Source organism: Vicugna pacos, chromosome 35, assembly GCF_048564905.1.
Source record: "Vicugna pacos chromosome 35, VicPac4, whole genome shotgun sequence".
Taxonomy (NCBI): domain Eukaryota; kingdom Metazoa; phylum Chordata; class Mammalia; order Artiodactyla; family Camelidae; genus Vicugna; species Vicugna pacos.
In genome coordinates, this window is record NC_133021.1 from 17598920 (window position 1) to 17887277 (window position 288358).

At 45.4% G+C, this 288358-nt stretch overlaps 1 protein-coding gene and 1 non-coding gene across 18 annotated transcripts; both read right to left on the reverse strand.

Annotated features, from left to right (window-relative positions):
* Window positions 1–13335: 13335 nt before the first annotated feature.
* On the reverse strand, window positions 13336–227970 carry SVIL (supervillin). 17 transcript variants are annotated; one of them, XM_072955385.1, is made up of 40 exons: window positions 227678–227970; window positions 186939–187034; window positions 166238–166338; window positions 104071–104128; window positions 98641–98729; window positions 92086–92143; window positions 91819–91970; window positions 88786–89461; window positions 76922–77002; window positions 73695–74582; window positions 73167–73337; window positions 72443–72477; window positions 71802–71863; window positions 71361–71500; window positions 67803–68046; window positions 66793–67369; window positions 65760–65982; window positions 57048–57174; window positions 53305–53352; window positions 46773–46920; window positions 42841–42930; window positions 42664–42750; window positions 41029–41206; window positions 38721–38893; window positions 37055–37210; window positions 36013–36149; window positions 35249–35396; window positions 34979–35124; window positions 33297–33472; window positions 30068–30212; window positions 29457–29733; window positions 26809–26960; window positions 24367–24472; window positions 23542–23749; window positions 22076–22209; window positions 19225–19380; window positions 17634–17777; window positions 16277–16401; window positions 14372–14527; window positions 13336–14255 (listed from the first exon to the last, which is right to left on the reverse strand). In XM_072955385.1, exons 6-40 carry the CDS (start codon window positions 92091–92093, stop codon window positions 14169–14171), a joined length of 6561 nt encoding a protein of 2186 aa, XP_072811486.1. In that variant the 5' UTR covers window positions 92094–92143; window positions 98641–98729; window positions 104071–104128; window positions 166238–166338; window positions 186939–187034; window positions 227678–227970; the 3' UTR covers window positions 13336–14168. The 17 variants fall into 17 exon arrangements, with proteins under 17 accessions (XP_072811486.1, XP_072811483.1, XP_072811488.1 ...); XM_072955382.1 differs by having other exon boundaries at window positions 227661–227970; XM_072955387.1 differs by having other exon boundaries at window positions 227657–227970.
* On the reverse strand, window positions 93533–93674 carry LOC116277121 (U4 spliceosomal RNA). Its single transcript, XR_004186595.1, has one exon. It is a non-coding gene; the product is annotated as a U4 spliceosomal RNA (small nuclear RNA).
* Window positions 227971–288358: the final 60388 nt, after the last annotated feature.

Genomic DNA, 288358 nt, shown 5'->3' on the forward strand with positions numbered 1-288358 from the left:
GAATCTGGGCAGCTGAGGGGCAGGGGACAGGGTGTGGGGTGGGGAGGAGGCCTGTCCATGCTGCAGGCTTGTGTCTCTGGGGCGTGACTGTCTCATGCACATGAGACTTCCCATCACAGGCATGTGTCAGCTGCGAGAACTGGGCAATCCTCCACTCACTGAGTTTCTAACCTGAGCAAATCTAACATCATCACTGATCTGCACACACTGCAGGGAGGCAATAACTAGCTCCCATTTTGTAGATGTGTAACCCAAGGACCGTGGATGTTTGAAAACTGGCTCAAGGTCACAGTTAAGTGGTAGAGGCAGGATTCAAACCCACATCTCTCAGATGCTTGTCTGTTCTGATGCCTCCAGCTTCATGTCCCCAGGTTCTGTCCCCTGCCTTAGGGGCCAGAAGGCAGACCCCAGGGCTGATCCCTGGAGGCTGACCAGACCCAGACCACAGGCGGCTGACTCACCTGTCAACTAAACCAGGGAGACGAGAGCCCAGACATGCCTCCGAGACTCCGTCCGTGGTTCACGGCCTCCACTGGTCTCGCAGAATGGAGGTGAACTTCCTCCACGCTTTCCAGGCTGTCCTGGTATCTCTAGGACCCTACTTGGAGGCTCACGTGTGTCTTCATCATGCAAACTTCCTAGCCGAGAGAGAGACCTGGCGTGGCCCCTCTTCTCCCCAAGACAGGCCCCCGTTCCCCCACCGTGTGTAGCCATTTGCGCAGGACTCGGGAGTGGTGAGTCCTCCAGCTGGTGTAGACAAGCCCTAGCGCTCTGCATACAAAGGTCTTTCCCTCAACCCTCCTGCCCCCCAGTGCTCCCCCGTGTATCCTCTCCACCAATGGCCACTCAGCACTTTCTTAGCTAAGGAGACTGGTGGGGGAGGGGAACCCAAGACGTCCCTTCGGGGCGACTCTGCTTCTGCATTCAAACTCACAGATGCTTCGGCGGCTTGCTCAGACGCCTTCTCTCTGCAAAGCCTTCCCAGCCCTCCAGCCCACACCTCACTCCCTCTCTGAAACCCTCTGATTTCAGGAACATGGTAAAGATTGCTCTCCACCCTGGGGAGAAGGGACTCTGAAATCTTGCCTGTAGTTTGAGAAGAACGTTGAGATTCCCCTCCACCCAGAAAAGAGAGGCGCTGAACTCCCTCCCTGCAGGAATACAGACGCTCCCCTGTAGGGGTCGTCTCTCTCTCTCTCTGTCCAGGGCAGAGAGGAATGGCGAGATTAATCTCTGAATTTGTGAGAAGCATCTCTAAACACCTCCCTGTGCAGGACAGGCAGCAGCCTCCTGATTCTCCTACCCAGGGCACAAAGGAGTCTCCGATCTGTCTCTTCTCCGGGTAGAGAAAAATGATCTGTTTTAAACACTGTGGTCTTAAGGAACTTGTTGGCGGGGGACGGGGTGGAATACCCGATGAGCATCACCCTTTAAACTCCCACCCCTACCAACTCCCTTTTTGACTCCCGTGGGTGACTTGACATTTATTTCCCCATCATGGCAAATGGTAGTGTGCACGTGCCGTCCCGCAATTTCCTTCTGGAAATGCTCATTTCGGAGGCACATCCCGCACGGGGACAGCGGTAGCGGGCCAGCCGTTGCCAGCGGCTCTGCAGCGGGCTGTCAACTCCTAACGTGTCAGGGTTTGCTTCGTCACTACAGGATGGCCGGGGATTTGGCTTGCTTCCAGCATCCCTATTATAAATAGCATTGCTGCCTCCCAGTCATTTCTGCATTTAATCACCCACTGCTTAGCTGTTTAACTGTTTCCTGGGGATAGTCTGACCTCGCCAGAGAAGCAGGAATGTGGTTTGACCTTTGGAACCCTCCTCCCTGCCCACAGGGGTGCTGAGCCCAGAGAAGAGCTTCACCACAAAAACAGCTAGTCATTTCTTGAGCTCTTGCCCCAGGCCCAGCACCGGGAAAAGCACTTTCTCTGTGTGATTTCATTTCATCCTCATGGCAACCCTGTGCGGTAGGCGCCCCTGTGATTCTCGTTTTATAAACGGGACAACTGGCACTTAAAGTGATTGGCTGGTTCCCAGGGGGAAGGGGTGGGAGGGATAAATGAAGAGTTTGGGATTAGCAGGTACAAACTTCTATATGTAAAAGAGATAAACAACAAGGTCCTACTGTAGAGCACAGGGAACTATATTCAATACCTTGTAATGGCCTATAATGAAAAGAGGAAAAAGAACACATACGTATATAACTGAATCACTATGCTGTGCATGGGAATTTACACAGCATTGTAAATCAGCTAAATGTCAAATAAAGAAATAAAATGTAACCCCAAAATAAAGTGATTGGGTAATTTTCCCAATCACATAGCCAGTAGGAGGCGGGGCGTGGATCTCACTCAGGCCATGGGACTCCACACGCAGGGAATTTAACTGCTCATGGCAGGTGCACTCCTGTGGCCACCCAGTGTGACTCCTGGCCTGTCCCAGGCTGACCTGCAGCTTGGGAAGAATGTTCCTCAAGGTTAACCCCATACAGGACATCGTGATGGAACGTTAGTCACCATGCTGCTAATTTCAGGTCCCGCCAGGCCCAAAGCGATCTCACTATTTCCACTCCAGCTCCTGAGTCCACAGTCTGAGCTTCCAGCACAGGAGATGTGGTCTCACCTGGTTCCCATGAGGATGGGGGATGCTGCCGGTGGGGCCCTGTGCACCTCGGGTACCCTAGAGGAAGAGCCTGCAGACCTGCCCTGTGTCCCTGTGGTGCAGGGGGGCTGACAGGGCCACGCCCGAGGAAAGGAAGGGGAAGAGCTGCCTTTCTCTTTCTTTCTTTTTTTTAAATGTACATATATTCTTTTTTTTTTGTATGTACATATGTTTTTTTCATTGAAGTGTAGTCAGTTTACAATGTTGTGTCAATTTCTGGTGTACAGCACAATGCTTTAGTCATACATGAACATACATATATTCATTTTCATATTCTTTTTCACCATAAGTTACTACAAGATATTGAATAGAGTTCTCTGTTCTATACAGTATAAACTTATTGTTTGTTTATTTTACATATATTAGTATTTGCAAATCTCAAACTCTCAATTTATCCCTTCCCAGCCCCTTCCCCCCCAGTAATCATGTTTGTCTTCTATGTCTGTGAGTCTGTTTCTGTTTTGTAAATTAGTTTGTCTTTTACTTTAGATTCCACATATACATGATATCATATGGTATTTTTCTTTCTTTTTCTAACTTACTTCCCTTAGAATGACATTATCCAGGTCCATTCATCTTGCTGCAAATGTCATTATTTTATTCTTTTTAATGGCTGAATAGTATTCCATTGTGTAAATATACCACAGCTTCTTCACCCAGTCATCTGTTGATGGACATTTAGGTTGCTTCCATGTCTTGGCTGTTGTAAATATTGCTGCTGTGGACATTGGGGTACATGTAACTTTTTGAATTAAGGTTCACTCTGGATATATGCCCAGGAGTGGGATTGCTGGATAATATGGTAAGTTTATTTTTAGTGTTTTGAGGAATCTCCATACTGTCCTCAACACTGACTGCACCAAACTGCATTCCCTACCAGCAGTGTAGGAGGGTTCCCTTTTCTCCACAGCCTCTCCAGCATTTATTGTTTGTGGATTTTTCAACGATGGCCATTCTGACTGGTAAGAGGTGATACCTCACTGTAGTTTTTGATTTGCATTTCTCTGATAATTATTGATATTGAGCATTTTTTCATGTGCCTATTGGCCATGTGTATGTCTTCATTGGAGAATTGCTTATGTAGGTCTTCTGCCCATTTTTGGATTGGGTTGTTTTCTTTTTCTTATTAAGTTGTATGAGCTGTTTATATATTCTGGAATTTAAGTCCTTGTCAGTCACATCTTTTGCAAAAATTTTCTCCCATTCTGTAGGTTGTCATTTTGTTTCGCTTATGGTTTCCTTTGTTGTGCAAAAGCTTGTAAGTTTAATTAGTTCCCATTTGTTAATTTTTGCTTTTATTTCTATTGCCTGGGTAGACTGCCCTAGGAGAACATTGCTGAGATTTATGTCAGAGTATGTTTGGCACATGTTTTCTTCTAGGAGTTTTATTGTGTCTTGTCTTGTATTTAAGTCTTTATGCCATTTTGAGTTTATTTTTGTGTATGGTGTGAGAGAGTATTCTAACTTCATTGATTTACATGCTGCTGTCCAGTTTTCCCAGTACCAATTTCTGACACCACTGTCTTTTCTCCATTGTATATACTTGCCTCCTTTGTTGAAGATTAATTGACCATAGGTCTGTGGATTTATTTCTGGGCTCTCTCTTGTGTTCCATTGGTCCATATGCCTGTTTTTATGCACTTGCCACACTGTTTTGATTACTGTAGCTCTAAAGTATTGTCTGAAGTCTGGGAGGGTTATTCCTCCAGCTTCATTCTTTTTCAATATTGCTTTGGCAATTCTGGGCCTTTTGTGATTCCATATAAATTTTAGGATTTTTTGTTCTAGTTCTGTGAAAAATGTCCTGGGTAATTTGATCTGGATTGCATTAAATCTGTAGATTGCCTTGGGCAGTATGGCCATTTTAACAATACTGATTCTTCCAACCCAAGAACATGGGATATCTTTCCATTTCTTTAAGTCATCTCTAATTTCCTTCATCAGTGTTTTGTATTCTCCATGTGTAAGTCTTTTACCTCCTTGGTCAGACTTATTGCTGAATATTTTATTGTTTGGATGTGATTTTAAAAGGGATTGTTTCTTTACTTTTTTTCCCCCTGTTAATTCATTGTTAGTATATAGAAATGAGTTGCATTTCTTTATGTTAATGTATCCTATTACCTTGCTGAATTCTTTTATGGCTTTAGTAGTTTTTGTGGGGGCTTTTTAGGGTTTTCAAATATGTCATCTGCCTATGGTGACAATTTTACCTCTTCTCTTCCAGTTTGGATCCCTTTTATTTCTTCTTGCCTGATTGCTGTGGCTAGAACTTCCAGGACTATGTTGAATAGGAGTGGTGATAGTGGGCATCCTTGTCTTGCCCCAGATTTTAAAGGGAAGCTTTTGAGTTTTTCACCATTGAGTACTATGCTGGCTGTAGGTTGGTCATATATAGTTTTTATTATGTTGAGATATGTTCCCTCTATACCCACTTTGGTGAGAGGTTTTATCATAAATTGGTGTTGAATTTTATGAAATGCTTTTTCTGCATCTATCGAGATGATCTTGTGGTTTTTGTCCTTTCTCTTGTTGATGTGATGTATTACATTGATTGATTTGCATATGTTGAACCACCCTTTCCTTCAGTGCTTCTATCACCCCCTTTTTGAAGTCATGATCTGGTAGATTGTCAAGGTCTATCTCATTGTTCTTTCAGAGGGCTTCTCTTATTCTTTTACTTGGGAGCAGTTCCTCTGCTTCCTCATTTTTCTTATATCTCTCTGGCTCTATGGATTATGGAGTATCAGTTATCTACACGGTCTTGAAGGGCTGGGTTTGATTTTTTAAAGAGGGTGTATTCCTGTGTAGACTGTGTACTTCTAGTAATTTTGTCACGAGGTCTGTTCTTAGCATGGATGGTTGCCATGTCTTTCTTCTGTGTGTGTTGGCTGTTGTCCCTTTGATTGGGGGTGTGGCCAGTGTGGTGGTGATCAGAGCCTGCCTTAACAAAGTGGGACCTCCTTTTTGTTCTGTGGTCATCACAGTCCCAACAGGGGCCAGGTGTGTCCCCCTTTTGTTGGAGTGGAGGCTTCCAGAGCTGTTTCCAAGCTGCAGTGCGTGGTAGGTGGGGTTGGAGCACGTCAAGTACTCTTTGTTGAGTCTGCCCTTGTCCCCGCCTTAGCTGTGGGAATGTCAGTGCTCTGCTCTGGTGTCCCATAGGTTCAGTGCCATCAGAGCTACCAGTGCAGATCTGCTGACTTCTGGGTCACACACTTGGATCGTGGCACACTGTCCGGTTGGTGCTGCCCCAGCGCTGCATCTGGGTACGGGTGGCAGGCCCGCTGACGCCTGCCGCACCAGCCCCGGCCCCACTGTGCTGGAACGCCACTCCTTGCCCGTCTGTCTCAAAGGCACAGGTCTGCAAGGGCCCCCACAGAGCAGGCCAGCCCCCTCTGCCTGGGGCTGTAAACAAATCTCAGTCCCGCCTATGAGGTTGCAGAGCCCGTGGGTACGGATTGAGGTTTCAACCTCACCTCCACCTGGAAGCCCGTGCCTGTGCAAATGTGGTGGCTGCCCTATGGCCGGCCCTGCCTCTCTTCTCAGGAGATCATGCCGTGATGGTGCCACGGGTCTTCGGGACAAAGAAGCCCCTGCCCCTAGTGTGCACCAGCAGTGTTGGTTTGTCCTGTTTTTGTTGTTGCGGGGAGACCACGCTATTGGGTTCTGTGCACACTCCCAGCCCCAGCGCACAGCACACTCCAGCGCCCTGAGGCTGCCTATGGAAGGTAGGCCCCAGTCCCCTGCCCACCCCTGCCACTCCCGTCTAGGGCTGGGGTCACAGGGACCCTTGATGCCGGTTTCCTGCAGTTCTGCCGGCCGCGGCTGCTGTGCACAGATCTGAGCCTTGGGAGCTCCCCCCGTCCCCGCTGAGCTCTCTGTTGGAGACGAGGCGTCCCAGAGTCAGAGCTCTATTCTTCCTTTGCCGCTCCCTCCCCTAGGACGGGTCCCACACTTATTTCCTTTTCTTTCTTCTTCTTTTTATTCCCCCCCTACCAGATTTGTGAGGAATTTTGTCTTTTGAAGAAGGTGATGTTCTGTCACATTTTAGCAGGTATTCTGAGTGAGTGGGTCCATGGATGTCTCTCAGTGTATTCATGGGAGGGGGGAGCTACAAGCGTCCTTCTGCTCCACCATCGTGGCCTTCGCCTCTGTTCCCCAGGTTCTGAGTTGCCCCCCAAGGCTGACATACCCCACCTGGAAAGGGAGGATGCGCCTGCATGGCCCTTGAGGACGGCTGGCCCGTTTCCCTCCGCCTTCCACAAGCTGGAGTCATTGGGAAATGACGTTGGAATGGACAGTGATGCAGCTTTAGATTTCTAGGATGCCTGGGGGCCTAGTCTACAAATGAGGGCTGTGTTGGATGTGGGCTCGGGAGCCAGCCCCCCAGCTGAGTTCCTAGGCAGGCAGTGGTCTCCCACCTCCTGCTGGTGAGTGTTGGCCCCCAGCCCGAGCCCCTGGGGAACCGGAATGTCTGAAGCATCAGGGAGTTCCCCATCTCACTCCTCTGGATCACGGTCAAGTGGTCCAGCTGAGCCAGGCCCAGGACTTTCCAGATGGCAGCCTTGTTGCATCACTGAGCCACTGCTGCGGGGCAGCACGGGCTTGGCACACACTCTGTTATTTCATCTCATGCTGGGGAGGAACTGCCAGCATCAGCCCTACCTTGCAGATGTGAGTGAAGCTGAGAACTTGGTGAAGCTCAGGAGGCGGCAGGAGACAGCGGAGGGTCAGGCAGAGTCAGATTCAGCCCCTACCACCTCTGAGCAATGGGAGGACAGGTAAGGGCCTTGACTTCCAAGGGCCGTATCTGTACTTGGGGGTAACAGGCACCCCACAGGGCTGCTTCCCAGGATGGGATGGGATTGCACAGAGAAAGCTCCCAGGTCCCTCCTAATGGAAAAGACGAAAATGGGGCTCACTGGTCTTGATTATTCCATAGTGATCAGGTATGGATGGAGCACAGACAGCAGAATCCGGTTACAGCCATGCACCCCCTCTGCAACGCAGTCTGCCAGGTCCCTGATGCCTCTCGTGACTTGGATTTTTATCTACGATGTGCCCAAGCTATCTCCCAAGGCTATTTGCATTTTGTTAAAGGACCAAAATTTTAAAAGCACTTAACCTTTGAAATTATCAGGGCAAGATTCAGAATGGTTTAATGTCTTCAAAGCAACAGTATCATTTCTTGCCTTCTTGAGTATCTTCTAAGATTAAAGGAATGTTTGGCACTGGAGATCTGCAGAAACAGCAGTGCTGTGTAGAAGACCCCGGATCAGCCTCACCCGTGGACTCTGTGGTCTGCCGGAGATTTCAGAAATAGCTTACAAGACGACTAGACTAAAAGGCATTCAATAGGGTCAACACCTTAAGTCATTTGAATATAAAGTACAAGATAGTGCAAGAGGGTAAGATGAGACTAGGAAGCCCTTGAGACAAGCACCCTGGGCTCCAGTGAGGAGAGGAAGCTGCCTACCCAGCTGAACGCATCCTAGAGACCCGAGGAACCAGCCCCCCATGTGGCTACCAGGTCACCCTCATGCCTGGATGTGCCCTCTGCCCTGCACCCATCAGCCTGCCCGGCTCCAGCCGGCTCTCCCTTTCCGCCACCTCCTGGTTGGTTGCTATTTCCTGACTGCTACTCCCTCACCCGACGTGCGCCAGAGCCGGGAGAATTACACACCCTCCCGCTCCATCTCTTCCTCTCTAAATCCTCCCCTTTGGAGAGGGGCCTGACGTGGGGCTGATGCCCAGTGGTGGTGAGAAATCCCACGTCCTTCCAGGCCGACTCCGATGAGCCTGCCTCCAGGAAGCCGCCCTGATACCCACACTCTCCTCCCTCCAACCGGAAGTCCCGCCTTTGCCCTCTGAGAGCTGCTGTAACAAAGGACCACAGGCTGGGTGACCTTAATGACAGACAGTGATTGTCTCAGTTCTGGAGGCTGGAAGTCCGAGATCAAGGTGTGGGCAGGGTTGGTATCTTCTGAGGCCTCTCTCCTTGGCTTGTAGGTGGCCGTCTTCCCTCTGTCTCTGTGGCCAAATTTCCCCTTCAGATAAGGACACTGGTCATGTTGGATTAGGGCCCCGTCCTCACGATCTCATTACCTGTGGACTTGCTCCAAACAAGGTCACATTCTGAGGAACTTATCTTCATAACTTTCAGCATATCTTTTTTTTTTTTTGAGAGAGGGTCTGTGCACAGTTCAGCCCATAACAGACTCCTACTGTGTTTTGTTAAATTAATTATTTTAAATTGAAGTCCAGTTGCTTTACAATGTTGTGTTAGTTTCTGGGGTACAGCATAGTGATTTATTTATATTTTCTGATGAATTTATCATCTGGGAATGCAAGCTCCTTGTGGGATCAGAGCCTGGATCACAGCTCATATCTGTGTTCTCTGTTGAGCCTGCCACTTTGCACACACTCAGTAAATGAACAAATGAGTCATAAGTCCACATGCTCGTGGACGAACATGGACCAGTGCCAACCCTGGCATGTCTGAGTGGATGCACTGGAGCAGATGACGTGGCCACCCCTGAGGTCAGATTTGACCTGTGGAAAGACTCTACCCAACAAACCAGAAAAAAGTCTTTCCCATCAGGACCTGAGATGCCATCCTTGGCAAATGGTCCAGGGTCTTGGCGATTCCTGGTTTAACAACCATAATGGGTCCTTCAGGAAGCACAGGTGTTTGGAGGGGAAGGAACCCCTGAAGGTGTGGATGGAGGAGGTGAGGGAAGACAGGCAGGGGAGAGGTAGGTGCCTTATTATAATCATTTCCTAGGTTGGCTCCGACACAAACAATGCCTTATGGTTCCTAACTACATTCTTTTGTTGCTGCCTTTGTTCATATGTAGAAACCACTGATCAAAAACTCCCATTTTATTTTTCTTTGCTTGCGTATAAGCTTAAGGCTCCGGGTTTAGCTATTGTTTGAGATTCCTTCACCTTTACCGAGACAACCCATCCTGTTTCAGCCACTTCAGGGAAGATGCTAAAATGGTGTTCCCACGGCAAAGTTGGACCTTATAATTCAGTGAGATTTAGTAACAGGCAATTTATATCACTTTCCAGAGAACATGAGTCAGTTCCAATCTATCCCCGAAGTGACTTCCAGAGGTTCCCCGTGTGCAGTAAGAACATGTCCCGCGACTCTGGCTGGCTGTGGAGGAATGTTAAGGCTGAGGCATTTTGGACACGGCCTCCCATGACTTTCCGTCATTCCGTTCTGCTCCGGCAGCCTCCTTTTCTATCCCAGCCTCGCGGTGTAAAAGCGCAGTGGAGGACCAGTTCGTTATTAGCATTGAGGGCTGCTGGTCTGTTGATCTTTCTTCCCTATTAATCCTCAGGGTGCACCTGTGCATCCAAATGGTGAAACCCGCAGGGCATTTCCACGCAGGCTGGACACCCGCAGCCAGTCCGTGGTACTGATGCGAGGAACCGGAACCCTCCAGTGTTCCCCCCCTTGCAGATCCCTCTCTCTGACCTGGCCCTTGGTGGTACAGCTCCTGTAGGTGGTCTGGGGCAGCCCCGACGTCGTCTCCCTGACCACATGCGGGAGATGCCGGCAGCATTTACTTTTGATCAGTAGAAGAGGAAGTAAAGGAGGAATTTTTTCTTTGGGTCAAAAGCTGTACCAATATACTCAATTTTCCATCATTTGCATTTGAACCATCACCTTCATTTTGACCTGATTTTGTCCCCCGACTCTTACTAGTCCGCACTTCTGATCTGTGCTGCACAGAGGCCTGTTTTGAGGCTTCTGGCCCTGACTCTGGATCTGAGATCGAGAAAAGCCTATGAAAAAAGACCAGTCCCCAAGCCCTCTCTCTGGGCTCCGGCTGGATGCCGCCCGCTGTCTGCAGGGAACTTTGAATGGCAGTGGGGATGGGGGCTGGGCTCCCACAAATGCTGATCTGGGCTTTCACACTGCCCCCCATGTGACCGCAGAACCTCACACAGCCCCAGGCAGACATCCAAGGACCAGTGTCTGAGCCCTGCTAAGAACTGAAATGCTAAGAACCAATGCAATTTTTCCCTTCAAAATCAAAAAACAAAAAACACCCCCAAACCCATGAGCGTGCATCTCTGTGTCAGTAGATGTAAAGTAAAATCTAGAGGACTGGAAGTCAAACCAGTGAAGTACTTGTACGTGAGGACTGGTGACAAAGTCGTTGTCCTGGACCAAACTTGAGTCCAGCTCCTCTGAGCCTGTCCTTGGACACGTCCTCCAAGACAGGCCTGCTGTTAGCAAGAATCTCGTGAAGTAGGTAGGTTTAGCCAGACCCCCACCCTTGATGTCTGATCACCCCCGTTTTGGGATCGGGCCCCTCACTTCCCACCATCCCCTGGTGGGGTGGCGGGGTGCTGGTCACCCTGAGCTGCCCTCCGCAGGACCCCTCCTTCCCCTGCTGTTTCCTCTTAGTCATTCTCCATCCACTGAGCCCACCATGAGCCCTGTGTCTTCGCTATCAGTTCCCACATTTCCTCGTGTGTTTGGAGCCCTATCTCCCTCCCACCTCTACCTGCTGAGATCGTCCTGAACAACGTCCTCCTTACTGTTTCAACAGGTGTCACGAATCATGCCTTTAACAGCAGGAATATCTATGACTTCCTGTTCCTAAATCCTACATCCTCATCACGTTTGCATTTTTCACATAGATGGGTGTTACTATTTTTAAAAAACCGCTTTCTCATAGTGTAATATTTTGTGTCATAAAACACACCTGTGTGAGTGCGCAAGTCCGTAAGTTTTAGTGCTTTTGCAGAGTTGTGCAACCATCACCACAATCCAGCTTTAGAACATCTTTCATCTACTCCCCCCTGCCCCCAAAACTTCCCTCCTGCTCATTACCAGCCAGCCTTCACTCTCAAGTCTGGCTGCCACTGGAAATTGTTTTTCATGGCTTCTGTTGTTTTGGGGGATTTTTTTGTGTGTGCATTTTTAATTGAAGTACAGTTGATTTACAGTGTTGCATTAGTTTCATGGGTACACTGAAGTGATTCAGTTATACGTATTACTATTTCAGATTCCTTTCCATTATAGGTTATCGTAAGCTATTGAACATAGTTCTGCTGTGCTGTGCAGTGGGTCTTTGTTGTTTCTCTATTTTATATACAGTAGTGTGTATCTGTTAATCCCAAACTCCTAATTTATCCCTTACCCCCCTCCCCCCTTTGGTAACCATGGTTTGTTTTCTGTATCTGTGAGTCTATTTCTGGTTTGTAAGTAGGTTCATTTGTATCATTTTTTAGGTTCCACATGTTAGTGAAATTGTATGATATTTGTCTTTCTCTGAGTTACTTCACTTAGTATGATAATCTCCAGGTCCACCCATGTTGCTGCAAATGGCAGTTATTCATTATTTTTTTATAGTAATTCACATTCTTAGGCTGGGTCCTTTCCCAGTGTGCAAAGGTCAAGAGTTGAAGGGGAAAGGATCACAAAAACCACGTAAGGGAGGGTCTAGATCTGCAGGTGGGAGAGGAATTTGGGAAACAAGTCAGGAAAAGAGGCAAAAGGAAAATCTGAAATCCAGATGGGGCGCCCTGTTGACAAAGAAGAGGGGCGGGGCAGCCTGAGAGCACGTGGTTGGGGGCTGGTGTTTAACACAAGTAGGAAGACACGGTTTGAAAGCACCGTGATGGATGTTGCTGGTGACCCCTTTCTTATCTGTCGCACCAGCAGCGGCTTCTCCCCTGGAGGATCTTACTGCAGCCCCAGTCACTTCCTGTGCTTGTCGGGAGCCGGGTGACTTAAACGACTGTCACCGATGTAGGCGGTCCTGCCTCTCTGACACTCCCTGGTCGTAACCACGGGCTCTACGAACACTTCTCTGCTCCTCCTTGCCTGCTGCCTATGGGCCACTCAGTTGGAACCCCTCTCTCTACTTCTCCAACTGCATTTCGTCTTTGGAAGGTTGTCCTCGCTTGGGTTTAACCTGTAATTTCTAGGTGTGTGACTGCGTTCCTAACTCCGGCTCTATAGCTTTCCCATGTCTGCTGTCATGACAGTGACACTGATACCAGCGGGGTCTGACCCTCCTTGCCAAGCTCGGTCCTGTGAGGTGGGCAGTGATAGTACTGACCCTTAAAAAAAAAATGGAGATGCGGGTGGCAAAGTTCAGTGTCACACAGTCATGAAGTGGTGGGAGCGGGAGCAGGTGCAGTCCCCGATCCTGGTGCAGGCCTGAGGGGTGGAGGGCTCACGAGTCAGTGACAGAGTTAAAGGAAAATGTGCTATTATGGGATGTGTGAACTTGGATCAAAAGTGGGGTGCTGGGAACAACTCATAGCAGGTCTGTGGTGTTTGTTCACCCCATGGATTTGGGATTTTAAGAACATAAGAACTTGCGAGGAGTTAAGCTTTCTAAATACATTATATATTCAATATTTTTTAAAAGGCACTGAGATCCTGAATTTGAGATGCAGATAGAGAGTCAAGAGCTTCTGTTGAGTGGTGATTTGCAAAAATATGTCTTCAACATAGTACTTGGAACTCATTTTATGGGTTGAATATCTCTTTAGTCTTATGACCTTGTATAACATTTTGCCCTGAGTTAAGTTAAAAGTTAACAGCAGTTAATATTTCATGGTGAAATATTGGTACTAGGTTAACAGTTACAAAAAAATTTTTTTTTCCAGACAGGAACATGCTGGGAACTCAGTGTGAACCAATCAATTCATTGCCGTATTTATTCTGAAGGTTTTATTTTGGAGTCCTCTATTGCAAAATGACACGTTTAATGTTTACAACAGGTATTAGAAATTGAGTTTTTTTTTTAATCGCCACTATTTTAGAGTAAAACTGTAGATAATGTTCCAAACCATCGTCCAAAAAATGCAGAGCAAACTTTTCTGTATATAAACTGTACATACAACAAGGCACTATACACTGAGGGGGAGATATTAAGGTACAGAGGTGGATTCGCATGGATTCTTCAGAGCCCATGCCAGGAAGTATAAATTCTTTGTTCATTTTAGCACCAGAAGCAGCACTCAGAGCGAGGGAGATGCCCCTGAACATGTGTGAAGGTACGTGGCGCTGGCAGAACTAATTCAACAGAAGCGACTCCATCTACCTTTTAATATTATTTTTGACACCAAAAAAAAGCCTTAAAAGTGAATGAATACATATTGCTTCGTTAAATACATATTTGATTTATATGGTGTTTATATAAATATATATATTTTTTAGAATCCACAAACTATCAAAATAACACTTTATAAAGAGAACAGCTTCAAAAAAAAAATAGGCATATGGATGCTTTGTTACCATTACCTGCCGGATCTCGTGGAAAGAGTGTTTCTAAAGAGTTCTCTGAAACATTTACAAAATACACAGCTCCAAAACGAGCAGGAGAGCCAGTCATGTCAGGTTTTCAAAAACTCAGATGAAAAAATATTTTTAAAGTACCAGCTCCCCCTGCTACCCCCCTAAGACATCCACTTCCCTGCCCAGCGGTAAGGAAAGTGACAAGGGGTCCTCCAGCATCCCGTCACTTAGAACAGACCCTTCGCTTTCTTCAGATTCACTTGCTTCCAGGCGGGCAGTGCGTTGTACTCGTCGCGTGTCATGTCCAGTGCAAACTGGGAGGGAGAAAGGGGTGCTCAGGGGCTGAGCCATGGGACCCTCGCATGCACCCCGAGCCCCACTCGAATGCCGTCCCCCACTCGAATGCCGTCCCCCTCGAGGAGGCGCTTACCTCAAAGTCTTCGTCGGTGAGATAAATCTCAAGCTTTAGAGGATCAACTCCCTCAGGCAGTGGCCTGGCGAGGAGGTCGGCCAGTGGGTAAACGGTTTGACAGAGCTTGGCTAACACGTCCTCCACCAGTGTGATCTGATTCGAAACTTCTGTGTCCTAGAGGGGAGGTGGAGGCAGAGAGGAGAACTCCATGTCCTGCAGCTGCACATGCTTCGTCAGTTGGCACCCCAGCCTGGAGGACCCCTCCTGATGTGCTCCCAACTCTTAAATGTCATCTTTGCCACCACAGCGTTTCAAATAAGTCAGGAAAAAGTTTAGGGACTATCACATGAGGGGATGATGGCAAAAGATGATTAAATCTGAAGCTGAAACACCAGAAGAATCCAAATGATGGAATCTGTTTACAAATGTTTAAAACCAGTTAACCTTAAAAGGAATCACCCTACCCCCTAGACCCCATCTCTTAATCCACCGTAGAAAAAGAAGGTAAGAAAATGTATCTAGAATATGCTGGGGCTGAATTGAGTTTTTGTTTTTTTTTGTTTTTAACCCCTGTGTGTATTTCATCTGAACAGGTCATTCCAGGTAAATCATCTTCCTCTGTTAACTTAGGACCCCTGACGGGCTGCCTCCTTTGGGCTGGGGTCTGTTGGGGGAATGATGTTGTGGAAATTCAGCGACATTCAGACTAGGGGTCACCAGGTGGGATTGGGAGGGGCCAGCACCTGAGACCCAGGGTGAGCGGCTTCGCGGGTCGGCGCCCCGGCTCCTTCACTGGGGAAATGGGCATTATAGTAATAAGGTGCATCATAATGGACTGTCGTGAAAATGAAAGGAGAAGATAAATGTGCAGTGTTGGGAGCAGCGCCTGGCCCTGAGCGGCTCTTAGTGAATGTTTATTATCACAACTTGCTGGCCTGGGAAGCCCGACTGCTCAACTGGCCCCTGGGGATCTGCAGGAAACCTAGGATGTGGTGGTGATGGCTGTCCTTGAACTTGGACTGTGGTAATGGGGTGCTCGTGATCCCTGGAGCTCTGAGGTCTCCCAGGTCACACATTCCTGGTGAACAGAGCCACCTGGCCACGCCTGTCGGCCAGCAGGCTGCCCGAGGCCCCACCCGGTATAGCTCAAGTCCACAGGGCTCCAGAGAAAGGGGTTCGGATCAGCAGCGGAGACTCGACAGGCCCTCCCCGTGGTCGAGCGGCAGCGCAGACCTCCTGTCAAATACCGCCGGGGCCGCCTCCCCAGAGGGGCAGCCCTCCTGCATGGCAAGAAAATCGGAACGGAACAAACCCATTTCCCACCAGACCAAAACACCCTTGGGATTGCTACTGGGGGCATTGCTGAAGACTCATAACTTCAGAAATTCTACATCGCTGTAGTCAGCTTCTTGTTTGCAGTTGGAAAGGATAACATTCTGGCTAAGATTATGTTTTGGTTGATGGCGTTTATGCTAAGTGCCGCCCGAGACACTGGGAGGTCTCATACAAGAAAGACAAATGAGGACTATGCTGTCTTTTCTAGGGAGGGGCTCCCAACATGGTCACTCCCTCAGTTACCTAAGCAGGTCAATTCATCCCTGGCTGATCCTGTGTCGTCTCTGACCCAAGGTTAACATCTGAGACACGGGGCCCTTCTGCGGTGCCTTACATGGACTCAGGGGAAGCAACGGATGGCTAGCTAACAGGATGAAGAGACGGCTGCTTTAATTACATACAGCCTCCACGGGGCTTCAGTGTACCTCTGCCTTCGACGTTTTTCAAAATGACCAGAATATTTCCACTGATTTCTCTCTAGGCTTCTCCTCTCCCTGAGCGAGCGGAGTCCGCGTGGACTTGTTAGTGCGCTGTGAGCGAGGAAACGTGATGGATCTTCCCTGCCCCTGGGGAAGGCTGGGCACTCACCATCTCCGTGATTTCCGCGATGTCTTCTCTGTGCTCCCAGCTGGGGAACATGTTGGTGAAGGTCAGGGGTTCCAGACCCGCATGGATAAGGTAAGACTTGGGCGGCGGCTTCTTGACGCTTTTTCCTGCAGCCACACAGAATGCAAACGTCAGCAGACCCAGCGTTGGGCCCGAGGACCCTGTCTGTCTCCGATTTCCCCTGAAATCTTTTCTTCTTTGTTTGCATCTCTTGACTGCTGGCTTAAAGTGGAACTTAGGAGTACTTCCTACCCCATGGGTGGTGTTTACATAAAAGGTTATTTTTATACACGTGACTGCGTAAAATTCCACGGAATCCCCGATTCTAAACTTTCTGAACCTAAGAAAACACTTCATGGGCCCAGAACGGGCGAAAAGCAAGCCCTTCTCTGTGGCTTCTGGGTGGGATGTTTGCCCACCTGGACTCCCCTGGGCGGTCTTCCTGTGACTTGCTATCCCAGGGCTAAGTTCAGTGAGAATGAAACAGCTCACGACAGCCTTTTAGAAGCTACTGTAGCTTACACATTCGGTGGGAAGTTGAGGAAGTTATTGATTATGAAAGAGCTTGTTGAGAGAGAAAATCAACTGTGCCTTTTCAGTGATACTCATCAATGAAGTCTTAACACCTCTGGTAAGAAACTGATCACTGGCATCTTTATTTTATTTAAAAGACCATCAATTTCAGGTGGATAGAAAAACCATGAATTGACTACGGATCTTTCTTTGTAGATAGAACATGAAAAATAATAATGACAGAATGGCTGTAACTGGCCCTCCAGCCCATCTGCGGGCGCTCACTGCTCTCTGACAGGGTGATACTGTGGACGGTGGGGACTGCGTGTCCCACAGCACTATTCATCCTGAGCGTGGGAGGGTCTTCCCCAGGCCTGGCGTCCCACAGCACAGCTCTGAGCCTCAGAATATGACAGAAAACTGAGATTCACGAGTTTGTACTAGTTTGCTGTGGGGCGGGGGTGGGGGGCAGTATAAGGGTAGGGGGTTGAGAGGTACAAACTATTAGACACAAAATAAACTACCAGGGTGTGCTGTACAACCCGGGGACTATGGCAGCTACTTTATAACAACGACAAATGGAGTAGAACCTTTAAAAATTGTCACTAGATTGTGCACCTGTAATTTAAATATATGCATCTGTATATAATACACTATACTTCAATTAGGCAAAGAAAAGTGAAATGTCATTCATGCTGTCAGCTGAGACTATACTAATCTCGACATTAATAAGCCTCAAAACGCCAAAGCCGGCAGCCGGAGGCTGACGTGGCCCCTCACCCCGGCCGGGCGGGGGCTGTGGCCTGGGCCCCGGGGGCGCCCTCACCTCGGCAGTAGCGCAGCACCGTCCCCATGGCGCTCTTCCGGTCCGCGGCCCAGCGGATGCGCGCCGAGCCGGTGATCTTGTTCTCCGTGGGCCACCAGCCTTGCCAGAGGTACACCTCGTGGTGATTGTCAACCAGGAAGAGCGCTGGGAGGGAGACCAGACCGTCAGAAGCTCTTCCCCAAACCTAATCCATGCTTCCCTCCCTCGGTAGGGCCGGGGGAGAACCCCCTTGGCAGTTCAACTCAGGGCCACAGGGAGGGTCTCCATGAGGTCTGGCCCTTTGAATGTGAAATCAGGAAAAGCCTCTAGGCAGACAGGGGGCGCTGGTGATGCGGGCTCTTTCCTCCCCGAGTCACCCCTCCTGCAGCCACCCGTCCCATCCAGGCAGAGGACAGAAGACACACATGCCTCCCAGGGGTCAGTAGCAACGCTGAGCCCCAAAGAGCAGATTAAAGGCAGGGAGAGCTTCACTCTTCCCCTCCAGCTCAGCAGGTCCAGGCCCGCCTAGAAGGCCGGCAGGCGCTCTACGTCTGTGGCTCATTTGGGGAGAGTTGGGCTTGAAAAACCAAGCGCTGCTCACTTTTTCTCTCCAGCAAACTGTAGGCCCAACTGTGAGAGGCATGGGGGCTCTCACACTCGCGAGCTCAGCTCGCCCGAGGCCTTTCTGGGCTCCCATCTCAGGATTCTGTGGAGGCTGCTAACCAATCCTGAGCCCTGAGATGAAGAGGGCAGGTGGCAGCCCCTTTGCAGTACTTGCTAATGTTCCCCAGTGTGACGCATGCACCAGTCCAGCATTGAAGGCAGTGCTGGGGCTGCCAGTGTCCGTGAGGTTCCTGGCTGCCACTCCAGGTGCTTGCAACGTGAGGGCAGAGATTCTGGGCAGTCGACTTCAGACTCAGCTGTAGCCCAGTCTCTGGCGACTGTCCCAACTCCAACAAGAGCACAGAGGCTCTGTTTTGCGGTGGCGGGCAAGGGAATGGGGTCCGAAGACACAGGCAACAGTCTTGGCCCTGCTGTGCAGCCTCTTTTGGCAGACACTGCTCTCTGGCTCACTCCACAGCTCCTCCCAACCCCCTGCTCCTGGGACTTTTGCTTTCCCAGGCTCCCTTGCAGCCAGGGGTGGCCATGGGATAGAGCGCTGGCCAGGGGGATGTCTGCTGGGGGCTTCTGGGAAAGCTTTTGTTTCATCTGATAAAAGGGAGAGAGACATGGCCATCACGGCCCTTCTTCCTACCCTTCTTTCTGTCCTGAACGGGAACATGATGGCTGGAGCAAGGGCAGCCACCTGAGGGCCATGAAGCAGCAAGACAGAAGGAAGGCTCAGAGAACAGCAGAGACTCAGGCCTGACACAGCTGTGCTCAACCTATGCATTGACGAATTTGGGTGAGTTAAGTAACTGAAGGTCAGTTTTTATACTGTAATTCGTGACTGATGTCAACTTTCCTTTGGGGTAGGTGTGAGGATTAAATGAGATCATGTAATAAAGTATACTTGGCAAGTAAAAACTGCTTACTAGAGGAGAGAGTAAAATATAAAGGTTTTTGGAAGGTGTGTCTTCTGCTCAAAATTACCCCTGCCCGTGGGCCATACCTGGCTGCGGTGCACTGTACAAGTCTTCCTGCAGGAAGGGCATAGAATTGACCACAGAGGGGTCTCGGGCAGGATACATGAACTCCGTGGCTGCGAAATCACCAGAGGAACTGCTGAGGATGAACAGGCGGGGTGTGAAGTTAAAATTTCCAGGATCTTTGAAAGAAAAGAGAACAAAAAGCTAAAGACAAAATATGCATCAAAGTAAATTCCAGGTGGACTGAAGAATTAATGTGAGACATGAAATGATCAAAGAATGAGCGTAAAAAGAGGGTAAGACTTGTGTGAACTTGGAGGTGAGGAAGGTCTATGTATCATGATTGCAAAAGAAGTAATTCAAGGAGAAGAGATTTATACATCAACATAAAAATGAAAAACTATCTTGCGAAAAAATCACCCCCAACCAAACAAAACGAAAGGCAAGTGACAAAATGGGAAACCTGTTAATATCCTTATTAGTATTTAAAGGAATATAATAAAGAAACAATAAATATCTAAAAAAAAGTGCTAAAGGCACAAATACAATATTCACCTAAACAGAAGCACAGATGGCTAAGAAATACATACAGAAAGTGTTGAACAGTTCTCATTTAAAACATTAAGTTCTAACAGTGTTTAGATACCAGTTTCTACCATCAATTTAGGCAGCGAGGAAAAAGTAATAAACCGAATCTGTGACTGTGCCAGGAAATGTACATGCCTGTACACTGCTGGTGAGAATGGAAGTTAGCGCCACTGTTCTGGGACACTTGCTGATACAAAAGTACTGTAAGACTTTTATAACATCAACACAGGAGTCCCATATCTAGGAACTGACCTTACCTAAAAATGAATGCAGATAATTCTTCTGAAAATTATTTATAACCTCATTATTGTTACCAGAAAGAAGAAAATTGAAAACTCAGCTCTACAGCTGTAGGAGGTAGGTTAGGTAGAGAGTGGCACATATTAGAGAATGCTCAGGAAATACCCTGCAGCCAGTAAAAGTCTAAATATTAACATAAGATTTGGGAAATTGTTCATAATTAAGGGCAAAAAGCAGGTTACAAAACAGTGTGTATAACGAATATTACCCAAATTTTACTTTTTAAAAATATATGCATATATGTTGCATAAAGAAATGTTAATTCTGGTTGACATCTTTGAGAGATGTGATTATAAGCACCTTACTTTCTTTAACTTTATACTTTCAAACATGTCCCATGATTGACATGCATTCCAGTGGACCCTTGAACAACACAGGTCCACTTATACGTGGAGATTTTCCAACAAATATATTGAAAACATTTTTTGGAGATTTGTGACAATTTGAAAAAACTCACAAACTGCAAGGACAAGAAATATTGAAGAAATTCAGTATGTCATGAATCCATCAAATATATGTAAATGATATTTAATACAAAATTAATAATGTGTTAGCTTTCTTACTGTTTTGTAACTTTGCTTTCAAAGAAGTGGATTACTGGGAGCCTCTCTCTTGTAACTGGAGACACTACAGTTTCAGCCCATCATCACGAGTAAGTGATTTTTGAAAAAAAAAAAGTAACTTTTTCCAATACTGCATTATGAATAGGTATGCCATAAAAATTTTATAACGATTCATTAGTGTTATCGGCGAGGCTACCGTGGAGCAATTGTATCAATGACATCAGCCAACCAAAAAGCAGTCACACTGCTGCCGCTTTGCTATCCCTGCAAGAATCGTTATGTCTGTAACACGTGCACATTTCTTTTTCCCATTATCTTTTCGTTTTTGAGGTCTAGCATGAGTAACACGTACAGCCTCTGCAGTGTTCTGTAGCACCTAAGGCAACATTCACGTAGGTGCTGACAGACGAGTCCTCTTGTAAACAGATGACAAACTCACAGGATTGATAATTAGTCTTCCCAGTGTATCTCCTCTTCCTTATGATTTTCTTAATAGCACCTCCTTGTTTCTTTAAAGAGTACAGTGCACGAGACGTGCAGTATACACAATGTGTTAACTGACTGTTAAAGGTAAGGCTTCCAGTCATGAGGAGGCTCTCAATAGTGAGGTTTTGGGGGAGTTAAAAGTTATATGTGGATTTTAGACTGTTGGGGATTGGCCCCTGGCCCCCATGTTGTGCAAGGGTCAACTGTAGTTTTAAAACAAAACTATATAAACGTCTGTAGAGATGGAGAGGCAGTAGGAAGGAGTGGTCCTGAGGGAAGTCCCCTGTGTCCAGCCTGGGGCAAGGTGATGGACTTCCCCGAGCCTCGGTTTCCCTATCCCTGAAAAGGGCAGCGTGTTGGACCCTGAGCACTAAGTGGGTTCATGTGCAGCTGGGGCTGAGCCGCTGCCTGGCTCATCCTAAGCTGCTTAATAATTTATTAGCTTTTCTTCTTAATGTAATTCCGTATTCAAGTCGGTCTGTAGTTTGTGTATTTAAAGACAAGACCAATCTACTCTCTGACACTCCACTGTTTCCCTGCACCCTGGAGATGGGCCAAACCAAGAGCACCCTGTTCCAGAGGTTCCCACTGTCTGTCCTCATCTGGTTTCCTGGAATTTTCCTCTCTCCTTCCCTTCTCCTAAGGTTGTACCTCCCTCCAAGGCTCCGTAAATGCTGTGTCTCCTGTGGAGCTGCGTGTGTGATTTTTCTGGCAGAAGCAATCTTTTCTAACTACCCGCCCCTATCCCGTCACCTGCCTGTCTCTGCGGACACACAGTTTCTGTTTGGCGTCCTAAGTCCCTGCACACGTCGCTCAGCCGCTTCCTGGGCTGCAGCCGGGCCCAGGGCCCGCGGTGTGCGGCACGTGGGGGTGACCGCAGCACGTGGGGGTGACGGCGCCCCGGGCCAGCGCATGCGCAGACGCCGCGCGGGCTTACCCTGCAGCATGCAGTCATAGGCTTTCCGGTCTCGCCTCCCCAGAGCGTCCCAGAACCCCAGGGGCTCCGATCCTTCGTCACACTCATGTATCGTCACTTTGCTGCTACTGTGCAGTCCTGCCTCCAGGGGACACCTGCACAGAGAAAATCCAAGAGTTCTTATAAGGCCCTGGCAGCACAGAATTACTCGACGAATTCTGCAGGTCTGTCAGCCACCTCTCTCCTACTTTCCAACAAACAGTTCCACTACGTGGAAGACTGAGTGAAATCGATTTTTTTATACGGAACATATACATTTCCCACGCCTCCTCCCAGGGCTGGGTGTGTTCACCAGCACCGCCCTGGGCCCTAAATCTGTGCTTGGTACCAGGCAGGTGTTCAATACATATTTGCTGAATGTGCAAGGGAATGAGTTATTCATTTTATTTTTCCTCAGTGGCCCAAGGGGAAAAAAACCCTGACGGGTGACAGGTGCCTCTGGATGAACGCTGGCTGTCATCCCTCCCTGCTCCCCGGCCCCCAGGATGCTATGCTGGTCTGCCCACCGCAAGCCTCTCTCCTCTTCTGCTCTCCAAGCACACTAGGATTTAAAGCAGTAGCAGGGAACCAGGCCCATCCTGCCCGGTTCCGGTACCCTGAGGATGGATTTGACCAAACTCCCTGGGAGGCTTTGCCCTTCCACTATGCCGATGTCACCGAGGCCAGGTCTCAGCCCGGGCCTCTCGGGAACGCCTGAGGGGCACTGGGGTTCCTTGCCGCCTAAGATGCCCGTTCTGCTCGGGCTGCAAGGAAGCACAGAGCCACAGGGGCAGCCCACCTGGGCAGGTGTCTGGGTGGCCCAGCTACTCCTTGGCTTTGTCCTCTCTCCCTTCCCCTGGTGGGTCTTCACCTACCGCTGTCACCAGGCACTCTGTCTGTGTAGTGGGCCCCTGTCTGCCCTGGGGAGACAGCACCCAGTGCGCTTGCCCAGAACTGCCCCGGGGACTCCAGTGACTCACCCAGGTGGCAGTCTCGGAGACTAGGAAACACGGTTGTCCTCTAACGAGGGGACACCTGACAGTCCGACACAGTGGTTGGTTTCTAACTCCCTTGGGCTAAGTGCTCTTAAAGCACTCCACTCTGACATAAATACCTAAGTGACACTTGAGACCTGCTCTCTTTAAATAGCAGAGGATGCCACGCTCCTCATTCAAAAGCCCGAAGCACACTTCTGAGGGAGCTGGTGGCGGTCCCCTGCCTTTTCCTCAGGCAGGTAAATCCTCAGAAAGCAGGGGCAGCCCCGGAGGTTTGGGCCAGATGTGTGTCCTGTGCCCTTGGAACATCAGGGCCCCTGACCATGTTTGGACCCCCCCGCCCCCCTGAGTCACTGTGGCCCCACCTGGGCATCCATGGGGACCTTGGGATCCTTCCCGCCTGGTGTGCACCCCTGGGGAGCTGGGAGCGGTCCTCAGACACACAGCACTCACTGTTCCTTGATTTTATTGGCTGCAGTCCTCCCGACCTCCTTCGTGTGGGCCTGGGCTTTGCATCCGTGCCACAGGTAGATGAGGGCTTTGTTTACGTTGAGGACAACCATGGACGTCCTGGACCTCAGGCTGCTGCAGTGACAGGCCACCTCCAGCAAGTTCCCCTCCACCGGCACTTCACCACGAACGCAGTACAGCCTCCACCCACCTGCAGGGGGCGCCGGTGGCACAGAGTAAGCACGCGGCTGCCTGGGAGGGGGCCTAGCAGGCAGCCACCAGCGCCACCTCCTTCCAGTCCCGCTGCTTGAGGGGGTGGGGGCAGGATGGGTGGAGGTCCTACGGTGGCCAGAGAGCAAATCTCTTTGGAGTTAGAAGCAGGGTTGCCAAAAGTACACGATGCAGAAAAACGATTTTTACAAAATTCATAAATGCCTAGTTAAGTCATATTTTAAAGGGCTCTAAAGCTCAGGGTTTTTTTTTTTCCTTTTATGAATGCTGGCCAACAAAAATCTCAAAATTTAGAAGAGAAGCTCACGGATTTCTCCCCCCTCGTCCCCTTGAAAAGAGACAGAGTTGCTAGGAGGATCCAGTTTAAGGTGAAGTCATTTTCCAGCCTCCCACCTGCAAAGCTGGATTCTGAAGTCAGCTCCCCGGAAGGGGGAGGGTGTGAGAGCCCCAGAAAGCTGACTTACAAGGCAAATGTCAGGTTTTCAGTGGTAAAGCCACAGCTATATGAAGAGAGACTTACTTTAAACCCCTAGGTCTATGAAAATACCTTTCATAGGAGGGGAAGAAAATCAAATTCCAGCAGTGAAAGTGACTCACTTTGTGTGTTTTCTTCCTCCTCTTCCCGTCTCCCGGAATGGACCACCATCCCCCCCTGGAAACACTGCAGAAAACAGGGGGGCTCCTTTCCCTGGAGAACCTGGACCTTCGAATTTAAACACATGACAGTAAGTAATATGTAGTGGTTCTGCAGAGTCAAAAACACAATACACGCTTGTTGTCCACCATCTGAAAAATACCCAGATGTGCAAATAAAAGCCAATGATAATACTGTTATTTATAGATAACACTAATAAAATTCTAGTGTATTGCTCTCCTAGAATACAAAGTATTTTTCGGGTATACACTTTTCCCAAGTCGGACTGCTGACTTATGTTGTTTCATACTCTGATTTTCTTCAAGTGATGTTTTTCCGTCATTGCATATTTTAAAACATGAATTTTGATATTTTAATGGTATGAGATGGTATAGAACATGACTGATATAAACACATTTTAACACAGTGCACCTCTCAGCAGGGAGAATGACTAATTATTATGATTATTTTGGGGGGAGTGGTTAGGTTTATTTATTTTGATGGAGGCACTGGGGATTGAACCCAGGACCTCTTGTGTGCTAGGCGAGCACTCTACCACTGAGCTATGCCCTCCCCCGACTAATTATTAACTTAGTAATTCTGGGGAAAAGAACAGTCTGTCTTTGCAGCCTTGGTAATGTGCTACTCAAAGAGCCTCTGTTAACGCGTCTGTTAATCCATCAGGGTGGGCTGCATCTCACCGATAACGCAGGGTTGAGTTAACTTACTCTCATCTGCCAAGACATTTCCTCTTAAATGGGAAACTGTTTACTGAGGCTGGCTGGGGGAGCACTGGAAGGTAGGAAGCATTTCTCACTATGAGCTGATTTCTCAGTCTCAGGGCCCATTTCTCATCATTAAGTGCTACTTTGGGACAGTGTTCTGTATTTCTGCAGTTTTTTTCCCCCCATCCATTGTATGGATAAAAAAATGCTCAAATTAGAGAACTCAAGCCTCAAAACTCTAAGGATAATTTTGAAGGCACGACAAAACATATTCATTCATGGCCTTTACCAAAAAAAGAAAAAAAAAGGCAGTTGAAATGACCCATTATGAGGAATTAATGAACAGGTGTTTGTCACTGAAAAATATTTGTACATTATAGTCCAGGGTACAAAATAAGCACTAAATCCTTTAGGGGAAGAGGGCTGGTTCTCAGGGATCTGGAAGGCTGAGTGAGTGTTGATCAGTTTCTGGAGAAAATTCCTCCAGTCTCTCTCCTCATGCTGTTGTCAGCTGTTCCTCCAGGAGACTAAAAGTGTCTGCACGTGGTGTCATGTTTTCCAAAACTCCCAGAGTCAACTCAATTACTGATAATACAGGATGAGACCTGACACACAGATAATCCAAATGTTAAAAAGAAACGTTTTCAAAAGCTTGGCTTGGAGCAGTAGTACCTGCCAGGCATTACACAGGCCCTGGGGTGGTAAGACAGGGTGGGTTAGACAACTTGTGGGGAAGGCAGAGCATAAGTTTGTCAACAATATGACTGTCATTTTACATAGGGATAAGTGCTATGAAAAAATAAAGCATCACAAAGGGACAGAGAAGGCAGAGGACAGGAGAATGGGGAGGGATTTAGATAAAACATGGTGGCGACATCCAAACAGCACCCCAAACATGTAAGGTTCCAGGCCGGGGAATCAGTGCAAAGGCCCTGGGGTGGGTGGAAAGAGGTGTGCCTGCGAACCACAAGAAGGTGGGAGTGGCCTGACCCAGTGCAAGATGAGGGAGGTTGGAGAGATGTGCAGGGCCGAGCCCTGGGAGGCAGTCAGATTGTGGTCCGGGTGTGACGGAAGCAAAGAAGGGGCACTATCTGACACGTCCCAGAAAAATCAGGCGGCTGTGAGGAACGCAGACAACAGGAGGACCATTTTTACATCAGTCTTTGCTATTTCCTTGGGATAGATCGGCGTACGTGGAATAACCGATCAAAGCCCAGCATTTTAAGGTTCTTGAGCCAAAGCTGCCTTTCAGGACAGCTATTTCGATTTCTACTTCCCGGGGGAAGCAGACACGGGTGCCCCAACCTGCTGAATCCTTGCCGGCCTGGGATTGCTTCTTTTAAAAATCTCTGCCCTTTTAGGAGTGGAAAATCTTTGTTTTATTTACAATTCCTTGGTGATGAGTTCAGTGGAAACTTAAAAAACAAAACAAAACAGTAACTCACTCATGGGCTCTTTGTCCACGTTTCAAGGATTTACCATTTACAGATGTACTTTAAGGTCATATTACAAGAGGTCTGCCTTCCTGGCCAGGAAGGGGAGGCAGAGTTTGAAATCCGGGGAAGCCAGACCAGGACTAAAGGGCTTTGGCTCCTGTTGTCTTTGTTCATTCAGGGACCAGGTCCCACATACCCGAAAGGGACATGTCCTCACTGCCATGCACCTGCCTCCAGGACTTACCTGGGCTCCCCTTTCTTCATCCAGCTCCACCGTCATCAGAGCCGACGTGCCCTTCTCACTGATAGTCGACTGCCGGCCTTGCCAGAAGAAATAGACACACTTCTCTTTGCCAGCCACCCTCGCCGGATGCTCCCCCCGCTGCTGGCTTCCCACTGCAAACACACAGAACAGCAGAGCGTGGGGTGAGCAGCCAGTAAACCAAAAGAAAAGCAAGCACGCGGTCCAGGCCTCCACGCTGGGCCAGGACACACGGGAAAGCAGCAGCTCCGGGCGCGGGCCAGGCAGAAGTCATTCCAGCTGGAGGGACCATGAATCACACCGCTGGAGGAGGGGGAAACCACCTTTCTTCCAGCTACCTGATCCCGAACCTCTGAACGGGAGAAAAAGGATCTGAAGGGCGCCCCTGGTACCCTAAGAAAAACACCCGTCGCCCTAGGGGAATGGGGCGGATCATCTAAGCGGTGATGCCCAGGGCTCCCGGAGACACAAATGCGTTTCCCATATGACGCCATCCTTTGGCAGAAGATGAGCTGGTTAGAGAAAAGATACTGCAAACAACAGCGAGGCCAGCTTTAAGTGCAAAAGGGAAGACTTTAGTCTGCTAAAATGATTCTAATTAAAAAAAAACCAACCAAAAATAAAAAACAAAACACTTTGAAGTCTCCAAGTCTGTCCGAAATGGGAGAGAGAAACTGTTAATATATCACTATCACAAAATTATCTGGAATTTAAATAATGGCTGTAGCCAGGATTAAGCACTGGTTCTCCTCACTGTCTGGGACCTGGAGGCACTGGATCAGCGTTAGCAGCACAGAAGGCTGAGCCCACTGCGGGTGGCAGAAGTTAGCTGGTCAGGTGGTCACTTCAGATGGTATTTCAGACCCCTGCATCGCTACCTATAGGGGCAGATCTTGCTTCAGATTTCCCTCATTTCTTCGTCCAGCAAATGTTTTTTGAGCACCTACTACGTGCCAGGAAGTCTTCAGGATACAGGGCTGTGACCATGTGCAAAGTGGCTTCACTTTTGGGGGTTAACTTTGACCAGTTTCTTGCACTTGCGTTGATTTCAGCCGCGTGTGTCCAGAATGGGCTGTGGGGTTATCTTTTATCTTTAATGTGAAACAGACATTGATCATCCCAACCACTCTGGTCACAAAATTTTCTTACCAATTTTCTTCTTGCATTTCAATAAAAGAGTGAATTTCTGTATACAAAAAAGAAAAACAGACAGACAGACGAGAGAGGGTGAGAGCTCCTGGGAATGCCTGGCCAGGGAGGGCCTTTCTGAGGTGGCGAATGGACAGAGGCCTGAGTGACAGTGACCTGGAAGCAGAGAACCTTCTAGGCTGAGTCGGGTCAGGAGACCCAGTTCTTGATTCAAATTCCCTGGGGGTCCCATGTGGGGTCAGTGATGGGAGGATACAGGTGGATACAACCTCACACACCTTCAGGCTGAGTGCAGGAACTGCTTCTGCTGCTGAGAATGTCAGTGATGATGATTTCCTGCATCTGTGGGAACCTGGGACAGGCCCGCCGCCCTCCTGCCCTGCCCACGAGGGCCTTCCCACCCCCGGCCTGGTCAGTGAGAGGTGGGCACCCCTCCCATACTTGCCCTCCTGTCATTTACACCACATGCAGGGTCTGAGAAAGTGACTTACTCCCTGAAAGCAGTGTCTTATACACACAGCAGGTACTCAGTAAATGCCACCTGTGGATTAATAGACATCTTTTGAATTAAAAAAAAATTTTGGGGGGGGTAATTGATTGACTGATTGATTGTACTAGGGATTGAACCCAGGACCTCACACATGCTAAGCATGTGCTCCACCACTGAGCTCTTTCCCGCCCCTAAAAGACAGCTTTTGAATAAACGGTTCTAAGTCTGCAGGTGTTTGATCGGCAAACAACAGCCACCCGCCCTGTGCCTGCAAGGCAGCCACACCTGGACGGCAAGGGCTCGGCTGGAAAGAGGTGAATAAACCCCCTTGGCAACTGAAGCTCGAAGTCACACAGTTGTGATATAAACTCCTAAATGCATACGGACGAGGGACGTGGGGGCTAACTTGACTCGTGGCTGCTGCTTGGCAAGAAAAAGGGGTCATTTCTCCTAAACTCGCCCCTCTCCGGCCTCACTGCCTCTGGTACCGAGTGCACCATCAAGTGTTTGTCTTTGCTCTGCAGGGCACGGGGTGATGGAAACTGAGTTCTGACGGTGCATTTATTCTCCCAGACCCACACAGCGCCGTGAGAATTCTCAGCCTCAGAGGAAATACTTCTTTCATTTCAAATCAGTCTTTTGTACATGGATTTACTGGGATGTTATGATGCCGTTTGGTTTCAGCTTGAAATCGCCCAGATGTGCGTTGTTAGTGACTCTCACTTCTGCAGCCTCCAGCCACGTGGCAAATATCATTTGGAGGCAAATCATCACTTTCCCAGAAGACCCTTGAGGACAGGGCAGGGGAGGGGTGGGGGCAGCACAGCAGGTTGACTTTCTGGACAGGAAGGTCACGGGTGTCAGCCGCGCTGGGGTGTCAGGAACTCACCCGCCGGGTTTAGTGAGAGGTTCTGGGGTGGGACACGGGGCACACTCTGGTCCGGCCTCTGCGGCCTCGCCCCCCGCCTGCGGGCGGTGGAGACGCTCTCACCTGCGGTGCGCACGGTGAACTTCCACTTGACCACGTAGGCGTCCCCCTCGTGGAACTGGCCGATGCTCTGCTTGGGAAGCCTGCTGTAGTCGAATTCCAGGATGTGCCAGACGTCCACCGAGACGCTGGCGATCTCAAACTGCCTCCTGTCGGCCCCTTCCACCAGGCCGTAGCCCCGGCCGACGTTCACCCCGTCCAGCACGGTGCCGGCCGTCGTCTGGGGCATGGACACCATCCGCGTCACGTCGTAGGGCTTGACCTCCACCCTCGGGTCCTCCTATGAGGGAACGGAAAGACGCTCGCTCAGCTGCCACTGCCGCCTCTTGTCACATGCGACGCTGTCTCCCTGCTAATGGGACAGCGTGAAAGTGCAGCTCTCAGGCTGTTTCAGGCTTTTAACTGCACGAAGGGAAAGGCCGCATTTAGGGGAGAGACAGCCACAGCTGCCAACGGGACGCCTACACGGCTGTTCTCACCTCCTGATGTCAGCAAAGGAAGGGAAACCGGTTTGAGGTTCCACCCGTAAACCCTGGGAAGGCTTTTAGCATCCAGACCACCTCGCAGGGCCCCGAGCCAAGCCCTGGGCTGTGGGGCAGGATCATGTCGAATACCTTCTGCTGGGCAAGTTCACTGGCATTCTTCTCATTGGGTCTCTTCAGTTCCGTCCAGTCGAGAAATTTCTCCTTGAACAAAATCGTCTCATTGTGTTCTGTAAGTCTCCCAAATATTGCCCAGTCAGGCCTCCCCTGTCCTTTCCTGCAGGGTGGGTGGGTGGACAGGAAAAGAACCAAGATTAGCCGTGCTAAGACAAGACGTCCAAAACAAACAGGTGGGGCTACTGAAGAAAACTCAGAATGCGGAAGTGGTCTACAGAAAGAATGGTTCTCACTTATTTTACCCAAGAAGTAACATTTTATTACGTTAGTCCTGGGCCCTGCAAGGTAACGTGTTCTTGGAGTTGATGTGTCTGAGTGTGACGTGAGCCACGTCAGGACTGGACTTTCCTTGCCTTCTAGCAAATTCTTGCATCGGGGTCCCCGGGGGCAGCACGCAAGGCTGGGAGCTCAGCAGAGGCAGGAGCTGCCTGCGTGTCCTCATCCCGCCCACAGTCACCAGCAGGTGCTCCCACGCTCGGTCAAGTCCATGAACAGATGGGAGGAAGGTGAGCTCACCCTGGATTCTCTGTTTTTTTAAGTCATGTGACAACAGAGCTTTCCAGTCTCCAGGAACAGAGGAAATTCTCCTCCGTTCCCCAGATGAACATATTTTCATAGATGGAAAAGTGGATTTGTGCATATTTATCTCTAGGTCACTGGACATGACACCAGGCACGGAGAGCGTCGGGAGGTCCAGTCCTGACTTGGGATCTCAAACTCTGAGACTGAGCTTGGAACCTAACTCAGGTAGAAACAGGGGGAGCCGAGAAAAGCCACACGGAGGAGGGTGAACCCTGGGAATAAGCCACAGGGGTTTCTTATCCTCCAAATCAGCCTTGGCTCGTGGACTGGGGCCAGGAGGCACAGACTGATGGGCGGGGCTTCCTAGGCCCTGCAGTGGCCCCCGCTTCGTCATGTGCTATTTGGTCACAACCACTGTTTCTGACATCATGGCTGAGGCCCACTGAGGAGGCTGCCTGTTTCAAAGGGGCCTGAAAGGATAAAGCCCTGTATGCAAATACCTCCACTGTGTACTCTCGCAGGACGTAAGGAACCAAGTCTCAGCCACTATGGATAATTCAGGACGACCCTGAAGGCTGTGGTCCTTATCAGAAAATAGCTGTGTCTGTCTTTTCACAAATTCCACTCTGCAGACTTGCTAAGATGCCTGGAGAAAGAGCACCTGGCCTCGGCTGAGAAACGCACCGCTGTGCTGTGAAGTCCAGGGAGCACCGAGGGCAGGTCTGCTGCACCAGGGTGCTGGTGCCTCTCCCCTTGGCCCTGACTCACAGCTCCAAGCTGGGATAAGTCACGACACCCCAGTGGTTTCAGCATCTTCGTCTGTTAAGAAGGGCTGGATGCTCTATCTTGGCTGTACCTTAGAATCCCTGGGGAGCTTTTAAGATGTCCTAACCCATAAGCGCCCCACCTACCCAAATTGAAAGCACATCTCCAGGGCTGGACCCCACAAATGATTTTTTTTTTTAAAGGCTCCTCCAGTTAAAGCTTCTGATCTGGGAGGTGTTGAAAACCAGTGGGTTAGGTGCCCACTCACCTACTTTCAGAGCTGGGATGATGTCATGACCAAACAGAAATTGTCCATCACACAGATTTTATGCTTCTATATTTTTTTCTTTTACTATGCCACATAAAAATTCGTTTGAGCTTTAGCTTCAGTCCTTAAAAACTGAAGTTGTTTCAGCATTAATTTTATGTTAAATGTGCACTTGCTTCAAAATGATTTGAAAACCCTTCACCTACACTGACATAAGTTTTAACAATTTCTATGACAATAAGAAAATCAATAAATCACTTTTCAAACAGGAAATGAGGTAGGAAAGTCAAAATCTGTATACTAGTTCAATGGAAAATATTAAAAAGCAGTTTGAATGTGCCACTTGGTGGCACATCAATTTCTAACCTACTATGTGGCACACATAATCAAAGCAGTTCTCTTTTTCTGGTAATAAAGAAAAAAAAACAACAATCCATTGCATGTAAGAAATTTTTTTTCTCATGACCGTGTTTCTGAGAGTTTGTGCATATTCTGCTGATTTACCAAAATTGAAGTGGGAGGAAAGGGGGCAGGGCACAACCACTGAAGGAGTGACACAGCACGTGAGGACAGGACAGACTGGGCAGAACCAAGATGGTAGAAGATTTGACTTCCAGTGACCGTGAGCCTCACGGTGCAGCCCCAGGCACCATGACAGTCCCCGGCTGACCATAAAAGGTCAAAAAGTGGGGAGGGGGTGCATTTCCTGGAAATCCTTGCCCCTTCCCCAAAGTAGTCAGAATAGCCTTCCCACCCATTAGCAGGTGAGATTACCCATAACACCTAACAACCCCGCACCCCGTGGTGGCTCTCGCCCGCTCTGTCGCTCTCGCTCTGCGCGCTCACCTTCTGAGGGGGCCTGCACTCTGTCTGTGGGGTGTGTGTCTACTTTTACTTTAAACCCCCCATACCTCTTGGCTTCACTCCCTCTCACCTTTCTGAGATGGCCCACATCCTGCCTACGGAGTGCGCATCTCCTAAGCCATTTTCCCTTCTGAGAGACAGACCACACTCTGTCTACAGCACACGTGTCTCTCTAAATAAACCTGCCTTCACTGTACCACGCCTTGCTCTTGAATTCTTTCCTCTGCGAGGCAAGAACGTATCCTCCCCTCAACAAAATTACTTGGAAAAGTCCAGAAGACTGTAGGAAGTGTTACAACTACAGTCGTGATTTCAATACCATTTCTTCCCTCCCACCCTCCCCAAAAAGCCATAAGCATCACCAACTGCCAAATGCATGGAAGATCCTAGAACTGAAGGGCTGTGCAGGGAAAGCGTATGTCAAATCAGGAAGAGATGCGTTGCTTCTACGCCTTTAGATCAATGGCTGAATTTCAGGGCTTGGGAAGCTTTTTAGATCAGCCTGTCATTTATTTAAATGATTGCTGTTCATCTGCCACAAGAGCACCCTGGATGGTCCAGGTGGCAACAATCTGCTTATTTCGGGAAATGAAACAGACACGGACATCTTCCCCAGGGCTCCACCCTCCGCATTTCTGTGTGTGTTAGGTAGAAGCTACAGCACTGTTCCTTCGTGAACATTCGCGGTACCGCACTGCAATCATTTATGAAAACAAATGCCTGTGAAGGGTGATGGAGCTGAGGCCGCCGTGAGCCTCGCGGTACCTGGGGATGAGCGGGTTGCACTCTCCGGGATCCAGTGGGTTGATGTCACAGTTCTCGTAGTCAAAGGTTCCGTTCCACAAGTGCTTTGCCAGCTGAAATGCTATCTTCCGTTGTGCGAGTGTGACCTCTTTTCCATGCCAGACGTAAACTTCGCTTCCAAAATCAAACACCAGTACCTGGGAAAACAGCCCCGGAGCATTTGTTAACGTCCAGGACAGGCTCTAGTAGAATCAGCGTCCCTAGGGACAGGGAGTCCAGTGGGTGATGGCGCAAATCCTAAGGGAGCATTTAATACCAACACAGAAAAGTCTGGCCGCCCTGCACTGCCCACCAAGCCAGCCTCTGCCCTGTGGTGTGATTTCTGTCTTGTCCTAAATGGCCAAGTTAATGTCACCCCCTCTGAAAACTCAAGCCACCTCAGACTTCAGACTCGTAAGAGTTATTAAAGCACATCTTCCTCCTTCCCCTCCCTCCCTTCCCTCTTTCCTTCTTTTCTCTCTCCCTCCCTCTCTCCTTTGTCATTCATTCACGTGGCTTATAAGGCCACTTCATACGGCCTCAAGGACCCAGTGACGCCTTCTCTCTCCAATTCCAAGACCCTCACGGGCAGAGACCATGCCATATTTATATTTATAGTAGGGGCCACTGAGTGTTTGTTGAGTGAATACATGAATGCAGTACTGTTTCTTATTCCCATGCCTGTGGCTTGTTCTCTCCTTTCTTCCCACAATAACCTCTTTCTTCATTTCCAGCAATCCAAATTCTACTTAACTGCAAACTAGGCTCAATTTCACCTTCTCTTTAAAATCATTCCTGATTATTTCTTTTTCTGTGACGTCTTCTCCATTTAAATACCCAAGCATATCACACGATCGATCTAGCTTTGGATTACATCCTTTCTAATACTCTTCCACCCAATGAAATTTAAAGTCCTTTTGCATCTTCCATACTTTTTTTTTCCTCAAACTCAGAATGGTACTGGAAATATATATTCATTTACAAACATATATCAATAATAGACAATAAATAATATATATTAAATATATAGCTATTGGTGTGAGAGAAAACTATATAAATATGTCTATTTACACATATATCAGTAATAAGTAATACTTACTAAGTTTATATATTTACTGATGTGAGAGCAGAAACCCAGCACACAGCCTGGCAAACCAATTATATACACACACCCATTCTTCCTGAAGCTGAAGGACTGGAAGAGATTTCATGTCTACACAAGAATCAAGAGTGAGGGCTAAGTCCTATTTACACTGGGCCTAAAACAGAAGCACCCTCAGCGCTCCAGGCCTCCTGGGAGCAACATTCGGAATTCTGTATTAGTACTGACGATGCGGTGATGGTTTGAAATCACAAATCCGTAGCCTTGAAAAAGGTGTCCCTGTCCCACGATGGGCGCTAGCCCTGGGGAGCGTCGGCCGGACCCTCACCGCCTGCTCTTCTGGGCGGCCTGGGGCGAAGTGCTTTCTTGTTGGAGGGCAGACCACTCACTGACCCTCTTTGGCCTTTTGTTAAGATTTACTTTTCTTTTTTTTTGGTCTTTGTTTTGGGGGGAGGTAATTAAGTGTAGTTATTTGCTGGAAGTCCCGGGGAGTAAACCCAGACCTTGTGCGTGCTGGGCACGCGCTCTACCGCTGAGCTGCCCCCCCGACCCACCGCGGTACCTCTCGGGACTGCAGGAGGGAGCACTTGGGAATCTTGCCCCAGTAGTCGTCGTCAGGGACGAGTTTGTCGTCCATCAGACGGTAAGTGCAGTTGGTTTCTATGATGGCCGTCTCGTACTGCTCATCTTCTTTGGGGTCTCCAGCGGCTTTGGGAGAAGAACAGGGAGAGAGTAAGACGCTTTCCACTGGAGACGGGCTGGCTTGGAGGAACGAAGGAGGGGAGGGGAAAGGCAGCTGAGTGTGAGTCTCTGAGATGCAGGAAACTCTTACACTGGTAACTGGTTTGGCCACCCAGAAGCTTCCAGAAGTCTTTGGCCGCATGAGTGTGTGTATTGATTCCTTCTTCGATAGTTTGGATGTAAGTAGCTCTACACCCAAGTTCCCTCTTGGTCTGAATTAAAGTCGCAAGTTCTGAGGCCTGAAAAAAAAAAAAAGAGAGGAACATGGCTCCCTGGGCAGATGGGCCCACAGCCGGGTGGAGGGGCCTTGCTGAAATCGGAGAGGAGAAACTGTGTGTCTGAAAGGGAAACCTTGTGACCACAGAGGCCGGGGCCGCTGGTTGCTGGGGATTGTCTGCAAAGCCAAGTAAATGTAACTAGAGGACCCAGACGTCAACTCTTCACAGCAGCAGTTCTCAGTCCTCAAAGTCAACAGTCCATTCATGATGCTTTTAAAAAACACCCATTCCCTGATCTTTTCTCATTCAAGCCTCATTCAGTAGGTCCGCAGCAGAATCTCATAGGCACCCGGGATAAACTACTCTGAACTGATGTGCCAGCTCCTTATGTCCTTTGGAGAAAAGATGAAGCAGGACTTAGAACCTGAAGGAAGAGGTCACACTCCTTTTAAAGCATCCCATGTAAGCACTTAATTAAAGCGTGTTTCAGAGACATTCATGACGGCCCGTTCCCTCCCGCTTGAATGAAACACTGGGTATTTGAGAAGCTTTCTAGGGAATCTGGCCACTGGCAAGACATTCTGTCTTGTGCAGAGGAGATGCGAAACTAAGCTTCTGTCATTTCTCCGAGACCCACCTTCGCCTTCTCTATGACGTTTGCAAACTCCCCGACCCACAGGAAGCAGTGATGGGGGGAGATCAGGAGGAAGCAGTCCCCGCTGTTGAGGGACGAAGCTCGGGGCTCAACCAGCCTTGTCTGCACGTGTCTTCTTCCTGAACACAAGGCGAAGAGTCAGCGACTTCCCAGGGAAGAGAACCGTCCCGGGGTCACAGGCAGGACCAGGGAGCCCCACCTCCGAAGCAGCCCTGCTCCAGACGCTCTGCGCTCTGAAGGGTCTCGTCCACTCGCATTAGTCCTGGTGGCCCAGAGCGGCACGGAGGGGACTTGGACCGACAGCATCACTGATTACTTTCCCTTGGCCACACGTTCCCAAATGGCACCATGTTTCTTAGGGCCACTATCGGTGTCCTTGTACCGCACGTGTACAGGTTAATTAAGGTCCTCCATCCTCCTCTTGAGGATGAACTGATAGCTGCCTCCCAGTGGCACAGCCCAGTTTCCATCCGCAGAGCCCAGAGCATCTCGGCTTGGGGATCAGGGCTCCTGGCTATCGGTAGAAAGGAGGGGGCTCGGAGGGGAGCTTGGGCCTGCTTCCTGTGCCTCTGCATTCCCCTTGCTTCCTTCTCCGAGATGCCCATCCCTCCCTCGGGATGACCTGACCCTGCTGACCCCAGGAAGGAGGAGGATAGAGCAGGGGGGACACTCTGATGGCTGAGGGGGCGTCTGGTGACTAAAGAGCAGTGTTGCGGCAGGGGTCACGGGACTGGGAACAGCAGCAAAAGCTGAGATTCTGGACTGGGAGGGACCCGGGTTCCAAGCCAGCTCTGCCGCTCCCCGCGCTAGGACCTCGCGTACACTGCCAGCCTCTCTAAAACTCAGGCACGAAGTTTCCCACCTCATGGGATTTCGTGAAGCTTCTGGGAGATAAGGTCGCACATGGGAGGCTCTCAAAAGCGTGCGTTCCCTTCTTTTCTCAGGCAAGGACGGGAAGTCAGGACTCCTGACCGGAGCAGGTGAAACCCGCCATGGGCGTGGAATTCTCTCTGCTCTCATGTACCTTTAACCTGGAGCAGCATCAGCTTCTTGTGGGGCACTGCGCTGTTGTTGGAATTCTGTTCGGTCAGGTTGACACTCCGCAGGTTGACGTTGCTGAAGTTTTCTTTGCTGGCCAAACCCGCCAGAGTGACCTCTGAGAAGCTGGAGTTGGAAGACACTGGGAGGGCCAAAAGGGGAAACACAGCGTGAGCCAGTGAAATGACAGTGTCTGCACTCAGAACTCATTCATCATCGACTCACTACTTTTTTTTCAAGTTAACGTGGAGGGGGAAAACCTACGCCAGTTTAACTGTGCAGTTAAGCCCCGAGTTAGGAATGAAACCCAGGATTGAACGTATCCACGCATGCTAGCAAGTGGTCACACAGAGAGGTTAGAACTGAGTGACAACGTGGAACAGCGACATCAGTATTAACTCAGGAGCTGGACCCACTCACTGCAATTCCTCTGAAAGCTGCTCTAATTCCTAACAATGTTCAGATGTGGAAAATACACTGCTAAGAGAGACTGTTAGATGTCTCCCATCAAAAGTCTTTATATGCAGAAAAGCAGGCACTCTGTAAGGCATAGTTTAGTTCTGATCTTTTCCTAGAGGCAAAGTGAACAACTAAATGACCTCCCAAGATCCTTTGCTCTCAGCCTTAAGACTGTAATAAGATACAGGGTTTTCAGTGTGGACCAAAACACATGTATGTGTCCCAGAAAAGGGGAGGTAGGGTTAAAGCACCTACAATTTGTGCCAATAAACCTGTATTTCTCCAGTTCACTGTTTAAAAAAATGTACATGCTGGAGAGAAATTCAGAAAATTATTTTGCAGGGAGGAGGTTCTCACGCTGAAGAAACGTAAGATGACTTGACAATTCTCATGGCATAGAAACTTCGAAACACATTTATTTAGTAAACCAGTTATAATGAAAAGACTCAACCACTTCATCTAAATACTCTATTTCTTAAGAAAAAGAAACTTTGGAAAGTAGGTTTATGAGTGCTATCAGAAGATAAAAATTATAGCAAGAATATTCAGAAGAGCAAGATTATGCGTGATGTTATCTCCACTGAGAAAACCAGTTTCCGAACCATGGGTCCCACGTGATTGGGCAGATAAAAGCAGGGGGCTCAGCCTGAAGTGGGGCTGAGAGCCTCGAGCCCCATCCCAACTCCCCCCACCCCCCCAGCCCACATCGCAACTCCACGGAGCCTGAGGGGTTCGTCAGCAACCATTTGAAAAGCACTGATTTGTGCATCAATTAATAATATAAAAATCTAGGGTTAGGCAAAGCAGTGATCTGGGACCCTTTCTCCTGAGAGATCCAATGCTTTGCTCTTGAATAAGATGAAATGGAGAATTGTCATATTTAGAAATGAGTGGACTTACAAAACCCAGCAACCGCCCTTTTCCTCCAACCTCTTGAAAGAAAACTCAAACCGGATAATCTGACTTTACCATATGAACAAATGTGCCATGCTATAAGAATTTCTGGGAGAAGCCTTTGAATTCCAGGTAGGTTTTCTGCAGGTCTGCACGCATGTGTGCAAACGGACTCATTTTTATTTAACAAGTGTCCCTGAGCACTGTTACGGGCCTTTGCAAGGCAGAAGGAGAGATGATGGAATACCCGAATCACCAGGCCCCCGGCCCCAAGCGAGGAGGTGGTTCCCAATACTCACTCTTTTCTACTTTCATCCGCTTTGACTCCATGAAGGCCACGTTTAGTCTCTGCTCAGTGTATTCCTGCAAGAGGTCTTCTCTGGCGGCCAGCATCTTCAGGGGGTTTTTGGAAGCCTGAACCCGGCGCTTGGGTCTCACCGCACGCTTGTGCTCGGCCACAGAGGATGTCAACCTGAGATGCAGAGCAGAGCTGTGTGTGGCTTGCAGGTCTCTGACCGGAAGCAACGGGCTCCACGATTTTACTTCCTGGTTTTGTTATAAATCTTACAAATCCTCCTCCACCCACCACTCCAATGACACGGAGTCATGGGATCTTGGAGATGGGAGAGTCTGGTCCACGGAGTGCCAGCCGATCCCAGGAGCCCCCACTCTTGCTGCACCCTGTGGTCTCCCTCTGATGTTCCTGGTGGGGCAGCTCATTCCCCTACGGGACAGAACCCCCTACACCATCCTGGTCACTGGTTCTGCTGCTAGAGTGGAGCACAGTCTACCTCCTCGGGCTCCAGCAAGCCCTCGGAGCACATAGAGCCGGCCCCCGCTTCTCGGTGTAACCCTCCTCCCTCCAGTCTACACTTTCTCTTCATGTAACAGTTCTGCAGGTCCTCCTCAGCTCCCCCATCACTGACCTCCTCTCCTACTGCTCTCCTCCAAAAATAACCTATTTTTGGAAGACTATTTTTAAGGACATATTGAAACAGAAGAGGCCCACAGAACCAACCAGGACCATCACACACTCACACAGCCCTCTGGGGCAGAAGACCAGACACGGGGGAGGTGGGTGGACCCAGCCCCATGATTTCCCAACAGATTTTGGCTGCTGTTCTCAATGTCCACCTGCAGGGGTCTCTGTGCCTAAAGGTCCTCTCAACAGGTGACACTGGTGTGTGTGTGTGCGCGCGCGTGCATGTGTGTGTAAACATACATATCAATGTTTAAGTTATCTGTAACCATTTAGACAAAAATATTTGGGTGAGAAGAAGATTGAGAAATGGTTAAATAACCATGTATGCAAATACCCCAAATATTACTTAACCATGGGGGGGTAATGGCCAACTGTTCATTTTCTTAAGGCAGCAAATTGAAAAAAAAAAGTACTGAACAAATTGAAAATGCAAAACATGTATCAAGAGGGGCTTAAGGAAACATTTATGATGACCTGGGCATCTGCAAGAGATTGGCGCTCTGATAAATTTGGGGGATTGATAAATGTGGTGGGCGGCTGTGGGTTTAGCCCACCCGGCACATTCTCCCTGCTTCTGGTAAGAGCATCTTGACTTTTTTGGGGGGAACCACCTCACTCCATGTCCTGTCCCCTACTCTGGCTGGGGCAGGGGGGTGGGTCTAGAGACCAGCTCTGGCCAATTAGCATCTTCCATCCTCTTGGCCACAATGATGGCTTTAGGGCTGGACGCAGACCCACGAAAGCCAAGCCTGGTTTCAGCCGGGACTGCTGGGCAGGGAGGCTGCCTGCGCTGGGGCGGCCAAGCAGATGTGCTATAAACCTCCAGCGAGGGGCCGCATCTTCTAGCACGGGGAGACAGCCTGACCAAGGGTGCAGCCAGCCCCCCAGAAGTCAGGTGGGAGACAGACCTCATTCTGAGCCCCTAGACCCTGAGTTCACATCTGCGCTTTTCAGTGAGTGAACCTGTAAATCCCTCCACATACACAGTCAGTGTGAAGTCAGTGTGACTAACCTCCCTCACAACCAAAGGGACCCTAATACAACGAACACTTTCCTTAGGTGGCTAGATATGCTTCTGCATGAAGAGAAGCCCTGGGACATCCTTGAGAAAACCCTCAGCCCTATTGATTATATAAATTTTCAACAAGTTAAGTAACATGTTTTTACTGATTTTCTAGTTAGCGCTATTCATTTGAGCACCAGGTGATCTAAATATTTTTCAAAGTTATGAGTAAGACTTCAACATGCCAAATGAAAGACAAGTGTGGAAATCTCTGCTAAACAGGGTTCATCGCAAAGTCTGCAACATGATACTTGAGTCATGTGAAAAATCCAGTCACGTTATTTTTATGGGCCACGCACGCACTGTGGATGCAAGACTTTTTCCTAGAGGGGATGTCTGCTCTGGGCACACAGGCTTCATCTTTGCAAAGCCCCCACCCCCAGGCACCAAGAATCTGGCTCTAGAAAGGAAGAATTAGGCTGTCATGAAGACCTATCGTGGGTGGAGGGGGTGCGCCAGGAGGTAACAGCGAGAGAAGATTCTGGAGAAAGCTCTGTGTGGAAGGAGGCTGGTGAAGGAATCTGTTACCTGTGGGTGAGAGAGGGAAACTGAAATAACTCACTTGGGGGCATAAGGATCAAAAATAACATCGAAGTCCTCGTCGAGTTCCACGGGGCTTCTCGGCACAGTGGAATCCACGCTGCGGTAAAATTTGGCAAAGGTTTCATCATCGTCTGGCTTCATCACCTCTTTAACAGACTTGCCGGTGACGGTGAGGACAGTCTCCTGCATCCCCCCAACTGTCAACAAAGAAACAAGTCAAGGCGGGGAGGGTATAGCTCAGTGGTAGAGCCCGTGCCTGGCATACATGGGGTCCCGAGTTCAATCCCCAGTACCTCCATTAAAGTAAATAAATAGATCTAATTACTTCCCCCTCAAAAAATTAAAAAAAAAAGAAACCAATCAATGACCTGAGATCTGTGTAAAAGTATTACTCTAACTCTGCTCCATGGATTTTCTAGCCTCCAAGGTCCAGGAGTGGACAAACAGGACAGTGATGTCCAGGGTTCTCTGGACGCCTCCAGGGCACCACCTGGGCACCACCTGGCTTCTCATGGAAGAACATCCCATCCGACAAAGCCTATACCATGAAATGCTAGGAGACAGGGAGGCTTAATCCCACCAGAGAGTTTCTGAACTTGCTCTTTTTCTTCCTGGAGGCAGAGTTAGCCTTGGCCTCAGTCTAGATCAGGGGTTGGTGCAAACTTTTTCTTTGCAGAAAAAGACCCGATAGAAAATCTTTTAGGCTTCACGTGGGAGGCCATTTGACGTGTGTTGCCCCTGCAGGACTCTGCTGCTATAGCATAAAAGCAACTGTTAACAATATGCTAACAAATGAACACAACTGTGTTCCAATAAAACTATTTACAAAAAGAGGAGGAGAGCTGGATGAGTGTGCCACACCCCTGGGCTAGGTCACCATTACATACAGGTGCTAAACTCTGAATTGTCTGCATTCTTTGCCTTGCCGGTTTCATTCCATTACACTTTCATATTTTTGATTTAAAGTGGCTGCTTGTATTATTCTCAACCTATTAGAGGTCACTGTCAACAGTAGGGACTCCAGTGCTTAGTGTTTGATAGGTTTCAAGTACTGGACATTTTTATTAGGAGATGAGGCCATGTCTGCATGCTATGATTTTATACACTTCATGGACTTTTGAACTGAAATATTTACTTATTCACTAGGATTTTCTTTGAAAAATCATTTGTGAGTATAAGATACAGTATCAGCTGCTAATCCGACTGGAAATTGACGTGTATAACTGAAAGTTCCTCAGGCCCAAGATCATGTTAATTCTGTACAATAATCTGTTTTCAGGGTTAAAAGCAAAATTACCGAGAAAACACCATCCTGACGGGATGACATCCCAAGGGTTTAGACTCAGGAACAAATGTGTAATTGGGGGCCCCCTAGTGAGGACATTACTAAGTGAATCGGAGCTTGGTGATCCAATCAGTTTTGACCAATAACTTCATTTGCAAAAAGATAACAAAGAAAATGCTTACAGTACGAACTGGTGAAGTCTTACCAGAGACACTTTAGCTGAGGAGGAAATGAAATTGAGTTGGGATTCAGTGATTCTGAGAGCAGGGCTGGAATCTTTTTTAGGCTTCCTTAGCTACCAGTTGAAATACAAATCACAGCGGCTACAAGCACATAACCCAAAGCTTCCCTCTGGCCTCCGGGGTGTACCTTTGTTATTCAGCCTTCTTAGAAAGGTTTCCAGCCTGTCCAACTTGAGGTCTGATTCTAACTGCATGTCTGGTCTGGCTTCGATGTCTAGGCAAGCAGAAAACATCGGTGAGCGAGAAGCATTGCTGGCTCTTCTGATCGCAGACCCCTCGGCACATCTGGCACCCAGTGACTTACCTTCCAGGGGTTTGGACACTGGAGTGGTGCCCCTTGTTTTACTGCCAATGGGGGACGTCACTGGGGTGATGGCAGTGGGTGATGCCAGGCCTGCAGAGCAAACAAAGAGCTACTGAGCATCTCAGGGTCACTTCCAGGAGTCCCCAGGACCCTGAGGGATTGCCATCAGTCCCAGGAGAGATTTCACACTGTACAGAATTTACACTCACACATGTGACACACACATGTGCACTTGGCAGGGACTGAGACCAAGCAGGACAACTGCCAATGGAAACAAGATTTCACTGTTTCTCAGGACTGCAGCAGCCGTCAAGCTGCCGTTCCGCACAGAACAATGAATACCTGTCCATGATGTGTGTAGACGGTGTGAGAGTGTAGAGGGCCATGAGAATGTGCCTGAACAAATGAAATGGTGAGATCTGAGGGCTTCTGGGGCAGTGGGGGTAACTGAAGAGACAGGATACAGTCACCCCTTGGTATCCACAAGGGATTTACTCCCAGGACCCCCCATGGACACCAAAACCTGCAGATGCTCAAGTCCCTCATATAAAATGGCATATTTGCATATAATCTATGCACACCCTTCCATGCACTTTAAATCATCTCTAGATGACTCAGAATACCTAATACAATGTAAACGCTATGTAAATAGTTGGTGTGGCAAATTCACGTTTTGCTTTTTTGGAGTTTTCTGAAATTAAAAAAATATATATTTAACTGTGATTGGTTGAATCCATGGATGTGGAGCCTGAGATACGGAGGACCAATGGCATATGCACCACCTCCCACAGAGGAGGGGAGAACGGGCTGTCCCGCTGGCCAGCAAGCGGCCCCCAGGACGGCAGTCTTCCTCCAGGCTGGGGGAGGTGGGGGCTGTCTGGCCTTCGGGGGGCCTTGCTTAGGGTGTGGTTTTACTGAACAATAACTCAAAGGGTGCTAACCTTTGTAAGAAAGACACAAGAGAAATCATTCCTACTGATCTGTGATTGGTGGGGGGGGTACCTGTCTCAGGTGTGGCTGGGAACCAGTGACAGGCTTTCCCATGCCTTGATGGAGAAGCAGAGTGGGGAACCTTTCAGGGGACAAATGGTAAGAGACACGTGAACGGGAAAGACAGGAATTCCAGCAGGAAGAAGGTCTGATTGGAACAAGACTTTTTAGCAAAGACAGATGAGGCTTTTCCCTCAACCTAAGTAGAAAGGATTCCAAAGGGAAGTAATTGGTGCATTTACAAAGAATGCAATGAGATGGCAATGTTCGTTGTATCCATTTGTGATCGAGGTGACACTCTCAGGTGACACAGCCACTCTATCCCTCAAAGTTCAGCTGGAGCACGTGCAAATCACTGTCTCACAGGGAGAAAAATCACTGAACAAGTGCGTTGGATAGGGATACAATTTTTAAGGAAAAATACTGAGGTGTAGCTTAAAATGTAACTTTTAGGTGATATGCCAGAAGTACTTCTCAATATGTACATATACTTGCTTAATGATGCCAATAACGTTTTTAAAATTTATTTCATCAGCAGACCTGCAGAGGGTTTGTATCAGTGAGAAAGTGAACTGTCTTGAAAGCTACTAAAGATACGTGAAGTTTGGTGTCATAGGCCAGGGCCGTAAATCACTACCTACTAAAGAAAGGATGCGTGAGAGACATGGGAAGAGTTCATTAGCACAAAGGTTACCAACTCAGAAGCTGATAAACGGGCCTGACTCAGTAGTCAACCAGGATCCGGCCCTTTGTACTGCCAGGGCGCCCCCTGCTGTCCATCCAGGCAGCAGCACACATGAGCTCCCCGAGGTGGGACAGCTCTTCCCCTAGACATTTAGATTAGAAAATTAGAAATTTAGGTAGGATTTTTCCTAGTTAAATTTTTCCTTAATGGTGAAGGGCATGGAGATTTAAATTTCACTCTGTTAAAACAAAAACAAAGCATGCCTTATCTTTCCTTTTTTTTTTGAATTTTAAAAAATTGAAGTACAGTCAGTTACAATGTGTCAATTTCTCGTGTAACCCATCCTTCTTCTCAAGGAATTCTACAGGCAACAACCAGTCACCTGCTCCCTTATTCAGAGGTGTACTCTGAGTACTCTCTCTTCAGGAGAACCCTGGAATATCACAGAAATTTCTGGAGTCCTCATTGTTATGCAGAATCTAGGAATATCAAAAAGGGAGACAGTCCAAAATGGAGACAAGGGGAGAACCGCGTTTTCTGGGGTGAGAGAATGAAAATCAGGGCACAGCATGCCCCTTGGCTACTCGCTGACACACAGTAACCGATGAGATGGGAAATCTCAGTGCCTGTAGTGGGGCTATTTTCTTCTGCAGCGAGGGCAGTAAACTGGATGTCCTCTCACGGCAAATCCAGAAGAGCTAATGACTCAGTGACAAATAATTGAAAAAACAGGGTACAAAAAAAAAAAAAACCAAAAAAGAAAAAAAGTACAATTTTTTCGTTAGTTGAAAGTTACAAGAAACTTATTCCCTGAGCAAAATCACATAGCACTTGTTAAATAAAAATTCCGGATTCACTCAGGGACAAAGGAAAGCAAACTCATCCACGAAGGGGTAGGAAATTCTCGGACTCTCCAAACCAGTGTAAGAGCAAAGCTACTTCCTGTGACATCACTGTGGACAAGAGCAGCGGTATCTGCGACTAAGGGCCCACCTTCAAATGAATTACGATTTTTTTAAGATAGAAGAAGAAGAAAGAAACCAAAGTAAAAAGTCATCAGGATAAAAATCCGGGCTAGAAGGTGAAAGACCTGAGCTCTGGTTCGAGCTCTCGCTTGAGTTCTTGTCAGTGAACGTGAGTCTGAAGAATCCGCTTTTGCTGACACCAGGATGGCGCTCACACAAAGCAGTTTAATGTGATTATACCGTCAGTGATTTGGTGAAGACAACACTCAAAGGCAACCTCATTCTGGGAGAGTAAATGATCTTCCGTGGTCCTTTAACAATTCCAAGATTAGTTAAGAATAAACTTGTTAGAAAGGATTCTTTCACCCAGCTTTGGGTTAATCACAGCTCGGGGATTTTCCCTTCCTGCCCCTTTTCCCCTGCAGATACGTATCACGAGCCTACAGTGAACGAGGCACTATTTATGAGTGAGGATCCTGAAAGGTTTGAGAAGAGCAAAACCTAGAAAGCAGATGACAACGTAAGTTAACCTACGTGAATGCAAAACCTTTAACATGAAGTCAGGAAATCTGCTTAAACAATTGCTTAGAAAATGAAAGTATGTGCATGTAGGTGACAAAGGGACCCCAGACTTCAGCCATTTCCTACAGGATGTGGAGCCCCAAAGCTCTCTGGTGTCTTCCCTAACCATGCGATTCATCAATTTCATAAATCTTTGGACCCTGCTCCAAACCAGTTCCAAGAGCTCAGCTGCATCCGACCATCTGCAGAGAAATCTCGCTTCCCTGGAAGTGGATACATCTTTTAGATCTATTAGAACGTCGCTGGAAGTAGGGCTTCATAAGCCAGAGAACTCGGGCTCGATGGAAAGAGACCTGGGAGTTTTCCTTAAAGAGAGAAGACAGAAACACCTTCTGCATTGAGAAAAGGCTTATTTGGGTGAACCAATCACCAGATGGCAAGAAAATGGAAATAACTTAAAATCAACTACAGGGAAGGATCAAGATTTGTTAGCAGATCCACAATTGCTTTGGAAACCAGGGCTCAATTTCCAAATGGCTAACTTTTGAAATGCGACTCATTGAATTACACGTCTGACATTGACAACGACGCTGTCCCAGAAAGAGGTCTGCAGGAGGAAGACCTCACCAACACTGCCCAGAAGATGTCTGCACAACTTCAGGTGCGTAAAACTAAAAAAGACCATGGCTTGATTTTTTAAAAATTGAGCAATCACATGCCACCCTCCCTTCTCTAGGCAATGGAGTATGAACACACACGTGCGCTCTGACCTCGCTTCACCATCCTGCCAGCCACGGTGAACTGCGTGGAGTCGTTGGCTGCTCCTTTGCCCCTCGCCTTCCAGGCATCCTCTCTCACGGTGATGAGGTGCTTCCTCTCTTCAATGGTCATCTGACTCTCTCGACTCTCTGTGACCCGCTGTGTACGGAGCGCCCCGAGGAGAAAACAGGAGAGGGAATGACAGAGATGAACTTTAGCTTGGAGCATCTCAGGAGCTGAACAGCAGGCGGGACGGCTCCTACATTGTCCCCAAATGGCCACAGCTGTTCTCTCCGAAACGTGTTTGGTTTCCTTTCTTTTAGCTCAAAATAGCAATCCCCACCCACAACACTGGAACTTCAGGTGAAAACTTTGCTTTTTTTCCCCCCTTATTTGTTTGGAGCCCTGGAACACCAGAATGATACTTTGTAATGTGAATGAAAAATATCACCTACATATCAGTAAACACAGGATGCTGCAGACACCAACCATCAGCCGCTACCACCGCCCCCGACTGTGAGCAGGAGGGAACCCAGGATGGAGACAAGTAGGCTGCCGGCTGACAGGTCCTCAGCCTCCGCAGCCACCCTCAACAGCGGAGAAAAAGAATCTCTGAACCTGCCAGCACCTTGATCTTGGACTTCCCACCCTCTGGAACTGTGAGAAATAGATTTCTATTGCTTATACGCTACTTAGTCGGTCTGTCTGTCCATCCATCCATCTATCTATCTGGGAGAGAAGGGTAAAGTGGGAAGCTGGCAGTGGGGGTGGCAGGTGAGGGAAAAGGGGGTGGGGGAGGGGTGGGGGGTCTGGTAAAGGGTGTATGGGAGTGTCCTGTTCTGTCTATTATGGCAAGTTTTCTGTAAGTTTTAAATTTTATCAAAATAAAAAATTATCCAGAAAAAAAAGAAAAAAAGAAAAAGCCCTTTTCCTTAACCTTCCCACCCATGACTGGTGAGATGACCCTAATTCCAAGTATAAACCTCATAGTTTGTAACTGTTATAAACTACGAGGTTGACTTGCCAGGAAGACCTCACCAAAAGTCAAAAAAGAGGGTAAGTTTTCTTTTGAAAATGAAGTTTCAGGAGTGAGTTTTAATAAAATCAATATGGTGCTTGGCTCACAGTATTTCAAAACAACATATAAAGTGCCAAGGAAGTTTCCTTTCAGAAAGATCCAAATCTCACCAGTTCTATGGTGAACTCAGCAATGTGGCTCCAAGGTCCTGGGTGTGGTGGGAGGTGGGAGGTTAATGACTCAGAAAAATTGTGTCCCCGAATCAACAGTTCAACCATCCCCAAGGTGCCCCGACTCTCCTGTAGTTCCTGGGAGAATGTGATGGATGTGAGCCACGGGGTGACAGCTGTTCCAGGGCTTAAAGGTTCCGGCAGATTTCCAGATCTAGGTGAAGGAGCACTCTTTCCCCCACCTCTAAATGAGAATATTCAACATACAAGTTTTTGGTACTTCAGCAGTTTCACCTCAACTTTGCTACTTAGTAGGGTTCGTTTAGAGCCCCCCCCCATTCCGCCTGTCTGACTTTAAGTGGCTCTGTAATGCGGTAAGGAACAGTTTACTTGTTCATTTTAGAAGTTAATAAAATGTATTACAAGTTGCTATTCAATTTTCAAAGTCAAACTGTGAAAACAGGGAAGATGGACATCTTTGCCCTGTAGGTTTTTTTTTTCCTAGCTTAAAACACTTCACTATTGTTTTATCTGGCTTCTCCTTTCTAAGTTTTTCTTTCCTCATTAAGAGAGGGACACAATACATAGTAAGCACTGTACCATTTTTCAGGTTTAGCTGATGATATTTGGGGTTAACCAGAACAGTAAGGGAGCTGGGGCAGAATATGGTTGACTAGAAGTCCTACCCCATCAATCCTTTACTATTTCAAAGACAGATACCATGAACGTAATGCAGAGATGGTGGGGGCAGGGGGCAGGACAAGAAAGAGAGACAGAGAGAGAGAGAAAGGCAGTGAACAGCTGGGAAGAAAGATGAGTCTTAGGGATGGGCAAAGACTGGATAGGACCCAGCGAGAAACTGTGCAAACGATTAACCTGCAAGAATGTTTTCCGTCTACCATACTGTTACTGACGGGTTTGTCTCTGTACACCTGAGTGATCACAGTGCGAATCTCACTAAGCATCTGGCACAGGAGGAGAGAGAAGAGAGAGCAGGACTACTAGGGACTCCTGATAGTGCAGACTTCAGGGTAAAATTCTTCTACAACTGGAGAGCTTTATAGGCTTTTACGGCTTTTACATTTTCCCCTTATTCACCCCTAGTTAAACCATATGACAGGAAGAAATCATAATGCTAAGTAACAGAAATAAGGTCCAATGACAAATCAGAACTTTTCAGTTTTCAAAAATGCTGTCATCATTTCGAATTCCGTGCATCGTTAAAAGAAATTTAGCTTTGGCGTCTCCTTAAGTGACTGCAGTCCGTCATCAGCGCCCTTAGCCTCAAGCAGCCTGAACAAAACATGGAAAAAGACCTCAACTAGGCTTAGACCTCAAAATGACCACCATTTACAGAAACTAAGATGAAAGGAAGGGAACGAAGGGAAAGCTGATTCTGAGACAGCCCTGAGGCACGCAAGGAGAAAGAAAATGTGTGTTGAAGCCTGGAAAGAGACAGATCGCCCATTTAGACAGAGCTTGTGTCCTTTAAATGCTCCACTTCCCTCTCTGTGCCCCTCTGCGATATTGTTCAATATCGATACCACGACTGTTGGAGGAAAGGAGTGTCCGGGGACCCGATAAGCTAGTGCCACAGCACTGGTGTATAAACCACTCAACTGGGGAAAGTGTCCACAGGTAAAGATAAAGGATTTTTAGGCCATTTTCATTTTGAAGTGATAAAACATAGATTGCCTCTGGTAAATGTCATTTTCCTTTACATTTAAAAATATATGAAGAGACAGATCATGTTCATGGATTGGAAGACGCAATCTTGTCAAGATGTCAGTTCTTTCCAACTTGATCTACAGATTTGGTGCGATTCTAATCAAAATTCCAGCAAGTTATTTTGTGGATATTGATGAATGGACTCTCAAGTTTATATGGCAGACGAAAACCCAGATTAGTGAGCACAACACTGATGGGGAAGAAAAATATCAGAAGACTGACACTCCTCAACTTTAAGACTTCTTATAAAGCTACTTAAAAAAGTACCACTACCATCATGACAGTGTCGTACTAGTGAGAAAGCAGATCAATAGGACAGAGAGCCCACAAATACCCACACAAATACGCTCAACTGATCTTTGAAAGAAGCAAAGGCAATACAGTGGGGGGGGTGTCTTTTCAACAAATGGTGCTGAAATGACTGGACATCTCCATGCCAAAAAAAAAAAAAATCTGGACAGAGACTTTATACCCTTCACAAAATTAACTCAAAATGGCTCCTAGACCTAAATGTAAAATGCAAGCTGTAAAATTTGCAGATGATCATATGGAAAAAAATCTAGACGACCCTGGGTTCAGTGATGACTTTTTAGATACAACACTAAAGGTATGAGCCATGAAACAAGTAACTGACTTGCTGGAATTCATTGAAATGAACACCTTTTGCTCTGTGAAACACACTGTCAAGAGGATGAGAAGACAAGCCACAGACTGAGAGAAAATAGTTGCAAAAGACATAATCTAGTAAAGAACTGCTATCTAAAATACACAAAGAACTCCTAAAACTCAACAAGAAGAAAACACACAACCAATTAAGGAATGGGCAAAAGATCTGAACAGACACCCCCACCAAAGAAGATATGCAGATAGCAAATGGAAAGATGTTCAACATCATATGTCATCAGGAAAATGCAAATTAAAACAACAACAAGATTCTGTACATACCTATCAGAGGAGCCCAAATCCAAAGCATTGACAACACCAAGTGCTGACGAGGATGTGGAGCAATAGGAACTCTCATTTATCACCAGGAATTATTGTGGGAATGCAAAACGGTCCAGCCACTTTGGAAGACAACTTGTCAGTTTCGTACAAGATTAAACATACTCTTAGCATGTGATCCTGCAGTCATGCCCCTTGACACCCAAATGAGTTGAAAACTGACGTCCATACAAAAACCTGCAATGGATGCTTATAGCAGCTTTATTCATAATTGCCAAAGCTTGGAGGCAACCAAGATGACCTTCAGTAAGCAAACGGATAAATAAACTGGTCCATCCAGACAAGGAATATTATTCAGGAGTAAAAAGAAATGAGCTATCAAGCCATGAAAAGACATGGAGGAACCTTCGGTGCATATTACTAAGTGAAAGAAGCCACTCTGAAAAGTCTATATACTGTATGATTCCAACTACATGACACTCTGGAAAAGACAAAACTATGGAGACAGTAAAAAGACCAGTGGTTGCCAAAGACTGGGAGGGAGGGAGGAATGAACAGGCAGAGCACAGAGGATTTTCAGGACAGGGAGACCACTCTGTATGATACTATGATGATGGACACATGTCAATATACATTTGTCAAAGTCCAGGGAATGCACAACACCAAGCGTGAACCCGAATATGAACTGTGGACATCGAGGGGTAATGACGTGTCAGCTGTAACAAATGTACCTCCTGCTGGGGGAGGCTGGAGGGCAGTGTGTGTGGGAGGTGGAGACAGGAGGGATGTGGGAAATCTCTGCTCTTTCTGCTCAATTTCCCTGTGAACCTAAAACTGCTCAAAAAAATAAAGTCCATACACAAATATATGTACTTTATACGTATATACGTATACATAATATAACTTACATTTAAAGACTTCAATCATATACTTTTTCTTTTAAAGTGTAATATTGGTTTATTTAGAAGCAGCAACTCATTTCCCCCTCCCTTAACAATGGAGCAGCAGGTTTGCTGCAGATTTCAGCCTCTTTTTGGGGGTGAACACCAGCTAGCGATGTGGGGCTGGGCTCACAGACCTGTGTAATGTCAGAGGAAAGGGGCCAAGGAGAGTGAGGGAAAAGGCCACCTTAGAGAGAGGACACGGGCAGTTTCCATTTGTGAAGAAGCAAGATGAAGCCAGGAGGACCCACACCAGACCCCTCCCCCTGGCTGCAGTCTGTGGATTCCACATCTGACACCATGTGCCTCTCACTCAAACACCTGCACTGTTAGCACTAGTCCTAAAGGAATGGTACAGTTGGAGTCATGGTCCCAGAGGTCCTAAGAGGGAAGGGACTGACCAGGTCCCACAGACAGAGGAAGAGGAGAACCTGGGGCTCGTGATAAAGTGAATGCAGCCATGTTTTATAGCTGTTTGGACTCCAGGGACATTCCAAGGGGAACACAAAACGGTCCCTGATATTTTTTAGCTTTAAACAATCATCGTGTATTATTATGCACCAACAGAATTACTCAGCCCAGGCCAGGTCTCTCCTCTCGGGTGGGGTTGCGACGGGGTGCAGCGAGGACAGAGGAGGGTAAGGAGGGCTGAGGTTTCTCGTGTCAACCTTGCCAGTGCCGTCAGCTCACGCCAGAACTGCCTCTTCCTCCTTCCACACCCCCACTTCCACGCCTCCACCACATCCTCCGACTTCATCCAGGTACCCAAGATACTACGGTTACTGAGCTGGTGCAAGGAATACCCCGGGGTTCTTCTTGGGCTCCTGACTCAACTTAGGATGTAAAGCTTGGAGATCAAAGGGGGGAACTTCCGTCTTCAACCATTTTCATGAATATGAGACTAATTAACACCATCGGGTCTACCTAGAGGTCTGAGCCAAGGACGCGATGTGGGTGACTGACCCTAAACATGTGAAGTGATTACCTTCACACACGCGCGCGTGCGCGCGCACACACACAGAAATGCAGCAAAGGAGCTCCTTTCCCCAAACGAAACAAGCTCCTCCTTGCTGCTGGGAAATTGCAATGAGGCTCAATGTGCATAAGCGTTTCCTCACCTGATTAATAGATACAAAAGACAGGTGTTTATGGGCGGCAGGAAGAGCAGGAGAATAAGTAGAAGCATAGACAGGTTCCTACAGAGCAAAGCAAGAGGATTAGAGGTGGAAAGAGGAGATTTATCAGAGTGGGGCGGGGAGGGGGACAGACGAAAACAAGGATTTCTCTAACAGAAAGATAACGAACTCATTGCAATTTCAATTCTCTTTCCAAGAGAGCCCTTCCTATTTGTTTATTTCTTTGGGGATGTGAAACTAAATCCCCACACAAGCACCATAAATAGACCCGAGTCAGTTCTGGGCAGTAATTGAGTTCCTGGTGAGATTACTGCAATTTACAAAAGCTATTCAGTTACAGAGAGGGGGGCCCAGACTTCCATGGACAGTTTTAACTTTGTAACAGAAAACATTTACTTTAAAGCTTTTAAAGTTTTTTTCATTATAGGAGTGAAACCAAGTTTAAGGAAACAGGATAGCTCTCCACTCTGGATAAAGCGGCATCTCGCCTCGGAATAAGAAAACCAGACAGAGAGGAACCCCAAAGGGAACTGTCAAGGAGAGCCACACGGGGCGAGGGATGACTCCGGCGTCATCTGGGGGAGACCTACGTTAAGAGGCAGGCTTACCCAAAGCAGGTTAGAAATGTCATTATCATCTGAAAATCCTCCTTCTTCCTAAGGTTAAAACAAACGGGAGACATTGCAGAGGCTGGAAGAGTAGGGTTGAGTCAGGGCGTCAACACAGTCATGTCAGAGTTTCTGTGCGGGGTCCCAGGAGATGCATGCACATGCCCACACAACCGGCGGCACGACCCCCAGGGAAACTCAAGCCCGTCAGGTCAGCTGGACACTCCTCTTTGATCTGGAGAGTAACCCCCACTTCCCCTGGTTCCTTCCATGCACTTCATTCTCTTGAATTGTGATTTGGAATTTCAACAACGGCAGGCAATCGGGATGTGAGTGCAGCAGTGCACCCCCCTAGGAGTTTCAAGGACTTGTTCTTGGGACATCACAGGTCTTAGCTTGATTCACTGACCGGCTACTGCTACTGAGCCACAGTCGGGTATCAAATCCTAACCTGGGACTCAGACAGAGGCTCGGGGCTGGAACAGCAAACTCTATACTCTATTATTTCCTGGAAAAAGTCTGAAACACTGGATGATTATCTTGATGGAAGGGCATGGGAGTTGCTGTCTCTGCCTTAATATTGAATAAAGTCAAAATGGGTTGGAGGCGGGGTGGGGAGAGCTCAGTGGCAGGGCGTGTGCTTAGCACGCACGAGGTCCTGGGGTGAATCCTCAGGGTCTCAGTTAAAAAAATTTTTTAATAAAAAAAAATAAATAAATAAAATGGGTTAAAAAAGATTTCTAAAAAAACTAGCAATGAAAACATAAAATTATTTTTAAAAATGGGGCTGGAATTTAAAACACTTATTTGGTGAAAATACATATAACTGCAATTTAGTTGGAACAAAGAGTCTCCGGCCAAATCCTTTCCTTCAAATTTTGTTTCGTATCATTTCTCTCATTCTTGGGACGGGATGAGTTCCTCTGAAGGAAACTGTCCACGGACCATGCTTAAGTGCACACATTCCCCGCGGTGAGAGCCAGCCGAATCTACAAACCAACTGGTGGTGCCACCTTTAGAACTAACTACGTACACTACAAAAGCAAGAATGTGTCAGTCAGGTTAGCACTGCCCTAGACTAAGCCAAGAACAGGAGGAAGGGAGGAGGGATGGCCAGGCAGAGAGAAAGAACCCAAACTGCTTGCTGTGGGAAGTGACAGAGCAGGCGAGATAAGTGACCAGCACTCTTACGCTCCAGACCATCGATTCGGACTGTGGGGGGTGACTCTGGAAAGCAAGGCCCTGATGCTAAGACATGATTGACTTTTTTAGCGGGGAATGGAAAACTCACACTTGGTTCCCCAAATCTATTTGTGGGCCAAAAGAATGTCTTCTTACCCTAGTGGACCCCAAATAGGATGCCAGTTAGAGCACCAAAAGTTTGCTTTGTTTGTGGACAACCCTTTGATGAAACAAAAATAGTTTTAGATTTTCAAGACATCCTTTTCATTTTTTAAAAAATGTGGCTACGTGACAGTCTGTAATCACTTACGTGGCTCACATGAAGTTTTTATGGGACAGCACAGACTGTCATGGGGGACGGGATTTCCGTTGTGTCCTGTCCCCATTTCCTGCCTCCTCTGCATCCTCACAGGCTGAAACCATTGGGCCTCCGCTTACCATACACAAAAGCTTGTAAAATGTTGGGTAACTACAAGTATGTGTCTTTGATGAAGTCAGAAATGGGGCAGGAAGTGATGACCTGACTGTAAGTCTGGCTCCCTTCCCTCGGGGGAAAAGACGGAAGGTTCCAGAGCCTGCTCCCCTGGCGTGATCCAGCCCACGATCTGCCTGCACCACGTGTCGCGAATGCCCGTCCTTCTCCAGAGCAGCATTCCGACACCCAGCAAGCCCTGGCCACGTCTCAAGCACCCCTCAGCTGCCTGGGGACTGTCTTAAGGCAGAACAGGTTCAAGGCACCTCACTGACCCCATCTGAGCGCAATGAAGGGGTGACTGAAATACACTGGCCGCCCTTGGGAAGACACAAAGCCAAGGGCTTAGCAGAGGCCACGTGAAAACCACGTGACCTCAACAGAACTTGCGACTTCCCAATTCCTGCTACAAAAGCCGAAATAGATTGGCTTATTTTAACTTCAAAGAGCTTACTGTCTTGGGCCAAAGTGAAGTAGGTCACCAAGTGGGAGCAGGAAGGGTGAGTTCACTGTTGCCACAGAGTCCGCGGCGTCCAGGAGCCCGAGACGTCGCTCAGGCCTGCGCGTCTGCTGATGGAGGTCCCACCCCAGGGGCAACGCAGTCACCTTCTCCCAGCTCGTGCCTCCTAACGCCAGCCTCGTGTTAAGGCAGTTCTGATCTTATCCGCTGCTCAGAGCCCCCCGGTTCTCACAGCCTCAGGTGATCCGTGTCTCCTAAGCGGGGAGTGCGCTGTAAGTCCGTCCCACCACTCCCGAGGATCAGTCTGGCTTTGTGCCTCGCATTTTCACTCTGCCCTGCCCACAGGGGATTGCCAGCTGCTGGGGCAGGTTTCTTTGTATCTTTCAAAATGACCAAGCGGTAAGCGCTAGTTATGTGAACCAATGATGTCAAGACCCTTTTAAATAAAGTTTATGGGAAATGGGGCTAAATTATTCGAGGGACCCAGTTTTCTTTCACTTTAGAATTTCACTCTTGAAATCAAAATTTCACACATACACTCTTTCTAACCAAGTATATTTGAGAACTTTACAAACACCTGAGAATTAAATGTCTTCAGTCCTTATCTCTAACGTCATGTATGTCTCAAAAAAGAAATTCAAACTGCTGTTCCAATGTAACCTATGCCAGCACAGAAGTACCACCCACAAAGTGTCTGCACTCCCTCCTCACAGCCCTACGGGCACATCCCCTTTTCATGTAAGTTTCTCAGTGCATGGAGGTCACACACACCTCTCTCTTCCACAGATGCTTATTGAATTGTTTTAGAACTAGAAGGGGCCCAGGGGATCACCTGGTTGGGAGCATTTTTTTTTTTCCTTTTGGTTTGAAGACTTTTGAGCCTAGAAGCAGGCCAGGATGTGTCCTAGCGTCCACTCTACCGCCAGCCAGCAAGTGCATTTGCCGCCACAGGGTCAAGGGGCAGGAAAGTCACCGTAGGCTTTGAGAGTGTGCACTAACCAGTCAAAAGCTGGTCATCATTACATTAGCAATGGCATCCGAAAGGCTTGCCAGAGGTAACAACGTATTACTTAATTTTCTCGAAACCTGTAACATCCTTTACTGCACTTTCTCAAAAAAAGGCATACCTGCTCATGGGGAAACATGCTTTCAATTATTCAATAAGTGCTCGCTGACCACAATGGTGTCCTTGTCTTGTGTCCTCATGTTTTAAATCTCGGCAGAGGACCGTTAAGCCCATATTTTACATGCAACTTACAAACGGGCAGGGGTCAATTGCAGTTTTTCATTAGAAAGGCTGTTATAACATCGTGACAAGGTTATTATGACATTGTAAAGTCAGACTTCATTTAAAAAGTTTTAAGTCAAAGTAAAAGTGCACACTTCCAAAGCGAGGAACGTGCTTGCCCAGGCATTTTGCACGTGGCACTGTTCCCAGTTCTGCGACATCCCAAAGCTCCACCTGGTGATCAGCTGAAGCCGCCGTGGGACAGACTTTAAGTGGGGACCCTAATGTCACGGGAGGGCTGACACTTCACTGGGTCGTTCAGCCATGCATGCTTGCCGAGGTCACACACTCCCAAGCGTGGTGTTGGTTACAGTGCTTTGTCCTAGCGGGGGCAACATTACCTTCCTGAAAGACTGTTCGGTCTCCTGGATGCACAGGCCGCTGGTGACCGACGCCTTCCCATACTCCTGCTTTCTGGTCAGTCTGTTTCTCCAGTCTTCCTCTCCACTCTTCTTCAACAGTGCTAACCTACGGGGAGGGCATGCCGACCAAGATGAGATCAGCCCCAACTCTCGCTTGTAACAGAACCACAATTCAGATAAGTCAGAGCCCTTTGGCTAATAAATGACCCCAGCTGCCTAATTTTAACCTTTCTGAATGTCATTTATTGTGAAGAAAGTATACCTGGAAAAGTAATACAGATCATTATACGACATAGGTTGCATTACATGGATGACTGTATTTTCTCAGGGGGCCCCAAAGATCTTAAAGTTAGTTGAAATGCAAAGCTGAAATCTGACTTGCCAGATGAGAGGCAACATCATTCTACCAAAGGATAACTCTGTTCCTCCCTTGGCTTTGGGCTGAGAGCATGAAAGAGATAAAAGTAAACGTTCCCAGAGAAAAATGTCTTCTAGTGACCCCTTCCGGTCATTTGATGAATTAACATTTACCAAAGCAGGATAGGACTTACTTGCAGAAAACATAGCAGAAATGGGTTTAGAATTTTAAAGCTATAAAACACTGACGGTCTCTGAATAGCATCATTTTAATTACAGGTAAAAGCTGATGTTTAAGATTGTTTCTATTCCTGTATTCTAAGCTCTGTTCTTTTCCTTTGAATGAGCTTGGTCTTTCCAATCTGTCTTCTTAATACAGAAACTTCTCTACAAACCCATTAAAAAAAATTATCACTTCAGCTTTCCCCCAGGGGAAAGCTATATACAAAAAAAAATCTAATTAACTGAAGTTTTTACCTAACCTGTTTTAGTTCAGCTATAGTGTGACTTGATAGAACGCTGCTTGGGTGTTATAATCTGTGAAAGGTTATTCTCGTGGACGTGAGGCTATTTTAGTTAATTACAATGAACGAAGAGGTCCTGGGCATTTAAGTTGGACAAACACAGGGATGATAAAAGGCTCAAAAAGGATGATCATTGAACTCATTGGAGCTGGTGCCCAAACAACGTAAAGATCAGGGCAAAAAAATGCTTAGACCCCTTTCCCCGGCTGCTGATCCTGGTGGGCTGGGTCTTTTAAACATTCATGAAGGCACGTCCATAAGGAGTGTATTTTTCAGCAATGTATCAGCGCTAGTTTGACTGGTTAACTCTCCTCAGGTGACCTGGTCTCCTCTTCTTATTGGTCATGATGGGAACTGAACTAGACGTTCTCCGAGGGCCCTTCTCCCGAGTATCCTGACTCCACCAAACATCTGAATTGGAGATGGGACGAAATACATCATAGTCCCCGATAAAAGTTTAGCTAAGCCAATAAGAAAACAAACTTTGCAGCACTTAAGAATCCATGTACATCTACAAATTCACACATAATCAGAGTGTGCACTTGTCTGTTCATTCACTCAAATAATGGAAAGTCAGGTATGAATAACTCCCCAAGGGGTGACAGTGGCTTCAGACTCTGGACCCATCCCCTTACCCAGTCTCTTTCTTTTCCTTCCCATCTTTTCTGCTCTGTGACAGCACATAAGACCCAAATGTCCATTCTCCAAAACTAGTATTATGCTGCCTCATTTATCTGTGATACTGTGGTTTACAATAAACATATATCTGGTCTTTGTCACCTTTCCTGGCACAGAGCTCCTAAACCTTTTGGAATTTTCTAAATGATGAGAGTGATGAAGGTGTCTTATCTGAACAAGGTGACTTTTGGAAGTACCTAAGGATGGGGGCTGGATGCCAGGGGAATCAACAGGAACTTTCAGTCCCAATCCCTGATCTCCAGGGAGGAGAAGGGAGCTGGAGATTAATCAAATCACTGGGCACTGGTGTTTAAACTCAATCATGCCTGTGTAAAGGAACCTCTTAAAAAAAAACAAAACCCAAAGGACACGGTTCAGGGAGTTCTTGGGCTGGTGAACTCGTGGAGATTTGGGGAGACTGGCGTACCTGGAGAGGGCATGAAACCTTCACAGCCCTTTCTCATACTTCACCCTGTTTATCTCTTCTGTCTGGCTGTTTCTGACTTATATGCTTTTATAGGAAACTTGAGATATTGTAAGTAAAAGCATTTCTCTGAGTTCTGTGAGCCACTCTTGCAAATTAACTGAATCCAAGGAGAAAGTTGTTGGAACCTGCCATCTATAGCCAGTTGGTAGATCAGAGGCACAAGTACAAACCTGGACTTGTAACTGGTATCTGAAGAACTGTGGGACAGTCCTGTAGGATCGAGCCCTTAACCTGTGGGAGCTGACGCTGTCCCCAAGTAAGACAGCGCCGGAATTAGATGGAGCTGTAGGACACCTGGCTGGTGTCTTCAGAGAATTGCTTGATGGTGGGGGAAAAACTCACACTGAAAATCAGAGTCAGAATCTTAGATCTAAGACAGACCCCACTTGGTTTCATTCAGCCCTAAATTCTATAATCTGTGACGCTGACAATACTCTGCATGCTGCCAGGGCTAGTTCATGTACTTGGAAACAAATTCTAAGTTCCTTTAAGTGTTTCCATGTGAATGTCAGATTATATAAGGACCATGATTTATCTTTCCTCCAAGTATTCTGAATGAGTCAGTTTCATTCTAACAGGAAAAAAATAATTGAATACAATCAGAGCCTGAAAAGAAAGAATTAGTATTTGTTTGCTGCAGGAGAGCTTTCGAAGCATCTAGAAAGGAGACTTTCAAAAAGTAAGCGAGCCAGTGCTTGGCCACCCAAAGGAAGAAGTGCTTCCGATCCATCATCCTGTGAACGGAGACTTGTTCATCTCGTTGATATTCTCCTGACAAACCGGTTTCAGAACCAGCTCTGTCTTTTACCTCACCCTTGACCTAGATTGGTAGTTACTCGTTTGGGCTGTCTACCTTTTTAGAATCATATTTGATTCCAAATGATTTGGGAGAAATTTTAATAATCAAACACAGCCTCGTGAGTTGGGTTTATGAAAAAATAATGGGCTACAGTCTTTAAGAATATTCTCAAAAATCAGCTCCCTGAAGTCTAGAGCAGTGACACCTTCATCTAAATAACCACGTGGCTGCCCTGGTGGCTGCTTGGAGGAATGGAAAACTGACCTAGAAAAAGGCAGAGTGTGGATCTGTAATCATCTTACGGTCCACCTTGTACTCTGCTGACCTGCACAGCAACCTCCAAGAAACCGGACAGCATTATTCCCAGAGACAGACAAGGCAGGGTGCACATCCAGGCCAGTGTCATGCACTGCGGTCACGTTGTGTGTCAGTGGGACAGGGAGCTATGAGGCCACCCTGGGCACTTCCTGCCCCCCTCCCAGCGTCCTGGTTTATTTCATTAGTTATCCGTTAGCTGCCCAGGAGCACTTTTGCCCTCATGTTTTAGGAATGGCATCGTATTTTTTTTTTTAAATAACTTCCCCCCACCCTGGGATGGCCTACAAAGAATTCTTCCATTTCAAAAATCTTGCTTCTAGACGTGCTGGCTGGGTCCTCAGCAGGAACTTCCAAAGATAACAGAGTAACCAAAATAGTATGGAAGAAACTATGCTTCATTTGAGCTCAGATGGTATTAAGACCCAGCCCTGGCCTGCAGAGTGTGACGGAAAACTTAAACATAGCACGTGCTGAAATGTACACGTATTATTCCTGCCCCTTTAGATTTCTGACTTGGTGTTCAACCAGCTGAGGAGGCAGGAGATCTTTCCAAATGCCTTCTCTTCTGCAACCTCAGGACCCTCCTGACTCTCTGCAGACCGCCTTGCGCAGCAGAGGGCGGGGGAGCCAACGTCTGGTCCTGCATGTAATATAAATTACTGCCTATGCAATTCAAACGACTGTCAGCGCTTTGAACACCCGCCACGTCCAAGTGCTATTTGCAGGGCTCTGATGTTGAAAGCCTGCCTGGGCATCTGCTTAGTCTGAGGCTGAGAACCAGTGAGGGGTTATTCACCCTCAGGCATTATTCACCCCTAGGCCTGGCCCGAGGCCACCACACTGTGTGCCTGCCAGGCCACTGGGGAAACGGTACCCCTCCAGCCACAGCCCACACTTTTCCAACAGGGCTTGCTGGCCCAAGGCGGGTGGTTTCAGCTGCACTGATCTGGGGGCCCTGCTTGAGGACAGCAAGTTCTGCAGGCTCACGGCAGTCAGGGCTGGGCCAAATACGGGGCAGGCAAACTGCATTCCCCCAAGTTTCAGTACATTTTTTTCTTCCTCCTTTAAAAATGTCCCCTCATTTCAGAGAATCCCAGGCATCACACAGATACAGCTGAACAGCACTTAGGATTATGACTTTGACTGGATCTTGGCCTTGGCTGGTTTGTAGGCTGGAGGAATGCACCAAATGTCTTTTAAATGAGGACAGGTAAAAGAGGCAGCAAAGGAAAAAGACACCTCTGTCCCTAATTCCTCCATTAAGAAAAAGGCCCTCTAGTGGCTGAAGTCTCCCAGCTGCAAGTAAGAGCCTGGAGTCTGGCTGAATGGTTGGTGGGGCTGGCAGAGAACACGGCTGGATCCCACTCTGGCCCTTGAAGAGAGGCTGGCCGAGGCATGGCGGCTTCTTCAAAATTCCTGGGAGTTCAAGCACATCCTTAGGCACTTCTGCCTTTTTCTGTAATCTTCTCCCCCAAAATGAAAGCTCAGATGCTGTTGTTTCAATAACTGTGGAAGTGAGATCTAAAAGCTTAATATACTTCTAGAGGTTTTATCCCTAAGTAACAGAAAAAGTATTTCATTTACCAGGCTTCTCAAAGAAGCTCCCCACAAGAGACAATTTAAACCTAAATCATTTAGGCAGTTAGGAAACAGTGATTTTACCAACCCAGTGGGAAAAGCAGATTGCATCCTAAACTTTGGGCTAGTTATGATTCAAACTTGACATTCCAGATGTCAGAAAAGGGGAAAAAAGAAAAGGATCTTTCAGATGTTTCCCTGAGCGTCAAACATGTTCTCCAAGAGGCATGTATGGAGGATTCCCTATAATTTCTCAGTTGCTACACTTGTTTAAGACTTAGTTTTTATCTATGGAAGGGGGATAATATTGGCTGTCTGCAGCACTGAGTGAGGAAGTACAGGGGAAATGCTGCGGGCAGTAGAGGACCCTCGGGGACCCTCAGCATGGAGGGCTTAACAGACTCAAGTCCAGAGCAGGAGGCAGATGCACGACGTCAAGAAGGCAACATTGCATCCCAGCTGGTGGCTGTTCAGAAGACATGATGAAAGAAACTGACATAAAGTCCCGTCTCTACTTGTTAAGAATCTAAAACACGGAAGTGATATGTGAAGCCAGCCACACCTAGAACATGTGAATTGAGAGCATCAGTATTGGAGGAGAGCGGAATCTGCTTAGCACTGCTGTCCAGCTAGGATTTCTGTCCTCTAACGAGTTTCTCCTGGTGAGAACACACAAGTTAGATGTTAGAACACTTGTCTGAACACAGGATGCGCTGCCACGTGTACCAGGAGGAAGAGCTAAAGCCCCGCCCCTGGGGTGGGTTCTGTTCACGGGAGTCAAACCTCTCCTTTGGTGAAACGAGGCAGTCAGAGGAATCAGAATGAGGTTTTAAAGTTCTATTTTATATATCTCCTCAAAAAACCAAAGCCCAAATAAATAAGCAATGAGCATTCTTATTTGAAATAGTCAAACTTCAGGATTTTATTTTAAAAGAAGGAAGGAATCAGAGCCCGCCCTCCCCCACTTAGGGAAAAGCTATGGATGGATTGTAAAAGTATGTAGCTTTTAGCTTTGTGATTTCAGCAAATACAAACACAAGAACTATTGAGTAAGGGGGAAAAGATCCCTGGCAACAGATTGTGTCTTAGCAGAATTTATTACAAACACAGATGCTAAATAAAATGTCCCTCATCCTTTTTTAAACATATAGTTTAACAGATAAACTGAACAACTGTGGTTCTGGGCAGACTGAGGTCAGGGGTCCCTTGGATCTGTGAGAAACACTGTCTCCCAACAGTCAGAAGACCCGTGTGTAGAGTCGGATTTGAACACCCTTCTGGGATGTTCACAGCAAACTCACACCCATTCTTCACCTCCTCAGACAATCCACGGAGCCCAGGTTAGGAAGTTGTACCTTTATAGCATCTCATGTTTTTAAAAAAAAATTAGAATTTTACAGTGGGATCAAAACTGCTTTCAGAAAGATAGAAACTAAAATTCACTAAAAACAGGCAAGTGAACCAAGAACGACTGCATGGTGGACAGACACAAAACTTATTCATTCTGGCCTGAGAGACAGAATATACCCAAAGATGGGGAATCTCTTTAAAAGCCTTTGAGAAAAAGGGATTAATTAGTATTTTCTGTTGGAATTTTATCCCAGAAATGTTTTCTGATGTATAAAACATCAGAATTTGTGTATAAGTGATATTTATCTTTGATTCCCTTAAATGCTATCTCTTCTTTCTCATCTAATCAGTTGTCAACAGGTGAGTCTCTGGAGGATGTGGAGAAAAGGGAGCCCTCCTACGCTGTAGGTGGGAATGTAAGTTAGTACATCTACTATGGAAAATAGTATGAAGTTTCCTTAAAAAACTAAAAATAGAACTACTCTATGACCCAGCAATCCCACTTCTGGGCATATATCCAGAAAAGATGAAAACTCTAACTCAAAAAGATACATACACCCCAATGTTCACAGCAGCACTATTTACAATAGCCAAGATAACGAAGCAACCTAAATGCCCATCGACAGATGACTGGATAAAGCAGATGCGATGTACATATATGTATGGAATGTATAATGGAATACTACTCAGCCATGAAAAGAATGAAATAATGGCACTTACAGCAACATGGACGGACCTAGAGATTATCATACTAAGTGAAGCAAGTCAGAGAAAGGCAAATATATGTCATCACTTACATGTGGAATCTTAAAAAGTGGCACAAATGAACTTATTTACAAAACAGAAACAGACTCACAGACATAGAAAACAAACTTATGGTTACCAAAGGGGAAAGTGAGGGGAGGGATAAATTAGGAGTTTGGGATTAGTAGATACACACCACTGTATATCAAATAAACAACAAAGATTCACTGTATAGCACAGGGAGCTATATTCATTATCTTATAATAACCTATCATAGAAAAGAATCTGAAAAAAATATGAATCACTCTGCTGTACACCTGAAACTAACACAGTATTATAAACCAACTATATTTCAATTTAAAAAAAGTTGGGTCTCTGGGATCAGCCCTCTTTGAGCTGGGTTTCCGTGGAGGAGGACTTCATGCCAGAATAGGCCAAACAGCTTCCCTGATTCAAGCATCACTTCTACTTAGCCCCTCCCTTCATCTCCAGCACCTGTGCCTCCTCAGTCTGGTACGACTGTGTACTATAAATTTTAAATAAGCAAAAGTGGAAAAAAAAAGCTTTAATAGTCTTCTTGATTTGTTGGTTGAAAAAGTCTCCATCTATTTAATATTTTATGAATATTATTCAAAAGTTTGGCTTGAAAAACCGAATGAAGAGTTTTCATCGCAGTTTGATGCATCATTTTACGTAGCTGGAAATGGACTTAGATGAAAAACGGGAGAGGTCAGTGCCGGGCAGTGCAAGAAAACTCCTGAATGGTGGAGGTAACTCAGGAGGGGTCCAGGTGAGTGAAGCCATGAAGAACAAGCGAGAAGAATTCTGCCAGTCAAACTGGGAAACTGACAAGAACTGTCTTCGCCCAGGCTTCCTGTCACTTACATTTCTGCTAAAGGCTGACAAGGAAAATACAACCCCAGATATTTCACTCTGATTCTTTGTCTCTGTCCCCTTTAAGAACAGCCTCTCAATCCTCCATTATTTTTTGAATGAAAAATGAGGTTACAGTGTTATTTAATACTCAAATGTAGTCCTTCATAGCTATTACCCGATATGAAATTTCTAAATGCAGTGCAGAAAAGTCATCCATTTTACTTTTCATAAAATAAACAAAATTTAGATTTGAATCCCAAGGACTTACATCCTAAATAAGAATTTATCTCCATTCCCTCCACACATATTTCACCTAGGCAGTCGTGTGTGCAGCTGCATTCAATTTCAAGCCAGGTGTATCTGAAAGGGAAAGAACTAAGATCCCTGCTCCCATCACTGGCTGGTCAAAGAATGTAGTATAAAAAAGAATACAGGGGGCTGGTAGCACACATCCTTAGCATACACGGGGTCCTGGGTTCCATCCCCAGTACCTCCATTAAAAAAAATTAACTTAAAATGGATCATAGACTTGAGTGTAAGAGCTAAGCTTATATATAAAACCTGTAAAAGAAAACATAAGAGAAAAGCTAGTGACCTCGGATTTCACAAAAATTTCTTGACCACAGCACAAAAAACAAACTATGTAAGGAAAAACAATCAATTAAAAAAAAAAAGAAAAGAAAACAGAACCACACACAGAAGCAAGCAGAAGTCTGTTTCTGTTTGTTTCTTCATCTGAATTTTGAACTAGTGTCACCAAACTAGACACCGGGTACACGCAGCTCACTTTCCAACAGCCTAGCTTCCCAGCACTCCTCCAGGTGAACAGCACATTGGCTTATGCAGCTGGAGTCATGACTTCATCTCTCTGCCCATTACTCAGCTCTCTCGCTCATTTTTTTTTTCTTTTAAGATATAAGCTCTGCTCCCACCCCTGACCCCCAGTCGAATTCTTGTCAATCACCAGGCTCATTTGTTACCTTTCTTTAATGGACATGGTTTTGCTGGGGGAGTCGAGGATGCCCTCCACTGCTGGTACTTTGATCTCTCCAGCTGCAAACATGGCACACGGACTCCTGTGGTGCTTCTCCAGCTGTTCCGAGGGGTCAGGCTGCTTCCAGGACACGGGGGTTGCAGTTTGAGCAACGGTTTTCCCAGCAGCTGTGCCTGTCTGCTCAGAAGTGGGCTCCCCGAACTCTGCTTCTGGGAAGGAAAGGAGCAGCGTCAGCACTTACTTCTCCAAGCAGACATTCTTCAAGCCATTCACCCCGCCGCCGACAATCCCGCACTTGGAGTTCAATCCGTGGGCACATGGCAGGTTACCCAGCCCACCTGGATTCCTGCAAATCTGGGGCATTGCTACAGTCTCTGGGAAAACCAAACTTCCCAGTGGGTGGCTCCGCCCAGTTTTATGACCGCTGATCTCTTCCTATGGGCAGGACACAGGAAGTCAGCCTGAACTCTACATGACAGAATGTCTCCACTCCTCCAAAACAATACTTTGACATTTCAAACGTGCTGTACTCAAAAGCCACTACTGTAACTTACACGCTATCATTTTATGTAAATGCAGAAAGAGAATGAAAGTTCCCAGCAGTACAACTTGCTCGTCTGCGTAAGAGGGATGTAAAAGAATCTCAACTGCAGACACAGGCTTCAAGTTCTTACTCCCTGTGCTTACCCAGCCCCAGACCTTCGGAGCCATCAGTTTATAAAAGGGGCCAACAGAGCTGGCAGTTCACAGGGTTCTAACGTGAGTTAATATGACCAAAGCCATCAAAAACCCACATCTAGATGTGCAAAAGCACTTCAGGTATTTTGATGGTAGAAACACTGATTAGTCCCTGAATGAGTCAGATTCAAGGGGAAGAGAATGCTGGCGAGAGAAGGATTCGCACTGGACTGTCAATAAAACCTGAATACTTATTATAAACTGCCTTCACAGTTCAGTTAAAGACATCACAAACCCCTGCTGCCCATCAAGCAGAAACCAAAGAAGCAGCGGTAAGTTACCTCTCAGCGAAAACTTCCTCTTCGTGACATCCTCTAAGTCCACCTTCTCTTCAAAGAGCTGCCTGTGCTTGGAGTCTGGGCTCCCTTGCATGGGGCTTCTTGCAGTGGAAAATTCCTCCATTTCATCACCAAGATGGGCAATGGGAGGGTGAGTGAACTCCAGGCTTCCCTTTCTCAGAACAGTGTACATGGCTTCTTTAGGACTGTCCCCTTCCCGGACTCCGCTAAGGGTGGGGCAGGACAGCTCTGCTTCTGCAAAGGACTCGTACTTTGTAACCCCAACGACTCCACCAGTCAAGACACCCTTGCTTTCCATCTCTTCAAATTCTCTCAACAGTCCTTTGCTCCCACCACCGTCTACCGAAGGCTGCCAGGCTTGGGATTTCAAGATGCTTCTCACTGGAGAGTCTGAATTTTCTATCGAAGACGGAAATTTATGCTCAGTGGCACTGGAGCTATCATCCACCGATGGCTTTGTCCGAAGACTCCCTGCGTACATTGGAGTGACAGCAGATGCCATGGTGGACACAGATGTGTTCACAGGGGGTGAGAAGGGAATGAGCTTCCCACTTTGTACCTGGAAGGAACAGTTCAAAAGGAAAAAGTGGATTTAAAAATACTGCCTATGTAAATCTCGGTGTGTAGATTGACATGGATGGAGAGACGGCACTTTGGGCAGTTTTGCTACTTCTCCTGGTGAGAAACAGATCCTAGAAATAGCTGTGTAATGCATCTCATTAAAAAAAAACAGCTGGGTGAAAAGCAGGTCGTGCATCCTATTTTTTGCCCCAAAATGGACTCAAGTCCAGATCATCTCAGCAATGACGAGAGTGAGAAAAGAGAAACATTCTTGGCATGGCAATCCTCCTTAGGAATGACTTATTACCAAATAATCTACAGGCTGCACGGTTTACAGGGAGATCACCTTCACAACATCACTAACCCCAGACGAACACTGTGCTCCCTTAAGCATATCCGTGCCAACTGGAGCCCGATCACAGGGCACCCACCTGTTCCACCTCTCCAAGCGTGACCGGCTGGGTCTGATAGCGAGCGTTCATCCTCCTCTGTCTCACGTCTAATCTGTTCCGCGTAGAGATCGCTTTGGAGACTGGCTGGGACAGTCTGTTAAACAAGGCCAGCTTCTCCGCGAGGCTCAGAGTGGAGGAATCAGGTTCCCCTGGCTCAGCACAGCCTTCGCCCTCGTTTGCCTGGTCTCTGGCTAACGCCTTCTGCTGAGCAGACGCCTGCAACCTGAAAGGGAGGAAAGGTCACCCACGCACAAGGAGGGAGACGCAAGCCCACCGCTCCCTGTGTGTTAACTGTCTGCAAAGTGTCACCTCAATTGCAACGGGGGCTTATATTTTCCTACCCCTATTTAAGACAGGTGTGGGCAGCTGGTTAGCTATTAACAAGATGGAGCAGAGAAGGGGGGGACCCTCGCATTGACCATGTCACAAAGAGCAGATCTTCTGCTCGGAATTATTTTTGAAAATTGAATTTCCTATGTAAGGAATTAAAGTCAGCTTGGATATACCTTATCTTACAGAGAAGTTGTATTGTTAGTATTAACAATAAATAAAGGCTCAAATAGGAGCCCTCGGCTGTTTCTGATGGTGTATTTAGACATCTCAGTGTGTGGTTCAGAAGGTGGTCCTTACGTTTTCTTTTATTTTTATTACCCTTTTTAACTGAAGTAGAGTTAATTTACAATGTTGTGTTAGTTTCAGGTGTACAGCATAGTGATTTGGTCATATATATATATATGCATATGTCTATATTCCTTTTTAAAAACTTCTTTCCCATTATAGTTTATTCCAGTTTAAATAATTAAGAAACAATGCAGTCATTCTATCAACAACTTTATCTCCAACACAAATGCTTTAATTGTAAAAATTCTCTCTCAGGGGTTTCTACCTATTTCCTAAAAGATACTTAAATCTGAAATTCCTGATAACTTGAAAATGTCAGGAAGGAGCCACTGGGCACTGATAAATCCTTCCAACTTCCAGGTAGAGGAGAAGGTTCTAGTTACCCAGTCCCTGCGGAGCTTGGCGGGTCTAAGACACGGTACCTTCTGCTACTAGCAAATCTGAGTCTCCAACCCAGTGAAAAGTATATTCTGCCCTGACTCCAATTAATCAGCACTCCACGGCTTGCCCCAGACAAAGGAGCAGTGCCAGTGTTCTGGGGTGCAGTGAGGATGGCAGTAATGCCAGCCTGAGTCCTGGACCTTTCCTGAGCTAGAACTAGGTGTGGTGGTGACTCGCTTCTCCAAAGACAGCTCGGCTTCTGGGCGATGCCAGCTTTATTTCTGCACTGTCATTTTACTTCTCTTAATCTTATTTTTAGCCTCTGTGCTTTGGCCCATAACAGTAAAATAGAGGGAATATTTACATGCCTTAAGGACATAATTTTTAAACACCACATTAAAGTCTAATAGTAAAACATCCAAATTCAGACATTATAAATTGTTATTGTCCCAATCCCCCTAAATAACAGCATTGTGTCTCGATCCCTTAGAAACAGGTTTGTTTTTAACAAGTATTTACGTTTACAACTGTTAAAAAAAACTGAGTGTTATCAGAATTTCAACATTCAAATTAACACCCTATTTTTTGGTTAATCAAGTGCTAGTATTTAAGATGAAGGATGAAAGTTTTTAGGGATGACAATGATTATGAAAAACAGAAACCGAACCAATGGGTGAGTGTGTTAGTGTGATCCGAGTTCCAAGACACGATGGAAGCAGGTGGGCGGAATGCTGTCGCACGCAGCCCTGCGTGAAGGCCCCTGTGTCTTGCACTGGGACCAGTGCTGCACAGTCCCCGGAGGGACTCACTGCAGACCTGCTTGTCAGACAAGTGACAGGCACTCAGGATCGTGAGACATATCTGCTGCTGTGCACCTGCGCTCAGCGCGGCACGCAGCGACTTCAGTCCAGTACCTGGCGGGCTGCACGGGGCTCTTAGCTACAGTGACACTAGGAAGTCTTGCCTTTACGGGGCGGGTGGCCACAGAGCACGGAGCAGGGAGAGGTTCACTTTAAAAGCAATTGCCAAAGATGGAACATTCATAAGGAGAGAGAAGAAAAGAAGCATTAAGGAAAGCACAGTTTTCAATTCAGACACATGAAATCAAAAAGCATTGTAACAAAATCATTGGCTAATTACTTTGGAAAATTCACAAAAGAACTTGAAAAGCAATTAAAAATGTAGAAAATAAGAGACAGAGGGCACCCAAAGGAAATGGAAAAGGATAGGTTTTTTGAGCTTGGAAAGGATTTAGAATATTTCGAATAAGTGTCTTGGTTAAAACACACACACACACACACCCCTCCAAGCTTAAAAAAAAAAAGGAAATTTTAACCACCAGTAAAGTAGTAGATTACGCCTGTGTTTTAGAAGGTTGTTCTGAGCTATTTTTATAAAGATTCAGGGTCCTCATATACTATATAAGCACGACAAAGCACATTCAGTGAGTCTGACCAGGGGAACACTTTTGCTTATATTTACTGTTTTGCTCCCAGGGGTGGTTGCTTCTTATTTCACAACAGCCACCCAAATATTAAAAAAAAAAACCCAAAAAACAACAAACCTGACTTGCTAAGAGTACCTAATGAAAACAAGATGTACTTATCAACAAATACACAAAGATGTGAGGGAAGGGGAGGCCACTGGCCTAACAGCAGGTTCCCAGGTGTGGGCTGTGACACAAAGTCCTTTTGGGATGTGGATGCCTTGAATGAGATGAACTTCATTTTTTCAGGAAGGGTATGTGTGTGCACGTGTGTGTCCAGGGAGGCACAAATACATTAAAAAAAAACTAATAAAAGTTTTCCTCCAATGGAAGCAGTGATCTCTGAATGAATTGCTTTTGGGAAATTCATTCTGAACACATTGAAACACACTGCTCAAAACCAACTTCCTGGGGTGGGGGAGGGGATAGCTCAGTGGTAGACCATGTGCTTAGCATGCACGAGGTTCTGGGTTCAACACCCAGTACCCCCATTTAAAAAAAAAAGAACTTCCCACAGTTTGGAAAGTTATCAAACTTCCCATTAATTTTTAAAAAATCATGGTGGTTATTTAGAAACAAATCAAGAGAACCCTCTTTGCTTTTTGAGATATGTCCTAAAATATTTATGGATGAAATCATATCTGGGGTTTGCCTGAGAATACCGCAGCAGGAAATGCAAAGTGGAGCAGGGGACAGAAGTTGAGCAAGATGGGTCAAGTTGTTGGCTGCTGAAATGGGGTGGTGACATGCGGGCTCATTATATTCAACTGTCTACTCTTGTTTTAAATTTTCCATTGTCAAGAGAGAAAAAAAAGTGCAGAGGCAAAAAAATTGAACAAAATTCCTCTTCGTGCTTTTCTAGGAGATACAATAGGTCATAATTACAAAGTTCAGAGACACCAAGCAAGGAGAACCCCTAAACACCTGCTACTCTGTGGCTTCTAACCGAACCATCTTCTGATCAATCGCCTCATTTTAATTTAAAAGTCTTTCAGTCTTTAAAAAGAAGACCTTACAGCCAAGGCCCAGAGGCCCCCAGGGGGACTTACGTGGCTGCAATGACCACCTCCTCGGTGGTGACCGGCTGGGTGTGGGATCTGTCCTGCAGACGCCGCAGCCTCTGCTCCACGGCCGCATTCCTGGGGCGTCGCTTCGGAACGTTCTTCTCATCAAATGATTTTTCCATTTCCTAAGATCGGAAATGTTGTGGAATCCTTATGAACTGGAGGAGAGCGAACTGGGGCAGCAGAATGTCACTACCTTGTTACCCGCAGGACCTCTGGGAGGGACACACCTGAGAGGCAGCGCCACCATCAGCAGCGCACACACATGCTGGGTGGCTGGTGGGTGGCCGGTGGGCATGCCGGCCACACAGGAGGAGAGAGCCAGCAAGAGGTGGGCCCAGGGCCCGGTGCGGGAGGCAGGCTGGCCGTGGGGCCTCCCGCAGGAGGGTGACGGCATTTACACTCACACTTAACAGCGCAGCTTACCCTGAAAAGCAGCCTCTTCGCGGCAACGCTCAGCCTGGCTCGCTCATCGACCTTTTCTTCATCTGTAAAAAGACACAAATGAAAACTGAACCTCGTGAGAAAATGGAGGGAATGTCTCTGAAAAGTTTCCCAAGGCTGGCCTGTAAATCCTCTGAATGTAAGAACAGATATACTGAAAACTACATACAACAGGCAATATTCCCCCCTTGGTCGGGGAGCTCACTCCTCTGCTCAGTGACAAGGTCCCCATTTCCACCGCAGTTAACCAAACAGAGCTCTCGTCCAGACAGTCATCTTCTACGGGAGTATCCAACTTAAGAATAGATACGGTGGAAATAAGAATAGATTTTACAGAAGGAATATCTCTTCTTTACTGTTAGTCACAGGAAAGTAACAAGAAAAACCTGCTTCTTTGATTCAAATCAGTTATTTTAATATGGTTCCCCTCATGGCGCTCTCTCTCAAAAACAAGGGAAAGCACGTGTGAAAATCTCAGCAAAGTATTATTTTCACAGGAAGAAAACCTGCAGAAAAGAAAGGGATACATTCCATAATCTCATTCTCTCTGAAAGCAAAAATCTTATTACCTAAATCTAACCTGGGTGAGACAGTCAAGAAGAAAAGGGGGAAGAGCTGCTTACCGTCGGCAGGTGCCATTTCTGGATGCGAAGTAGACCTAGCAAAGATATCAGGAGAGAAATAACAACAATTAGCTGGTGGGAGTGGACAATCCAAGGAAAGCACCCAATTAAAAGTAAAAATAAAAATGCAATTAAACTCGCTGAAAGAGTATCTTCCTGGTAGCAATTCTGTTGTGAACACACGTGGACAGCTATTATCGACACCGTGGGGTACGTGTGCACACAGCCCAGCAAAGTGCTCACCTCGTGGAGACACACCAGGACCGAGGACGACTGATTAAAGACGACCGATAATTTTTGAGACAAACCCTTTCATGTCTGTACACTAGCATATAGTAAGATAAAAACACAACACGCAGGCAGGCATTTATAAAATAAACATAAAACTTCTTAGTTCTTTTCACTGTAAGATCTGGTGGACAGTCAATTTGGAGTCTAGTTTAACAAGGGCATAAAAATTTAAAAACATTCAATGAGCAACATTTCTCACTTCTCATCATCCGAATGCAATTTAAAGCTGTATGCTGCGACTGTCGTCAGGGTCATGATTCTTTAAAAATACATTTATAGAAGCCAAATAAATAGCCCTTATAGCTGAGATGGCAGAATGATGCAGTCATTACTGCATCGCACGAAAACCGCCTCAGGACAACCCCTGCGGTAGGAATGCCGGGGGATTTCTGTTCAGCTCCTAGACTAGCGAGCTTCACATACACATGCCTACCTATCCGATTCCTTTCGTTCTGCTGAGGTTACGGGCTGAGTTCTAAATCTCTCAGAAGTCTTTCTACTTTCACCAGGAGAAAAATAGCGTCTTGGTTTCCGGGCCCCTCTCTCCCGTTCCACACTGGTAGGCAAGCCAGCTCCTTCGCTTGGCCTCTCAACCCGTGAGCGGCTTTTAGAACCACAGGGAGAGGGGAGGACAGAAGGTGGGGGGAGACAGAGAGAGGGGATAAAGCAAAGGTTTATGTATCTCGGGGAGTCAAGGCACAGACACCGCCAAACCCCACCACGTGCCTCGACCATGCATCTCGGGAGGTGGAACATTCCAGAGACCCAGCACTCGACAGCTCCCCATTAGTAGGCGAAAGCAGAATGGTAGTGGTGGTGCCAGATCCTGGCCAGTCTGCCCTGCACACATGTGTGAGCTAAGCCACTAAGACTCAAGGCAGCAGACCACACAGGTTGAGAGGTGAATAACTCTGTCAAGGACGTGCAAGAGCCACATCAGGGATGTGCGAACATCACCTACAGCTCGGGTTTCTCGCTGGCTCGGACTGACTCCAGGAACGCGTTTCGGAGCTGGGCGACAGAGACCTTCGTGTCCAGCAGGCCCATTTCCACCTCAGCCTTGGACCTCTGCGGCTCCGGGTCTCCCCTGGAAGCGGGGTCCCTGCCCTTCAGGGCCTGGAGCTGAGGGGGGCCCGTGTAGTCGGACAGGGAGCGGGTGAGGACCTTGTGCTTCCTGGCAGGTGTGTCCTTTCTGTGACCCGTCACCCTGGCATCTTGGGACACGGCCTCTCTCTGAACATACACCACCATTTCGCTCCTGCCCATCCTCTCGGTGGGCTGGTGCTGAGGTGGAGGCGGGCAGGCCAGGCTTTCTGGCTCCTTCTGCGTTTCCATGGTGATGGTACCAATAACAGGCTTACCAGAGTCCTCGGTTCCAGAGGGTTCTTCCGGGCTTCTCTCGAGCCCGCGATCCTCTGAAGCCAGAAACGTTTTCCTGCTTTGCTCAAGAGCTTCGGAGAAGAGCAGCTCGTCCTCTGCTTTTGTTTCACAAATATGGAGATCAGGGGTGTCCCGTCTCTCACCTTCTAGAACCTTCGCCGTGGGAGGCATTGTGACAGCGTGGCTGGCTGGCTCCGCCCAGCTACACTCAGATATGTCCTCTGGGGTGTCCGAGGTCACCAGAGTGATGGTGTGGATGGGGTCTGCTGGCTGGACATAGCCACGGATGGGCTGTCGGGCAGAGCCGGCCACCCTGCTCGAGACCCTATCAAAGGCGGAGTTTTCTGACTGAAAGGACAGGTAATGGCCTGGGGCGGGCTGATGTCTCCTCTGAGTTAAGGACTCGGAGGCAAGTTCAGGGCTGCTGCGAGCGCTCTCCTCTCTCACCAATTTTTCTCTAACTTTAACTCTTTAAGAAAGAAAAAGGATTTCAGTTGCAAGGTCCAGTAACTGCTTAAGGGGAAGAGAGCATGAGTGTGCAGATCACAGATCACCAGAAGACAGAAAAGCACTTGGGGGTGGTTAAGCTCAGAAACCCACTACTGCTGGTCAAATAGAGGATTCTGAGTTGAGTTTCTAAATGTGCACACGTTTGCCATTTGAGTCGTGCCAAACCCACTCTTCCTTCTGTAAGGCTGAGAGGGATCAGATGCTACCCTGGAAGAATGGATGCCTTTTAACTAAATGAATACCCAGAAGCCACAGAAAAATTCATGAGTATGCGCCACCAGTATGCATGAGGGCACACGGAGGCTAGGCTATGAATCAGTAAGCTTCCCACATGTACAGGCCCAGTATAAAGACTGCAGAGGGAGTTCCCAGGCATATATCTGCCTAGAGACCACATGTAATTTCACTGTCTCCTGGAAATGTCAGAGCATTGGTGATTATTACCATTTTTTATTAAGCTCAACATACAACACACCATCACCTCTTTTCAAGCACTCAACTAATCACAAGCTTTTTCATGCAAAGCAGACTACATTCATTCATTAAAAAAAAAAAAAAAAGCAAAAAACTGTGACCAGTTAAGACATCATTACTTCCAACAGCTCCAGCACTAAGAAGAAGGTTAGAGAAAAGAGATTTATTGAAAGAATTAATGCACTGAGTATCTTCTCCCCTCTGGAACTGCTATTAGGCTCTAGGTTTATAAATAAACAAGATTATACTGTGTAGCACAGGGAAATATACACAAGATCTTGCGGTAGCTCACAGCGAAAAAAATGTGACAATGAATATATGCATGTTCATGTATGACTGAAAAATTGTGCTCTATACTGGAATTTGACACAACACTGTAAAATGACTATAACTCAATAAAAAATGTTAAAAAAAAAGAAAGGGAGGGCTCTGGTTATTTCTAGAGCTCTTCAAATATCTGAGAGCAAAGCTGAAGTCCGTTTTAAAAACTACCGACCTTTTCTTATTACTGCAGAAGCGAAGTAGCCAAGAGCTTTGGCTGTGGGTCCCAGGAGGCCTCTTTTCAAAGACTCAGCCAGTTTGAGCTGTGTGCTCGCAGGTAACCTACCTCCCCAGCTGCTTTACCTTTTAGATGGAAATAATAGTGACAAGATGCAATGTGATATCTGCTAATCACAGGGCTGAGTGCTTAGCACTGAGTAAACATTCAATAGTGCAAACTAGCCTTTGTTTTTACTTTTTAAAAAAAAATATCACGCAGTGAGAAAGGAGAAACCATTCAAGTTGCTTAGGAATGGATTACTAATTGGGGATAATCTTTAAAAAAATAAAGAATGCTTTTGGAGTGGGGAAATTGATTTCTTGGGGAATGTAAAATCATCGTTTACTTAAGATTAGTCAGCGAAAATAATTGCTTCTGATTGTCACTTTTTGGAAGGGAATACTTCCTTAAATGACAATGTACCCTGCTAAATGTGACATAAACGCCTACGTGTTTTTCCACATCAGATGCAGGATATCAATGTATATTTCATTAAAGAAAAATCAAAGAAGAATTCAGGGGGAAAAAAGCATCCTGAGTGGTTATTTTTCCCAGAGACTAGCCAGTGTTGGAGGTCTTCATATTTATAAGCTTTGCTAATCAAAAGGCAACTGAAATGTGGTTCAAGTTCTCCTGTGGAATGTGTCCTTCTAATCAGAGACAATCTGAATGTTGTCCTCCGCCAAGAACAAAGTGACTGTTACAAACTCAATAGATGGGTGCTTTGTCCTGCCAGTGACTTGCTCATTCTTACTCCTCCTGCCTTGCCCTGCCCCCAACCCTAAAAATGAAATGACAGGAGTTTTTGTCTGCGTTTAAAACCACATGCTCTGAATGTAACAGTGGAAAATTAACTACTGGTTGAGAGGCAGGCAACACGGAAAGAAAGAGGCTGGAAGTGCTGGGCGGGGGGCTGCTGACAAGATGGGACACTAGCTGGTTAGCCTGACTCTGGAGCACAGCCAAGAGATGCCGGTTATGCCCTCACTACTGCCCCCTCCTGGCAGAAGGTGAGAGGTGAGAAAGGAGAAGAGCAAGGGGTCTGGTCAAATGATTTTAAAAAAGAGAAGCAAAGGGAGATACTATTAGCAAGGATTAGGGCAATTAAGGAGAAAAGCAAATGCTAGGAAAGTAACTGCCAGCAGCCCCTTTTGAACACATGACTTTGAAGTTACTGCCACTGAAAAGAAGGCAAAGGAGGGTTAGTGTTGGTGACATGCAGGACGGGAGATGCACTCAGTAAACGCAAGCCCAGAGCTGCAGCTCGGGGGGGGGGGGGGTACCTGGAAGGCCAGTTGATAAGTGAAGGTGTGTCCCCTTCGGAATCTTTCTGGAGAAACCACTCATGCTTGGGTTTCCCGGTACTATTGTGTACAAAAAAAACAAAACTTTAGGTGACGTCTGTCACAATGTTAACACAGAATTATTATCATTGAAAACCCTCAAGGCTGAGTTTTGTTGAGTACAGAATAATCCTGGCTTTGGAAAAATGTTGAAATATATTTTGTCATGGGATTGATATTCGTTTCATGGAATTTCCAGGGTGTTTAGTTTGCTACTGAAATCAAGAGGTAGAATAAATATATCTAAAGCCACCAAATAAAGTGTTTTTTGGGTAATCTGAAAGAATCAGGAGCCTGTTATGGTCACACTCAGCCCACAAATACCAGACAATTCTCTTGGAAGAAGTTGGATAAAAAATATAAATTAATGTATCATCTCTAAGTTCTGTTAAGGTACACTGGTAAATAGCCAAATATAAAAATAGTGTCCATTTATCCTTTCCTACCTCCTTTCCCCGTTGGTAACCTTAAGTTTGGTTTCTATGTCTGTGAGTCTGTTTCTGTTTTGTAAATAAATTCATTGTGTCTTTTTTGTTTTAGATAGGGATAAATTGCAAGTTTGAGATTTGCAGATACTAACTACTATATATAAAATAGACAAACAGCAAGTTTCTTCTGTAGAGCACAGGGAGCTATATTCAATATCTTACAGTAATCTAGAATGAAAAAGAATACGAAAACGAATATACGTATGTATATGTATGACTAAAACATTATGCTATACACCAGAAATCGACACAACATTGTAAACTGACTAGACTTCAATAAAAAAAAAAGGACGCAAAAAAAATAGTGTTCATGCAAAACAATACATATCAAATAAAGGTAATAAATAAAAAGAATTTAATAAGATCATCTCTTTAATTGCTATTATACATTTTCCTTCTCTATCACTGAATAATGCAGCCAACATAACAGTTATCAAAGACTAATTCAAGTCCATTCAGTGAATGTTTATTCAGTTCTAACTATGTACAACGCACAAAGCTGAGCTCTGAGAAGGAGCAAAGGTGAATCAGGCATCATGCCGGTCGTTAAAAACCTTACACGATGCTAGGCAAGATAATACGCGATTTACACATTGATTCCTCAATGCGCAAAGGTCGAATGTGACAGAGCAATAACGCCAGGCTGAAGATATTTTAGAAGGAAACCACAGGCAAGGAGAACCTTGCGATTAACTATGTAAAGCAAGGCATGGGCAGAAAGCTCAAACTACCGCCCTCGTACAATGCAGAAAGAAAATGGGGAAATTCTACATGCTACTTAAAATGTTTACCAGCTCAAAACTGCACCAAGCTACCCGTAAGAGTTCCTCACTACCAGGCTGGAAACACATTTCAGATCAAAGTAATCTCCAAAAGAGTAGAATAGTAATTATAGTCAAATTATCTTAATTTTCTGAAGTCATTTTAATTTGAGTTTTGATTCAAGCTAAGAGGCAAGAAGAGCCTGTCGGTCACCACCAGTGTACATCTTTCTGTGACCACCAGAATCTGCTGTAATTAGGCCTGGACTTCTGTTTCTCTAGTCTTCCCACACCCAAACCTCTCTCCAGTGTTACAGCTAGTTGGCCCGTGGTAGATAAAAACTTCGGCTGTCTGGGAAGCCATTTTATTTCCAACTATCAAGGGTTTAATTTTTTGACATTTACTTAAACACAGGAATTGGCACATCCTCTGCATCTAAGAAAGGAAGCAGTCGATGTGGCTCAGGATATAGGGGGAGAAAAGAGAATGGATGCTTGCTTTTGAAAACCATCAGTTAATATAACTCACATGCCTACATCAGAGTTATTTCATGGTTCAGATGCATTTTGTATGACAGACTGCTTTGTGAACTGTGACATACGCTGTACAACTTTCTGAATGTGACCTTCATTGATCAGAATAAACCTTGGTCAGTATCACCGTAAACAATTATTAGGCCAGTTATAAGATAAATAAGGACTGGGATGTCACGTACAACATGGTAAATATAATTAACACTGCTCTGCATTGTATATGAAAGGTGAGAGAGTCAATCCTAAGAGTGCTCATCACGAAGTTAAAATATTTGTCTTCTGTTTCTTTGATTTTGTATCTATGAGATGGTGGATGTTCACGAAACTTATTGTGGTCATTGTTTCACGATGTATGTAAGTCACATCATCATGCTGGCCACCTGAAACTCACGCAGCCTGAATGTCAATTGCATCTCAATAAAAGTGGAAGGAAAAATTAAAAAAGAGGGTTTGTCTTCACTCAATTTAAAGCAGGAGGGATTCAGAACAGTATTTCTCAAAGTAAGATTTTCAAGGCCCTGGAGATTGGCTAAGGCACTTATGGGGTGAAGTTTTCTCCCATCAAATTCAGAAAAAAGTGAGGGAGGGTGGGGAGAGATCTAAACTGAACTGAACATTTACTGCCCACAAGGCTGTCCTGCGCACATCGTCTGCGCTCCATCGTGGACTGTGGTTGGCTCTTGGCCTTTCTCTTTCTCACCCACAGGAGCACTTGACACATGGTCCCTCCCTTCACCTGCCTTCTACTTCACTCCTCACCTGCCTTGTGGATTCCGCCTCACCGCCTGCACCTCTAGGCTCAGGGGGCCTCGCGGCCCCCCACCCCAACAGTCCAGGCCGTGGTGACCGCATCCAGCTTTCACTCCCAGGCTGGCCAGCCTCCAGTGTTCCTCTCCACTCCCATCTCCCCTGTGAATTCAGTCTCTTGGGTTCAGCTGGCTACTCAACAGCCATCTTCAATCTGACGTGTCCAAAACATGAACTCGCGGTTTCCCTCCAAACCCAAATGGTAGTGGAGTCTTCCCTGTTTCAGCAAATGGCAACGCCCTGCTCTGAGCCTCCCTGCCGGAACACTCAGACTCACCTTTGACTCTTCTGTTTCCCTCTTACTTCACATCTAAGTTGTCAGCAAATCCTATTGGTCACCTTCAGAAGATAACCTCTTGTCACTGCCTCTGCAGCCATGAAGCTAGTTCAGGCCACCACCCTCTCTCACCGCGGTGACTGAGAGGACCTCTTAACTACTGTTCTCACACTTGCCCGCCTACAGGCTCAGCTGCCAGAGTAATTACCCTAAAATGGAAGGCAGATTGGGCATTCATTCCTTCGAACCCCTTATAGGGCTCCACACATCACCTAGAGCGAAACCCAAACCCTCCTGGAGGGCTATGGGCCCTCCCTGACCTGCCCACCCCACCCCACCTGTCTCACCATGTCACCCCATCACTCCCCTGCGCCAGGCTCCCACCCCACTGGTGACTGGAGGTCTCCTCAAACACTCCGCACATGGTGTGCACTCAGGCCCTGGCAGGGGCTGCTTCTGCCCGGGCCCACCCACCCAACCCCACAGCGGCCTGGCCTGCAGCCTCTTTACGTAGGTCTCTGCTCAGCTATCATCAGAGAGGCTTTCCTAACCTTAGCTGGACATCAAATAGCAACCCCCCATGTCTTCTTCTGATTAAATGCATGCCTCGGCTCCCCAAAATGGTGAACTGAAGCACAGAATTATGGAACATGGGAGTTCAGGATCAAAAGTTCCACCACGGAGCACAGTCTGCTTATGATACTGCAGGGGGCTCGGGGGATGCCCAGTCTCCAGGGAAAAGATCCATCATTCATGAAAGTACATATTTGATTTCTGGGGCTCAGTGGGATTGTTCTGAAGATGTAATAACAGCAGGTGAATGTTTTAAAATATGAAAAAAAAAGCACATCTGGATGGTGGCCTTGAGTTTCTTCCTCTCTCTCTTTTGTTTTTAAGAGGGTAGGTAATTAGGTTTATTTATTTATTTTTTAATGGAGGCACTGGGGTTCGAACCCGGGACCCTGTGAATGCTAAGTACATGCTCTATGACTGAGCTCTACCCTCCCCCGCTCTCTATTTTTTAAGCCTTGCATAGATCCTGTTATTTTATGCAGTGTCCCTTAATGCTAATGTTATGCCTAACTATCTTTTTAATAATGAAGGCTTGGTTGAAAATGTGAACAGCGGGAGGATCCGTTTCATATGAACATAATGAGTTGAACATATGATAACCAGGCCACGAGAGCTAAGGGAGGCCCTTGCAAACGAAGTTAATTATCAGCGTGGGGGCCGGAGAGCACAGCGGTGATGGAAACCTTTTCTCTCTTGACGGGGTTAACAGTTACACATTTCCCCAAACTCGCCAACTGGCAGCCTTAAAATACTATGTGCATTTGGATGTCAACGATACCTCAATTTAAAAATACATCACTGTTGGATGAGACAGTGAAGCTGTCTTGAGTAATCAAAAGGTAGACGTGGAGTCTCCTCTGAGCAGGAGCAAGATAAACATGAGCTAATCAGTCTCTTCTGGGCTCCCTCAGAGCCAACCTCAGTACCAAAGACCTAAATGCTGCCATCTTGGCTAAAAAAGGGTGAGGGTGGAAGGCGTGTGCAGAAGGACGGGGCTGCTGGAGGGAAGGGCCGGAGTCTTGGGAGGGGCTGCGGTGGCTGGCCTTCCAAAGGGGATGGAGTTTCCTGTTCCCACCTGGATTTGGGTTTCCATGTCTCCTGCTTGGATTCTAACGAAGTAACATAACCAAGTAATGCCTTAGTCGTGACCAAGCCTAGAACCAGGTTTTCAGGGCTGGAGACCGAGCTCACAAGGCCCCAAGGCAGCCAGTGGCTTTATTTTGCTCACTTACCACGATCCCCACTCGTAGCTGAACGGCATTTGTGAGCACACGGACTAAGCCAGCTGCAAGAGTTCCAGCCCCGGACAAAGTGGAAGGAGCCTTGCTGTACAAACAGGTTCTGCTGCGTGGGGTCACTGGTCCCCATTTAGACAAAGGCCGCATAGCAGAAGGAAAATGATCATCCCTGAGCCTGCTGCTTAGTTCAGGGACATTTTCTTCCCAGCGTGACTTTCTTGATGAAAGAAATGACCCCTGACTCCCATTCCTGTACAAGTCCCTTAGAGGTTGGTGGGTGCAGACTGGCTATCGCAGACGGCACTGTTCTAGCTTCTAGAGCTTTACACAGGAAACAACAGAACATTCATTCAGGAACGACCTACTGAGTCCCTCAGGACGTGCTAGGTGCCGGGCAGTGGCAGGGGAGGAGGCAGGGAAATGACCAAGACAAGGTACCGACCCTCCCTGTGAGGCTTCTGCTAAAGTAGTGCTGTCACTGAGATCATCCTTACCAATCTCATGCCTTGGCTTACTACCAAATTCATGGCGCCATGTTTGGGGGGAAGCTGACAAAATTGCTAAAACCCTTTTTAAGGTGTGTCGGCTTTGCTGCAGGTGCTGGGCATTTAAATGTCCTTCCTCCTGAGACATGAGGTGCAGGTGGAGCTGCCTTTGCGTTTCTATTAAGACAGGGAGAGGCGTCCGTGCAAACTTGGAAAGGTCAGCAAAGCAGGGCAGATGGGAAGGTGGGCTCTCTGAACGTGCTCTCCTTGGCCAACAGCCCGATTAGAATGAGCTGCCCAGATATGCTCTGACCACTGGAGAACACAGGTGAACCAGCATTACCTGTGCTATGAACCGTTCACCTTCATTACTGGACTGGCCCTTTTGGCAGTCACATAAAGAGCTTACTGTCAACTAAAGCTCCTAGGTCTGTTTCCCATGAACTGCTGTTTCCCCAACCCTGAACTTGTTACACTGATTTTTTTTCCCCTTCTAAATACAGGGTTTTATTAAATTTCATCTTGTTAGTTTCCAACCATTCTTCCAAGTACACGTGCTCTCTTGTGTCCATGCTCCTGGTCTCTCTTCCTTGCTCTCTCCCCCTCCCTCCCTGCCCTCTCTTGTTCTACCATCAAATTCATTTACAATCCCTCCTCCAGAAATCCCGTCACCTGATCATCGCTGTCTCTCAGATCATCTAAAGAAATGCCAAATAGGATGGAGTGAATGACAAGCCCCAACATGGAACCAGAGGCCTCAGCATCTCACGTCTTCAGCCACATCTTTCATGATCTCCCTGATGGGAGTCAACTCTCCTTCAGAAGAAACCCTCCAGGGTGCTCTTTCTAAAGGACACACCCAATCAGCTATGCTTTGAAATCCTTCAGGCACTTCCCAAATGCCCTGTCGTAGGGGAGCTCCACAGTGGGTCCCCCACCCAGCTCTCTCTCTCCCCATCCCATCCCCTCCTTCTATGTCAACACTGGAAGTCTGTGCCTTTTTGCCTGGAGTAGCCTCCCCTCCATGTCTGGCAAACTCACCACATCCTTAAGGACTTGGTCCAATTATGACCACCTCTTCAAGGCAGGAAGAATTCATACCCCATCTTGGTGTTTCCACAGCACCCAATCTGAGCTTCTGTAACCTTATTTACCCCCACTGTGTTGTTGTCATTTCTCATACTTAAAAAAAAAATGTGCCCACCCTGGAACACAGTGTCTGGCACGATACAGTTTTTTTTTGAATGAAGGTCTAAACTACCTCAGCGCTGAAATGAACCCTAAACGGAGACCTCTGAGGGATGCGTAGGTGGACGGATGCCTACTGAGTCTGAGTCCTCCCGGACGAAAAGTTTTCATTTTGTTTATGATGATGAGGTTTTTAAATATTTTATGTGAATCACAGCAACTGTTTCTATAACACCCCTGATCATCTTTCCTGAAGTTTCTGACCTTCAAAGGGCAAACCCAGCAAACTCTCCTTTCCACTATGATGGAAAATGGAACTGACATGAAGAACAGAAATGGCGTGTCATGGAAAGAACTCTGATGGATTCAGGGACCTTGAGGGACCGACAAGATGGATGATGGATATGGACGCAGCTATATGGTCTTAATCCAGTTACTTAAATTCTTCCATCCTTAGGGCTTTTTTCCCATGTATAAAAGATTTTTAAATTATTCTCCAGGGTTACTTCTGGTTCTAAGACTTTAAAATTCTTTAACATAGAGTATCTATTTTGTGGGGTCCCGTGGTAAGCCAACTCTCCCTAGGGTGGAGGCTACAGAGTTACTGTGGACCTCGAGTGTAACAGAATTTCTTATGATGCGGACCTCGAGTGTAAGAGAACTTTCTTATGACGCAGCGACCGACTGGCAGAGAATTACATCACAGGAAATAAGAACTCCCCCTAAGCTGTCACAGAGGACAGGAGCCGCTCCGGGTTTGTATTCCTCAGTATATAATGACAGGCTTTAACTCCCTATAACCCCTAAGAGTTAACAGACAAAAAAGTCCTTCCCGCCACCAAAGCGAAGTCAAATCCAGCACAGTTTCACCCTGTGGGTGTCCGGCTCAATTATATAACCGCTCCTAATTATAAAACATTATTCAGCTTAAGAAGAACGGCTATTAACTTCAGCAATCTCATTAGAATTAACAGTTGATTTGCTGACTGCTGCTTGTTGGGAGAAACCACTAAGGATTTGCTTTGTACACACGCAGGGTGAATGACTGATTGAGCAAAGGCACACGCACGGGGTAAAAGTTTACACTGAAAAGTTGGCAGACGTTTGACTTTTTAGGACATCCCAGCTAGTGTTTTGGGTGACACAGCCTTATTCCATTCAATGGACAGAACTCGATACTTGCTCGTGAAAACAGAATAAAACGGGGAAAACAAAATGGGACTGAATTAACCATACATTGAAAGCCCAAAGCTGGTCGAGCAGGGCAAGGAGTGACGTCTGGGGCCACAGGGGCTGAAAGGCGAAAGTGATTTGGTGCCAGTGAGAGAAGAGATGGGTGAGAAGCACCCAGCGGTCTCTTTAGAGAGGACATCGTGAGATGTGTTCCCATGAGAGTCTGCCAGACGTGGAGTGTGTGTTGGGAACCTTCCTGCTGTGGGAGAGACAGGAGCTGACACAGGAATGCGGACGGTCAAGAGGCAGTTACCCCCCTCAGCATCTCTCTAATTAAAACATTGAGCTTGAGGCTCTAGAGATGGATTTTAGAAGCAAACTTCTCACTGGGAGATGAGCTAACAATCGGAAATAAAGGATGAGACTGGAGCATAACCCCCCTTCCTTCCTAGTTGGCGGGAGTCTGTGCGTCACGGTGCTGCGGGGATGGTTCGTCCTGGAGGGTGCCCTGGTCTACCTTCCTGAGCCGATGCAGGGCTCTCTGGTGCAGGGGAAGCCCCACCCAAAGCATCACTGACCGATGGCAGCTGCCCCCGCCAAACGTCAGGAACAGATCTGCGTGAATGGAACCAAAACCATCATTTCCTGGCCACAAATGATACAATTTGCTACGTGGGAGGAGGCATGGTGGGGATGGCAGTAGAGAAATAAAAACAAACAGACGAACGAATAAACAAGCAAGCAAATGAAGGTTTTCTAGCAAGGATCACCACTAGGAAATTAGGGGTGACTCTGTTCTTGACAGCCGTGGAGAAAGTTGAAGTGGATGTGGGGCTAGGGGTGGTGAACGCGTCTCTCCACTCACAGAAGTAACCAAGATGGTGCGTTTTTTTGTTTGTTTTTGGTATTAAGGGAGGCACCAAGTAGCACATTCAACAAGAGCCTTGAATTTAGGATTTCTAATAGAGCTCAGACTTTAAAATTTTTGAATAATAATACATGGACCCCCAATCCCTTTGAATTTTATTCTAAAATTTACAGCAGCCGAATTAGCAAAGAATGGTTCATACCAGTAACACCACCTCTTCAGAAAACACAATTTCTGAAATTCCGAATTTACAGGGGATTTGGCAGAATGGGGGAATGGTGGCTGAGAGGTGCTTTAGGCTCTATTTTGTTACTGGGTATATTCTTTCTTTTTTAATTAAAAAATTTTTTTGGGGGGGCGTAATTAGGTTTACTTATTTTTCAGTTGAGGTACTGGGGATGGAACCCAGGACCTCGTGCAGGCTAAGCAGGTGCTCTACCACTGAGCTATCCCCTCCCCTACTAGGTATATTCTTATTTAGCTACAGAGCAATGGGCTCACCTGAATTCTCAAACAACAGGATTTCTGAACTAAAGACCCTGTAACTAACATACATACATACATAACATATACATACATATCTTCTTTATCATATAAACTGATTATTACATAATTCTAAATTAAGTTTATTATCCAGCTAAATATTGCCCTAAGGACTGTTATGGAGCTTATAATGCTTAAAAAGAGCCTGGTACAGTGTTAGAACCCATGACTGTTTAGTGTGCACATATATTTCTGCGTTAGCATATACCAGAACATACAAAAACTATGCACTTGGATATCTGACTCACATCTGAATTTTTAGGACACCACAGGCAGTCTCTTGATGTTCTATTCATGAGAGTGATGCATTCATATTTCATTAATGAAACAAAAACAGCCTCTTTCTAGTGCGCACAAAATGAAATGATGAAATGAGAATGAGTTAATTCAGAGAGGAAGAGCCAAAACCCCCGGCAGCACGAGGGCATGAACACAAAGGGAAACGGTGAGAAAAATATTCCATTTCAGGGACGGAGCAGATGCACAGGTAAAGGTGGTACTAAATCGTTTAGTTATTTGCAGATGCTTTGGGGGGTCCCTCCTTCACCTTCTAAGCTTTCCGGTTACTTATTTCCATACCAGATGACATCTTATTTTCACTAATGGTTCCTGGGTCACTGAGGTTTCTTTAGCTACTGTTTTTGGTTCACAAAGTATTTTCTTATCTTTCTTCTCCCCACATGGAAGTCAGCCAGCCTTCTGACACCTGAATTCCCTGGCTCTAGAGAAAGGAAAACTAGCAGGATGTGAATCCATTTAAGTCTGTCTTTACAAGCTGAACAAATGGAGTTGTTGCAAAATAAGTCCCAACGCTATTTTAATGTCACACCTGTCACACATTATTTTACATCCTTTTTAATGTAAATATATCTCAGGTATTTTCCATCTATATATATATATATATATATATATATATATATATATATATATATATATACAAACACACACACACACACACAATTACTTGTGTTTCTTTGCCTGTAATCATAGAATTGTACACCTTGAGTGGCTTCAAAACATTAAATTATATGCCTCCTTAAGAACTCCTCTATGATTACCGAATTCTTTTAAGTCTTTCTTCCATGAAATGAAGGCACTGTGAGGTTAAGGCTAGGTTTATGAAAACGTCTAAGGTGATATGCCTCTTCAAATAACCTAGAAAGAAATGGGTTCCTAAGCTTACAAGTTATATTTTTGAATATTGAGATTGAAACTCACACAAAGCTCTGAAGTATCCTATCGTTTTACCTGGAATATCTCAAAAAAGTTTCAATTATTATTACAACTGCTTCAAAATCTCATTAAGAATCTATTATCCGTGATCGAGATGATTAGCCGAGACCCCATAAGAACAGTTTTCATGATATGGCAATCAGAAATTGGATTCCTTATTATTTCTCAACCCATGTAACTGTCAGCCTCTAATTTTCTCTGTAAATTGTAATGGTAGGTTTCTTTGTCCTGCTCACATAGCACGTGAAGAGTTTGCTTTGATAGAGAGAAACTAACCCAAGAACACTGTTTTTTACTGTGAAATGCAAATTTCCCAAACAACAGACTTCTGTTTCAAAATATAAGACAACGGGTCCCTACATTTCAAGCAGTTAAGTGCAAAGGCTGAACAAAGACCTTCACAGTACAATCTCAGCACCCATACCGTTTCATTCTCTTAGAAGCTAACATCTCTAAATATTTTAGTGTGGAAGCAAGCGGTGACAGGTTTTCAGGTCAATAAACTCCAATAACTAAAATGAGCTGTTCTAGATGTGTTACTGCCATGTGAAGATGACCGTATCTCCTGCTCTGTCCCCGGGTGGAATAAACAGGAATATTTTTCAACATCTTTCTCTGTCCCGGATAAATTTGCTTGATCTCAGGTTCTCATCCCTCCTCAATCCACCTGCGAAACTAATGCTTGTTTGAACTGAAAAATGCACTTAGGAATCTGCCTAGAGGATTACCCTAAACCATAAAGTAGGCTGTTTCAGTAAATTGCATTTTAAATATGGTTATCATACCTATTAGATTTGAATATCTAAATTTAACTGAAGTTTAAGTTAAATTTAGATATTCAAATCAAATTCAAATCGGTATTTAAATTAGATTTAAATATTTAAATTAGATTTAAATTGAGATGTTTAAACTAAGGAAAAAACACATATTCTCTTCTGGCATCTGACTTTATGGTTTTACCCCTTTTCTGGTTCTCCATAGGTTGATCCTATGACACAGGGATTTCTCCTACTGGCTAGGATTTCCAGCGAGGCACTCTTAAACACAGCAGTTTTCTTAGTGTGTCAATATACATACATAACTATATGCTGCAGTTAAATTCGGCATACACTGCAGTCAGTCTTCACACCCTAAACTGAGACTCACTGGACAGTGTCAGTAATGTCCTGTTTTGTGCTTTTTAAATGACAGCAACAAAAACAACCACCCCAAAGTCCTGGGTATGATCACAGAGAAACAAAGAAAGAAAAAGACGGTTGGTAAAGGCAGCTGAGAACCACAGTCAGAAGAAGGGTCCTGAAGTGAGGCTTCCATGAAGGCGTGTCCCCGTGACACCTGTTCAGTTTATTCGTTAAAAAAAGAACATATCGAAAGAAAGAAGGAAAGAAAGAGAAAGAAAAGAAAGAATGAAAAGAAAGAACGGAAGGACGGACAAATGAACGCGAGGCTCCCTGCTTCCACAGAACCTGTTTTGACAGAATGGAAATTAAGAAATCATGTATCATGTTATTTCTGTGGTGAGCACAGACCTCCAGGGAATGCCAGGGACCCCAGATCACAGACACGGCAGTGTGGCAGAGGCGATGCGGGCATCTGCGGGTCAGCGGGGATCTGTGCAGGAGGAAGGTGGGCTTACCTGGGTCGAGCCTCGGCAGGGAGCGCCAGGTCACCAGTGGAGGGGCTGGGGGAGGCCGGCTGCCCCGGCGATGGGATGGGCACGCTGTGCATTTGCTTTGGGGACCTTGGCACTTCGCTGAGGGCACTGTCTCGCCCAGAGAATGAGAAGGATGAGGAGCTCTCCCCCGGGGGAAGCAGGTCTCGGGCTGGCCCAGCGGCACTGGGCTCCTGACCTCGTCTTTGGTTTTCTACATTGAGCAGCACCTCTGTGTCGGAAACCCCATCACCCCGGTGGAGGGCATAGTCCTTGGACTCGGCTACACTGGTCCTGAGCCCTGGGATCTCAGTCCTGGAGTAGGAAGAGCCCAAATCTTTGCTTGACTCGGCTGATCGGTCACTTTTTCCTCCCCTTTTCTCAATGGCCTCGGGGTCCTTCCTGGCCTTGGTGTACCGGGATGGAGGCTTGGCGTCCACCTCCGGGTCCAGAGTGAGCCCATACTTCTCTGCCAGCTGCCGCCTCCTCTCTGCTTTGTACCTTGCGATTCGTTCGGCTTTGGACTCAAGGCTCTGGGTGTCCATGATCCCTGAACCGCAGGGGGCGTCGCCATGGACGCCCGGGGGGTCCGGGGCGTGTTTGGATCGAGTCTGCTTTTCTAACGAAGAATCAGAAGTTTCTTCCTCTTCATTTGATCGGCCTACAAGGAATCACAGAAGTCACACGTGCAGATTTCAAGCAAAGACACATATGTAGTATATTCTATTCTGCACACCATGGGCGGTGAGTGGCAGAGCTGATTTACCCAGGATGCTGCAGTGAAACACGGGAAGGCAGTGACGCTCACATCAAGTGTGGCCTCACATAAAGCTCAATCCCGACAGCCCTCAGTCTTGCTCAGGACCACTTCCCCTTGTTTATTTACTGTTTTTTTTGCTTTCGCATTTTAATGTTTCACATGTGAGGCCAGAGGATGGGTTCAGAGTCCTCTAAAAGAGATAACAGATATTGGAACTGCTACAATCTGACAAATGATGGATTGCGGTTTCCTGGGATCTGATAGTAACCATAACAATAATGGCTCATGTCAATTTCCACCAGGCAGCAGCTGGGTTTTTTGTTTTTTACCAGAAGTGGCTTTTTCTGATTATACTATGCATGCTTGATGTAGAAAATGTCTACAATGAAAGCAAGGAAGGTTAACCCTCAAATCACCAATAATCACAAATAGATAATAGCCAGTAATAAATAAACTGATAATTTGCTAAACTTTTCTATAGTCCTTCTAGTCTTTTATATAAATGATTTCTTTTTTTCTGTATAAAACAATTCATGTTTGATATAGCATGAATATTCTATAGAAAACATTTTCCTAAATCTGGAAATCTTATTTTGAAGACATCATTGTTTTAAGGCTTCATAATATTCCATCCAGCAGGCATTCTATAATTAAACTCTTATTGTATTTCTGAGCATTTAAGTTGCTTCTGACTTTTAATCAGTCTGATTTGCTACTTACAATAGACAGAAGTGTGAAAGTAGAATTGCTTTATCAATAGATGTATCATTCTAAGACACCAGACTATCAAATTAATTTCTATAAAGTCTGCATCAATTTACACTCGAATCTGCAATGTATGTTCTCTCACAAACACTGAGTATTAATTTTAAAATTTGCCCTTCTTACTAGAAAAAGGGAATGTGCATTTCTCAATTTATTAGCCACTTGTATTATCCTTTCCTTCTCTGGTCAAGCTTACTGTTCTATATTCTACTGATTCATAGTGTCATTTTTATTGGTTTGCCTAAAATTTTACAGGAATATGAGCTCTTTATCTTCTTCATGAATATTTTCAAACTTCCTTAATTTTTCGTGAAGTCTGTGTAAGATTCTCCTTGAAGTACAAATGTTAATTGTCACTGATCTGGCCACTAGCGATTTCGGCAGCTGTTTCTGTGTTTTGAAAGTCCTTGTCCATTCAACTGGAATTAAATATTCACCTCTGTATTCATGCTTGTAATTATTCTCTTAAAATTGATCAGGTGATTAACTGGACTTTATTTTTGTGTTTAAGATGTAGTGAGGAGGGGACACAGCTCCTCCCCCAGCTCTCACAGTTTATGAAGTAATTCTTACTAACATGTGATGCTTAAATTATCACATGATGAACAGATTAACGTTTTACATATACTTGGGTTTACTTCTGGCCATAAATTTTGGTACTCTGTTTATTCTTCATTCTTCATGTATGCAATTAAAAGAAAACCGAGTTCTTTAGTTTTCTGAAGATGAGAAACTCTAGAGATAGGTGACCTTATCACAGCATGCAGTGAGACCAACAGCCCTCTCTGAGGAAGAAACAAGAAAACACTGACTATCGGAAGCAGCAGCAGAGAGCTGCAGGGCCAGGAACAGGGCCGGAGGACCAGCCAGATGTGCCATCCTCTCCAAGGTCACCTTGACTATTGGAGCCCATACCAATGACTGAGCAATCAAGGAAAAGCTGTCACGTGTGACATGCTGTTTAATATGAAACGAATACCCAGTGCATTTAAAATTACATATATTACAATAATTTCAACAGGGTGTCTGCTGCATTCACACGTAGAGTAGGAACCCTCAACATTCAAGGTCCAGCTCTGCTCTTTACACTCCCTGCCGAGCCCTGTGCCGGGCGTCTGGGCTTTCCTTTTAAACCTATTATAAGAGACATATGTCTCAGTCAGCCTTTTACCAAACAAACCTGAGGATGTCTGACAGCTGGGGCCCCAACAGTACCAAGAGAGAAACAGAGTTCCTGCCTTGAAGGGTCCCAGGCTAAGGGGGAGAAAGGACTGATCATCAGGTACCCCAAAGCGGGATCACTCCTCACGCTGTGACACCGGAGGACCACACCCAGGAGCCATGGCGGAGCAGCCCATGGCTGGGAGTGCTGGTTTTTAACAAATATACACATTTAATAAAAATGACACCTACACCATTCACTCTTTGGGGAATATCTCACTTGCCAACAGCGCTAGATCTAAAAGTCTGAGGGGCCAGCAGGCTGTGCTCACCGATGCGCGGGCTGGCCGGGTCCGTGGCACGCGTGTATCTGGGGGTGTCTTCCTCCAGCAGGCGGTGAGTCACTAACCCGGTGCAGCTCTGCAAGAGGATGGGCTGGGTGTCGGTCTCAATTCCTTCTAAGCGCCTGGCGATTCTTTCTTTTCTGTGCGAGACACCGACAAAGGCGGGGTAAGCAAGGGACACGGGTCCTAAAGGAACACCGCACGTGACTTTGCCCAGCCCTCCTGCTTCCGAATCAGGTGCAACAGACATCTTACCTTTTCATTTCTAAAAATTCTTTCCTCTTTGGTTCAAAGATTTTTCTTAATTCTGCAACTGAAATAAAACAAAAGGGAACAAAGTCCAGGGTTGAGTCGTCATGCATTCATTTCAGTCGTCCATGTGATGCACATTTACTGAACTCATATTTCTGTCTGTGGCTCCCGTGCAATAAGTGATGGACAAAGTCGACACCACTCCTGCCTTCCCGGAGACTGTCTTATAACAGGCGAGGCAGACGCCAAGTGAGTGTGTACACACACACACACACACACAAAGGCATCACAGGTTGGTCCAAGAAGTAAGACCATGAGAATAAAGGATGGAGTAACAGGAGGGAGTTTTATCTCATCCGGGTTGTCAGAGGAAGCCTCACTAGTAAAAGCTCTCCAGCAAGCAGTAGCCTCACTATTTTTAATTTTTATTGGATTTCACAAAGTATTTTAAGTTTTCCATTATGCAAAACTTCAGACATTTGCAAAAGTAGAGAGGAAAGTATTATGAACCTCGTATGCCCATCAGCAAACTATCCCAACCAGGACTCACCCCACTCCAACCTCACTGATCCCTGACCCTGCAAATGTCTGTAACTACCTGACCGTGTTTCTAACGGTAGGTAACGTACACACCTTGATCACCTGCGCTTTACAGGAACATAGTTCCTCTGCCTCCCCTTACAGGCTTCCACTGGAAGGAAATGTTAACATCTGTTTCCCGGCTAAAATTTAGGTGGATGATGGATAAGGTTACCATCCCTTACTCTCCTGATGACACTGCAAGACCAGAGAAATGTTTCGCTGACGTTGGGAGGGTCTCACGTGACACTGACTACAAGGATATTACTCAGGTGACAAACAATTGTTTCTTTGGAGTCGTGGCCACAGTTGGTAGAGAGCAAAGGTCGCTCTTCTCGCCTCCTCCTCAATTATGTGAATTCACAAGGGCTCATCTGAGTGGTTCCCACTGAGGACCCGGGAAGAGGGGCGGGCTGTGACAGACCTGGGGCCCACGAAACATTTCAAATGCTGAGTCAAAGAAGAAACTCAAAGGAGAGGGGAGGAATGCATGGAATTTAATTTTCAACTGCTTCAATTTCCATTTTATTTTTTTAAATGGTCATTTTTAGTAATGTCAAAACCACACATGCTTGGGATTGGCAGATACAAACTACTCTGTACAGAATAAACAAGGTCCTCCTGTGCAGCACAGGGAACTCTATGCAATGGCTTGTAGTAACTTGAAATGAAAAAGAATATGTATATATATGTGCACGTATAACTGAATCACTATGCTGTACACCTGCAATTAACACAACATCGTAAATCAACTCTACTTCAATTAAAAAAAGGGAAAAACACTACACACGCGTGTGTGCACACACACACGATTTTATATTGCCCTTTGATGTGTTCAGAGATCCCAAATACGGCTTTTTAAAAAATTCCATCTCTACAGAGACTGTCAAAAATTGCCAATGCCGACTATATTTCAAGTCATCATGGCAGGGGTATTGGGAAAAGTTTTCCAAAATCAATAATCATGCCTTGGAGAAACCTCACTGGTGACAATACTGACACTTTGCAAAGCTCTGGCCATGTTTTTAACTTACTTATTTTAAAATGACAGCCACCTTAATAGTTTAGCTGGATCGACTCCTGTTAAGATAGTGGCCATCAAGTGTCTCTCTCTCAATTGGCCTTCCTGCGACCAGAGTACCTGGTGCAGAGAGATGTGCTTGCTCACACTGACAATCATGTTCCTGTGTCAAAGCCAAGGGTACAATGATAAAGGTGCATCCTGCCTTTATCTGGCTGGAAGTGTGGCTGATAGCAGCTCCCCAGTTAACAAATTAGCCCTAGTGAGATTACGGTGACAAAACTTTAATGGCTGGTAGTACATATTTGGAAAATATTTTCAAGGATGAGTCAATTAATGATTTAATTATTTAAGCTCCAAAGAGGAGAATGGAGCTGTATTAAGTACAAAACTGCCCCAAACCCTCCTACACTATTGGTGGGAATGTAGTTTGGTGCAGCCATTGTGGAAAACAGCAAGGAGATTCTTCAAAAGACTAAAAATAGACTTACCATATGATCCAGCAACCCCACTCCTGGGCATATATCCAGTGTGAACCTTAATCCAAAAAGACACCAGCACCCCAGTATTCATAGCAGCACTATTTACAATAGCCAAGATATGGAAACAACCTAAATGCCCACTGACAGATGACTGGATAAAGAAGATGTGGTATATTTATACAATGGAATACTAATTGATCATAAAAAATAATAAAATAATGCCATTTGCAGCAACATGCATGGCCCTGGATAATGTCATTCTAAGTGAAGTAAGCCAGAAAGAGAAAGAGAAATACCATATGATATCACTCATATGTGGAATCTAAAAATAAGATGAACATATTTATAAAAACAGAAACAGATTCACAGACATAGAAAACAAACTTATGGTTACCAGGGGGAAAGGGTGTAGGGAAGGGATAAATTGGGAGTTCGAGATTTGCAGATACAAGTTTATACTGTACAGCACAGGGAACTATATTTGCTATCTTGTAGCTCACGGTGAAAAAGAATATGAAAACGAATATATGTATGTTCATGTATGACTGTGTATTGTGCTGTACACCAGAAATTGACACAACATTGTAAACTGACTGTACTTCAATTAAAAAAAAGTAAAAAACAAAAACAAAAACCTGCCCCCAAAGCTGTGGAGACCAAATTCCAAGTGCTCTGAAACATTTCTTTTTTAAGGGGGGGTGGGGAGGTAATTTGGTTTATTTATTTATTTACTTGTTTATTTTTAACAGAGATACTGGGGATTGAACCCAGGACCTTGTGCATTCTAACCATGCACTCTACCTCTGAGCAGTACCCTCCCCTTGAAAGATTTTTCTTAAACCCATGTCCCAAACCCATACCTGAGAAATGGAGTCTATGATAGGGTCTTCAGTAGCATAATGACACGTGGCCTTTTAGACCCCTCCCAAATTATTTCCACTAGGTATGTTACGGCCTGAATGTGTATGTCCCCTCCCCCGCTAAATTCATATGTTGAAATCCTAACCCTCTAAGTGATGGTGTTAGGAGGTGGGGCCTTTGGGAGATGATGAGGCCCTCCTGAATGGGACTGGTACCCTTCTATAGAGGCCCACAGAGCCCTGAGCCCCTCCTACCATATAATGATGCCAGGAGAACTTGGCAGTTTGCAACCCTAAGAGGGTCCTCACCAGAACCCGATCATGCTGTGACCCTGACCTTGGGCTTCTGGCCTCCAGAACAGTGAGCAGTACTTTTCTGCTGTTTCTAAGCCACTCAGCGTACAGTGTGTTGTCACAACGGCCTGAATGCACTAAGACAGAGCAAGTATAAAATATATTTATGTAATGTACCCAGTGTGGCATGTTAACGTCCCCTGGGAAAAATTAAGTATGTTTTTTTGTCCTAATTTGAGACTGAACATTTGCATTTCATTACATTTTTAATTTTTAAAATTTTCTATAAAAGTTATGCAACAAAAGACATTTTTAAAAAATCCAACAGTACAGTGAAACAGGGAAGCAACCAGCTCCCTCCTGACATTCTTCATTTCCCAGAATCTGGAAGGAAAAATCAACTCGACGGGAGACTGTGTGAACGTCCCGCCCACAACCAAAGCATCTTTTTCCTGACTGCCCTTACTTTCCTGCTCCAATGTTCTGTAAGGACTAAGACAATATGGGAAGGGGGCAGGCAGAAGGTCAGAATGTAGTTCACAGAACCTGAACCCCAAGAAGTCTGGGGCAGTGAAAGAGAGGGACAGGGCAGGTGTCCCTTTCTGGACAAAACAGGCTGGAAAACCCACCAACAAACACTGTCATCGTCTGCTAGCAACTCACTCCCGGGGATACGGGGTCTTAGAAAGGACAGCATTCAGCAGACAAACAGGTGTGCCCCCCTCAGGGTCACAGACTCAGGGGGCTGGCTCTGGAACAGATCACAGATCACGCCGGGGGTGTTTTTGAGAGGAAATTTCTTGGTTGTGAGCCCTCTACTGTAGGATACTGTCTCCCTGGCTCCCCTCTTAAAAGCCAAATCAGTCCCGGGTCCTCCCGCATGTTTGCAAAGCCCCCCTTAGGGATGGGACTGTCCTGAGTGAAGCCCAGTACAGAGAAGCACGGAGAGAGCGAACAGGCAGGCGGTGCAGCAGATGTCCACCCACACCCTAGGCTCCGGTGACGGTGGACACCACTAGTCCAGCACCGCTGCCTTTTCAATCAAGCCTGCATTCAAACTCAAAACTATTTCAAGGCTTATAACCTTATCGTCCTCTCTGATCATTTACTGAGGAATGAAATGAGAGCACAGATCAAACTCGACTTTAAATGTATCCATGAGCTTGTTAATTCTTTGTGGAAATCTACAGTGAATCTGTCAGGAAGATTAAAAACCCCTCCAGCAGATAAACTTCCTCTTAGTCCACTCTTTGGAACAAATAAAGTCTTTTAATGCCCAGGACCAGTCTCATTCCCATAGACATGAGATAAGAGGGAGAAGAAATGATGTGGAAGGACAGAGAGAAGTCATAGGCATCGTGAGTTTGGTTTCCCTTCCCCAAGTCCACAGTTCAAAAGTAAAATCAGTAAAACAAACAAATAACAGAATTACTCTAGTATATCTATTCTGTGGGAAAACACTTTGGTTGCAGAAAAGAGAATGTATTACTTGGACCACTGATGTGTGTGTGTGTACTTTTTTTATTCCTTTCAAGAAAAAAAAAAACAAACCTTTGTATGGGCACTTGTCCTTATTGGTACCCACCACTGAATTTTGGCCAGGTTTATTGTAAAGCACTGGAAAAAAAAAAAAAAAGCTAGTACTAAGAAATCCTGGAAGCTGTTCCTACTGTGGAAACACATTGTCACTCCACGCCTCACTTATAGAGACCACCTACTGTTCTCTCACCGTTATCTTCTGACTGACAGCATTGAATATAGTTTATCAGTGTTTATGACCTACCGAAAGGATTCCTCCTTTAAAATTTTCATATAATTTCAGACTCAGAGAAAAATTAAGACATCTGTCATATGTTAACGCTAGTTACTACACTTGATTTATTTTTACCCCCTTCTTCTCTCTCCCTACGTGTATTTTGTGTACAAGCACATGCATACAAGTGCACATATTTACATATTCATTTTTCTGAACCATTTAAGAGAAAGTGGCAGCCTGATGCCCCTTGGATCTCTAAATTCTTCAGTGTCTGCTTCCTGAAAGCAAGGAATAAGAATTTTTAAAAATAAGATTCAAGAGCCGTAATTCAATTGATTGCATGTTGCATCGTACGTAGACAACTGATCCACGGTTCAGAACATAGTGATGCTAGCCATCATAAATCCAGATAGAAACAAGCGCAGTTGATCTAACTTCCACTGAAATAAATTTTCTTCTTTGCTGTCATGGACATGAGGCTTTTACGGATACTAAATTCCCCCTGTTACACCTGCGATTTTAGGCTGCTGCCCTGGTCTGAGCAATATGGATTCTGTAAGTCTGTTCCTTCAGTTATTTCTGATGGGAATTGCTTGCTCATTTTCCAAGTAAGACAATTTAAGGGGATTTGACATCAGGCCTATAATACTTTATAAAATTATTTAACGGCCTCATATGCTTTGTAATAATACATAATCCCAATCCTCGGGATGATTTGCTCTGCTAGTGCTTTCCTGGGAAACGTGGTTTCTTCAATTAGTTCCGAGAACAGGCCTTCTGGTAAAGCTATTGTTGAGCTCAGTCCCCTAAACCTGAGTACAGTAGAATCTTCCAAAGAAATAAAAGTGCCCTGGGGACTGCGAAGAACGGCTTTCTCCCCACCTGCATTTGAGAGCTCAGATCCAGAATATTCTGAATTCTGAGCTTCCTTCCCATAGGAGTAATGCAATTTCACTTTTACTCTTGGATGGCAGCCACTAATATAAAGACCAGAGCTTATAGAATAAGTCATTACAAACCTAGAGGAATAAAGAAGAGAGGTGGTGGCTAAGAAGTGTGGGGTTTCTTTTGGAATAAAGAAAAGGCTCTAAAATTAACTGGTGGTGGGTGCACAACTCTGTGAATCCACTGAAAGCCAGTGGACTGTAGACTTTAAATGGATGAACTGTATGGTACAGGAGTTAGATCTCAATGAAGCTGTTTTTAAAAAAAGTAGAATAATAGATTTGGTCCACTTCATAATTCCCAAATGAAAACTTCTATTTTAATATGATCATCTTTACATAGGTAAAGAAAGGTTTTTTCATCTCTTGATTACTTTGATTAGAAACATAAATCCAGTGAATACATAAAGCAAATCATCTTTGATTAGTGAAAATTATGATTTTTATGACCAATTATGAGAAAATTTTTAATGAAATTGATGAACAAGGTTATACGTTTTAAAAGTTGTTATATGCGGAGTTAAATGGTGTTGAACCTTAAGGAATCTAGTATCTTATATTGTCCTTAATTTTTCTGATCTCAATATTGGCTACATTATTGTTCATCTAGAAGAAGTCTCACCTTTAGGAAGTGCAGTGAAAAGCTGAGCATCAATTCTTCTGTGGTTGGCAAGCTGCTCTTTGTCTTCAAGCAAGAACTCTTTCTGAAAGCTAAAAGTTACTCCATTAATAAAATGTTTAAATAGAAAACAAACTTCTGGTTATCAGTGGGGAAAGGGAGTGGGGAAGGATAAGTTGGGAGTTCGGGATCTGTACATATGAAGTACTATGTATAAAATAGATAAACAACGAGGTCCTATTGTAGAGCACAGGGAACTATACTCAATACCTTGGAATTGCCTATAATAAAGAATAGGAAAAGTAATCAGTGAAACCCTATGCTGTATCCCAGAAATTAACACATTATAAATTGCCTACAATTAAACATTGTATAAAAATAAAAAAAAATTTAACGTCAGTTTAAATCCAGGTATACAATATGAAGAGAAATGATGCAGAACATAAAAATCATGCTCCTCTCACACATAGTTAAATATGTGTGGACAGATTACAAATAAAACATTTTATTTGGGGGAGTTCTCTTGGTAGCGTCTTTCCATTTATTTAAGATTAGGTTAATACGATTTTTTGTGCGGCGTCGGCAAGTGGTGGAGGCAGGGCAGTAAAAACATCGCTACACTGGGAGCCGGATGCCTCGGTTCAGACCGCAACCTCTTCTAGAGCCACCAAGAGCTGTGCAAGCGTGGAGCGATCACTCAACCTTTCTGTGCTACAGGGTCTTCCTCAGAAAATCAGCCACTTGTCTAGAGAATCTACCTGCTTTCCTCCAGTGTTGAAATTAAAGTTACAAATGCCTTCAAATAAACAAGAAATCAAAGTCTGGTGAATAGGTCTGAAAGGTTCATGAAGCCTTGTCTGGGGGGAGAAAAAAAGAAATGAAAGGGGAGAAGAATAAAGGAACTGAGCACCTGCTTTGTACGTTTCTTCTACACGAAGCACATCCCAGGCGTGTGTGAACGTCACCAGACCCTCTGAGGCATGAACTACTTATGGCTGTGCTGGTGCAAGATTAACAATCGGCTCCTTCATCTTGCCAGGCCCCCCAACCCCCCGAAAGTGCCTGTCCTGCAGGATTTGTGGGTGATGTAAACACTCCCAGCATTGCCAATTTTCAAGCTCCACCAGGACTCAAGGACCCTGAGCTGGGAGAAAGGCACACAGACGCGCTCATCAGGGGGTGCGAGCCGCCCCGACACACCACTGGAGCTATGGTCATCTTCGCCCCAAGATGTGGTCCCCTCAAGTCCAGGCTCCCCTCAAGTCCAAGGTCCCCACGGGAACGTGCCTGGAGTTGGGCAAGACAGACAGAGCTGCTGCCTCGCAGGGGACAAACACACCTGGGAAAACAGGAAACTAACCTTGCCCAGTGATACGATCACCTCCAGCGCAAAGCTGAGTGTCCCCGTAGGACAGTCCTCTGTGCCTCGGTCCTGCAGGGGTGCATGTCCACAGGGCCCCGACAGGAGACTGAGGGAGGGGCTGTGTGCGCTATGTAAGGGGGCATGTCAATCATCTACATCCTACATAAAATTAAGTTAAACTTCAAGGAACGTATAGATGCTCCAAAATATGGTATACCATCCCGTTTTCCTAGAACCAAACTCATCCGACATCATGGTTCTTGCTGATTCATGTGGAATGGCTTGTATTCACAAATATAAGTGCCATATATTCCCACTATTTAGTAAAAAGTCGAGAATAAGTAGTCTTTACAAAGCACACTCCAGATGGCTTGAAGATCCTAAGACAATTGCTTAGGTCAAAAACTTAGAATGAGCCCTGACTTCTCAACCGTGACTCATAACACAGTGACAGTCATGCCCGGCCTTTTATTCAGAGGTGTAATTTAGCATAAACCTAAAAAATTAAATGACTGCAGAAGGGGACCCTAATTGAGGGATGGCATGCTCTTTCAGTTGATTATTTAACTGCTGGAAATAACCTGGTAAGTTCTGTTCTTTCTTTGGGACACTGAAATCTCAGTAATTCAAGATTTTTTGAATTCTCAAAAATTCGATATTAAACCAAAATGATGCAACCCCTGAAATATTCAGCTCCCAAGATCATTGATCTGGGCTACAAGTATTTTTCTCCTATTTTCAAAAAGAAACATCTGTGTGTCTATGTTCCCCCTTTTATCTGCTCATCAGAAAGCTCCACGGAACCAAAAATGTAGACTAAGAAACTACGCTCTAGTTAAACATTCTGCTGAACTTTGACAGAGTGAGGTTTACAAGTCATCACCCAACACCCTTGGCTACATAAGCACTTACTTTCTTGAAACCAGCTGCAAGGGGTGTAGCGTCAGCACCGGTGGAAAGAGCAGCCTCTCACAGTTGCTCAGAAACCGATGGGAAAACCAAAGCACGGGAGGAACACCTCTCACGCCCCTTAGCACGGTTTACTGAAAACGCTGCCTCCTCTCCAGCCTCCTTCTGTCCGGGCTGACACCCCCCTGGTCTGGGCCTCAGTTTAAGATCATTTCCTCGGGGAAAAGCCTTCTGCCCCAGTGCCTGTCTCACTGGCCCCAAATCTTTATTTATGGGCCCTTATTGTTCTCTCTCACGTTAGCCTGCTTTCCTATCTGTAGAACATACAAGTGTCTGAGTTCAAATGATTGATTTTTTTAAATGTTCTCCATATTGATAGTGCTGTTTGCTCCATCACATCATCAGCATGAAATACTTCAGAGTGAGTCATAATCTACCCTTCAGGTATTTTATTGTAGTCATTCATTCATTCATTCATTTACTCAATACACATCTATACGTGTATATATCAGTGGCTCTGACTCAAAACTGTTACAAAAGCTGTGACTGATGCAAAACCTCCCCAGTCCAGTCAATAGGAAACCAGGTTTTGAAAAAAAGCCACATCTCTTCCCTGGCCCACCCACTCCCGAGGGCGCTAGCCAGCAGTGAAAATGCGGGCAAGACACGCTATTAAACAGATCTGGACTGTTCGTGAATGAGGAACTCCGTCTGATAAGCTAATGGCTGGTCAAACACTGACAAACAGCCACCAAAACCCTAGCATCGCCCCTCTCGCTGCTCCGAGTCAGAGGCACCAGAGCGGTGTCGCCAGCGGGGCCGTCCCCAGCTCGCACAACCGGCAGCTCCAAAGTCTAAGCTCTGCTGCTGGGTTGTACTTTTTCTCATGGTCACCCGCTCCAGGACAAGAGGTCTCTGCTTAAGCCGAAAGTATGACCCTCTTTCAGTAAGAAATGGCCTCTCCATATATAACTAAAATATATGCCACAGTCTTAATTTTTTTGAATTATAATTTTAAAAGTTTCTAATGTTAAGAAATACCTTTAATATGTTCTGTCTATCTTCGCCTCCTCAATTTTTTTTTTCATACTTCCACCCCTTTCCCTCTGCTTCAACAATCTAAGAAGAGCCTGCCCTTTGCTTCCATAATAATTTTTTTCTTTTAATGTGTTCCATTAACCTACTTAAATGCCCAGCAAGAGCAATCAGGGGAAATTTTCTTAAAGTGAGAGCACGATATTCTGCTGTTGTCTCCATCTATCTTTTACCAAATGTGGGCAATGTGATTACGACGACTGTTCAGTGTCCACACAGTGAAAGGCCCCTCTATGATTTGCTCCCTCTTCTACTGAAGTTCAAGTTATAAGATACGGAGAACGAAGTCCATGGCCTCAGAATTGCACCTCTGGTGTCCAGGTGACTGGACTCCTCTAAAGGAGGCAGGTTCTTGGATTTCCAGCCCATTTTACACTTAGTACCATGGCCAGGAGGCCAACGTTCTAATAAGTACACGTGAAATAACTCCATGTTTTAGAACAGTTGTGTCCCTCTGAGCCGCTCTCCCCTGAAGCAACCGACCTTCATTCATATTTCGTACTTTTCCTTGGGAAAGCCATGCCTTCCGATCTCCACTTCCTTTTCTTCTGTTCTGTTAGTCGCTCGTTAGCTCTCCTCTGGCTAAGCCAACCTGCTAGGGACATCCTGGGATTGAAGCTCCTGTGGTCTGAATGTTTGTGTTCCCCCAAATTCGTATGTTGAAATCCTAACCCCCAAACGTGATATTAGAAGGTGGAGCCTTTGGAAGGTGATTATGCCATGAGGGTGGAGCCCTCCTGAGTGGGATTAATGCCCTTATAAAAAGGAGCTCAGAGGGCTCTCCCCAGCCCATTCCGCCAAGTGAGGACACATGAGGTCAGCAGTCTGCAACCTGGAAGAGGGTGCTCACTCCATCACAGTGGGACCCTGACCTCAGGCTTCCAGCCTCCAGAACCATGAGAAGAAGTAAGTGTCTATTGCTCAGAAGCCACTCGGTCTATGGTATTTTGTTATGGAAGCCTGAACAGACTGAGACAGAAGCCTTAGCATCTATTAAAAAATACAGCAAAGATGAGAAATATGGGAGACTGGCAAGCACTAGAAAAGGGACATTGCAGGAGTCAAATAAGACAACCTTACTCATAACCCTGCCTCATTATGGCTCTGACACTAAGATGTGGATGAAGGGATACACCACCTTCAACAAGGTGAATTCTGCCCTTTTCAAAAGCAGAGCCCAGCTTAGCCTGCCAAGGGCAGTGGTTACACAACTGCGTACTCCAATGCTCTTGAAATGCAAACTTTTAAAGCAAAGAAACAATGTCTTACATAATAGATTAAGACCAAGAGCATCTGAGTGGCACGAAAGGTGGACCTGGCTTGGGTCCTTCTAGCATACTGAAGTGTATGTTGAAATCCACACCTGTGTGCGTAAGAGAGAATCATTTTGTGCCTCTACCTGAAACTCTCAAAATCTGCTAGGAACAGCGATCAGCTAGGAGGCACCCGAGATACAGCTATGTTGTTTGGCACAAACTTTGATTTTTATGTTATCTCCTATCAGTGATGATGTACCAGGGAGTTTCAGAACATCACGTAAATCAAATTAGTACCCATAATATCCTACAGCCAATGGGAACTGAAGTGCAGAAAGGTTAAGAGACCAGGCACCAAGAACTCACATGGACAGATGGTGAGGCGGGTGGGTGGGTGGGTGGGTGGAGGCAGGGGAGGAAGGGAAGAAGGGAGAGATGGAGGAGGAACAAGGCTCATTTCTTTCTTAAAAACTCAAAATCTCCCTTGATAGATAAATTGCAAAAAAGACATCTCATACTTGGAGGCAGATACGAGAAAGAAAAAATAGGCCTTTATAAGTCTGCAATTACAGAGTAAGCAATATCCCATTCTGCAAATAGTTTCCATAAACGCATTAAATAAAAAAAGAATCTTTGCTGGCTGAATGTACTGCTGAGTCAGCTCGCTTCAAAAGTTTTAATAAATCAAACTCTGGGAAGAAAACATTTTTTTCAAACATTTAAACTCACAAATTTGGACTTTAGGAGAATAATTTCACAAGCTACTACAAATCTTCTAAATGTAAGATGCCTGAGCAAAGACTACTTTACCTGGGAACTCTTCTTTGATGTGGGAATCCAGTGAAGCTTACGTTTTTCTTGTTCAAATCTGAGGGGAAAGAAATAATGTAACATTGAAATAGCTACATGATAAGTTAAAACCAAACCAAAACAAAACAAAAACAAAAACAAAAAACTAAATGAAGTCCAGTGGGGAAAAATGTTTCAAACTCCCTTTGAGAACATGTAATTTAAGAAAAATGAAAACATTAACCAGAAATAGGAATATAAAAAGGACAGCTTTAAGAATCAAATTCCACAGCATACATCCTACACAGGCAAGTTTGTTTTTGTTTTTGGTTAACTCCATGGGTAATTAAAAAAAATTCTGATTTAGTTCAATGCTATCACTTAAATTCATTATAGCTACAAGAATTCAAAGCAATTAAATACTGACTGTTACACTAAGGAAAAAAAAAGGAGAAAAATATTAAACAATTTCTGTCAAGGGAACAAGACACGTGAAAGTCATCACTGCCTGATACATTTGAGATGCTTTTCAAGATGGCACGGCAGGGTTTTCAAGATGGCACAGAGAGGTTGCTGGACAGAGGTGGGACACTCCAGCTGTGTTTTCACTGCTTTCGTTAAAAGCCAAGTAGCAACAACACATCAAACTAGCCACTTATTTATTTATTTCTGAAGACAAGATACAGATTATATAGAGACAGCTGGTAACAAACCCACAGAGCAAAAACACACATCCGAGTGAACTGGCTAATCAAAACCAGGCGCAGACAAATTTATCACCGGCCTTGGGTAAGTAATCTGTTTTACTGCTCTTGGCATAGCAACCATTCGTCCACCAAGAAAACCACAACGAGACCACTTACAGTGATTTCTTCCCCCATGCAAGTGCCTTTTCCTGTTTAGTATTTGGGGGCAGAAGCTTGAGTTCAAGAAGGCACAAAATATACCAGATGCCGACGTGTCATGACCCACCAAAACACATCCTGAATCCTACAATCTGGAAATTCTGACCAACCAGAGAAATAAAACAAAACAGAAGGTATAGTGCCATCAGATCATCTAGGCTTTTCTCCTAATTACCCAAATAACTTCGTCACGGATTCAGAAAATGAGAAGTCGGTTCAGAAAACCATTCAAATATTATAGAAAATTCCTGAGTCTGAGGCCTGGATGGTTCAGATCACTTCCTAATAGTGCATCTGTGCTAGAAAACACTTTCACGTACAACGGCTGAATTTCCAATGTGACATTCAAAATAACCTGAGCGTTTCATTCTTGTTCCACCAGTGAACTGAATCAGTGATGCCACTTCAGTTCTTAAACTGAAAGCAACTATTTCCCTCCGTGCTTGAAAGGAAGCCACGAAAAAGACGTTTTCATTCGAAACAGTCTCACGTGAAAATTTCATAAAGACACACTCACCACTGTCCATTGGAGATAATGCAGTAGATAAAGCATTTGGTTTAGAAAAATATTTTAGCTAAAGTGCAGCACATCCTGAAGTTTGGGCATTCCAATTTCATTTACAGTGTTTCCTACCTAAAGGCTTTGGTGATTTGGCAATATCTCTAACTTACAACAGAAACCAAAAAATCACGTTTTTCAGCAATCACAAGATAAGCTAATTTATACAGTCAATTAGCTATTTAACGTATCCTTTGAAAAAAAAACATCTAAGTAGCTGGACACAGGAGCCTGCAAGGTGAAAGACACAAGGCATTCATTATGTTATGAAATAAACACTTAAGTGCATTTTCTATTTCTCTTGCTGCCTTACCTTTGTTTTCAGAGAACTGGAAAGCTCCCCAATAGCTAGAAATCCCTGGGCTTCTGAACATGGTTGCCTACAGAAAGTTCAGGGATGGAGCCTGCTCTTCAGCTAATTCTCAGCCAGCCCCGGCCCTCGGCCCGTCTGAGCAAAACTGGGTTGAGAGTCTCGCAGCGCAGGGCTGGAGAGGCAGGCAGCGCTGTCCTTGAGGGTATAGTGAATGCAAAGCAAGACACCGCAGCCTGGAACAGCTCAAACCCCGTAATCAGATTACAAACAGAAATTAGGGCTGTGGATGCTGAAATAGACTGGATTCCAGGGAAGGGACATTTCTGATGTGACCACTTCAAAGCGATGGCCGAGTCACAGCTCCCGCTAAGGAGACAATGCTGTAAGCTAACCATCACCAGAAGGGTCCGAACAACTCCTCCCTGCCCTAAAAATAAACAAACAAACGAAAAGAAAGCCGTCCAGAGACTCTGGATGTACCAAGAAGTAGGGAAGCTGCCTAACTCTTCCCAGGCCCCTCTGAGTCTGGCTTTGGCGAAGTTAAATGAAATATTTGATCTAACATGCAGCCAGAACCCCATGGTTCAGAGTTAAGATTATGAGCAACATATGAGTGAAACTGTGGGAAAAGAAAAGGCAGATATTACTAGAGGTTCAAAAATTTTAATTTGAGACAGGAGCTCTTAACTATTCCTTATTCGACTGACCCTGTTTATTTTATTTTTTTAGAACAAGGTTAGGTTTACTACAAAAATCAAGAGGAAGGTACAAGGATTCCTCATATACTTCCTGCCCCCACACATGCACAGTCTCCCTCGTTCTCAACGTCTCCCACCAGATGGTCCATTTGTGACCAAAGATGATTTGACACTGACACGTCATAATCATCATGGTTGACCTCAGGGTTCACTCTTGGTATCCATTCCAAGGGTTTGGACAAGTATATAATGACATGTATCCATCATTCTGGTATCACACAGGGAGTATTTTCACTGCCCTAAAAATCCTCTGTGCTCTGATCTTTTCACGTCTCCATGGTTTTGCCTTTTCCAGAATGTCATAGAGTTGGAATCATACGCTGTTGCATTATTTCCTATAATCGTTCAGCAAAAGTTCTGGCTGGAGAAGTAACTTGCTCTGGGTGGACACCTGGTTAGTGATGGAGCCGTAGGATCTCAGGGAGGTGGAATCAAGGTCATGATTTGTCTCCACCCACTCCACCAGGAGGCAGAGACCCTGCATCTGTCCATGTGTATGTTTAGTGCTGAACACTGGACCTGGTGCTCAGCAGGCCGGCAGTGAAGGTTTGCTGAACAACCAGAGGAAGTAATGCAGTCCTCTTTTCTAAAGGCTGGAGATTGCATTCTAAAATGATCTGCATTGATTTTATATCCTGCTTTCCAACCAGACTGATTTACACTGATTCCTACAGTATAAATGAACTTAACTTGGAAAGGAAGACTTACGGGCCAAATTAACTCCAGCCCAGCAGCACGGTGTATCAGCAATGGCTGCCGCCTGGGTCGGCCGTGACCGTGGGCATTTTCTCTGTACTGTGATGACTTCGATTCTTATAAAGTTGGGGTGAAAGATGGCAAATAGGGCAGCTTGAAAAAAACCCAGCAAGGGACCACAGAAGCGCTGTGGATAACTGGAGTGGAAACTTTATTGTCAGTTCATGGCTAATGAGGAACAAGAAGGCAAAAGGAGCTGTTGGAAGAAGAGGAAGAGGAGGAAACTTTGGAAGCAACCAATTCTGAAAATGGATAATTAGATGGGATGGAATAAGGTTGATGTTTATAAAGAATCCTTTGTAAAGAATTTAGTTTATAAGACATAGTATTGACATTCTGAAAAACTACTCTTCTTCTAGAATTCTCAATTCAAACTATCCTAAGTGAATCTAAAGGTTTCTTTTGAATTATAATTATGGAATAACTTTAGTTTAAATTTTTCAAATGAGATTCCAGCACAAAATAAAAAGAACTCGGAAATTCTCTTTAAGTTGGTACTGGGATTTTCCTAGAATTACTTCCCTCACCTAATTGAATCAGCTAGGATCCAAAGCAAACAGATTTACATATGGCTTAACTGTTGAAAAGAAAAAGCACAAAATTCTTTATTAAACTATGGGTATGCAATTTCATCTCCTATTTAAGTATCCCATCCACATGAAACCAAAAAAAGACTATGAAGAAATCTTTATTCTACATCAGTAAAAAGGAAACATGAAAAATTTTCATTTCCTCTCCAAAAATTAAAAAAAATCATAATAATAAGATAATTAGTATGTTATAACATAATTTATAATAATTATTATATAACTTATTATAATTTGATAATTATATTATTTTAGGCTGGCTCATTCACACAGGGAGCTACAAAAGAGGCAAACATTTCCTCACATCATTCTGTAGGTTAACATTTTTTTTTTATCTGCAGAGACAACTGTACGTTGTAATTTCCTTAAATTTCTGGAGACGGTATTTAATTTAAAACCATGATGGTACTGTATCCCTTTCCAAAACATCCCTTAACCACCAGCTCAGCACTGGTCGTGCACACTTTGTCTACTTTGAAACATTCTAAATGTTTTCCCATTAAAAATATATATATATACATTTTCCATTTGCAAAGCACTATAATATTCAATACTCAGAAGCAATGTTTATGGAAGTCAAATATTTTCTTGGCTGTTTCTGAAGTTTTAATCTTGAAATGAGAAAGAAAGAAAGCCAATGCTGAAGTGTCCAGTAGACGGGCATGGGAAAAGGCTTCAGCACAAGGGGTGTGAATGTGTGAATGGGAGGGAGGGGGGAGGTCACTGTCACAGGTGTGCATGCGTCATGTCACGATGAGTGGGTGGTGGCTGGAGGGGCGCCGATGATCAAGAAGGGTCTATGAATGGGCCACTGAGATGCCGACACCCCCAAGTCGAATCATGAAGACAACTGAGTCAGGCCTTGATTGATCCCCAGATCTGGGACTCGGGGGAAACTGGAGCCACAGGGGTCTTTCTAATCACGTGGACACAAAAGGGCCAGGGCCACGGCTGTAAACTCATCCTAGATGGAGGTCACAGGGTCTCCCAGCCCAATAGCCCATATTTGCTTAACTGAAAAAAGACCAGTCTGACCCCAGGAGGAGGGGACAAGCCAGCTGCTGGTTGCTTTTGACAAACCTCTTATGAATTCTTGGTCTGATTTTGGTGCCAGTGATGTTCTTCAAGACCAAGGCTGACCCCAGACATGAGTAACTAGGGCAGATCTGAGACCTTGGACAGAGACAGAATTCAGTGGGCCTGGTCGGGGGGTGGGTGCCAGAAGGAAGTAAGCCACTGAGTACTGCGAGTGCTCCCTTCCAGGGCCCCCACCTCACTGCACAAGGACAAGGGGAGGGTGTTAACCAGTGACGCTGATGAGTGTATGACTTGGTAATCAATTGCTGGAAACGTATGCAGAGAAATTATTATGAATGAGAACAAGAATGTTTACCAAAGTGGTGTTTATAAATGTATAGAACTGGAACTGGTCCACATGGGGTACGGGCAGAAGGATGGGCACACGACACAAGGAAACCAGCTTTGAAACTCAGCTGGCGACTTGGAAACCTTCTCACGACCTGTTGTGTTAGAGACACACACACCTCTTATCCAAAGACAACAAACAGACCAAAACATTAATCTCACAACTCAGAGAACTCTGTTCACGCTCCCCTTCTACTTCCAGTGTTTCCACACTGGGCGTGAATTACTCCGATGATTATCAAAACAATTAAGTACAAATAAAGATGAAGGTAACAAGTCCTTCTCAAATCTAAAGACTTAGGTTTGGCCTAAAACAACCAGGAGAAAACCATGACTGAAGGTGTGCCCGTGGGCCTACGGTTCAAGGCCAACCTGCCCATTTCTTCTGAGCAGACGGGATGCACCTGTTGTCTAGAAGCAGAGCAGTTGGCCCAGAGAATTGCCAAAATCCTTAATAACAAACACAGCCCTTCTCAAGCTCCACCCCAGGTGGGCCCTGAGCATGAGGAAGTGTCTGGATCAGCTCCCCCAGCCGCCAGCCCTCCATCCACCTGTGAAAGCCCCTTTATAGAGCCATTTTTCCTGCAGGACTTTTCTTTTGCCCACTGAACTTTTCCTGATCGAAAACCTTCACTGTCTCCTGGCTAAAGGATCTTATGAAAACTTGAGGGGCAACACCTGAACACTTCTGGACGCACCCCTGGCATGTGTCTGGTTCAAGACAAGGACCTGTAAATAGCGGATGAAAGAACAAATGAGCGAATGAAAGGATGAATGAAGCAAGTAAGCAGGCAGGCAGTGGAATCACTTCTGTTCTTCCTCATTCTTAGATTCGGTCCCATTCCTGGCCAACTCTATTTCTTAAGTAGGTGCATAAAGGAAAAGTGGGACCCCTCCTTCCCTGAGGCTCCCACTAAAGGCGTCTTGTCTTTCCTAAAATGGGAGGCAGTGACGGGGAGCTTTCCTATTTGCATGTGGGGAGAAACGGGAAGGAAAAGTCAAAGACTCGCCAGGGACGCCGTGTCATGGGGAAAACCAGGGAGGTGACTCCTGCTGTCCAGCTGTGGGCAATGTAGCCACGGGTCCGGGTAAGAAGCGTCACCTCCTACACTGCAATGGTCAAAAAATAAGGCGTCGGGTGACAAAGGAGCAAGTGTCAAACCCTCAGGGAACGTGCGGCAGGAGCACAGCTGGGACTCCAGGTCGCATGTGGGTTAGATGGAGGAGCCGCCACCCTGTTGGAGGTCTTGGCTGATAACATTCCTGCATCCCCGCAAGGCGAGGGGCAGTGGTCCTCTGGGGGTCGTCACTATGGCGGAGCAAATGGAAACAAAGCCAACAAAGAGGGAAAGAACCAAAGACCCCAACTGGCGACTAGCCTTTTTCTCCCATACCCGGCATGATGTGGAGACAGACACAGGATGGGGGGGGGTGTGGGACACAGCCCCAGGGCGGGCACAGCGCTCAGTGCTCTGGGCATTAGACTCACTCTGTCCTCTCCAGGAGACCCTCCTGTATCCCCACCTGCAGAGGAGAAAACTGAGATACAGTGTGATCTGGGATAAATACTCAGGACTAGACTGACCACTTACAGTGCATCTCTAAAGCAAACCAGCCATTCCCCGGGGCAGCCAAAATAAAATCAAACAGGGAACTAGGAAAGGAGGGTGGTGACTCAGAGAGAGAACGAGGGGGAAGGACTCTGAAGACCACAGCGCGTTGTTGAATCCACACGCGCATTTACGTACTGGAAAGAGACGCAGGTGCAAGACACTCACCTGCCCCGTCGCCTGCCCTCACCCTGCCCTTCTCACTGGGCTCCCTAAACAGCACCAGGAGCCGCCCAGCCAGCGGGACAGGGGGCCGACATGTAAGGCCACACGGAGAAGTGGTGAGCGCCATTATCTGAACACACACCGTCGTGAGCTCCTGGTGCATTTCTAAAGTGAAGAAGGGCCACAGGATGACTTCCACAAAATCTCCTCCAGGCTGCTGGAGTCGAGGGCTGGGCTGACATTCCAAAGTGAAGGATATATTTTTACAGCCTCGTGAAGGAGTATTGTGTATGCTAGCAGCAGCTGTAAATGCAATTCCCATATTTTTTTTTTTTGGTGGATTTTATTTATGTGTGTAGACTCTTAATCTGGGCAGAACTGCCTGACATGAGGTAATCCCATCAGTGGGAAGGCCATTTCGTCCCCCGATTTCCCTTTTATCACATTCTGGTTAGTCATCTATTCCACATTCCGCGTTGGAGTGTCACTCTCCTCCCGTGTGTATTGTGAAATACTCTGCAGCGTTTGGTTAGTGGTAATATTTAGGGCAAGTCTGCAAATAAAATTTGGTGTTATATGATTATGTAAGGTAATTTAAAACAGGCCACAGATGCAGAGAGGAAAGGCGAAGTACTTTCAACAATAAGAAATATTACTGCTCACAGATACTTCTTTATCAGATGTGTTGAAAGAACCATGCCAATCTCACGATCTTCAAGAATTTTTTTTTTTAGAAGAAAAGGCATATTGCAATCCCCTAAAAGACTTCTTCATGCTTTTTTAGATTAAATGTTCAAACAAGGAATGTTAACATTTCTTGTGAAAATTTAATCATTTTAACTTCTGGCAGATTTTGAATCTATAGCTAATAATTTTGGGGGAAAACAATCCAAGGGGCTTAGAGGAAGAGAGAGGATGGCCAACTGTTTCTCAGAGCAAGAAACAAAAAGACAAAGGTCAGTTTTGCATTTAAAAGAGGCACTGAAATATACATACAATGGAATATTACTCAGTCTTAAAAAATGAAATTCCGAATCATGCCATGAATATGTCACAGATAAACCTTGAAGTTATGATGTTCAGTGAAATCAGACACAAAAGGACAAACACTCCATGATCCCACACATAAGAGGCAAGGAGAACTGTCACATTCATAGAGACAGGAAGGAGAGTGGTGGCTACCAGGGACCAGAGAGAAGGGACAATGGGGTTTCCAGCTGAACAGGTCAGAGTTTCAGCTCGGGAAGATCAAAAGTTCTGGACATGATGGTAGTGACGGCTGCACAACACTGGGAACGTACTTAATGCCACTGAGCTGTGCACTTAAAATGGTTACAGTGGGAAAAGGAAACAGTCCCCCAAATCTAGGAAGCGCAGAGAGTCCCACACAGGATTAACCCAAAGAGGGGCATGCTGAGGCACGCGGTAATCAAACTGACAAAAATTGAAGGAGAAAATATTAAAAGCAACAAAAGAAAAGCAACAAATAACACAGAAGGGAGCTCCCATAAGCTGATTTTTCAGTGGAAACTCTGCCAGACAGAAGGGAGCGGCATGATATATTTAAAATGAGGAAAGGGAAAAACTTACAACCAAGAATACTCTGCCCAGCCAGGCTGTCGTTCAGACTTGATGGAGAAATCAAAAGCTTCACAGACTAACAAAAGCTAAAGGAATTCAGCACCACCAAACCAGCTTTACAACAAATGCTAAAGAAACTTCACTAGGTAGAAAAGAAAAGGCCACAGCTAGAAACAAGAAAATCACGAAACGGGAAAGCTCACAGTAAAGGCACACACACAGTAAAGGCAGGAAGCCATCCACACGCAAACTAACAGGGAAGTAAGTTAACAGCAAAAAGCAGTAAAAGTTATCTGTCTCCAAATAAGCAGTTAAAAGATACACAAAACAATGAGATGGAAAATATGGTAAAATGGTCAGTGGTCACATTTATGTTATGTATATTTTACTGCAATTAAAAAAAATGGACACCGTAGGTAAAGCACAGACAGACACAAAATGCAGGCAGACGCTGGGCTTCCGGAGCACACGTCTCCTGAGGGACAGGGGACCAGAGACGGATGCTGACTGCACGCGGCCCCGCACTCCTTCTGGGTCTAGGAGATGCCAAGAGTGGTTGTGACTCATCCAGAGAACCAGGACAAGCAATGATTTGATGAATAAATATATACTCATGTGTTTACCGAGTAAAATCTGAAGCTGCATCCTACTGCATCCTAAGATGCAGAGAGCCCCTTCTTCAGAGCTGCAGGGGCCCAAGCCCCTTCAATGGGGGGAACCCGCTCACCCGGGAAGGGGGCTGACACTGTTACAGCCACCCAGGGGGGTCGGAGCGCTCTGGTCACTGAATCCCCACTAGCTGATGGTTTCCACATGACCAGACAGCTAAGAAATACTGACTTATCAGCGATGAGAACTTTTTATGAGTCTAAACATCCAGGTGGCAGACAAGGACACATGTAAAGTCACCACTGATAGCCGACTCATGATTGCTCTGGAGTTACACCGGCGTGACTCGAAGGAAAGAGCCCCGAGTCAAATAATTTCGGAGCCTCCTCGTCCTCAGGAGGGTATCTTTTTTCATTTGTTTGTTTTCTTTTTTGGGGGGGGGTAATTAAGTTTATTTAGTTATTTTAACGGAGGTACCGGGGACTGAACCCAGGACCTTGTGCACGCTAAGCACGTGCTCTGCCACTGAGCTCTAGCCTGCTCCCCACCCCCAGGAGGGCATCTTAATACAAACACCAACAGTGGCCGCTAAACAATAATCAGTGTGAAAACCCAAGAAAAGTTCAGCGACCTGCCATTCTCAGTGTCTCTCAACGTTTCCCAAAGGTGATGGTGCCTGGTACCCACGAGACCTTGCAGGGTCCCGATGCACCTGCTGGTAGACTGGAGGGAGAGGGGCTGTCAGTGAGACTCGACTGTTCACGGTGGTTTTTCCCAGGGGCAAGAATCACCAGGGAAACAGGCCCCGAGCTCACACACAGAGTGGCAACGGAAGGTTATGGCTACGAAGTCAAAGGCGAAGAAACCTACTCTCCTCACAGAAATGACGAAAGACGTGTTTACATGCAGGAGTCAGTTGAAGATCGTATAAAAGGCAAGTGGTATCAAACGCTGGTGCCCCCGAGTCACGTGGGGATGCTTGTTAGAAATGGAAGTCGCCCCCACCCCAGGGGAGCACGATGTGCTCCCAGGGCCGAAGACCACTAGGACAAGCCACTCAAGCTATTACGACCGGGAAGAAGCAGGGAGACAGAGTCAGATGGATGAGGCTGAGGTGGGGAGGCTTCTAGAAGGTGGCTGAGAGTCTCACTGTGACGGGCGGGGAGTGGGCTGGACATGCCAGGAGGAAGAGGGGACGTGGGCAGGAGGGATGGGATGAGAATCGTGCTTAAAGGAGCTTCAGTGGGGTCCCCGCTCAGAAGGAAGGCATAGGGGCCCAACCAGGCCATCAGAGGCGGGGAGGGGGTGATGGAGGGCCTCCCAGACGAGGAGAGTCACCTGCTGTGAAGAAACACTGGAGCCGGTCCTGACACCCAAGTAGAAATACAGAACGTCAGGTCCTCGTCGCACCCAGACACCAGGCTGCATGCTCTTCAGCTGGTGAGAGGATAAATGCTCTTAGGGACAGAGAGGTCCCGGCTGCCAGCTCCTAACACGTGGCCCGCATACCTCCTAGCATTTCAACCTCTGAACTGGGACTGCAGACAGGCAGATGAAAAAGCTTCTGAAAGCCACCTTTATTTGGATAAAGACACTCGTGACAATGATCCCTCCACAAGCTGGCTGGTGGCTGCTCATGGCGCTGCTGGGGCTTGGTCTCCGTTAGACGTGACCAGCCAGCCTTCACGTCACCGGTACTTGAAGCCAGCGAGACAGAGGTACGTCACAGGGGGATCCAGGGTCGAGAGCAATATGTAAAGTGGACGTTGATCTTTTTTTTTCATTATCTGCATCACCTTTCCAGTTAGAGGCTCAGCCGGCTACCTGAACCCAACACGCAAAACACAGACGTCAAAGATTTATCCCCACCCAGTGCTGGCTCAAATCTCTCCTGCCTCCCGCAGAGCATTCACTCCATCTCCAGAACCTGTCACTTCTTTTTGCACAGGATTCACTAGAGGTCAGGGCATCAGCAGGCTGAGTCAGTTCCTGCCCTCAGTGCATTTGCCATCTGGAAGGAAAATCGTCTAGTAAGTCGAGGGCGGATTTTTGTACACAGTGCCAAGGTCCTTCTCCATCCGTTATCTCTGACTCTTTGGGTTTCCCTGCTTCTTCCATTATCCCTATCAACTTCATGGATTTGTCTTCCCACGTGACACATTCTTCCTGGGTCTAATGAGAGGAAGTTCCCAGGTTGGAGCTTTAGACCGACCAAGAGCACAAGAGAGTTGAAGCAGACGTTGCAGGGTTACTACCGGGACTCACTTCCTAGAAAGAGACCTGACAGGACCTCCTTCCTCCTCTTGTCTTCAAATCACCTGATGATACGAGCGTCTTACCTGGAACAGCCCGTGCAGAAATGCGTGAAAACTGCAGGGCCCCAGATGAACGGAAATGGCCATGATTTTTACATTCACGCCGATTTGGAGTGAAATATTCATTGTTGCTCCACTGTAGCTAATCACTTATTGAAGTCATTAAGGAATAATCAAACACAGTCGATTAAAGCAGTATAAAGCATTTGAGTACATGATTAAGTAGTTTTCCTCACCTTTAAAAAAGGCAAAACTTTGACTTTCCAAGAACAGTGACTATTCCTTAAAATCAAATAATCATTAATCATTAAAGCTATAGACATATATTTTGGGGGGAGAGTGTAGCTCAGTGGTCGAGTGCATGCCTAGCATGCACAAGGTCCTGAGTTCAACCCCCAGTACCTCCATTAAATAAATCAATCTAATCACCTCCCTCCCCCTCCAAATAAATAAACAAAATTAATAAAGCCATAGACACATATTTTAAAATCAAATTGGAAAACTCAACTTGCCCACCTGTTAGAATTCTAACGTCCTTATTCAAGAAAACTAGGATGCAAAAGATCCAAACAAATAGCCTTGGAATGTACAATGTGCTAGGCTTTTGCAGCTCCTAATTGAGAGCCTCCAAGTTCATCTTTTTCTCTTTAAAACTGGAAGAGTAATCATTTTTCCCTTGGCCGACAAGCTTTGCACTAAGTCTCAGAGTCTTATAACGTCCCACTGAAGCTTGGCACCAAGCTAACAGGTCCCTTTTTGTGGACATCAGATGTTCATACATTAAGAGCAAGTATCTCAAAGCCACAGCCCATGACTTGGGGGTCAATCAGCTAAGCAGTCCACAGAGATGGAAAGAGATGCTTCAAACAGGAAAAGAAAAAGAAAAAGAAAAAGAAAAAAAAAAAAAAGGATTGCTTTAACCAGAGGGGAAAAGTGAATTTTCCCTTCCCTAGAATGACAAGAAGCAGATGTAAGTCAATTAAGGAAGACAACAGGGTGGAAACAGAGCCTGGCCAGCAGCACCTCGGTGCCCTCCCCCCCGGTGGTGAGAGTTCACATACAGGTGTCTAATCCAGCCTCAGGAGCAGGAGCCGTCCCTGTTCAGAGGCAGCCAGTGAGCTTTGCTACACAGGATTTCTGGAGGGCATCACCTAGGCATGCAGTAGGCTGTCCAGTGCCCGCAGCAGGTGCAGCACGAGAAGGAAGCCACTCAGACGAGAGACGTGAACTTGAACCCTCATCTGGTGGCTGTCACATCATCAATCCCAGGCCCTCTCCTCTGCTCTGTGTCTGCAGTGTGCCTCTGCTCACTGTCTCAAATGCGGCTCTGGTTCAGAGCTATGACGGCTTAAATTCAAGAACGTGAGATGTCTGAACACAAATTTCAGGATAGAAAAGTGCCATCTCTCCTAGTTTCTAGCTACTGCAAGGTTTGGGAAAAAATGCAAAAGGAGAAGTTGGATTCAGCCTAAAATGTTGAATCAAGTTGATATTTCCCTTGGATGCTAAGCTGTGACTACTATCCACCCACACTCACTAGACATTATTGTTGAAGGGAGCAGAGGGAATGTAACGAATGTGATTTGAGGAGAGAAATTCACAAGGAGAGGTCATTTCAGCCCAACATTGCATTTTATAGGGAACAATGGAAGTGAATTGTCCAAGGTCACATGCCCACTTGTGACAGCCTAGAACCCGGGTCTCCTGGCTCCTAGGATACTGCTCTCTGTACTGTACCACCTTCCTGCCCAGTGACAGTGTTCCTCACACAGGACCTCCCCCTAGAAAGACTTTACTATAACACGGTAAAAATTCTAAGAGTCTCAGATAAAGAAGTTGCAGTATACACACAATGGAATACTACTCAGCCATAAAAAGAATAAAATAATGCCATTTGCAGCAACATGGATGGACCTGGAGATCGTCATTCTCACTGAAGTAAGCCAGAAAGAGAAAGAAAAATACCATAGGATATCATTTATATTTGGCACTAGGGGAAAAAAAGACACAAATGAATTTATTTAAAAAACAGAAATAGACTCACAGACATAGAAACAAACTTATGGTTACTGGGGGCACAGGGGGTGATGGAAGGATAAGCTGGGAGTTCAAGATTTGTAGACATTGACTACTATATATAAAATAAACAAGTTTCTACCCCATAGCCCAGAGAACTATATTCAATATCTCGTAGTAACCTATAATAAAAAAGGATATGAAAAAATATATGTATGTACATGTATGACTGAAACATTATGCTGTCCACTGGAAACTGATACAACATTGTAAACTGACTATACTTCAATTAAAAAAAACAGTTTAAAAAAAAGATTCTGTCTCTAAAACATCCTGGGCTAAAAGGAAACCGTTAAACATCTACTGATTAAGTCCGAGATTTGGAGGGTAAGTCCCGCTACAGGACTTAACAGTACAAACAAAACAGTACGTAGAAAATGCGCGGTGCCCCTCTGTCCTTTGGAAAGTCACCTCCTGTTTTCCATCCAGACAATCAAGTGTGTCTGCTAAGAAGTGCCCGTATTCGATCATCTCCGCGCACCGGGACTGACTGAGCGGTACTAGGCCAAGTCCCCAGGGTGGCTCCAGGCTCCTCGCAGGATGCAAGCCCACTGCCGCCGGCTCTGCCAGCCTGTCCCCAGGCGCCAGCCCTCGGCCGGCTGGCCTGCCTAATAAGGCAATGTGCGAGCTGGCTGGCTGGCTGGCTTACAGGTCACCTACTGTTCACCACCACGCAAACCCTGGGCTCGAAGCACAGCCAGAGCCTACCTTTTGGCAGACAAAGAGCTACCCTTTGCCAAAGCTCTTAAAAGGCTGCACAGTTGGTCCATTTACATAACAAGGGAGACGGGCTGCAGAGCCAGCCCAGACCAGCAATCTGGGCGAAAGGCATTTAACTTCAGCTGTGGCCTGGAGCAAGGGAGACCTTACAAGTGCAACTTCTTCGCTTCTGCCTCTGGCGCCCCCTTCCAGGCTCCATCTGAGACTGCACACCATAGGTCTTACTCCTGACTCCCCCAGGTGCCCCGACTTCAAAAATACCAACTGATGGCCTCCAAAGAGACTGCACATCCTGGGTGCTTAAAGAGGGGTCCCCGCGTCAGGTGCAGGAGCAACCCTTAGCATTCCGGAAAATAAACTTCTGTATTTTCAAATAAGGCAGCTGAGCTGTTGGCCAAACCGCACCTGAATACAAACACCCTCAATTTCTAATTCTTTTAAGGTCTGGGCTCCTTGGACTCCTAAGCGTCCAAGGAGGAGACTCCGTCTGTGGAGATTAATCGCCACACAGTCATCAGGCCACCAACTTCCTTTTGCTTTTAGCTGTCAGTCCCTGCCATTCAGAAGGCATTCCAGCCACCAGTTCACCCAAACTGGATGTGTGCCGATGGTGTTTTGAACCTACCAGAATTTTGAGTTTCACCAGTGGACCAGCAATGCTGAACAAGAGCAAGATGAGGAAGAGCCCGGAGCAGGAAGGAGCAAACCTGGAGGACAGGGCTCCCCAGACCACTGGTCCACAAGTGACGGCAGACAGACAGCCGAGACAGGGACTGACCACGGCAAACGCAACTCATCCGACTGCTTCATCTTCCCCCCACCGCTGTCCGCTTGTGCCAGTGTCCAATGTTAACTTTCTCCATATAAACATATGGTTCCTTTAGAATGTCTCAGACTGGATAGCTGCATGTCAATGAAGCCATGAAGTCAGAACACTCCCTCACACCGTACACAGAAAGAAACTCAACACGGCTTAAAGACTTAAACATAAGACATGACACCATAAATCTCCTAGAAGACACAGACAAAACAGTCTGACATAAACCACAGCAATGTTCTCCTAGGGCGGTCTCCCAAGGCAATAGCGATAAAAGCAAAAATAAACAAGTGGGACCTAATTAAACTTACAAGCTTTTGCACAGAGAAGAAAACCATAAACAAAACGAAAAAAACCTACGGAACGGTAGGAGGTCTTTGCAAACAATGTGGCTGACAAGGGCTTAACGTCCAGAATATACAAACAGTTCATACAACAAAACCCAAACAACTCAGTCAAAAAATGGGCAGAAGACCTAAATAGACATTTCTCCAGTGAGGACATCCAGATGGCCAACAGGCACATGAAAAGATGCTCAGTATCGCTAATTATCAGAGAAATGCAAATCAAAACAACCTTGAGGTGTCACTTTATATGGGTCAGAATGGCCAACATTCAAAAGTCCATGAATGATAAATGCTGGAGAGGGTGCCAAGAAAAGGGAGCCCTCTACGCTGTTGGTGGGAATGTACTTTGGTGCAGTTGTTATGGAAAGCAGTGAGGAGATCCTGCAAAAAGCTTAAAATTGACTTACTATAGAATGACTTAGAGCCCCAGTGAGCACAGGACAGCCATCCTTTGCTTCTTAGAGAAAAGGAGAGTCATGAAACGAAAGGCATGAAAAATGGAGGCCAAGTCAACGCTGCCATATTGGGGGAGGTAAATGTCACACCAAATTTTACTTTTTACAAATCCAGCATTGACCTATTCAGTCCCTTCGGGATTCTCTAACAGAAATATTCAGGGATTCCTGTCTAGCTATTCATGGCAAGAAGCAAGAGGGAGAGAAATAGGACACTTAAAGCCGAAAGCTTGTCCTTCAGCTCGTTTGAGAAGGCTGCAAAGCAGAGTTTAGAAAAGGACCATCTTGGTGATTAACAGACACACATTGCTGTGTATAAACTAGATAAACAACAGTGACCTACTTCACAGCACAGGGAGGTGTATTCAGTTTCTTATAATAACCTATAAAGGAAAAGAATTTGAAAAGAAAATACATATGTATGTATATGAATAACTGAATCACTTTGCTGTGCACCTGAAACTGACATTGTAAATCAACTACACTTCAATTAAACTTTTTTTAAAAAAAGAAAAGGCCGCCAAATCCACATGGCCCTCACCGGCCCCTGCACCCCTCACCAACGCAACTGTGAAGGGATGGGCTTGCTCTCTGTTTCATGCCCTCGAAATTAGGCAAAGCAGGCGAGGAACCGGGTGTGGCCAGAATCTGCAGGGGTGGAGAGCTGCTCTCGGGTCCCCCTCAGTTACCCCTCAGCGAGAAGAGGCAGCCCAAGATTCCAAATTGGCCCTCCCGGCAGGGGCCAGACCAAGAAAAGAGGAGGTGAGAGGCCGCAGCGCCTGGCCACAAGCTCTGTGCACCAAGACTCCTCAAGGGATGGAGGCTGCCGCAAAAGGCCAGCGTGGCCTGGATCTACTTTGCAATTCCTAGGAGGCCACACCTCAGGATGTTCGGAATGACAAACTGAAGATAGGAAAAGAAAAAAAAAAAAAACCAACAAAGAATAAATGAATTTCTCAAGTAATTGGCAGTGACTACTGAGCCAATCCGAAGTTTATCCTAATCAAACGCAGGGTCAGGGTCGGAATAAAAGAATTCCTCTCTTCCACTCTATGTGACCCTCTCCTTAACAACAGAGCTATTACGGGACTCACCCTCCCTCTGGGCATTTCTATCTTAAGCTGGGTTGTCCAACAGGATTCCACACAAGAGATCTATTCATAGGCCCGATTATATTAGACGAGAAACTGACACTCAGCTTTGCAGGTACGCAGTCCACAGCCATTTAGCTGAACTAGAACCACTGAATCCCACGCCCACCCCACCCCCAGAAATTAAAACTGCGCCAGTCACATGAGCAGGTGATGAACTTTTTATCAGATCTTTTTCTGTTCAGCAGAGGAAAGAGTGTTCTCTTTAATATGTACATTGTATCTTTTTCACTATTATACCATATATACTATTTGGGGGGATAGAAATCGATTTTAAAATGATTAAGCACTAAATCATCACTTGCAACCTCTTTGTAGAATGCTTTATTTTTAAGCACATTATCAGGCTATTTTTATGGATATATTTTTAACCTGGACACATGCTTACCTGGTGCTTGGCTTAAAATATGGTGATATATCTTTAAACTTCCTCCCGCAGTACAGATTTAACTTAGTCACAGTTATCCACATCCACAAGGATCAGCTCAAGTACTAACCTTCCTGGGTGGAGCAGATACAAACTATTGTGTATAAAACAGATAAACAACAAGGTCCTGCTGTACAGCACAGAGAACTACATTCAATAGTTTATAATAACCTATAATGAAAAAGAATATGAAAAAGAATATATACATATATATACACACGTATAACTGAATCACTATGTTGTTCACCAGAGACTAACACAACATTGTCAATCAACTATACTTCCGTTTTTGAAAAAGTCATTAAAACTTGATTTCTTAACTGCACTACGTCGCCCCCTAGTGGCAGAAAGGAACTGATGCACTTTCCCGGGTCAATGTTACAAACACCACTTGATGGGAAGCCTGAAGTCAGAGCAATTTCACTTCTAGCAGCTATGTCTCTGAGATGTGTGAGAGCGTAAAGGTTAGCAAGTTACTTCATTCACTAACTCAGCAAATCTGCTCTAAGTGCCCTATAGACCAAGCCCTTTTCTGGGGCTGGGGGGACAGGATCGGCGAGGACATATAATCAGTGAAGGTAACAGGAAAGTTCCGTTTTGGCAATAAACAACTAAAATGAAGGTCTGATGTGACGGCCCCCACGCTCAGTGGCCTCTTACGTTCATGTACCTGAAATGCATCTTATGTGACCTAAATACCAAATACTCTGGGAAAACTAGTGGTTTTGTATTCCTGAGGGAACTCCTGGTCCATCAGCCTCCCCTGCCTCTGCCTCCCTTTCCCCAGGCAGGCCCAGGGCCTTCCACCTGTGCCCACGGTAAGTACGTGCTGAATAAGATGCCCATAGGCCGTCAGCACCCACTCAATGCAAGCTAACGAGGCCTCAGTATCAGCTCAATCAAAGGGTTTTTGCTACTTTCAGTTGTCCATATTGTAAACTAAAATCCTGACAATTATAAAACAGAGGCAGGCTCATAAAAAAGCAACAGGTCTATATATATGTGTGCCTGTATATATATAAACTGATGCAATAATGCACTACAATAATATATTCTTTTGTATGTAAGTATTACAACGCTGGGAACATCTTATTCAGAATCTCACATCGGATGAAGTAAGAACTATCAAAGCCACAGACACTATTGTTTCATTCCTGCCATTTCCCATCTTTTTTTTTTTTTTTTCAAATTGGCAGCGTCAGAACTCATGGTCCTGCTGGCTGAGAACCCTGGCGCTGGCTGCGTGAAGCCCCAGGCCGAGCAGGGTTCCTGCCCAGCCACATGCGGAGAAGCCAAGTGCTCTCTGGGTGGCTGCTGGTGTCCACCCCGGGCTCAGAGGGAGGAAGGGCAGAGTGGCTGCCCCATCCCCCACTTCTGCTCCTTTATACCAGCCCTGGGTCCTGCTCTAACGCTCAGGCATGCTAAGAGCCTTCTTGGAAACAATGCTAATGTTTTTAAGTGCCTAAGTGTCACAGCCACATGTTCCATTTTTCAACCTATGACATATCTTTAAATAAGAAAATAAAACCACTTGAAATTTTCACAAGGAGCAAAAGAGCCTCATAGGAGCATAAACTCTCACAACAGCTGAACACATGGAGGTGCTCATTTCTATTTAAAATTCTCCCTGAACTGCTCTGCTTGGTTCTGCCAGTGAAGGATGAGATCTCCGTGCTAGAGATTTAAGGGTCGAGGGGTCCAGTTACAGGGCCTCTGGTTGCTATGTAGGAAAGGGAAGGGGGCATTTGGCAAGACCTAACATGTGACCCCAACTAATTGTACACAAAGACAAACACTGTTAGAATATGCAAAGTGGGCTCTGTTAGGTAGGATGTTGCCTTAGAAACAAATAGCGGAGTTGATTTTCAAGCAAAACCTGTGTGACCATTTCACTGGAAGTCTGAACAAAATTCGGATGATTTATCTAAAGTTATTTTTCCACAGCCTAGATTAAACTTCATTCTACTCAATTTATATTCTACCTCCTTTTGTAGGGCTACAGAAGGGGTGGTGGCAATATGTTTAATTCCAACTCAGAAGAAGAAAAAAACATTTCAACTCTCTGTCCACCTGGAAAGAAAAAACAATTCTCCAAAGTTCTGAATTACTGACTCATTAAACTGAAATTTTAAATAAAAGCAGGAGTAACCTATAATGAAAAAAGAACCTGAAAATGAGTATATATGTATGTATGACTGAAACATGAAGCTGTCCGCCAGAAACTGACACAACATTGTAAACTGATTGTACTTCAGTAAATAAAAAAAAAAGTAAGTAAGTAAGTAAATAAATAAACAAACAAATGCAAGACTTTGGATATTCAAGGTCACACTGAAAGTTATCAAATATGGTGATCCAGGCTTAAACATACCAGGCAGGCTGTGGCCCTAATCTCTGCATTATGCTTAAAGTTTTTGATAGCAGCCCTGCTAATATTTGTGGTTAGAGGGAACTTGTGAACAAGGAGGACGCCTCTACTTTTATACTAAAACTGTCTTATGATGCAATGTCTTATAAAAATTTCATGGCATTTTAAAAGTACAGGCTAGGCACAAATTGTCCCCTGGTCCTCTGCAGGCTCTCCTAAGAGCTGGTGACAGTTAGAGGTCAGCTGCTAAGTGCCCTAAGCTCGTCCTGAAACTTTCACATGAAGAACATAGGCTGCTGTCTCTGAAATTCCCAAAATATTTCACTTGGGAACCTGGGGGCTTTATCTCACACTCTGCCTGCCCTCCAGGAAGATTCCAGGCCAAAGGAACCCGTGCATGGGGTCCGGGTGACCTGTCCATCAGGATCAGGTCCTCAGAAACCTGGCTGTCTTCACTAACCTCTAACCAAGTTGGTTATCAAAACCCAAATATGTCAAAGGCCTCCCAGTCCCAACCCCCTTCCTATCACCTTTATCACACCCAGGAATTCACAGTGCTTTTCACCTGCAGCCTCAACCCTCTAAGGAAAAGAATGATACATGATGGAACTTCCCAAATTAGCAATAATATTTTAAATAGTGTGTCAAACTTTATTAAGAATATTTAATACTAGACACATATTAAGCTACAGTGAATATATAAATCCGATAGTTTATTTTTTTTAAGGTAATATGTTGTTAAGTGCACTGACTCTAAGTCCTATCCTTGGAGAATCAAGAAGCCCTTGGCTGAACGCAGTTTGGTGCAGCCACTGTAGAAAACAGTATGGAGATTCCTCAAAAGACTAGGAATAGACTTATTGTATGACCAAGGAATCCTGCTCCTGGGCATATATCCAAAAAGAACCCTACTTCAGGATGACACCTGCACCCCAATGTTCATAGCAGCACTACTTACAATAGCCAAGACATGGAAACAGCCTAAATGTCCATCAACAGATGACTGGATAAAGAAGATGTGGTATATTTATACAATGGAATACTACTCAGCCATAAAAAACATAACGCCATTTGCAGCAACATGGATGCTCCTGGAGAATGTCATTCTAAGTGAAGTAAGCCAGAAAGAGAAAGAAAAATACCATATGAGATCACTCATATGTGGGATCTAAAACAAACAAACAAAATAATCATACAAAGCATAAATACAGAACAGAAATAGACACATAGACATAGAATACAAACTTGTGGTTGCCAAGGGGGCGGAGGGTGGGAAGGGATAGACGGGATTTCAAAATTGTAGAATAGATAAACAAGATTATACTGTATAGCACGGGGAAATATACACAAGATCTTATGGTAGCTCACAGAGAAAAAAATGTGATAATGAATATATATATGTTCATGTATAACTGAAAAATTGTGCTCTACACTGGAATTTGACACAACATTGTAAAATAATTATAAATCAATAAAATATGTTTGAAAAAAAAAAAAGCCCTTGGTTGTCTGATTCCCCAGCTTCTGCTGGGAAGATGCTGAGAAGCTTCTGGAAGGTTATAACCACACTGGGGGTAGGGAGGACCTGATCCGGTGAAGAAGGACCCCTTCAAATCTCCTAAGGTTTGTCTCCCCTCCCCGGTATCTGTTAAAGCAGAATGTGAAAGTCAGAGCTAGATTGGCCTCCTTCTGGGGTATTCTTGCAGATGGGACCCTAAGAAGCAGCTCCTTCCACGCTTCCAGGGCTGAAGACTGAGGCCCGCCCGGCAGCCCTGCAGCGAGGGTCGCTTGCAGAGCACTGACAAAGGGTGTAATTTGCAAAGGGTGTAATTTACAAAGGATGGTGAAGTAGGAACATGTGGGCAAGAGCCTCCCAGCTGAGTGGCAGAGCAAGCGAACCCCGTTGGTCCTATTAACCAGTTTCTTGATGGGGCAAAAACAACAGCTAAGAATGTAAAAACAGAACAAAATACATTTTGGTGTGGGCAAACCTTTTAACTCATTTTTCAAGACAAAAGGACATGTGGCACAGGGGAGAAGCCTGTACCTGGTCCCTGTCCTTGGTTTTGGTGCTTCTCTGTTCCCACCCAGGTAGGCTGGTTCCACGCCCTACTGTCAGACATGCATTGTATGTGATTGCACTCCCTCCTCCACGGCCCTCATATGCTGATGAGGGACCCAGGTCACGGAGCTGCCCTCCCCCCGCATCCCACGTGCCTGCCTGGGATCCCTTCACCCCAGGCTGGAGTTAGAGGCCACTCGGGCAGTGGCTCCTGCCTTGTGGCCCCGTGGCCTGTGGACTCATCCCTGGGCACGCCAAGCTCAGGAAAGGGTCCAGAACTTCCTCTTCTGCAGGGACAACCATGGTATAGTCACAGGTCAGGCAGTGGGTCTCACATCTGAGAGCACAGGTGGTGTAGCATGCCCCTCCTTCATGGGGGAACCCCTCCTTCAGTGAGAGCTTGGCTGTGCTGGGTGGCCCTCTCTGTAATCTGTCCTTTTGTTTTAACCATTTTTGGGGGGAGGGGTATTTATTTGTTTTAACAGAGGTGCTGAGGATTGAACCCAGGACCTTGTGCATGCTAAGCACATGCTCTTCCACTGAGCTGTACCCTCCATGTAATCTGTCCTTTGAAAATCCCTGTCCCTCCAGATGCAGAGCTCACAGGGGAAGCATTTCAGCAAGACATCAGCCATAAAGAGGTGCAGGGTCTGCAAAGTGATGCCACAGCTAAAGAGTATCAGGGTCCAGCCCACTGGGTGTCCTGCCAGAAGGGGGTCACCCCATCCCTCCTGCATGCTCCCCTCGCCTCTCACATATGGAAACCATACATTACTAATGCCATCGCATACAGTCTTTAACTACAAAGTACTTTCAACAGCGTTTTCTAATTCACAAAGTGCTGTAGTCAACCTCCCTTCACGTGGTCCTGCTGCCACGATGGTGCGTATCCCTGTCCCCATGTCACAGATGACAAAACTGACCTCCAGAGGGGTTAAAACACAGAGTTACAGAAGAGGCAAACAAACGGTTAACCAGTGGGTTCTGGACATAGGGGGTGTGGTCCCAGGACTCCTGCTAGAGCTTTGAAAGCCAGCGATGACCACCCTGCACTGCAAATTCAAGTTCACAGTCCTGGCCACCCCCACCCCCCACCCCGACACACAGCCCGTCCAGCCTCAGTGCACACTTGTAGGTGCTACCGAATGAATTATACCGTATGTTCCAGATCTCAGCAGCATCTCCTTTTTGAGTGAGTGGAGAACAGGACCTGCAAATGTGTGTCTGGGGTGAGTGGGAGAAGCACCTCCATTTCTTCTTCTGAACCATGTGAAAAGCCTGTTAGGTTTTGTTCAAAACTGGCTGTTTTCAAGCCTTGGCAATCACGGCTGTGTTGATGCCGGACTTCGGCTCAGGAAAGGGTAAAGGGAAAGACCGAAGATTGAAACAAGAGCCTCACCACATTCTTCTGGTGACAGTTTTGGAACACAAGCTGAGAACGCACACACCAGCCCAGCCAAAGCTGAACAGAAACAACACTAACTGCACAGCTGCCTTGCGGCATCTTTCTGAGCACAAAGCAGCCTCTCCCTACCCTACTCCTTCACAGCTTTCCTTTTCAAATTGATGTCAGGGTGTGGGTAATCCTGCAAGCCAATATGTCATTTTGTTTAGCTTTAGAAATATTTGATCGTGCTGATTTGGCAGAGGGGAAAAAAAGTGTTCTATAGCAGGAATATTTCATCTCTGCAACAACTAGTTTGAGCAAGCCTGGGATGGGTCTCAGGCTGACAGTGAGCGTCTGATGCCCGACACTGAGGACCATGCGCAACTCCTAAACCTGACTAAGACCCTCAGGTAAGCTCACAGGATAGCACCGCTTTTTTTTTTTTTTCCTCTTGCCTGGAAAATTAAGAACAAGTTCTGATTCCCAAGAAGCTTTTCCTCTTTTATTTTTTCTCCTCCTTTATTTTTGCTCAGTGTTTCTTCTTTTCTTTTTCTTCTCTTTTCTTTCTTTCTTTCTTTTTTTTTTTTGTAGTCCTCCGGTGGAAGCACAAATAACAATTCCCAGCAGATCACATGGACAAGAACTGGGTTTCTCATGAGAGGCAAAAACTGTAGCCATGGGGTGAATAAAGTTTACAGGAAACATGAAAGCTTTTCAGCAAGCAGATACGAAGGACAGTACTGTTCACAAGAGCCCTGTTCTGCATGGTTTGCTATCAGGATATCATTTACCTGGAGCCCATGAACAAACTGACACAAGGACACTACAAGTGGCAGAAAAGATGCTCTACCACGTAGTACTTTGGGCTGGATGAGGTTTTTATGAGGATCACTGAGACATTTAACTGAACTCTGGTCCTTAGTTACATACGACACAGACCAGGAGTCAGAAAGTGGCAATCACATTCATTACAGACCACGGGGGAGGGTTCCCTGGAGGGTTAGACTGGGCTTTGTAAATTCACAGGTTTCCTTTCTCCACTGGAGCTGACTGTCAGATCCCCGTGCCCCCAGCACACCCAGACTGACGGCACCAGCGTCTCCAGGCAGGACCCAGACCTAGGGATCAGATCAAGCTCTCCAGGTGAATCAGGGTGCAGCCCGGGGTGAGAACTGCGGCTACCTGAACCAGTTCATTTGATGGAGGGATGCGCAGGTTGGCTAAACCAGTGGCAGCAGCAAAATTGAGACTGTAAGGACTCAGTTTCAGGGAGAGGGTGTAGCTCAGTGGTAGAGAGCATGCCTAGCATGCACAAGGTCCTCGGTTCAATCCCCAGGGCCTCCATGAAAAAATAAATATACCTAATTACCTCCCCCCAAAAACAGATTTTTCAAAAAGAACTGTTTCATGATTTCATCACCAGCATCATTTCCATCATTTCCATAGTTAAGTTTGTTGCATAGTGGTGCATTTAAATAAATATTAGTAGAGAACACATGATTTGAATTTTACCAGTCCCAGAACTTAGGGAGCCAAGGACCCCATTTAAACATTACAGAATGGAATGATGATAAAAACATAACCAAATGAGTTCCCAGCGAACCAGGGAAAGGCAGGCATGAGACAATTCAAGGTCATCCTAACTAAAATCCTCTTGCTGTATCTGCATCGCCCCTCCCAGGGCTCCGTGCTGGGGACCCCTTCTGTAGATTATAGCTAGGACTAGCTGACCCAAATGACAGCAGTGCCTGTTATGATTAAGTTCTAGTTTATTTCTCACACTCAGACGGTAAGCAACTCACTTCTAGAAATCTCATACGCTATACCCACAGGACACAGGCACTCCCCTGATGTCTGCAGTGTTTCTTTAAAATCCCTTTTCCTGGCTCCGTTTCTCTCTGCCATTAATATACATTATGCATGTGCTAACTTGAAAGGTTTCTATTTTGTTGTGGTTTTCATCCTCTGTATCTCAGAAACATGTTACTACAATTATACAAGTCTGTCCTTCAAGGAAAATCGCTGACAATACCTGCATAAGTTCCCCAAGCAAAGGCATAAAAAAAAAAATCCCCCCAAGAGCTGTATTTGTTTGCTTTGTTTTCCAAAATGCCACATCATGTTTTAAACTAAAACTAATGCACACATCAGATTTACCAAAGCCCAGAGCTGGAGCTACAAGTGATTATAAAGATCAAGGTGCGCTCTTCTTCATCTGTGGAAAGGATGCTTCTAAGCCTTCATTAGGGGGACCTGCAATCTGATGTATCTCTGTAAGAAGCGATGAGTTTAGACCTCTGGAGCTATCCCCTTTCACCCCAGCACCTGGCCACCCCGGGCCCCAATTCTGAGAGGAGGCTAAGCTTGAGGTAGGACCTGTAACTAAATAATGAAGGTCTTGCCCTCGGTCCATTTCAGGATTGAACCCTCAGCTTCCAGGTCTGGAGCGGGGATAGGTGACTAACACTGCATCGCAGGTACCACATAATGCAAAGAGCTGCCTGGAGGCTGAGGACCTGGGCTTTCCAGATGGACGGGAGTTCAAACCCCAGCTCTGCTGTTCTTTAGGTGTGTGACTCTTAGGCCAATTACCACCACTAACAATGAAGGTTTTAAGGATGGAGGACATTCAAGTCTGTAGCAGAGAACTTGGCTCAGAGCAGGCTTCTGAGACACCCCTACCTGGTGGCATCACCTACTGCCCCCAGTACGCTTCCCCCTTTCTTCCCCTTGCCACCCGCTTCTTGTCTTCCCCAACTCTTCCCTGGCGCCCATGCACACACGCACCTTTCTACTCTAGCACCTGCACTCCTAACGCTCACTGCGATCATTATCCTCCAGTTTGCTTTCCTCTTCTGATGATTTCTCTTTTTCCCAGGTCCCTTCCTGTTGGGATTACTGTGAACTCCAGCTAGCCCAAATCAGTGACAGGATCGAGGGTCTATGTGACAGATTTGCTTGTGTCCTTTCAAAACACGGGGCCCCGGATGACTAAAGTCTATTTCCATTTTTTGCCTTTAACAATTTATGGAGACACTAGCAATCCTAAATGCCTACGAAAGAAATGCTTCCCACGCTAACACAGTTTCAATTATTTTGCAATAACCCATAAACAGGGAGAATATTTTGGGATGCTTCATGAAGCGCCCCAGACAGGATACGGCTTCCAGCATCACTGTTTGCCTGCCTTGTGTTCCCTCCCTAAGGGGCAGGTGGGCTCCTGGATCTACAAGCCCAGAGAGGCTGCCCTCATCCATCAAAGGGCTGGGGCAGGTGGAGCGTTCTCCACCAGAATGATTTTTGGAAGGAAAAAAAAAAACAAATAAATATTTCCATTCATGAATATAACATAAATGCTGGTGGGGTCATGCCTTCTAAGTAAAAAATCTATAAATCATGTGAATTTGCAGTGTTCATGGCTTTGCAATTATAATGTTTAAAGATGCAAACTGTGGGGTCTAAAAGATGTCTAAATCTAATTTTAAAGAGAAAGAGGGGAGAGATACCAAAAAAAGTTACTGAAAATCTTTTCATTCCCCATTAGGATGACAAGGAAGGCTGTCTTAAGGGCTGGACTACTGGACTCTGCTCAGAGCCCCTCCTGCCCCTCCTTGGATGTACCTGTCTTTGGGCTCCAATAAAAGCAAATTCTAGCCAAGAAAGAGTTGCTGATATGAACGGCATTTAGACCTAGGTAGAGGAGTAACTCTGTGAAGGAACCCCACACAGCCTGCCATTCCCTATCAAATTCTCACCCAATACACAAGATGAAAATGTGAATAATATTTCTAACCCTTTCTTCCTTATAAAGAAGAAGGTACATGACGAGGAGGAAAGAAGTCAGTCGCTGTGTTTCCTGAAAGACTAAAAACAGCAGTCTTGGCCTTTCAAAGAAGTTCTGTTGGGCCCAGTGTGAAGCTGATAAAACAGGTGCTAATTTGCAGCCTTTAAAACAAAAATGAAAACACAGTCAGCAAGCAAGTGCTTGAAGTCTCAACCACAGTTTTAAAAAAAAAAGCTCTAACTCCAGGCGAAAAAAAATTCCCAAGAGTCATGACATAATTTATGGTCAGAGTTCATGGAATTTCTTCACCTGTAGTTTTGAAACATACGGGGTGTTCATAGTTAACAGAGCAGCTGGCTGGACCAGCAGGAGAGGTGATGAAATGACAGAGCAAAGGGCGGAGGGACACTTCTACCCCCTCAAAACGGTCACAATGTCTTACTTAATCAAAGTACCCATCCCGGGCCGGTCAGACCAAGTTCCGAACAAAACCTGTATTGAGAAGCACATTTAATGGGCACCTGAGGCGTTATGTTTTCAGATGATCTAAGTGTTATTTTTGGATTTGTACTCTATTCATATAAAAATTACATATGACATCTGTTACAGTACAAAGCCAGAGCTTGGTCTGCAAAGGTGACTTGGTACCGAGCCCACAGTCCAGTCTTTTGAAACCCAGTTTGTGTTTCTAATTTCTGGATTCATGTGATTTGAATAAAGCCAAAAATTGGGAGAAGGGTCACAGTGAAATACAGTTGCTTATTCACTTTTTATTTGTCCTCACAGACTTTCTGTATGCAAGCAAGCATGAATAAATGCTTATTTTCCCTTTTATACCCAGATGTAAAGTACCCTTAGCGATGCCCTCAGGAGACCCTTCCGTAAAGGCACACAGTCAGCATCCTTATTTGCTACATGGTTACGTACGTAACGAGCCCCCGATGGATGAGCACCGTAGTTACCAGTCTTTTGCTATTTCCCACCAAGCTACAGTGGATAACCTGGAATGCAAGTGTATCTGGAGGAATTCTGCTGGAAACTGCTAACCTGCCCCTCACTGACATTGTATCATTTTGCTTTCCCATCAGCCATGGTTCCTGTCCCAAGAATCTCACCGGTCAGAGTGTGTGATCAGCTTCCAGAGCTTTGCTGAGCCCCCAAAGCACTGCTTGCTCGGAAAAATTTCCAAGTTGCATTTATGCACCAAGTGACCCTCTACTTCACATCCGCCCCACGTGTCAGATCTCTATTTTGTTCTGTTCTTTCTATGTGTAATACTTTGTGCTGGGCTTTTGGGGATGATAATAAGTAACACTCGTGTAGTGCCCCCTAAGTGTGGGAGGGGAACATTGCCTCCCCCTCCTCAGTCGAGGGTTTGCACTGCTGCCAATCCCCCATCCCCGTCCAGCAGTCCCCTCCCGCCTCCGCTGCATCCCTCTTACCAGAATGCTTAGTTTGCTTTTGTTTGGTGAGAAGGAAGCTTGTCTACTATCTTCCGTACACTGCTCCTTGATATTTCTTCAATGTCTAAAAGCACTCAGAAGCCTCTCTTCTTCAAAGCTTTTACCTGTTTGAAATGTAAGGGCTGGACACCAGGGTGGGCACGGCTCCAGCTCAGCTCTGCTGGGGACCGCAGTGGGGAGGAACTGCCAGTGAGTGTCAAGTGCTCACCCAGCCCCCACTGCTCCCACGCCAGGCAGGATGTGATAAGAGTCCCTTTTTAGCTCTGGCAGGAGTGTCCCAATGACATCTGATGGCTCAAATGCCACCCCTCGTTTAAGATAAAACAAAATTACTCAACATTTTTATGACATCCTGGGGTATTCTGGAGAGGAGTGGGAAGCCAGCCAATGTCAGAGGCAGAGAAGTCCTGGAATCCAGGGCTTTCCAGAAGGTGGGGTTGCCTGCTGTCGGCTGGGGCTACAAGGCGGCAGGTCCCAGCTCTGTAGCGTCCTGCAGTGGGGACAGGAAGAGCTCAGAAAGCAACATCTTGGGAAAGTGCTGGTCATGACCAGTCAGAACTCAGAGTAAGTCTTTCAAGGTGGCTGGAGACGGCTGGCTCCCGGACCCCACACGTGGGGCAGCCTAGAGGTTCAAGGTTACATATGGATCTTATAAGCCAGAGGGGCCACGCCAACAACAGGCAGTGTCTGTCACTCCACGGACATTGAGTTCCAGGAGTAGTTGATGGGGGAGGTGCTGTGGAAGGGCGTGAAATCTGTCTGCAAAATGTTGGATCACTTTTCTCTGGAAATATTCTTCCTGCCCTAGGGGACCGCTCAGATGTTGGCAGGACACACCTCCCCTGCTATCTCAGAAAATATCAATTCTCAGCCCTTCTTCCCATCACCAGGAAGAAGAGGATCCGCTCGGACCTTGGGCAGCACATGCCCGCAGGGGTGGGGGGACGGCCACTGGAGCAGAGGGCCCAGGGGATCTGGAGATTTAGGGACGGTATAGCTCCAGCTACAGGTTCAGCTACAGTGGCCGATGGTAAACCTTGTTCCAGGTACTCGCACGGAAACTTTCTAGAGCATTCTGCCCTCCTTTTACTGCTTTTCTAGCTTCTCACATGCTGGCAATGACATCAGGGAACACAATGACTGCACGTTCTTTACATCATACGTGAAAGCAGGGATGGAGGTGGAAGGGCTAGCCTTGTGCACTGGATTATGGCTGAATCACTTGCAAACTGATGTGTGATTCCCTGCGTGAGAACTCAGGGTCTGGGAGCAGTGGCATCCCCCTCCACCACGTGTTCTGCCCAAGTACGCGGCAGTTCAACAAATATGTTGTATTTCAACGAAACTGCTCTGGAACTTCGGATCTGGTGAAAAGAAGAGGATATCATGTGTTTGCTCAGATTTCTAATACGATTTTCCTAGGAGCTGCTACATGGGTTTTAAAAAAAGCCACCAAAACTCAGCAAAGGAAAATTCCACTTTCAAAGCAGTCTTCGATCCTTTAGTAAGTGTGCTTTTCCTGACTGTACGGCTGATGAGAAAAACGTTCACAAGGCCCCACTGCAGGTGTGTCCATTCACAGGCGGATGGCCGGGAGGCCGGTGCTGGACCATGATGCTGCAGAGGGAGGGAGGGATGGGAGGCCACGGGCAGGGCCACCCACTGAGCTGAGCACCAGCACCACCGGTGGTGGGGGGAGGAGTGCAGCCCCGCCCTCAACTGTGAGTCAACAGTCTGGCGTGGGGCCCAGCAAACTATTTTTCAAGAGATTTATCAAATGATGCTAATGACCATTCAGTTTTAGAAAACAATCACCTTGATAAATTAACTACGACCTATTCCCTCCCCTGGCCCCCAGGATCGGCGTCCTGGGTCTGTCTCCAACAAAGGCTGGTGACGACACCACCAAGGCAGCTGAAGGGTCTGAGGATGACAGTGACATTGACCACGCAGGTGGCACCTTCTGCCCCTGCCCTGATCATCAAAGCCCTCAAGGAACCACCAAGAGACAGAAAGAAGCAGAAAAAACATTAAGCACAGAGGACACATCACTTTTGGTGAGACCGTCAACACTGCCTGACCGACGCGGCACCCAACTTCAGCCAGAGAATTCTCTGGAACCACTAAAGAGACCCTGGGGACGGCCCGGTCTGTGGACAGCAACGTTGGTGGCAGCCGACCTCACAGCATCATAGATGACAGAAAGAGTGGTGCAGGGGGCTGCCCGGCTAGTTAACTACAAAGGTTCTTTGACAACCCACCCTCCAAAAAAAACCTGATGATGAACTGATACTAGTTGAAATATTTTATTTCAATTAATCCCAAATTTCCTCTGATGAATAAATATACAGGTATCCACCTACAATTTCACACTTGAACCAAACAAATATTCTCTTCTTTTCTGCATTTTTCTTTAAGCGAACCCACTAAGGGTAATGAAATCCAGATAATCACCTTACACGTAAGTGCCAAAAACCCGCCCAACTCCACATCAGCAGGAAAGTTTCTTTCCCCCTGTTTGATGTAGAAGAGCTGTGACCAAGGCTTTCTGGGTGTGAACCAACTACAGAACACTGGTTACCTCCAACACACAGCTCCACCTCCTCAGGACACTGGCTTTGGAACGACCACTTGGGCACCAGGAGTACTCATTTTCAAGAGTGTGTTGGCTAGCAGATTCTCCCCCGCAACCCAGAAAGCGAATTCAACACATCACTGGATTAAATGACAGATTTGATTTCAATATTATTGGCAGCACCTTCTGGGCTTATAAATCACTTCGTTGGAAAGCTAATGCTGATTGTTTCTCACTTGTCACCTGCCATAGAAAAATGGAACTGCTTAGAACAAAATCATGCAATTACCTTCCTTCTGGAGAAGGCTTGAAGGAATCAGAAGTGTTCCAAAGCAAACTTTCCCTCGGGAGCTCGAAACATGAGAAGATCAAATGTTTCCAGCCCATTCCTGCGTGTGTGTGTGTTTCACTCATCAATTTCATCACTGCACAGCTATTTACTGAACACTCGCTATGTACCCATCACTGGAGCAGTAATGGTTAGAAGTCTTCAATATCAGACACGTCAAAAATCAAATACAAGAACAAAAACATTTTCTAAACCTGCTTAGATATGCTTAGAAAACCTGCCACTTGGAAGTATCTGATTTTCAGGATAATTAAGAGTTCACTGTACTTCAAACAAACTTCCACCCTGATTCCCTCGCGCTCCCTTTGTCAAGTTTAAATTGACCTGGATGTCTTCCTACACAGTCTGCAACAACCCCCCATAATACCCCATCTAAACAACACGCTTCTAGAGAAGGCCAAATTTAGTCTCTGTTTAAAACTTTATCAACTCAAGATTCTTTCAACATAGAGGTCGGTGTCTTATTAGACCTTTGCTGTTTGAGGAAACTGTGTTTCTAGCTTTCAGACAAAAGCACGTAAACCTGTTCTGTACCTTGGAGTTCAGGTAATGACATATGTGTGCATGTTGTTTCAAAGTCAAAGAAAGTCCACCATAAATTGGTCTACAGACAGATCTCAGATAAATAAAACCTCACATCGAAAACCTGTGAATCCAACATTCGGGTTTACTGTACTGCATTAGTACTTCTCATGTAAAGTGCAGGCCAAGTCGTGTAATTCTCTTAAGAGCAACCAGTTTTATTTTAAATTTCAAGTAATATATTAGTAAAATCCTAAAGTGACAGTAGAGGGTGCAGCCCACAGTGCACCTAAGCAATGCTATGCTGGGTGGTCCACACAGAGGCCAGGGTGCTGGATGGTTCTAGAATATTCTCTCGTGTGCCAAGGTCCTCCATATGTGTGTGTGTGTGTGTGAGTGTGTGTACAGTGTACGTGTGCTGTGATCCACGCTGCAATCTATTTAAACCTAAGTCAACTAGAGAGTTAGCGAATACACATTAAGAAATTCTGTCTCATTAACTAAAAGATCTCCATAAAGTATGTGAAAGTAAACCCTGTTTGGAGATTTCTTGGCGGGACCCCTCCTAGGGGACCATGCGATGGGGCTTCTGAGGGCCCGCCAAGGTGCACAGTCTATTTGTTGTTGGTGGGCTCCAGACTCCAAAAAGGATTTAGACTTTTCTCAGATCAGTTTTTGTACAGAGGGGGGAAAATGGCCTTACACAGGCTACGCTTGATAGCAGATGGAAAGATCTGATTTAGAAGACTGATGACTGCTTGAAGATTGCAGAATCTGGCCAAGATTTGAAGAGGTTTTCAAGCCCTAAAACATAGTCCATATCATGGGCCACAGATGGTGGTCCCGGGAACCTCCAGTCACGTGACGACATGCCCACGGACGCGCCGCTGGGGGCGGTGGACTTGGACATGTCCAAGTCAAATTTGGCTTGATGTCCGCAAAGGCATGGAAAGAAAAACATGGACTTTTTTTGACAACCACGGGCTGTTCACAGCTCCTTGACAAAACCAGGCCTGGCCGCGGAGGGGAGGCCCAGCCCCTGGGGCCTGGCACAGAATTTTTCTGGCTGAGTGGCTGCAGGAAACAGATGTCATGGCTTGGTCAAACCCCAGCCTTCTGCAGCCCTGCTTCAACACAGACCCCTGACGCCGGGTGCAGCCTGGACCCTGTACGCACCCACAAAGCCCAGCACCTTCATTCCTCAGGTGTGACCACCCAGGTGCCACACCACAGTCCAGGCGGATCGGAACCCTCTGCCGCCCCTTCCCATCCAGGTTACAGATGTGGCTCCCACATGCTTGAAGCATCTGTTGGGGGAGGGTTGTGGCTAAAAGTGGCAACTCAAGGTCCAAGTCTAAGGAGGCCAGAGTGACAACCCCCCAGTGGCAAGATAATCAAACAGCTTCTAGAAGCTAAATACAAACTCTGAAATTAATGAGCCTTTGAATTCCTTCCTCAGAGGGCTGACCAAAAGCACTGCACACAAAAATATCTATTTTTTTCCAGTTACCCATGTTTAAGTTCCTTAACATATGTCACTGGCTTCAGAATATACACTTAAGGGGCTTTTTCAATAGCAGAGAAGAAAGGTCTTCGCATGGATTTGTGGGTCACAGCCACTGCCTGTCTGAGGAGAACAGAAGGTCTGGGGTAATTTGTTGGACTGTCAAACTTTAATGGCTCTCCTGCCAAAATGATTTTGGTCAGTGAAAGTTAAACCCCTCCAGACTCAGGACAAATGTTTATGATTGGGGTCAAGAGTGTTTACTCTTTAGCAGTTAGCTTCGCAAACAAAAGAGCTTTGACTTAAGATGAACTGAATGCAGCCCATGCCGGAATTTAACCCTTCTTGGAAGAGTCACAAAATCACAGCCATCGCTTCCAAAGCCCACCAACCCACCGGGGCTGATTAGCCGGCGGTATAGACGGTCAGGTTCACCTCTTCATGGCAACGCCTATTTTTAAAGGCCAGCACACACACATACACACAACCCCCCCTACAATATGATATGGTTTCCCTTAGAAAGTCAGAAGGGCCAAATAATTACCACACTTCTAATTTTAAATTTGAGTTAACAAACACCAATGCAGGAGCTGAGGTTCGATTTTAATTTTCGCTCTACTAAAATTAAATAGAATGTCATGTCCTCGCCATCTCCTGATCACCAGTGGCAAACTACATTCTAAAACATGTTAGTGGACATCATCTGGTTGTTATGTGTACATATTCACACAGACATGTGCAACACACCTATGAACACAGATGACAGTAAAGATCACCTTTTCACTACATAACAAGAATCGAGAATCTGTCTACAAAATATAACGAAAATCAGATTCCACATTTCCGAATATAATAATTTTTAAAAGACCATTTATAGCATTAAAAGCATTACCAAAGCTATCAGAGCTGTGAAAGGGGAGAGTTTCTCTATATAAAAAGATGCCACATAAATGCTTCAGAAACCTTCATTGCCCGCATTAAAATCAGCAAAACTTACAGACGTCCATGGCTGTGTTGCTGTCTTGACTGTTTAGCTGAAGATGAAGAAAAAGAGGCAGCAAGAGAAAAGGAAATATGAGAAAGTCCAAGTAAAATAAGAAGGAAGAAGATGAGAAAAGGAAAGAAAGGAAAGGAAAGGAAAGGAAAAGAGAAGAGAAGAGAAGAGAGGAGAGGAGAGAAAAGAAAAGAAAGAAAAGAAAAGTAGGGAAGAGAAGAGGAGAGGAGAGGAGAGGAGAGGAGAGGAGAGAAGAGAAGAGAAGAGAAGAGAAGAGAAGCGAAACGAAGCAGGGAAGAGCAGGAAAGGGGAGAAGACTGACTCCTCACATCGTCCCTAAATACTCACCCGTCCCTCTGACAAACCAAAGAAGGTTGGGTGGTGTCTCAGGGAGTCAACTGTGTTGGTTATTTTAAAAGCATCCATTCAGTACAGAGGCGAGGCTGAACTGTTTCTGCCTTATAGTCACCAGATCCAATTAAACACATGGATTCATCCACACTGGATGCAAGGGTTAAACAGGGGAGGTGAGGAACCCGCCTGGCCTCTCCAGTCCAGGCATTTAATATCCGATGACCACATCCTTTTACGGAACAGGCCAGCCTCACTGCACTTGTTGGGTGAAAATTCACTCTGTTCTGTCTTGATTCTCCATGAAAAGAGCCGCAGTGGAGAGTAAGCAGACTCCCCTGTGTGATGTTACACCTGCGGCCCCCGGCGCTGTCTCTGAGCTGCTCAGCTGGGCTGATGCTGTGGGAGTGAAAGACAGACGACTTCATCCCGAAGGGAGTTTCCCAATGGAGGCAGCAAGTTCCCAGAGGCTGGAAAGCTCAGTGGGTTGGAACTCCAGACTGAGAACAGGATGCAAAGGCAGAGCTGGGAAGGCCTGTGGTGCCAGGAATCAGGGTCTACCACTGTGGCGGAGCCCGGGGAGCAGAGGGAAGGGCTATTGTCTCCAGAGCGATTCACTCCAAAGGCCATCACACCAATCACCTGGGCTGTGGGCTCCAGGCAGGGGTGAGGACCACAACACTGAATGCCAGCTAGCCCTTCTCAACCCTAAAGCATCCTCCAGCCCTCAGTTTCCTTCCTCCGCTGCAAAGCTCAACACACACACACACACACACACACACACACACACACACGCCTGAGAGCAGAAAGAACCTTAGGACGGTGTAGGTCAACACCTGAGTTTGAGGTGGGAGGTTAGGTGAGGTGCAGGTTCCCAGGGCAGCCTCTGTTCCTCCCATCACACTGCCTGACTCCACGTTCCAAACTGTCAGAGGTTCACAAGACATAGGCATTTGGCGGAAAACACACAGCATCCTTAGTAGCTCAGTTGGCACTCAAGAAACTAGAATAAATGACAAGTAGTTTGCACAGTCCACCAATAAGTACAAGATCTCACACGAGCCATCATCACAGAAGAGCATCCTCATCCCACACAGCAGCCCAGCCCTGGCTCCCGGAAGATGTCTTTGATTTGTATCCATAAGTGTCAAAAAGTTAACAGCAAAAACAAGCACCCCCAAACATGTAAAACTAATTTCTCACAAAACTCCACGACCTCAAGCCAAAACACAGACTTAAGGAAGGACAATAAAGCTGCCAAAGGACACACTGGTGACACATCTGATTACAGCCCCGTCTCCCAAACCACTTTGGCTCTGGGTTAGCTGCACTTCCGTCCACGTTGAGCGTTAAGTGGAGCTCAGGGTATTAGCTTGAAGGATTCAGTTCTAACGGTGTTAGTGACCATGAGACAGCAAACACGTCTCTTTGGATACATAATTCAAAATGTGCAAATGAACACTTGATGTGTTCAAGGCCACCAAGAATCTATGACACCACACCCCGTGTGTGTGCGCACACACCCAGGAGGGGGTGTGTATTTGTGGATTGGTGGGAGGGGTGGGGAAGCCACAGAAAAGTTTCCTCTGATTTAATAAGCCTCTGTTTCTTTGGAAAAGCACAGTGTCTTAAATGTTTCCTCTGTGATCCCAGCATCGCAAATAGACGAAATGTGTCAACAGGCAGAGATGCCCTGAGGTTCTCTGACCTGCATCAGCAGATGCGCAAAGTGCGCATCCACGTCCCTGGACCCACGCTGTCCCACCACAAGGCTGCTGCAGGCTGACCCTGATGACAATCATTCAAGCTACAAGTTCAGTTCCTCAGCTGCACTAGCCCCATTTTTCAAGTGCTCAACTGTCATCTGCGATTAGTGGTGACCCTTCAGAATAGCACCAACCAGAGAACATTTCCATCAACACAGAAAGTTCTACTGGTCAGTGATGCCCAGACCCATGGGCTGCACTGACCTTGTTTCCGGGGCCGGGTGGGTGACTACAGAGGGCTGGCTGGGGTCATGTGGCACTTCTAAGAGCCCGACTTTTATGCAAGTCATCAGAATGAGATTTTAGTCTTTCCAGAGGTGGATTTTGTTCTTAACTTTTGAGGAATCACAGTCCCTTTAAGAAAAATGCTGAAAGCAATGAACCTTCTCTATCAAATGAGCTTTCAAAAAAGAAAAGGAATATTTTCCATATAGTTTTCGGGAGACGCTCTAACCTTCTAAAGTCTTTGATGTACCTGTTTCAAAACATTTGCTCACCAAAATCATCTCTTACAGCAGTCATCTGAAACACAACTTTCCCGCAATAACAATTTTGGCTTCACTCTCTCCTAAGTTATCTACCTATCAGTCTTTTTTTTTAATTTGAGCTCATTAATTATAGAAACCATCACCAACTCTCGTATTAGCCAGAGAGATGCTCTGCATACAACTGAGCTCAGAAAACCCTCCATTAAAACACCAAGGTAACTTGCTGTCCTCAAACCTTAGAGCATCCTTTACCACCTGATAATAATTTTTATCTCGTGCTGCTGAATAAATTCTAATTTCCTCTTAATGAAATAATTATCTTGTGAAGGACAAATGTTGAAATGCTTAGAACCCCATGAACCAAGAATGCTCTTTCCAACTTGTGCAAAATTAAATGTAAAAATCATTCTAACATACAATGTGGACCAGAAGGCAGCTAAGGTACAAGTTTGTGCAAAATCAGCTTCACCTGGTGGTAGCAGTGACAGATGAGTGATCTTCAAAAGGAAAATGCACAGATTCCAGAGTTTCTGTGGTGAGATGGCTTCTCTCTCAGTACAATTCTTATACTTCATCTGATACCTAAGCTCTTTCTAAACTCACTTCAAAGTCTTCAAGTAAAAGGACCTTTATTTTTTAAATTTTTGCTGAATTTAATAAAAAGTTTTCAGAGACACAAAGTCTGAAAGTAAGAAAGCAAGTTGATGTATTTCTGGAACATTCTGGTTGAATGATAGCAATGCCCACCTTCGCCTCAGCAATGAATCAACATTTTATACATAGCACTTTATGACAGTGGCGAGAACATAGGTTAAAAAAAGTAAGGAGAAGGGGGGAGGGTATAGCTCCATGGTAGGGCACAGTGCTCAGCATGCACGAGGTCCTGGGTTCAATCCCCAGCACCTCCACTAAAAATAAATAAATAAACCTAATTACCTCCCCACCACCAAAAAACCCCACAAAAATAACAATAATAAACACAAAATGATGTTTTTACAAAATTAGGGAGAGAGAGAGAGAGGCAGCTGAACTGTATTTTCCAAAACTGAATCTTTTTTAAAAAGCTTATGAACTTTATCAGCATAAATTACAGGGGAAGAGATAATTTCAGAAGATAGGAAATGCAAACAGCTGGCAGATCAGAAACAAGCACCCCCTCTGGGTTAGAGACCAGGTATTTTACATTCCGTCATATACATACTTGAAGAAGACAGTAAGTTTGATGGCGAAGAGACTCTGGGTACTTGAGTCCGAGTCCATCAGAACTTAAGTTCCAGGGTTTCGTTTTTTCACTGTTCTTTCCCCCACGCTGATACCAGACCCTGGCACACAGTAAGTGCTCAGAAAATCACTGTGGACAGAGAAAAAGCACAGCCTACTCCTGTCATGAACAGGAAAACTGGGTCTTGGGCAACCCTCCTGGACTTGGCTGTGACCACCCTGGGGTTTCACAACAGGAGAAAAAAAAGCAAAAAGCCCTAAAGAAGATAAGAGTAAGTCAAGTTTGAGAAAAGACGATTTATGTACTGAAATGAACACAAGAGAAACTACCAGAGCTTAATCTGCAAAGATGATAAGATGTTCCGGAAACAAGGGACTGAAGACAAAGAACGGTGGTCAGGCCAACCGAGGAGGAAGCAACAGGCTGCATATCTCAGGAGAAGCAAGCACAGTGAGAAGACACTTTACATCTCTATGAATCCTCACTCCAGATATTTCCAGCTGGTTCCTGCTCTCCCATCTTGAACCACTGCCTTCCAGATGCAGGGTCTCCTTTCCAGGGAAGCCCAGAATATGTTCAAGCTCTGAAATCTTTGGAATATAGAATCCAAATAAGTAGAAGGGGCCTTAGAAATCCTCCAGTCCAGCGCTCATTTTATTGCATGAGGCTTAGCAAGGTTAAGAACTTACCCAAGGTCACACAGATGGTTATTAACGAAGACCAAGGCTGCCCCCACTCCCTCCGCCATTGCCCCAAACACTCCTCCAGGTCACACAACTTCAAGGTCCAAATGAGATTTTTAATTCCTCCATTCAGAGCAGGGAAAAACCATCCCCCGGGGCTCTGGGAGGTGGGTGGAGGGTGGGGAGAGTGCCAGGCATGTTTGCTGTCATTGCTGTCATGAGCTTTCCTCCCATTTGGTCCGCACTCCACTTTCTTCCTGCAGCTCACTTCTGAAATATTTAAGAACGGTTAGCTGCCCCACAAGCTCTCTGAAGCCTCTGGAGAGGAGAACTGATACAAATCCAAATAAATCAATTCTACCTCAATGGGCGGATCCTGGGCTGGAAAACGTCACCACAATAGCTATCTAGTCACAGAATTTTAAAATATTCAACACTTTCCATAAAAAATGTATGGAATAATAAAGCCAAAGGATTATGGGTGTGTGGCTTAAACGAACATCTGGTGGAAATTAAGTCTACAGGCATGGTCTGGAGAACCAGCTACTTTTTAAACGACTTGTACCCTCTTTTTTTCTTCTAATCTGGCTCAACGCCATGGGGTCATGAGCTGTGTTGGGTATCCGTAGCAGGACTTGCAAAGGAGTAACAGACATTCGCAAGTCATTTGTCTTTGGGTTGCATAATGGCAACACTTAAAGGAATGAAGGAACCGGCAGAATAAACAAATGTAGCTGAATTTGTGAGCATACTAGCAGGTGGCAAACTGAAACACCGGCTTAAATTCAAAATGTCCTTTTCTAAGACAATCGGTACACAAAGGCAGGGCTAAAACATTCAAAGGTTATTTTACCCTTCATAACCGATTTCTTAATTCAATATAGTTTAATCTACTGAAAAACCAACTGCTTTCCTATTTGGGTTTTGGCTGGGGTGGCTTGTTTGTTCTTGTTGAGTGTGTAACATATGGGCAAGCAGAACATGTGTATATTCAAAATTAGGGGTTAAACGGAGCAAAATTAGAATCCGTATTTTCAGAATATATAAAAAGACCTGGGCTTAAAATATTTAAAGTATTCTAAATCTTAAAAATCTAAAAATACCAATATGATTTTTCTGTTCAAAGACCATATCTGTCTGAGCTGAATATATCTGCCAACTTTCCATACTCAGAACATAATTGAAAATTCAGAAAGAAACAAGAAGGTTCTGATTAACCAAAACACAGTTCAGCCCTCCTACACTGTTGGTGGGAATATAAACTGGTGCAGCCATGATGGAAAACAGCATGGAGATTCTGCCAAAGAAAAATTGAGAATAGACATACCATCTGATCCAGCCATCCCATTTCCAAGTACTCACTCAAAGAATATAAAAACACTAATTATAATATATGCACCCCACTGTTCACTGCAGACTTATTTACAATAGCCAAGGAAATCACCTAAGTGCCCATCAATGAATGGATGGAGAAAGAAAATATGGTACATATACACCATGCGGTAGTACTCAGCCACAAACAAGAATAAAATCTTGCCACACGTGACGACACAGATGGACGTTGAGGGTATTATACTTCGTGAAATAAGTCAGATGGAGAAAGACAAATACTGTATGATTTCACTCAGATATGGAAGATAAAGAACAAAGGAATGAATATGTCACGTCAAACAAACAAAAACCAACACAAAGATCAGCGTAGTGGTTACCAGAGGGGATGGGCTGGGGAGGAGGAAGAAGTGGGCAAAGGGGATGGAAACTAAATTTTTGGTGGTGAGCACGCTGTAGGGGACACAGAAGTAGAAATGGTTGTGCACGTGAAGCTTACAAAATGTTATAAACCAATGTTACCTCAATAAAAAAATAAATTAAAAAAACAGTTCATAAATCATAGGTGCATTGTTTATAAAAAGCCCTCTGGGTCTTACTCAGAAACCAGTGGTTCTGTTTTACGCATAATTCCATCAACACTGGTTATAAAGGATGCAGACCTTAACACAGCTAATTAGCAGTTAACAGCTTCTCATTAAGAAGAGAAAATAAGCTATAAAGCCCAAATGCATATCTTTCACCTGCAATGGGCAGGTCATGTAATTCACCACATGAAGAGCAGCTCAGGAACGTTCATCCCAATGTGGACCCTGAGACGGTGGGCTGTGTCAATGAAGGGACTGAATAGGACTTGGGAAGTAAAGGCAGCAAGACCCCGAGGACACAGCCGTCTGGACGTCGGTGCAGAGGCTGGAGCCTGGCAAGTCGACTACACCTGAGAGGGGACCCTGATAAAGAGGTGCTCAGAGGTAAAACTCAGCAAGGTCATAGCACCCAGGAGGTTGGGGGTCAGGAAGGTCTCAGAGGGAGAAGGAGCTCCCGGGGAGCTGAGGGTGTGCCGGGCTGAGTGGGCGGTGAAAGACACAAGGGACAGCCTGAGGTCAAGGACAGCTTTATTTAGGATGCGGGAACCTGGAGTGTGTTTTCCATATGAGGAGGAGGGGACAGGAGAGACGCAGAAATTGGAAATAAGAGAAGTAGGGGCAACCATGTAGGCAAAGCTTTGGGGAGGGGGAGATGGCATGAAAACCAGAGCGGAAAGGAGCCATTTCTTTCCTGGGAAACCTTCAAATCCCGACCCAACCTGCTGCTTCCACTGAGGCGGGAAGCCCCATAAAAAGACCGGCAGGACCCCTAGGCAGGGCCGCTGCTCTCCTCTTAGCACCGTCTTGGTCTCTCGCCCGGATCCAGGTTGCTGTCACAACTGAGCTGTAACACATTTTTCCACAACACCATCTTGGTGGTTCCACCATGGAGCAGTTTAAAGCAGTGCTACTCAAAGTCGGTCCGTGGACCAAGAGGCATCAGGGTCACCTGGGGTCTTGTTTGCTGATTCGCTAGCCCTCCCCTAGGCCTCCTGAGTTAACAAGATTGCAGATGATGCCCTATTAAAGTTTGAGACGTGCTGGTTTAAAGTGGGGGTTATGAACGTACGCATTTAAGTCAGGTATCTCTGGGCTCAAATCCAGCTCAACCCAGACCCCACGGTGTGTGCCCTTGGGCCAGCCTCCCTAAGCCTCAGGGGTTTTCCTCTGTAGGGTGAAGATAAAGACAGATAGATTTCTCTAGGGCCACTGTAAAAATTCAATGAGGTGATGTCGGGGCAGAGGGTAGCTGTGAGCCTGGCACACACTAATGATGGACGGCATGCTGTTTTGGTTCATCCCTCTCACCCTACTTGGATAACAGTTTTGTTACGTCCATCTGACCCCCTGTGAGGAATGAGATCACCAAAGACAGGGAACACGTTTCCATTCATTCCCCGGCATCCAACCCCGAGATTTGCACGCAGGTGTCCGATCTTGAGGGGAAACACAATACACATGGGATGAAATGAACCCAGCGCTGTGACAGGGGTAAGTCAACTATCCCACAGCAAACAGTAAAGCTCTTTCTTTGACTCTGTTTACACTAAGCGCTGATTAGAAACAGCTTATGAACTCGCTTGGGATTAAAGGATCAACTTTCAGAAGAGAATGAGCAAGTTCCAAGATGAAATACAGTCCACTTTCAAAACCTTCTGCATCAGGGCGTGTCCGTAAAAACGGGCGACAGAGATCTCTCTGAAGCCACACCCAGGTACTGCGCCCCATTCCGAGGTCAGCAGTGCAGACCACCCCAAGACGTTTCACCTGAAGGATGAAACTTACTGCTTCTGCTCGGGAAAAGCACATAAGTCAGATCACACCACCAGCTGAGTCTCTTTATTGTCGGCCAGGCTCCAATAATGAAGTGACTTGACTGCATCACATGCACCTTAATTTCCTGTGCTGGCAAAGGCGCACAGACGGAAACCCCAGCAGGCATGGGACAGAAAGACACGTCTTTCTGCTTGCGTTACTAGATACAGAAGAACAGCCCCAGAACTTACAGCACAGAACACCCACTTCTGTCGCAAACAAGGTAACAAAGGCAAATATATTTTGTGGAGCACTGTTAATTTTTGATCCAGAGAATCCATAGGTCATTTCAATGGATTTGACTATCGACTCACATCTAGAGAACACCCACTGGGCGGTCGGCACTGGGCTAGATCCTGGGATGGCAAAGGGGCTGGGACCCAGGTGCCTTGCTGGGCACCCCCTACAGAGGAAGGGAGTACCTTTTGGGCAAAAGGACCAATTAAGGGCAATGCAGTCATCCAGATAAGGGGCAGGAAGGCTCAGGATGAGGCCAGAGGCAAAAGCATCACTTCAGAGACCGATTTAGCATCTCTGGGGACCTACGAGGAGAGGAGTCAAGGGTGGCAATGCAGCTTCTGGTTTAGAGTTAAAATACAATGAAGCCTGGAATTGCAGGGAAGTTCCAGCTGGGGGAATTCTCCTGGTTACAGGGAGGCCCCCTGAGAACAGTGTGTTAATACAAAATTGCAACAAGTGTCCTAAAAGCCCAGGCAGCCCTAGAATGAGAAGCTGACTTCCTTTGTATCCCAGCAACGAAGAGGGTCACTCCCCACAGTGACCTTGAAGCTGCAGCTCTCCCAACATCCTTGCAAAAGCCAACGGCCCTTTTCTTTGGATACAGTTTCTGAATTGCAAATTTTTAAATGCCCCCAGGTGTTGCCAAAGAGGCTCATTCTGCATTGAAATTTAAAATCTTGCAGGGGTGTGGTTACCAAGAAACAGTGGGTCCCAAAAGATTATGTGTGTGTGTTGGGCAGGAAGTAACAGAAGCACATGCTTTGATGAAATCTGAGGTTTGAGTCTCTTGGCACCAGAGGCTGCTGAGGGGTAATCAGCCCGCTCCTGAGGAGGACACACGAGGGGCAACCCACCTCTGCCGTCAGTGCCACCTTCTCGCCTCTCAGAGGAGAGACAAGGATGATCACCCCCGGCAGGATACCCACTGCTTGGCTTTCCTACCAGCTCTCCGGGGTTGGTGAGAAGAGGCAGCTCAAATATACGTGTACATACAATCTGCTCCTTGCTGCCTCTCCCTACGATGAAGGAATCGCTCCCACACCCGGCAGCTTTTCTCAGCAGAGGACACCACCAGCACTTGGGCTCTACCACCTGGGACTGCCCCGCATTTCAGGGCATTTAAAATTTCAGCCACATCGCCCCAAACACCAGCAGTAGTTACTGCGAAAACCAGAAGCACCCCAAGCATTTCCAAACGGCCCTCGGGTTGTGGCACTACGTCTGGTTGAGAACCACGGCGGTGTTCCCCGATGAAGTCCATCTCTATAAATACTCTGTTTTCTCCCTGATAAAAATAATTACTGCCCCTACTGGTCCATCTGTTATGGCTTTCTTTTCTCTCTTTTTTTTTTTTAGCACAAGGAAATCACCAAGCTAAGTGACAGAGACCACACTCTTGGGCTTTACAAGATGAATCCAGCATTATTTTCTTAGAGAATTAAAAAAATGGAAATACAGCCCTGAATCTAGACACCAAAGCAAGATTTTTAAAAAATAAATTCTGGAACATCGTAAGTTCTAGATGTCAGCTTCAAGGATCGGAATTCCAAGGCCAAGAACCCTCAAAACAAAGATCATAGAAAAGGGTCATTGGTGATGTATATTTCCATGTGTATTAATAGTAGGAGTGAAAAAAAAACCTTGCCGTTTGGAGCCCCACCCCATCCTTGTGATACAGGTATTGAAGTACTCCGTATTGTGAATACGCTTTTAATTCCAAGGCTTCGTGTGCTAACAGTCAGACAGGAGTACCTACTAGATTCTGTTAACCAAACCATTAGTATCAACTTCTCTGTACCATTAAAGTAAGTTATTTTGTTTTTAAGGAAGAAAACCCAATCATTCCAAAATCAAAAGACATCCCCAAGGGTACCTACAGGAGTGACTGCAGTAATCAGCACATGATGGCAGGAACATTCCAGGACTTGAAGTCAACAACTCTTTCAGAAGCATGCTCAGAAAGATGGCATTTAAAAAATAAATAACTAAAACCCGCAACTACATTTAGATTTATAGGAAGATTTTTCACTTACTTTGATTTCTGTATAATCCTTGTTCCTCTAAGTTAAAGAGGGGGAAAATCACACTGTAATTCCTTATTTTTATAATTAAAAAATAAACCAAAACACGTTCTATCCTCTACTTCGGCTTTGGATGTCCTCCAGTATTCTCTTTGCGTCTCCTTTTCTGTGAACACTACTTTCAAATTCTAAACAAAACGTACACTATCAAAAGTGAGCCCAAGGGACACTGTAAACAATCAAATATCACAACGCAAACAAGGCAACTGCATCTATCAGAAATGATGATTCAGACGAGGATAAATTTAGAATGGTGCTTTCCAAACGGCGTTGGGGCACCAAATGCAGGAAGCAGGTGAAGGCTACATCCCGAAAGGTTCTCTGAAAAAGGATCTCCAAAATATCAAGAAAAGTCTTCTTTCTGAAGATGTCGGTCCCCTGCTGTCTTTGATGCTGAACTTCTGCAATCTGGCCTTGGTGTGGCCATCCATCCCCGGGTAAATCCAAGTAAAACCTGAGACACTTCAGCCTCTGAGGACGCTGTCCGAAGCAGTGAAAGCAACTTCACATGGGACGGGCCTTTTATGGCCTGAACTGGAGAGCCTTGATCTCAGCTCATAGACCAGAAATAGCTCTTGAAACTCAGAGAAGCTGATCAGCTGTTGCAACAGGCCCGGCCAGCAGCGACTTCAAGTGCAGTGAGAATTGGTCACATTGTCTTTCAGCTCATTTTACAGAGAAACTAAAAATGCAGCAGCACCCTCCTGAACTGGCTACAACAAATACAGAACTGAATGGGTGAACACTTTCTAACTCAAGGCTTTGGGTTATAAAAGAACTCAAAACCACTGATAAAGCTCAGACATCAAACACTCAAAAAGGAAGCAACATACGTATATACGTACAGACATTAACGTATAGACGTTAAACGTTACTGTGTACGTATAAACATTAGACAGCATGCAATAAAGCCACGTGTCCCTTCACAAGTTTACAAGTTGTGAAGACATCTGTGGATTTCTTCCCAAGTCCAATAAGAAAATTTCCAATAGAAAATGAGTCATCGGAAGAAAGAATTGCGCTGGAAGTAATTTCTCCAAAACAACACAAATGTTTTGTCTTAAAACCAAATATCATGCTGTGAACGGATGGATCTGTCTTCCGATGGATCTCAGGTTACTCAATTCACCCAAAAACCAGAAGAAACTTAAGTAAGGGGTGGGGGGAAGAACTACAAAGCACAACCACTTCTTAAAAGGCTATTTATATTTTTTAGATATTTGAACTAATAGCACAATCCTGCTTACCCAAATACTTAAAATTGCCAGTGTCCCTGTTGTTGGGAAGAATAGCAGAGCATCTTAATCGTTCATCGAAACTTCAATAGAAAGCACAAAGCTCAGAACTCTGGGCGGGGACAGAAGCTCGGTGCTGCCCGCGGGGGCAGGCACCTGGGTGTCAGTTCTCAGTCCACCAGCTGCATCAGTCAGCGGAGGCCTCGAGAAGCAGGCTCTGAATTCCTGTTACTAATTAACCCTGCAGGACAATGCCTCTTTCTAAACAGACTCCTGCGGCCAGGTGAACGATGGCAGATACCCTGGGCAGCCATAATGATTAAACACTGGCTTTCTGACTGTTTTGCATGAGGGTTAAAGACAATTTGTCTAAGCAAAATTTTTTGCCTCCAGATGACAAACAGAGCTTCACAGCATGACTCCGGTTTCTTAATTTCCATCCCGGCCCTCATCTTATTTTTGTCTCTTTGACAAATTTTGCTTTTCACTCCTTTTTAATTTTATTTGGTCTTGCTTTATATATTTATAGAAGCTGCTCTGAACTTCTCCTGGAGCACGAAGGATAAAAATAAATAAAGCCATATGTAAAGCAGCTGACTACTGGGGTTCCTTTTAAGAAAAGATAGGAGGAGGCAATGAGTCACTGTTAGTGCAACAGTGCAGTTGTGTTTTTCTCCCTGAAAAAGACGCCCACAAAATAAACATCTAACTTTTGGATGCCTCTGAGGTTGCTGGTCCCGGCTTCCCTGCAGCAACCAAACTGGCCACGATCAATGCACCGGAGTCTAACAGAATCTTTCTTCTCAGCTGCCCCTTTCATACACGCTTTTGGTCTTTGTTCAAATTCCAGTTAATTCTACCTGTGCAGTCTGTTTAAATAATTTCCTCAATTTTTTTTTTTTTTGCTATCCGCTGAAATCAGGAAACTCTTACCACACACACACTTCTTTCCAAAAACAGGACAGTAATCAGAACTGAGTAGATTTAATGATAAAGCCACGAAGAAAATGGAGCATCACATATTATACATTGAAATAAGAACTAGGCTTATCCTTGACTTAGACCTCTCTGAGATAAGTCATAAGTAATTATTTCTCATTTGCTTTGACTTCACACTAGTATTATTATACCCATATGGTGGTCTACCATTCTTTCTAATGATTTCACTGTATCGGCTTTAAGATGAGTTTTAATCGGGCTTTTGCAGGCTAACCTAGAAACCATGACTATTTGTGATATTGAGCTTGAGAGAAACTGCATTCATGTTTCTATGGCACCTATTTTACAATAACAATGAACATGTGGAAATCAAGAAACATAATGCCTTTTACAATCATTACAAAAATATTTAGATGTAAGCCTAATGAAACATATACAGGATCCATATGCTGAAAATCATAAAGTGCTGATAAGAGACATCCAAGGAGACCTAAATAAACAAATAGATATACAGTGCTCACGAGCTGAATGAGTCAACATAGCATAGACGTCAGTTCTCTCCAGAACGATCCACAGACTTAATGCAATTCCTATCAACATGCCAGGTAGGATTTTTGGTAGATAAAGACAAGCTTATTTTAAAATTTATAGGCAGAGGTACAGGCCTTAGAAGAGCTAAAACAATCTTGAAAAAGAAGAATAAAGGGAGAGTAATCAATCTATCCCATATTAAGGCTGATTTTATAGCTATAATAATGGTATAATACAGAGAACCCCAAAACAGACCATACAAATAGACCCAATTGATTTTTGACACAAAGTGCCATTTCAACAAGTGGTGCTGGAACAAATGGAGGGGCATAGATCAAAACCATCCCCCCAAATAAACAAACCAAAAAAACCCCCAAAACCCTTAGATCTATTCCTTACACCCTGTACAAATTTTAATCAAAATGGATCATGAAGTCAAGTGTAAAATATAAAACTATGATACTTTTAGAAAAAAGGAGAAAATCTTCAGGATCTAGACAAAGAATTCTTATACTTGACACAAAAAGCATGACTTATACAAGGGAAAAATGACAAATTAGACTCATCAAAAGGTAAAACTTCTGCTTTGCAACAGACCATGCTGAGGATGAAAAGACATGCTAGGGAGTGGGAGAAAATATTTGCAAGTCACGTAACTGAAAAAGGATACATCTATAGACCATAGAAAGAACTCTCAAACTCCAACAGCAAAAACCCCCAAACAGTTCAATTAAAAAATGGGTAAAAGACATGAAGAGACATTTCCCCTAAGTAATAAGAAAGGCAGATGGCAAATAAGCACAAGAAGAGACGCTCAACATCCTTAGCCTTTAGAGAAATGCAAATTAACACAGCCATGAGCTAGCCCTACAATCTCTCCGAATGGCAAAACTGAAAAATAGTGACCACACTGAACGCTGGCAAGGAGAACCTGGATCGCACATTGCTGGTAGGAATATAAAGCAGCACAGTTACTCTGGGAAGGAGTTTGGCAGTTTCTTCAAAAACTAAACCTGCCAAGCCAAGCTACCACATGGCCCAGCAATTGTACTCCTGGACACCTATTCCAGAGAAATGGAAACTTATTTTCATACAAAATCCTGAATACAAATGTTCACAGTAGCTTTATTCACAATAGCTCAAACCTGGAAACAACCCAGACGTCTTCAGTGGATGAATAGTTAAATTAATCATGGTGAACTTAGACCGTGGATGACTACCCAGCAATAAAATGGGACCATATATTGATACAGGCAGCAACCTGGATGAATATCCAGGGAATTATGCTGAGTCAGAGAATGCCAATCCCAAAAGCTTAGACGCCACATGATTGCACTTGTACACCACTCTCTGAAAGATAACACTGCAGACATGTAAGACGCACCAGAGGTTAGACATGGAGGTGAAGTGGCTGTAAGAAGGCTGCACGAGGAACCCCTGTTACAGAACTCTTCCGCTGATGGTGTCCATGCCGACATCTAGTTAGTCCTGCAAGATGTTACCACTGGGGGAGAATGGGTGAAAGGTATACAGGCTCCCTCTCTTTAATATTTCTTACAACTGCATTTGAATCTATAATTATCCCAAATTATATCTCAAAATTAAAAGTTTAAACATTAAAAAAAAAAATCGACCTCAAGTGAAACTTCCAAATGCAATTCCATTTGTAACTGGGTCACTTAACTGTGACTGTACTTTGAGTAAATCTGCGTAGATTTGCCTGTCCTTGCATCTTAAGAAATTCAAATTGGAACTGCTTCTTTTTCCCTACAAGGAGGGAAGTCATGGCTCCAAAGGAAAATATTTGATACCAAATAAAAAATGGAAAGTACTGTTTTCCAATTAAACATGTTTACTTGGCAGGTTGTCTGGATACTGAAAAGAGCATCTCTGATACCTGAGGCCTATCTAATAATAGAACAGGATCCCACCCCTGAATTTTCAGAAGTTCAGTTCACTGTCTAACATGATAAGTTTTCAAACCCTGATCAGTATCCGAGAAACAAGAAAATAACTCTTTAGAGAGGGAGGAGACTGGATCATCTTGAAGTTTAATCCTACTACAAGTACCATAGAAAGCAGATTTTTAAATTCTAGATTTCTGTAATCTTGGAGGGCTCATTCTTGAAAATAAAAGGACAAGATCAAAGAAAGTTCAGCTTTCGCAGTGGCAGAAGGGGTCGACTGAGGATGCTTCAGTGCCCTGTATCCTCTCAGATGCCATAACATAAAACTTAGATCCTAACATCCTGAACTGACCCTCCTGAGGGTCAGACTTACACTGGACTGTCATGTTAGAAAGGATCAGCCTGGGGAGCAGCACGCCACACACAGGTGAGATGCAGTTTCTCTTCAGTTCCCTGAAGGAGAGCGACTCAAGTCCAGTGACACCTCAGTTCCAGCCTCTCCCATCCCTGCGCCCAAGTCCCACCAGCCCACCTCCTCCTCCAGGCAGGTGCCCACCTTACTTCTCTCTTCCTCACCACCAATCTTCCACGACCACTGCCTCCTCCCCCCAGTCCCCTTTGGGCCCTCATCAGTTTTCCAGTGGGATCCCAGCTCCCTCCAATCCCCAGGAATGGCTCCGCCAACAACGGACTCTCCCAGTGAACTTGGCCTCTCCGTGGCGGCTGACACTTTCTGGCCACGCCCACTGTCATGAAGCCTTCCTGTCTACCTCTCCCAGGGTGACTTCTGCTACACTTGTGGCAGAATTCAGGAAGGCACTGATTCTCCAGAGTTCAGAAAACCAGGATCTCTCACAGGAACATGAAACCCGGACAAACAATATGACATTCCTCCTCTCCCACCGTGATTTTTGCTCCCGTTTTCCTGACTGACCACAGCCTCTCCACCAGCCCCTCCTCGCTGGAGCTCACCCCTCACAACCCAGCACCACCACGTCTCGCTGTGTCTCTCTCCCACTTTCCTGTTCTTGCTCTCAACTGCCTCTTGTCAGGACAATTGCAAGCGCCTCCAAGGGCCTCCTCCACTGACCTCTCCCCGAATCCATCCTCCCCGCTCCTTCCAGAAGGCATTTTAAACACCCTTGCCCAGCCACATCCCTCCCAGTGGAAATCAGCTCCACCAGTGTTCTCAGCACGGACCTGCGCGTGCTGCCTCCCTGGGCAGCCAGTTAATTCTCATTGACGGGAGCGCCTGTGACCAACTTTTTGAATTAAATGTTCTTGAAGAGTAAATGTAAGAATCTATAAAAGTCACTGTCACCCCGCTGCATGCAGATATTCATCAGGAGCAGAGAGAAGCAGCCGAGTTACAAAGAAATAACCCAGAGATGATCTCCTGTGGACCAAGATCTGCGGTGACGGATGTTTGACTGATAGTTGTATGACGATTAGGAAGGACTTTCATGTCTGGCTTTGTTACAAACCTGACATTTGGACACACCCAGGAGGATGTGACATATATGGATGTCACGCAGCATACACGTGCTGATGACAAAGGATGGAGAATGGCTGGCCTGTTGGGTAAATTCCAAAGTCCTACTACCTCTGTGACCTGGCCCCTTCCTACCTCTTTAGTCGTACATCCCATCATCCCTGCCCCCAGGAGGCGACCGTGATGGTTGCTGTGTCCAGGTGCTCTCTCTGGTCAGAATGCCTTCCTTTCCTTGTCACTTGGAAAACCCCTGATCATCCTTTAAGACTCAGCTGACCTTATTTCTCTGATGAGCCCTTCTCTGACATGGTCTGTGATTTCCAACCTCTAGGCTGTTTGTGCTTGGAAGGCAGAGTCTCCATCAGTCTCTCTATCCACAGGACCCAGCAGCATCAGCCACTCCGCCTATGCAGTGAATGTCGGTGACACGCAGTTAATCCTCTTTTTCTCATTTTAATTCAGCAACAAGTCTCCTCTTTTTTTTTTTTTCAAGTTTGACTAATCAATTCTTAACACCACTTTGAGGTTACAAAGTGATAAGAGTGACAAGGTGGCTCCTCAGTTTATAAGCAGAAAGGAAATTAGACGGAGCCAGCTCACTCGCTTTTGGGCAGAAGCCTCCCTTTCCGGCTTTCCGTCCGTGGAGCACCTAATTCAGAGGGAAGGATGATGTCAGAGCATCAGTCACTGCCAGCACATGGAAAGCAAGGCAACAGAGCTCTCTGCCTAACTACTTCCACCTTATGAAAAGTCCAGCTGTCTCAATGGCTATGAACTTGACTATCGTCAGCGGTATGTCTTCAAGCTGCTCATTTCCAGAGGATGAAAACACGAGGCACCAGGATCTGAATTCCGTCTTAAATTCTGCTATGACAGGACCAGGCTTGGAATCATTTTCTTTTTCTTTTTCTCCATAAACTTAGGATTTTGACATCTGTGAGCAAAGAATAAGACATATCTGACAGTCTCCTAATACACCTACACTGGAACACCGCTCTGAGTCGGGGTTTGTGGCTGTCTGCACCTTGGAGAAATAACTGTTGGGTAGATTTTTAAAAAGCAAAAAAAGAGGGATATTACTTTTGGTTAACAATTATTTTTCAACCAATAAATCTCCCTCCCCCAGATAATCTAAGTCATTCAATCAATGTCTGTCTGTCTGTCTGTCTTGCTCAGAGCTTAGAGAGAACTTCACTGGCTTTGGATGACAATATTTCGAGCTCCAAGGTCACGTGTAGGTCACTGGCTTGAACAACAGAAGAGTTAGCCAACTCTTCTCTCCCAGGCTGCTGCTTCAGGAGTGATGGGTGTGGACCAGCGCTCAGCATTAACAGAACTGCTTGGCTGCATGGTCCAAATGAAATATGAGTTTGCCAGGGGTGGTGGGGGCGGGGGGCTGGACCATGTTTTATGAGTCCTGGCTTCAGGGACACAGATTCTCACATGGCTGGACTATCCTCACATTCCTGGACATCACACTCAGAGTCTTGAGAGTAATCAGAGATGTATAAAGTATGACATGCTCGATTTTGGTTGCTGCGGATCTAAAAGGATGGGATTTCTGTCAATTCATTGCTTCCCGGAACCACAGTGGTTGCTTCTCCAGAGGGAACATGAGCTTAAAGAGATACAGCTGGTGGAGTGAGGCTCTCCTCCTCCGGAGAAGAACCAGGAGGCTCTTTCCTTTCCATGCTGCGGTTGACACCGCAAAGCTCAGCACCAAAAGGGGCTCGCTTGGCTGATTCCACACACCAAAAGGGAACGTCCGTAAAAGTCACCTTCACCCTCTTCCATGTCGATATTCATCAGGAGGAGGGAAAAGCGATCCAGTTACAAATAAATACTTGGGAAATTGCACTTAACGCAGAGGCGATCTTCCGTGGACCAAGCTCTGCAGAGATGGATGTACAATGGCTCCTGCATGAAAACACGGAGTCCCTGTGATTCTCCTTGGGGATCGCCGTGTACAGGTGCAGATATGTACCATGTTACAAAAGAGAATCAGGAGCAACTTCCAGACCTCAGAGACATGCTGGGAACAGGAAGGACCTGGGAGCTGTCTTGGCATCCATGGTCTCCCAGCCTCCACAAACCCAGAAACCCCATGCAGCCTTGGTTGGAAGCCCAGTGGATGAACCCTCCAGCCCGACAGGCTTCCATTATCATGTTCATTCTCATTTTCCTCCAGAAACAATTATAAGTGATGGCAGCACACTTGCGCCAACCCACAAAAGCCTAATAAACCTGTAATAAAGTGGAACCACAGTACTGATAATCCTATAAAACTGAACCACTATGTGCTGTAGCTTAAAATGTGTCTCTGGCTCCAGCTCCCACTGGGAACCCTAAAACACAGCTCCCTGGCACGAGTGGCGACTTCTCATCCTGAGGTTTAGACAGTGACTCTTGTTTGGGGGAGCACAGGCTACAACACAGAGGAGGAGGCACCATCTGAAAATCTAAGTGGGGGACGACAGTGTTAGGGCGTGGAGTCAACCATGGAGGGGCACGGTGGGTGGGGGGCTGAGTTCAGGAGGATGGGTAGTTCCTGGGGTAGGTGGACAATGCTAAGAAAACAAAAGTTCCAGAAAAGAGAGTAATGGGAAGATACAGGAATCGATTCAGTTTAGCTTTATGAAACATAAACTTCATTTTCCGATATTTCTCTTTTCACAGCTTCCGGTGTAAACTTGGTCTCAGTCCAGAGACCAAAAAATTGCTGGTCTAGACTGACTCCTCTGGTCCCATTTGGGTTTAAAAAAAAAAAAAACTGAGATTCTGTGATTCTGAGGCAAAGCATTGTGTCATGGTCACCAAAAACCATGGAGATAATTAAGAGAAAGAAAAGAAAGAAATGAGGGTGTAATAAAGAATTGAGAGAAAATGAATATGTGTATGTATGTGCATGACTGGGACATGATTCTGTACACCAGAAATTGACACAGTGTAAATGACTATACTTGAGTTAAAAGAAAAAGAATGGAGGGGGATTCAAGGAGAGATAAAGGATGTTAACGCAAGACTTTCCGGAGCGACATATACATGTCAGACAGCAGGACAGTGAACAAAGATAAAAATACTCGATCACACCTCAGCTCCCTTGAATGGAGACTCCATTTAGAGCAGGCAATCCCTGCAGAGACCTGAAGTCCTCTGTTGGACCTGTTACAGCAGAGTGGACCGCTTACTGGCATCTGTGAGGAATTCCCTTCAGAGGGTCTGCTAAAAATGCCTGGGAGCCTCATGAGTGGGATGGAGAGCGTGGGTCACGTCAGAGGGAAGAGAGGAAGTCTATCAGCTAATACGTCCTCAAGGACTACGCTTACTCGGGCCTTCTTTCAGGTTCCCCTAAGTCCTGGCACGCCTTTCTCCAGCCCACATTCCAGCCCAGCGCCACGGCCCTGAGCATGTGAATTCCGTGAGGATGGAGGTGTTCGCCTGTTTTGTGTACTGTTGCTCATCTCCAGGGCCCAGAAGAGTGTCTAGGGCGTAGTAAGTGCTCACTGAATATTTGTTGAAGGCCAGCAATGAATAATAGCTATTTTATAGGGAGAGCACCAAACACAAGAGTATTTTTAAAGTCAAGTGTTTTCCTGACCCCTCACTGCTTCCTCTGACCCCACGGCCTGTGGCCATGCTCCCTGCTGGTTTGGGGTGAACCATTCCACCAGCCTGAATCAGTTTACCTCCTTTCCAAATACCTCTTTGGGGAAGGTTTTCCTCACTAGGCAGTGCCTGATTTCAATAAAGGGCTCCCCTGCAAAACCCTGTGTGCATTCTGATCTTTTAACATCCCTCATGCAAATCCCCGGCACCCAGGCCAGCACAGGGAGGCCCTGTGCACGGGCCTTTGTGGTCAGCTAATTGCGTGGTGAGCCCCGAAGGCAGGATCACTTTCCAGAGTCAGACTCAGAACAGGTCCTCCCTCAATGTTTTCTGACGATGGCCAAGTGGGCAAACTCAGGACTTTCTCCCCAGAAACAAGATACCACTTTCTAGACCAACAAGTATTAATTCAAATCCCTGATGGGCCAGGATCTGAAAATTACAGCCATCTATCTAATCGTGTAGAGGACAGAGTATGAATCATCATTACACGGTCTGACAAAGAGCAAAGTGATTAATCCCAGGCTGCACAGAGGCGGAGGGCCATGGCCATGGCTCCCCGGGGCTCTGAACCAAACAGTGGGACCCACCCTGCCAACATCAGACAGGCAACATCATGGTTTTTATCCCAGTGGGGGGGAAGCCAGGAACAACAGGGCCGTGTTCTCAGGACAACACTGCAAAGCTCTTTATTCTTGGGATAATTCTGTGACCAATGGGGCCAGAGGAGCGGGGCTCAGGGGCTCAAAATTTTATCTGATCTGTCTCCTGGCTCTGCTGTAAACTGCTAAAGCTCTGAGGCTTACTTCTCAGTAGGAACTGGGAGGGTTACAGAACAACAGCATCTCAGAAAGTGACCAGAAACCCCAATCTTCTCCAGGGGAAAACAAAAGGATACGCACAGGACGAGCAGGGCCAGGGGCACCACCACCACCCAGGCTGCGCTCCTACCCGCGGCACAGAGCGCACCGCTCGGCAAGGGCGCCCCGACCTTCTCCTGAAACGCAAAGAGAACCCCGAAGCTCCCCATCTCCCATCAGGAAACCACAGGCCCCGTGCCCTGGGAAAGTTGGTCAGGGCGCCCTGAGCCATCCCTCGGCTGTATTTTTTTCCTTTTTCTTTTGCACAGCTGTGTTCAATTTTCTGTCCTTGGGGTTTTTAAAGGAACATTTATTCTAAGGCCAGGATTCTCAAGTTTTACGGTTACACAACTCCCTCCCAGGGCCAAAGAATGTCTGAAAAGCCTACACCCGGCAAAGAGAGCGAGAGTCTCCAAACGGAAGTGACATACAAAGTTAAGACTCGTTCCAGGTTATATGCAACTTTTTACCTGGTTGTGCTGTACCTTCCATTTGCCCTTCAAGATGTCTGCTGCCTGTTTTTCATGGAAATAAAAGTGGGGTGTGTGCGTGTGTCTGTGTGTGTTTGGGAGCAGGTAAGGAACCAAGAAGTCCAAGGGTGTATTTTGTTTTCTTCCATGGTTACTGTTTCCTGTTCAATGGTAAATTTTATTCAAAATAAGGCCTCCATCTTAAATTGGATGGAATGAAAGATCACAAAGGAAGATTCCTTTAGAAATGTCATGTGCTTTTTTTTTCCTACTTAGAGAGCCAGACAGTACTAGGTTCTCGGGAGTAAACAGCAGTTCAAAAAAAAAATACCCTAGATTTTTACTTAAATAGTCAAATGAGCGACATTTTTAGTTGAAATGCTCTAAGTTCATGATCAACATCCCAAAAGCACACCCCCCAACAAAAAGAGCAAGAGGCCCCCATCAGCCCATGAAATGCTAACCAGGTTTCTAAATGCAGCCAAATGGAGCTATTTCGGAAAATCCAGAAGTCCCTTACCTGCCCCCTTCCCTTCCTCTCTCCTCCTGTCTCCTAGACGCCCACATCTCAGAGAAATCTGCCAGAAGCCTCCAACTATCCCGATTTATGAATATCAATCACTTTGTTTGCCCCGGGCATCTCCCAAAGGCCAGCCGCCGGCTTCATGCACAGCCCTCTGATCTGACAGACAAAGCGAAGTTCAGGCCTTGGGGCCTGGGGCCTGCGGCTCAGCGCGCACCACCCACACGAGATGCCTGGCTACAACCCAAGACAAACAAGACAAGTTTGAGAAACAAAGTAATTTGCACAGATTCACCCTGGAGCTGAGAAAACTGAATCTGGGCTCCTCCGTGGAGGGCTCTGAAATGCTGTCAGGAGCCACCTGCTACGCACGGGCCAGTTCTCTGAAAACAATTAGAAGATGCTGTAAACTCACCTTGAGATGTGGTCATGACGAGAGACCAAGGCGGGCTTCGCTCCAGGAGCCCTCGTGAGCAGCGCATGCCAAACCTTTCTCTTTCCGACACTTTCCTCTTGCTCTTTTAAGACCAAGCTATCAGAAGTGCCCTTTAGCACAGCCTCAGAGCCCAAGTAACAGGTTAAGGTTCAAATGATTCCTCCCAGATAACCACACTCTAATTCTCCCATGATTGGAAGTTGCCAGAAGTCAGTGAAAAGTCTCTAAACCTAGGACAGCTGGAAAAAGCAGATCTGGAGTCAGGGTTGCTTTTAAGCCAATGATTTCCTCCTGGGCAAGAGTCTAGCTTCTAATCAAGCAGGACACCCTTCCAGCAGTGTTTACTCATAGTAACAATTGAGAAACCCTGTGGATCCGCGCTCTGGAATAAAGATGTTTCTTTCACAATAAGAACGCTGTCATGAAAGTGACACTGAAAAAATCGTCCCTCAAAACCCTCAAAAACATGTACAAGGAAATACAACCAGACAACAATAACCACATAAAAATAATTTTTTAAACCACACAAACAAGAAAAAATAAACCCTCACAAGGAGGCTTGAAGCAGGGCTTGAAAAACCAGGATGTTTCCTAATATCAAGCCACGCCAGTTAGAAAACACGGGGTTTGAAAACTAAGTTTGATGACAGGAAACTTATATTCCAGAGTGTGGTTCAGCAGAACCCCGAGAAGCAGCGGCTTAATGGCCCCGACTCTCCTTCATCCCCCTGCATCCACTCCAACCTGGAGTCCCCACTGCTGCCCTGCTCTCGTCAAGGTCACGGACAGCATCCACCTTGGCGATTCCAGTGGGCGCTTCCGGCTCAGGGACCCCACCCTCCGCACTTCCTTTCTCCCTGGCCGGCTGCCTCTTAGATTTCCTTATCCTCTGTCCGCCTCCTCTGGAGTCTCCTTAAACTCTCCCTCTGTTTTCATCCCTTCCTAGCAATTGACCTATTACCTAAATTTTATCTCTGGTCAGAATTGCTCCTGAGTTCCAGACTCGCATTCAAACTGTCTAACTTAAGCCCTCTACTTGGATATTTCACAGGGACCTCAAACTTAAGACGTCTGCAGCAGAACTCTGGAGTCTCAAAGCTGGCCCTCATTAAAAATAAACAAATGAAACAGAAGAGAAAAACAAAACAAAACCAAGAAAACCCTCCTCCCCCAGTCTTTCCTCTCCTTCTCAGAAGTTCCCGAAATTGAAGAGCCATTTTTCATGCCTCCCTTGTCCTCACTCACCATATCTCATCTGTCACCAAGTGCTGACACTTACACCTCTGAGAAACACCCTTTTTTCTTACATACAACAGCCTTATGGACATGTAATTCATATACCATACAATTCACCAATTGAAAGTGTACAAGTCAATGGTTTTTAGTATATTCGCGGAGTTGTATGACCATTATCGAATCCACTTTAGACATTTTCAGCACCCCCAAAGGAAACCACTGCCCATTAGCAGTCACTCTCAATTTCCCCTAAACAATCCAGTCCTAGGCAACCATTAACCTATTTTCTGTCTCTACAGATTTGCCTGTTTTGGAAATTTCATATAAATGGAATCATATGATGGTCTGTCGTGTCTGGTTTCTTTCACTTAGTGTATTTCCAGAATTCACCTAGTTGTAAGATCTATCGGTCCTCCGTTCCCCTGTGTAGTCAGATCATATCCTGTCATGTGAATACACAACATTCACCAGTGAACATATTTGTTCACTTTGTGATTATTCCCATTCTTTGGCAACTGTGACTGATACTGCTGTGAATATTCTGTTTTGGTGCAGAGATGTGTTTTCATTTCTCTTGGGTACATACATCGAGGAGTGGATAGGCCAGGCCATAAGGCAGACTCTGTGTTTCACTGTTAGGAACTGCCGGACTGTTTCCCGAAGCAGCTGCTTGGGGAAGATTCTGCATTCCTACCAGCAGTGTATGAGAGCTCTAGCTTCTCCACAGCCTCACCGACACTTGTCACTGTCTGTCTTTCATGGAGGGTATGAAGTGGGATCTCACTGTGGTTTTGATTTCTCTTTCCCTGATGATGAGTGGTGTGGACAATCTTCTCATGTGCCTACTGGCCATTTGCACATCTTCTTTGCCTATTTCAGATCTTCATCTAGCTTTGAATCAGGTTATCTTTTTCTTACCGAGTTGGAAGAGTTCTTACATATTCTAGATCAAGTCTGTTATCAGTTAACATGATTTGCAAATATTTTCTCTCATTCTATGTCTCTTTGCTCTCTTGATGGTGTCTTTTTATTTTTGTAATATTTTTTGAAGAGTGATTTATTTATTTATTTAGAGTTGTTTTTTTTTTTTTTGAGGGGCAGGTAATTAAGTTTATTTTTGGAGGCGGTACTGGGGATCTAACCTAGGACCTTGTGCACGCTAAGCGTGCACTCTACCACTTGAGCTATCCCCCCATGACAGTGTGTTTTAATACACAAAAGCTTTTCATTCTGTTCAAGTCTGATTTATCTATTTCTCTTTCGTGACTTGTGCCTTCAGTGCTACATCTTAAAAAATCACTGTTTAACCCAAGATCATGAAGATTAACACCCATGTTGTCTTCTAAGAATGTTACAGTTTTAGCTCTTACGTTTATGCCTTTGATCCACTTTGAGTTAATTTTTAAGGTGGGTTCCAGCTTCATTCTTTTGCCTGTTGACAGCCAGTTGTCCTAGACCATTTATGAACAGAATTACTTTCCAATGACCTGTCTCAGCATATCTGTCAAAAAATCAATTACCATAAATGTATGGGTTTATTTCTGGTCTATCAGTTCTATTCCAAAAATCTGTATGTCTATCCTTACGCCAGAACCACACTGTCTTGATGGCTGTAGCTTTGTATTAAGTTTTGAAGTCAGGAAGGGTAAGTCTTCCAATTCTGCCCCCTTTCAAGATTGTTTTGGCTATTCTGGGGCCCTTAAATTTCTATATGAATTTTAGGGTCAGCTTGTCAATTTCTGCAAAGACTCCATCTGATTTTGATGGAGATTACACTGAATCTATGAATCAAATTAGGGAGCACTGCCATTTTAATGATAGTAAGACTTCTGATTCATGAACATGGGAGATGTTTTTCCATTTACTTAGATTTTCTTTAATTTCTTTCAACCATGATTTGTAGTTAAAACTATTACATTTATTCCTGAGTACAGGCATACCTTGATTGTTTGTACTTCACCTTATTGCACTTTGCAGATATTGCATCATTTACAAAATGAAGGTTTGTGGCAACCCTGCGTTGAGCAAGTCTGTCGGCATCATTTTTCCAACGACATTTGCTCACTTTGCGTCTCTGTCACATTTTGATAATTCTCACAATGCTTCAGACTTTTCCGTTATTGTTACACTTGCTACTGTGATCTGTGATCAGTGGTCCTTAATGTTGTCAGTGCAAAAAGGTCATAGTATTATGACTTGCTGAAGGCTCGGATGACGGTTAGCATTTTTTAGCAATAAAGTGTTTAATTAAGGCTTGTATGTTGCTTTTTTAGACCTAATGCTACTGCACACTTAATAGACCACGTTAACAGGGTAAACATCACTTTCATGTGCACTGGGAACCCAAAATATTTGTGTGGCTCACTTCACCGTGATATTCACTTCATTGTGGGGTCTGGGTCAGAACCCGGAGTATCTCTGAGGTAAGGCTTGCATTTTACTTTTTTTTCATGGTTATTGTAAAAGGAATTATTTTCTTAATTTCATTTCAGATGGTTCCTTATAAGTGTATTAGCACTGGAGCTGATTTTTGTATCCTGATCTTGTATCCTGCAACCTTTCTGAACGTGCCTGTGAGTTCTAACAGTTTAGTGGATTCCTTAGGGCTTTCCACACCCAAGATCACGTCATCTGCAAACAGAGACAGTTTCACTTCTTTCTTTCCAATCCAGTGGGGGGAAAGCTTTCAGTCCTTCACAATTAAGTCTGATGTTACTAGCTGTGGGGTTTTTACAGATGCCCTTTTTAGGTTATGGACGTTCCCTTCGATTCCTAGTTTGTTGTTGTTGTCTAGTTGTTTTGTTTTGTTTTTTAATATTAAAGAAGTGTTGAAACTTGTCAAATGCTTTCTCTGCATGAGACACGCCCTTTTGCCCTTGCACTTCCCCCTGTGGACTGTCCCTGCACGCCCCCCATAGCAGTTCTCACCTTTACATGTCTCTACTGCAGGGCAGTCCTGGATCATCCTACTCAAATGTCCCCAGCCACCACTCTCTCCTCCCCAGTCAGTTATCACATACCCTTCCAAAGCACTCAGCCATTTTATTATATGCACAAATTTTGATAAATTTGCATCAGGGTTAGTATTTGCCAGCATTTTAATCCTCGTGGCAACCTTACTTGGTAGATGACATTACCACCATTGTATAGATGTCAAGGTTGAAAGAGAAACCAAGTTCTTGCTCAAGGTCGTGCAGGTTGTAGGTGGCAGACTCAGGACTCACACCCAGGTCCCCAGCTCCTGAGCCCGCTCTCTCAAACATCTGCTAGCGTGCCTCCCAATGAGTGCTCTCACTAGCGTCCTACCTTGTTCTCTATCTTTACACAAGCACTGCCAAGCTCACTTACTGCTGTATTTTTAGCATCTAACACTGAGCACAGCAGGTGTTAACAAGTACTTGGTGAGTAAATGGAACCTGGTCTTAGCATGGCCCATAGGAAGAGGTCCACGGGACTCTGGTGAACACTGCCCACTGTGCACGCCACAGAGAGTCACAGAGGCTCCCCCGTTTTTGAGATCCTTCAGTAAAGAAGGTTGTCTCACTTGAATCCAATGTTTATAAGACTCACGGGAGCACAAAACCAATCTCTGCCATTAACAGTGTAGAGAGGTGTGTTCCGGGGATCCTGCAAATGTTTGGGATCCATAAATTATCACAGAGGTACCTTTAATTTTCTCAGAGCTCTGGCTTGTTGAATGTCATTCAAACAAATTCGCCCTTCACAATGTCCTTTGACCTTTACTCAGAATGCAGGCAAAATCAATGACGTGTCAACCACAAAACATTCACATTTCTCTCTTCTTACTGTAACGCTGCTGTTTAAATCATGGCTTCAGATGGAGAGTGACTCCAAGATCTTCCCATCTCAGCTCTCCCAGGCTTCCAGGTCCCCCACCTGAACTCTTCCTGCATAAAGGGAAAGAAAAATTTCTGCTTTGAAATCTAAGAAAGAAATCAGCAAACAAAATAAGACAATCACATGTATGAGCAGAGCCAGACCTGCTGCGGGGATTAATTTTCTGCTTCTAAAGAGCTTTCTTCCTTCCAATTATTCACGAACACTGGCAACTACAAATTATAGGCAGTGGTTAGAGTATCTTCTTAAACACCTTATAAAAAATACTCAATTAAAAAATACATTTTTTTGCCCTTCATTGTAAACTCAATGAATTGAGTCATTCCTATATAACAGTCCTCCAAAGCTCTAATTTTTCTGTGGCAATGAAATTTTACATTTGGTCTAAAGGCAAGAGCTACCCTGAGCACATATGAGGCCTTCCAAAACACAAAATTACATCGGACCCAAATAAGGGGCTTTGGGAAAGAAGCCTTGTAACAAAGTAAGAGTTAAGAAGCCAGAGAATAGTTGAAACTCCTCAAAGAGCTGGATACATCTAACCAGAGGGAGATGGCAAAGGCCCTGGTCGTTAAAAGCAGAGAGACAGCAGATAAGGAAGTTAAGAGACTACAGTAACCGTCTAGGGCAGCCGGAGTGAGGGACTGGGCTGGAACTTGGTCCACGCCATTAATTCCAGGCAGAGAAAATCTTCAACGTTCATTTTCCTCAAAGGCTGGGGAAAGAGGGAACACCCTACCCGCACTGGAAGCACCACAGAGTAGGGCTAAGAGAAACATCCTTCCCTGCCTGGTTTTCCTAACTGCGTGCAATGTGCATCCAGGCTGACTTGCGCGGTGATACGCTCGTTCCTGACACTCAGAAGGCCGGCCGCCTGTGGCACCCCGATGACTCAGCCCGGGAGAGGGGCCCCCCAGGCACAGGCAGGGCTCCAGCCCTGAGATCCCAGACGGAAGCAGGGAACAGAAGCAGGTCTGGTAGTTGGTTGGTGGTTAGTTGGTCAGTGGCTAAGACACAGAGGCTTTGGGAAGTCTCTTGTTTTAGGACCTAATGAGGCAACTCCCCCACCCCTCCCCCACCACACCCCACCCCTCCCCCACCCCTCCCCCACCACACCCCACCCACCCCTCACCCACCACATCCCCACCCCGCCATGTCTGTTCAGCACTTTCTTGTATTATCTTTTGAAGACGTCACCTAAGGAAAGAGGCCAGTCAAGCACAGAAGGCCTGAACTGGACAGCAGCCAAGGACATGCCAGCACCATAAAGGGCAGAGCTGGAGTCAGTATGCAGTTTGGGGAAGCACATGGCAGGCATAGGGTCAGAGCCTCCTACCTGGTGTAGAAAGAATGGGGGTTTGTCTCCAGAAACCCAGACTGAGGCAACCAACAAGGAAATGAGCCTGTGGTGATGAGGGGGGTGGGGTTGGCGGAGGTGTGGGGGGGTGGTAAGTCAACCGTGAGAAATTCCCACAAGGCAAAAAAAAAAAACAAAACAAAACAGTCACCAGTGCTTGGTGAACTTCAGACAGGTGTGAACTCATGACCTGAAGCCACAAAGATGGTTGCGGTAAACACAGACGAAACATGGGGTTTAAGGAGAGAGGGTTTTTGTGCCCCCCCAAAATATTTTCTTTCCTCCTCCACAAATCTATTTATTACTGAAAAGCTCTGGAGTTTTGGGAGCTGGGCTGGACTCATGTCAGCCTCTCTTTCCTGAGACTCTTCCTCTATATACTAAGCTGGGGAGGATGTACCTGCTTTAGGAAGGAGACCCTCTTTCCAGACTGGCTATAGAGGAAGGAAAAATAAAATTATTCAAAAAGAAAAAAGCCGAAGAAAACCAAAAGAAGCCAAGAGGCAGGGGCTGGAGAGGAAATCCTCATCTCCCTCTCTTCTTAGAGATCATAGCTCTCTGTCCTTGGCCCGTCCCTCCAGCATCCTCTAGCGCAGGGGTTCCCAAACTTGAGTGTGCAGAGGGAACCCCTTGGGATTCCACAACCACGACCCAAGAAAGAAAATCTGCAGTGGAGCACATGAGCCCAAAGACCAAGGAGCTTGAAAGGCCTGAATCTGAAATGCTTTAGTTCTAAGGACCTGGTTTGTCCAAAGACAAAGGAAAACCTCAGCCACGAGACAATAAAACTTCAGAATATCATCTCTGACAGGGAAACAAAACAACAAATCTGCCTCCATGCCCTCAAGATCACTTGGGAAAGACAAAAGAGCAAGACCACCATCAGGAAAGGGTTCAGGCTAAGGGAGAGGTTGAAGTTTAATTAAACGAGAGGGAAAAAACTCCAGAGGAGATGGGGCACTGGGGGTGGAGGATCATCAGTGCGGTTTTAGAGCAGCCGGAAGAGGCACTCAGCTCCACGTCAGACCCAGAGGTCCCGTCCAGGCTCTTTAGGGCTCACTCCACCCTTCTAAAGCACATCTTCCTGGTCAAAAATAAACTTTCACACAGATAACCAACAATACAGCACAGGGAACTCTACTCAGTATCTTGTAATAACCTATGACGGAGAAGAATCTGAAAAAGAATATATACATACATGTATATGCATGACTGAATCACTTTGCTGGACACCTGAAACTAACACGACATTTTAAATCAACTATACTTCAGTTAAAGAAAACAAGGTAAAAAATTAAATAAACTTTTGCTGGACTTTCAGGTGAGTACCTCTATGCAAAACTCTGACAGGAGAATGTCATTCTAAGTGAAGTAAGCCAGAAAGAGAAAGAAAAATACCACATGATAGCACTTATATGTGGAAATCAAAAAAAAAAATACAAATGAACTTATTTACAAAACAGAAACAGATTCACAGACATAGAAAACAAACTTATGGTTACCAGGGTGGGGAAGGAGCGGGGAAGGGATAAATTGGGAGTTCAAGATTTGCAGATACTAATTACTATATATGAAACAGACAAACAACAAGTTTCTGCTGTGCAGCACAGGGAACCATATTCAATATCTTGCAGTGGCCTATGGTGAAGAAGAACATGAGAATGAATGTATGCATGTTCCTATGTGACTGAAGCATTGTGCTGTCCACCAGAAACTGACACATTGTAAACCGACTGTACTTCAACAAAAACATATTGAAAACAAAAAACAAGAAACTCCGATAGGACCAATTGCATCTGGAGGGGAGATTATGGCCGGGAAAGGCAGACTTTTATCTTAAAGTTTCTGGAGACTTGGGCTGGACAGGAGGTGTGGTGGAGGTGCCCACGGTGAAGGCAGGTTTCAGTAAGCTGTCGTCTCACAGTACAGTTGCCCTTCGGTATCTGAAGGGGATTGGTTCTGACCTCCTTGGATACCAAAATCCTCAGATGCTCAAATCCCTTATAGAAAATGGTGTAGTATTTGCATATAATCTATGCACATCCCCCCACGTACCTTAAACCATTTCTAGATGACATATAATACCTAATACAACATACACGCTTTGTAAATAATTGTAAGTACAACGCTATGCTATGGAAATAGTTGCCTGTTTGCAGTAAATTCAAGTTTTGCTTTTGGGATCTTTCTGGAATTTTTTCCCCCGAATATTTTCAATCTGTTGGTCGAATCCAGGGACGCAGAACCTGCAGACTCGGAGGCTGACTGTACTTAACTCCCACAGTGTCAGGGGCCTCTGGGTCCAGAGTGTTTCGCAGACACTTGTCCCCCTCACCAGGCATCTGAGAGTCCCGCCTTACGGACTCCAGGAAAGAAGCGCCCCAAGACCTAACTTTCACTCCGGCTATTTTCTTACCTTAGATGCTTAGAGCAACGAAAGGAGGGTCTTAAAGACATTTTCACCAAGCCGCAGGCACTTCCTCTTCACCCCCAAACAAACCTCAAGAAACCTTTGGGATTCAGCTCAGACGCCTCCAGTTTCTAGAAGGCCTACCTGTCTGCCTCCCTTCTTGCTCAGGGTCCTTTCTCCCTCCTCAATTGTGCCAAAAACCTGGTTACAAATGACGAGTAGAAAAGTTTATTCTCAACCACCCTGGGTTGGATTAGCCACAGCAATAATAGTAATAATAATAATAATTTTTTAAAAATTAATCATTTCTATTATTTGAACATTTATAAAAGTATCTCCAAATCAGCAAAACCATGTGCCTGTTAGAGGGCGTCCACTGACGGGCACTACGCAATACCCCACAAGCATCTCCAAGGGTATGCAACAGTGTGGGGGCAGCCCCGTTCTACCAGCCCTCAGACAGGGACTTCACTATAATGGTGCCCCAAGCAAGGTGTTATGCTGCTAGCGTCCATTCCAGGACCACACAAGTTGATGGAAAAACCATTAGTAAGTGCCTGGACTGGACTGTGCAGGAGCCAAGGTTGGCGGCAAGTGAGAAATGACAGCAGGGAGGGCAAAGTGGGGGCGGGGCACCAGGGACACTGACAGCGTGGGGCTCCCTTCCAAGATCCCTGAGCTCAGTGTCGCCTTTAGAAAGAGGAAAGGATGGTTTTCAATGACACACTGAGGTTGTCAAGGCTTCACTTTAATATGGGAGAGGGGTGCTCAGACAGCTTGGACAAGGAATAAATAATACACCATTTTAAGAGTACTAACATCCATTGAAAGACAGTTGGATAAAGAAAATGTGGTATATGTATACAATGGAATACTACTCAGCCATAAAAAGAATGAAATAATGCCATTTGCAGCAACATGGATGGACCTGGAGATCGTCATATTAAGTGAAGTAAATCAGAAAGAGAAAGACAAATACCACATGATATCACTTATATGTGGAATGTTAAAAAAAAAAGACACAAATGAACTTACTTACAAAACAGAAAGACTCACAGACATAGAAAACAAACCTGTGGTTATAGGGGGATGGGAGGGGATGGAGGGATAAATTGGGAGTCTGGGATTTGCAGATACTAACTAGTATATATAAAATAGATAAACAACAAGGTGGACTACATTCAATGCCTTGTAATAGCCCATAATGATAAAGAACATGAAAAGGAATATAGATACATATATGTAACTAAATCACTATGCTGTACTCCAGAAATTAACACAACACTGTAAACTGACTACACCTCAATATTTTAAAAAGAGTGCTTACTTGTCAAGTGATTTATCAGAGACATTGTGATCTTGCACCATCATGCTTGTCCTATTTTTAAACATTAGGATCATATCCATAGAACAGTAAATATTTTCCCAAATACTGGATTTTTTCCTGAGTAAATGTTGGTAGTTTTCACTAAGTAAGGTATAGCAAATGCATTTCAAAGTACAATTTGACCGTGCCAACCTTTTCATACTTCACTTCTCTTAACCGAGAGAATTTCTTATGTAATTTTTTTTCTCTAAAATGGGACTGTGCATTGTCATAAGCTGGTGTCTGACCTTGTGTGTTTTTCGTATTTCACAGGCATGAGTCCAGCGCTCAGCAAGCAGAGGCGGACAGACTGACGGGGACCAGTGGACACAGCTCACTCCCCATGAGAGGGCTTCTGGCAGTCAGCAAGCCACCAGCTGCGCAAAGATGCTCACAGTCAAAATAGCAACTGACGTGGGGACACATGAAGGGGAGGGAGCTAAAATAAGCACACAGTCCTCCCTGGTGAGATCCAGAAGGGCCACCACCCCCCTGTCCTTGGGGACACTTTCCTCCGGGGACACGTCTCCCACTTTTTAGGTTTTCTGCTGCCATACACCCCGTCACAGCACAGGCTCTTAAAGGGCGACGCCAGGTCCTCGTGTGTCTTCAGATGCACTCCCTTCTTAAAGCCCTGGGAGGTGCTCTGCTTCACAGTTCAAAGGATGTGTGTGTTGTCCAAAATCACAAGCAGAAAAATAAAGTTAACAGGCCAAATTCTCAATATGAAGTTCTCTCGTATTATTATTTTTTTTGAGTTCTTTGGTGCCTCCAACCACTTGCCTAAGAGCAACCACAAAAATGAGTAAACAAGTAGCAAACATTGAAGAAAAACTCAGCCTGCCGTTTGACAGACAAACGTGCTTGTGATCTATGTGAATCTGATTTTATACTGTTCAGAGCATCCAAATACAGAGCTCTGTGCCCCTCAGAATTAATCTGCTGAAATCCTAATCCCCAAGGTGATGGTGTGGAGCTGGGCCTTTGGGGTGCTTAGGTCATGAGGGTGGAGCCCTTGTGATGAGATTAGTGCCCTAATAGAAGGGACAGAGAGAGCTTGCTTCTTCCCTCTGCTCTCCACCTGGGGAGGACACAGCAAGGGGGCCGTCTGCAAAGCAGGCAGTGAGTCCCAGCCAGGAAATGAACCTGCCGGCTGGCTGATCTCAGACTTCCCAGCCCCAGAACCATGAGAAATAAACGTTGATTGTGTAAGCACCCAGTCTGCGGTGTTTTGCTATAACAGTCTGAACTAAGATGTATAGTAACAGCCAACTTTTATGTTTACAAATTAAATATATATACACACATATATGAATATATATTTAACATATCTGTATATATTTATTTCTATATGTATTTATTTCTATATATTATTTAATAGCTATTTATTCAATGTCTGTGTGTGTACATACACTATATATACATACATATACACATCACATGTGCACATATACATACATATATTTGTAATTATAATAAGAAAACATACAATGGGCCAAATTGCAAAGCGGAATGCAACATTTCAACAGTTCACAGTGTGTCTCAAAGGGTCTGACTTTCTCTAAGTGTTCTTAAACCTCAACAAGCCTGAAAATTACCACATGAGAACACCTTCACGGGCAATTCCAAGAGGCACTCTAGATGTACAGCCACCACAGCAAGAAGAGGACCAAGGCCCTTCACAGCACCACGGGCCCAGGAGTGCACTGCTTCCTGCACCGGATGCACATGTGGTGGACTCAAAGCAACCACCATACCGTGACCCATCTTTGGACTCCTAAACTCAGTCGACCCTTGAAATTCAGCAACTGATGAGGGTAAATATTTTCTATCGCTCTTTGCTGGCTTTTAGGTGCACATTGTCATGAAAATAAGATGAGTATGCTACACCTGCTCTTTTCTCCCCAAGTGAACAAGAAACACCAAATTAAAAAACCTATTGAGGTGCAGCCACTGTGGGAAACAGTTCGGAGATTCCTTGAAAAATGAAAAATAGTTACTATATGATCCAGCAATCCCACTCCAGGGCACATTATCAGAGGCTCTAATTCAAAAAGACACATGCACCCCAATGTTCATAGCAGTTCTATTTATAATAGCCAAGACATGGAAGCAACCTAAATGTCCACTGACAGATGATTAGGTAAAGAATATGTGGTGTGTATATATATATATAATGGAATACTACTCAGCCATAAAAAGAATTAAACAATGTCATTTGCAGCAACATGGATGAACCTAGAGATTATCATCCTAAATCAAGCCAAAGACAAATATATGATATCACTTATACATGCAATCTAAACAAAGATACAAATGAACTTATTTACAAAACAGAAACAGACTCACAGACACAGAAAACAAACTTAATAGTTACCAAAGGGGAAAGAAGGGGGGATAAACTAGGAGTCTGGGATTAGCAGATACAAACTACTATATATAAAATAGATAAACAACAAGGACCTACTGGAGAACACAGGGAACTGTATTCAATAGCTTGTAATAACCTATAATAAAAAGGAATATAAAAAAGAATATATATACACATATATAAAACTGAATCACTGTGCTGTACACCAGAAACTAACACAACACTGTAAATCAAATGTACCTCAATTCAAGAAAAACCTATTGACATGCAAACTGTGTTTGACAAGAAATACACACACTGAAGGCTGGTGTTCACCACTGGACATACTCTATGTATCATACGTCATGACAGACAAGGGAGCAATGGGTCCTGACTGTCTCTGTTCACTGTCCCCTCCTCCGGTACCTGCTACAGAGGCAGCTCTCAAGAGCTTCAGGTATGAGGAGAGTCTTTCCAAGGCCACCACTGCCTTGTACGTGCCCCATGCCAGCAATTGTGTGTTTAGTTAAGACAATGTGGAAAGGCTGCTAGGAACTCAGCAATGCACCTCCCAGGTTTGCGTTTTGTAAGTCACAGCACTTAGGAGCATTTAAGGTAGTGCACTGGTGAGTCCCGACGCTCAGGACAGCACACCAACAGACCCCGGAGACTCCACAGGCTGGGTTCCAGGTGACCACAGCGAAGTGCGTACTGCAGTAAGGTGAGTCACACCGGGTTCCTGGTCTCCCAGCGCATATAAAAGTTACATCCTCACTACTCTGTAGCCTATTAAGTGTGCAATAGCATTATGTCTAGAAAAAACAAAATATATATCTTAAAAATATTTTATTGCTAGTGGGGAGGGTAGAGCTCAGTGGTCGAGCATGTGCTTAACATGCATGAGGTCCTGGGTTCAACCCTCAGGACTTCCGTTAAATAAATAAATAAACCTAATTGCCTCCTCCCAGAACAAAAAAAATGTTTTTTTAATATTTTATTGTTAAAAATGCAAACCATCATCTGAGTGACTTGAGCGAGCTGTAGCGGTAACAAAGATCCCTGATCACAGATCACCGTAACACATATAAGGATAATGAGAACGTTTGAAATATTGTGAGAATGATCACATGCGACACAGAGATATGAAGTGAGCAAATGCTGTTAGAAAAAAGGCACCGATAGACTTGCCCAATGTAGGGTTGCCACAAATCTTCAATTTGTAAAAACAAAAAAAACAGAAATAGTTTTCTGCAGTAAATTCCTCCACCCCCTGTGGTAACTCTAAGGGCAGGAGACAGGCAGTGTTGTGTGGCAGGTGGGAGTCCCCGAGTGTGCCCGCCGGGCCTGCCTGCTGGCTGTGTAGGCACTCAGGGGTCCCCGGGACCGCCTGCTCCAGCCCTGAGGTGTGGCCCCAAAACACAGAGGCCGCTGACTGGATCCCCGCAAAGCACAGGTCCCAGATGGGAAAGCCAAGGCAGGTCTGTTCCTTGGAGAGAGGACTTGATAAGGAAACATCAGGAGAAAGCTGCTGGACAGCTCTAAAGGAAGCCACCTTGCCTGGACGTGGGACCAAGAAGCCAGAAGAGGGAGAGACATGCCTGACAATCTTGTGCCCAAACTTCTAATCCTGACCTGGGACCAGACTGTGGTGGACTCAACCTTTGAGATGGGGGACCTGGGGGACTTCCTGACGGAGGAGGACAGCGTTGCTCGGAAGTCACAGCCTCCCCACTGAGCTTCCAAAAGTAAAAGAAACAAGCAAGTTAGACCAAAGAACTGAGGCCACTTGACATGACCTGAGCCAACACACTGAGGGTAACGTAGGGCTCGGGGAGGAGCAGCGCCTGGACATCACTGCAGGAAGGCCACCAACTCCGGTGCTCATCGTTTGTTTTTTTGGGGGGGGGATCCAGGACCACGTGCGTGCTAAGCACGTGCTCTACCCCCGAGCTATACCCTCCCCCCTCATTGGCAACTAAATTGTCATCATTCTTTGAACAGGTATCTAGTACCTGAGAGCCGTCCAAGTGTGCCAATGCACAGTAAATGCATGTTTTCAGAGTCCTGGGGGGTGAAGTTAAGTTACTAACAATTACAGCAGTGACAGACACTCCTAGAGCACTTAATATGTGCTGGGCACTGTCCTAAGGTCAGAGTCCATATTAACCACAAATCATCATGCTTCATTACTACTATCATTATCCCTATCTACAGATGGAGAGACTATGGCACAGAAAGGCTCCCAAGGGCACACAGGTGGTTACTAGCAGAGTTTGGCTCCAGAGTTCTCAGTCTTTTTTTTTTTAATATATGTACATTTTTTATTGAACCTGGGACCCCCTGTATGCTAAGCCTGCGCTCTACCACTGAGCTCTACCTCATCCTCAGAGTTCTCACTCTTAACCTCTACGCCAGGCTTCACCACTGATTAAAAAACAATGGAAAAGCTTTAAGAGAAAGAAAAGGCTTCTCGGAGATTCCGCACGTTTCCTGGTTTGTGTCCCCAAGCTAAGTCTCTATACCTTATAATAATCACGGACTTGGTTTTGTCTTCTCCACCCAGGCCAAGAAGGATCTTCACCCCGTGAAAGTCCAAACCCACCTTTATACCCCACACCCGGCAGGTGATACTTTATTGCCAGAAGAGAAATAACAGGGATCTCTCCCTAGGTCTTGGGGTAGGGCTCACCCACCTTGTACAGGGGTCCCAGGAGCCGGCTACACATGCACCAAAATCCCACTAAGGGCCATCATTGTCCTGGGGACCAGTTTAATCTAGTTTACTACAACCAAATCAAATGGATGTGTACTCAGCACCTGCTGGGTACAAGCCACGGCACTGGTGCAGAGAAGGGAAAAAAAAAAAAACAAAATTCAGACAATGGGGAAGGGTTGAAAGACTCCTAAATAAAAGTAACTTAAAGGTCCAAGTAGAAGAGACTGGAACACAAAATTGAGAGAGAACGGGAGGAAGGGAAATCCTGAGGTTTCTCTCCAAGAAGGCAAAACGCTCTGGGTATGAGACCATGAGCATCAGAAGCAGCTCCGGGACCTCCCACACCTTCATGGGAAGAGAAAGCAGTGCCACCACTTTGGAAATCAGTTTGGTCAGTTTTAAGAAAGCTAAACATACACTTATCACACAACCCAGCAACCCCACTCCTAGGCATTTATTCAAGAAAACATGAAAGTGTGTGTCCCCATAAACACCTATACGTGAATGTTACAAGAGTTTTAGTCATAATCACTCCAAATTTCAAACAACCCAAATGTCCTCCTGGTGAATGGGTACGTGAACTGCACATCCACAAGGATACCTCTTAGGAATAAGAAGTAACAAACAACTGGCAACATATCCCAGCATCGGTGCATCCCAGCCATGGGCTCCTGGGCTTCATTCATAGGACACACGGAAAAGGCAAAACCCCAAGGATGGAACACCGGTCAGTGGTTGCCAGGGGTCAGGGCTGAGTGACTACAAAGGAGCACAAGGAATATTTTAGGGTGACAAAATTGATATTTTGATTATGGTGGTTACACAACTATGTGCACTGGTCAAATTTCAGAGCCATACACCTTTACAAAGAGTGAATTTTACTGAACATAAATTATGTGTTGATACAACTGACTTCTCAGAAGTGGCCCGTAGCAATTATGTCAACAAAATTATCCCGTGGAATGGGGCTCTTCTATATCTCCAAGGTTCTGCAGACCATTTCTCCAACTTCCTCCACTAACCCCCACCCCCGATTTCTTCTCGGATAATATTTATAGGAATATTTGGGGTTGCTCATCGATGGGAGAAAAAGCTCTGTGAGTCTTATAAAACTTCTTAAAGCGACCTCTGAGTGTTTGGATAGTCATGGGAACTCTGCTGTACTGAAAGTGACACAAGTGGCCCTTCCTCCCCATGCCATGTTGACTGCTGATTACTAAGAAGGCAAGCTCTGCCCGTCCACACAGCTCACCACGATGAAACCAGTAAATCACCAAAAAGCCCAGACACGTATGTCCCTATGGTACATGTGTCCCACATGTTGAACTACACTTGAAGTAGACCAAGGTCACTGCTAAAGTCTTTAGGCAAGAGCTAAATCTAAGATAACCCTTGACTATTGAATTGCAAACCTCATCAGGGTAGGAAAATCAAAAATGTCACGGTACTATTGAAGCACACAACTGCACTGTGACTTGGTCTACAGATGCAGACCAAAAGCAACGCAAATGATTCCGGTTCTTTCTTTCATTCAATACCCAGCAGACACATCTGGATTGCCTACGTGCGCTAGACATGAAAGATACATACTTATCAATGTAAGTCCCTGTCCTCAGAGAGTTTACATTCTCTTGGGAGGGATCGATGAATTACCAATAAATGAATGGACAAATAAACGAAGTGATCAATCAATAATAGACTGACTGTTGAGGAATAAAAGCTGGGAAGGAAGAACAGGGTAAGAGGATGGGGGGCTTCTAATTTAGATCAAGTGGTCAGGTGTCCCTGAGGTGGTCACCTTTGGGCGGAGACCTGGAAGAACTGGCCAGAAAGCTGGTGAGTAGCTGAAGGTTCAGGAAGGCAAAAGAGGACCAAGTGCAAAGTGTCAAGCTTTGAGATGATGATGTGACTGGTTTGTGCATGGGACTAGCAAGGTGGCCGGTGTGGCTGGAGCTGAGTGAGGGACAGGAAGGTGCCTGGGAATCCGGCCGGAAGCGCTGGGCAGAGAGAATTGAGCGCAGGTCACAGAGGCTTGGGGTTTTACTCAGAGTTACCAGAAGCCACTGGAGGGGGTGGGCACCGGAGTGACGTCATCTTGATTTGGGTTTAAAGAATCACTCTAGCTGCTCCAAGGAAAACAGACTTTGTAGGGTAACATGGTACAGGTAGGTAGCTGGGGAAATGGACAAGGAACAGGGGGTTGGGGGCCACCAGAGCCATGCAGGCAGGGACAGCTGGCATCACCTGGTGGTGACAGTGGAGGAGATGAGGTGATGTGATGGGGCAGACAGGGCACTGGGTGAGTGATGGCACCACCCCTCGAGATGGAAGATGCTGGTGCTGGGATGGAGAGGTTAGTTCCACAGACAAGAGCAGCCACTATCAGGGGGCTCAAGAGGTGAATGAAGATAAAGAAAGTTTACCTTGACCCAAGGAACCCTGTACCTTACGACTGCAAAAGCTTTACAGTGGGAAGAGCGGACCCAGGACCGGTGTAGAATTAATTTTACCTTGCCGCAAGGACTAGGTAATTCACTGCGGACAGCTAAGACACGGATTTGTGTTAGAAATGCTGTATTCCATCAGTGAACTTCCCAGGCAACAAAGATTTCCAGTGAAGCTAATAAAAAATTCAAAGCTTTCTACAATGTATCAACAAGGCTTTGAGACTCCCCCTTATTTAACTCCTGCTAAAAGAAAAGAATGTTGGCGAGATTATAGAGCATAGAGATTCTTTACTATATTTACATTATAAAAAGGCTTTGTCCTATGGGAAAGAGAAGTCAAATTATAAGACTCTTTAATTGGTTTACATGTTCAAGCCTTTTACATAAACACTCTGTTCGACTTAATCCACCTCAAAGCACTTTTCGGCTTTACAGATTGTTTCCTTCAAGCTGCCCTAAGATGTCTGTGTTGAGGAAACTGAGAGTTTTACGAAGCTGCATCTAACTTAGAAAGAGGCCAGAAACAGCGCAGCCAGGCACCACTGGGTCGTGACTGAACCCTGCAAGTGACAGTGAGGTGCAGCAGCAGACAAGCAGCAGAGCTCAGGTCTCCAGCACGTCCCCAGAGTCACATCCATTTGGTCCAAGGCAAGATTCATGCCCAGGATTCAAAACACAAGGAAAAGTTTAAATTGTTTTGGTTGGAGTAACTGTAGCCTGCTAACATGTACAGCGTCTTCCTGGAAGATATCAACCCCCATATTTTCCATCTTTTCTTCCTTCTTTCCCCCAGTTCAACCCTAAGAGCAACAGCACAGAGCCCGCTGGGAAACCAGATGAAAACACGAGTGGGGACGCCAAGTGTGGGGACTTCCGCAGACGACCCATACGGACATTGCTTTTAATCTGTTCCTGTTGGTGAGAAAATGTTTCAATCTGGTTGGAACCAACCAAACTTGAAACCATTTTATAAGCTTTGTCTGCTTTTGATTTTTTAAAAATTGGACTCAAAAGAAATAAGCTCTCCCACGTAACCATCCTCATCCAGCTCCCCTTCATCAGCCAAGAGAGAAACTGCCTTCTTGTCACGGAGGGCTGGGACAGGTGACTTCAACAGCTTTCCAGTGTAACATTTTTGAGGTCCTTTAGTAGTTTTCCAGATGTTTTCCTATCATCCTGCATCTCTTAGGATGTACTCTTGGAAAGATCTGCTCTCAAAAGAATTCACTGTTTTGCTCTGAAGGATTTCTTACTCAAATCTCTGCATTTAGTGACTTTTCCCACAGTACCAGCTATTAAAGACAGATTTTTTTTCTGGCTTGTTGCTTTAAGATGTCAAGATGCTTTTCTAATCTGGACCTGGGACTCCCTTTGACATCGTTCCTCATCCTTACACTAACCAGATGTCTCTGCCTTCTTCCAGAAGACAGCGGTATTGAGACTTCATGCTCCGGGCGTCTCCTGGGTCATCTGTTCACATATTTACCTTATTTCTTCCCAATGGTTCCAGACAAATCTCCTCTATTTTCATTTTTTTTAAATCTCAGCATTGAAACACACATACCCAGGCAGTGTCAAATCCTCTGCCAAGACTGAATTAGTGTGGTTTTTCTCTTTGGACCCATCTATAATGACCCAAAAATGTATTATATCTGGATTCTCAGACGTCTGTTAAATATTAACCACGATGATGTGAAATGTTAGAAAATTGGGTCTGTCTGAACCTCCATTATTAATCCAGTCTGCTATTATTTCTTGCTAAGATCCTATAACCCATTTTGAAACTGTCACTGATCCCTCTTGTAAAGCTAATGAAACCTAAAATCTCCCTCTCCAGAAATACTCTAAAACAAAAAGGTAGCTCTCGTTGCTGTTCCAGAGCAGAGATCCAGACACTGCAACCCCTGGGCCAGACCTGCCCAGTGTCCACTTTTGTCAATAAAGTTTTACTGGAAGACAGCCCTGCTTAACTGTTTCCATATTGGACATATCTTTGTAGCAATCAGTTCAGTAAGACCAAGTCACATGTAGGACCCAGTGTGAAACGTGAAATACCATGACCCTTAGAAACCAGTTCTCCCACTTGCCAGAATGTTACCCCCATCCATGCAGTACCCCGGTGCCCCATAGAAACACGTTAGCCCTGATTCTCTGCCAGTCCCAGCTAGGAAGTTACCATTCCCCATTCATCACACCGTGTTCTATTCATGCCCTCAGCTCTTCTAAGAATAAATCTGACTTTCCTCCCACCTGCCCCCGACTCCAAGTGAAGGGAAAACCATGCCCTTTGCTCCATCCTTCTGTTCTAGTGATGGATAAAACCCCTTGCCCGAGTGCTACAGGGAGATTTGTTAATTAAAGATTTACTCATTTCATCCTGTTACTGTGTTACTCTCTGAGTCACCTCAACATACATGTGCTTGATTTGAGTTCAAAGAGGGGGTGTGTGTGTGTGTGTGTGTGTGTGTGTGTGTTATAAACTCTTTGAAAGCCAAGACTGTTTAACCTGCTAAAGACTTAGGAGACACTGGTCGGCGTACCTCCAGCCCTGGGAGCTTACTAAGAGGTCCTGGACCATGACAATGGAATTAAGACGTGTTTCCACTGGAGAGGAGGGCCCAATGGTGCTGGTTCTGGTGGGGCAGGGCCATCACTCTGGATGTGGAGATGTCACCTCAGGGTCTAGAGCAGCTGGCTCTTGGAACACTGAGCTGGATTCCAGTGTGGGGCAATCAGAGCCAGCCCTTCGGATTTTTGGTTTGTTTTTAGTGAAGATACCGGGGATTGGACCCAGGACCTCATGCACGCTAAGCACGCGCTCTACGCCTGAGCTACACCCACCCCCAGCCCTTCTATTTTTGATCACAGCTTTTGGCTGCACACAGGGCTCCAGGTCAGCTGGCATCTGCCTGGGATGTACCGCCCACGGGCTGGAGCAGATTTTTCATGTCTCTTCTGGCACACAGCTGTGACCCTCGGGGACTGGAAGCATATTGAGAACTGGCCCTACTCTCCTGTCCAAGAATTCCCCCAAGATCACCCGAACCCCTCTGTCCATCAGACTGGAGATCACTTCCCTTTGGAATCTTTCAAAGGTTTACAAAATACCTTGATCAACAGGGTGTTGAATAACTGCTATGTAATTGTGATCACTTTTCAAATTTCAAGTTAAAAAAAATGGAAACTTCAGCAAAAGACTGAATTGCATTGACCCCCTCTCTCTGTGGGTGACCTGGACACCCACTGTCCTGGTCTACAAACCTCCCCTCTGCCCTCTCCCACTCAGCCCAGCTGCCACCCCTGGCCCTGGAACACAGATGCCAAAATGACGCGTCGCTTTCTGCCCCAAGTTCTGCTTCGAGGCACAAGTGGTGAAAACTGCAGGAAAATTTCCACTTCTGCTGCTCTGTTCTGCCACCTGCAATATTCCCAAGGCAATGGGAAAATTCCACCAGGAGAAATGGACCAAGCCCAGCCCCGAATGCTGGGGCTGGCGCTAAAAGTGACACCTGGGGCACAGTTTCATGGGCCACGATGAACGCCAGTGAGGAAAGAGGGAAGAGCAGAGCCCTTTCCATGGGTGCTGCCAGCGCTCGGGTAGAAGCCATTCACGTTTGCCGTCCCCCCTCCACCTCTATCACCTCTTCATGCTCTACCTTTGGCCCAGAAAACCCCAAACATGCAAGCAGGCAGGCACCTCTGGGGTCATCCATCCGGCCCCTTCATTGTAGGTGTGAAGTGATGCTTTGAGCCATGGGTTAACATCACTAGAACGTCATTAACCCTCGTGCTGGTAGAGGTCCCAGCGGTGAAGCCAGAATCTGCTTCTCTGCAAGACCTTGGGTCTAGAATCATGCCTGAGCCCTGCATGTGGGCCTGGCAGTCTATGTCAGAGGTGAGCTAAGGCACAGTCCCCTGGAGGAGTTCTGTTCCGTGTGACGTGGTCAACCAACCTGGAGTACAGAGAACAAGGTTTTGTCCAAATGAAGTAACTAGATGGAGCAGAAGCCTCAGGGGCTGGGTGACTGCTGAAATGCCCTCCTGGCCCTCTGCTCCCTGGTGGTCCTCCCCTCACACCCAGGACGAGGGGACCATGAGCGGATTGGAGCTGGAGGCACGGCCATGTCCTGGCAGTGGCCTGCTGGCCGCACCCCGCATATAAAATGAAAAACCCCCAGGTCTGAAGCTGTTTGTGTGGGCAAGAGAGATTATCTCCCTCCACTGCCTTGTACTGAATTCTCCAATGTCATGATCTGTCCACGATCCACGTGGCACATCCCTGGGAGACGTCAGCAGCTGACAAAGCCACCGAAGCTGTTTTAAGGAGGCAGGACAACCTCGATCTGTGTGTTCTGTCTCCCTCTGCATCAGAGGAGGTTTCTTTATCAAATACTTTGCTAGAAAAACAACCTGAAACAAAAAGCATCGCGTATGGCTTGGAAAGTCTAAGGATGAACAGTCAGAAAGCCAGACACTCTCTAAACGCCCGTGTGTTGGGGTGATGCCACAGGCCAGGCACCCAGCCCCGCCTTCAGCCAGGCCTGCTCAGCTGAGACCGGCATCTAAATCACGCCGTCTGGCGTGTGCTCTCATAGAAGTGTTGTCCAGCAGGGCCCAGAAGCCCCTCTCCCCAGCAGGTGCCCCTGACCAGCTGGCTTCCTGGAGGAGGCACCTAGTGACAACTTCAGTGACCAGTCAGGAGGAGGAAGGGGAAAAGCACTGCAGGCAGAAGGCACAGCACGTGCGGGGCCCTGAGGCGGAGTCTGAGCCACACATTTACAGGAGGCTGAGGGCCACTCGGCACGCCCAGGACGTGGGCCAGCTGGGCGGGGAGGGAGGCTGCATCAGAAGGGCTCTCTCGGCCAGGCTGAGACTAGGCGTCAGCCCTGTCGCTACAGGCAAAGATTTGGGCTGTAACAAGTGCACGTGCATCTCGGGAGGGTGACGGAGTTCAGAAGAGGGGAGGGGGGACGAGGTGGCTGCAGAAGAGGCTCCCCCGGTGCCAGTGCCGGGCATTACCTGCCGGGCGGCCCCGTGAGAGCTATCCTGGGCCGGAGGCGAGGGCAGCCTAGAGCCCGGTGGGGCTGAGGCCAGGAGAAAGTCCCAGGGAGCGGGGGCGTGGGAGAGTGGAGGACCAGACGGGTGACCCTGGGAAGGGATGGCATGGGGCCCACGGAACACTGGTGGAGCAGGAGAGCGCGGAAGGGGTGGAGAGCGAGGAAGGGCTGGGGAGTGAGACGCAAAGCACTGGCAGCAGAAGGGAGGAGAAAGTGGCAGTGGTGACGAGACACAGAGTGAGTGAGGGCTTCAGAAATACATGGTGATGACGAGAGAGACTCGCTGCCTCAGCACAGAGCCTGACGTGGAAAGCCACAGCAATTTCTAAAGTGTCAGCCCAGGGTGTGTGAGAGTGAGACGGGGAGAGAGAGATGGAGGAGGAAGGGGAGGGGGTGGGGAGGAGGGGGAGGGGGGAGGGGCAGGAGGGAGAAGGGAGGGGGGAGAAGGGGGAGGGGGGATTAAAAATCTTACAATTAAGTCTTGTACCTACAATTTCCTATCCAGACAAACTCACTTAGCACAGAGGTTCGGGAAAAGCCTGCCTACCGCCCTCCTCCTCTGCGTGATCACCTGGGGTAGGGGGAAGCCAACAACCAAAACTTACCCTCAGGGCACCTACTGAAAGGTATTATTAGATCATCAGAATTAGATTTGACTCTTCCATCAGCCAGACTTCTTATCCGCTGCAAATCAAATCACGTTCCCTGCAATAAAGCTCCTGTCTGAGCTCCTTTATTTATTTAAAGAGAGGCAGGGCTTAGCCAGGGCCACTTTAACCCCCTATCAGGGACAGACATTGTTCCGCCACGTGACTTCCTCTCAGACCCGACCAGAGGGGAAGACTCCCCTGGTTGTGACAGCCAGCACACGCCCTTCCTGCCCCCACCTCTCCCTGTCCCCCACCCCCCACTGCCACCGCAGCCCATCAGAGATGTTTCCTGGGAGGGGCTGATGAGCACAGTGAGCAGGAGAGCCCTGGATGCCCACACTGCCTCTTGGCTTCTGCTTCCCTTTGCTATCGCATCTGTAAGCATACTGGAAAAGCTCTCAGTAGCAGACTGCTTAACCTGTGGTCGCCAAGACAGTCACCACACAGCACACGCCCTCCTCAGCCCCTCCAAGGGGACCGAGGGTGGGTTATTGCCCACGGACCAGCGGTCGGTGAGAGGGCAGTTGCTGGGTCAGGCCAGCAAGAAACTCATGAATAAAGAGTTGAGTCCCGGCCCCGAGGAACTCTTGGTCAGGAGGATGCATTTATTACCTCATTAAGTAAGTACTGATCAAGCACCTTCCATGTCCCAGACACTGTTCCAGGCGCCTGGTGTAAAGCAGCAAAGAAAACAGAAATCCTTTGCCTCATGGCACTAACATTCTAGTGCTAAGTGAGGAAGCAGCTCTTCCCACTAAGCCCATGACAGGAGGCAAGGACAACTGAGTGATGCTCATTAAGAAGGAAGGAGAAAATGCTTGCTGGGGTGAGGGAGGCATGATGAGGAAATAAGACCTAAAAACCTTGTTACAATGCAAACAGGCTTTCAGAGGCTGAAATTTATAGATATTTTCAAAGAGGACGACCACGCTGTGCTTGACCTCACGTGCTGTGACTGCCCCCATGCCATCCCTAAGGAATGGTAACTGGGGCTGTGGGAGGCAGACTCCAGAGGTTCAAGGGTTGCAGAGCAGGAGGGGTTCAAAGGTCATCTTAAGATCCACCTAATAGGTTTATAATCAACTCACATAATCTCCCTCCCAGCCTAGCAAAACACACACAGCTGCATCAGACAGCGTCTCATCAACTTTTATCACTGCCCCCACCCCATCCATCCAATTGTCATTTACCCTGATTCGGGGTGCGCTGTGCCTGGCTCACCCCTCCCTCCAGGGCACTCTGAGCACCACCCCACACAGAGGAATGCCCACAGAATCCTTCTCTCTCTCGACAGCCCTTCAGGAACTTTGCTTGAGAATGGGAAGTCAAAGAAAGTCACCTCCAGGAGAAAGAAGCACTGGAAATTAAAGTGCAATTATCTAGTTGACTATCTCTGCTTAATTTTTTGTGTGGGGGAGAAAACAAAACAAAACAAAACAACTTCGCTTCCTTTGGGCCAACCGACAAGAAATTGTAGAATTCCTTTTGGCTGGAACCTAGAAAACTTTGTTTCCATTCAGTGCGGCTCCTCTTCTCCAAGAGCCTGCTTATCAGACAGCCGTGCAATTTCTATACAGGTGCCTCCATCAACAGAGATTTTCCTCCAGGCAGGGCAGCCTGTTTATTACACAGTCAGAGGTTTCAAAAATTCTCCTGATATTTCTTTATAATCCTCAACCCACAGGCCCTAGATCAATTTAGCTAAAAAAAAAAAAGGGGGGGGGATACAAATTTAAATGTGGTTTCTTCCTAGCTATAAATCCAATCATTAAGCTGAACAATCTGAAGAAGAGGGAAAAAATAAATGGATACTCTAAGAATTGGAAAGCAAGAATTGTGATGGTCCCTGAGCATAAAATATGATGAGCAGATTTTGGAAAGACAATCTTTTGGGAAAGAGTGAGTGACATCCAGCGAGGATGCCCTCTGGCTTGGAGAGGATGACCAGCTTTAGGATTAGGTGGCTGGGAGAGAGGTGCTGCCCCCGGAGCCCAGCCAGAGACAGAGCTGGTCCTGCCCTGGTGAGCACGTCAGCTCTCATAGGGCTTAATGAGCTGGGACTGCAAGAAAGGGCTAAGCTTGCCGGTGACTCAGTCTTACCAAATTTATGTGTGATTAAGATAAGCCCCTATACTTTAGCTATCCTTCTATCATTTCTGTCTTGGAAATTCTCACATTCTCTCTCTTTTGTGGGTGTCAGAGCAAATATCCAAAATGCTTGGTTCTTCTGCCTGCTGCCATTTCAGCTGGTCTCCACCACAGTATTGCAAGCACCCTGTGAAATCATCAGTAGTTACCTTTAATTCTGGTCCTCGAAACTCAGAAAGAAGTCATCTCTTCATGGGCTTCTCCTTTAGTTTTAGGAAACGACCAGTCTCCAGTGTAGGTGGAATCTGTGAAAACAATTATTTTTCAAAATGATAGGATGTAACTTCTAAAGCTGAGAAATACATACACGAGATGGAATAAATTCATTTGCACTTAAGGTAACCTCTGAAAATCCTGGACTACACCCTACTTTCTCAATATCCCGCTGGCTGGTGGGAGAGTAAAACTGACATGCACGGTGGAAGGTGAAACTGATGTGCAATTTCTGTAACAGTTTTTTCTACTTGTACTTTCAATCACGATTGAAGTTGCCTTAATTGAATCCACTTTAACCTGATTCAACTCAAAACATTTGCCATCAGTTACTGTAAACAACCAAGTTACCTCCTATTTCAGCAACCCCAAGTTCCCCTTCTTACTCAATAATCACCTCACTACTGTGGCAAGTTCTGTCAAACAAGTATCGCAAACTGTTCCCCCACACAAACACACGCAGACCAAGCAGACAGGATGCACATACCGGTGGGGAGGGAGAAGTGTCAGCTATGCTTCCTTTATCTTGCTAAGAGGTAGCCAACTGAATTTTAACAAATGCACAAACTGTGATCCCCCCAAGTATGCACTGACAATCTCTCAGGTCTTGAATTAAAGTAAACAGTGCTGCCATTTTTAATAATGTAGGATTTGCCAATTCTGTTGGCGGAGGCTTCACTGCTCTGAGCACGTCCGCTCCTCTGGTGACGTCTGATGGCTTTGTTCTCTGGAGTAGGCTCAGTGCAACTGCAGAAACCAAAGGTCACCAGCCCTCCAGGGTGACTGTGGAGAGGCAGCCACACCTCCAAAGATGCATCAGGACCCCTGGTTCTGGGTCTTTTCTTGTTTCCTCTATTTACGCCAGACTCTCGGGATCTCTATTTGCCCAGCCTGGCAGCAGCAAAGGGAACGTCCTTCCAGCTTTTCTGGCTCCTCCCCCTGCTTCTCTTAGCCAGACCTTTGCTTTAGTGTGTTTCTTCCTGTTTACAGCAGCAGCAAAAGGCATACAGAAAAGGCGACGGGTGTGAACACTCTTCACAAAACTGTCTGCCCTCAGGGATGTCCACAGTCACGTGACCTCCAAACTACCCTCCCCCAAATTCTTAAGTATAGAGATGCTCCATTGCCAGGATATATTCAAGTGTATCAAAACACATTTACTCAATGGATTATTATTACTGTTACTAGTAGCAGCCGTTAGAATAGATACAAGTGAAAAAGAAATGATTTCAAGATGTAAGCAAACACAGATGAGATAACACTACTGAAAAGAGCAGAATTTAAAATTGTTCCAAAATGCTGATTACTTTACCAAAAGTATGATTACATATGGATGTAGCTATGGAAATTATAAGATACATATAGATATAGATGTTATGTAGATATATGTAAATATACATTTATATACCTATATATATAGCACAACTAAAGATATATAGATACACAATATAGATATATATTTTATATCTGTTTTATATCTTTTATATTTTTTTCCTGGTGGACTATGGGAATAGTACAAATAAACTTTAGTTTATTAGTTTAGGAGTTGGTTGACGATTATTAAATTCTAGGCTTATATGGAAACAGTGTGATAAAGCTCTTGCCAGCCTTAAAACAGCCAACGCTTCAGAATCACGGAATGTTGTCACACTAGAAGGGACTTGAGCTTAACATTTTCATTTTATAGGTTAATAAATTATACCAAAAGAAGTTATGTGATTTATCCATTATCATTAACCATTAACCTCCTCACTGGCAGAACTGAGGCTAGCACAAATCTGTCCTCTCCTCCACAGAGCACACGGCGACGGACTCAAGCAAATAAATTAGGGGTCCTGGTTATCTGAGCAGTCGTTGCCCAGATCCTCACACGGTGAGGAAGGTTCTTAGGGAAGCTTGCCTTCACCCCTCCGTAATATTCCCTAATAGCCAACCATTTTATGACTTGAAATCCCACTCAGAATTCCATCTTTATTCGCCGTCAGCATCTTTCCTGACCCTGTTAGTTTTGAGTTTTGTTCCTCCAATGAAAGGACGTACGTTCACTGCACAGTGAAATTGCACATTTTGCCCCTGCAAATACGGAATTTCATGAGTTTAATCAAAACAGCATCAGAGCACTTCCCCAACAGCGGGTAAAACAAGGACTGGTGCGGACTGAGCAGCTGGATGAGGGGACGATCACTAAAGAGAAACATTTTAAGTTTGTGGCAAGGTAGGGATTTCAATACAGGAGTTGGCGTTTCATATTAAAGAACCTAAAAGGCCCAAAGGAAAATGAGAAAAACCTCAAGTAAAACTGATGACCTTGAAGATGTGGTGGACACGCCAAATGGGATTTAAAAGGTACCATGATATACAAATCACACAATTTTGTCCCAAAATTTACTCTTCTCAAAACAATCAATACTTAATTTTTGCATTGCTCATTCTAATAGCCATGGTGAAAATGATCACCTAAATATTGTTAAATATAAACTAAAAAATTTATTTTCATGAAATTCAGAGTTTGCAAGACAAAGTCTCAAAACTTTTTAAAATCATATTACGAATCTTGGTCCCCTTTTAAGTGGATTCAATTGACATGGCCTTTTTCTGGTTCTAATTATCCTCAGGTAACAAGGATCTGCTGTAGAACCTTCAGAAAGAATTTTTAAAAGTATAAATCAGTAATATGGAGGGTATTTATATTTTTTTCAAGCCAAACATACATTTTAGAAGCAGGGAACTTCAGATCCAGAGCATGAAAAGTAGGGGACACTGTATTTTTATTTCGTTCCTCTGCCATAAAAATAATTTTAATTTTTTATACAAAATAAAAAGGTTACAAAATTACAAATGACTATATTTGTCTCAATTCTTTTAAAAAATGTGAAAGTATATTAATATATTTCCCATTCTGAATTATATAATTAAGTTTTACATCCTATTTTATTTGAACCAAACCATGAAAAAACTTTCATAAGGGTCTTAATAGTTGTTGATTTGCATCCTGTGATCAGTTCTATCATCTGCAATTGTCTGTGGTTCTGTATAATTCATGGTCTGAACTTCACCTGAGAACAATCAAGTTGGCTGAGTTTTCCCATGTTCAAAATGTTTATTGTACAAAAATAGTGAATATTCAGGGCTGTTTCACATTCACTCAGATAATGAAAGGGATTCTAGTATCATGAGAACACAAGGCTTCATTTCAGAAGCATCAATTATTTAGTGGAACATTTTCTTCTGGAAGAATAAGAAAAGTAAGAGAATATTTTTCTCCATTAAATAAAATTGCAATGCCTGATAGTAAAAAGATATTTTTTCTTTTATTTTCCAAATCTGCAAAATAATAGGAGCCCAAATAATCTATGATGAATAACTGAAAGTATGTAAGATAATAAATAAATTTGAAAGATTCACTTACTGGAGCTTTCTAGCTTCTGTGACCAAAATGATAATTTATGATTCAGTTTACTAATCCTGTCTCAAAAGTCAAGGCCAAAATCATTGACTCAGTCTTGCCAGATTTGCTTATTTCTCAAATGAGCGTAAATGTCTAACTCAGGGTTAAGATGTGACTAACACTTCCTTCCAGGAAGGACAACAAAGCTCCCAGCTCCCACATCCACTGAGTCTGAAGAACAAAGGTGGGGAATCCCGCGTAGATGCCTGAACCATTTCACCACTCACTGTAGTCTTAAGAACCACAAGAAGAAGTTGCTTAAAACCGCCCTCCCAAATATCTGAGACTCACGCTCAGTGAATCAGATGAACCCTCAGCTCTGGTCCCCTTTCTGGAGCGGAATCAGTGGGTGACTGGAAATTCCAGAACCAGGGGAATCCCTGCTCTGCTCACCCAGGTAAGTGACTTACGTCAACCTGGGGGAAGAAGCTGGGCTGCCTTACAGCCCTAAAAAGGAAGCGTTGATACAGGGAAACTTGACCAAATCACGGGAAACAAGAAGTCGTGGATTGGGTTCAGGATTTTTTGGCCAATTGACTTTAGAAGCAGGTGCCTGTTAACATTAAAAGCGCCTGCTAAAAGCACCAGGAGACTTCCCATCAGCTCTAAGAGATGATGTCATTAAGATGCTGATAAGCGTGATTAACCCACCCGTCCTCGCGTTTGCTGAGCAGTCTTCTAGCCTGAGAAACAGAGGGACCAGGTGGCCTCAGGAATCCGATGGACTGCCTTCAAACACTTCCTAACTCCACAGTTTCCTCACCTTGACAAACCTCCACTAGTCTGTAAAATGGGTCTAGAAACAAAGTCGTAAGATTCTTACAGCTTTAAGCGCCAAGCACGGAGCACAGTACTTTGTACAGAAGATATTCAGGTGGTGAGTTCTTATTCTTTTTCCTGCTACACACAAAAGAGAGGTCCTTTCTACACTCTGAAACGTCGGGGAAGCTGCCTCAGAGGTTTTCTCTAATTAGGGCTTCTCCTTTCCACCCAAAACTGTGACTAGGAATTTTATTCATTACTGTGAAAATACAGAAAAGTAACACTTCTGTATGCAACATTCTAAAACCCTTTTTCCGCACAGTTATTCCAGAAGAGAAATGACCCTTACGATTTTGGTTTAATGATCTCTAACACTGACATAGTATTGGCACTGTGTTTTCCATATGCATTTAAAATTCATAATAACCCTACGAGGTGGGAACTGTCCCCATTTTACAAGTCAGAAAACTGTGACGCAACTTTTTCTGGTGCCAGAGCCAAACCAGGATTCAAACCAAGCTGGGCAGCCCCAGAGTCCACTGGGGACCTCTGCATTGTGTATTTATCTGAGGGCTTGGGGAAGGGAAGGAGGAAGGAAAAACCAAAACAGTCTAGAATATTCTTCCCCCTTTCAATATACACATACACAGCACAGATGATTTCCACTGTGAAGACATCACCGAATACCTTCCTACTGTCTCGCTCTTCAAATCAAAATGCAGGATTGCTCATTTGAAGGACAGTATTTTCCTAGAGATACTTGGGGAAGCAGAGGAAAGAGAGGGCTGGGGACCACGCAGGAATGGTGTCAGGCAGCATCGGAGAGCGAGGACCCTCACAGGGCTCTGGGGGTGGGAGGGGCTGTTCCAAACCCTTCTGCAATCTAGTGCTAAACGGCTGTGTTCAGCACCACTGCACACATACAAGACAGCTGTGAATTCCAGCCCGTTCTCCCCACCTAGAAACAGTCCCCAAGGCATTCTTCTTAAGTACGATACCTTCAAATGCGAGAAAAGCCAGACTACCAGCAGCTCCTCCTGAAAGAAGTAAGAGTATCTATGTGCTTGACCTATGCAAGTTCATCACCAACATTAATAAAATCTTCATTCATCAGTAAATATTACCCCCATTTTAGAAGCAAGCTTAGGAGATGGAGTGTTCTGCCCCAAACCCCACAGATGGACTGATACCAATTCCAGCTTCTAGAAGCTGTGATGGGCGAGGGAGTCCAGTGAGGTTCTTGAAGGACACCATGTCCCCGCATTCCATAGAGAACCCCTGAGACTCAGGATGGGTGACCAGTGCACCCCAGTAAGAAGATGTTCGTCTGTGTAAACAAGGATGCAAATGACAAAAATTACTTTGTAAGGGTTTCCCAAAACATGATTTAATGCTGTCTTTACATAACGAAAGAGGAAAAGCAAAACTAAAGAATTCAGGACGTGTGGGGAAACCTCCAGGTGAGAGACTGACATGAAATAAACAACCTTAGGGACAGAAATGTCCAGAAACTGAGGGTTCTAGGGTAACTGCGAATTCAGAAGGAAAGATGGTTATAGTGAGAGCAGATGAAGGTACCACCGCAGAGCCAGGCTCCTCTCTCTCCTGCACACACCCCACCCCTCGCGGCACTTCCGAGGGCAGACACTAGGAAACTGATCAAATCAGGGTCCCAGGGCTTAGTGGGCTCTTTCTGCCAGAGGGCGAAGCCCTGGCTTCCACAAAAATGAAGGCAGATCAGGAATGAAGATAAAGCAAAAACCAGGGCCTCAGTGGCAAGTTAAATTATTTATAAAGTACCAACCACTTATTTAAAACACTCATTTGCGGGAGGGTACAGCGCAACGGTAGAGCATGTGCCTAGCACGCATGACATTCCGGGTTCAATCCCCAGTACCTCCATTAAAAAGTACATGTAAATAAATAAATAAAAATGAAATAAAATACTAATTCGTCAGAGGGTGAATAACCTTGATGTCTCCCATGAGAAAACCCTGCCACCTGAATCATCCCACTCCTCTCAAAAAGAGGCAAACTTTAAAGGGAAACACATCCCATACTTTCTATTTAAAAAGACATCTGGAGGGAGGGTATCGCTCAGTGGCAGAGTGCATGCCTATCATGTACGAGGTCCTGGGTTCAATCCCTAGTACCTGCATTAAAAAATAAATGAATAAATGAATAAAATAAGCAAACAAACCTAATTAACCCCCATCCAAAATTTAAAAAGACGTCTGGGCGCTAGGTGTAGACAGCAGAACTGCCTTCATGCAAACTAATTAATCATTGGCGGAAGTTTCCTTCAAGCTCCATTTCAGAGTCAAGGCGGACAGGAAAACTGGTAACAGATGACAAGGTGATCAAGTTTGGTGCCTGTCTAGCTGCACCTGTTTTAAAAGTAAACGGAGCTAGCCGGGCTGGAAGAGCATCATCGTCAAATGACACTGTAAAACCACTGATTTTAATGCAGTTAAGACAGATCTGAACAACTGGTCGACAGGCTGGATTTAGGCCGGCCCTTCCTCCGTCTGATAGTGGAATGAAAGAGTGGATTTTAATAATTGAACAACTGCTATCCGGTCGCTATGGCCTTGATGAGAGCTCCGGACACACTGAGGCCAAACTGACAAAGAGGTTTTTTCCAGCAAGATTTGCTAAATTTTTTAGCAAGTGATACTGGTGGTGGAGGGGGCACATTGGAGGGGAAGCCAGATGGGGCCACATCTCCAGGCAGGAGAGCAGAAGGTAGTTCACGCCAGGCCTCGGTGCACCTGCCGTCAGGACCACCTACGGCCCTGTTCGTTCCTCTGGGCACATGGGTGGGTGAAAATGCAAGGCTGTGAAGCAAAGAAACCAAACCAGCTGGACAGTGGTTTGGCTTCTAAACTCTCCTTTTAGACAGATGTGTCAGAACTGGAGGGCAATTTTAAAAGTCTGCACACCTGGAGTCTGATTGACCCAGCAAAGATGAAGGCGAATTCCCAAACTTAGAGAATTGTGATTTTTCTTCAAAAAGGAAAAAGATGACACCAGCAAGAGTAAAAACACAGATAAAGGAAATTAATTCACGTCAAATCAAAAGGGGCTCCAAATATCTTTAGCAGATACTTTACCAAGACTGAGACTGTTCACAGCATAAGACAAAACTGCTGAAATAAGAAGGAAGCTTGAAGAGTTGGATGAAGATGATGCTAGAGGAGACGTGGAGACCAACTTCATTTGGGGATGTTGGAAGTTCACAGTAAAACAAAGTTCAGCAGTCATGTTTCTCGCTGAGAAGCTGGGGTTGAGGATTTTCCCCAAACACCCTCACCTACCACGTGGTCCCTGGGGCACCCTCCCACCAAGGAGATACACTTGTAAAATCCTTCTACCCACAGAAGCCTGGAAATGTCACAGAAGGGTCTGGGCACCACCCCCAGCCCACCGTGAATCCCCTCCCATAGCTTATAAAGCAGTGAAGATATTCATACTGTCTCCATTATTTGTTTAAGTCGGCATTTGGCTGTTTCCCTCTCCCACCCTCACCCCCAACTGTGAGCTCATCCTTCTTGGCTATTCAGATACTTTAAATAAAAGCAGGTTTGAGAAGCATTATACTTCAGCCCGCAACCTCAAGGCTCACCTTACTATTACCAGGAGGGTAGGGTGGCAACTTTGCTCTTCATCCCCCGACTCTGCACCAGCAGGCCCTCCCAGCACACACGTGGGTTTGTCTGGCCTGGACCTTCTCTTCACCTGGGAATTCCTCCTCTCTCCTCATCACACCCCACCCACCCCTCACCACAAGGATGGACCTTGTACAGTAGCCCACTCCTCTGTGCCCAGCCATGGGTGCGGGACCCAGGCCAATGAGATTCCTTTCATAAGAGTGGCACTGGAAGAAAGAGGGTCTCTCTTTTTTGGGGGGTCGAAGCTGTAAGAGCCCATCTTTCAGGCCCATCTCCTGCAAGGAAAAATGAGGCCAATAGTGTACACAGGGCACTTGAGCCCTGTCTGAAGCCAGCTTCATGCTTGGATTTCCCTAGTTTATAAGTCAACAAATTGCATTTTTTTCTTAAGCTAGTTTGAGTTGGGGGAATGGGGAGATGTGTAAACCCCAACTTTCCTCAAGAAGCATAAGACTGTTCTTTTTTAATACGAAAAAGATAATTTTTATATCTAATAATATACCCAGTTGCATATATCCAGAGTAAACTCCCATTCAAAAAGATTTATGCAGCCCAATGTTCACAGCAGCACTGTTTACAATAGCCAAGACATGAACACAACCTAAATGTCCGTCGACAGATAAATGGATAAAGAAGTTGTGGTATATGTCTACAATGGAATATTACTCAGCCATAAAAAAGAATGAAATCATGCCATTTGCACCAACCTAGAGGTGATCATACTAAGAGAACTAGGTCAGACAAAAACAAATATCATATGAGGTCACTTATATGTGAAATCTAAAACATGAAACAAATTAACTTATTTGTAAAACAGAAACAGACTCACAGCATAGAAACCAAACTTACGGCTACCAAAGGGGAAAGAGGGGGAGGGATAAATTAGGAGTTTTGGATTAGCAGATACACACTACTATATATAAAATAAGCAACAAGGTTCTTACTTGCTACAGTTCAATAAAAAAAAAATAATTTAGTATTTAAAAAAAATACATCCACTTACCATTTTCTATACAAAATGATTCTCCATTTGACAGAAAATTGTTGTTCACAAATATATTCATAAAATAGTCACTTATGTTTTGCAGAAAACTGTCCTAACTTGATGCTTGAAATCTTACAATTAAACGGCTTAATTAGAAGGCTCCAGGCTATCTTTTCATATATTGTGACATTCTAATAAATTTGTAGGATCATATAAAATATTTTTAAAAGGATTCTGTTGCAGGATGTGGTGGCATCTTTTAAAATAATAAGCCACGGTGTTTCCCAGGGAACTGCCCCAGGCTAGAGCCTCATAAAGACATCTGTAAAGGCTAGAGAAGGTGCTAGTTTTGGAACAAATGTTCCATCAAAATAGGAAAAGCTCCCAAAAGACAGAAAAAAACCCAAAACTTCACACCCAACAGTACAATCAGGTATCTTCCATCTTCTGTCTTCCTGCAGCATTTATATGTCCTGGGGGGCCCAAGCCAAACCCATCCCTCGGAGACCAGGTGCAGAGAGGCTGAGCTCCATGCTTGACTCTGCAGGAGGTGAACTGGACGGTCTGCTCCTCGAAGCAGCTGCCCGCTGTAGGCTTGAGCTTCTGCACTTACTCCGTCACTCCCCCTCTGGACCTGGGGGGTAGCTGCAGCCAAAATCAGGGCGTCAGCTCAACCACAAATGGATGAGATTTATCATATGTGGTCGGAAGAATCAATGAAGTTACTCCACTTCATAAATAAGGCAGCCCTAACGGGCATCAGTCCAAAATACATTATGGTGACAGTGAAAAGAAATCCCTAAACCAGCAAAGCTCACAGACCTTTGACCTTTCATGACTTTCAAATGTACCGACTGGGGACAATCTGATCACCACACAAGTCCCCTGCCTCTGGACGGCTCCTATTTCTGGTGCAAACCTCCAATTCACAGCCCCCCACTGATACCCTGTTTTTTGCACATCTGCCCTCATGTAGACCCCAAACTCGAGGGAAGCAGGAATGAAGTCTTTCTGATCTTACTTCCTGGCACAGATTCTAAAGATTTGATAGGCAGCCTAGCAAATAAATATTCATTAAATGGATACATGCTATTTCCTTTTGCTTTGCTGTTAGAAAAAAAAGCAATATATGTATAACTGAACCACTATGCTGTACACCAGAAACTAACACAACATTGTAAACTGACTATATTTCAATAAAAAAAGGCAAGAACAAAAACCAAAAGCCCCTAAAAGTAGGCTCAGAGGTGATAAGAAATAATCTAGGGGTTTATTTTTAATATAGGAAATAGCTTAGTTTTTGTTAAAAAAAAAGAAAGAAAAAATTCTCACTTTAAAACAGATCCACAACTCTTCCCCCATTTGCATGGTTTTTCATCGGTATTTTAACATTTCTCTGGGTTCAGTTATTTCAGGTCCCCTCCTAACAGTGGATTTGAAAGTAACTCAGGTCAATTTAGGGTCAAATACCAGCTACTGAGCATGTCCCCTGCACAGGCTGGCTCTGCCCGTAGGGAGCTGTCAGCCCTCAGCCATCTCCACCACCTGCTGTCAGAAAAGCCCCTCTTGAAAATCACATCTTCCCCCCCAAATGCATTCCTGTTCTCCACTCATGTGCTCTTCATTCATGACAAGCGAAGCAGGGAAAGGGGAGGAGGACAGAACACAGGCCCCTCTGTCAGCCAGTCCCCCAAGCGCACGCACTCCAGCAGCCACCGGGGTCCTGGGCTCAGAACAAAGACCCCAGAGTGGGGTCAGCAGGGTGGCCACATGGCCCCAGACAGGCACCCTCTGCTAAGGGAAAGGTCCAGACATTGGTGGCCTCAGAGGGGTGGAGGGAGGTGAACAATCCCTAGATGGGTCTGAAAATAATAGTGCTTTTAAATACGGGGGGCTTCCCACCCCAGCAGGACTGCCTCAGCCACACCGAAAACTGACCCAGTCAGTGGACAGGACAAAGACTCCGGGGGAGGTAACTGTCACATGTGCTCTGGATCCGTGTGTTTACGGCTTTAGACTGAATGCTTGTGTTCCCCACAAATTCATATGTTGAAACCTAAACCCCTGTATGAAGCACTAGGAGGTGGGAACTTGGGGACGTGAGGTGGTCACGAGGGTGCAGCCCCAGTGAATGGGATCAGTGGTCTTATAAAAGACGCCAGAGAGCCCCCGGCCCCTTGCACTGCATGCAGACTCGGCAGGCAGCCAGCCAGCTGTCTATGAGCTGGGAAGGGGGTCCTCACCAGACACCTTGATCGTGGACGTCCAGCCTCCAAAACCACAAGAAATACAGTCTGCTATGTGCGCACCCAGTCTACGGTGTTCCGTGAGAGCCGCCTGAACAGACTGAGACATTCATTAACCTGGAAGTTCACTGCCATCTCCCGCTTCTGTGGCCTAGGCTCCCTGGCCTTTCACCCTCCCAATTGCAACCACTCCTTTTCTCAAACAAATCTGTCATTTCCCGTGAAGTTTTCCGGCGCACAGAGCTCACACCACCCGCTAAACCCACAGCATCTCACGAGTCTGTGTGCATTCACTTAGTAACCGAGCACGCACTAAATTGCAACATAAAATAGGCTGCTTCACCATACTTTGGCAATGTCTATCTACACTGTATCTGCCTCACCAGCAGGGATTTTCTCATACTCTTTTTAACTTTTTATTGAAGTGCAGTTGATTTATAATGTTGTGTTAGTTTCAGGTGTTCAGCAAAGTGATTCAGTTATATGTATACATATATATTTTATATTTTCAGATTATTTTCCATTATATGTTATTATAAGAAATTGAACATATTTCCTGTGCTCTACATTAGGTCCTTGTTGTTTATCTATTTTATATATAGTAGTAAACATAGTACTTTTTTTTTAATCTCCAAAGCATCTAACACAGGCCCTCATGTGGATTCAGTTCCCAATTACGTGTTCACTAAATTCCACCTAAAATTTAATTTCTCTGGTTATTGACCATCCCCCAGTTGTTCGCTTCATGCACAACTAAGACCATTTACTGGTGAAAGAGAAAAATGAACTACTGTTCACCTTGATTTGAGGGGATGACCCTGGGACATAAACTCTTCCAATAACAAAGCCAGGATAGAAGATGCAGCCACCAAATCTTACTCTGGGGATCCAATCATTCAGCCACAAAACACCCTCTGCTTTGGAGGGACAGTGACGAACCACTGCCTCTGTCCTGGAGGGCCCGCAGGATGCAGCAGGAAGATGTATGAACAAAAGTGCACTGAAGTTCCACGCGTGCAATGGACGTATATACACGGGGCTCTTGCACGTGCAGCCAGTGCCGCCAGCAGAACACTTCACGGCCCTGCTACTCCTCAGACTTCAGATTTCTGCTCAAGAGGCACCTTCTCTCCCTGACCACCCAGTGTAGAGCAGGACGCCCCCTACACCCAGCCCCATTTTCCTCGCAGCACCCTTTAGAGCACCTAGCACGTCTGCAAGCCTGGATTTCCTGCTCCACCGCTCACGTCCAGGGGGGCAGGGCCAGCCTGTGCTCTGCGTCCTTTCTTTACACCTCACACTCTGCCTGTGCAGGGAAGGCGTGGGTGACAAACGAACGCTGAGATGATACAAGTGCCAAGATGGCCAACCCCACCGCCAAGGTCAAAGGTGGAGCAATCAGAAAAGCGGTCCTAAATCACAGAGAAGTTCATGGGGAAAAATCATGCCCACAGGAGCAGAGGGCCTGGGGAGGTTCGTCCCGCTCCCACCTTGTATTCACAGAACAGGCACGTCTGTCACCCAGGGTCCGAGCAATTCCCGCCACTTCCTCCTCTCTTTTCCGAGCCTGGTGATTTGGAAAACACATACACACCAAGCACGAAATCCTCCCGGGGACAACCTGATCAGCCCACATCACTGGCAAGGGTGAAAAGAGGGCGGGGGGTTATGTGAACAGAATGTCAGCTCGAGCTTACACGGAAAGGGGCCAGCACCCCCCCTGGGCTGTTTGCGTAACTGTTCAATTTCATTGCTTTCTCCATCATTTCCTCCATCAGCAAAGATATCCCAGAGCGACTCAAGGCCTGACCTCCAAAACCAAAAGACATGCACAGATACCTCCTCAGGAGTCCTTCGGGGGTGGGGGTGGGGGTGCTACTTTAACATGTAATACATTTAAGGAAGCAGTTTTTAAAAAATTACCCTCGATTTATGCACTGATTTTATATTTAAATTCAGATGCTTGCAGTGGATCTGTTTAAACCATGTAAATATGGTGTTAATTTTAAATATATGAATACCTTTAGAAATGAGAGTTTAACAATTATTTTTTCAATGCATATAATAGAAACCATAAAGTGTTAGAAGTTCTTTATGCTTGAATACTGGTAATTAAAGGAAAATATGTGGGGAGGGTCATTTTCCTCTAGTTTGCAACTTTCCCAAAGAGATCAGCAGTGCAGCCAAGGGTAATGTAGGCTCCATAAATACTCATGGTCAGAAAGAAACAGGTGTGCGTGGTAGGCTGAGTAACGCCCCCTTCCTCCGCCTGCCCCCCACAAAGGATACTCATGTTTTAATCCCTGGAATCTGGGAATGTTACCTAACATGGCAAACAAAGACCCTGCAGATGTAATGAAGCTAAGGATCTTGAGATGAGGAAATTATCCTGCATTATCTGGGTGGACCCAACGTAATCACCAGTGTCCTTACGGGAATGAAGTAGAGAGGGATTAACTACAGAAGAAAAGGCAACGTGAGGAGGGAAACAAGACTGGAGTGACGCAGTGCAAAAAGGAAGGAAGGAAAGTAGGCACAAGACAAGGAATGCAGGCAGACGCTCGATGTTGAAAAAGACAAGGAAACAGAATTCCTCTTGGAGCCTTGGGAGGAACTGGTCATGCTGACACTTGATTTTATCCCCATGAGACTCCATTGCAGACTCTGGACCTCGGGGACTGTCAGTTTAAGCCATTAAGCCTGTGGTAATTTGTTACAGCAGCAAACAGGAAACTGTACAGCATGACTGGTTGTTACCAGATGAAAAATCTAATTTTTAGGGGTTTTTTTCAGGGGAGGTGGGAGGTAATTAGGTTTATTTGTTTATTTATTTTTTAAATGGCAATACTGGGATTGAACCTGGGACCTTGTGCATGCTAAGCATGCACTCTACCACTGAGCTGTACTCTCCCCACTTGAGAAATCTAACTTTAAAAAGAATAATTACAAATTCTCACACACAAACACATAAGCTTCTAAGTTTGACCTAATATGTTCTGAGTGCCTTCCCCTCTGCAAAAGCTGGAGTTCTGGTTCATTTCAGACGAAGACTCTCCCAGCATTCTCATACTCAGGGTATCACTGGAAATCTATTTTAATTTTTATTGTAAAGGTATGTTTTCTGGAATCTAAGAGTGTTCATTTATTTTTAGATCCAATTCTTATCACATACTAGGATTAAAACAGACATATAGGAGACACAATTTTATATTTTAGGAATTCACCTTACCAAACTTTAAAAATTATAGCTTATCTGTGATCCATTCTGACTGTCTCCAAGGCTGTATTTATTGGCTAAAGAATATACATAGAAATTTGAATGGGAACTCAAAACATTAATTATATACCCATTGTTTTCCCTCCTCTTCAAGAAACTGTTACAGTTCTAATAGGACTACTGTGCTGTAACTAACCAATGTTTGATTAATAAAAAGCATAGCATACCTCACTTGAGGAAATGGGTAAATGTGTTCAAGTTTGGGGGAGAAAAAGACAGTTTCATGAAAAACAAAAAATGGCAATATAACCCTCCCCAAAATGCATGAACTCTAATTGGATATGGGTGGGCCAGGGATGGAGGGCATAAAAATCTGGGGGGTGACAATTGGAAAAAATTTTAAAGCAACAGTATATTAGATACCATTACTGAATTAATATTAATTATCTTCAGTGTGATAATGTATTGTGGTTAGGAGGAGATTGTCCTTATTCTTAGGAAATGCCTGAAGTATTTATTTAGGGATAAATTTGATGATGTTTGCAACTTATATTCAAATGATTCAGCAAGGGGAAAAAATGTACGTGAATAACCATTGATAAATCTAGGTGTAAAGTATGTCAGATTCATTAAACTGTCTCTGCATCTTTCTGGGGGCTAAACATTTTCAATATTTTAAAAGCTGGAAGAAAAATTCTGAGGAAAGGAAACTTCAAATGTCTTCAAATCACATTCTATCAATTTTGCCCTAAACTAATTTCTGCTAATTATTATGCCTGATTGAAGATAATCCTGGTAGTAGTGGTAATAATAGTGTCAGAAATGGGTATAGTAATGAACCAAAGAAACAGTATTTCACAGATTAGAAGTGCTTTTTACTTAATAGTTAAATGAAGTCAACTAGGTTAAAATAACATGGCATATTTACAAATAATAATATGCCAAAGCCACTGTGATAAGTACTCTTCATGTATTTTCTGATTTACTCTCATAATATGTCTGAAAGAGGTACCATTATCCCCATTTTACAGATGAGGAAATTAAGTCTTAGTAAGGCCATAGTACAGCTAATATGTATGAGTACACACACACACACACAGACACATACACACATATATATATATGTAGATACACACATGGCTAACATATATCAGGGCTGTGTTTAAACTCAGGTAGTCTGACCCACTAAATGATGGTAAAAACATCTTTCTTTTCTAATGTGTAAACTTACATTAGTGAAAGAGGAATCAGTTACTAGGAAACAAAAGATTCTGACACATTTTCAAGACAATATAACCATAGGAGCATGCAAAAACTACAGTAGAACAGCGTGCAGATTGCTTAGAAAAATATACAATCTGAAGACAAAAAGAATTAATGAAATTTTAAAATGTGATTACCAAATAAACACTTCAACAGACAAGTTCAAGGATAAAGTTATGGAAACTTCCCAGAACACACAGCAAAAAGACAAAGAGATGAAAAGTTAGGGAAAAGATAAAAAGAGCACTAAATCCAGGAAGTCTGACATTTCTCTAACAGTCCTAAAAACCACAGGAAAGTAGTGGGTAAGCTAGGAAGAAATTATCAAGGAAATAATACAAGAAAACTTCCCAGAGCTAACGGGAGACAGGAGTCATCAGACTTTAAGACTGTGCTGGTTATCACTGCATGGCCTCTCAGCTGCCAATCCACTTTGTTCTTCTACTTCCTAATCCTGGAGCTGGACTGGGGAGGTGTCTCCTTTGCCAGCTGCCAGGGGGCTGAGCTTTGTTGGGGTGAAGGAGGGGCAGTGCAGGAGGAAAGGCTTCCCTGCCAGGTGTGTTCCTGCCAGCTTGCTCCTGAGTGCCAGTGGGCCAACAGCATGTGAAGGGCCTCAGGGCAGCCACTCCAGCAGGTCTACAACACCTCTGCAGGGAGTTTCCACCCAGCTTGGCAGGCACCCAGCGGGATGCAGCAGCAGTTAGCCTGCGTGTGTCGCTCAGTGAGAACTTGCAGGCGCCCGGGCAGGGCTTGCAGGCACCAGTGGGGGGCTTCCTAGCAAGTTTCATCACCCCCCTGGGAGGCAGCATCCCACCCAGAACTGCATGCAGCCCCTCACTCCACTGCTCTGGCACAGTGGGCCACAGAGCCATGCCCCCTCCAGTGGGACCTGACTCCCAGCTCTGGGGGTGGGCAAGGGGCAGCTGCTTCCAAACTTGATCCTGCCACAGCCCCGGAGGTAGTGGCTACCCTCTGTACCCACCACTGCTGCATTCCTTATCTTTTTCTCTTTGTAACTAACCCCCTGCTGACCTCCTTGTAGTTAATTCCCTGCTACTAGTTAGTAATTATTTTAACTTTCCCTGTCCAAATTACTGTATGATTTTTGTCTCCTGAACAGAACCTGACTGATACACTCACTGACGACTAAACACAGTAAATGACAAGACTCACCCAGACACATCACCGTGAAATCACCATGAAACTGGAGAATACTGAGGGATAAAAAGGAGAGAAACTCTAGGAGCTTCCAAAAAGAAAAAGAGAGTTTCAGTTAAAAAGGTATTAAAAAAAAAAATCGGACTGCCATATGGCTTTTCAAGTCAACAACAATGGGGCTAGATTTTTGACACTGAGAGAAAATTTATTTCAAACCTGTAAATCCACACCAATCATAGTGAAGAACATTTTCAAACAAGCAAGACTTAGGAAGTTTACTTCAATCCAAAGAAGTCACGTGAGATGATATGTCACCAAAATGAGAGTCGAAAACAAGAAAGAGGAAATGCAGCCTGCAAAAATGGTAGATCAAATTGTGGAAAATGGTAGATCAAAGTGCGGAATTCAAGGGAAACTACCAGGTGCAGGCCTAGGAAACAAAGAGAACTTCAGTGAGTAGGCTCCACAAAGAATGTTTTCAAGGAAAAGGCATTTATTCTAAGCAAAAGACAAATGAGTTAGAAGCTAGACTGGAGTATTAGGGACGTGGTAAAGGAGACATGAATCTTCCCTCAATAAATAAAAAGGCAAATAAAAACTCAAGGAAAAATAAATGCCACAAACAAAATGCAAGAAAGACATAGTCCAAATCTGCAATGATTTTGAGCGACTGGTGGAATCTAACAGAGTGAATCCACTTGTAAATGACATTAGGAATTTTCTCTTTGATGCTGTAGTTGTGATATCAGAATTACAGAGAGGGAGGTGTAACCACAGCACACTATTTGGCTCCACCACAGTCTTTCCATTGACATGATCACTGTCTTGCAAAGTTCAAATTCAACCTATGGCCAAAGCAAAGCAAATACTGCCAGTCAGAGAAGGCAAACGTTTCCAATCTCAACATTGCAAAAGTAAAGACAACCTGGAGAAAAGCTGAAAGATTGACAAGTGTAGAAGAGAGGCAGACAGAAGGGCAGTGGTACTTGGCATCCTTATCTCACAAAACTTGGTACATGAGATAAAAGAAAGTGGATGGTACAAGGCATAGAAATTCATGAATATTAAAAGTGCATTGGTAACTGACAGAGGAACTCATACAGTGATAAAACTAAGAAGCTATGTGTCCATGCATAGGTTTCATGCCTAACAGACAGTGTGAACAGAAGAAACTCAAAGCAGGTATCTCAAAGACAGCTGAGTAAACATTTATTAGTCACAGAAGCAATAACCACTAAAATTAACAGGAGCCATCAAAATGTGTTGCCTCTGGAGAATAAGACTCTTGTTTTTCAATATTAGTGCTTCCCTACCATCTGAGTTTTTAAAATCATGTTCATGAATCACTGTGACGCTAGTGTAGGAGTTGGCAAACTTCTTCTGCAAACAACCAGATGGTAAATATTTTAAGCATCGTGAGCCATATGGGTCTCTGGCAGCTACACATCTTTGCCACGGGTGCCAACAGACATTTGTAAATGAGTGGCTGTGTTCCAATAAGATTTTATTTACACAAACAGGTAGCAAGCCCGATATGCCCGGGAGGCTACAGTTTGCAGACCCCTGATCTAGTCCAGTGTTTCCCAAACTATGTGCTGCAGGACGCTCTGATATATTTAAGGGTACTCCTCCACAAGGTAGGGGAGTTCCATGTTCACAGAGTGGAGAAAACGCTGGGCTAAACAATGCGAAGCAGGTCACCTTTACTCCAGGACTTGAGCGTCTTGCTTATAAGCCTCAAAACCCAACATGGAAGCACCTAGTCTAGAGTGCACACCAGTTCTCCAGTTTTCCTGAAGACACTGGAAGAGCATCAAAAGTGGTTTTGGAAATGGTGTCATAACTGAATTCCTGGCCTGCAAAGATGAATGAGTCAAACTCAGAGAGGGGCACGTTACTTGCTCAAGGCTACTGGCCTGGTGGTGTCAGAAGCGGGACAGCAGCCATGCCACAAGGGGACCCACTCACACATCCGTGGAACAAACCATCATGACGCTAAGTACATCTCCACCCTGAGTGATTTTAGGGGATACACTTCGAAATGGTGTAACGATGTCGGTGCAACAACAAAACTCACACCTTAAAAACTGAAAACTATGGGGTTAGATTTTATTATTTTCTTTATAAACATCATGAGGTGAGCTGAAGTGATTAGGCTAACCCACTGTGACTCTGTTTCCTCATCTGTAATGGGGGGCAGGGGGAGGAGTAGAAAAAATTAAAAATAAGAAAAATGAAATAATATTTTGTCAACTTGTTCATGATTTCTGAGCATAGGACTCAGTGGCGCTAAATCTTATAACATACAAGTCACAGGTAGCTGTTGGCTAAGCTCCATAGGAACACACCGCAATGTACAAAGCACAGAACGTGTGTTTAGGGGATAAAAGAAAGTTGAGGGTCGGGGACAAAAGAAAAGAGGCTGAGAAACCTGAGATCTAATCACTAGTTTCTTGTGAAGACAGTACTAAGATATGAAACAAAGCAGCACATTCCCACACACGGAAATGTTCAGGATGTAAACTGAAAACAAAAACAAAACCAACCAAAGCCCAGGCGATGTGGGCAAGGCGGAGTCAGACAGAACTGGGCACGCCCACTCTGAAAATACCGTTCTGGTTCATCTGGTCGTTTCCCAATTTTAGAATGACTTACAACATCATTCTTTTAATTCACAAACCAACCATTCTATTTTCATGTTTTTCAGGTTCATATCCATAGTCTACGATTGTAAGCAGAGATGGAGTTCTGAAAACGTCCTTAGTCAACGGAGCTAAGTTAGGGCAGCTCTCCCCTGAGACCCTCGTTAACAGTGCGAAAATGATTCTTCCAGGACCATGGGAGTGCCGCTTCTGCCGACAGAATTCCCATCCAACCAAGACCAGGTCCAGCTGAGCCGGAGGTCAACAGCTAGTAGCCCAGGGGAAGAGGAGGGGCAGCGGCAGTCGGCCTACAAACCTTGCCTTGGCTTTGTTCCAGTGTTACAACCCACAAACTGTCCCCAACGTCGTATCTACCCTCCTGAGACTTGTCCCAAAGGCCTCACAGTTGGAAGCTGGCCAACCCCTGAAGCACAGTCATCAGATCCTTCAGAGACCATGCGTTGTACCAGACTTCCTTTGCTACACTCCTAAAACCCCGGGGTGCCGTGGGACCAGACAAGAAGGAAGCAGCTGCAGGGCAAGAAAAGTAGGGACCCATGGAGGTGCTGGTATGAGGTCCCCAGATTCAAACGCAAGCAAGCCCCTGACTGGCTCTGTCCAATGCAAGAACCATGGCCCCAAGGCTACTTGCAATGTGACATGGAACTGCATGATACGTTTTAATTCATCTTAGTTGGTTTTATTTTTTAAAACTGGAACAGTGTAAAATATTTTTCCTTGAAACACAAATGTCTTCCTTTGGTAGGTCATCTCTCTTTAAATGCTTAAGACAATAATGGTGCATTTCGGTGCCTGAGTCTACATATAAACACATTACTCATCTACCTGATGTAAATAAGTGATTCAGTTGAAATGATTTCTTTTCTACACGTTGCTGTATATTGTAATGTGTTCGCTGGAATATTTTATGCCAATAGCACTGTAGTGACTATTAGGTAAACCCTAATTGGTAGTTTAATCAAAATACTTGTTTCAATTAAACTAGTTAATTTACTTATTCTCCTAGTTTATAAAATAAATATGGTAAAACTTTCAAATTTAAAACAAAGCCTAAGTACTGACGCAAAATTGAGTGGAGACACAAAAACTCTCACTATGATCAGAACAGTAAAGGAAAAAAGGAGCAAGACAAAGTAAAAAAAGTCACAAAGGCAACTGTAAATTGCTATGGCAGAGCAAAATGAAAAGGCTGTTTATTGCATTAAAAAAAAAAGCAAAGATAATAAAGCAGACAATATTAACAATTTGAGCAAGGAGAGTGAATTTGATGCTCAGTCTCCTTCCAACAGTTACAAAGGAATCACCCAAAGTCAGAATTGAATGGCCAAGAAAAACTGCTGAACATTTTTTTAGCAAAATCTGAGCTTGTGACTATGGCCAGCTAGGAAATACCTTGGATTCTTGAATAAAAACAAACAAAAACAGAACATTTTTTATATGGTGAGATGATTAAATAAATTATTATTTAGTTATGGAAATGTTGTCAGAAAATTATTAAGATAAAAGAGATATTATTGAAAAAGTGAAAGATTTTAAATTAGCATCCAAACAATTGCCCACAGAAGACACGCTATTTCCAATAATACCAAAGTTAAATAAATTCAAAATTTGAAAAATCACAAGCAGTTTTCTTTAGCTTTAGATGAATTATGCAATATCAGAAATTTTGCCCAATTAGTACTTTGGGTAAGTTTTGTCTCAAAAGACTCCCACACTGGTGAAAAAATGTTGTCAATTCAGAATCTTAAAAAAACAGAACGCATGGGATACATAATTTTCAACCTCTTACATCCCCTAAAGAAGGATTTCAGCTAGATATGAAAACAAAAAGCTTCCATCATGCAGACAGTACTCCCAAGTTGGGTCAAAATTTGAGACTCTTAGATTTTTAAAATAAGACACTGGCATTTCTCTTAGTGCTTCATTCGACTGTATGAAAAATAATGGTTCTATGTATTTGCATAACTTGGATCAATACGCAGAAGATTTGATTGAAATCAAAAGCATTACATGAATTGCCTTCAATCTACAAGAAAAATTTGAAGACCACGTACTGAGATTGATAAATTCAGAGCTGGCTTGCAATTTTTATAACCCTTTAAGTTTGATATTAGTAATTCTGAGCTGGCATAAGAGTTAACACATTTACATAACTTGAACAGAGATAGCTTTAAAAGCTGATAAGCTTTTGTTTTAAAAAGTCAAATCAATTCTTCTAAAAAAAAAAGATCTGTAAATCTGAATGGCAAATACTAAAGGAAAATGATTTTTTGACATGATTCAGTTACTGGAAAACTTAACTATGTTGAAACTAGGATATGCAGATCTACTTTTTCAAGTATAAATCTTATGAAATCTGATCAAAGACCCAAGTATTTCAGATGAAGATGCAGTGTCTGAATATGCTATAATTGTAATATAAACACTAAATTTCAAGACTTAGTACAATAAAATAAAGAAGTCTCATTAATATTTTTATAATGTTTACATGGTCAAATGACAATATTTTGAGAAGACTGGGTTAAAGAAAATATATTATTAAAATTAATTCCTCTTGTTTCTTTTTAATTTTTTCAAAGTGACTACCAGAAAATTTTAATGTATGTGGCTCCCATTATGTTTCTACTGAATAGCTGGAGACTCTGGCTACTCAAAGTAGTCTTTTTTCCAGAAGTATCAACATTATCTGAAAGTTTCTTAGAAATGCACTCTTAGGTCCCAGCTGAAGTCTACTGAATAAAATCTGAATTTTATTGAAACTCCCAAGTTTTGCCAGAATGAAATAATATGAAACAGGTTTAAGCTTTTGCCTGAGACAACCCAAAACAAGTAAACACATTCCCCCTTTCAAGAAAAAAAAAAAGAAGAAGAAGAATAAAGAGAAAGAGAGAGAGAGAAGGAGAAAAGAAAGGAAAAGAAACCAGACAAAATATATGAAATAATGGTTTTCAGGAGACAGGACATAGGAAGCAAATAAGGTAAGCCTATGAGTATCCTGGCTCACTGCCTTCAGAGATTTCTTGGCCAAGACACAGAGAATCCAGAAAGAGCCCAGAAGACTCCCTGAGCAGAAGATACAGAGCTGAGAGTCTGGGGAGAACAAGGCAGCTAGACTTTGTAGGATAGAGGAGAGAGCTTTACAGAGAGAAAACTCAAGAGACCTGCAAAAGGTCACCCTTGAGCATTCAGCTGAGTACTGATCCATGCGTGTTGTGAGCAAACTGTGGCTGAAGGAAAGAAATACCAGAAAGGATTAGAGGTAACACTGCCTGGTGCCTGCACAGGGCCAAGAATAGTACCTGTTTCCATCAGACAGGCTGGAAAGCCTCATAAATCAGGGGCACTAAGTACTCAGAAAGATCTAGCCTCTTTAGTGGGAAATATCCCCAGACTGAGTGCTGCTCCAGTCTCAAATAACAAGCCTTAACAGCAAGATACAAAAGAATCAATTGTCACTAATTTAGCTAAGGTCCAAAAAAGAAGCTCAAGGATATTCATAGTAATACAAAAATATCCAGAACCCAAGAAGATAAAAATAACAATGTCTGGCATCCAATCAAAAAATGCCAGGCATGCAAAGAAACAAGAAAAGCCAACCCATAATGAGGGAAAATATCAAACAACTGAAACTGACCCAGAATTAAGACAGATATTAGAATTATCAGACAAGGACAGATATTCAAGATTTTAAATAGAGACATGAATATATAAAAACACAAATCAAATTTCCAGACATGAAATCTACAATGTGTGAGATGAAAACCACACTGGATAAGACTAATGGTAGAACAGAAATTGAAGAAAAGTCTAGTGAACTTGAAGACACAGCAATAGAAACATCTAAAATAAGAGAAAAAAAGAGAATTAAAAAAATGAAGAGAATATGAATGAGCTGTAGGGATAGCTTAAGCATTCTGATATACATGTAACTGGAGCCATCATGGCAGGGAAGGGGCATAAAATAATGTCTGAAGAAATAATGACTGAAAATATTCCAAACCTAATAAAAATATAAACTCAAACAAGAAGCTCAACTAACCCCAAGCACAAGAAACATATACCAAGGCACATCTTAAATTTCTCAAAAGCAATGATAAAGAAAAAAATCTTAAAATCAATCTGGGGGAAAAGAATACATCACAGAGGAGGAAAGATCAGGATGACAGCAGATTTTATGGCAAAAATAATGTAAGCGACAGGGCAATCTTTAAAGAACTGAAAGGGAAAAATCATCAATCTAGAATTCTATACCCTGCAAAAATATATTTCAAAAATAAAGGCAAATAAGGACATTATCAGATATATAAAAGTGGAAAAAATTCAGCAGCAACAGTCCTACATAACAAGAAATTTTAAAGGAATCTTTTAAGCAGACAGAAAATATCAGATAGAAATACAGACATATGCAGAGGAGTGATGAACCACTAGAAATGGCAATTACCTAAGTGAATATGTGACTTTTTATTATTATTTAAATCTCTTTAAAAGAAGTGACTTCTAAAACAAAAATAATAATTTATGTGGAGTAATAATTTAGTTACATATATAAAAGTAAAGTGTATAACCACAGTAATAAAAGGCCAACATGGAGGTATACTATTGTAAGATTCTTATACCATATATAAAGTGGTATAACATCACTTAAGGGGAGACATTATAACTGTACACCCCAAAGCAACTACTAAAATAGCCAAACAAAGAGATAGAGCTAGTAGCCCATCAAAGGAGAGAAAAATGCAATCACAAAAAATTCTCAAATAATCCAAAAGAAAGCAGAAAAACAGGAAAAGAGAATAAGGGACAGGATAAATAAATTTAAAAAAAATAGCAGGATTACAGACTCCAAACTAATAGTACCAATAATTACATTAAATGTAAATGGTCTAAAGACATCAATTAAAAGACTGGTATTGTCATATTGGAAAAACAAAAGCATGATCCAAAAGCCATACTACCTACAAGAAATGCACTTTAATATAAAGACACAAGTAGGTTTAAAGTAAAAGGATGGAAAAAGATATACCATGATAACACTAATCCTAAGAAAACTGAAGTGGCTTTATTAATATCAGACAAAGGATTTTTTAGAGCAAAAAATATCATTTGGTACAAAAAAGTCATTTCATAATGAAAAATGTCTAGGTCATCAACAGGCTATAACAATCCTAAACATCCATTCAACTTAACAACTATGCTTCCAAACACATGAAGCAAAAACTGACAGGAGAGCAAGGAGAAACACCAATTCATAAGAATAGTCATGTATTTCAATACGGCTCTCTCATTACTTAGTAGGACAAGTAGACAGAAAGTCAGTAAATATATGAAAGATTTGAACAAGATCCCCAGGAGATATGTATGCACATTAAGGTTTGAGCGGCTCTGCCATACCCTACTTACTCATAACGGATAGACAGTCCCTACTCACATCTACTTCTGGCAAATTTTTCTTTTAGCTTCTTACTGGTATGATCACAGTACAGGCATACCTCATTTTAGCAGGCACTTGATAGATACTGTGTTTTTTCAAATTGATATCAATGCAAGTGCCAATCTGGCATCAGTCAAGTCTATTGGTGCCACTTTTCCAACAGCATTTGCTCACTTCATGTCTCTGTGTCACATTTTGGTAATTCTTGCAATATTTCAAACTTCTGCATTATTTGTATTTGTTTGGTGATTAGTGATCAGTGATCTTTGATGTTACTACTACAACTTGCTGAAGGCTCAGGTGATGATTAGCATTTTTTAGCAAGAAAGTATCTTTTAATTAAGGCATGTCAGTTGGTTTTTCAGATATAGTGCTATTGCACACTTAACAGACTATAGTGTAAACAAAACTTTTACACTCACTGGGAAATTGAAAAATTTGTGTGACTTATTTTATTGAGATATTTGCTTTATTATACTGGTCTGGAACCAAATCTGCAATATCTCCAAGGATTGTCTATATACCTTTGTCTAGCTTCCAGGCTAACCAGGACTTAGAGGAGAAGATATTTTCAGGAAAGCTAATTTCAAAAAATAAATCACAGAATTTTGAGATGAGACAGTTGATAGACTGCGGACTTACTCATCCATAGACCTAGAAATAACACCAACTCCATCACTTCGATTTAAACCCCTTGAGACTTAAGAGACTCTTCTATGGCATGACAGTAAGTGCCACTGTGATAAGGGATGTACAGACAACGCCTAGCACGTGGCCTAACATGGAACACGTGCTCAGCAAACACTAGTTCTCTTCCCACCAGCACTGACGGTCAGTAAACACTCCTGGCACAGGGATTAGCTTTCCAGCACACAGGCTTGAATAATCTCAGTAAGGATGGGGACGGCCAATATCTTCAACACCAAAGCATGCCAGTATCTCTATTCTGATCACTAAAAATCCTAACCCACCACTGAACTTAGCGTCCTTCGACCTCTCGATGAAGAGCTTTATTTATGGTGGTAAATGACATTATTCTAACAGCCGTTGCCTTCCATCTCATAATGGACTAACAGAAGAAGAAAGAAGTTGAACAGCTTTATGACAAAGTTCTAAAACTGTGGCAAGTATATGAAAAACAATGCTAAGAATTTTAAAGTTTTTTTTAAAGAACCCCATTGGAAAATATCATTTGCTATTGACCTAACCAAATCAAGAGTGGAAAAAATGGAGCAGAGTCAGAAGATGTGGGATCCAGGCCAGACCCTGCTACCTGCTTTCCTCATGCCTTCTCTCTTTTTTTTTTAAATACTTTTTTGGGGGGGTGGTAATTAGGTTTATTTATTTTAACGGAGGTGCTGAGGATTGAACCCAGGATCTTGTGCATGCTAAGCATGCGCTCTGTCCCTGAGCTACACCCCACCCCCTACCTGCTTTATAATCTACAGTGGAACATTTTTCTTTGTGAGCCTTAATTTCCTCATCTAGAAAAGAAAAATGAGACAAGCCCAGTTCATCCTATAGAGTGCAGAAAGAATTAAAATAAGATGCATGTGAAACTATAAAGAAATGTATACTTAAGCACAAGATATTATTTTCAACAATCGTGGTCATTGGTTCCCCCCATCAACATAGAAAATCAAAAGGCAACTGAAGAGAAAAACTGCTAAATATCAAGCCACTATTTTTCTCCTTTTTAGATTTGTGCACTCAATATTGGGTCAGCAACCAGGAGTTTTTAAAACTCAGAAACACAAATGACTACTGAAGAGATGTCTCTACAAGTGACAGGAAGTGTAGTAACAAGAAAAAAGGTTTGAGTAACTTATCCAAGACTATATAAGAAATTAAGAAATTCTGGCTTAACACTGACCTTAACTTTCCCCCAAAATCCTGTTAGAAATTTAGGAAATAGAGGTAACACTGTATCTCAATAAAGCTATTGAGAGAAAGAAAGAAAAGAAAAAAGGAAAGAAAAGGAAAGGGAAGGAAAGGAAGAAAGGGAGGGAGGGAAAGAGGAAGGAAGGAAGAAAGAAAAAGAAAGGAAGGAAGAAAACAGTGATGGTGGCGGCTGGAGGACGCACACATTAAAACAACAAAACAAAAGCAAAAACAGAAAGCAGTGTTTTCACTATGAGTTAGACACAGATCTGGGACAGTCTAGGTCTTCAGCAAAAAGCAGGCAAATCCTTGAATTGTATCCTCCAAACCCCACAGGGACTTCAGTGCACTAAAAACTCCAATCCTAATTTGATCGTTTTCTTCTTAAAATTCTACTACATTAGCGTCAGCTGCACTTCTGGAATCCCCCTTCCACGTGTGACCTTCAGTACACACCACTACCATTTATTTATTGACTTAGTGCCCTGGAGAGTGGACATGACCTTAGAGCCGGAAGACCCAGGTTTAAATCTCAGTCCTGTCATCCTCCACAGAAATGATTTTGCCTCTGTAAGCCTCAGTACTGCTCTTCTGTGAAATGGGAATAACATGCCCCACTTCAAGTGGTGGTTGTGATTAAGTGACATTAGATATGTGAAATTGCCCTGCGCAATTAAACGTGCTCATAAATATGTATAAGCTTGGAAAGCATCTCCTACATTTAAATGATGATTATTCATGAGGGGTCATGTTCATGGTCCTTTAACTGAAACTTCCTCTGCTCACTGACAAGAAGGCAGAACTCTTAGCAAGAGAGGTTTGTCTTACCAGATTGTGAATGAGACGTCAGGGAATAATATTAATAATAGAAATAGGAAAACCATCTTGAGAAAAATTCTTTCGAACTACGCAGTCTTGCCACCTTTTACATCATCTGCACGCTCCCATCCATATAGAAACTAACAAATATTAAATCTTCAGGCATCCTTGTACTTACCCACATTCAGTGAAGATAACTAAGTTGGTAACCGAAAGACAGTTAAGGGCAACACTGCTACAGCCCATTAACACTCCCTAGTTCTCCCTAGAATTGAAAACAATGGGAAAAGCATTTTGGGGAATACGACATGAATAAACAGAAAAGCCACCCGGGGGTAACTATCAGGAATCTGTGAGCATCTGGCAACCAAAGAGGGTAAAAAGCTTGGAAGAGAAAAAGGGTTGGGTGACGATTATGCAAGCACAGCACTCAACTTTATGAAGTGGAATTTTAGCCGCACTGGGAAGGGCTGGAGAAGGAAATGCGTGTAGCCGGCCCTCTGCAGCCATGCGTTCTGCATCTGTGGATTCAAATAATCATGGATCAGCACACGCAGGATCCCGCGGCTACTGAGGGTGGACTGTATAGGAAACAAGGCTTCCGGGGCAAAAAAAAAAAACCCCCAAAAAACGTGAATGGGTTTACAAATGTTAGAAGCACTACCATCAGAAAAAGGATGCAGTTCTTTGAACCTAGAACCAGTGTCTGTACTCAAAATGAAAGTGAGAAGTTTTCCACAATAAATCTGCAGTTTCCGCTGGTTTTTTTTTTTTTCCAAGAAGCCTAGACACTAGAGATGGAACCAATTTGTTCATGGAAAAAAATTAAGTGCTTTCACTGCCTGCTGTAACTAACTGGTGTTTTCTTCCAACATTTTGAGAACCAAGGACAGGAAAAAAAATGCCACGCAATGAAAAGCTTTTAGTTTTTAAAAGAGTGATGAAGTTTTTATTTTTTTTAAACACACAGATGTTGGGTTTACATAAATAATCAACTGAAACATGTTTCTCTATGTAATTTTCTTGTCGAGCACATAACATGCTTTGCTTTCTCCTGGAAACTCAATGTCAGAGCTATATCATGACTGCTTTTCAACAGATAATTGGATAATTCTTGGGTCAGAATGAAAAAAATTTACACACATAATGAATCTTATTTAAAAGTCTCATATCAAATTCACTTTTAGGAATGCGAAGGAAATCGTCTAACACTGCTTGAATTAGTTCTCCCTAAATTTGAGTTCACAGTCTATCAGTTTTTCTAGGAATTAGGTTCTCAGCCTTATTAGGGCTTTTGAACTTAAAATCCAACAGATTAAAAACCTCAGCGTTTCAAAAATAAAAGCATGTTTACCTCCAAATCTTTAAGCACAGAGGTTCCTCGTTGCAGCACACAGTTTGGGGAATGCCTTCCTACTTGCACTGTGAGCAGGAGCCACATGTGTTAACAGGACACACAGACACAGTTTCAAGGCAGGCTGTCCTTGTGGAATTATCTTCCCCGGCCCCAGAGTGATTGATCCTGAGAAGGGCATCCTTGGTCCCCACAGACACCCCCTGAGAGGAGGCTGGATCCTGCACCCCTTTAGAGCCTCTCCTTTTCTCCAAGAATGGTAGGTTTCTGCCAACCTGCCTGGCCAGTATTCTTATAGTCATAACCGGGTTTTATCAGAAATACAGACCAGCGATCCTTAAAATGCATTAAGGTATCTTGTTTTAAAGATCCTCCCATCTGCATGTTCCCAACGTAGCCCTCACCTCACACGCCAGTAAGCTGATGTTAATTAAGAACCAAGGTAAAGTCCACAAGAGACAAACGCTGGAGGCCGTGGAGAAAAGGGAGCCCCCGCACTGCTGGAGGGAGTGTGGGTTGGGGTGGCCACAGTGGAGAACACTATGGAGGTTCCTTAAAAACTAAAAATACAGTTACCACATGATACAGCAATCCCACTCCTGGGCACATATCTGGAGGAAACTAACTCAAAAAGGTAACATGCTCCCCAATGTTCATAGCAGCACTATTTACAATAGTCAAGACATGAAAACAGCCTATATGTCCATAGACAGAAGAATGGATCTCTATATATATACACACACACATACACACAAACTAAATGTTCATTGACAAATAAATGGATATATATATATATATATATATATATATATATACACACACACACACACACACACAAATACACACACAATGGAATACTACTCAGCCATAAAAAGAATGAAATAATGTAATTTGCAACAACATAGATGGATCTGGAGATTGTCACTCTAAATGAAGCAAGCCAGAAAGAGAAAGAAAAATACTTTATATCACTCATATGTGGAATCTAAAAAAAAGAAAAAAGACACTAATGAATTTATCTACAAAACAGAAACAGACCCACAGACATAGTAAACTTATGGTTACTGGGGGAAGGGGGTGGGAAAGGGTAAATCAGGAATTTGAGATTTGCAGATATTAGTAAACAACCCAATCAAAAAATGGGCAGAAGACCTAAACAAGCAATTCTCCAATGAAGACATACAAATGGTCACTAGGCACATGAAAAAATGCTCAATATCACTAAGTATTAGATAAATGCAAATCAAAACTACAATGAGGTATCACCTCACACCAGTCAGAATGGCCATCATTAAAAAGTCCACAAACAATAAATGCTGCAGAGGGTGTGGAGAAAAGGGAACCCTCTTACATTGTTGGTGAGAATGCAGTTGGGTGCAGCCATTATAGAAAACAGTATGGAGAGTCCTCAAAAACCAAAAATAGACTTAATCATATGATCCAGCAATCCCACTCCCGGGCATATATCCAGAGGAAACTCTAATTCAAAAAGATACATTCACCCCAATGTTGATAGCAGCACTATTTACAATAGCCAAGACATGGAAGCAACCTAAATGTCCATCAACAGATGACTGGATAAAGAAGCTGTGGTATATTTATACAATGGAATACTACTTAGCCATGAAAAGGAATAGTGCCATTTGCAGCAATGTGGATGGACCTGGAGATTGTCAAACTAACTGAAGTAAGCCAGAAAGGAGAAAGAAAAATACTGTATGATATCACTTATATGTGGAATCTAAAAAAAAATGACACAAATGAACTTGTTTACAAAACAGACATAGAAAACAAACTTAAGGTTACCTGGGAGAAGAGGGGAAGAGGAGGATGGGGAGAAATAAACTGGGGCTTCAGGATTTGTACATACTAACCACTATCTATAAAATAGATAAACAAGGTCATACAGTAGAGCCCAGGGAACTATATTTAATATCTTGCAATGGCCTATAATAAGAAAGAATATGAAAAGGAATAGATAGATGTATAAATGCTGTACACCAGACATTAGCACAACATTGTAAATCAACTCTACTTCAATAAAAAAAAAATTTTTTAAGCATTAAAGGGAACATGGAAGCAATGTCATCTACAGCCTGCTGGCCATGAAGATGTGACTTCTGAGAGCCGGGACAGTGCACCCAGCTTGATGGGGAAAGCCCTCTTCGCTCTCACAGGCCTGAAATAGAACCACTTTCCTCACCCAGACACAGGTAGAAACAGCAGGGCTGTGACACCCAGCACCAAGAGGCAGAGCACCGGGGAGGCCCGTCCCTCCCAGGTGACGATGAGCCTGGGGGCCAGTGTCCACAAAGCCCGGCAGAAGGAAAAGAAAGCCTCTTTAGAAATACAGTTGGCGAAACACCGAATCCAAAAGACAGTCTGAGAAAAAGCATAATCACAGACACAAAGCCATGGTCCGGACGAGGCCCCTGTGGCACATCCCCTACACGACAGGGGGGTAGCCTGGACCCCCCCCCCCAGACGTCCTGGACCAGACGGCCCTCCCGGACTCCTCCTTCCTCCATGACACGTGGGGCTGAAGATGGACAGAGAAGGAAAAGTAAACCGAGGAAGGCACTGACAAGGAGCCTCCTCTGTGGCACACAGTTTACGACTTGAGATCGGAGTTCAAACCCAGACTACTACTTAAAGCCTTACCTCGTTTGAGGTACTTAACTGATCAAGGCTTCTACTCACAAACGGTGCTGAGCAAAAGCTGGACAGCCCAGCAGGCCCTCAGGACAGCACCTGATATACAGTCCCCACGCATCCTCGATGGGGCTACGCTCCGCAGCAGCACCGCCCCACCGCTGCCTCCTGTGTGTCCCCACCCAGAACCGACCTCCATCACACCTCTGACCCACTCACTCCTATGCTCCTGTGCGTGCAAACCTACCTCCGGATTGTAAGCTCCAGGAGGGCAGGGTTTGCTTTATATTCTCAGTACCAAGCACGCTCACACGTGCACACACACACACACACACAAGGGGTTAACAGACGTTTGCTGAACAAACCAGCAAAGGAACAAGTGGTCTGCTTGATCGCTTTCACTTCCTGCATCTATAGAATCCGAATTTAAAAAGCCTTTCCCCAGGTGACGTTACAGATGTAAAACTAGACTAGACTGACTGAAGCTAATGATCATATCAAGATTCTGCTGCAACACCAGCTAAGGGACACTGCTGAAACGAAGATCCCTTCGTCTGGGTGAGTTAGTCTACACAAACGTACGCTCCTATCCCAGTGCTATCAGCAGACTCCCTTACCTGCCAGGGCAAGAAAACTAGGCTCCCTTTTAATTGGGAAGATCTACAACCAAACTCCATTCTGGCACAAGTGAGCATTCTTTCCCTTTTTTCCAGAGCTTAACAAATAAATAGATAAGAAAGAAAAGAAAGAAAAGAAAGAAAAGAAAGAAAAGAAAAGAAAGAAAAGAAAGAAAAGAAAGAAAGGGAAGAAAAGAAAGAAAAGAAAGAAAAGAAAGAAAGAAAGAAAGAAAGAAAGAAAGAAAGAAAGAAAGAAAGAAAGAAAGAAGAGCAAGGAGAAATGTAAAGTAAGTAGTTAGGATCAAAAAAAAAAAATCAGAAAAAGAGTAACTTTCCCTCAGTGAGCAGGTACCAGGTGCAAGGGCTCCAGAGTTCATGGCAAACACTGCCGCGGAGGGGCTGCACCTGGATGCTATCCCTGTCCTGGCTCAAGGCATCCTTTCCCATGGCTTCCCAACAGCCACCCTGCCCCATCCTGACCCTGAGGACACCCCTCCGTGTTCATAGCTTTGGAGAGAAAAATAAAGATTCCCAAATCAGGGGCCATCTGTGAAGGATCTCCCCAGACCTACCCTCCAGCATATTTTATGGATGCAGAATCACTGCTAGGAAGCATCCCGGATGAGCCTCTGCCTCAGCAGTATCCATACTTGGTCCTCAATGTGTGTAAGTCCTCAATGACTGGTCAATCATTCAGGACTTACACACAAGCCAGGCTGGCCCCAAAGCACAAACTCAACTTCCTTCTGAGACCTTTTCAGAAATATAATTTTGGCAGAGGCAGGGGGTGGAGGGTGGAGGGGAGCAAACATTAACTCTGCTCTGTGTATGTACAATTTCCATTTGCAAAGAAAAGGTTATTCAAAGACAAGCTCATGTTTCAGTGACTTCCAAGGTGCCGCCATGTGAAGGGAGAGCCAAAATAAATCTCAAAGCCATTCCCTCCAACTTCAAGCCTTTGAAATGCTGTGACCTGACCAGGTGTTCAAAGACTGGTGTTTCCAAGTTTCAATTCCAAGAACGATTTAAAAAAAAAAACTCTAAATAAAAACTGTGATAGAGTATTTAATGTCATGATTATATCCGATGCAGGTGACAGCCAAACAGGATTGGCTCGGGTAGAAGGCAGAAGGGCCTGTAAATTGTGGGTTAGGACAAATAAAGAAAGAATCCACATCTCAGGAAGCACCGCTCAAGAAGAGGAGGAAGGACTGTCTACCTGAAAGTGGCTAAGAGAGTAAATCTTAACAGTGTTCATCACAAGAAAAAAAAAGTGTCACTATGTGTGATGAGGGGTGTAACTAGACATACTGTGATCACTTTGTAAATATGCAAATACTGAATCATCATGTTATATACCTGAAGCTAACATGTCAATTACACCTTAATAAAAAAAATGAAAAGGATTTAAGAAAAGAATGCGGGTGAGGAGGAGAGGAAGAGAGAAAAAGGGGCAGGGGAGCAACAAAGCTATGTACTGGGAGCCCTGGGAAAGTGCACACACAAAGCGGTGGCAAGGAGAGAGGAGGAGTCAAAATGGGGCAGCCTGATCTGCTGGCGGATCAGACAGAAGCAAGCAGAAAGGACAGAAAGGGGGAAACTTACCCCGTGTCAAAGGGCAGGCTGGGGAGTGGGAGGAAGCAATGAAACACCAATGACAGATGAGATAAGACATTTGAAACCAACGACTGCCTGGAGGTGGCTGGGTGGCGGCAACAGACCAGGAGCAGGCGGGCCAGCCGGTCAAAGAGAAAACAAAGTGCCCTGGAAGGAGGAGAAAGCTGCCCCAGTATGTAGCTGGAGGTGCACACGGGGAGCAAGACTGTGGTTGCACAGGAAACACTACGGAAATTCTGAGCCAAGGGCTGCACCCCCAAAGCTCATCCCCTTCTTCCTCCTACAGGGAGACGGCTGTTTGCAGCCTCTGAGGAGCACGATGCTGGCAGCACGACAAGGTCACCATTACCAAGGTTCTAACAGTCTCCAGGCGTTAACGCAGGACAGGTTAGCTTTGACCATCCATCAAGACTTAGGTAGCACCCCAAAGCATTCCACAGGAATGAACACGCTGATGCAGAGAACGTGAAGTCATCTTCTGAAAGGAGCTGGGCTGGCTGAGGAAGGATGGTGGGTCCAGTAACCACATTGGGCCCTGTGCGTATGAGGGGGTGCACATGCACACACGTGTGTGCATGTGTGATGATATGCCTGTGTTAGAAAGCTGGAAACTGCCCGCAAGAGTCAAGACTTGAAAACAGAATGTGGTAAGTGATCAGTTATGACATGCAAAGCCGTGTGAGAAAGAAGGACGTTATCCCTGCGAAAGGACCTAGGTGGAAACCTCAGGGAGGACCACTGTTGCCAGGACAAGCCCAGTGAGGTCACAGGGAGGAGGTGACATCCTCTAGTTTTGTGTAAGTTGATCCTTCCAGACTCGGCCAGCGAGAGTGCTGGGTTTTGAGGCAGGGCACTGTAGTCCTCCAGGTCCTAGCCCAGGCAAGGATCCCAACTACACCACCTCTTCAGTTTCCTCTTCGGTAAAATACAGCCCACCAGTCCTCAGCCCTGGGAACCCAACAGTTCTGGAGAGTCTCACATGCAAATGGCAGCAAAACCAGCTGAAAGCAGAAACGGTGTAAGAATCGAAGATTCCTGTGCAAAAGGGGTGAAAGGAAAGGTTCGAGGATGTGTAACTGGAGCCCAGAAAGGGATCAAAGGGCTTAGAACCATGCATCTAGGGTCAGCAGCCCTGAGTTGCAGGGAGAGCTGGAGGTCGGGCCTCTTATACCGGAAGCGGCTCTAAGAGTCAGCCGAGTGTCAGAATCAGAGGGTTTTATACGTGTCCAAGTGATTGGGTTGATTTTGTAACCTCTTCTAGAACAAACGGACTGCAGCTGACTCACTTCCAATAAAGGATCTGATGTACGTGTGGAGCTGCTTGGGGCATCCACTCACCTCCATTCTGCACAATCAGGAGACAAATGCTTTCGAGTGCTGGGCACACGTCTGAGGACTGGGAGGGGCCTCAGGGAGAGACGGGCATCTCTTCACACATGTGCAAGGCCTTCTCTTGTTAGCACACGAACTCAAAACTTGAGAAACCTTATAATGTCTCTTCTTTCTTCCTGAACCCAGACCCTCCTTCCAGAGGTCTACTGGCAGGTCTGGCTTGCTACCCTGGGTTTATTTGAGCCAATTACACCACTAGTATGATTACACAAAAAGCTGCGTGAAGAACTACCTTCACACAAAAAAGATGTGCTGCGTCCACCCTGCCCTCGCACCATACTTGTTTCTGTCTGTCGGTTCTAAACAGTGAGTCCATCCAGGGCTGGGCACAAGCCCTTGTCCTCAGGGTCTGCAGGCCTGCAGCATGCAAACACTCAGCCTCAGGTTTGCTGAATGAAACCAAAGAGCCAAATCATCTTGCCTAAGGAACAACTTCTTGGAAACTCAAGTTTTCTCCTGGATAGGATAAGGGGTGGAGGCAGAGTGCCTCTGGCTCTCGCCAGTGCAGAATACCCTCATCTTCTGAAAACAAAAGAGCGCTGTCTGGGACACACATTGTATCTTTTCTATATTTCATGCAACAGAAAAATGTATGTAATTAAACCTGATTGTTACAGCAATATCACAAAATAGTTTTAATATGAGACCCATCCCTTTGTGAACCAATGAAATATAAAAGCAGCCTAGGTTTTAAGTATGGAAAAACTACACCCACACTGGTTATTCTCAAAAAAATTGCATTCGGAGGGGGAAGGGGGAATGTTAATTCTGACACTTCCTTTTCAACCTTGTCCTCTGAGACGCTCTATCTGGAATAACATTGACATACCAGAAACAAACAGGACTCCTTACAATGGCTACAGTTTAACAAAGGCGTCTGGGTTTTTACCTTCCTTGGTTACTGCACAAAAGCAGCAAATGCAAGTACAGTTGCCCCGGCAGCTGGCAAGTTTTCTCCCATATGCGCAGAAGTTGGTGGAACAGCTGGGAAATGCAAGAGTGCTTTTGAACGAGCGGCCAGTCGATCCAAAATAACACCGCCTGTTCATCTTCTGCACAATGGAAGCGACAGCCCAGCGCAGGTCTGGCGCATGCCCCTCAGCTGCTGCCTCCCCACCGCCGCCCTGGAAGCTCCACAAGTAGCTACAGATGCAGAGGGATGCAGGAGAGCGGGAACCTTGTGCTAACCCTTTGTGTGCCATCCCGCGAGTGCACGCACTCATTCTGCAGAGTGGGAGAAGGCTGCATTCCGTCCCCAAATGCAAAAGCCATGTATTGCTTTAAAGGGCCATCCCTCCCTGGGGGGATTTTCCAGTCCCAGGCACTTCTTGGTAACAACTTTCAGGGTCCGGTGGCATTTAAAGACATTATAAGGTTTGCAGTGATGTCCATGATGGTTATTTAAAAGGTATGTACAAAAAGCATAATCAAGAACTAGGAAACAGCAACATTCAGAGGTCTTTCAGAAGGTGCTTGATGGATTATAAGAAAAAAACAAACACTTTATCTACTTGCATTTGCTAAACTGAAAAGCCTCCAAGTGTGTTAACCTATGAAATAGCTACTGTGGTTGTTCACTAGTCGTGCAGCTTAACTGGACATATTCAGATCTCTTCATGTCACCTTTCAAAAGTTAGTTTGGCAATTTTCAGATCAAACATAATTGGCCATATCTGAGCAAATAGTTTGCAAATGTTATCTCAGACACCTTCCCTCCCCTATCAATTTGGTGGCTCATCTTTCAGCAGACTCCAGAAAATATTTTCCAAGTAATGGGCCCACATGCCAAGACTGGGTCAGCATGATTTTCACAGATACATATTTTTCTCTAGTGCTGTAAACGGCTAGTGAATGAACAAAGAGAATGTGCTTGCTTCTTCTTCTCCAGCTTATTTGGGTTTCAGTTTTGTGGGGGTTTTTTATTATTTTTTTTTCTTTTTTAAAGCCATGTCATCTTGGCCATTAGGATACTGGTTTCAAATTTAAAGGAGAGAGAGAGACAGCTGGAGGGCTGGCCACAAAGTTACACAGTGGTAAAACCACGAGGAAAGCCTTCAGTTCCGGGGGCCCCTTGTAAATTCCTTGGGCAGCTAGACAGTTTTCCATCACTACCAACCCCTTGCTCCCAAAACACACACACACACACACACACACACACACACACACACACACACACACACACACCCCACCTGCTGACAAGAAAGAAGAATCGCTAAGTGTACCACCTTGCTGTATCAACTAAGAAGAGTTTAACTATCAACTCTTATTTCTTTGGATGAATGAAGGGAAGAGAGAGAGATTCTGTTCCTAAACAGCATGGTTATCAGTTAACATTCGTTGGGAGGCCACTGTGAACTAGATTCTGCACTGCTAAGTGCCTTCTATCAGTGATCAAGTGGAACCCCCACAGCTTGAAACCAAGGAAATGCTATTATTGTCCAGAAGAGGAAAGTGAGGTTGGGAGAGGCTGAACAGCTGCCCAACACCACAGACCTATAAATGGTGGAGGGGGCATTCGAAGCCTGCCGTTCTGACTTCAGAAGCTTGTCCTTAATCATCACGCCTCACTGCCTCCACAACTGGCACTGCACTGGGACCTTCTGAGTCACAGACTGTCATCCCAGAGTTTCGAACATCTTTAAGGCAATACATTTTAAGTACATTCAAGACAACTCCACCATCCCATCTTACAAACCAGAGCTCAATAATGCATAAAGATGTGTAGATCTTAGGTGCCTGAAAGGAAGCTTAGTCTTAATCCACCAGGCAGTTAATTAAGGTTGGTTTCACTTAATCTTACACACACATTCAGCATGGTGGCAAAGTCACAAGGCTTCAACAGGGTAGGAACTGCTTGCCTTCCTGCAGGGAAAGCCAACAGAGCTCTGAGTTCCATGGAGTTCCTGACCCCAGGCCCGCTTGTCTAGTGAGACACCACACAAGGCAGAGGATAGCTGTTTCTCTCTTTGGAGTTGTCAGTTAATTCTAGGGGTTTTAGTTGCCTTCATATACCTGGAGCTTTAAACAAAGAGTTGGTTTAGTTGAGGCCCTGCCCCACACAAAAGTCAGCCATCTGTGGAAAGCCAGTCTAACCCTAATAGCTAACACAATCAAACCAAACCTGGGGTTACAGCTGACCCCTTCACTCAGCAATCCACAAAAACTTTTCAGGAACAGCCTTTGCATAGAAACTGGGAGGAGCAAACAGTACCCCTTAGAACAGGACAGACTTTTGGTCCCAGAAACCTCTTTAAGCCGGTTTCCCCAACTGTAAAATAGAAATAACCTGCTTTGGAAGAGGCTGGGAAGTTTCAAAGAGAATGGTGAAGGCCCTCCCCAAGTGTATGCAAGTTTCTCTCCTACATACGCACCTCGTAAACGCCAGCGCCTGCCCTTTGTCTACTTCTGAAGGGAGTGGCGGCAGATAAGATAAGAAAACGTGAATTCTATCCATTGATTCCTGCTGGATAAGGTTTCACGCCAGAGCAGAGGGCCCCGGCTTTCTCTTCCGCAGCACCTCCTCTGGCGTCCAGCTCCCGGGAAACGTCTGTCGCCCACTGGGGATACTGCCCCCGCCGTTTCAAAGACGGACTTGTACACAAGTCGGGGTTGTGCATAAAGTTACCATAATCTCGGGGTGGGTGGGGAACAAGGGGCCCTCTTCATCTCTCCATTCTCTGTGAGGATCTTCCCGCTGAAACCAACTGTCAAGACTTCACTGGAGCTGTAATGCCTCCGCCAGGAGCGCTTAACCCCCCGCACCTGACCCAGATTGCGGCCTGGACTGGAGCCGCCTGGCTACTAACTCACAATAATGCAATTACCGCCTTCTGGAGCTCCCCTCCAGGTGCCGGGGGCTGCTGCTGTCACCCCGGGACTAAACCACTCCCTTCCGGGAGTCCGAGCGGAGGGGGGTGTGGCTCAGCGGGCTGGCTGGGCCGCGGGCGCGGGGACCTCACAGATGCGAGGGCCTCGAGGGGGCGCGACCCTGAGACCCAGAGGAAGCGCGCGGGGACCGCTGCAGCCTTCGCCACCAGCCCGATGGGGAGAGGAACCGGCAGTGTCACAGTTCTGGGCACAAGCGTGCCACTCCCCGGGTCACCCCTTCCCCGCCCCTCCTCCCCGCCTAACGGGCCGCCCCGCTAACTTCCCGAAACTCCGCGGAGGGAAATCCTGACCCTGCCGGCACCTCCGGGAGGCGCGCGCCCGGGCGCGCCGGGGACGGAAGTGGGTGGGAGCCGCGGCCGCGCCGCGCCTTTGTTGCTGCTCCGGGACCCCGCGGGCCCCCGGGAGCGCCCCATCGCGGCGGCCGGGGGATCAACCAACCCTCCCTGCCCGCCGCCCCCGCAAGACCGCCTGGAGCCCGTCTTAACTGACCCCACCTCCGGTCCCCGAAGGAGAGCGTGCCGCGGCGTGTCTTAGTGTCTGCCAGCCGGAGCACTTCGCGACGGATCCCTGCCCTCGGCCGCCAAGCACAGGGACGCTCCTCACCTTCCGAGCTTTCCCTAGACTTCTGGGGGCCAGAATCGCCGCTCCCTGCCGGACAGCGGCTGGGCAGCCCCGACTCTCGGCAGCGCCACGGCCACTCCCTGCCTCCTTTCACGGAGCGAGGACCGGGTCCCCCTCCCGGGATGATTCACTGCTCCTCACCTGGAGCCTCGCTCGAGTCCCCTCCCTTCCGTCGGCCCGCGCCGCAATCGGGAGCGGGCGCCCTCTGCCGGGCCACCCAGCCGGAGCTCCCGGCCGGAGCGGGTCGGAAACAAGAGCCTAGCTGAGTGCAGGGAACCCCGCGCCTCCGCGGCCACCTCTTTCTGAGAAAGGGCCAGCGCGCCAGGGCCGTGCTGGGCCGCCAAGCCCGGGCAGGGCCCGACCCCGCGTGGAGAGGACCGGAGCTGTCCCCGCGCCCCGGGGCCCCTGCACACCCGGAATCGCCCCACTTGCGGGCCAGCCGGTCCAGTCCGGCTCCCGGGAGGCGTCCCCAGGAAACTGCCATCAATTGCGTGTGACTGCCAGCTTAAAAACCCTGGAAAGGGAGTTTTACTGTGTCAAAATGAAGTTTGGGTCCTGGTTCTCAGTAACCCTCTTCTGCCTGAATTAAAGGGACAGAGAGAAGGACGGTGGCCTGTCACACCCCACAGTCCTAGGACTTGGAAAACGCTTGGGGCGAGTTTCAGGGACAGTCGCAGCCTCCGTCGAGCCCAAGGTCGGTCCGGGGGCTGGAGGCCGGCTGGCGTGTAGCTCCCCAGCCCCGGGTTGGGGGGGGAGTGGCTGTCCAATGACTCGCTCTTTCGTCCAAGTAAACAAACTTCCCGCAGGTGAGCTTGCTCCCCACCCCCACCCCGCCTCCGCCCTGCCCCAGGTCCTGGGTGCAACTTTGGAGGGGGACCCGGTGGAGGGAAGAGGACACCTACACGCGAAGCTTCTTGTCCCCGGCCAAGCGCGTCCACGCGCGCGCCCCAGCTTCCCGACCGCGCTCACCTACCCGGCGCGCTCGCCCACCTGCCGGCCGCCGGCACACAGTTCCCCGCGGCGACGAGGATGGCGGGGGCGCACACTCGTCCTGGAGCTAGCTGGCTCTCCGCGAGGGGCCCAGGAGAGTCTGTCCTGCCCCCGGTCCCCGCAGCTGCGGGAGCAGACAAGTTGCGAGGCAGATCAGGCCGCGCCGGCGCCTCCTTCCCCGAGTGCGGGCGCGCGAGTCCCGGCGCGGCGGGCGGGCGCCGGGTATTAATTGTAGGGCCCCCGGGTGTCGGCTGCCGGGCGCTCTGAGTGGCTCGGACCGCGAGCCAGGCCGGCGGGGCCGGCGCGACCCACCCTCTCGGCGCGCGCACGCGCACAGCGACTCCAGGAGGGGGGCCCCCCGAGACTCGCCGCGCTCCCGCGGCTCCAGCCCCGCCGCTGCCCTGAGGCCCGAGGGGCGCCGCTGACCTCAGGGACCCCTCAGCGGGCTCTCAGAGTGTCCGGCGGCTCCAGGAATAAAAGCCGCCAACCTGTGCTAACGTTGTAGCCAGTGACGCTCGGGCCAGTTGTCAAAAGACGCTCCTGGTCCGGCCACTCACAACTGTGAAAAAGACACGTCACCCTTCGAACTGCGAGTCCCTACAGGGGGCCATCCCCTCTCTGTGTTCTCACACTTTACACATTCGCTGATGAGAGCCTCCTGCCCACCCAAAACGCAGATTGCTAGCCCCCCACCCCCACCCCACGATGTCTGATTCTTTAAATCTGAGAGGGCCAAGTTGCGTTTTTAGCAAGTTCCCAAGTGATGCTGAGGCAGTTGTGAAGGCTGAGTGAGTTAAGGTTCGTGAAGTACTTGGTAATTTGCAAAGCAGTAGGTAAATGTAAACCCATGAAATCCACCTGTGCTACTTGTCTGTTTCACCAGCTAGGGCTCCTGTTAATCTCCCTCCAACCCCCTTCTTTTCCTCCGAGTCTTAGATTCCATTTTTCCCTCCCCAGTATGCACCCCTCTTAGGGATCAGAAAAATGCAAGGTGGGTGTGTTAGCTTCCTAGGGCTCTCATGACAAGCTACCGCAGACTGGGTGGCCTGGACCCCAGAAACTTATTTTTTCGTAGATCTGGAGGCTACAAGTCCAAGATGGAGGTTCAGTTTCTTCTAAGACCTCTGTCCCTGGCTGGCAGATGGCTGCCTTCCGTGTGTGTCTGTGTGCTAATCTCTTATAGAGACACAAGTCATCCTGGATGACAGCCCACCTGTAAGACTTCGTTTTAACTAAATTACCTCTTTAAAGACCCTACAGCCAAATAAAGTCACATTCTTAGGCACTGGGAGTTAGGGCTTCAACAGATGAATTTGGAGGAACACAATTCAGCTCATAACTGAGATTCACTGCCCCTAAAATCCTACAACAGTAGATCCAGCCTTCTTTAGCCCCTACTCCATCCCTACCCCTCCACTGTAGGCTGGCCTGCATGCACAGTTGAGCGCTGTGATTAGAAGCTGAGAGGATTTAAACCCCAGTAAAGAAACAGCCTCTCGACTCAGCTCATGGTCCTCAAAAGACACCAGGACAACACTCTGATGTGTGAAAAAAAATGTTGGGAAGTCTATCAGGAATTTGGAACCCCTACCCAGCAGACATTTCAGAAACAGCCCTTTACGGTTTGTTAATGACTCAGTACGGACTCACCCTTACCTTTGTCCTGCCTTTGTTGGAGCTTTACCTTCTGTCTGGCATCTCTGGAAGGCTCCTGAAGGAGGGAGTATGTTGAATAAACACAATAAAAACTCTTCACTCCTTCTGCTATCTGTGCAAGCTCTGACGGCATTAAAACTAGGGAAGGCAGGAAGGAAGCAAAGACGTGAGCTGTTAGCACTGATCCCATGCTAACTAGAGCCAGCTGATCTTCCGCAAATCAGTTATAGCCCTGAATGTGGGACCATTCCCAAGCCTCATCCCCAGTCCTCTGCTGGTTCCACTTTCTATCCTTGCTTTATAGCTTCACAGAACACCAGGCTAGATCCCTCCCCAGTCTCCAGATCCAAGTGGCTACTGGATTAGCCTAGGCCCTCCAAACTCAGTACGCCCATCATTGACCTCTTTCTCGAACTTGATTCCCCCACCTGCATTAACGGATGCTCACCAGTCATGCGGGCTGGGAACCTGGAGTCATCCAAGACATGACCTGCCTCAATCCATCCGCTACTGTGTCCTTGGGGCCTCACGGAAGCCTCCCCTCTGTTCCACCCCACCACCATCGCCCGGCGGAGGCCCTTTGTACCACCAGCCTCCTAATTAGACCCGCTGCTCCAGCCTGCCTTCTTGACCAGCATCCTCCACGTTGCTGCTTTAAGGATCTAGTTGTCCTGTGCCTTTTTAAAACCTCTCAGTGGGTTCCCTTTATGTTTCAGGAGGAAATTCAAGGTCCTTTGCTCGCCTCCCTCTGGAAGCTCATCTCTGATCATTTCCCGATCTGTGCCCTTCACTGGAGCCACAGGAACCATGCACAGTGCTTGCAGACTCAAGAGGGGCCATGCTCTCTGAACACAAATACCCAAGACTCTCTTGGTCTGGCATCTCTGGAAGGTTCCTGAAGGAGGGACCATGTTGAATAAGTAACAGTAAAAACTCAGTGTCACTCCTAGTCTCCTCCAGAGTCACCAGGTCTAGGAAGCCCCCCTGACCCCTCCTGAATTAGGGGTCCCCTTGCTGGCACCCCAAGTGCATCTCAGTCATAGCACTTAGAATATTGGCCATAATTACTGGGTCACCGTCAGCGTCCTCCATTAACCCACGAGGTCCTGGAGGACAAGCACTTTAGCCATTTTTGTAAGTCTAGCTTGAACTTGATGATCCAAAAAAACAACAAAACAAGAACAAAAGAAGTTTGCTTTAAGGAATGAATTACTTTTGAGAAATTCCAAAGGTTTAGTCAAACTTAGCATCTGTTAGCAAAGACTTTATTTGGAGCAGTCTTCACTTTTTCTGACAGTCCTTTGTGAACACCCTCCCTTAAGTTACTTCCTGTTTGAATTATAGGTTCATCCTTCAGAATCTCTAATTAACTTCCCTGCTTCCTAAATACCCAGGATGCCTGAGGGTTTTTCAAGCTGTTCATCACGAAATCAGTTTTATGCCTAAAGATGAGAATTTTTTAAAAAAATGAAACAATTAAAAATACTTAAGTGTATCCTGCCTAGTGAAACTTAGTATTGTTTTCATGAAACTTTTGTTAACTATAATTGTGAGTTGCGCATGTGTGTATGTGTGTATGTATATAGAGCTGTTGTGTCATCAAATTTATTCCTTCCTGTGGGTCATGGCTACAGCTGGGGTGACACTGTCTCATGCTGGAGTTGTGCTCTCCAGAGGGGACACATACTTATAAAGACATTGGAGAGGGAGGTCATTAAGCAGAAAACATTTTCTGGAAAGATGCTCTGAGCCAGGCTTTTCATCCAGGCATTGGCAGAGTGGAGAGTGAAATACAGTGCTGCCCGTACACACAGTAGGCGCCACATAAGTGCTTTTATTGACTGGTGTACGTATGGAGATGGGTCAAGACGTACAAGATGTGGGTGTGGGAAGTTCTCTTGGCTGGAGTCTGTCCAGGAGTAGTAAGAAATGAGATCACTGACATGGAGAAGAGGAGGGAGGCCTGCTGCCACGAGGCATTGCTGGTGTGCCCTGAGGTTTCCAAACACAAGCGGAAGTTGCAGTGACATGGGATTTCCTAACCCGGTTTCCATCACGAACGTTCCCGGATCAAATGCTATGAAGCGCACCCTTACTAAAGTAAAAACACTGCTTTCTCTGGGTCAGAGTCGGAGGTGTAGACCTGTGGTGCTCAAAGCCGTGAGTTCAGATGAAAAGCCAGATTTTCTCATCTCTGATAGTCGACTTGTCTGGAAAGCCCATGGCGAGAAGGGCAGGAATGAGATAGGATTACGTAACAGAGAAGTAACAAGTGGCCCTTATAAAGCTGTAACCTTGAGAGTTATGCCAAGTATTTCCATCCATTTTAAATGCCTCTAACCAAGGAGCCTAGATCCAGCCCACAAACATTTAGAAGGCTATGTTCTCACTCCCTAGACTAAAGTTTAGAATCTGTAAAAGAAGGTTACCATGTAAATAAAGAATACATATTACTTCTACTATTTTTTTTTCCCACTGCTTAAGTCATTCTGATTTGGGCAGATTAGAATAATAAAAACTTGGGCCAGGGAGATATAGACAAGATGTGGGGGGAGCTGCTAACTTTCAAAAAATCTTAGACTTGTTTTTTATTGAGGTAACATTGGTTTAAAACATTATGTAAGTTTCATGTGCACAACTTTCTCTGTCTATTTCTGTAAACCGCCACAGCATGCTCACCCTCAAATTCGGTTTCCATCCGCCACCATGCGGGTGGTCCACGTTTTCCTCTTACCCTTTCCCCTCTGTTCTCTGCATGTTTGTTTTTGTCTAGTTTGTCCACTTGTTTTGCTGGTTTGTTTTTTATATGCCACATATAAGTGAAATCATACAGTATATAGACATGATTTTTAAAAAGAGAGACAAACTGGGTGGACCAGAGATAGCCAGACGTATAATAAAAAAGAAATTCTAGAAGACAACTTCTCTGTTCTCTTGCTTCTAAAGAGAAATACACTTGGCCACGGAGATTACAGAATTTTAAATTTGAAAGATGGACAGAATCGGAAAGAAATCAGACTGTGACAAGCATGAGATTTAACAAAACTAGCAAATGGGTTCCAGATCCTTCTTCTTCTTCAGCTTTGAGGGAAACCCACACACAACAGGATGAGTTGGCAACAAAAAATGTGATTTCAAAAAATTCCTAGGGACTGAAATATCCTTCGATATTATTTATAACACTCGCCATGTCTCAGCCATCTAAACTAAGGAGATGTGTGTCAGTTGACTTTTTCCCCCTAAATACAGAGAGTATTCTTTGGCCATATTTCACTGTCCACTCCTTATTCTATGCAATTTTATAGCTAATAAACTCTTCTTTAATACCTTGAAAGTTAGCAGTAGTTTGGTTACCTAAAGGAATATGTGACTGAAGGTACTAATAAAAATTGAAAATATAGGCGGGGCAGAACCAGCTCAGCAGTTCTCATCTCCTTCAAAGCACCTGCTGAGGGAGGCTGTGTAGTTACTTCTTTATGCTGCTGCCTCTTTTTGGAACTTTTTCCAGCTATTAAAATCAGTGGTAAACCATTCTTTCTGTACTCAGTTTTTGCCCACTCACTACCTCACCTGTCACTTTCCCCTTCCCAGCCTCCTGTTGTCTGCTTCCATTTTCTAGTTCAGCAGTGTTGGTTACCTACTTCTCCATCCTCTGAGGGTTGCAGGACCAGCCTGCTTGTGTTCAAAACTGTGTTACTTTGGGCCAGTTATTTAACCTCCCTGTTCCTCAGTTTCCTTATCTATAAACTGGGAGGTAGTGAGTACTCCCTTATGAGGACTTTTATAAAGAATTTAGACAATGCAACTGACAAGGTGTTAATATCCAAAAATATGCAAACAGTTCATACAGCTCAATATAAAAAAAAATCCAATCAAAAATGGGCAGAAGACCTAAATAGACATCTCTCCAAAGAAGATATACAAGTGGCCAACAGGCACATGAAAAGATGCTTAACAACCCAAATTATTAGAGAAATGCTGATCAAAACCACAATGATGTATCACCTCACACCAGTCAGAATGGCCACCATCAAATAGTCTATAAATAATAAATGCTGGAGAGGGTGTGGAAATAAGGAAGCCCTCCTACACTGCTGGAGGGAATGTGAACTGGTGCAGCCACTGTGGAGGACAGCATGGAGGTTCCTTAAAAAACTAAAACTATAGCTACTATGTGATCCAGAAATCCCACTCTTGGGCATATATTCAGAAAGGATGAAAACTCTGATTTGAAAAGGCACATGCACACAATGTTCATAGCAGCCAAGATATGGAAACAACCCAAGTGCCTATTAACAGAGCCAATCTGTCTGTCTGTCTGTCTGCCTGTCTATTTATCTACAATGGATTATTATGCAGCCATAAAAAGAATGAAATACTGCCATTTGCAGCAACATGGAAGATCCTTATTCTATGTAATTTTATAGCTAATAAACCCTTCTTTAATAGAGATGATCATTACCAGTGAAGTAAGTTAGACAAAATGACAAATATTATATATCACTTATATGTGGAAATCTAAAAAATAATACAGATGAAACTGTATATGTAACAGAAACAGACTCACACACGTAGTGGTACCAGAGGGAAAAGGTGGGGGAAGGGATAAATAAGGAGTTTGGGATTATCAGATATAAACTACTATACATTAAAGCAACAAGGATTCACTGTATAGCATGTAGAACTACATTCAATAGTCTGCAATAACCTATAATGGAAAAGAGTAGAAAAAAGAATAGAGATATATACATACACATATGTACCCATATCACTGTGTTGCACACCTGAAACTAACACATTATTGTGAATCAAGTATATTTCAATTCTTAAAAAATATACATACAATGTGACCCAGAAATTCCAAGAAGAAAAATAAAATTTAGACCAATACCTCTAAAATGGTAAGTGGTTCATAAATAGTGACTGTTATTCTTAGGTATTATACAGGAAAACTTCACCTGCCATTCTCTCAGTTAATGACTTATTTGCATGGGAACCACTCTGGACTTTGTCAGTGTTGTCAGCGGTCTCTGGATGCTGGGATGGCCCCTCTGTGTTTCATTACAAGCATTGCACTCATTTGTTGCAACAAATGTACACTCAGCTTTGCAGGCCCTGTGCTGGACACCTGGTAGAAAGCTATGGGACAGCACATCTGTATCTGAGATGACAAAGGAAGTAGTTGTCATTTGCGGTCACCAACAGGTGAAGTCTGAGGATGTCTGAGTTAGATAGTTATATGCAGACTGTAGACTGTAGGTATGTAGACTGTAAGCCCCTTGAGGGCCGACCTCCACTACCCTCACTGGAAAACATTTCTCTTTGCCCTGGGTTTCCTTTCTAAGTAACGCCCAGGATCCCCAGCGTTGTTTAGATAATACTCTGCCACCTGTCATTAGCTGAGTCCCTTGGGTGTCTCTCCAATTTGATCTCTGCAAACTCTGACTTCCAGACACACCAGCAGCTGGGCTCAGGAATGGGCTCTGGGAGCCAGCACTCAAGAAGGGTCACAAAATAAAACTGCCAGGAGCACCCACAAGGGGCTAAGTCATGACAGAGGCATAAAAATTAACCAGAGAAGAAAGAGAGAAAGAAGACCCCAGGGAGACATTCGGTTAGCTTCTCATGAATTACTTGCTTCATGTTCCTGCCAGCACAAAACCACCGAAGTGACTTGGAAAATACCACCCCTACCCCCTGCAACAAGGGTCCAGTGATGGCTGCTTTTCCAGGAGATGGATGACAGCTGTCTGATCCCTTTACAGAGAGCCCTGGGCTGCCCACTCTCCATACGGGGGCTGGCTCCACGGCAGTGGACCTACTGATACAGGAAAAATGGGTGCTTGAGCATGGCCGTGTCCCAGGTCTCAGTCAAGTCCCTGAGATGCGCCTCAACAAGTAGGGTCCTTGGCTTATTGCAGGAGAGAATTCAAGAGCAAATCATAGAGTGAAGGTAGATTTATTCAGAGAGATACAGACTCCACTGACAGAGTGTAGGCCATCCCAGAGAGGCCACGAGGCATGGAGGTAGGTGTTTAGTTTCAAGTAAAGGTAGGTGCACACTCCATAGACAGAGTGCAGGGTGCCTCAAAAGGCAAGAGAAAGGGGGAGGGAGAGAGAGAGAGAGAGGGAGGGCTGTGAGGCTATTAGTATGTAAGGGCTTGGTGATGTCATGTGCTAACAAGTGGGAGGGTTATTCCAACTCCTTTGGGGAAGGGCCTGGAATTCCCAAGAACTGGGCCATCACACACTTGAGTAAGGTCAACCTTGAAACTGTCCTGGCACCTGTGGGAGGGCCATTTAGCAGCTATTGTATTTCAATGAGCATATAATGAGGCTCAAGGTCAACTGGAGAGGAACCTCCTGCCATCTTGGTGCCAATGGCTGCATCATTCTTTCAAAGGCTGTGCCCTGCCTCCTTCCCTCCTGTCTTATGGCCACGACCCCACACCCATCTGCACCATATGGAAAGTTTCCTGAACTCCTCTCGTGCTCACTAGAGCCCACGTGCCTCCAGTCTAAGCTGCAGTTCTGGTCCTGAGGGAGATGGCAGACGTCCTGTTGTTGTCACCGCAGAGATAATACCCCTTCCAGGAACTGGAGGCTGTCGTGCTTCTGTTCTGTCACTGAGCTGCTGCAGAGCAGACATTTTTTCTCATTCCACCCCTGTTTATTAAACCCAGCCCTTTTTATCCTCCTTATCAAATCTTCCCTAACTCTAAACCAGGGTTTTATTTCATATGACAGGATGAAAAATAAGTAATTCCCTGCTTCAGCTTAAACTGGAACGACACAGGAAATAAATGACTAGCCAGGCAGCCAGAGGCCAACAGAGCCTTTTCCTGGTGTGGATACGAATCTAAGATGGGCCTCTGACTCTAACCTGATCTGCCTTGGAGAAGATGGCGTAAGAAAAGGCTTAAAGAAACCCAACTCCAGAAAATTAAAGCCAACAGGCATGCTCAGCCAGGACATGCAGTCCAAGGGGATCCTGACCTGATGGAAATCAACGCGCCTCACCTACCAAGCTTGCACACGGTCCAACGGTGCACAGGAGCTCGGCTGGGAAACCAGAGGGCTTGCGGTCAGGGTACAGGACTGCCTTATGACTGGGTCCTGGAAATTGCAGTTGAACCCTACATACACATCCCTCAAGGGCTCCAAGAGAACCAAGAGGAAATCTGTGCTGAAGATCAGAATCTGGGGTTAATTGCCAGTCTTACGAATAGCGCTTTCTTCCAGACAGTGTAATAGATCTTGTCCTGAGAGATTAAGACTGCAGCTGCAGGATGGGCCAGGAACCTTCTCATTTGGCAGGGCCCATGGCTGGGTTTGAGGGTGGTGGACAGGCTGGGTGGAGGAGCTCAGGCATCTTGTGCATCTTCTGATTGCTGCCCCGCTGCTGGGTTCCTGCCCTTCGTGGTGCTAGGTATCGCAGCTCTGCCCCTCCCCGACTCCGCACTGCCCTGCTTTCCCAAAGACAGGATTCGTTAGGCTGCTTTCCGCTAAAAGTAACAGACCGTCCTCTTCCTGTTAGCTCAAAGAGCAAGGCTCTGTTATGGCCAGCGTGGAGGGTTTTAGGATTCACTCAGTCCGGTGGCTTTAGAGTCTGTTTCCCTAAGGGTTCTTTCTGCAAGCTTCATCCTCAGGCTGGTGGCAAGAGGATGCTGCAGCGGAGGGGATCATGTGGCCCTGCTTGACCACACCCATGAGAAGAAAGCAAAAATCACTCCCAGAAGCTCTTTAAGACTGAGAAACAAACTTCCCCCAAGCCCCCAGAAACTTGGAGTCTCTGTTTCCGTGCAGTTGGCCCCAATTCCATGTTCTCATTCCTAAATCTGTCACCAGCAAGAGAGGTGGCAGTGCCCCTTGACCAATCCGCCCCTCCCCTGGTGTTGAGGGTGTCAATTATACTCCCCTTGAGGCCCCATAACTATAGGGGGAAGGGGAGAGATCTGAACAAAACTGGGGTTCCAGTACCAAAAAAAAAAAGGATAGAAAGAATGCTGAGGGGGTGGTTATGACGCCATCTGCCACAGGTTATGTCTTTATGATCATTTTTAATAATAATAATAACTATGGTAATCATTATACCGTTCCCCCAAAATTCTGCCTCTCCACTTTCTCAGCACGTGGTAGCATTGAACTTCTTGGCTCTCCTGTGGGGCTGTGTTGCCAGATCTGGCCAGTGAGCTGTGAGCTGAAGTGATGTGTGTGTCTCCTGGGCCAGAGCATTTAATTGCCTGCACTAGTTTCTTCAAATAGTTCTCTTCTCCTGCCACAGGAACCAGCCAAGCTCCAGACAGCAGCCACCCTCATCAACCTCATCCTGGAGTGAGGACAGTGCAGAGCAGAGCCTCCAGGTTACCTGCAATGGGCCTGTGGCATGATAAAGAAACATACTTTGCTATTTTGAGATAATTTGTTACGGCAACAAAAGCCTAGTATATTTCAACTGATACAAGAGCTTATATCTATTGAGTGTTTTATCATATTCCAGGAACATGATAACACATTGTCACTGGTCTCTATGGGTTGGAAAAATCAGAAGTGGTGGAGGCTCTGCCCATCTCCCCACACCGTCAAGATGACTTCATTCCTAGACATCATACCAACTGGCAGTTTTGCCAAAGGATGTATCTAAGTACAGGTTATCCCACCACACAACAGGTAAACACCTCAAGGACTGTGGAGCAGAGAATAAGTGACTACCAATGTGTGTGGATGGGGTCATCAGAAAGAGGTCAGAACATTCAGGTATACACAGACAAACATTGGGAATTCAATAAGAGGAGAAAGCAAAGAATAACCCATTGGAGTAAAATTCTCCATGGTTCTCTGGTGTTTCTGCACATCTTGTGATCAGTGCACTGAATGCCTTTTGTCTCAACTACCTTTTCAAGGATGTTACAGCAAACAGTTTGGAGGATACAGATAATGCCTCCCTGAGAGAGAAGAGCAGGTCTGCCCCCACATTGGAAGGTAGAGATAAAAATATCTTTCTCGGAAGCAAAGGAAAGTATACTGACTTACTTTCCAGTACAATAAAGATAATGTCTTCCTCCACAGCAAAGCAGGCATGCTTACTGCCCACTACAAAAGAGTCAAGCTCCTTAAGCACAGGGCTCCTCTCCTCTGATGCAACTCACTGCGTGTGTAGCTGTCATCATTTTGTGGGAATTGACGCTTAGGTGCGAAAATTCTGATACACTGCATACAGCTGTTGCTGGAGGTAATAGACTGTCCTTTGTCTCTGACCCAGGAGTCTCATGTCTCCTGGAAGCAATCATGAAACTGTAGCAAGCTGACTTGTTGGCTTGCAAGGAGGGTAAATCTCAGACTCTTCCTAATTCCTGACACATGTGGTTGTTTACGGACAGGTAACATTCCCAGTTAACCATAAAGAGAGAAGTTAGAGAGAAACCTTTCTTATCTCAGGATTCTGCCCAGAGAAGTTGATCCTTTTCCTAGCAATATTCCTTATATTCCTTTCTTAAACCTGGTAGACTCAGATGATTAAAAACCCCAAGATCAGGTATGGTCTTCAGGCTGGGCTTCAGACGTGCTCAGCTGCTATTCCCCTGCAGGGAGAATTTTCTCTAGAATCTTCCCATCCACCTGAGAATCTAAGTAACCAACTTGTGGAAGTAAACCAGGATGCTACCCTGGGGTCTCATTGTCCAACTGCCTGAATGAAGGTCTGCTCTGGTAGCCCCTTGCTTTCTGTGTTGCATTATCAGAAACCCTTGGAACTGCAAGTTTCCAAATCAGAAATGGAATCTTCTCTGTGAGAATCCTATTTGAACAGAGTGTGGAATTGATTCTAAGGGTTTGATACAAGCTTTAACATCTGACTTATAAATATGTCACCTGCCACGTCCTGAATGAAGAAAACCCATTGCAGACAATCAGGGCTCAGAGAACAATGGATTGGATGGAGTTCTTTGTACCCAGATACAACTTTTCCCCAACAATTCAGTGTCAAAAGTTTAAGGAATTCCTTATAAGACATTACTGAGTTATGACTGTTCCTTAGGGATGCAAGTATATTTTTACCTTTGCAAAAAACAAAGAGAATAAAACAACCTGCTTGGAATTGAGACTACCCAGGAAATAGTCTTTAGACCCATCCAAGTCACTGAGTCAGACTTCAGTGATTAATTTTTATAAGTGAATTTTCATTGTGTCAAGCTGTCAATCATTTATTAGCAGAAGCTATAAGATGTGCTGGAGAAAACCTCTTGGAATAAAAAGGAATCATCAATATGGCATTTCTGCAAGACCTCAACCCATTTACTTTCCAGTATTAAATTTATTCATTTATTAATTCAATCTGAATAATTTCCTGAATACTTATTAATGTGCTAGGCTGAAACAGATACAGCCCCTGCCCTGGAAATGTTCACCTAAGAAGGGTTTAATTTCAAAAAGTGTTAAGTGCTATGAAGAGAAAATAAAGTGTTGTCAAAGCTTATTATAGTAGAAGTTCTACCTAATTCCGGGAGGCTCAAGGATGGCTTGCCTAAAATGGGACACTGGGCCTGAACTCTTGAGGCTTTAAAAGGATTCACTGTGCAAAGAAGTCCAGAAGAAACAGGGGCAACAGGGGTTAGAAGATTATTCCAGGCTGAGGGAACAGCGTGTCCAGAGGCCTGGGGGGCAGATGCATCCTTGTTACTTTTACAGCAATAAAAAAGGGTCAAGTCCAAAATTTGGGACAATTTGAGCAACAAAATATATAGTGACAGCAACAGATATCATGGACTAAATTAAATATCCACCAGGCCACAATGATAATCAACAGTTTAATAAATAAATGAATGAGAAGAAAAGCTATTCCTTAGAGTAGAATTCTAATTAATAAATATAAAAAGGATAATGGACATAGAAAATCACCATTCAAAAACACTACAGTAATAATTACTGCATGCAAAAATCACCAACTGGTGATAAAATTGTCAGGTAAAAGTATGATGAGAAACATCGTAGTTATATAAATTCGAAATCTCTCTTGTCTCCATCCCCCTAATAAGGAGTAACTTTATGATGGAGAAACTTGGCAGACACCAACTTAACCAGTGACTCAAAGTTAACATGGCCAGTAATGAGACGTGAGTATCACCTACCTCCTGATATGATACACTGAGAAGAATGCAACATCTCTCTGTGATATTCTTGCCAAAGTATGTGTAACCTGAATTTAAACACGAGGAAATGTCAAACAAACCTGGGCTATGTTCTTCAAGATTGTCAAGGTCAAGAGCTACCAAGGAAGAATGGGGAACAGCTCCAGATCATAGCCTAAGAAGACCTGGCACCCACATGCGATGTGGAGTGATCGTTGGATCCAGAACCAGCGACCGAAATTCAAGTAAGGTCTATAGATTAGTTAATAGTGTTGCATAAGGTGGACGAAGAATGTCGCCTGCCATTTCAGTAAACAGAGGATGTTGCGGCCATTAAGCCATCAGCCACTATAGCCATCCCCAGTGGTTCACCCTGAAGGGAACTCAGGATGGAGAAAAAGAGGATACTGGCCCTAGACAGGGTGCATATCAAGGGAATGATTTCAACATGTCCAGACTCTTGCATCTTCCCCTACACAGAAAAGCACTAAATTTATTAATTTAAGATGCCTGGTTTTTCTTTAATTAGCAGTAATCTTTTGATGTTTGGTGACCTGGTTTTTGGAGGGTTTTTTTTTTTTTTTTTTTTTTTGCAAAAACTTCTATATATCCTGGCTCTTCTCTTACCTGTTTGAAACAGTCCCTCAGAGCTATCTGAGAGGCTGTAGCCTGGACTTAGGTCCTCAGGAAGTCTACCAAATAAAACATAATTCTCTCTTTAGGGAAGGTGAATGAAGAGTATATGAAAAGTCTTTGTACTATTTTTGCAACTTTTTTATGTCTGGAATTATTTAAAGATGAGGAGTTAAAGAAGTAATGAGTTAAAGGGAAAAAGAGTCAGCTGAAATGTAGAAACTGAGAAGAAGCTGGGGAAGTGGCATCCTGAGGCCACACAGGGATTTGTAGAGATTGGAGTCTTCACTCCAAGAGTACAGGAAGACATTGAGGGATTACAGGCAGCGTAGTGATGAATCGGGTTTGCATTTTCCAGCGATCACACTGGCCGCAGTGAGGAAAATGGGCTAGAGGCAGGCTAGAATGCAGGTGGGGAGATCAGTAATGGAACATCACACGAGTGCAGGAGAGAGGATGCTGCGAGCTTGATCCAGGGTGATGACAGTGAGAATGGATGAACATGATGAAATTCGAGAGATATTTAAGAAGTAAAATCATAGACTGACGTGGGCGTGGATAATGACCAGCACGTGGGCGTCCAGGATGACTACACATTTCTGGCTTGCCCAACCAGAGAAACAGAGAAGCTATTCACTGAGAGAGTGCACACTGAAGAAAGAAGAGATGTTGTGAGTTCAGCCGTGGATACTTTGAGTTTGAGGTCCCTTTGCTGGACCTGGATGGTGGTATCAGAAAAGGCACTTGTATTTTAGAGGAATGAAGCTCAGAGGCAAAGTCTGAGGCAGAGATAAAAATTAGTCATTGAAGCAACTTGCCCCCAGAAGAGCTGGGGAAAGACAGGTAAACAAAATAGCTATGATTTATCCTAGAAAGTACAACAACTGAGTTATATATAAAGTTCTGTGTGAGCAAAAAGAGGAGTATCCTCTAATGTGGGTAACTCAGAATGGGTTTCCCAGAGGAAGTGCTACAGAGATGAGCTTAGAGGGATGGACAGAAGTTTGTTCCGCAGATGCAGAGGAACTGAATCATTAGATAGTCTCCATGAATGTTCCTCTGTTTCTTTAACTGGTAGGTGGGTCCAGCCATAAGGTCCAGCTAACAGGAAGCAGCCGTGAGTCAACTACCTGGGTTCTACAAGTGGGAAGGAGGCAGTGTGCTTTCAGTTCCCCAACTGGTCTTCCTTTGTCTCATCCCTTATTGGGTATAGTCTGAACTTTATCCACGGTGCATGGGCGCTCTAGACTTTTACGCCTTCCTCTCTTCTGCCACGCTCCGCCCATCGAAAGTCCTCAAACCCTACTGACAGGACACTACAGACTATTTCCAAGGTGCTGGTTCCCGGCAAAATTACTTGTTAGTTCACGTGCTAACTGTTGGATAATGACTAACTGAGGCTATAACCTCTGGGGCATTTCCATTTTCATGAGGGACGGAGGCATCCTCCTTAGCCATTTCAGATTGTGGAACAATAGCTTTGCAGCAGGAATTACAGGTTCAGAGCGACTTTTCTTCAGGAGATTCCAAATGACTCCCTGTCATTCGGAACTGTTTTCCACCCCTCCACGCTGAGTGATACTCTGTCCTCCCTTCAGTAACTCGACCCGCGATCACAGCGGTTGTCAGCGCGGAATTATGAGGCAAAGTTAAGAGGGTGATACTGAGCAACTGCCCAGGGGATTCGGAGTTGCTTGAAGGCAGGACTTCTTCCTTCCCTCTCCCCCCAGGTTTGTGAATTACTGTTCAAAAACCCTTAATCCCTCTTCCCACAGAGTCAGACTGAATTTGGATCTCTGGAATGATTAAATCACCCAAAAGGGTACCTTTGTGATCTTGGGTAACCTCTATTTGAGCACTTGCTCTTAGAGGAAGCCATCTTTTAGCCAGTGTTTCCATCCATACACACTTTTCATGAATTTCTTCAAGTAGCTTCACGACTCCTTCTGGATAGCATACACGCTTTGTGCAGAGCTTTCATTGTTGACTTAAAAATGGGATACATTTCGCAGAATGTCCTACCAAAACCTTGATTACACTAGTACGGAGCCATTGGTAATTGAAATGACAATAAACAGTACTGTTTATAGTAGCATCAGAAATCAAGAAATAGGGACAAATTTGGCAAAATAGGCACAACACCTGAACAGCAAAAACTACACAATGTTTCTGAGATAAATGAAGGAGAGCCAAGCACGTGGAGCAAAATATTATGTTTCTGCACTGGAAGATACTGGTTTTAACATCAGTTCCTTCCAAATTGATCTATAGAATCAATACAGTCTCCATAAAAATTCTAGCAGGCTTTAAAAATGTATAAATTGACAAGTTGATTCTAAAGTTCATATAGAAACACAGAAGATCTGTAATGGCTAAAACAGTTTGGAAAAAGAAGAGCAAAGTCACAGGACTTACACAGTTGTCCCTTGTTATCTTTGGGGGATTGGTTCCAGGATCCTCCATGGGTACCAAAATCCACAGATACTCAAGTCCCTTTTATAAAATGATGTAGTATTTGCATATAATCTACACACATCCTCTCGTGTACTTTAAATCATCTCTAGATGACTTATAAAACCTAATACAATGTAAATGCTCTGTAAATAGTTGCCAGTATGGCAAATTCCAGTTTTGCTTTTTGGAACATTCTGGAATTATTTTTTTAGACTATTTTCCATCTTCAGTTGGCCTAATGGCAGGGGGTGTGGAACCAGTTGGCCAGGACGTAGAGCAACGGAACTCACACGTATATTCCTGATGGGAAAGTGGAACCGTGCACCCACTGAGGGAAACACTGGCAGTTTCCTCTCAAGATACACTTTAAATGATACACTCAGAAATCTCATTCCTCATATTTACCCACAAGAAATGAAAACATATGTCCACAGAAAGAAGTGTAGACGAATGTTCATAGAAGCTTAATTCATAACAGCCTCCAACTGGAAACAACCCTAATTTCATCTATAGGTGGACAGATGAACAAACGGAGGTCTAGTCACACAATGAAACGCCAATCAGCCATAAAAACAGAAGAGCTACTGCTAAACACAGTGCCACGGACGGATCTCAGAAACGTTACGTTGAGGAAAAGAAGCCTCACACACCAAAAAGTAGGCGCTGTATGATTTCATCTATATGAAATTCCAGAAAAGGCAAATATAATCCTTTGTGACAAAAAGCAGATCCGCGGTTGCCCGGAGCTGGGGGTGGAAGGGTTGCCCGGGAAGCAACCGAGGATTCTTCTGGGGTGACGCACATGTTCTGTGTTGTGATTGTCGCGGTGGTTCCTTGGGTGTACGAACTTGTCAGAACTCATCAAGATCCACATTTTGAAATAGGTGCATTTTACTGAATTACAATTATACCTCAATAAAGTTGATTTACAAGGAAAAAAAATTTAAGGAGGAGAAAATACTATGCTATGCAAATATCAAGTGAGAAGTCTGCATATAGACAGAGGGAGGGCAGTAATTCCTGGGAAACACTCTGCAAAATGAACTCATCTGCCTGGAGACACTGGTCCCTCTCAGAGCTGCCCTGTGGGCTCGGCCTGGGGTCTGGCCGGGTGTTGAGGGTCTCCGTGGGACTCCTCATACCTGCTGAGTCATGGGCCAAGCCAGGAATTCTGTTTCACCCCTGAGCTGGAGGACCCGGTCTCCTCCTCGCTCTGGTCTGCTGCCTGACTTCGAAGGCTGCCTTCTTGTCCCCTGCAGCTTCCCAGAACGCCCAGGGTCTGGAGAAGCTCCTGTCTCCTTACCCAGCTTTTCACCTGAGGCCCGAGTCTTTGCAAAGCTCACAGAGCCAGGCAACAAGACCCCTTTTGCCTTCATTTACCCTCTTTTTCTCCTCTCCTCTCTGCTCCTTCTGCCTTGGCTCCCAATCACATCATTTTTCTTTCCTGGAAACTTTCTCTCTCCTCAGTTCTTAGCTCCCCCTCCCTGACTCCACGAGTCAGCACCACTGTGACACAGCCTGTAAGAAGATTCAGGAGTTGCCCTCTGATTTCAGAGGGACCTAAGGACCCAGGGGAGGACAGGATGGCCCCCCAGTGAGCCAGCAGCCAACAACAATGCCTGTCGCATTAAGGCTTCATTGAAAGCTTCCTCAGAGGAATGGCAGTTGGCCATTTGCCCAAACGTAATCTATTTAAATGTAAACAAACTTACTTCTGACTGCTCTTTATTTCTTTTTTTAATTGGAGTATATTTGATCTACAATGTTGTGTTAGTCTCTAGTGTACAGCACAGTGATTCAGTTATACATATATATATACTTTTTCATGTTCTTTCTCATTAGAGGTTATTACTGTCCCTTATTGCTAGGTGTAGAGTTCCAACTCCTTAGCTTTGCCCGCCAGGCCATCACAATCTGGTCTTTGCATATTCCTGGAAACCCTGCCCTAGTTTGTACCCTCTCCTTGCTACCTGACTTGGTAACATTTCAAGCCTCAGCTGAAAAGTACCCTCCTGTGTGAAGTCCATCCCGCACACCCAGGGAGCGCGGGTCAGCCCTCCTCACCCCACCCTTTACTCGTCTTTGTTACGACACATCACAGTCTCCCAGTGACACAACTGCCCGAACCTCTTGCCACAAAAGCATCCTACTTATCAAGGGCAGATACCCTTTTATGACTCCCACACCTGGCACCACTTCTAACCCACAGGAAGGGCTCAGATCTTTGTTCTTGCGATGCTTGGGGCTGCAAGAGACACAAAAGCTGCGTAAGACTTAGTTCCCATCTCCTGGAGCTTACAGGCCCGGAGAGCAGGACATCCAACAACTGTAACCCAAGGTGAACTGCAGGACAAGCACTTTGTTAAACGCTGGGCAGGACAAGGCAGCAAGGGAGGAGGATGCAAATCAAACGGTTGGCACAGATGTTTCATTTCCCTAATTGCAAAGGCTAATTTTCAGTGAGTGGTTTCTCTGTGCCAAGGACCAGCTAAGCATTCACATGCTGTCAGCTTCCTGTGTCTGTCATAACAAAGTTCCAGAAACTGGGTGGCTGGAAACAGCAGAAATGCACTCTCTTCCAGGTCTGAAGTCTGGAAGTCCAAAATCAAGGTGTCGGCAGGGCCATGTTGCCTCGAAGATGCCAGGGGACAATCCTTTCTTGCCTCTCCTAGTAGGAGAACTAAGGCTGGGCTAGCCCCGAAATTCAGTGGCTTAGCACAACAAAAATTCATTTCTAGCTCATATTCTGTTTCTAAACATTGGTTGGTAAGTGGAAGGGGGAGGGGCACTCTGCTCCACATGCTCATTCGGGGACCCAGGTCATCGGAGCCTCCTTCATCGCGTCACTGTACCATTCACAGCACAGTGTCCCTGGGGCCTCTGAGTCCAGGTGTGAGAATGAAGCCCCTCAATCGCAGTTCCCACCCACAGCCCATGGCCCCACCTTGACTGCAGGGGGAGCTAGAAAAAAATCATCTTTCTGTGTGTCTAGGAATAGAAAAATGAAGTGGGATTCGGTGAAACAAAGGACAGCATCTCTGCTACAGAAATGAACCTGGATTTGTGGCTTGACAGGTGAATGGTGGTGGTGTTTACCATAGTAGGGAAGGTGGGGTTTTGTGGTGGTGTGTGCGTGTGTGTGTGTGTGTGTGTGTGTGTGGTGTGTGTGTGTGTGTGTGTGTGTGTGTGTGTGGCGGGGGAGTGTGTGCTGAGAAAATCAATAAACTAAGTCTGGGATGTTTACTAGGTTCCCAAATGGAGCTGTGGAGTAGTCGGTTCCAGAGGGAGGATGGGACCGGGGACACGGGCTTGGAAGCCATCAGCAGTTTAGGTTCTGTTGTAAAGGAAACAAAGACAGGGAGAGAGAATGATCCAGCAATCCTACTCCTGGGCATGTATCTGGAAGAAATTCTAATTCAAAAAGACACCTGCCCCTCAATGTGCATAGCAGCACTATTTACAATAGCCAAGACATGGAAGCAATCCAAATGTCCATTGACAGATGGAAAGGCTTTCTCACTTCCCCCTAATCAGTGGGTCTCACTCACTCTCACCAGTCCTCCCTGCTGCTGAGGTTTCCCAGGCATGATGGAACTGGGGTTGTCAGCCTGCGGAACACAGAGGGCTCAGGGACGTTTTCAACAACCAGAGGAGTTTGCTGTTATTTACTTAACCTATAAGGCTTCAAAATACAATTCTTTGAGCAAATGCTTTGATGAAAAAATTGGAAAAATCACTACTTTAGAGTCTCCTAAATTTCTTCTTCAGTCATATTATCAGTTTCCTAATTCATTCACTAGCTTTGTTTTTAGTTGAAGCACCTCCTTTGTGCTGGGGCAGTGTTTCTCCAACTGTGGCCCAGAATCCCCCACAGTGTGTGCTTAAAATGCAACTTCTGGACACTTACCATGTCTATTGAAACAGCATCTCTGAGAAAAGTGCTCAGAAATCTGCATTTTCTTAAATTAATTCTTTTATTTTTTTTGGTGGGGGTAATTAGGTTTATTTATTTAACATTTATTTTAAAAATAGAGGTACTGGGGATTGAACACAGGACCTCGTTCTACCATTGAGCTATACCCTCCCCGCCCCGAAATCTGCATTTTTAAAAAATTGAAGTATAGTCAGTTACACTGTGTCAACTTCTAGTGTGCAGCACAATGTCCCAGCCATACATAAACATACATATATTCATTTTCATATTCTTTTTCATTAAAGATTATTACAAGATAATGAATATAGTTCCCTGTGTTAGACAGAAGAAATTTGTTTTTTTCTTAATTTATTTTTATATATAGTGGCCAATATTTGCTAACCTCAAACTCCCAAATTTATCCTGATGAGTCTTACACAAAGTACAAGCTGAAGACCACATGTGCAGATGTGGTCTTGCTGAGAGACAAAAGGATGGGAAAATGGTCACCCCCAATTCCCCTCCAGAGTCATACGTCTAGAAACATAGTCTGGTCCCTCTGCGTTCGGGGAAAGAAGTATTTTTTGAGATACTGAATGGGAGAGAGAGGGAGGCTGGATGCCAAGCCCTATTGTGGGCTGTTCTGTCAGTGGTTTTCACCTGAGCTGGGGGCTCCGTGGAGGGGAAGAAATTTAGAGAGGAGGGGCTGACCTCCCCCAACACCACATCAGTTTGGATCCCCCCACATTCACTCCACTACAGTGGGTAGGATGCAGGCGGACAGAGTGGGAAGCAGGTGGGAAGGTTGTTGGAACTAGAAGAGGAGACTTTCCAAAGGCACTGGTGCCCCGTTCTGGCTGGGACTCCCCGGTGCCACCATCTCACTTTACCAACTGGCCCTTCTGTTGATTGGAAAATTCCCTAGGTAACATATTACTTATATAAGTACTATAGGATGTGTACCACTTGTACCGTTATTATTATCTTAGATCCTCTGAAAAGGCAAACACTAACCACCATCTCAGAAATATAATCATTTCAATAGTAACCAGAGGACATTTTTCTTTCATTTTAGTTTTTCTTAATGTATAACTGATGTATAACATTACATTAATTTCAGGTGCACAACATAATGGTTCAATACTTGTATATGCTGCAAAATGATCACCGCACTAAGACTAGCGAAGTGGACTCTAGTTAACCAGAGAACATTCCTGAAATGCAAAGTTTAACGTAAAGATGTCTTCTCCGCCTACAGTTGTTTTGGAATCAGTCACAGCACCAAGTTCACCAGCATATCAGAACCCCATCATCACATTCTGCACTGAGGCATGTGGCTCCGGGCCAAACCAGAGGGCCGGTGCTGACTCACAAAGGGAAACCGAGAGATTGTCCAGGCTCTGTCGTCTCAGATCAAGTCAGCTGGGAACGTGCTGTTCCTCAGTCCCACTGCGTCTAGGCCCCCTGGAGGCCCAGGGTACCAGGGAGACTTCTCTGAGTATCAGTCAAAAGGAAGGGCACAGGGAGACCTCACAGCCCGGACCTCCACCACCACTGACCTCCAGGTCAGGCTTCCTTGACACATGAAACCCGGTAATAATAAATGGATGACAGGACCTTCTACAACAAATGGAAAATCTAGAAGGGCTTTTGAGGATGGTAGGAAAACAGGCCCTTTTGGATAACATGGCTCTTGTTCCTTTCTCTTTTTTCCAATTTTTTTTTCCAGCCTTGGGAGGCATTTGTGATTTGTCTGTTTTATAGAAAAGAGGAGCGTGGAAATTCTGAGTATGATCCAGGAATTTTCAGGGTCACTATTTCTAAAAAGTGGAAGCCAGGTTTTAAAAATGATAAATGGTGCTCAAGTCACATTCTGCTTTAAAAGGCTGTGACAAATACAGATGAATTAAAAAGGAAAAAAATTAAAATAAGTGCTGGACATGCCTGTTTAAAAACTTCAAATAGATGAGAAGGATATAAAAGTTGGAAAAAGAAAAGTTTCCTTTTCTCTTATGCCCCCCTCACCTAAAGATAACCATTATTAACAATTTCTTATATATCCTTTCAGATTTTCCCATGCATGCACAAACATTGAAAATACACATTTTAATATTTGTGTGCAATATTATGACACTTGCTTTTTGCATGTTTATCTATTATATATTTAATAATGTATTAGTGTGTTTTATTTTAACACATACAGGTCTACTTTATTATTTTTAATAGTGACATAATATTCCTCCTATAGATGTGCTTTATATACCTGTCCCCTATTCATGGACATGTGGGTTATATTCAGGCTTTTAAAAAATACTACAATATGGCAGTAAATATTCTTTACTCACATATTTTGTACAGTTGTGCAAATATATCTGTAGGATAAATTCCTAGTAGAGCTGTCATGTCAAAGGGTTCATACATACAATTTTTTTTTTTCCACAGGCACTACTGTGGCCTCTAGAGAGGTCTTCATATTTGACCAACAAGCAATGAAAGGGACGATTTTCTTACCCCCTCACCTATCCTGGGCTTTATAAAGCTTTTAAGTCTTAGCCAATCTGATATGAAAAAAAAAAGATTATTTTCTGTTTCAATTTGTGTTTCTCTCATAAGTGTCTCCATTTTAATCTTTTAGCAAAAAGAAGGCAGTGTTCGGAGTGATTTGCAGCTGCAGGAAGAGTGATTCGTGTTCAGCAATATTTTGTGTCCCTTGACCTAACAGTGCCCATTGTCCAGATGTTTTCAAGAAGCAGGTAGTTTTTGAGAAAATCCAGCAAAGGCAGAGTAGGAGATGGTTCGCTTACACTTGAGGGTGTTGATGGAGAAACGCGAACGCGACGTCCGGACGCAGCTCCCGCTCCCGGCTCTCCGGCCCACCTGCCGGGCCGCCGATCCAGGATGTCATCGTGGGCTGGAACGCTCGGCCGTCCGGCACCGTCCTGGCCTTGGCCGTCATGTGAGGCACGCAGTCCTAGAACAGCCCTTTGTTTTCACTTTCAGGGGGCTGGCAGGGGAGCAGCTGTTTAGAGTTTCATAAGTAAGGCACAGATTAGCAGTGTGTGGCTTTCTTAACTCGCTGCCCCTGCCCCTGCAGTGACCCCACCCTGTTGGCTGTCACGGCAGGCACGGAGTGAGCAGATCCAGGGAGGGGACGGCTGGGAGTGAATCTGTCAATCTGTGCACGGGCTTCCAGCTATTTGCCACCTCCCTCGGTCATCTTTGGAGGCTATGCTTGCTTCTTTTGTGTCAGGTATTACTCAACCGACGTACTCACGCTCATGCCTCCAGCTGTATCTGGACAATTTAAACGTGGCCCATCAGGTCAGGCACCTGAGAATAGGCACATTCTAGGTCCTGCCGGTTCCGGGCCCCACTGCAGCACAGTGGCTGCCTCTTCTCTTGGGCCACGTGGAAAAGTCACCGTATAGCACAGTGGTTAACACTCAGGTCATGAATCTCATTTGCTGGGGTTTGAACCTCAGCTCTTCCAATTAATTCCTGTGTGACCTAGAGGAAGCTCCTTCACCTCTCTGTGCCTCAGATTTACAGATCATCCAACCTAACTCATGGGCTTCAAACTGGGTGATCACGTACAAGCCAAGCACTTGGCCTCCAGCTCTGGCTCCATACACGCTGGCTGGTGTTGTTACAGCTGGCCTGCAAGGCTCCAGCTCTCCTGTACGAAAAACCTTCCATTTTCAGGTCTGAGTGATGGTGAATCTGTACGTTCAGGATTCATCAGAAATCACTTCTTTTGTCTTACTTGACCCACTTCATCTGGTTTATTGCCTCACCCACTTTTCATGGGAAGACTCAAACTTGTAGCTGCAGGACTCACAAGAGAGGCTCAGCTCGGTAGTGTCCTAGAGTTCTGTATTGTGTACCCAGCTGCAATTTCCCCTACATTTCCCACCAAATGTGGTTGTGGACTCAGGCCAGCTAGCCTCATGAAGGAGCTGGAGAGCGGAGAGTGTCCAGATGTGGGGACTGAGGGAGGGTGGAAATGCTCTGCTCACTGGTCAAGACCAGGTTGAATGAGATTAAGAGTTAGAACTTTCTCCAAGATCTAATGTCCCCCTTTGCTTCCATGCCCCAGATGTTAATTGTGTTCATGTAATGAGGGAGAGGAGGCAGAAGTCAGTGATGCTTCCCAGTGATTTGTGCTGTGTTCCACAACAAAGTTGATTTCTGATGGGATCCCTTCCACATGGTGCAGAGTTAACCTGCTCCAAGAGGCAGTGAGTGACAACTCCCATGTGAATGCTGGTTAAATAACAAATCAGAAACTCAAAAGGGTTATGCAATCTGGCAGTGTGACTGAGGGAGGCTGTTCTACACAGAGAACAGATTCAGTACCACGGAAGGTTAAGGAGAGCTCATGTCTCAGACCTAGTTTGTAGGTTACAGGAAACGCAGGGGACAGTGAAGTTAAGTTACTCCAAGACGCCCCCACGAGATCTTTCCCGAAGGTGAAATATTCTGCAAGAAAACTGGCCAGAATCTTCAAAAAAATCAACATTATCAAATTCACTTATACATATACATATATTTTTTTCAGATTCTTTCCCACCATACGTTATTACAAGAAATTGAATATAGTTTCCTCTACAGTAGGACCTTGTTATTTATTTCTTTTATATACAGTATTGTGTGTCTGCTAATCCCAAACTCCTAATTTATCCTTCCCCTTTGGTAACCATAATTTGTTTTCTATGTCTGTGAATCTATTTTTGGTTTGTAAACAAGATTTGTATCATGTTTTTAAGATTCCACATGTAAGTGATGTATGAAATTTGTCTTTCTGACTTACTTCACCTAGTACGATAATCTCTAGGTCCATCCATGTTGCTACAAATGGCATTATTTCATTCTTTTTTTATGGATAAGCCAGCATAATTTAATACAAAAACTCTCTAGTAGCAGGTCTTTGGGGCACAGGCAGTAGAGTGAACTTCGGGGTAAGAAGGCCTTTTTAGTAGAATGGCTCGACTCATTGAACCTTGAAGGCAGACACCTTCCTTGATGAGAAGCAACAAAGCTTTCTGAGCAGCGGGAATTCACACTGTGCCTCTCACCCAAAGACCACCCTTTAACCAGCTGTAGGAAGCTTGCTTATCACAAACCTGATGAAGCTTAACTGGGCATGGACAGCCAAAGAGGTTGACACACTGTGGAAACCAATGCCCAAGATGCTGTTTGAAGACGAAAGCAAGAGATTTCATGCCCAGACATTAATGTACAATGAAATAGTCGTTAAAAAGAGAAAGACATTGGCGGACTGGCAACTTTTAACTTTTATGAAAGAAACAGAGAAAACCTATCATCTGCTATTACCATAATTTCATGAAATGAGGCGCACTTTACTTCCCAGTAAGAAGTGAGGACAAGACTGGAGAATGAAGACGCCTGGGCGAGAGGGCCTGGCCAGCAGAATAGGCGGGTGGGTGAAGGGGGCTAAGGTGTCAGCAGGCTCAGTTAGGATGCTGACAGAAAAACTAACCGAACAAAACAGCATCTGAAGGACCCAGGGAGGGATGATTATGGTCAAACACATTCCTTGCTCTATCTTTCTGATATCTTCTGTTGCTGCTACTTAATAATAAAATGTTAAAGGACTTAGTTGGCATCAGAAAGCAGTTATGCCACGTGTATCATGATGCCAATAACAGCCCCAGGTGTGATGTTAATCACTTTATAATTTTTTAAAATGCTATTTAATTCACTTAAACCTCACAGCAGTTTCTCATAATAAATCTGAACATCCCATTTCTCACTTGACACTTGAATCTGAAGTTCTTAAGTGAATTCCCTTTGAATCAGCAGATATCCAAACATTTGTCAACAGTCTACTGGCAAATGAGTCTGGATCTGAACCTTCTCGGCGATATCTGACCAAAAGAATTCAGACTTTTAAATACCAGAATCGCTGTACATCTTCTTTAAAGTGCTTACTGTACCTTCCAACTATACTTCAACCCAGATAAACACAGAATCCAAATGAAATAGTCCAGAAGTTCATAGTGGCCATGATCCAAGTTAGTTCTGGAGACAAAACCTGCCTGAAACAGACATGAAAACAACTCGTGTGAAGAGACTGAGTCAGCACCACAGCCTTTGGGTCTAGGAAGCAGAGCCCGAGGAAGGACTGAGGTGGGAGCCCGAAGCACTGGGCGGCAGGGCAGGGGAAGGTAAGGCAGGACTGATGCAGGGCAGTGATGTGGCACATCGTACACAACAAGCCCGAGACACAGCAGGTGGCTCCAAAGCCTGTTCACAGGGCGCTGGGGGCTTCTCTGGAAGGGTCTGCAGGGGAATCACACCTCAGAGCGGTCCATGAAAGAGGCGCAGGTGTGGGGGTGTCTGGCCAGCACCCTCCAATACCCGCCTCTTCCAGCAACACAATCTCATCCACTGGGAGCTTACATCCTACACTTTCCTGTGTGTCAATGGCTACTCCGACAGCCAGAGCCCAGGGTCTGGGACATGGTGTTTGGTGCAAGTCTGAAAGAAAAGGGACTTGGAGTTCCAACAAGAAAGAAAGGTGGAGGGAGAAAGGAAGAAGGAGGGAGAAAGAGGTGAGCAAACCTCAAGAGGCTTGTGCCCCGTACAATCAATATCACTTCCTGGTAACGACACAACCACTTAGTGATATTCAGTTTTCCGTCTTTGGTTCGTGCAGTACCAGTTAGGACATCAGGTGGCATATGACGATTTTCAGTGCTCAGAATACTTAGTGAAGGAATCAGTCAGCAAGAAAACCTTGACATGTTTAAACACAGTAAAATTTTAGTAAGAACCACAAGTGACCATCTAAAGTCAAGAATTTTGCCAAAGGTTGAGCATCTTGAAAATTACTTAGTTCTACATATAAGGACTAGAAGTTTTTCGATTGCAGCCTAAATAGTAATTATCAGAGACATTTGCATTATCTTAATTTTGGTTCTTCCAGAAGCTAACCTGAAATACGAGAGTTTGAATACAGGTAGTTTATTTACAAGGTAAAGGAGAGACCAGTGGAATAGGGGGAAGTGAGGGATGCAGGGAAGGTGTGTGCGATCAGGCAGCTCATCACTGTGGGTAGCTGTCTATAACACTGCTGGAGACTCTAGGAGCCCATGTAAGGCATACTCCCCAGAGTAACTGCATCCAAGGGGCAAGGGAGCTGGGGTATTTATACACCACCACTTGCCAGTGTTATGCTGAGAGTTGCTCCCAGGGGCTCTCAAGTCTCCAGAACTTCCTACGTGCTTTGTGGGATGACATAATGGCCTCTGGCTGTCAGAGAAGCCCTCCGGCAGAGATGCAGATGCTGACAACTGGAAGTCAGGCTTCTGCACTACCGGGGAGGTATGGTCAGGGCACCCACAAAACAGGCTGTGGGTGTGTGTTACTTGTCATCTCTCAGGATGAGAAGACTCAGCAGATACCTTCAGATACTATGGTAGTTTCAAATTTTTAAAAGTATTTAATATTGCTAACACAATATTCCTTTCTTCATAAAGTAGATGCTTTATTTTTAAATCACCTTGAATGCATTCATCTAGAATGCATTCTTCTTTGCAAAATTAAATTTTAAAAAATGACTGTGTAGGTAGCTAAAATCAGTAAGACTTGGATTGGTTTTTTTTTTCTGTAATGGGAATATTCCTACAAAAAACTTAAATTCTTTACAAAGTTAAGTGATCTTGCCAGTTATCTGAATTGTGGAGGGGAGAGACTGTTCAATCAGGCTAATAAAATTTAACAAGAAAGGGAGGCCAACTCAACACACTGAAAAGAGACACACAAGCAGAGGACTCCCAGCTTCAGTCCAGCAGACGTCACCCGCAATGTCCCAGGCACCCTGGCCAAGGGCAGGTGGAAAACTCTTGGCTACTCTACACTGGCATAGGATGTTGACCATCCTCGTGCAGGTCTTGAAGAAGTATTAATGCACCTAATTTGCATTCACTTATTTCATTGTAAGCACAATAAACAGTCACTTTTTCTCAGATGAAACACTGAGAAGAATCCAAAGACCAAAGTGATGTCCTTAACGTGGAAGCCAGTGCTAGGGGCACTTGAATGTGGTCATTGTAGGTTTTTTTTTTAAATGAAGCATAGTTGATGTACAATATCGTCTCATTTCCAGGTGTACAATATGGTGATTCACAAAGCTTAAAGGCTAGATTCTATTTATTGTTATGATAAAATATTGGCTGTATTATAACTGTGGTAGTTTTTGTTGCTTGGCGCATAAAGAGCTCTTGTGGGTGTCCCCAAAGCAGTGGGTAAACCCTCTTCATCACAGTGGCCTCGAGTGAGTGTCAGCAACGTGTTTGGCTCTGTTCTTAATGTCTCAGCCTGTGGTCTCATGTGAAGGGTCTGTGTTCCTCACACCACTTTCCTGGCTGATGGCTGCCTATCCGCTGCCCTCACCTGGACCTTGCCTGTTGTGAGTCCCACTCAATTTGCTCTTCCTGCCTCATTTCTGATTCTCATTTTCATTCTTCAGTGTTTGCTGCTGGTTCGGGCTCTGTCTCCTGGCTCCTCTTCTATTTCACAAGTGTTTCCTCCACAGTTCTTCAGAGTCTTACGCTTTGTTTAACCATGTTTACACTTAAAAAAAAAAAAAACCTTTTAAACCTTTAAGCAAATATGCCAAAAATGTGGAAAAGTCACCAATGAAGTAAATGAGGGTTCAGCAAGAAGCACAGTTCTGATAAACACGTCCATGAGCTGTGCTCAGTTGGAAATAGGTGCTGTAGAAAAATCTCCATTTAAGAATATGAAGTAAACAAATGCTTAGAAATATAAGTGCTTCCTCTAAAGACACACTACGCATGTGTCGCGGGTCTGTAAATGACAGCCGTGGTGACCCCTCGATCCCCCTGCGTTTGCTGGTGGGGGTCATCACAGGAATGCTTATCTGAGCCTCAGTGTTTTTTTCCCCCATCCATTAAATAGGAATAATAATACTACCACATAATTTGTTGGGAGGATTAGGGAGATCATGCATATACCACACAGCACTGTGCTCAGTAAATTACTGTGCTTAATTAGCTCTTGTTAAGTAAGACTTATTTAACCCTGTTTGGAGTGAAAATGAAAGCAATTAAAAATCAGCTTCTGACCGCCATGAACCCTCTTCCCTAAGTGCTACCGCAAAGGGCTGGACGATATGACAGATGTCGCAGTGATGCTGAAGGAGACAGAACTCAAGCCTCTCCAGAGCCGTGAGCAGGTCGAGCTGTTTCTCATTCTTGCTCTGAGTCTCCCTTCTATCTCTGTGCTCAAAAGCCCAGCTGAGGAAACATACAAGAGCCCTGTGTGATGAGGGTCCGTGTGGGTGGACGGCAAGTCACCTCAGGGCTCGGACAGTCGCCCCCATCATCTGCAGTGGTGGCCAACTGACCTACTTCAGAACCCAAGGACAAAAACCTAAAAAGGCAGACAAAAATTTTATTTCAGAATTACACGTATGCTTTATTTCTTTTCATTTTATTTTTTTATTGAAGTACATTTGGTTTACAATGTTGTGTTAATATCTGGTGTACAGCATGGTGAGTCAGTTGTATACACACATATGTTCTTTTGCATTATAGGTTACTACAAGACATGGAATATAGTTCCCTGTGCTGTACAGTAGGGCCTTGTTGTTTATTTTATACATAGTAGTTTGTATCTCCTAATCCCAGACTTCTAATTTATCCCCATCCCCCAACTCGGTAACCAAAAGTTTTTCCGATGTCTGTGAGTCTGTTTCTATTTTGTAAATAAGTTCATTTGTGTCATTTTTTTAGATTCCACATATAAGTGATATCATACAATATTTGTCTTTCTCTATCGGAATTATTTCACTTAGTATGATCATCTCTAGGTCCACCCATGTTGCTGCAAATGGCATTATTTCATTCTTTTTTATGGCTGAATAATATTCCATTGTATAAATATACCACAGCTTCTTTATCCAGTCATCTGTCAATGGACGTTTAGGTTGATTCCATGTCTTGGCTATTGTATATAGTGCTGCTGTGAACATTGGGGTGCATGTTTCTTTTCAAATTAGAGTTCTCTCCAGATATGTGCCCAGGCATAGGATTGCTGGATCATGTGCTAAGTCTGTTTTTAGTTTGTTAAGGAATCTCCATAATGGCTTTCTATAGTGGCTGCACCAAATTATATTCCCACCAATAGTGTAGGAGGGTTTCCTTTCCTCTCCAGCATTTATTGTTTGTGGATGCTTTACTTCTTTTTAAATTCAACATTTCCTTCGTTGGAGGTAAAAGCAAGCCAGTCTCCACTCATTGCCTAAACAGCATAGCGGTTTGACCAGTGTCCCCAAAATGCATGTCCATCTGGAACATCAGAATGGGACTGCATTTGGAACTGGGTCTTTGCAGATGTAATTAGTTAAAGATCCCAGGTGTAACCATCTTGGAATTAGGGTGCTCCCTAAACCTAATGACTGGGGTCCTTATGAAAAGAGGGGAAGACACAGGGAGATACAGAAGGAGGAAGTTCACATGAAGACTGAAAGCAGGGGTTGGAGTGATGTGGCCACGAACCAAGGGATGCTGGGACCACCAGAAGCCAGAAGTGGCAGGAAAGACCCTCCTCTAGAGCCTTCAGTGGGAGAGTGGCTCTGCTGACACCTGAACCTGGGACTTCTAGCCTCTGGAACTAGGAGACAATAAATGTTGTTTTAAGCCGCCAAGTTCACGACACTTTGTTACAACAGCCCTGGGAAAATATGACTTGTACCCACACTGTGGGAAGGGGAGAAATGATCAAAACATGGCACATCCGTCACTCCCCCTCTATCCTACTGCTTTATTTGTCTGCACAGCACTCATCACAACCCAACACGTTACTTCTTCTATGTGCTTGTTTTCTGTCTCTCCCCCGACTAGAAAGTAAAATCCAGAGGCAGGGATCTCCTGTCCTGGTAACGGCTGCATCTCTGCTGCTTAGAACTGTGCCTGGCATATAGAAGGTACATGGTAAACACTTGTTGAACTAATGAATAAATGAAAACATGAGATAGACAGGCGGCCTGGGAATTGTCTAATGAATGGTTTCTTTTCATAATGGACAAAACGGAGAGGGAGAAGAGGGATTCAGGGAGCGGAGCGGGTCAGTGAAGGAGGGGAGGGCAGAGGCTCAGAAAGACCAGAGCTGCTTGGCTGACGGCTGGGAGTTCTGGGTGAGGACAGGAGTGACATCTCTGCTGGGAAGGGGACAGCTGAGCCTGGAAAGGTGGATTGGGGCCTGGGTATGAGAGGCCTTGCATCTGGGTAAAGAATTTGGATTTCTCTGGAAGGAGTAGAAAACCAATGGGTTTATTTGAAGCAGAGGAGAGACAGGACTTTTTTAAGGAATTGCTTTGAAACAATGGTGATTAATTCAAAAGGCAAGAGAGGAGTGTTAGAACACAGAAGTGAGAGAGGTCGCTGGCCCGAGGGGAAGTCGCCCCATTGGGAAGTGTAGGGACAGCCTTGCAGATGGACTGGAAGTGGGTGGAGGGGGCGTGAGCTGCAGGGGGCAGCCCAGCACAGCCCGGCAGTGTCTTGCACGGAGGCTGAGTACCTGGTTCTGGACAACAGAGAGATGCAGCAAGTGTGAGGCAGTGACTACAAATCTGGGGAGCCCATGGAACTTGCCAATGGACATGGCCAGTATCGGCCAGACAGATGGGTCTGGACCTCGGGAGAGGGGTGACAGCTAAGGACCTATCGCTGGGAGACATGACAAAGATGAAGGCAGGGGAGTAGATGAGGCCATCCTGGTGGGGTGCAGACAGAAAGAAAGGAAGTCCAAGGATGGGCCTGTGGGGACCAGGAAGTCAAGGTATGCACTGCATGAGCAGGCTGTGTCCCAGAGCCCGATGGAAAGTGGGCTGGAGATGCTTACAGTGCTTCAGAGAAGGCAGTTAAGTGTCAATCTTTTTAATGATTCTGTTCTATTTGTCTTTTGCAAGCTTATGAAGAATAAACTAGCATTACTAATGTGGACAAGATAAGAGACTCTACACTAGGGGAAAGATAATTATAACAAGTCTCAATCATCCAAAATCAACACAGGAAATAGGAGTGACAGACACTGATTTGGTCCCAGGACACAAACAGGGTTTCCCGTTTGTGGAAAAGAATAACACAAAGAACCTACAATGTTTGCAGATACCCTTCATCTTGGGTGGAAGGGACAGTCCAAGGGCCATCTAGCTCTTTCCTGACCAGCATAGGAAAAATTCATTCTTTCTTATTTCTGTAAACCTACCTGGGCCCTTTTTGTGGTTCTACAAACCATCTGTCATTTGCTAACCACCTCTGGTGAAAAGTTCCATGCAGAGGAAGCAGGTGAGTTCATTCTCCTGCTGACTGGTTTGGGGACTTGGGATTTGATTGCAGAATTCCTCCCAGAGGAGCAGGAAGAAGAGTGTCCGTTCAGGCACCCTCGTGTCTATGGCATGACATGGGTTTGTTGTAATTCCTTCTTCCCACCACCTGCTTATCTCAGTGTCGAAACACTGAGTTCAAGTCACTGTTTCTGGGAAGCTGCCTGATCACTGCACAGCTCCCTGCCCCACCCACCATCTGAACACTCAGGGGCGACATTAGGGCAGCTTCATCTCCTTATCCTCTCTACATACATCTATCCCTGGAAAGTAATTCATTCTGTAACCACCTGTTTATCTGCCTTTCTCCACCACTAGACGTCAGTTCCTTGGGACAGAGAATCAGTATTTGTCTTCTCTGTAGAAACAGCACCCAATAGGATGCTGTCCCAGAACTCAAAACCAGTGATGCTGACCAACCTGCTGGTTGCCTGATGGCAGCCTGGGAACCTCTGCCCCATTTGGGTGACCTGATCTTGAACCCTGCCATTGGCCTGACTCTGCTCTCTGCATCCAAGTATCTTCCTTGTCCATCTGTTCTGCCTCTCTCAAAACTGAGGAGCAGAGCAAGGAGAGTCCAGGAGAGCAGGAGACTGGAGTATCTCCACCAGGCAGAGGAGGCAGCAGCAGATCCAAGAGGGAATAACAGGCAACCATGAACTTGGGGTGAAAACCCACCACACATGAGACAGACAGACAGGCCACTGAAACCAGTTTGGGATGGACCACAAGTCCACCTTCTGTCCTACAAGAAGCTCCTGATCTCCCCTTCACTTGGAGAGCTGGTGACAGGGCCAGTGAGCTGGGGGTTCCCTATGGGTTTGCTGCCTGGACATGTAACAGTTCTTACAGCCAAATTCGACCAGTGAGAGAGGCGCATCCTCACACCGCTACTCCATTAGAGCACCGGGTGGAGACAGCCACTTCTATGGCATGACCCTGTCTCCAAAGGGTATTTCTATCCACTATCTTATTGGTGCTGTTGGAATGTAAAATGGCACTACTCTTTTGATTTTGTAAAATTTCAAACACAAAAGTAGAGGGCAGACCGTAATGGCCCCCCAGACCTCCCTCCTTAAACAATGATCAACATTTTGCCAGTCCAGTTTTATTGGTCTCTTCCTCCTCCCTTCTTTTTCACTAGAGCATTCTAATGCAATTCCTCAATAACATTATTATTTTCATGATGGCATTATCACATCCAATAAAATGATAAAGACTTATTTTATATCATTTAAGAAATAGTTGATGGTGGAAGAGGTATCCTTACACCATTTTTGTTTTATCAACAAAGACAAAAGTGATTCACACAAGGTCCCACGGCTGTAAGGAAGGGCACTGCATGAGGACTGGGCTCTTCTGACCTCACAGACCAATGTCCCTCCCCCGTAGCCCCTAGTCCAGAGAGGTGGAGGCGGGGAGCCGTCACAGAGCCTCCGAGACAAGCCCCAGATGGTGTGTTTCTCAGTAGGTAAGACACTGCAGCTGCAAGTCTTTGTTCTTTTGGAGATTTATTTAGCTCATTGCCCAGAATCAACCCAAATGTTGTACTGAAGACATCACACACCCCCTGCTGCTGGGACTCTGCACCGTCTGTGTGCTGTGGCACATGGAGGCTCCTGCTGCTGTGGGCGGGGGAGGGGCTCCACGTGTTCTCTGGATCTCAGAAGAATCCAGAAGGGGGAAGGGAAAATCCATGTAGTGCCAGCCCCACCCCTGGAGAGGAAGGAGACCAACCTGGAGGCATCAGTGATCAGATCCTGCCTCCAGGTCAGGGTCCCCACACCGGTCTGTATATTCTGTCCCTTGCACACCTGCATTAGTTCTTTCCGAACAAGACAGCTCTTGGAGGGCTTCTTCCAGACAGCGGTTGTTCATTCACACAGGCAGAAAACAGAGTGATAGCCACAGCAGGGTGCACAAGAGAGCAGGAAAGGACCCCTGAGAAGGACAAGAAGAAGAAGGCCCAGGACGGGTGGAGGGGGTGAGGGCAGCCCGTGGCCGGGGGAGCCGTCTGCAACAAAGCGTGTTTATTTCGGTCATCCTGAGTCCTCAGCTTCACAGGCTCCCCAGCTGCACGGCTGTGTCCGTCCTGACGTTGACCTGTGTCTAGGAGGCAGGAAACTTTACAACAGAAGAAAGATGGCTTTGAAATAACAACCACCAACAGCGAGATGAGAACTAGGTCATGGGGCCAAGATTCCATCCTCAGCAGGTTCTGGGACCAAAGGATATTTCAGAGTGGGAGAAAAAAAAAGCCTAACTTTTTTAGGTTGTCAGCCAAAGGGAGTTAGTTTGTGATTGAATAGTGTGATTTTCCCTTTTCCCTAGGAAAAAGCTCAACTCACTATCATATGTTTAGAATTTTGAGAGATTTAGTGTCTGTTCTATTATGGTTTGTGACACATACACATATACCATAAGTCCATATATGGACTTAGATATATTCTTTGGTATGTATCAAATATTATACCAAAAGTATTGTACATTGTGGGGAAGTTGGAGTGGTCATACTTTCCCCTATTCCTCCCATGAAGCACAATTAAAATCCCAGGACACTACATACAAAATAAATATAAGAAAAACCTAAAAGATGGTGAGAAGGCAGACCAGCCAGGGACCTCCAGGCCTGAGGAACAACACAGGGACAAGTTCTCTGGGTTTTCTGCAGTGTCATATATGCTAGACTTGGAGCAGAAGAACCTGGCAACACGGGAATGCCAATGGGTGCAAACAAGAACGCCTCCGCAAAGCCTGCTCCTTCTAGCCAAAAAACCAAGCAAGGGGCAGACTTGTAAGAAAACGCTCAGACAATAGTCACTCTATTCCAGGCAAACACCACAAGGAAGACCGTGATTCCATTCCCACCTGTGCCAGCAAAGGCTGAGGGAGAAACCTGGATTTCTACCCCTCACTTCCTGCCTAGCAGTCAGCAGGCATCACTCCACTGAGGTGGTCTCAGAGAAAACCTCACAGAAAGTCAGGACCATTACTACCGCTCAGAGGTAACTAAGCCACCACCCACTGGTGTCAGTGGGGGCCACGTGGGGAGAATGAATTGAGGGACTTCTATACCGCCCAATGAGGGCTGTATTGGTGGAGGCCTAGTGGGGAGCCAGAACCCTTACCCCCACCCACAGTAGTGAGAAGGAACGCCCCCTCAGGTGTCAATAGAGGCCAAGTGGGGAGCCTGGACTTCTGCTCCCACTTGACAATAACAAGGCAGCATTCATCCATCCCCTCCCAGAAAGGTATCAGAGAAAGTCAGCTAACACACAGGGGCTAAATAAGATTCAGAGACTCATAACATAATATCCCCCAAATCCAGATTTCAATAGAAAATTACTTATCATACGAAGAACGAGGAAGATCACAAGCTGAATGCAAAAGGAGAATCAACAGATACCAACACCAAGATGACGGAGACATGAGAATTTTCTGACAAAGATTTTGAAGCAGCCACCATAAAAATGCTTCGGTGAGTCATGGCAAACACACTCAAAGCGAATGAAAAAATAGGAAGTCTAGCAAAGAAACAGAAAACTTTAGCAAAGAAATAGAAGATATGAAGGAAGAACCAAATCAAAATTTAGTACTGAAACATATGACAGCCAAAACGTAAAACTTCAAGGGAGGGAGGGGCTGAAGAGCCAGAATGGAGGGAAGAGAGGAAAGAAACAGGGACCATAAAGACAGAGCAATAGGAACTCTGCAATCTGCACAACAGAGAGGACGAGACAGGAAGGAACTGCGTAGAACCTTAGGGGCCTGTGAGATGGTAACAAGATATCCAGTGTTTATGTCATTGGAGCCCTGGAAAGAGAAGAGAAAGAGGAAGGGCTGAAATGCACTTGAAGAAATAATGGTTGAAAGTGTCCTGAATTTGGCAAGATACAGAAAGCTTTAGATTTAAGAAGCTGTATAAACCCCATACAGGAAACGCTCAAAGAAATTCACAAGATACATCTCATTAAACCTCTGAAAATTAAAGACAATGAACATCCTTAAAAGCAGCGAGAGAGAAACAACACTGTGCCTACAGGGGAAAGAAATATGAATGAAAGTAGATTTCTCATAAGAAACCAACGAGACCAGAAGTAAACAGCACAATATTTTTCAAATGCTGAAAGAAAAGAATTGTCAACTTAGAATCTTCTATCTAGCAACTATCTCTCAGGAATGATAGAGGAATCAAGATGTTTTCAGATGAAGCAAACTGAAGAGAATTTGTCACCAGCAGACCTACTCATAAAGGAATGGCTAAAGGAAGTCCTTTAACAGAAGGGAAATGATAGACAATGAGTTAGAAGCAAGAACATGGTAAGCAAAAATACAGGAAAATACAATAGATCTTCCTGCTCCCGTTTTCTAAATTTGTTTTACGGTTGAAGCAAAAATGATAACACTGGCTGATGTGGTTCTAAATGTACGTAGAGGAAACATTTAAGACAATTATAAATGAGGAAGATAAGGGTCTTAAAGGGAAGTAGGATTTCTGCACTTTACTAAAATGGGTAAAATGATGACACCAGTAGACTGTGGTAATTTATTTCATACTCCATAAACATTTCATGTATTTCATAAATTCCACTCTCTGAAATGTATTTGAAATATGAAATATATATAATCATGTGTCTATCTATCTTACATATACTAGAAGCTACCACTAAAAAAGCTATACAAAGACATATACCCCGAAACACTGTACATAAATCAAAATGGAATTCTAAGTCTGTTCCAGTAAGCTACAGGAAGGAAGGAAAAAGGAAACAGAGAAAGGAAAATGGAACAAACAGAAAACAAAAAAATAAAATTATGGATTTACCTTTAATGGGTCATTAATTACATTAAATGTCAGTGGCATAAACAGCAATTAAAAGAGACTGATAGAGAGGATTCAAAACCATAGTCCAACTATATTCTGCTCATAAGAAACTCACTTCAGATATACTTATATAAGCAAGTTTAAAGTAACAGGATAGAAAAAGATGGATCATGTAAACATTAATAAGAGAAAGCAGTAGTGACCACGTTAAGATCAGATAAAGCAGACTTCAGAACAAATAAAATTGCGTAACGATAAAAGGACTAATCCACAGAGACGGTACAGCAATCCTAAACGTGTATGCCCCGCCCCCCAAAATATCTAGTGGCTTCTTAGTAAAGAGATGTCCCAAACAGCTCAATACTATCATTCTTGGCCAGGAGACTCATCAATTTCTTGGCCCTGGGATTTCAGCCTTCCTCTGGAAGTCCTCCAAGTAGGATAAATCTAAGCAAAAAGTCACACTACGCTGCCCAAGCGAAGTGTCTCATCTTGTACCACAAGTCCAGATGGAAAATAAAAAAGACAACGTGACAAAGAGGCTTTCCAGTGATTCCACGCCTGTACAAAAGCCTCTGCGTTATTTGCCTCGAGGGGTTTTACCGTCCACCGCTTCTAGGAGTTTCTTGGGAAGCATCACCCGTGTCCCTCGTCCACGGCCCCCTTCAGTGGGACTCTGCTCTGGGAGAGGTCTTTGCCTTTTTTCTGCCAGATCTGGAACTTATGTCTCCACAGTCTTGGGTGAGTTAAAATACTGACTCTTTGTTAAATACAAAAATATGTCCTTAGTTTCAAAGTCACTCCCTTAAAATACTTACTGATTACAAAGGAGAAAGAAAAGTCTGACAGACATCACCGCCTCATCACGGATCAAAGTGAACATCCCCAGTAATGAGACAAACTGAAATCATGGACAACTGATGGGATGCAGTGATGAGAACACAGGCATCACTTCTGTGATGTTCTTGCCAAATACACAGAACCTGAATTTAATCACGACAGAACATCAGGCAAATCCAGACCAAGGGACACACTATAAAAGCCTGGCCTGTCATCTTCAAAGATGTCAAGTGATGAAAGTCAAGAAGGCCTGGGGCATGTTCCAGACAGAAGGAGACAAAGACATGATAGCAGAAAGCGGTGTGTGATTCTGAACTGCCTCCCTCTGGTATTAAAAAACACTAGGATAATTGGTGAAATTTTAATGGGTCTGAGGATTAGGTGATAGTAATACACCATTGTTAATTTCCTGATTTGCATAGTTTTATAAGGTTATGGAGGAGAATGTCCTTGCTTTTATTCACGGGGGATAGGGCATCAGATTAGAAACTTGCTCTCCAACAGTTTGAGGGTAAAAAGTAATTTGTACTGTACTTGTAACTTTCTGTAAGCTGGTGATTATTTCAAATTTGGTGATTATTTCAAAATCTAAAATACATACATATATGTTTAAGACATACATATATGTGTGTGTATATATACACGTATGTTTCAAAAAGTAGGCCTTACATATTGGAGAGCTAGAAAAGAGTTTTTTGTGTTTTTGTTTTTTTCTGGGTCCAGCTAGCTGGAAAAATTCTCCTTTGTTAATGTATCTTTCTTAGAGGTGGCTGTTGATGCTGATCTAAGCTCAATGTATCAACTTCAAAGGATGGGCTCAGCTTTGAAATTGAATCAACAAACATGAAAACATCCACAACTCTTGGAATTATCAGTGTGGGCTGGAAAAAAAAACCCAACAAAAACCTCATGTAGATTTTATTAGTTATTTCAAACTAGGACCTGGTTCAGGAGCCACAAAACATGTGGAGTCCCTCCTCTTGCAGGGGATTGTTCGAATCTAGTCTCTAAAGAAAGTCCTTTTCTCTTACCACAGTTCTCCCAGGAGAGAGAGAGAGAGAGAGATGTTTGGGTTCCTTCAAAATCACCCTTCACAACAAAGCATCACCTTTTCCTAATAAGGCGGTCCACACTCTCAGACCGAATTAGCCACATATTGTAGTTCAAGCTCTCTGTGTATGCAGTGTCAGACTGCAAGGCAAACATCTATTTATATGTTTCGTGATAATGATGTTTATCTATTATTTAATCATTTCTCTTAGTCTTGCAAAAAAAAAAAAAAAAGGCAGTGTGCTCTTGGTAACAACCCCGGCTGCATCACCCCTGACCGAACCCCGGGGACTTGAGAGTGACCACAGCGCTGCCTGGCGTGACGACTTGGTTTCCTGCTTGGCCTTTTTACCATTTTTAAGCTGAACAGACCAATTAGTTAATGCGTGAGGCATAATCTGGAGGTGGTGGTAGCAAAGAATGAATTTAGTTTGGCCAGAGGCCTGGAACTCAGGCTCTCTTCTCCCAAGAGTGGCGTTTTATTATGTTTGAGGTGCATTCCCTCTACGGTTTGTCCCAAGCTAAATTGAGAATGGAATGCGCCCCAGTACAAACAGAACCCAGCTTGACAATAAAACCAGGGCCAGGCCTGCCACTAATATATGGGAGTGCTATGATCAGAGTCCTTCTGGAGGAGAAGGGAAAAACCAGTGTCGTTGTTGATGTGTGAGAAAACCAGGGGTTGTTCCGGGCTGTGAATCCATCTGCTCTCCTCCCCCACCCACGGTAACCGGAATGGAGATGCTCTGTGCTCACATTTCCTGGTGGAGGCTGGTGCTTCTGTGGTGGCTTTTGATAAACTCTCCAGGGACAACGCTCGGGGAAAAGGCCAGGAAGATGGAGGTAAGAAGTGGTTAGGGACCAAAAAAGAGAGAAGATCCACCATGATCAATACTAGGGACAGCAGTAAGGAAAGTCTTCAAAGAAGGTTACTGGAAGGACTTGAGAGAGACTCTCTGGATCCAAGGATTTGGGATAAAGGACACTTGGTTTTCCTTTCCTTAAAAGAGACAAGTGTCTTAGGAGGACTTTGGACTGGGAAAAATAGTCTTTCTTTCATTCTGAGTCATATAAAGAGTATTCATCATCCAGGCCAGGTGGGAGATCTCCCAGGGGTAAGTAATAGAACACTAACCAAGCCTGGGACCTCGCTGTGATCCCGCCAGCGTGGAGGGCACAAAGAACACTGACCTGGGCACCAGGACCCCCTGAGTTCCAGGCACAGTTCTGGGACAAGTGCTGGTGTGACCACAGAAGCAGCCTCTGAGGATGCTGGGGCTCAGTTTCCCCCCCTGTAAAATGAATGAGTTATGTAGGGTCCTTCCTGGATCCGCACTTCCTGATTCTGGTCTTGGGGAAGATCCAGCCTGGCAAACAGGAGGAGCCATTCCTCCCAGAACCCTGCTTGAGAACCACATCTCACCGCTGTGACGCAGAGGAGAGAGCGGGTTCACAGCACCCAATCGATGCTGTAAGAGGGCAAAAGTCAACCCGAGCCCCGCTGCGACTGCTGCATCAATGGCTCAGACAGAATGTATGTACACGCACGACCAGGTCTTTGTGCTGCACACCAGAAACTGGCACATTGTAGATGACAGTACTATAATAGTGACAGCAATAATAACAACAACAACAATAATAATAATAGGCTCAGATAGAAAAGTTGGGCTCTTCTTCCCCGGTGGGAATTCCAGCTCACGTCGTACTTGCTTTATGACAAAACTCTAGAGCGATATAACAACTAAAACCATGGCGACGATCTTGCTAATGATAGTAGGTAACAGCTAACAAACACTTACCACGTGCCGGGCCCCTTCCCAAGCACTTCCTGTCTTAACTCGTACATCCACTCTATACCTCTTCATGATTACAGAGGAGAAAACTAAGGCACAAAAGGCTGGGTTCACTGGAGTCAGGTCATACAGCCTAACAAATGGGGCTGCAATTTGAAGCTCGACAGGCACCTGCTGTCCATCCATGCTGTCCATTTCATGACATCTCCTTCCATTATCTTATCATAGACCACCTTTGCTTGACACTTCCATGGCTCCATGTCGCCTAGGCTGTAAGGCAAAATCCAACTCCTTGGCCAGGAGCACCCAGCCAAGCATGAGGTGTCCTCGGCCACCCTGCTGGGCCTTGCGTTACTCCACTGTCCACTTCTGATGCAAGGAGTCACTTGCCTTCTCTGAGTGGACCATGTTCCCTCCCTGCCCGACTTCTTTTACCTGGTAACCAACCCACCACCATGTCCATCTGGCAAATTCCTGATCAGACATCACATCTTAAACAGGGTAACCCTTCCAGGAAGATTTTTCTGATTCCTCCAGGCAGAATAAGGCACATTCCCCTCCTATGTTTCTCCACGGTCTCTCCACAATTTGCCCGTCTTTCTAGTACAGATCTGAGCTCAATGTAGGAGAACTGCCTGCTTGCCCTTGTCTGTTTCCCCACTGAGTGGGGAGTGCATCTTATTTCTTTTTGTGTTCCCAGTGTCTAGCACATAGTGGACTTTCAATAAATATTTGCTGGAGGAATTACAGTACTCGGTAACCCCGGATTCGTATGTCTTACCAAGGCAAAATTTAGATCGCAGATCCTTGGAAGGCAAGGACGGTTCCTTCCCCCAGAACACGTTTCCAGCACTGGGAGCACTGTTGGTGCTACATAAGTATTTTTTAGATAATTGAATAAATGAACAACTACTTTCAGGAAAATCTTTAGCATGAAATGAAGAAAAGGGAAATCTTGTTCCAGTTATCAGAAGAAACACATAATTTTCTGGATATCATCCACAGAATTAACCAATGAGGCTGAAAATGGTGGACAGTGAGAAATAAATTATTTCAGGAACTAAAAGGTCAAGCAGGGCACACAGTTTTTTAGATTAGGAAGAGACTTGTTAATACAACATTGATACTTTGTTCAATGGGAAATCTGTCTCCAAATTTTATTTTCCTCTTGAGGTTATAACGTTTACATTAAACCAAAATGACTCTGATGTATTAGTGTTGTTGACTATTCTTTCCACTAAATACCAAGAAAAAGAAAATGCTGCCAACAGTCTATAAACACAAACTTCATTATGTCTTTGTTTTCTCTTTGTCCAACTACTTGAGAATAGCTTTATAGTTCTTCAGAGTGTGAGATGATGAGATTCCGACCATGAGAAAGGGGTTTTCACAGTCTACAGATTGAAATCTTGGAAAGTTATGCTAAACCACAGAAGAAATGTTTAAACAATGACAGATTCCCTTCTGCCCTTTTTTTTTTAAAGGGTTTAAATTTCTTTTCAGTAATTTTAATTTCCAATTTAATGTCATTTAAAAAGAGGCTCTGGAGTACAATTTTATTGTAGACCCCAACTTAATCTCATCACTCCCCGGAAGCACTCCATCCTCAAAGGTGCCTCAGAATTTGAGTCAGAGTTTGTTGCTGCTGCTGTTTTTAGGTTGAAACTACCTCCCTAGCCCTTTTATGTATCTCCCATTTACTTCAAAAGATACAGTCCTTGAGGGGAATAAATGAGCAAATCTAATGTGTGTTTAAAGTATTCTCCTAATTGTTTCTGTATGTCTTTCTGGAAAAAAGGACATTTTTGGAGGAAGAATAATCACAAACATTAGTAGCGGATAGAGACCATCTGGAAAGGGAGTATAAAAATCAGAGCTCTGGTCCTGGCTGGATCTGATGGTCTGGCCTGACTTTTTCAGATGAGGAAACTGAGGCCTCTTACGGCCTGGAGGAAATCTCAGATGCTGGGTGGGTGGGGCCCACATTCCAGACTCCCCCCACCCCCCAGTCTCACAAACCCCATTACAACCCCACCATATGGCAAAAAGTCTGCTTGGTGACCATGATTCTGAAGGAAATGGTTGGTTCAGAAAAATTCCAGCCCTGGGAGCACACTCTGTTAAAGAAGATGCCAGGTAATATTACGTCTCCTTTACAAGTTTGTGTGCTGCTCAGTGGCAGGAACAAGAGAGGAACCAGCATGAAGTGAGGCCAGTAATGGGAGAGCACCTGAGTTTAAAAGAAAAAAAGACTCTTAGTCGGGAGGGTGGAGCTCAGTGGTAGAGCATGTGCTTAGCGTGCACGAGGTCGTGGGTTCAATCCCCAGGACCTCCATTAAAAATAAATAAACCTAATTACCTCCCCAAAAGAAGAAAAATTACTCTTATCATTAGTTCAGAGCCCTAATCCAACTGATGTTCCTCCCTCTCTCAAAAGGACACACGACTCATCAAGAAGAACAATAATGTACTCTCTGAGTCTTAGAAATCATAGAAAACAGACTCAGTCAGAAGGGAATGATGCAAGGCGGATAAAGAGTTTTCATATCAGACCTGAAGCATGTACACTTCAGTCTCACATCACAATGGAAGGATTGAAAGGGTTAGAAATGGATAATGTACACGTGGGCAGAAAAAGTAAGAGACCTGCTCCAGGTACTAAAAGGCAGGGACCAGAAGCCCCACTCACCAGAGGTGGAAAGTGTGGTGTCATGAACCCTCTGGGTGGCATCAGCCCATTGGGAGGAGAAGAGCTTCCTGCCTGGGAAGAGCTTTCTAGTGTCGCTTGGCTATCCATCTCAGCCATTATAGGGGGTGACCCTGTGGGAGATGGACGAAGGGACACTTCCACCACACCCACCAGAGTGTAAAATGTGTATTGTCTTGGTCCAGCAATTCAACTGCCAAAGGATTTCTTTTACCCATACACACACCAAGCACATGTAAAAGGCTGTGTTACGGTGTGACTTGTGACTACATAGCAGGGGAATAATCTAACATCCATCAGTCAGAATTGGGCAAATAAGGAATATTTGTATAAAGAGAATGAGACAAGATACATATGAGCTTCTATGCAGAAGAGTGTGCGTAATACGTTACCATTCACGTAAAAGGCAGGGGATGTACTGATGTATGCCTCAATGATTTCCAGAAGGATACGTGACTAGGGAAATCACAACCATAACAATGAAAGCATCCTCTCTCTTTAGACAGAGCTCACATGTGCTGGCACTGGTCTATGCACCTTACGTGAGTTAACAAACTTAATCCTCACAACGGTTCTCTAGACAGAAATTACGATCCTCACTTTACAGACAGGGAAACTGAGGAACATGGAGTTTCCATAACTTGCCTCTGGTCACCCAGGCTGGCAGTGGAGGAGCTGGGTTTGAGCCTAGGCGGTTTGCCTGAAGTCTATGTTCTGGATCATTACACTGTGAAATCTACTTTTCATTGTATACCCTGTTTAACTATTTGAATTTTTCAATTACTGTATTTATTGATATATTTTTTTCAGTAAAAAAAAAAGGTAATGATTTTAAAGGAGACTGGTTCACCCCTCCCCTTCTTCTCATTGGAACCCCAGCCTGGTCTTCGGGTAGAAGGCCTGTGAGAAGGAGGACCCAGTGCTGGGCGAGGCACCAGCCGCAGAAGCAGTCGGGGAGACTGAGGCGTCTGCAGGGGGTGCACTGGGGCAGCATGGAGAACACAGACAAGGCAGGGGACAGGTCACTTCTCCACATGCTTCATTTCCTCTCTTTGATCCCAATTCTCCGTCTCAATGAAAGATTTGCTGCTTTCATCCTGCTTGCAAAACATGCAAAACTTTGCTTTACTTAGCTAAGTCCCTTTACTTTTAACCATTCTATCATGTTTTTCAAGGTCATAAACAATTTTTTTTTCCTGCAAAGTGGTGGGGGCATCTGACCTTCCCCTGCCAAGCGACGATTAACTCCAAGAGCGGTCTTTGTCCACTTTAGGCGGAGGCAGAGTAGTGGACTTGATAAACCAGCCTGATGTCAGCATAAAAACAGGAGAGAGTTCCCAGGTGACATGTGATGTGACGTCACGCTGCCATTTTCCCCCGAGCTGGGCAAGCACCGTGGCTTCTTCCTGGCCATCTGTTTTCCCCAATGGTTCTATATATTACAGGGTTGAATGCAAAACCCCTTGAAATTTTATAAAATGAAAGAAACCTCACATGTGTATTATGACTTCTCAGCGTGCTTATTCGCAGGGTTAAGGATGCTAAGGCAGGGAAGGCAAGGAGCCCTCAGAGTCCAGCTCATGACAAGCAGGCTGGGGTCAGTGCCCTTGATTTCACTGTGGTGGTGGTGGAGACAAGAGGCATTAAGCAGATGAGCGATGTGACCTGCTGTATGTTTCCTGGCTGCCGCAGAGGACGCCCTGTGGGAGGAAGAGCAGTGTCAGAGCCGTTAGGAGGCTGTTGTGATGTTTCACGTGAAAGATGATGGTGGCCACGAGGGTGAGAGTGGGAGAGAGGATTGACCCTGGGGATACTCTGGAGGTAGAGCCCGTGAAATCTGCTCACATGGGAGAGTGACGTGAAGAGGAATCAAGATGACTCCCTGGTTTTCATCAGAAGCAAATAAGTATTGGGTGGTACCACTAACTTTGGATCAGGAAGACTCGGGAAGGACCAGGCGTAGGGAAAAAAGAGGAGAAAAAATATCAAGAGTTCTGCTTGGGTCTCATTCAGTTTAAGATGCTCATTCAGTATCCAAGAAGAAATGTCAAATACGCAGCGGAAAAGATCAGAGTTGGAGAGAAAGATTCGAGAGAGAGGTTAAGAATCCTGCCTGGCTGCACGTAACAGACCAGCCCAACTGTGAGTAGCTTCAGCCAGCCTCAGCAAGGACAAGGAAGGACGAGGCTCACTTCCCTCCAGGTGAGCAGGAGCCTGGAGGTGGGCATGTCAGCGCTGACACGGGGACGCCGCGGTCCCAGACACCTGTTTTTCTGCTTTATCATCTTCAGCGTGAGGCTGCTGTCCTCAAGACCATCTTGTGGTCTGATGTGAACCATGGTGTTCTCACCATGAATTCCACCTTCCAGGGAAGTTGGAGGCAGCCCCTTCAGTGCATCCGCTCCCGGTAAGGACCCTCCCTCACGTTGCATTGCCCAGAGCTTCATCATGCGGTTGCAGGGAATGTGGGGGATGGAACCTTTTCACCGGTGCAGTGTCACCCTTGATAACACCCATCTCGGCTTCTAGATAATGGGCTATACAGATCTGCTATACAGATTCATCCATGTGCAAGTGGCAGTCACGGCCATGACGCTGGATAATGACACGGTCAGGGAGGGAGGGAGGACCAGGCACTCGAGGAAGCATCAACTGTCAACTGCCTCCTGGACGTGGAGCCCGGGGGCACAGGAGCTGCGCTCCCATGAATAAGCCTCTCTTTGTCTTGCTCCTGGGCCTCGCGTCTGTCCAGCCCTTGTTGTTCCTTCTCTGTTGACCTACTTTCCACTTCTACAGCCTCGCTGTGTGTTATACAGCCCTTCAGGAAGTCTTTCTAGAACAAGACTGCATGTAAATAAATAAACACGTCTTTAACCAGTCTTCCTGCTGGTAGAACAGGAAATGAAGATAAAAGAAAGAGACAGAAGAGATGGAGGAATGGAAGCAAAGGGACGGAGTGGGACACAGGGGGTGACAGGGAGGCTCTTCCTGGGGGGAGGGGAAGAGATGCGTCAGGACTTGTCCACTTACACACAGTCACAGTCATAGGAGACAGACTAGGGTTACCAAAGGGGACGGGGGAGGGACAACTTAGGAGTTTGGGATTAACAGATACACACTACTATATGTAAAATAGATAAATAACAGGGACTAACTGTACAGCACAGGGAATTATATTCAATAGCTTGTAATAACCTCTAATGAAAAAGAATCTGAAAAAGAAAAAAATATATATATAAATATGTATCTGGATAACTGAATCACTTTGCTGTACACCTGAAAATAACATTGTAAATCAACTCTGCTTCAATAAATTTTTTTAATTAAAAAAAAGGACTTGTCCCCTTATGGGTGTCCCCTGTATATAGTGAAACCCAGATCCAGACTCTCAGACTTTCTGTTTAGCCAACTGCTTCCTGGGGTCTGTCTGGAGAGGTTACCAGATAACTGACAGGAACTTGACACTTGACCATGGATAACGGTGACATGGGCAGCTGGGGCAGTTGGGGCAGCTGCTGATGGTGAAGGACGGGCATTCTTCCTGACGACCTGTGACCAGTGGCCTGTGTCTCACAGAAGAACCTCTTAATAACAGAAACAGGGGTGAGCGTCACACATGTAATTATATAAAGAACCCTGGGATTCCAGCTCCAGCGATGGTCTGTGCTCCAGACCTTCCCTCCCGAGGGCTCCGAGGTCTTGGTGTCTGGCGTTGCTCCACGGCGTGTAAGAAGTCAGTAAATGCTCTTGGAATTCAAAGATATAGGAAGCAGAAAGCTTCCTTTGAGAGACACAGTCATTTCCTCAGATATCCTCACTGCCCCTTATAAATTCTGAAAACGAGGAGTTCCGTTTTGATTCCAGGACCCAGAGGGCAGAACCAGCTGGTCCAGGGGACTCATCCAAGCAAGAATGACCAGGCTGTAACTGAAGCGCTGGGCTGCTAGCCTGGGAACCAGAAAGGATGCTGAGAATCAGGGAAGTTGGCCCTTTTCAAGTCCCTCGTTACTTTCTCCCAGGCGAAGACAGAGGATCACCAGGACAGGTGAGCCCACCCAGCACTGTGGTGCAATTGTCCAGACGCAAACCTCCCTCTGCCGGGTGTGGCCCCCATGTCCAGGTTCTGCTGGTGTCCCTGTAGGGAGTATGACCTTGACTTCCACCCACTGCACAGCTTCAGGCTATCCCTCCGCCCCCAGCCCCCCGAGGGGCAGGCTCTGAGATGGAGTTCAGTGTGTAGGATGTCCCTGAGGATTGTGCTTGACCTCGATCCTGCGGAAGGGAAGGGAGGCCGCAGGAACTGGCAGGCAGAGAGGGCCAGCTGCAGTGAAGTTCAGTGACAGCTGGGCCAACCCCTGGAGAACTCCGATGGTTCCCCAGGGTTGGCCCAAGACGGACAGGCCTGCGTACTACCAGCTGGACTGGCACTGCGTGTGGGACGCCCTGGAAAGGGGAGGCCCCTCTCTGCAGCCAAGGCCACCTCTGAAGGGACTGACAGGTGTGCGTGGCCACCGGCGCTCCCGGCAGCAGGTGACAGGCCTTCCACTGAAGAAGGATCCAGACAGTGCCCCAGGACCAGCCACCCCACCCAAGGGCTGTCCTTACCTACTCGTTTCTTCAAGACTGTCCTCAATATTAAGTTCAATCAGAATTCAGCAGTATCCCAATATACGAGGGGTGAGAAAAAAATCGCTTTCCTGCATATTGTCCTGGGCCATTGCCTTCGCAACATACTCAGAGAAAGCTCTTTGTACTCTGGTCCTCTTGCACCTCTCCATTGCAACCCCAAATTGAGCATCATATCAAAAGAAATGTTTGGGGGCGCTCGGGATGTGCAGGATTTCTCGGGCTGTCCAGGTGCTGGCTCTCCCAAGGGAATGCCCTCACTGTGGGGCCTCTGCGGGCCCCCCTCCCCACCCCTGTTCATCAGCCACTCCCTTTGCCGCCTGCGTCCACCCTGAGACACTCCTGCTGAGAAACTCCAGAGGGATCCTGTATTCAGACCCAGGGGAGAAAGCCCTGGGGAGACTCAGGAAGGAAGAGGGGAGGGGCTCTGAAGGGTGGCATGCTGCCTGCCAAGTTTTTCCAGGTGGCCTTGGTCGGGGGGGTGGTCCCTGGAAATGTGGGCGGGGGATGAGGCAGGGTGCTGTCGAGGTAAGCCGCCCTGGATCCAGGGCCAGGCTGCCAGGTCAACCCCTGGTCCTGCTGTGCACAAGCTGTGTGTCCTTGGGGAAAGGTGCTTAACCACTCTGTACCTCAGTTTCCCCATCTGTGAGGTAAGGACTAATAACAGTACCTACCTATTTGGTGCAGCCACTATGGAAAACAGGAGGGAGTTTCCTTAAAAACTAAAACAGAGTTACCATATGATCCAGCAATCCCACTCCTGGGCATATACCCAGAGAAAACTCTAATTCTAAAAGATAGTTACACCCCAGTGTTTACAGCAACACTATTTAAGATAGACAAAACATGGAAACAACCTAAATGTCCATTGACAGATGACTGGGTAAAGAAGATATGGTGTGTACATACAATGGAATACTACTCAGCCACAAGAAAGAATGAAATCATGTCATTTGAAGCAACATGGATGGACCTGGAGGTTGTCGTGCTAAGTGAAGTTAAGTCAGACAGAGAAAGACTAATCTCATATGATATTATTTATATGTGAAATCTAAAAAAATGGCAGAAATGAACTTATTCACAAAACAGAAACAGACTCACTCACATAGAAAATAAACTTAACAGTTACCAATGGGGAGACGGTGGGGGCGGGACAAATTAGGAGTTTGGGATTGGAAGATACAAACTACTCTATATAAAATAGATAAACAACAAGGTCCTACTGTACAACACAGGGAACTATACTCAATACCCTGTAAAAACCTATAATGAAAAATAATTTATGTGTATGTATATATATATATATATATAGCTGTATGAGTGAATCACTCTGCTGTACACCAGAAATTAACACAACATTGTAAATCAACAAAACTTCAATTAAAAAAAGTAACAGTACCTACTTCATAGGGTTCCTATCAGGACCAACACACGTGAATCACTTAGAAAAATACCAAACACACAGCATGCTCAGGAGACGCAGCTCCAAGAGGCTGGAGAGCGGGAAGGAGCCTGCGGGTTTGGGGGTCAAATCGAGGCTAGTTCCTCCCACGCAGAGCAGTCTTCGTGGGGACAGCTGCCCATGGAGCCAGCCTCAAACAGAAATTTCTGGGAAACTTTCAGAGGCTTCAATGTGATTGTTTATCCAGCCAGAAGTGATCTGCAAGGCAAGTCTTTCTCTAATAAACAGCAATTTGTGAGGAGTTTTGGGATTTTGTTCTTGGAAAAAAAAATATTGTTGTTATATATGCTACAGTGAAGCAAACAATTTGTAAGCCTCAAAGACTTAGCCTCCAAATTACTGTTTTATTGAACTGCTCTCTGAAACAAAGTTTAAAAAAAAAAACCCTGCTATTTAATAAATCAATTTGAGCAGGAACAGAACCCCTGCAGATGTAAAAGATGGGACCCTTATATACTAAAAAGAGAGCATAGCTTCATAGTTAAGAGCTGTTCTCTAGAATTGAACTGCCTGAGTTTGGTCCCGACTGCTTGAAACCAGCTGTGTGATCTTGGGCAAACTACCTAACCTCTCTGAGCCTCTGCCTGTGTCAGATACGCAATGAAGACAATAATAGTGGAACTTCTACCTAGCTTGCGGTGAGCCTAGAATAGGGTAACGCGTGTAAAGGATTTATCACAGTAAGCCCTCATGAGTTGGTAACATTCTAGTACTAAAACAGGAAATGCCAAGTAAAGAGACATAACATGTTTTAAACAGCCACAGCGCCCACTCCCTTTCTGCACTCGGAATTAGAAAGTATCACAGAGGCTATGTTGCAGTAACAAAACTCTCCAAATCTCAGGGGCCTGTGAAAGGGAGATTGAGAGAGAGAGACACACAGAGAGACAAAGAGAGAGAGACAGAGAGGAGGTGTGGGGAGAGGTGTCCCTCTCAGACGTCACTCCTACACGTGTTGCTGGAGGGGTGCTGGCATCTCTGGTGGGTGCATCTGCATCAGAGGGAAGAGGAGCTGAGAACAAGGCACCACCTCTGAAATGCTTGCACTGGAAGTGACACATGCCCTTTCTGCTCATATTTCATCCGCCAGAACAAGCCCTAGCCGTGGGGAACTTTGGGGGACTAAGGAAACGAAATCCCCTGCTGTGGCCGGAAGTAGATGCCAGACAGCAAGTCGCACGCACCCAGAGGCACACAGCAAGCTGCCCCCGCTCTCCCACGCCAGTCGCCAGCTCAGCGGGGAAGAAGACGCGGATGTCCTGCTCAGAGAGAGGACTGTCTCTACGAGGCATCCTCTCGGGCCCTCCCAATTTCCTGTCCTCCCTGCATCTGGGTGGCCTTGTAAGAATACTTTTCCCACCGTTATCAACGACTGTAAAATTATAAAAATGACTCTATAAACCTGTCCAACCAGGACTATGTTTAATGATATTTTAGACTTCTGTTTTTTTTACTGTAATTTTGATGACTGGGAATTCATTAAAGAAATACTGAGAACCTGATGCCAATCACCGCCCATTTGGTATTTAAAGCAAAATGTGAAGTCAGGCACTCTAAGAATTAGCTCTCGCTCTAAATGTTTACTTTTGGAAAAAATCTCTTTGAATCCTCTCAATTTTTAAAGTTTTTACATTATGAAAATGTCAAACATACTCCAACCCTGAGATGACAGTGGAGTGAACGCCTTAAACAAGGACTAGACATCAGTTCACCACTGCATGCTTCTGGATGTATCTCTGAAAAATATGGACTTTTTCTTAATATAAACACAGCCCTTTTCACCCATACTAGTTCCTGGGGTCTCCTTATACCCAGTCAGTGATTAAACCTGCTCAACTGTCTAAAATTTATATTTGAAGTTGACTTGTTCTAATTTAGGATCCAAATTAGGTCTACAAACAGCTTTTGGTTATGTCTCTCTTTTTTTTTTCTTTTTAAGTTTTTGTTGATTTATTTGCATTTCTTGGATTACAAATGAGGCCGTTTATAATGTAATACACTGTCCACCACCTGAAGTTACTTCTCTGTAAACTGCCTTTGCAGCCATAATTCTATTATTTGTGGGTTTTTAAAAGTTTGTTTATGGAATGGTACTGTCTGGGTTTTTTTTTCCCTTAATTGAAGTATAGTTGATTTACAACATCGTATTGGTTTCAGGTGTACAGCATAGTAATTCCGTATTTTGACAGATTACATACTCCATTGAAAGTTCCTGCAAAATGGTTTATGTCTGTTAATTCTCTTCTAAACTAGAGAAGCCCCTGTTTCTGCCCCCCCTCGAACCTGGTGCCATGAGTTGATGGCAGAAACGTGGCCACTGTCCTGCGGAATGCCCCGCTTTCTGGATTTGTCTGTTGACTTCCTTGTGGTGCCTTACTCTCTCCTTTTCGGTTCTGTCTCTCCCGTCTGGAGAAGTGAGCTCTGGAGGCCTGATTTGGTTTAGACGCTCTCACAGGTGGTGCAGGGCGGTCCATGGTGTATCCCACCCTCAAGTGCACGAGGTCCTGCTGCCCACTTAGCAGGACGTCCAGCCAAGCCATGGGGCCAGGGCATGAGACCCTGCATCGTCTGTTAGCAAATTCCTTTCCAGGCTTAATCCTGCAGATCACTCACTGGTGAGTGTGGCTTTGATCAGTCATTTCATTAGAGGTGGCTAAAGGCTGCTTTTCAAAATCCATCACTTTTTCCCATTCATCAGTTAGATTCTTTCCATAAAGCAATTTTCCCTCCTCCGTGGGGTCTACTTCATTACTCTCGAATATAGATCATACGGGAAAGGCTGGCTATGTGCTTAATTCTGTCCTTTTCAGGTTCATTTTCAGAGTTAGAATTTGGGGCCCTAGTTCATTCCAGTGGTGTCCAAAGGGTTTTGTTTTTTTGGTTTGCTTGGTTTTTTTTTTTTTTTTGCTTGGGTTGGGGATGAGAGACTCCCCCTCGAATAATGATAATGATGATGGACTCATGGGTTTTTATGTATTTAATGTGTTTCAATTAATTGCATTCCCTAATCCTTTTTATTCTTGTATTTCTCCATCTTGGATCCTACATCCTTTCGACACGATGCATTAGTCTCTGCTTCTTTGCATCACAACACTCCTCTTGTGTATTTTCATCTAGACTTGGGAGTAGCCATCCCTCCAAAGGGCCCTGCTTTCTTCTAGTGCATCCTGATTACATTTTAAACACAAAATACATGTCTCTCTATGCCCATCAGCCTGGGTGTGAAAGATGACATTCTGACACCACCCATCCCCACAGCTCCCCCAACACCCAGAGCAGTTCTAGTTGATCTCAAAGGTCTGGAGTGGATGATGCACTGTGGTTCCCTTGTAAAGCTCATTGCCCTCCCAGTGGGTAGATCATTTGCTTCTTAGTGTTTCCCTGAAGCAGCTGTGAGTCTGAGGAGTGACAGACACAGTGAGCTGTAAACCAAGGCACAAGCCATTCAACAAGAGCTGTGGAGGTGCACACTAAGGGGACACAGGAGGTCAAGGGAGCAGTGAGACCAGGAGAGGACCAAGATGTGAGGTCACAGCAATTTTTTTCCTGAACACGTGTGTCAGCCCAGAGGGACTGTCTCCCTTTCTCTGGGAACATAACCTTCTTTGGAAGAGAGAACACAGTTTCCAGAAGGATTCCCAGGGATCAAAGGAGGAGGAAGGGGACTCCTGGCTGAGATCAGCTGAATACACCAAACCATCAATGGCGGGTGGAGGGGACAGACACCAGGATGGGTCCTGTCACGTCCACATTCACCAGGAACAAGTGATGGAGGAGGAGGCGGACACTGCCCTTTGGGAAGACAAAGGAGCGGATCCCATGAATGAACAAGGGAGTGTTCCTGCTAAGCTCCCTTGAACTTGAGCCAGGGGAACTTTGCACCAATTATAAACATCAATAAACGAATCACCAATTGAATTTTTGAATCACTGGCAACTTGGAATCTGAGAAGGAGAGCCCTTCAGAGACGTGACAGACTTTCTAGACGGGGAAGGCGAGACAGAGATCTGATTTAACTTCCAGGCCCTCCCTGGGAACAGCAGGTCATCTTTCAGAGAAATGCAACCTTGATTTCTTCTCCTCCTCAACTTTGCGTCGGGACGGAAAGAATCTTCCCCTCAGCGTCTGGGCACTCGCAGGGACTGAGGATGGGGAGTCTGGCTAAATTTATGCTCTGGGCTGCGGGCCATCTGCTGAGCCACGCTGTTCAATCAGCAGCTCTCTCCTTTGTAAACCATGTGGCCTCCTGCACAGTGTGTTTGAGTCTCTGCCATCAAAATAATTTTTCTACGGGCCGTCACTGCTCAGTGTTCTGCAAGTCACTTCCCTTGCTTCAGACCATACAAGGTCAGGGCTTGTGTCTACTTCGTCTCCAGGTTCAGCTGACGAGGTCCTGCAGGATTTCACAGACGAGGCAAGGGAGCCTGGCGTCCTGAGAAGAAATGCGGGGAAACAAAACCCCTGGCCGACACGTGGTCGAGACCGATGGGGGAATCTCTGGGCTCTCCCTGAGGGTTTGTCCAGGTGGGCTTTACGATATACTTTCTCCAAAATCCCGTGTTCAGGCAAAGTCCCAATACTTCTAAACAGACAGGAAGTTGGCAGGGAGCCCTCGAAAGACTAGCCTGTCGGTGTTATTTGACACCTGCAATGCCAGTCTGTCCCCGGAGGGCACAGAAACATGTCTTGAGTTGATTTGAGAGAAGCACGTTCGCGGTGTGACTTGTGAACAGCGTGTTTGGGACCCCAGTGCCACCGGGTACCAGAATCCCTGAGGAGCGGCATCCAGAAAGCTCGGCAGGGGTGGCGCCGGGGGTGGTTCTGGGCACTTGTACTTCTCTCTCTCTTCCCTTTCCACCCCTCCCCACCCCCACCAAGAGAACCCCCACCCCTGTGCTTGCGCAGTGGCGGTGTCAAGCAGGTTAATACTGAATCACTAATACTAATCATTACTAATGCTGACGTTACTGAATATAAGACTGAATGTCAGAGTTGACGTCACTACAGAGACGGCAGGGGTGACAGGATCCCGCCTGGGGGTCTCTCTAGGGAGGGGTCCCACCCCCTTCCCTGTTCTCTTGGGGATACGAAACTGTCAAAGATTTACTGGGAAAAGATTTTCATTTAAAAGTATTAAGATGCATTTCCAGCTGGTCGGAGGTCTCCACTCTTCAACTGATGAGAAGACCTTGCAAGAATGTTGAAAAAACAGCTGCAAGGCTGATTTCCCGACTGGACGTCTTGCCCATTCTCTGTCTTCACGCAGGAGGCAAGTTCCAACTGCAGCAGCCCACACACTCTTCTTTTATCATCAATGCCCCAATTGCCACTGTGTTCTATTCTTGAAGCTTCCCTACAATGTTGGGGGGCCCTGGGCTCCCCTAGAATGTCAGCAGGTAAGCGTGTGAGGCCTAACATAAACTTAGCTCTTAACAGCCTTGCTTTTTTTCCACTGACCTCCTTTTGGGGCCCTTGCCTGCACTGGGGGCAGAATCATGTGCTGGTGGCCACAGACCTATTGCAACCACTGTCTTCCCTGGTTTAGTGTGAGCCTGCCTCCTGTAGTAGGTGCTGGGGAGCCCCTAGCCCTGTACACAGGGGTGGCAGGGCCTCAGCAGATCTCACCCAGGTGCCAAAGTACAACCTCATTGCCTCTGCCTGGCTTTTCTCTCTCCTGGGTCTGCTAGGCGTGGGCTGTTTCTCCTCCCAAACTTCACCCCATCTTCTGCTTTCCTGCCTCCTTCCCTTCCCCTCTCTTGGTCCCTGCTCTTTTTTCCTTTCCTCTGTCTACCTTGATCTTTCCAGCCTGCAGAGCACCATCCCTGCAGATCACATCACATAATCGTTCAGCTCACCCAGAGCGTGCTGTGTGCCAGGGCTACTCTCATCCCTGAGGACAGGTCAGCCCCGGGCAGAGAGATCCCAGGCCTCTGCAGTGGAGCTGGTGACGGCAGGACAGACTGCCAACAGGGAAGCCAAGAGATAGGTAAAGTCACCTCAGGAGGTGAGAGATGAAATAAAGAAGATAAATTAGAGAGATGTGCCAGAAAGTGGTGATGGGGAGGGAGCAATTTTTAGTCAGTTTGTTCAAGGAAGGATTTTTTTGAGAAAGTAACATTTACTTGGGACTTGAATTTTGAAAAGAGGTGGCTCTATGAAGAGTCAGAAGAAGGTATGGTAGGTGCAAAGGTCCTGAGGCAGTAGGGAGCTGATGCACCTGAGACAGGTAGGAGGCCAATGTGGCTGGAGCTTAGTGAATGGACCCTTAGTGAGGGTACTGAAGTAGAAGATTAAGTAGGAAAAGATGTAATCTGCAGAAAAGGGTTTGGGTTTGATTTTGGTTGAGTGGAAAAGACTTTGGTGCTATTTAAGCAGGTGAGTGATGAGAAAGGAGGCAAGGGACTAGAAGGGATACACAGGATGATGATTAGAGTGAAGAACAGATTTTTTTTTTAATGGAGGTACTGGGGATTGAACCCAGGACCTTGTGCTTGCTAAGCATGCGCTCTACCACTGAGCTATACCCTCCCAACTGCTAGGACACAGATCCTCAAAAAAAAAAAGGAAAGCCTGAAATAAACATGAGAATAGAACTGTAATCAAGACCATCCTGAGCTCAGCCCCAAGGGCAGAAAGTATGAGTAAGAGGACTATCTGACTAAACGATACAAGTCTCAAGGTTACAGTAAAGGGATTTGCAAGCAACACCTACAGAAAGTGATTCTGAAGTGCTTGCTGAGTCTAAGCCCTGTAGTGAGAATTTTATTTGCATTATTTTTACTTAATAAAGTGCAATACTTTATTATAGGCACAGGATCTGAACTTTCAAGTCCTTGCATTTAACTTTTACAATGCTTCCTCAGACGTGGAAAGAATATTTACCACGTGTACGGCAACTTTAAAAAACTGAATATTCATTGAGTATTAAAAGCTCCTATAAATCAATAAGAAAAAGAACCACTTAGTAGAATGATAAATCAAGGAGCTACAAACAGGCAATTCACAAAGGACAGAGACAGAAACGGCTAATACTATGCATGCTCCCCACCATTGCCAAGGTGTAAGGAACGCAAATTACAACAATTAAATCCTGTAAATTTAGCACAGATTGAAACCATGCTGGGAGTTGGTACTGTCACATGTTCTGCCAGAGCTTAAATTGGAACCACCTTTGTGATGGGCATCTTGGCATTATCTGAGGTCATCTCCTTTGACTCAGTAATTCCTTTAGAATTTATTTCATGGAAATCAAGCATGTAAAGATATATGTTTAAATATCAGGGTATACATGGAAATCAAGCATGTAAAGATATATGTTTAAATATCAGGGTATCACATATCTATTAGAGAATAAAGGGAAACCATCCAAATGGCCACCAATCAGGAATTGGTGACACAAATTGATGGTAAACCATGAAATGAGCTAGAATGAAAAACTGAAAAATACTGAGGCTGAAGCCAAAGAACTGACCTGTGAAAAGTCTACAATTGTTTAGTGAATAAAGGAAACGTGCTCAGTGCACGAGCTAGGATTCTGTTTCGCCTCATCTGTACTTGTTTGTGTAGAAGAAAAATATGGAACAGCATACACACAACGGTCCTCCTTTAGGGCGTGGGATCTGGGAAGGCTTTCACATTTATTTTCTGCATTTCATCATTTGAGTAATTTTACACTGAATATGTGTTATTTTTATAGTCATTAAAAAAGAAATAAAATGTTATACAATTAAAATTGAGACAGTGCATCCGGATGGGAGTCCTTTTTTTTTTTTTTTTTGGTCTTTGTCAGTCTTTACTATTTCCCCTTCCTCCCTCTGCCCCTCACCTTTCTGCCCTGTCTTTCTACTGATCCCTACCACCGCAGCCGAATGGCTGTGTACCACCTTGCGAAGATGGCAGCTGTTCCATCTGAGGAGGGCGGGGACCACCTCTGGCCCAGCACCCCGGGGTGGGCTGAGGCAGCCTCAGTGAGGACTTCCTGTTAAGCAGCGGATCCCATGACGCTCGCTGACATATCTGCTTTTGACGCTTCCACTGGAGCAGCATGGCTGACAACACTTTCTGGACCCACTGTGTGTGGAGAGTGTATTACACCGAACGCTCACGGTGAATCTGTGGAAGGGTTCACCGAGAACTGGGGGTCTCTCGAGGTCTACATGCAGGTCAGCTGCTGGGCCGGTGCCGAGCACAGAAGTCACGTGGCACATACCCAATAGACACTGGACGTGATGACGAGTTAACACTGCTGGACATTATACTTGAAAGTGTTTTAGAGAGTGGATCCCAAGAGTTCTCAACAGAAGGAAAAAAACATTTTTTTCTTTTTTTCTTTTTTATCTATACGTCTGTATGAGATGATGGATGTTCACCAAACATATTGTCATAACCATTTCATAACAAATGGAAGTCAATCCATTAGGCTGTACACCTTGAACTTACACAGTGCTGTACGTCAATTACATCTTGATAAAACTGAGGAAAACATTACTAAGATAAAAAAATAAATGCTTAATGAATGAACGGATGGACAGGAGAATAAGTATGGATGTATCTTACAGAACACTTGTGGTTGCTGAAGTGTCCAATGTGTAACGCCATCACACTGGAGACTCCTGCTCCCCAAGGTGTCATCTGAGGACCGGCGGCATGACTCACGGGGGAGCCCGTTAGAAATGCAGCATCTTGGAGGCCCCCAGACCTGCTGCGTCACATCTGCATTTGGACCTGCTCCCCAGCAATTTGCCTGCGTGTGTGCGGGGCTTGCTTTAGGGGGAAAGGATTTGCTGCTGTTTTATTTTGCACTTCTGGGCTTTCTGTTCTCTGCCTCTTTGGTACCAAATTATAAGACTTGAGAGGTTTTGCTGGCGAATAGACCACAAGAGGTAGCCCTGCATAACTGCACACTTTGCCAGTAAGGAGACTTTTTAAAAACAGTCAAGGATAAAATATCTGTGTTCCCATGATGTGGCCGGTCTCTATTTCCGCTTTAGCTTTGCCTGGTTCCAGCCTCCCCTGGGATGGTCAGGATTAAGGCCAGAAGGCCTCCTCTTTGGGCGAGTTAAGGGAGCTGGCCGTCTTCCCCCCACAGCCTGCACCTGAGGCCAGGCCGGTGGCCCTACGAAGCCGCCTGGCCAGCCGTGGTGGGGGTTTTCCATCTAGGAAGGAGGGCCGAGCCCGGCTCAGCTGCCAGGGACAATGGAGGCTGCGGCCCTCGCCCTGCTTTCTGCTGGCCCGGACCCCTAAAGCCCACAAAGTCGGCCTCCGCCAGCCAGCTCTGCAGAGACGGGTGGGGCGGTCTCCGCAGGGGTGTCCAGGGCTGTGATTGAGGGGCCCTGGCGGGGAGGAGTGGAAAACGAGTCCTGACTCCAAGTCTGAGTCCCGGCCGTGAGCCCCACGCGCCTCCCAGAAGAGCGCTTCTGCACACCGCCCTGGGCCGGGGCTGCTCCCGCGTCCGTCGGGGGAGAGGAGGGCGGGGGGCAACCCTGTTCCTGCAGGGAGGGAGGTGACTCCACTTGGCCATCTGGGCAGTGGCTGGGCCCCCCTGCTCCCCTCCTGCAGCACCACCCCGCCCCACCTCCTGTCTGCCTCACTCCCTTCACGGGGGCAGCCGGGAGCCAGCTGAGCAGGGCTCCGGTGATTTCAGCGGCAGAAAGTTGACTTTGTGTCGGCATCAAGACTCCCAAGAGACAGCCCCTCTGCCATCTTGATTTTATCGAAGGGACTTCTGCCAGTCCGTCTGAAATAGCAGAGATAAGTAGAATCCCATTTTCCTTGTAGCCAAGGTCGTCGATAAAGCTGGAATTTGATAAAGAGCTCAAGGGCTATTGAAACCCGAAAACGTTCTGGAGCAAGTTCTCCTAAGCTGCTGCCTCACACGGTTAAGCAAGAGAATGCATCACTCCAGGTCCAGCCAGAGATAGATTCATGGCCCGTCAACTGCTGACTTCAGGATTAAGGTCAGAAGGCCTCCTCTTTGGGCGAGTTAAGGGAGCTGGCTGTCTTCGTCCCACAGCCTGCACTTGAGGCCAGGCCGATGGTCCCACGAAGCCACCCGGCCAGCCATGGTGGGGGGTTTTCAATCTAGGAAGCAGCTCCGAGCCCGGCTTGGCTAAACATGTAGCTCGTTACTTGCCACTCCCTCACTCATCTGCCGGCAGAATCCTGATGACTGGCAAACACTGAAATCAGTAATTCTCTTAAGAGTAAGGCAAGGATGGGCTTGCCCCTCACCACGGGTTCAGCCGTGCGGAAGGCGGTCCCCGTCGGGCAGTGAGCATTCTCTCCCCGTGCATTCTAAGGTACTTCCATGCGACCTCTGAGAGAACGTGGCAGCAGGTGTATGGGAAGGAGCCTGGGCTTCAGGCAGTTACAGCCCAGTGAACATCTTAACCCGGCCCCTCACTGACACACTGTGAGACTGGGCAACTGAGTGACCCTTTTCGAGTCCTAGCTTCTTAGCTGTAAGCTGGGAACTGCAATGTGCACAAGTTTGTGGGTTGAATGAGGAAAGGCCGTAAAACATCAGCTTCTGTGCCTTGCTCCCCTCTGGGTGCCAGTAAGTATTACTAATTTGTTTTTATTGTCATCAGAATTCTCTGTGGAGATGTGGGAGAGGAATGGGGACCACAATGCCTTTTTCTTTAAACCTCAGTACTTCTGTGCCCCCAACTCCCCGAGGCCTGAGTCAGGTATTCAGATGCTCCCCTCCCACCTTCAAATCCTAGTCCTTGAAAGTCACAACCTGGGGCACCCACATCCCCAGTGGGAGGAGGTCTTTGTGGGACACACGAGTTCTCCTTGGAGGAGAAACATGCTGAGTTCCCACCACCAGGGCATAAATGCGTATCTCGGATGAACTCTTCTAATTTCCAGAAGTGCTTGGCTTCAGGAGAGGACTGGGGCGGGGGGAGAGCGGGGGGAGGGGGAGGCATAGCAGCAAAAAAAAAAAAGATGTGGATTCTCTCTCTCTGATGCTGGATCATCTGTTTTGTGGATGCTAAACCTGCTGCTTCCTACAGCGGCCATGAGGGCTTAGAAAGATTTCCTAATGACCTCAGGAGAAATCCCGATTTGACAGTGAGCTGTATTTCCACTGCAGGGTGCCATCTTGCAAAAAAAATAAAGGCTGTCCCCAGATATTCCTGGACATCAGCTTTCAAAGCCAACATTCCTCTTTCACAGATCACAGAAACATGTAAAAAAATTTTAAAACACGATTTT

Coding starts and splice junctions, on each gene's coding strand:
- SVIL (XM_072955379.1), bottom strand. CDS start 161,240: ATGCGCTGCTCACGAGGGCTCCTGGAGCGAAGCCCGCCTTGGTCTCTC. Junction 104,129..161,173: donor CGTCATGACCACATCTCAAG/GTGAGTTTACAG, acceptor CTTTCCCCTCAG/ATTTGAACAAGAAAAACGTA. Junction 77,003..88,785: donor CCTGCCGAGGCTCGACCCAG/GTAAGCCCACCT, acceptor TGTACACAATAG/TACCGGGAAACCCAAGCATG.